Consider the following 288,358-nt stretch of genomic DNA (forward strand, 5'->3'; position numbering starts at 1 on the left):
CTTTAATCCATTTTGAGTTTATTTTTGTGTATGGTATTAGGGAGTGTTCTAATTTCATTCTTTTACATGTAGCTGTCCAGTTTTCCCAGCACCACTTATTGAAGAGGCTATCTTTTCTCCACTGTATAGTCTTGCCTCCTTTATCAAAGATAATGACCATAGGAGCATGGGTTTATGTCTGGATTTTCTATCCTGTTCCACTGATCTATATTTCTGTTTTTGTGCCAGTACCATACTGTCTTGATTACTGTAGTTTTGTAGTATAGTCTGAAGTCAGGGAGTCTGATTCCTCCGGCTCCATTTTTCTTTCTCAAGATTGCTTTGGCTATTTGGGGTCTTTTGTGTCTCCATACAAATTGTGAAATTTTTTGTTCTAGTTCTGTGAAAGATGCCATTGGGAGTTTGATAGAGATTGCATTGAATCTGTAGATTGCTTTGGGTAGTATAGTCATTTTCACAATTTTGATTCTTCCAATCCAAGAACATGTTATGTCTCTCCATCTGTTTGTATTATCTTTAATTTCTTTCATCAGTGTCTTATAGTTTTCTGCATACAGGTCTTTTGTCAGGTAGGTTTATTCCTAGGTATTTTATTCTTTTTGTTGCAATGGTAAATGGGAGCGTTTCCTTAATTTGTCTTTCAGATTTTTCATCATTAGTGTATAGGAATGCAAGAGATTTCTGTGCATTAATTTTATATCCTGCTACTTTACCAAGTTCATTGATTAGTTCTAGTAGTTTTCTGGTGGCATCTTTAGGATTCTCTATGTATAGTATCATGTCATCTGCAAACAGTGACAGTTTTACTTCTTTTCCGATTTGGATTCCTTTTATTTCTTTTCCTTCTCTGATTGCTGTGGCTAAAACTTCCAAAACTATGTTGAATTATAGTGGTGAGAGTGGGCAACCTTGTCTTGTTCCTGATCTTAGTGGAAATGGTTTCAATTTTTCACCATTGAGAATGATGTTAGCTGTGGGTTTGTCATATATGGCCTTTATTATGTTGAGGTAAGTCCCCTCTATGCCTTGTTTCTGGAGGGTTTTTATCATAAATGGGTGTTGAATTTTGTCGAAATCTTTTTCTGCATCTATTGAGATGATCATATGGATTTTTTCCTTCAATTTGTTAATATGGTCTATCACATTGATTGATTTGCATATATTGAAGAACCCTTGCATCCCTAGGATAAATCCCGCTTGATCATGGTGTATGATCCTTTTAATGTGCTGCTGGATTCTGTTTGCTAGTATTTTGTTGAGGATTTTTGGATCTATGTTCATCAGTGATATTGGCCTGTAGTTTTCTTTTTTTGTGATATCTTTGTCTGATTTTTGTATCAGGGTGATGGTGGCCTTGTAGAATGAGTTTGGGAGTGTTCCTCCCTCTGCTATATTTTGGAAGAGTTTGAGAAGGATGGGTGTTAGCTCTTCTCTAAATGTTTGATAGAATTCTCCTGTGAAGCCATCTGGTCCTGGGCTTTTGTTTGTTGGAAGATTTTTTTTTTTTAAAGATTTGTTTTTTTGGTTGTTTTTTGTTTTTGTTTTTGTTTATTTATTTATTTAATTTAATTTTGGCTGCATTGGGTCTTTGTGGCTGTGCGCGGGCTTTCTCTAGTTGCAGTGAGTGGGGGCTTCTCTTCGTTGTGGTGCATGGGCTTCTCATTGAGGTGGCTTCTCTTGTTGTGGAGCACAGGCTGTAGGCACGCGGGCTTCAGTAGTTGTGGCTCGTGGGCTCTAGAATGCAGGCTCAGTAGTTGTGGCGCACGGGCTTAGTTGCTCCTTGGCATGTGGAATCTTCGTGGACCAGGGCTCAAACCCATGTCCCCTGCATTGGCAGGTGGATTCTTAACCACTGCGCCACCAGGGAAGCCCTGTTGGAAGATTTTAAATCACAGTTTGAATTTCAGTGCTTGTGGTCGGTCTGTTTATATTTTCTATATCTTCCTGGTTCAGTCTCGGAAGGTTGTGCTTTTCTAAGAATTAGTCCATTTCTTCCAGGTTGTCCATTTTATTGGCATAGAGTTGCTTGTAGTGATCTCTCATGATCCTTTGTATTTCTGCAGTGTCAGTTGTTACTTCTCCTTTTTCATTTCTAATTCTACTGATTTGAGTCTTCTCCCCTTTTTTCTTGATGAGTCTGGCTAATGGTTTATCGATTTTGTTTATCTTCTCAAAGAACCAGCTTTTAGCTTTTTTGATCTTTGCTATCGTTTCCTTCATTTCTTTTTCATTTATTTCTGATCTGATCTTTATGATTTCTTTCCTTCTGCTAACATAGGGGGTTTTTTTTTTTTTTGTTCTTCTTTCTCTAATTCCTTTAGGTGTAAGGTTAGGTTGTTTATTTGAGATGTTTCTTGTTTCTTGAGGTAGGACTGTATTGCTATAAACTTCCCTCTTAGAACTGCTTTTGCTGCATCCCATAGGTTTTGGATCATCGTGTTTTCATTGTCATTTGTTTCTAGGTATTTTTTTATTTCCTCTTTGATTTCTTCAGTGATCTCTTGGTTATTTAGTAGTGTATTGTTTAGCCTCCATGTGTTTGTATTTTTTACAGATTTTTTCCTGTAATTGATATCTAGTCTCATAGCGTTGTGGTTGGAAAAGATACTTGATACGATTTCAGTTTTCTTAAATTTACCAAGGCTTGATTTGTGACCCAAGATATGATCTATCCTGGAGAATGTTCCATGAGCACTTGAGAAAAATGTGTATTCTGTTGTTTTTGGATGGAATGTCCTGTAAATATCAATTAAGTCCATTTTGTTTAATGTATCATTTAAAGCTTGTGTTTCCTGATTTATTTTCATTTTGGATGATCTGTCCATTGGTGAAAGTGGGGTGTTAAAGTCCCCTACTATGATTGTGTTACTGTCGATTTCCCCTTTTCTGGCTGTTAGCATTTGCCTTATGTATTGAGGTGCTCCTATGTGGGTGCATAAATATTTACAATTGTTATAGCTTCTTCTTGGATTGATCCCTTGATCATTATGTAGTGTCCTTCTTTGTCTCTTGTAATAGTCTTTATTTTAAAGTCTATTTTGTCTGATATGAGAATTGCTACTCCAGCTTTCTTTTTATTTCCGTTTGCATGGAATATCTTTTTCCATCCCCTCACTTTCAGTCTGTACGTGTCCCTAGGTCTGAAGTGGGTCTCTTGTAGACAGCATATATACGGATCTTGTTTTTGTATCCATTCAGCCAGTCTGTGTCTTTTGGTTGGAGCATTTAATCCATTTATATTTAAGGTAATTATCAGTATGTATGTTCCTGTTACCATTTTCTTAGTTGTTTTGGGTTTGTTTTTGTAGGTCTTTTCCTTCTCTTGTGTTTCCTGCCTAGAGAAGTTCCTTTAGCATTTGTTGTAAAGCTGGTTTGGTGGTGCTGAATTCTCTTAGCTTTTGCTTGTTTGTAAAGGTTTTAATTTCTCTGTCCAATCTGAATGAGATCCTTGCTGGGTAGAGTAATCTTGGTTGTAGGATTTTGCCTTTTATCACTTTAAATATGTCCTGCCTTACCCATCTGGCTTGCAGAGTTTCTGCTGAAAGATCAGCTGTTAACCTTATGGTGATTCCCTTGTATGTTATTTGTTGCTTTTCCCTTGCTGCTTTTAATATTTTTTCTTTGTATTTAATTTTTGATAGTGTGATTAATATGTGTCTTGGCATGTTTCTCCTTGGATTTATCCTGTATGGGACTCTCTGCGCTTCCTGGTCTTGATTGACTATTTCCTTTCCCATATTAGGGAAGTTTTCAACTAAAATCTCTTCAAATATTTTCTCAGTCCCTTTCTTTTTCTCTTCTTCTTCTGGGACCCCTATAATTCGAATGTTGGTGCATTTAATGTTGTCCCAGAGGTCTCTGAGACTGTCCTCAATTCTTTTCATTCTTTTTTCTTTATTCTGCTCTGTGATAGTTATTTCCACTATTTTATCTTCCAGGTCACTTATCCATTCTTCTGTCTCAGTTATTCTGCTATTGATTCCTTCTAGAGAATTTTATATTTCATTTATTGTGTTGTTCATCATTGTTTGATTGCTCTTTATTTCTTCTAGGTCCTTGTTAAACCTTTCTTGTATTTTCTCCATTCTATTTCCAAGATTTTGGATCATCTTTACTATCATTACTCTGAATCCTTTTTCAGGTAGACTGCCTATTTCCTCTTCGTTTGGTCTGGTGGGTTTTTACCTTGCTCCTTCATCTGCTGTGTATTTGTCTGTCTTCTCATTTTGCTTAACTTACTGCATTTGGGGTCTCCTTTTCGCAGGCTGCAGGTTCGTAGTTCCCGTTGTTTTGGTGTCTGCTCCCGGTGGGTAAGGTTGGTTCAGTGGGTTGTATAGGCTTTCTGGTGGAGGGTACTGGTGCCTGTGTTCTAGTGGATGAGGCTGGATCTTGTCTTTCTGGTGGGCAGGACTGCATCTGGTGGTGTGTTTTGGGGTGTCTGTGAACTTATTATGATTTTAGGCAGCCTCTCTGCTAATGGGTGGGGTTGTGCTCCTGTCTTGCTAGTTATTTGGCATGGGGTATCCAGCACTGGAGCTTGCTGGTCGTTGGGTGGAGCTGGGTCTTAGTGTTGATATGGAGATCTCTGGGAGAACTCATGCCAATTGATATTACGTGGGGCCAGGAGGTCTCTGGTGGACCAGTGTCCTGCAGTTGGCTCTCCCACCTCAGAGGCTCAGGCCTGACACCCAGCCGGTGCACCAAGACCCTGTCAGCCACATGGCTCAGAAGAAAAGGGAGAAAAAAAAAAAGAAAGAAAAAAATAATAAAATAAAATAAAATAAATAAAGTTATTAAGATAAAAAAATATATTATTAAAATTTAAAATGTAGTAAAAAAAAAAAAAAAAAAGAAAGAAGAGAACAACCAAACCAATAAACAAATCCACCAATGATAACAAGCACTAAAAACTATACTAAAACAAAACAAAACAAAATGGACACACAGAACCCTAGGACAAATGGTAAAAGCAAACCTATACAGACAAAAATCACACAAAGAAGCATACACATACACACTCACAAAAAGAGAAAAGGGAAAAAAGAATTATATATGTGTGTGTACACACACACACACATATATATAAAGGAAGAGTCAACCAAATCAATAAACAAATCTACCAATGATAATAGGCTCTAAATACTAAACTAAGATAAACATAAAACCAGAAACAAATTAGATGTAGAAGGCAAACCACAAGTCTACAGTTGCTCCCAAAGTCCACTGCCTCAATTTTGGGATGATCGTGGTCTATTCAGGTATTCCACAGATGCAGGTACATCAAGTTGATTGTGGAGATTTAATCTGCTGCTCCTGAGACTGCACAGAGAAATTTCCCTTTCTCTTCTTTGTTCGCGCAGCTCCTGGGGTTCAGCTTTGGATTTGGCCCGGACTCTGCGTGTAGGTCGCCTGAGGGCATCTGTTCTTCGCTCAGACAGGATGGGGTTAAAGGAGCAGTTGATGAGGGGACTCTGGCTCACTCAGGCCGTGGGGAGGGAGGAGTACAGAATGCGGCAGCAGAGGCTGGCGTGACGTTGCACCAGCCTGAGGCACGCCGTGCGTTCTCCCGGGGAAGTTGTCCCTGGATCATGGGACCCTGGCAGTGGTGGGCTGCACAGGCTCCGGGAGGGGAGGTGTGGATAGTGACCTGTGCTTGCACACAGGCTTCTTGGTGGCTGCAGCAGCAGCCTTAGTGTCTCATGCCTGTCTCTGGTGTCCACGCTGATAGCCGCGGCTCGTGCCCGTGTCTGGAGCTCGTTTAGGCGATGCTCTGAATCCCCTCTCCTCGTGCATCCCGAAACAATGGTCTCTTGCCTCTTAGGCAGGTCCAGACTTTTTCCCGGACTCCCTCCCGGCTAGCTGTGGCGCACTAGCCCCCTTCAGGCTGTGTTCACGCAGCCAACCCCAGTCCTCTCCCTGGGATCCGACCTCTGAAGCCCGAGCCTCAGCTCCCAGCCCCCACCTGCCCCAGCGGGTGAGCAGACAAGCCTCTCGGGCTGGTGAGTGCTGGTTGGCACCAATCCTCTGTGTGGGAATCTCAGCTTTGCCCTCCCCACCCCTGTTGCTGCGCTCTCCTCCATGGCTCCAAAGCTTCCCTCCCTGCCCACCACTGTCTCCACCAGTGAAGGGTCTTCCTAGTGTGTGGAAACTTTTCCTCCTTCACAGCTCCCTCCCACTGGTGCAGGTCCCATCCCTATTCTTTTGTCTCTGTTTTTCCTTTTTTCTTTTGCCCTACCCAGGTACGTGGGGAGTTTCTTGCCTTTTGGGAAGTCTGAGGTCTTCTGCCAGTGTTCAGTAGGTGTTCTGTAGCAGTTGTTCCACATGTAGATGTATTTCTGATATATTTGTGGGGAGGAAGGTGATCTCCACGTCTTACTCCTCCACCATCTTGAAGGTTCCCCCCCCTCCCTTTTTTAATAGCCCTGGTGATTATACTGGGCTGTTCTAGATAATCCAGGATAAGACCCTTGATTTTAATCACACTTGTATCTTCTGCCACATAAGGTAACATATTCACAGGTTCTGTTGATTAATTGGGATGTGGACATCTTTAGGGAGCTATTACTCACCCTCTATTTCCGTTTTTCTGAGTGTTTTAAAAATCCTGAATGGGTGTTTGTCAAATTTTTCTGCATCAGTTGGTAAGATAATGTGATTTTTCTTCTTTAGCTTATTAATATGTTGGATTATATGGATTGATCTTCAAATATTGGTCAGCCTTGCAGCCCTGGAATGAACTTTACTTGGTTATGATGTATAATTCTTTTTATATATATCTGAATTCTATTAGCTAATATTTTGTTACAAATTTTTTTGTGTCTACATTCATGAGAGCAGTATTGGTCTATAGTCTTCTTTCTTTGTATTTCCTTTGTTGGTCTTGGCATCAGGGTAATATTAGCTTATAGAATAAATGAATTAGGAAGCATTCGTATGCTTCTGTTTACTGAAACAGATTGTGTAGAATTGGTATTAATTATTCTTTAAACATTTGGTAGAATTCTTCAGTGAAATCATCTGGGCTTAGAGTTTTTTTTTAAATTATGGATTCAATTTTTACAGTGCTACTCAAATTATCTATTTCACATTGGGTGAGTTGTGATAGTGTATGTTTTTTGAGGAACTGTTCTATTTAGTCTAAGTTGTTAAATTTACATGTTTAGACTTAGTGCATAGTGTTCTATTATTATCCTTCTGATGTCTGCAGGGTATGTAGAAGTAGCCATTGTTTTATACCTGATATTGGTAATCTGTCTTCTCTCTCTCTCTCTCTTTTTTTCTTTGTCAGTTTAGCTACAGTTTTGTGAATTTTATTGATCATATCATAAAAGAAGCTCTCTGTTTTATTGATTTTTTCCTACTTCCTGTTTTCATTTTCATTTATTTCTGCTTTTATCTTTATTATTTCCTTCCTTCTCCTTGCTTTGTGTTTATTTTGCTCTTTTTTTTTGAGGTTCTTGAGGGTAGAAGCCTAGATTACTGATTTAAGACTTTTCCTCTTTCCCAGTGTATGCATTTATTGCTATGAATTTCCTTCTCAGCACTACATTACCTTGTCCCACAAATTTGGGTATGTTGTATGTTCATTTTCATTCAGTTTAATATTTATTTTGATTCCCCTTGAGATTTATTTCTCTTTGACTCATGGATTACCTAGAAGTGTGTTATTTCCAAGTGTTTTAGAGAATTTTCTGTTATCTTTGTTATTGATTTCTACTTTGATTCTATTGTGGTTCAGGAACACACTGTGTATTATTTTAATTCTTCTAAATTTATTGAGGTTTATTTTTGGCCCAGGATATGGTCTATCTTGGTATATGTTCCTTGGGCACTTGGAAAAAAAAATGTTCATCCTGCTGTTGTTGGCCAAAGTGTTCTATACTGTCAGTGAGATCCTGTTGGTTGATGGTGTTGAGTTCTTCTGTATCCTTGCTGATATTCTCTCTAGTTGTTCTACCAGCTGTTGACAGAGTTTCTAACTGAGTTGAATCTCCAGCTCTATTTGTTGGATTGATATTAGTCTGCTTAGGCTGCCGTAACAATATACTGTAGAAATTTATTTCTCACAGTTCTGGAGGCTGGAAAGCCCCAGATCAAGGTCTAGCAGGGTCATTTTCTGGTGAGGACTCTCTTCCTGACTTGTAGACAGTCACCTTCTTGCTGTGTTTTCACATGGCCTTTCCTTGGTGCCTGTGTCTGGTGAGATTGATCTCTCTCTTTCTCTCTCTCTCTCTCTCTTCCTCTTCTTGTAAAGCCAGTCATCTTACTGAATTAGGATCTCACCCTTATGACCCAATTTAACCTTAATTACCTCCTAAACGCCCTATTTCCAAATACAGTCAAATTGGGAGTTAGGGCTTCAACATATGAATTTTGGAGGGGCACAATTCAGTCCATAGCATTTGTGGATTTGTCTATTTCCCTTTTAAACTCAGTTTTTGCTTCACATATTTTACAGCTCTGTTGTTTGGTGCATACACATTTAGGATTGATATGTTTTCTTGGTGCATCGACCTTTTATCATTATATAGTACCCTCTTCTCTCTTATAATTTTCTTTGTTCTGAAGTCTACTTTATAAGATATTAACATAGCCACTCCTTTCTTTTGATTAATGTTTGCATTATATATCTTTTTCCATCCTTTCATTGTCAACCTGCCTATATTATTGTTATTTGAGGTGGGTTTCTTATAGATAGCATATAGTTGGCTCATGTTTTTTAATCTCCTCCAGTCTGTCTTTTAATTGATGTTTTTAGACTGTTTAAATTTTGTGTAATTATGATATGCTAGGGCTTAAGTCTGCCATTTAATTTTTTGTTTTCTAGTTATTCTGTTTTCATTTTTCTATTTTTCCTGTCTCCCTGTGAGTTACTTAAAAACATTTTAAAATTCCATTTCTATTTAACTTATAGTGTTTGTGAGTTTATCTCTTTGAATAACTCTTTTATTTAGTGTTTGCTCTAGGTATTACGTATATACATAACTCTCCACAGTCTATTGGTGTCATCATTTACCAGTTCAAGTAATGTATAGAAACCTTACCTTGTTTTATATCCCCTCATCCTCCTCATTTAAAAGATAATTGTTTTAAACATTTCCTCTACTTGCATTTCGAACGATATTAAACTGCGTTAGGATTTTGCTTCAACCATCAAACATAATTTAGAAAACTCCATAGGAGAAGGAAAGTCCATTGTATTACCAATATTTTTGCTTCGTGTTTGTTCATCATTCCCTGATGTTCCAAGGTTCATTTCTTTCTTTCTTCACTTCCTTTCTATTTAGAAAACTTTCACCATTCTTTTAGGGTAGGTCTGCTGGTGACTAAGTTCCTTAGTTTTCCTTCATCTGAGAATGTCTTGATTCCTCTTCATTCCTGGAGAATATTTTTGCAGGGTATAGAATTCTGGGTTCACAGTTCTTTTCTTTCAGCACTGGAAAAATATCATACTACTTCCTTCTGGCCTCCACAATTCTGCTGAGAAATTCACTGTCATTCAAATTACTTTTCCCCTATAGGTAAGATGTCATTTTTTCTTTTTAAATTTTATTTATTTATTTATTTATGGCTGTGTTGGGTCCTCATTTCTGTGCGAGGGCTTTCTCTAGTTGCGGCAAGTGGGGGCTACTCTTCATCGCTGTGCGCGGGCCTCTCACTATCGCGGCCTCTCTTGTTGCGGAGCACAGGCTCCAGACGGGCAGGCTCAGCAATTGTGGCTCACGGGCCTAGTCGCTTCGCGGCATGTGGGATCCTCCCAGGCCAGGGCTCGAACCCGTGTCCCCTGCATTGGCAGGCAGACTCTCAACCACTGCGCCACCAGGGAAGCCCCTAGGTAAGATGTCATTTTTCTCTCACTGCTTTTAAGAACTTTTCCTTTGTCTTTCATTTTCAGAAATTTAATTGCGATGGTATCTTGGCATGGATTTCTTTTGGTTTATCTGGTTTGGGGTGTGCTCAGCTTCTTGATTCTGTAGGTTTGTGTCTCTTGCCAAATTTGGGAAATTTTCAGTCATTATTTCACGGAGGGCTCTTTCAGCCCCACCCTCTTTCTGTCCTTCTGGGACTCTGATGACATACATGTTTGATCTTTTGTTAGGTCCCTGAGATTCTATTCATTTTTTTTTTCTAATCTATTTTCTCTGCTCTTCCAGTTGGGTAATTTCTATTGTTCTATCCTCTAGTTTGTGGATTCTTCTCTTTCTTGTTTATTCTGCTGTTGAGCCCATCCACTGAGATCTTCATTTTTGTTATTGTGTTTGTCAAGAGCAGCCTCCTTATTGCCGGGTGATTGCAAGTTCCCCACTAGGCCTCCTCTGACACCACCCCAGTGGGTGTTGGGGCACTTTGTCACGTGGTGAGGGGGTACATCTAGGCTCCCCATTTGGCCTTTGCTGGCCTGTGAAGGGTGGGGCCACAGTTTTTTTCTGTGATGTGTGGATGGACTAGAGCAGTTCGTGTCTAAAAGCTTTCTGTCTTGTTAGGCTACCTTTTTCTGGTCCTCTGGCTAGAGAGAGCAGGCTTTTGTTTGGGCTTTGTCTGTGCCCACTGGTGTTTCTGCCACGGTTTTAATTTTACTTGTGAGAATAGGGGAAGGTCCATCTACTTGATCTTCCTGGAAATAGAAGTTCGTTTACTTTTGATAGCTATTGTCAAGTTGTCCTTTGTTACATGTGGTGCAGACATTATTTTCAGTTGTTTTTTTAATTGTGCATTTTGCTTTGCAGAACTATTTGATTTTTATATAGTTGAATATATTAATCCTTAAGAAAATGGACTCAGATTATGTAACATGTTTGGGAAGACTTTTCTCATACCAAGATTATGAAAAAGTCTCTCATTTTCTTCTATCAATAGCTTTGTTGGGGGTTAATTTTTTTTTTTTCATTTAAATATGTGAACCATCTGGAATTTATTTTGGTGTAAGTAGGAATAGAAATGTCCCTGCACCGTTCCCACCACCCCCATGGCTACCTGCTTGTCCCAACTCCATTTACTGAATAATAAATATTTTATGGTGTTAGGGAAATTCTTTAATTTGGTACATGCCTGTTTATAACAGTGTTCCTAATAGCCAAGTCCCGAAAAAAGCAGTCACAGAGTTGCAGGGGGTGTGCTGCGCACTGGAGTTGAGACCCCCTGCCCCCGTGGCTGTTGGTTGGTAACGGCCGGTGCTGTGAGTTGGTGATACTGAAAGGTCAGCCAGCCCGTCCACTGGGCTTCAGGGGACCTAGACTCTCGCAGGGTCGGAAGCCAGAGGTACCGAGGCCGACAAGAGGGCGTCCAGAGCTGCCCTAGAAAGTGCTCCCGTGGGCAGAGCTCCGCCTCCTCAGTGGCCTGGTCACTCAGCCTTCCGTCCTGACACCCCCGCTGCCCGGGTGCCTGGGCTATGGAGCATCTGTGAAGCTGGGCGAGGGGAGGAGCCCTGGTCCGTGTGCACTGCACCATCCGCTCTACGACACGACCCGACTCCTGGCGGCTGCTTCCGCCTCCAGGTCCCGAGGAGGCCCGTGTGTAGATGCACTGAGCACAGCGAGTCAGAGGGGATGGGGAGGCAAGGGGTGGAGACAGGCTGGACCGATGCTGTCCTGTGGGACGTGTCCTGTCCACCCCTGCTGTGAGGCCGCCCCACACAGTCCTCCCGCCACTCCCTTCTGTCCTGCTCCGGCTCCCACTCGGTCAGGTGCAGCGTGCCTGCGGCCCGGATGGCAGGCCCGGGCGCCCAACGGGAACTGGTCTGTCTCCCCCACCCAGCGGGCCCCCAAGGTGGGATCAGCACTGCAGTCCTGGGGTTGGGCAGAGCGAGTCACACCTGACGCTGGTGAGTGATGCCAGAAGGGATCGTGAAGGTGGCAGTGTGTCCCACCCGGTACCCTTTCCTGAGGAACGGTGACTCCAATTATGACCAAACCTCCTCTCTTGCTGTAACGTTTCTTCTGCTTAAGAAATTGGTGCTAAAGCCAGGGGGCAGAGGGGGGTGGGTGAGGATGATGCCCCCGCCCCGTCTAGGACGTGAGGCCCTCCACCGGCCCTCAGTCTCCTTTCCCAGTTTCAATCAGTCTCCTTTCCCAGTTTCAATGCAGTTTGGCCTGAGAAGCCCAAGTCGGAAGAAGCTGGGTTTTGGTCCTCTCTCCACCATTAGCTGGCTGGCTAAGAGAAAATCATTTCCCTGTTCTGGGCCTTGGTTTCTTCATAAATACAGTTGGGTACTGGGTGAGAATCAATGCTTTTCTTGTAAAGCCCTTTAACAAATGGAATATTTCACAGAAACTCATGAGTAAGAGTGTGCAGAATTCGGCAGCTCAGGTTGAAGCAGGAGTGTGACGAGGGGCTCTGAGGATAGCCTGACACCGCCGGACTAGATGGTTTCTAGGGGCCTCTCCAGCTGGCCCTGGGCAGGCGTTTTAACCTCTCTGAGCCTCGGTTTTCTTTTCTATAGAGACAGTACCCAGCTAGGTGTGAGGGCTGATGGGGCGGGTTGCCTGTAAAGCTGCCAGCAGGGTTTGGAACACGGGTGCTCCACCAACGACAGGGATGTCAGTGTTATTTGTGCCTTTCCAACCCTCCTTTGAATAGCAGCCCAGGCACCACCCGCTCCGGTTCTTCGAGCACCGCATCCCTCCCAGTCCCCACAGCCCGGGACTGTCTGATGGGTCTCACGGTGTGGCTTTGGGCTGGTAGCTAGTTGTGTCTGTTTAAAACTTAACCTCCACAATCAAACTGAGTTCCTGAAGGGAGCCTCTCCTTCCGTAGCTCTCAGTCCCCACACTGCCTTGTACACCGACATTCAATAAATATCTGTGGGTGACCAGCCCAGGCCAGGATGTGGCCCCTGCTTGGTGTTCAGACCGAGGAGGGGCAGGTGAATTGCAGGGCCCCTGCACTGGAGCAGGGTTAACGATGACTAGAGAGGGCTGGACGGAGCGGAATCCCCAAACTTGTCCCAGCCAAACAGCGGATCCTTGTTACCGCCCTGGAGCCGGCGGCTGGCCTGTGCCTGCACTTCTGCCGGAAAACAATCAAGAAACTTTCCAACTCAGACTCCACAAAGTAAGGTTGGTTTCATGTCGCTTCTCATTTATTAATTCAGTCTGTTCTAAGTTGTACAGTTACGAAAATAACAAAACCAAAGCCGAAAGCCCAGGAATATTTACACTCTCTCTCGTGTAGTGAGGTCAGTCTATGTTGTTGCACAGATCGGTTATGTTTGGTACCACAAGATGTCTGTAATTTAGACAAAATTGGACAGAGTAACAATTATATGTACAGTAAAATAAAAGGGGAAGTCATTCAAGTATCAAAATACAGAGACAAAGATTAAATAACGTTTTATTACAATTCAGTCCCATTGCCACAGCATTAGCAACACCACTTTGTGAACTGCGTCTGAGAGTCGTCCTGCAGGCCCGGGCATCACAACACAGGCCGAGGGCAGACCAGTCTGCTCAGCCCGAGACTTCTCCGGGGACTCCCCAGAGTCGAAGCTGGGGGCCCCGGGGGGATGCGAGCGTTGCAAATGCAGAGCCTGTCGAAGGGAAGCCCTGCTTGGAGTAGCTGCAAGCAGAAGGGCGGAGCAGAGAGCCTGTGGCCGGGCAGGTACTGACCTATCTCAAGTCCCACCTGAACGGCCTGCACAGTTCAGAACGGGGCTGCCACACTGCGGGGCTTGTGCTCACGTGCAGAAGCAGGACTTCTCTCCACGTGAAGCCTGTCCTGGTGTTAAAATTTTTCTTTCTAGGGGAGGGAGAGTACCTGTACCGGAGGAGGAGTAAAAAAGAAATATCTAGTCCCTTCCTTTCTTGGCTATTGAGAAATAAACCAAGCTCAAAACAAAATCCAGAGCCAGAGCAGATCAGCCAAGGCTTTCCAACATGAAACACCCTGAATAAATAAAGAAGATATAGCAGCTTCAAGGGGAGGAGACACCTACCTATGACTTAAAAACAAAGAGACAGCTTGAGGAACTCATCGTAGTGTCTACAGTTTTCTTAATGGACCCACCACCCACCAAGAGAGGGCTGCTTAGAGGAGACCGGCCTTCCTCAGGAGGAAGAGGGCACAGCACTCGCACTGCAGCAGGAGCCGCGGTTTACCCACCCAGCTTGGGGTTCCTCGTCCATACCTGGAAGGAAGTAGGGGCTGAATACTGCTCAGTGGAAGCCAACGGGCCCTGGAAGCAGCAGGACGTGAAGTCAGACTTCCCGGTATCGAGGTCCTTGTTTAGTACCGAGAAGGGCAGGATCAGTGAGAGGGGATGTGACTCCCCAGGCCTGCGGTGTGGACGGCTCAGCGGAAAGGAAACCCACAGGGCCCAGCCTCAGGTCAGCAGGAGGACGCGGCCCAGCTTTCCACTGCTGGCCGACCACAGGGCTGTGAAGGTGCGCCGGGGCGCTCCCTGCTCATTCACAGCCCCTGCCGGGAGAGAAAGCGGCGCTACTGAAGCCTGGACTACTGATCCTGGGACCAGATTGCACTGTGCCAGCAAAGTGGAAGGTCTGCTCGCGGCCCCGTGGGAGGAAAGGCTCTGCTCTGGAAGGTGCTGGACAGGCAGCTGACCTGGCCCAGCCTCACAGGAACAGTCCCTCTGGCTCTGCCTCTACCTCCAGGAGGAGCAATGCAACCAAAGGTGAAAAGCAAAGCCAGCCAGCAGGAGGGCTCAGGCAGCAGCAGCACCCGGACGCCAGCCTGCCCTGAAGGCCACACTCGGGGAGAATCAAACTGTCACCTGATTCAGCCTTCTCTACCCTTGGAGCCAGGGGGGAGCCCAGCAGCTGAAAGGATGACAATCAAACCGATAATTCAGAGAATCAAAGTGAGTCCTAATCACACAGACCTGATTAGACAAATCACAAATCAGCAGGCAGCCACCTCAGCCGACCTACCCATTAATGCCCAAAACAAAGCTGCTGCTTCTCCTTTCTGCCTCGACTCAGACAGTCTGAGGTCACCAGAGAGCCTGTGGCCAGGCAGCCCAGGGCAGCGCTCTGGCCACCGCCGGGTCCGAGACGGAGGAGCAGCCCAGAGCTCGGGCACCGCGACCTGCTTGTGCAACTCTGCGTGGCCCCGGACCTTCACGTTTGGAACCCCAGAAGCCTCTGCTTTTGCCAGGCGCCTCTACGGGCTGCCCCCAGCTCCAGGCGGGGACAAGAAGCCGTGCGGCTCAGAAGGAAGAGCAGCTGACTGGCAGGTCTGTCGAGCAGATTCAATTCACCCACTACCTTCTCTCAGAGCTGCCCAAGCACGCCAAGACCCCAGCCTGAGGACAGAGGCCTGCTGTCCTCTGACCCTATGGCCATTGTCTAAAGATTGGCAGTTTAACCTAGAGGGTTGAGCCAAGTGTTGAAAGTTCACTTTATAAAAAAATTTTTTTCTATTAAAAATGTTTTCTGGACAAGTCACTTCTTGGCCCTCTGGAGTTCCAGCCTCATCTGCTAGAGGCCTGGAGGGCTGCTCCGCAACCAGGGCAGGGCTCACGCGGCGAGACCTGGCGGTGGCAGGCCCAGACCATGCAGCCGCGAGGAGGTCCTACGGGCAGTAGTGGGGGCCTGCGTCTTCAAAGCTGCAGCTGAGACGGTGGTGGCAGCGGCGGCGGCGGCGGGAGCCTGCGCTCCCCACGGCTGTTTCCGCAGCACAGTTGGTTCCTCGGTGGCTCAGCTTGGCAGAAGCAAACACAACGGGGGGGGGGGGGGAGGAAAGGGTTAACCAAGGGGGCCTGCACAAGGTGGAGGAAGCTGAAAGGAAACACGGAAGCAGAACAGAAGGTCCCTTACAGCCTCCCCTGAGCACCCTCCGTGGCTCAGCGCATCTGCTTGGAAGGCACGAGGACAGGCAGGCAGGAGGACCCACCCCGGCTTGTCGACTTGGGTTTCAACTCATAAAGCAACCGCTGCAACTTACTGGCTCTCCTACTGGGCCACGCTACGTGCACAGTGCTTCTTCCCACGGAAACTGCGGCTCTCCTCTCCCGCCATCTAAGCTGACCTGCCCTCACGCAAGAACGTGGGCCTTTTGAAAGCCTCAACTCCACCATCCTAGCTGCTGAACTGCTTTGAGGTGATGGACTCCTTCTCAGGAGTCAAGAGGCTGAGGGCGGTCGATCAGGGAAGGGACCGGGTGCCAGCTGACTATCTCTGGTCCCCACATCGTGGAGAAGCATCAGAAAGCTCCTGGAGGACAACGGATGTTGCTCGGCCCAGGTCCCTGTCCTTGAGCAGCTCCGTTCTGAGGGAAGAAGGTGCACGGTGTATGCAGGGCACTGGCCTCCCTCCTGCTGGCTCCTACAGGAAGGCCTTCCTCTTCCTCGAGCCAGACTCCAGAGCCAGCCGGGGACTCCCCGGCGAAGACGTGAGGAGCCATCCCATTCCTTGCAGTGCAAGACCCATCAGGACCAAGACACCTGCTGCGTGGAGCCAGCCTGTGGGTGTTCAGATGCTCAGAGCCCCATGCTTTGGAGTCAGGCATGTGCCCTAGGACCTGGCACAGACCCTGGGCCCTCACAGAAAGAGGTCTGACCCTGGTCAAGCCACATCGCTGAGCTGAGGGTCTCACAGGGGGAGGCCAGCACCTTAGAGCAGAGGGCAAGGGGATTCTGGCCCCACGTGGTCACAGTGGTTGGTTGTGTCAGGAAAGGTGCAGTTAGCTCTTGGCAACGGCACCCAGCCGTGGCTCGGAAGACGGGAGAGGAGAGCCAACAGGGAGCCCAGGCCGATCAGAGGGAGCAGCCTCCAGTGCCGTGTGGACTCTGCTTGGAGACTGCGCCCACCTCAGGATCCACAGTGCCCGCCCACTGAGGCCCTCTTGGTGCCCACCTCAAAGGCAACTTGCCCCCCCGCCAAGCTGTCCTCGCCCAAGGGGGGAATTCACAGTGTCCGGTGGTGTTAGGTGCGAGCTGAGAGTGTGCAGTGTCTAAAGCTGCCGCCCCGGGAGGAGAGGTCCCAGTGGGGGTGGGACCTTGGCGTCAGCAGCTGGAAGGAGAGTTGAGAAGAGCAGAAAGACGGACGGCAAGGCACATGAGACTAGTGGAGACGGGGTGGGTGCTTAGAAGATAGTGGTCTCATACTTGGTGCTGAGGCTCCGCTTAGAGTCTGGTTTGGGGTCCACAACCCAGGAGACGCTGGCATGGGACTGGGCATCTGGGTCCATATCAGGTGGTTCCAGCTGCTGAGGAAGAGGGTGAAGAGTCAGAGGGAGCACTGCACCTGGGCCAGGGGTCAACAGGGCCCGCTGTCCCCCGCCTCCTGGGCCATGCTGGCATCAGTACCCCATGGGGGCAGCCCTGTTCTCCTCAGCCAAAGAGCAAGCTCCCTGGGGTGGGGTGGCAGAAGGGGCACCTTCCCTGGAGCATCACGGGAGGGCCGCCTCTGAGCTCTCCAGGGGCAACTTCTCCTGGGGGTTTCTTGGAGCTGCTCAGTTAAAGGTGCCTTGCCCTACCTGAGCATCGAGCACTAAGCCCCAAAGCTGTTCTCGGTGGCAGGAAGGGGGTAAGGGGTTTGGAAACCCCAAACCTCGGGTCCCTCTGGCAGGGCCAGAGAGCTCACCCCGGGCAAGACCACAGTGGGCACCCGCGAGCTCTGGAGAGGAGGACATACGGCAGAGAAACAGAGGCTACAGCACAGACAGGGATGGTGGGACGGCAGCTCAGGAAAGACGGGCATGCAGGCGGGGCCGGGGGCGGGCACCAGAGTCTCAGAGAGCTCACGGTCACTTCGGGGAGACTGACACACAGACAGCAGGAGGTGCAGAGACCTTGACTCCAGGACTAACAGACGGCAGCGGGAGGTAAGAAGGACGATGGGTGGGGCAGGTGTGACAGTAACAACAGCGACTATCAGGGGGCAGCGGCACCTGGGGTGCAGAGCAAAGCAGACACAGACACGGGGTGGCGTTACGGAGGCCGGCTCACACAGGCCCGTGTCCTGAGGGGCCGGCCACCTGAAGCGTGAGAAGACCCTCCTTGCGCCCGCTCCACCCCGAGCCCTCAAATCCCGGGGCCCACGTACTGCTGACTTCCTCATGCTGACCCGAGGCTTAGGCACCGGTTTGGAAGATTTTGTTTCGATCATCTCGGCAGCAGAGGCCCCCATCGGCCTAGACTTCTGGGCCTGTAGGGCCAGCTGATAGGCCACCTCGAACGCCTGCCCCAGCGTCAGGATGATCTCATAGGTCAGGTTCTGGGAGAAAACAGCACAACGTGAGAGATGGGATGGAGGAACCACTGCCTCTAACACCTGCCCTGGCCTCATGCGCCTGAGCACAGGCCCAGGCAGCATTGCACAGGTAACAAGAGTGCAGGGAATCTGCTGGAACGCTTGCTTTGAAAGCAGAAGTTTGTCCCGAGGTGACTGATACATTAGGGAACAATCTGAACAAAACACACATTTTGTGTTTCCTCATGTGTGATTTCACTGGAGAGAAACACGAGGCGAATGCAAAGACTCCCCTGCTGACCCCCGTTGCCTGGGAATACACAGCAAACGGGCCACCCCCACCTGGCAGCTCAACTTCCTATGGGACCCACCCCTGACAGTAACAATCAAGCGGCAGCTCTTCCCAGGGCCACCCGGCTCGCGCCCTCCCCTCCATCTGTGCACCCCTCTGTCCTCTATTCCTTCTCTTTCTCTCTCCCTCTGGCACACAGGCTGGCAGGAGGCACATGCTTCCACAAGCCGACTTCGGGTCCTTCTCAAGGCAGAGCGCCATGTTTATGTAGCATTTATGTATTTCTTAACCATTTAACATGGATAAAATGGTGTGGGTGTTCGTATTAGGTTCCTGAGGGCTGTACCCCCTGCCTCATCTCCCCATGAGCCTTGGTGCTTCCCGTGTGGTTTCAGGGCGTGGTGCTCTCTAGGAGCACAGACGCCACGTTACAGTAGAACTGACTGATGTGGGAAGATGAGCTACAGGTAAGAGTACCGGGAAGGATGTGTCCTGGGAGGATTTCCTCATTTCACCTTCAGAACAACCCCATGAAGTCAGTTACACTCTATCCCCTTTGCGCAGACAAGGAGCCAGGGTCACACGGCTAGCTAGTAGCAGAGCCAGGAGGCTGCAAGCACAGAGCTCCTGGGCAAGGCCGGGAAGACCCTGGAACCAGCTACTCTCACGGGGGCAGCAGGGACCTGGACAAAGGCCCTGTCTCAGGGCAGCCACCAAGGTCACTCATCCACTCCCTGTGGGCAGCGTGTGTGACAGCTCCCCTCAGCCCAGCAGCGCCAGAACCCCGCCTAAGCTGGGATCTGGGGGAAGAAAACTTACTGTCCCCAGGAGGGAGGTGGAGGGCTTTTCAGGGAGATGGCCCAGCTGGAGGGCGGGAATTAGGATGGATGGTCGACCAAGAGCCCAGGGAGATGAAGCCTTGGCTGACCTGACAGACACGCAGCCAGACACAGGAAAGCCTCTGTCACTAGAACCCTGGACAAGCCACTGTCGTCCTGTGTGCTTTAGTCTCAGTGCCAGATAAAGGGGGCTGGAGTGATGTTCATTCTTGAACAGACCTTTGCTAAGTGCCAGCCAGGTGCCAGGACCCACTGCACTGGGGCTGTTGCAGCACAGGACCCCCCACCGTGCCCAGCTGCGGACTCCACCCACCACGTCCACCGTGCTGAAAACGTGGCAATAGTGGTGGCTGGTCTGCAGGTCCTTGGTGATGTAGGCGAAGGTACAGAGGTCCTCCGGGTCCTGGGCTGCACAGGAAATGTTCCGGATCTCGTGCTCTGCGATGACGTTCTGCGGGGAAAGCAGGGTCTGGAATTCCTGGGCTCCCTGAGGGCACACCCCAGTCCCTTCACCACTGCCACCTTCCTATCCCATCCTAGCGTCAGCCAAACGCCACTTCCCCCATCTCTTCGGGGTGGGGGTGGCATCTCACCTTGTCTGATTTAGGGTTGGGGTCTCCACCCTTGACCATGGCAACTGAGGGGGCAAATGTTCACACCCAGCCCACTCTGCTCTCCAGGGTGGGGTCCCAAGCACAGGGCCTGGGGGTGTCCTATGCTCGCTAACTGCATCACAGCGTTAAAGGCCCGTGAGCAGATAAGTGGCCAGTGGAGCCCATGCTGGGGAAGATAAGCTGTCCCTCGGGCGGGGCCCCAGGAACCAGGATACGTGGGTGCGTGAGAGACAAGTACCTGGGCTGGGGGGGATGGAGAGGGGTAGTGGGCTAGGGACCGTCTAGGGAAGATACCCAGCTAGCGGGGAGGCGGGGGGTGTGTGGGGAGGAAGGGCGACCCTCCCCCCTCAACAGTAGTTGTGGGAAGCACACCTTGTTGGAGGCGTCGATGAACTTGACACCTTTGTAGGTGATGGACAGGATGATGGTGGGGATCTTCTTCATGTGCTCCGTGGATTTCTACAAGAAACGGGAGGCCTGTCAACTCACCTTCTCGGGGCTAGGCCCGGCCTCCCTCAGCCGCACGCAGCGTGGCAGGGCCCCCGTGGCTGCAGGTGGTGCCGCCATCTGCCGCCTTGCGTCCTAGCCGCCCCCACGGTAACCTACCCGCATCTTGGCACAGGCGTCTTGCGTGGATTCTGTCCCTCGCAGATCTTTGATCAACATGGAACCCAGATACTGTGGGAGCGAGCAGTGGCCCGGCTTAGGAGTCCTGCGTTACCACATGGGGCCACCAGCCAATCTGGGACCACAGTCAGGGGGCTCCCTCTCCCAGTGACTCCCTTCCCCCGTCCTGGCCAGGGAGTCCCCCTTCCCCCAGGTGCTGGGAGCGGCTGAGGAGCGGAGAACACCACGGGGGCCCTGGGTCCGGCCGGCACGGAAAGCAGGAGACCGGCCAGGCTGGGAGGGCAGAGGCTACTCACATTGGCTTCATAACCGCAGGACTCGAAGATGAGTTTCTCCGGCTGGTGTTGCCAACTCTGCACAGGGGCATAGGGGGCAGCCAGGCTTGGGGGCCGAAGGGTCAGCTTGGCCTCTCGGTGCTCTTCCTGCAGAACACGTGGGGTCACAGGTCAGCTCGCCTGCTCAAGGGGTTCCCAGGCTCCCTCCCGGGTTCCACCTCCGGGAGCTCCAGGCCGGAGGCAGACAAGCCATTCTGATGCGCTGGGGCGGAGGTGAGGCCTGTCTATGCCAGAGAACTGGAGGAGAAGCAGGGACCTCAGCTGCCCGCCCACCCGCGAGCAGCTCAGCAGGGAAGGCTCTGTGGTGTCTGAGATGAGTGTAGATCTGATCCTGGTGTGGGGAGTCGGGGAAGTATCCGTGGCCAGGGATGCACTTTACAGGGATCCTCGTGGCAGGAGCTGGGGTGTGGGGGAGGGGTGGGAGGCCACCACGGGTCAGATGCCAGGCGATGGGGTAATTAACTAGGCTGCTGGTGGAAGGAATGGGGAGGAGGGGAAAATTCAGGAAATTTATGACTTCCATTCCCAGCAATATGCAAATTCTCTCAATACAGAGCAACTAAAACTGCTGGACGACATGCTTTTTAAATCTTGTAAAATTCATGGTCGTGCTTGTGGAAAGGTGAGGGGAATCCCCAGAGGCCAGAACTGAGAAGTGTGAGTCACGAGAGAAAAGGGAGCAAAGCTAGGGCTCACCCTGCGGGGACGAGGGACACCTGGCAATCTGTATCTAACAGGCCAAGACGGGGGACAGGACAAAAAGCCTGCGGTCTGTGCAAGGCAGGAGGGAGGACGGGCAAGTCGAATAAATGCGAGAGCCCTGAAAGCAGTGCCCTGAGCGGTGGGCTGGGAGCCCTGTCCTGCCAAGAGGAATGAGGGGACCCCGTCTGTGGCTCCCTCCCACCCACCTGGATCCTGAAGCGCTCCACCCGAGAGGGCGCTGCAGGGTCTTGGAGACTGTCGTGCCGCCTCCTGCCCGTGTCCCCAGAAGGCAGCAGCAGGTCAGCCGACCGGCCGGTGCAGGAGTCATTCTGGCTCAGGGGGGATGACGTCTGGGAGAGCAAGTCTTGGCACTGCAGTGGGGAGAAATCCAGGTGAGACTTGAGACTCATCAGGCCAGTCCTTAGGCTGTAGGTGTCAGCCAATCCTCGGGCTGTCAGGGCCCAGCTTGGGCAGGAGAATCAGTGAGAACGGGCACGAGCTGGAGGTCAGCACCCAGTGGGGAAACGGGCCGCTGGGCCCAGCGTGGGTACAGTCAAAGTGACCAGATTCTTCCAGCCAGGAAGCCCTGACAACCGGGTCCTGCAGGTGAGCACCCGGGTCACGAGAGCACCCTCTGGCCTGGAGCCCCAAGGGAAAAGGGGTGGTTGTAGGGCTGGGAAGCGATCTCTAGTTTATAAAATCGCCTGTCACAACTGATCGCAGGTCCTGGGGGCACGTGACCAAATCCAAAGGTCTTTCCTAAGAAAACATAGCACTGCCGGTTGGCACCCAGAGCCCTCACAGAGAGTATGAATCAGTCTTCAGTTTCCATATCTGAATGTCAGCTGTGAGTCTGGTCCTCAGAACCAGCCTGGGCCCCAGCTTTCTCATGCGAAAGAGGAGGATAAAATAACGCCCACTTTGAGGCTGCCGTAAACGGGCTGAGGCTTGGAGCCCAGGGCCCACCCCACCCACTGGGAGCCACGCAACCTCATGGGTTTGGGGAGACTCATCCTGAACCGCAGGCTCACAGTCTGACCTGCTTTTCAGTCAGAGATTACCTGCCTTGAGCAACAAAGCATCTCTGAGGTTTTTAAAATCACAGGGATTTTCCTTCAGAAGACGGGGAGGGCCCAGGTCCCGCCACGTGTGCCATGCTTTGAATCGGGTTCATGTCAGGCTGCCCGAGAGGGGGCTCCTCTGACCCACCCCTGCCTGCCACCCCGGGTACAGCTGAACTGGACATTCAGACATGGCCCCAGCCGTCTGGGATTCGGATATTTGTTTTCCTACTTTTGCCAACATTTGGCCCCAACACTGGGAAGGGAGGGATCAGTTGCTCCTCGACTACAGAGGTGACGCTGTCTCTGAAGAATTCCCAAAGAATTCTCTTCAGTTCCTAACAACACACAGCACATACAAACATCCCTTCCCACCCGCCCCAACTCACTCTCAGCTGGGAAAACCGTGGGGGCTTCTGGGGCGGCTCCTCGTAGGGTCTGTCTGCCAGGGAGGCGATGATGCGCTTGCGATGGCCGAGCAGGTGCACCTTTAGGACCTGGGCAGGGGCAGGGAGAGGAAGGTCAGGCGGCAGCTGGACCCCCAGCCCCCAGCCCTCACCCCCATGGGCCATGCTGGCAGCCCAGGGACACTCACAGCAGAGCTGTACTCACGTTGACAAGCTCCAGCTCCCAGAGGTTCTTCACAGTGTCAATGGAGCTGTAGCCACTCGACAGGAAGGAATGGACGTAGTCCTGCAGGCCCAGGGAGTCCAACCAGGAGGGCACTGACAGGGGGCTGTTCCCATCATAGCCCAGAGCCTTCACCTGTGGGGCGAGGGCAGGAGGCGGGGCTAACATCTCAGCACTTGGGACGAGGGCCCTGGGGACCACGGGGACCACGGGGACGCAGGCCGGTTCACTCAGACCACACCAGAGGCTGAGGCTGAGGCTGGGGTAGGTATGGGACAGCTCCTGAGGACCAACAAGGGGCCTGTGTCCTCAGCATCCCCGAGTCGCTCCACTCACACAGTCTTCTCTACCTCAGCTCTGGTCTTGGGCCCCATCTGGGGACTACCAGGGCACTCCAGGTCTGGGAAAGGTGCCCTATCAGGTAAGGCTAGATGGGGAGGAGGGTTTGTGGAGGCCCCTATCATGCTCTGACAAGGTCACAGACCTGGTAGGACAAGAAAATGGTGTGTGTCTGTGAAGCGGGCGCTGGCCTCACTGCTAGGACTCATTAGTGCTTCCTGAGCTCTGGGCAAGTGGAAGAGACAAGGGGACTCTGTGCCAGCAGAGCTGAAGAGAGGCTCAGGCCTACCAGCCACAGCTCCCCAGGAGGCAGAGACTGCCTCCTCTGCTGCCCCGAGGGCCCCGGGCCTCCTGGGGAGGGCCTGGTCTCAGGCGACAGGCCAAGCCTGTGGGCACCAGGCTCCGCACCAGGCAGATGCCTGCAGTGCCGTTCCTGATGCCGGACTAGGTCCTGACTGTCCCTAGTGCTCTGCTGGCCTTGGGATGTGGCAAAGAAGTAAACAGGATACTGTCTTCCCCGCTGGGGCTCCCGGGATGAGGGGCAGACCCCCACGGTGACCTGCACACCCCCTGAGCCCCGCCCCGCCACTGGCAAAGGCTGAGGCCGTGGAACTGTCAGTGGTCACCTTGGGCAGGGACCGCGCGGCCTGGAGCAGCTTCCGCCTGTGCTGTGCATCACTGATGCCGATTTCCCGCAGGTCTTGATCTTCCATCACATTAGGCCCCTAAGAGCAGAAAGGAGAACGTGAGGGCCTCCTGGACAAGGCCGCTGGCTCCCTCAGGGCGTCAGGTCAGCCTGTCGTGGCCCCTTGCCACGTTCTTCTCCTTCACCACAGGCACCACGAGAGAGTGAGCCCCAGGGCTCCCCGCGAGGCCAGGCCAGGCAGCAAGCAGCCTCATGCAGCAGGAAGACAAACCTTCCCAGGCTGCCCACCCAGCCCGAGCAGCTCCCAGGGCGCTGACCTGGGCTGGAGCAGGCAGGGCCGGGCACAGGCCTTGCCCACCTGAGCTGATGTGCATTTTCCCCGGAGCAGGTTTCATGGCCCCCCAAGGTGAAGAACAGGAGGACTAATCCCCAGATTCCTCACAGATGTGATTTTGTGATTTAAAGCGGCGGTGACAACCACCTTGGGCCGGCGGCAGGGGCAGGCACCCAAGAAGCCTGCCTCACCCCGAGGAGGAGAGGAGTCTCAAAGTGGGGACCTGCCTGAGAGAGGAGGGGGGGGTTGGGGCTCAGCCCACGGGGCAGTTCTCCCCAACGGAGCAGCTGAGGGCGGAGAAGCCCAGCATGGCAGTGACGACGAGGAGAATGGCTGGTGTTTGCCGCGTTCTTGCTGAGTGACAGGGACGGAGAGCTTTTCTGTGCACCATCCCATTTCAGGCTCACAACCCTGTGTTAGGTTCTACTGGAATCCTCATTTTACAGATAAGGAAACTGAGACACACAGAGGTCAGAAACGCGTCTGAGGTCACACATCTCATGGTGGAGCTAGGATTTGAGGCAGTCTGACTGTACTCGCCACTCCTAACCCCTATCATGGTGTCTTTTATTACTCACAATGGTGTCGCAAGATAGGTTTTTTCAGATTATGATACATGAAAAATCATGGGTTCTGCCGTGTCCCTCAGCCACAGTGTCCACCCCCGCCAAGGGCAACTGTTACCACTTTCCTGGATGTCCCTCCAGAGCCCAGCTGGGCACCTACACACATGTGCATGCTTCATTTTCACACAAATGTGATTGTTGTACACATTGTTCAACACCTCATTCTTAATTACTTAGTATATACAGGAGGTCACTCAGTATATGGAGACCTGTCTCTTCTTTTAAAGCTGCATAATCATCCAGATTATGGACATATTATAAATTGCTAAACGAGTTCCCTGTTGAAGGACAATTGTTTCCAATTTCTGCTTTTACAAATGGTGCTGCACAAATCTCCCTGTATGTGCATCTTTCTATGGTGGTTATCAAGAAGAGAGATTGCTGCCAAACCATTCTCAAGAGAGAAGAAGAGAGCTGGAGGTATCACAATCCCTGTCTTCAGGCTATACTACAAAGCTACAGTAATCAAAACAGTATGGCACTGGCAGACACACAGATCAATGGAACAGAATAGAGAGCCCAGAAATAAACCCACGCTTATATAGTCAATTAATCTATGACAAAGGAGGCAAGAATATACAATGGGGAAAGGACAGCCTCTTCAATAAATGGTGTTCAGAACACTGGACAGCTACCTGCAAAATAATCAAACTGGACTACTTTCTCATACCATAAAATGGATTAAAGACTTGAATGTAAGACCTGAAACTATAAAACTCCTAGAAGAAAACAAAGGCAGTACACTCTGACATCAGTGTTAGCAATATTTTTTGGATCTGTCTTCTCAGGCAAGGGAAACAAAAGCAAAAATAAACAAACAGGACTATACCAAACTAAAAAGCTTTCAGACAGTGAAGGAAACTATCAACAAAATGAAAAGGCAGCCTACTGAATGGGAGAAGATATTTGCAAACAATGTATCAGATAAAGGGTTAATATCCAAAATATACAAAGAACTTGTATAATCAACATAAAAAAACTAAACAACTTGATTAAAAAATGGGTAGAGGATCTGAACAGAAAAATTTCCAAAGACATACAGATGGCCAACAGACACATGAAGAGACGCTCAGCATCACTAATTATTAGGGAAATGCAAATCAAAACCACAGCGAGGTATCACTTCACAGCTGTTGGAATGGCTACTATCAAAAAGACAAGAAGTAAGTTTTCACAAGGATGTGGAGAAAAGGGAACTCTTGTGCCCTGTTGGTGGGATTGTAAACTGGTGCACTGACAGATGAATGAATGGTGTGGTGTATACACACACACACAGGAATAGTACTCAGCCATTAAAAAAAGAATGAAATCTTAACATTTGTGACAGTGTGGATGGGGTCTAGAGGGCATTATGCTGAGTGAAATAGAGAAAGACAAATACCATATTATCTCACTTATATGTGGACTCTGAAAAATGAAAACAGACTCATAGATACAGAGAACAAACAGGTGGTTGCCAGAGGGCAACTGGGTGAGGTGGCAGGGGGAAGAAATAGGTGAAGGGGATTAAGAGGTACAAACCTCCAGTTACAAAATAAATAAGCCAAGGGGATGTAATATATAGCATAAGGAATATGGTCAATATTGTAATAACTTTGTATGGGGATAGATGGTTACTAGACTTATTGTGATCATTTCATAATGTATGCAAATGTCAAATCACTATGTAGTACACCTGAAACTAGTATTGCATGTCAATTATATTTTGATTTAAAATTTTCAAAAAAGGATTAAAAAAAAAGAACAGAAATCGCTTGGTCAAAGCATATGTGTATTTAGAAGTCTGACAGATAGTTATACTCCCATCAGTGCAGCCCTGTGCAGAAATGGCTTATCACTGCACATTTCTTATCACAAGATCATCCCGCTCATAGATGAACTCAAGCATCTTTTCACATTTTATCTACCAAGCACTTACATAGCACTTACTGCCCTCCTCCATGTTTTCCATGCTTTGTCCCTGCTAAACCGTTGAGTAATAGGGACCACTGTTACCCCATTTTACAGCTCAGGAAGCTGAGGCCCAGAGAGCATCAGTAACTCGTGGGGCAGAGTTCAGCCTGATGCTCATGTCCGCGCGGCTCCGGGCTGGGCATGCAGAGCAGCTGCAGCTCCTTTTCCAGGAATTACTCACTTTATCCTTTGCATGTTTATCTATGGAGCTGTTGGTCTCTTCTGTATTTGATTTGTAGGAATTCTTTATATAGTAAGGAAATTAACTCTTTATGAAGGGTTAGGCATGTGTCTTTCCTGTTTGTCATTGTCTTTGGACTATTACGCTGGCTTTGCTCATGCAGAACCTATCAGCCTGCACCTGAACACACCCACTTTTCTCGTGGAGCTTCTCTAAGTTGTCAGCCTTAGAAAGATCTCCCCCTCCAGGATTTTTAAAACAATTCTTTCACACTTTCTTCCTGTAACTTTACAGTTTCATTTTTTACAATCAAATCTTTAATCTATCCGGAATTAATTTTGATGTAAGTTTTAAGGGTCAGGATCCACTTAATATTTTTCCCAGGCAGCAGGCTGTCTTATTTCTTGAATGAGCTATCTTTTCCTATTGATATGAAATGACTTCTGATGTGTCCTAAATTCCTGTGTTTCCAAGAGTTTTTCTGGACTTTTTATTCTATTGAGGTGGGTATTACTTATGCCCACTTTACAGATAGAGAAGTTAATAACTCAGGCAAGCTCATGCAGACCACCAACGGGTGGCCTCACCTTTGTACCCAAGCTGTAGTGACTGCTGGTGTGAGAGCCTCCCCAGAGCCTGCGCATGGTGACAAAAATTTTGCCCTACAGAGGACACATAGAGGACAAGCCATAAGCTCAAGAGACTCCAGGTGAAGATGGCTCTGAAGGCAGATTGGACTCCCTGCTCAGGCTGCATGCACCCCCTTCCGCTGGGACATTAGAAGGAGCCCTGGGCCTGCAGAAGGTCCCCTGGGCCCTGGCACCACTCCAGGTCTGACCAGATCCCAAGTCACCCCTGAATCTAGGAGTCACCACACCAAGTTCCTGCAGTCATTCTGGGCCCAAATCTAGGGTGTGCTGATGAGGAAAAGCAGAGAGGGGGGCTGTCTGCCCAGACTTTCTACTTGATGATGAGGACACCTCAGTGAGGACCTGACAAATGAACCTCCAAGAGGGTGTCACCACAGTGACGTTCTGAACACCCACTGTTAACTCCAACATTTACTCAGAAGCCTTCACAAGCTTTTAGGGTAACATTAATACTGGACTGAAGGCTGACAACCAGGAAAACCAGATCCAGCTGGGGACAGGACCTTACTAAGCAGACCCCCCAGTCAAGAAAACCGGGGACTGTATGCAGCTTTGAGGAGAAAGAGGCAAATGGAAACAAAACCAAAACAAAGGATGTGATGGAAAATCAAAGCAAACAGTTGCCACAGCACGTCCTGGGCTCAGTGCAGGGTCCTCCTGAGTTCCTGAACTTGCCACATCTACATTCTGTGGGATTAGTTTGTGTGGTGACTATAAGGTGCTCCAAATCCTCAAAGGCAAGAAACATTCTGGAAGTTACTGTACCCTCTTGACTGAGGAAGAAACCTTTACACGAGGAGGTTTATGGGGAAAAGGGACTTCCTACTTTGTTTACTTTCTACCACACTAACGTTTACTGAGAGCTGACTATGTGCCAGGCCCTGTTCCGAGTTCCTAGTGAGTGACTAGTTAGGGAGCTAGTCAAGTAGGACAGCTCATCCGCCTAAGCAAAATCTGAAACATAACTAGTTGACACTTGGCTTGGTTGGGTTCTGTCCCTGAGGGAGAGGGGACAGGAGGGCAGGGGTTCCCAGCCACAGAGGTGGGAGCAATGCCACACCTCCTCCTCCTCCTGGGTAGGTGTGTGCATGCAGTATGTCAGTGTGTGGAAAAGCAGGCTAGGAGACAGTGCACCTGGGCTCTCCTGCTCTGGCCCCACCATGGCCTGTATCAGCCCCTGCAGGACCTGGCCTCCACCCGAGCAAAGGCCTGTATGTTCTGATGGAAGCGTGACTACTGGGCAGAGCAGCGCTAGACTGCACTCGCCTTGGGACAGGGTTTCATCTCTCAGCAGTGGTTTCCAGACTTTCCACCTGCCCCGCCCCCTCCAGCCTCATTTCCATATTCAGCATGGTCTCTGTCTCTCTCTTCTCACTCGGCAATTTCTCCTGCCAGGAGTCATAAAAAAACAAAGGCTGAAACCTCCTCTCTTGGGGGAGAAAGAATGGGACAGAGCTACTGTCCAGGCCTGATTCTGCCTCAGGGGAAAAGCCTGGCACTGGTGCTTCCCCTGCAGCCCCTCCCTCTCCTCTCCGCCTCCCAGTCCTTTCTTGGGCCTCAAGGAGCCAGGAACTGTGAGAAGAGCTGCTCCAGACAGAGGAGGCAGGAAGTGGGAGAAGTGCGTTGTTGGGGGCGGGGGCTCAACCTGGACGCACATGAAAATGCAAATTAAGACCTTAAAACATTAAATATTAGAGGTTAGTGTTAAATACAGCAAAAAATTAAAACAAACTTCAATTTGAAGTATGACGTTCAAATTGAGGGAAGTAAGTTCAGATATTGTGTGGCTGTGTCCCAGTCATCAAAGGTCTTAGAGAAACTTCCAGCTGTTTTTGAAAGTGCATGAGTGGAGTGACGTCTTCAGGGAGGCCATTCCGAATTGAGAACGGTAAAATGTAAATATGAGACACACAGGACACAAAGCATTTAGCTGCCGATCCGTGAGACCTCTTCCCAAGTGAATCCCATACTTGAACTTGGGAATATTTGCTAGCAGTGTTCTCCCTGGTGAAATTTCTCTCCAGAAGCAACCACAGTCAGTGAGCCTAAAGAGCATTTGGCATTTCCTCAAGAGGACGTCCTCATCAGCTAGGAACACGGATCAGACTGACGCTTCCAACTACTTAATCACTTCCCTGAAATCATGGGCTCAGTTCCCAAATGCTGTGGCAACCAGGTAGGTGTGGCACCAGCTACTTGCTCTGTATAGTCTGTCATATTTTAAAGTTTCTAACCCTATTTGTTATCTCCAAGAATGGGAAAGTGGAATGTACAGAGTGAAGGAGAATACAACGTTGGGATAAAACACTAATCTTTTTTTTGTTTTTCAAGGCAGAACACTCAATTTTCTACCTTATTTTCTAATTTTTATTTTATGATAATATTGAAAATTGGAAAGTGTATAAATGTTAAAAACTTCTAATTGCTAAAAAGCACTGAGAAAATGGGAGCTAGCACTTAGAATAAGAAAGACAAAAGTATTTTCTTAAAGAAAAAAAAAAAAAAAAAAAAAGACCTTAAGAGCAGATTTCTCTAATCAAGGGAAGGAAGGGTGGGAAGATGAGGGAAGTACCAGCCTGAGTGAACTGAGCAGCGATACTCACCACACCCATGGCTGTATTGATTGGGCCCGAGGCATCCTCCAGAGTCTCTGTGCACCAAAGGGGTAGCTCAGAGTTTCCCTGGGTCCTGGCTGGTTCAATGTGATACTTATGCTGCCTCTCTGCCTTCCAGAATTTTGTAGATTTCCACTGGGCCCTGCTTCTATCTCTCCCTCATATTAACAAAATAAATAAATAAAACTTTTTTCTGAGTAGAAAAGTTACATAAGTTTATTATAAAAAATTCTGAAAATTAATAAAGTACAAAGAAAAATGTAAAAGCCACTTATAAATCCATTACCTCTGGGGGGAAAAAAAACCCCCAGGGTTACCATTCTGATGAATTCTTCTAAGTGGCTTAATGTTTTTTAAAAACTGAGATTGGGATCACTTCTAGCATTTCAGTGTATTTTTCTAAGCTTTTATTGTTAAAAAAAAAAAAAAAAAAGCAAAAGTTGGGATTGTGGTATATGTATTATTTATTTAACCTGCTTTCTCACATGCTGACGTACTGCGTGCACACACCTCCTCATGACACTTAACCACCTGCGTCCACTGCACACTCTCTAGTTCATGGGCCTCCAATAATCTCACCCGCCACTGGACATTCTGGCTCCTTCTTTGCACGTAGTTTTCTACCATCCCCAGAACATGTTACTGGCCACAACGACGGAGTTGTCGTGGGCATGGTCATCTGGGGGGAGGGTCACTGAACATGGCACAGGACCCTGGCCTGAGCCAGGACCGCCTTCCCAGGCTGGGGTTGCAGTGACCACACGTGCACGCTGGTGGGTGAGCCAGGAGGGACAGGGATGAGCACACGAGTCTTCCTCGCCCAGACCGTAGCCCCAGACCCGGGCCGGCCCAGGGAGAGCAGGAAGGAGCACTGGGAAAGGGAGGAGGAAGCAAGGAGGGGCAAGGCTCTGCTGCTGCTCACTGTTGTGGCCTAAAAATCTTAATAATGATGGAAAATAGAAGCCATGCTCCCTGAAGCATCACGCATCCACTCATCCAGGGGCTGAGGGCTTTCTGTGCACCACACAAGGCAGCTGTGGTATAAAGGAATAAGAACTGGGTTCAAATCCCTTACAAAGTCAGAACCTTATAAACAGGAACAAAGCCACCTGCCTGTCCAGGTTAAACAACGCATTCCCGGTGCTGAGTGCTGGCCTGCCGGTAGGAACCGGCACTCATTGGCTCCTCCTGTGTTCACCTGTTCACTGCTGCCTGGCCCAGCTGATTCCTGCCTCCTTGGAACCTGGTCACAGAACTTCCCAAACTGACACCTTCCCCCAGCTCACGGGTGGCCTTATAAAACGCTCAGCAGCCTCAGTAACAGGAGAAGCTCAGCCTTGACCCACAGCCCCTGCTCTCCTAACGGTCCCCACCTCTACCCGGCCCAGCCCTGTCCTCAGCTGGAGAGACAGAACTCGATGGTGACAGAGAGCAACTAGTTCCAAGAAGACGAGGATGAAGTGCAAATGTTACTAGCTCCTAGTTCCTGAAGCCAGATCCCTCCTCTCCCCTGTCAGTCTCAAGGGAAGGGTTGTCAGGGACGGCTCTCCTCCTGCGTTCAGGGAGGCAACACCCCTCGTGACCCTTGTTCTCCCAGGCAGGTCCCCGGTGTCCTCCTTCTCTTTGTAGCAGGAGCAGCATCCTTCCATCCATCTGCTGCCCGTCACCCCCAAACACCTGCCTTTCTGAGGCCTCATCTGAGGTCAAGATGCCATATTCACCCCCAAATCACCAGTGCAAACTAGCCAAGCCCAGGTCAGCCAGAGTCAAAGGGCCTGGATCCGAGACCACCCAAGGCAGGCTTTACCTCATGGATCTGAGGACAAAGCCGATTTCTGCTTCCGCTGCAGAGAAATCACAACCTTACGTTCCCACACACGGCCACGGCCACGGTCAGTCTCGATCTTTGCTATGTGTGACCACAGCTAACACTGTGCCCCCTTCAGAGCTTATGTGCAGAAGGAAGCAGTCAAATGAGATTCCATGGGACAGGGACAGACGGGGAGGGAGGCAGAGCAACCTGCCCAAAATCATACAGGGGCGCCTGGAGGAAACCCAGGTCTCCCGACTCTCAGCTGGTTCTCAGTGCGAGTAATTAGAACCCCGTGTTTTCTCCTAAGCTTTGCCCCATCCAGTTTCCTTAACTGTGGCTTCAGCCAGCTGCCCGCGGGCCTGGCCCTTCCCTGAGGGTGGAGGGCAAGAACGCCTGCCGCTGGCCTGTGGTGGTGGCAGCAGCTGCAGGTCCAGAGGGCTCCGGTAGCTCCAAGCCAGTGCCGAGAGCTTACTGCAGTCTGGGCCCCACCAGCTCCTTTGCCAGCCTTTTGCAGAACAGCCCACAACACACAGTGGGCGGATGGAATGGTCTGCCTGACCCAACGGGCACCTCGAGTGATGCGCTGGCCTAGCCCACTGGCTCTGACTTTGGAAGATGTGCTGAGCCTGTGGCCCAGTCTCAGCATCTTCCGGTGAAAGGGGGGCATGGGGACCAGAGTGGGAGGCGAAGGCACTGCTCTGGGCCCAGGAGACCCAGCTTCCAGCCACAGCTCAGCTGTCTACTTGAGGAGCAGCCTGGAGCCAATGACTTAATCCCAGGGTCCTGAAAGTGCTGTCCATGGACCCCAGGAGTCCACAGATGGGCTTCAGGGATGCCCGGGGACACCTGAGTTATAACTGACATTTGACAGAGACACACGGGCCCCACTGCTCTGCCCCCTGCACTGCTGCACGTGTACACTGGGGGCGGGGGGTGGTCTACTAACTGAACACAATGGACGTGCTGAGATGCCAGCACAGAACCCCCTGCTGCTGCTCACACTGGGATATCAGCAACTGGAAGCTACATCAACAGGGTGTGTTCACCAGTCCAATTCCATCCTAAGGTGCAGTTAGTTAAATCAACAGACATGCAAATAGTTCTCAAACTCCCTTCCACTGTGAAGGGGACCGGAGAAGGCCAGAGCAGCACCGGGGGCACGTAGAGCTGGATCCTGAATAATTCCAGCCGCTGTCACTCTGAATAACTCCAGGGAGAGCAAGAGAGCACACGCGCCCGGAAAGGGGTCCAAAGGGAGCCTGGCTCTCATCTCAAGGTTCAAGGGCCCAGCAGAGACGAGGAACCACCTCAACTCCTGGGACACTGAGGAGCTAAGTTCTTAAGTGACCACAGAATTGAGTTAGTCCCGGAGGCAGGATCCACACTTGTCTAAGAACATTCCTCTCCAAGCCTTAGCTCCACTGCCCCTCCAATGACCCGGCTGAGGGAGCTCTCCCTCTCAGGCCCTGCTACACGCTGGGGCCCAGGAGCCCCTACCACACCCACACCCCACTGAGCAGTCAGCTCCCAGAGTGCTCTGCAGAGATGGGCCAGAACTAGTGCAGAGAAGTCGAGGCAGGGAGGCATCCTGACAGCAGTGCCCGCAGCGGCCCCTTGAAGGTGGGGAGCAAAGGAGACAAAGGGAGGGACATCGGAGGGGGGCAGTGAGGAGATGGCGTGGGGAGCCAGGGTGGGAACCCAAGGGCACAGCCGGCTGCGCACATGAAGCCGGCTTTCGGGGCTGAAGAGTGCGGCTAATCTGGGGAACAGGAGCAGGAAGGGAAGCTCGGGGGGCTGGGGACCTAGCTGGAAAGCTTCACGGAAGCCAATAAAGAAGGACCTCCTTGCCGAGCTTATGCCTTTAGCTCTTGCAGGGCTCGGTCCTCTTCACCTGCCATCTCTCTCCCACTCTTGGGAGCTGGCACAGTCTCAGAAACAGACAGGAAAACAGGGGAAGGCTGTCTGCATGTGGCAGAAGCCTGTGAAGAAATAAATGGATGGGAGTAGCACGAGGCCTCCCCGACGCTGCCCCTAAGAGGCAGCGGGCTTGCCGGCTCAGTCTCTGTTTCCAGCCCATCCCGAGCCCGCTGCCAGACTCATTTCCGCTTTCCATTTGTCCAACACCCAGCCTCAACCACCTCCCATGTGCCCGCTCTCCACTCAACCCTGCTGTCAAGGGGCACCATGACTCCCGGGAAGCTCTGCCTGGGGAGGGCACAGCCACAGGACCCCGCCCCCCAGGCCCAGGGCTGAGACCTCGGGGCTCCCCCAGAGCGTGCTTTCGAGGCCCCTCGCAGTCAGGCCCAGCCCACCTCTGCTGCCCAGTCAGGGCCCTGCCCTTCTCTGCACCTCGAGCCAGACTCCCCCCTCACCACAGACAGTGTGGGCCTCTCCCTGGAGTCTTTCCAAGTCCTGCAGACCTCTACAAAACCCCCAGGACAGCAAGTAGAACCCAGGGGTTCAAAGTTGGACAGATCTGGGCTAGCATCCCAGCTCTGCCACTTCCTGGCAGTGCCTCCACCCTCTGGGCCCCAGCGGCCCCGTCTGCAACTTGACGGACAACCGCCCCAGGGCTGGGCGCCAGCTCAGTGCCCGGCAGGCGGTGAACCCTGGGTGAGCGCAGGGCCTCCTCCCCGCAGCAGCACTTAACACTCGGCCGCTCTGTTGTTACTATTGCGCTGTGTGCTCCCTTCTCCCAGCTCATCTGTCAAGTTCCTTAAGGCTCCTACATTATCTGCTTTTCTGATTTCAGATCCATTCATTGTAGGAAATGCAGAAAATTTATTTCACTCCAAAAAAAGAAAATGAAGCCACCCATAATCGCTGAGATAACTGACTGTGGAAAACATTTTGGCTCACTCCCTGCACCTCTAGATGTTTTCTTTTTTGAAAATTAAGGTCATGTTGCACATGGATTTTTGTGTCTCAATTTCTTCACTCAACACTCCAAGGTGAATGTTCCTCCACATCAGACAGTCTTAAAAACATTTTTTAAATGTCCACATCATACCCCAGCGTGAGGAGCACCGCCATTTACTCAATGAACACTTCCGTAAAGGGAGGGCAGGCCGAGTCCCAAATACAGAGACCTGCACCAGCGCGCTTGAGCTGCAAACCTGCCAACCACAAATCACCTTCTTCCGCGCTGATTAACTGCATTTCCTCCCTTCTCCCGAGAAAGCCCATTTCCTGTGGATAAGATTTGTGGTGAAAAAAATGGAACTGGCTCTGATGCACGAGCCAGTGTGGTGGGCTGGCCGGCAGATGTGTGAGCCTGATTCCCCGCCCCTTCTCCCAGGGTCTGGGGTCAGCCCCATCAGCCTTGGGATCGAGCACCTGGCAGACCATGCTGCCCTGCCCCTGCCTCCTGCAAATCAGAGGCCCTTTCTGCCTGCAGACAAGAGGGTGTGAATAAAGTTCAAGGTGCAATGCTCGCTGGTCCAGCTCAGTCATCACATCACAGGAGGAAGAGCCAACAGAAAGAGGGTGTTGAGCTTAGACAAGACAGGACCCAGGAGGCCGTGACAGAGGTCTTCAATTTTCTAATGGGCTTAAGTGTGTTGTGTGTGGCCCCAAAAGGTAAACCTGGTTCAATGGACAGAAGCCACAAGGAAATAGATTTTGGCTCAATATAAAGAATGCTCTAAACCAGACCGAGCAACGCAGAGAGTGAATGGGCTATGCCTTTGTAAGGTGGAGAAGCCCGTTACTGGGAAAACATCACGGCAGAGCTCATCTGGAAGGGACTCGGGCACAGAGGGGATGATGAGACCACACGATGTTAAAGTCCCTTCCACCTTGACAGGGAGTTGCACGACCCCCCCTCAAATGCCCTATACTCCTCCCACAACAGCTCGGAGGAGCCCGCCACAGGGAGATTCCATAGCAGCCCTCAGTTTCCAGATGTTCCTACTACATCTAGAGTCTGGATGGCTTCCTGGGAGCCACTTGTGCATCTTGTAGAAGAGTCTCCAGGGTATTTCAAAACTAAGGGAAACATTTACAGCCTATTGGAAACCAAACCACACGGGGATAATACCACAGCTAACATGATGTAAGTTATACCATATGCAAGGAGGGAATGTTTCTAAACAAAAATGCTCCCTTCTTGTGTGTTTTCTTCCTCTTTTTTCTGGTTGCTAAAACTTAATTAGCCTTGTGGCCCATCTGGCAACTTACATGCAATTACCCAGGACACTTTGCATGGCTACTCAGCCCACTTGAGGTCTGAGAAGGGACAGGCCAGGCTGCGGTGTAATCAGCATTCCTTCCTGCACAGACTCCGCCTGCCAGCTGCCCCTCCAGAACCGAGAGGAGAGAGAGGAACAGCTCGCACCCAGGGCAGCAGGAGGGGCCTGGAAGGCCCTGGAAGAATTGAGCTGCTGGCCTCCCTCAATGAGTGCCCTTCCCAAATAGAAACAGACGTGTTCTAACAGAGGCCCTGCATCTTGCGTGGATGTTTGGCCTAGGGCCCGCCCAGCTACTTTCCGGTCAGAGTACAGGGGTGACAGGGAAGCACTTTTAAAGGAGTCTTGATATTCAAGGCTTAGGAACCTTAGCCTTTCCAAACTAGCAGGAGGAGGGGTGAGAAGTCAAGAGCTCAGCCCCTAAGATTCCTAAGCTTAGGGAGGGGACACTCTGTGACATCCACGGCCACCCTCCCTTGCCCATCTGATGGCCAGCGCTCAGAGAGGGAAGGCCCCTCAACACCCAGCACCAAGGGCTAAGTGTCCTCACTCACTGGCTGAACCCCCACCTCCACCTTGGGTTTGTTGGCCTTCCCCATAGAACATGGTGAGTCAGGGATTAGTTTACAACAACTATAAATATACTCAGTTCAACTTAAAAAAAAATAATTTTAAAACCTAAGATTTTTAAAAGCTGAAAAATAACTGGCCCGAAGCTGGTTCTGGAAAGGTGGTTTGTAGCAGCCTTCGCTGTCTGCCCCGAGGATGGAGACGGCCCAGGTGAGGTGAGCGGTCCCAGTCAGGGTTCCCCTGGGAGCCCCAGGCCAGCTCCCTGGGTGGCCCTCTACTCAGGAGGCACCCAATGCCACCTTGTTGGTGAGAAGCCCACAGAGACCCACTCTGAACAGGAGAGGGCGGGGGAGCTCTGGGCCGACCGACCACCACCCCTCAACCACGGCAGCGAGGGAGCTGGGGGGTCAGAGGTCTGCTTCAGGGAGTGAAGGCAACTCAGCATCCACCCGGGACTGCGTTCCGGGAATTGTCAGAGTGGGGGGGGGATAGGCCCGCCAGGAATCAAGGAGGAGCCTCAAACCAGCTCCTGACATAACACGTGCAACAGGGCGACTTAAAGCATATCAACGGTTCCATTCCCACTCCCCTCATCCACGAGTAAGAAAGTGGCCGTGCAGCACGGTGGTTAGAGCAGGACTCCCAGAGCCGAGTGCCAGGCGCACATTCCTACCCCACCAATTCCTGGAGCTGTGGGCGTGAGCAAGACACTCCACTGCTCTGCATCTGGAAAACGGAGATGTTGATAAGAGCACACATCTCAGGGCTGCTGGGAGAGTCAATGAGTGGATACATGCAAACCACTGTCCCACAACTGCCCGCACACAGAGCACTAACAAGACGTGTCAGCTCTGTCGTCACCACTGCGCTCAACACCTGCCCTGGGGCAGCTGGGGCTGCCTGGGAGCCGGAGCCAAAGCCCAGACCCGACCCATGAGGACATCTCGGGAGGGTTTCCAGGAGAGGGATGGTCACAGGTAGCCCACCCTGAGCTGCCTGCTGGACTGACACAGGGAGCGCTGGGTCCAGAGCCCAGGGTCCCAGCCGGGCCCCTACTCCACGGGGAGCCTGAGAAAAGACACTTGGGTTTTTCTTTTCTTTTTCTCTGAGCTGTTGTGCTCTGCAAGAAGAGCGTGCAAAGTTATAGCTCAGAAGAGGAAGCAATCCTTCCCACCCCCAGCTCAGCCTCTCATCTGGGCCACCTCTGAGGCCACGGCCCCGCCAGACACTCAGCCTTCCTGAGGGAGACCAGGCTCCCGGCTTCAGTGACTACGGGCTCCACGGCATAGTTTCGGGGAACAAACGGAACTTCTGGTGTCCGGCTGAGATAGGAAGGGGAGTTGCCAGGGGGACCCGGCCGTCCCGTGCACCTCAATGCTCGGAGCCACCCACTGCCTGGGGTCCGAAAGAGAGACGGGATGGGGCCAATTGGGTGCATCAGAGACACCCCTTCTCGGACGCAAACTTGCAAAGAGCTCTCCCCACAGGGCCGTGTCCGGAGCGGAGATGAGGAAGCAGGCGACACTCTGCTGAGCGCCCTGGGTCTAAGCCATGCAGCTCCCTCTTCCCCGAGACACAGGTCTACGTACAGTTTCCAACTCTAGCACGGCCTGGGCAGCAGGGAGCGTCTCCCCCGGGGCCTGGACACTCACCAGGAAGCGGACATCGTCAAAGCCATTGAGAAGCAGCCTGCTCTCATACTGCTGCAGCCCCACGGCCTCCAGCCACTCCCCGACGCTCTGCTCCGGCGGCCGCGAACCTGACGAGAGAGGAATCGGCAGACGCTTGAAAAGGGAAAAACCATTGAGGCGGTAGCAGCGGCACTCAGAGGAAGACAGATGGCACTGCCACATCATAGTCATTACCATAAAGCAGCCACACTCTGTACTAGAGGCGGGAGAGCGGTGGCCCCTGCGGCCCCTCCTCCGTGGGTGCGCCAAGAGCACCGGGCGGCCACCGCCCACTCACGCGCCCCCCTGGGTCCTGCTGCTCCGGGGCCTCGCAGCACCTGCACGGCCGCCGCCCAGGGGTCGGGGGAGCCAAGCACCAACGCTCTCCGGGTTGGCGCTCGTCCGCCTCCACGGAGGTATTTCACAAAGTCTGTCCCCACGGGCACCAGAAAGGGCCGGGGACGAGGGATAAGTCCCGCGACCTTGCAGCACAGGCCGATCAGGGGCGAGCGCGCCTCTTCATGCAGCGGAGGGACACAGGCACAGCGACCACAGCGAGGACTCCGTTCACGGTCACGGGGAGCCAGCGCATGCAATACAAGCAGCAGGAACCCGGCACGGGGAGAAAGGAGACTTTTACTTGTCTTTCCCCAGCAGTCCCGGAACAAGCAAACCATGGCCACCGGCCCTTCGTGCTCAGAGGCTCAAGGCGGCGCGGTGCGGACGGGCGGGCGCGCGCATGGGCCGGAGCTCCGGCCGGGAGCCGGGTCCCCAACTAGACTCCGGCTGCCGGCGAGCGGGGCGTCTCCCGGGCCAGGCCGCTGTCCGCGGGGCCGCCTTCCCGGGCGGGGCTGTGTGGCGGGGGCTGGGCGTTCATCTTCCTCTTCCGACGGTGGCTGCTCCTGTGACTGGCCTGCCTGCTCGGCTGGAAAGCAGGCGGGCAGATCCAGTTCTTGGCTAAAGAAGACAAAGCCCAACCCAATAAAGGAGAGAGAAAGGAAGCGGTCCTCCGTCAGCTGAGCTGTGGTGGCTCAAGTCTATTCCCATTCTGCGCTGCTCTCTCTTTGGCTGAGTGATAAAGACAGCAACTGTCTTCCCAGGGTCTCTGGATCTTGCTGTCCTCCTCTGAGGATGAGCAGGGAGGGGAAGACATGCATTTGCTCCGCTCCTCAGGTAGGACAGGGGAGCGTGCTGGTGCAGGGAGGAAAAAAGTTCAGCCCTTCCGGGCAGACCTTGGATGTTCTGAGCTGAACGCCTTAACCCCACCTACTTCTCCAGTTCTCATGGGCAAGAACAGATAAAAGAAAAAAGGAAAAAGGGAAGAAGAGGTGCAAGGAAGGAAAAAGAAGAACCAACTATAAAAACATCACCTCCGGAGAACTCTTGACACGGTGAAAGTCATTATGCTGTTCCCGGCACTTTCTGCCCCTCTGGGCAGGCCAAGCCCAAGTGGCTTGGTTGTCTAGGAGACCCTGGTGACCCACTGTTCCAGGCTCCCCCTCTCCTTTGTCCTTTGCTGAACAGATGGTGGTCAGGGTCCCGATGCACACTGCAGCAGCACTGCGAGATGCCGAGCCTGGGGGCTGCTTGAGCTCCCCTGCCCTGGAGTGGGGCCGTCTGCTCCAGGAACCTAAGCGGCAGGCTCTTGTATGCCCTTGATGTCAAGTGTCCCCCGGCTGCTGATTCATTCCTGCTCGTAATCCCCCGGCCGGACAGCCGTGGTCTGGCCTGCTGCTGGTGGATGTGTGCGCGTCCAGAACCGCAGCAGAATGCTTTGTCTAAAGGCTCCTGGGCTCCACGCTGCCTGCTGCCGGCTCCACAGTCCTTGCTCGCTCTCATAACGTCTGGCCCTCCCCCCTCCTCCCCTCCCCACCCTCCTCCCTTCCACACTCTCCTCCCTTCCACACTCAGGAAAATACATCAGGGATCGGACATCGCAGCAGAAGCTGCTGCTTCTGCCACCGAGGGAGAAGGAGACAGCAGCACCAGCACTGGAGCAAAAGGACAGATTTTCCAATATCTGCTGTTGCCTAATACACACGCGTACAAAAGTCAGAGACGGCCAAACTTTACCTCCAGCTCCAGGGGCTGGAAACAGCTTATCAGGGAGAATAGAGAAGGAACAGTTCTGTAGTTTTGGCTGATAGTTTCTAGGACAGCCAGAGAGGGGACAGAGGAGGGACACTGTCCTGAGGGCACAGCCCACGGGTTAAGTGACCCCCGCCCCCACTTCAGGAATGATTGTGCCTCTCTGCCAGGGAGATAAGCCGCGCGGTATCACAAAAACAGATGACAAAATAAGGACATTACAACTGATAGTCCTCAGGTGAGCACACCAAACAACTTGGGAAGAGACTTGTCTCCAGGCCGTCAGAGTCCAGCAGAGAAGTGCCAGGCCCAGAGCAGGCCATTCACTATCTGGGGGAGGAGGACATGGGAGGAGAGGCACCAAGGACAAGGGGAAACCAGGACCAAACCCCCAGTACAGCTGAGGAGACAAAAACGGTAACGTGTACAGAGACACAAACCCAGGGACCACGTGTCAACCTGTGAACGTGCTGGGAGGCACCTGCATCTCAACAGGCTGTTGGTGGCCCTGGTGAAGAAGGGGCTCTGTGTGCTGGGAGATCAGGCCCCTAGAGGAGCCTGTATTTAACAGCTACTCAACAGCTAAACGGCTGGCTCCAGCAAGAGAAAGCCAAGCGTTCTCTTCTGCTGGCTAGACAGAACAGGCCTTTGATGACAGCAGCCAGAGTGGCCCAGGCCCGGGGGAAGGCTCGCCCTCCCTGGACTCCTGACAGTGGGATGAGTTGTAAAACATGCCTGCCGAGGATACGGGAAACCAGCTCCAGCGCTGGCCACTCGGAGGCCCACAGCCCAAAAGAGGAGTGAGATTCAAGTGCCATATTGGGGCCTCGCCCTTCAGGACACAACCCTCTGCAAAACCAGTCACACCAGGCAATCCCATGCTTAGTTAAGGGCTGCTAGCTGGCACGCCTGCTCCTCCTCCCAGGATGGCAACCCCACAGCCCAGGTCTCTTCTCCTAGATCCAGAAGCCCAAGGACAACATGAACTCTGACAATGGTCATTCAGAATAAACAAGAAACCTGCTCTGGTCTGAGCTGAAGGCTGGTGTTCCCCGAGGTCCTGGGGAAAGCCCCCTCCCGACCCATCAGACAGAAGACAGAGGTTGCAGGCAGGCCTGGGCCCACGCTCTCCATCCTTCACAGCCTGGCCGCCGTGCAGATACTGCGAGCTGGGACTCTGCAGCACGGGTGGACGCACCCTCTGCTCATGGCCACCTTCCTGTGCCCGCCCTCGACTTTCCTAAGCTGGGGTATGGAGGATGGCTCAACTCAATGCTGCTAAAACAAAACTGCGTGTTGGGATCCAGAAACCTAGGGGGGTAGCTGGACCAACTCTTGCCATTCACATGAGTTCGTGGGGGGTGAGGATTGGAAAGTGGGGCCCACAGGGCAAGGAAAGGGCTCAGTGTCACCAGCTCCAAGGAGAAGGGCTCTTCCAGAAGAGTGTTTTCCAGAAGGGCTGCCACACTCCTGTTTTATCAAAGCCAGGAGGTAATGGCCTGATTCTGCCCCAATCTCTCAAGCACATGCAACTGATGTAGCCTCCTCAGACGCAGAGGGGTACAGGGAAGCAGAAAGCAGCCTCAACTGAGCTGACTGCATCAGACCCATACCTGCTGCCCCTAAAGCACATGGCAACAGTGTTTGTCTCGGTCCTGAACATCTATTCCCAACAAACACACGCTCTTGGTAAAAGCCTGCAAACCACGACAGAAGGAAAGCTCCCTGGACTGCGTGTAGGCAAGTGCCTGGAAAGAGAGCCACAAACTCTTAGCCAGAAGAGCCACTTGTGCAGACCCTCAGCATAATCCAAGACTGGCAAAGATGAACCCAACCCAACCAGACCCTCTCTGCTAGAGCCCAGGGAAACAGGGCTGAAGGGAGGGTGTCTCCAGGAACCCAGTGGGAAAAAGGGTGGAGGGAGACAAGGCAGGGGGGCAGACGCCCCTCCTCTCCAGGTCTGTCGATATGAGGAAGTAATCATTTCCTGGAGAAAAATGAGCATAGCTACTATTTACTGAGTACCTCTTTAGCTCAAGTGTTTGTATATATTACTCATTCTTAACAAACATAAGAGAGAAGTACTATATCCAAATGTTGCAGATGGGAAACTGTGGGCTCGGGGGGAGTAAGCGACTCGCCCTGGACACATAGGTATCTAGAATCAGGATTCGAACCAGGGCTGCGGCTCCAGAGCCCATGCTCTCTCCACAAGCCCCATGGCCTCAGCAGCAACTTCCTCCCTGACGTGCACACTTGCCCCCATCCCTCAGACTTCCTGCCAGGGCCAGAGGCCCACGGAGGAACTAGAGGTGTCACTCAGGGCTCACAGGTCAATCCTGGATGGAGCCTCCTGAGTGAACAAGGAAGCCACCCCTTCAGGGCAGAGAGGCCCTTCCCCGATAAGGGGGAGAGGCCAGGCTCCCAAGCTGCTTTCAGCCCAGATGCACTGGTGGCAGTTCTGTCTTCAGATGCTTGGGGGAAGGGGTGCAACAGGTGCTCTGGGAGGCACCTTTAAGATGCCACCTCACCTGAGCAAGTAACACAACCATAATCCTATTACCAAGAAAAACAGCGCAGGTATGGCCTCCCTAGTTCCTTTGTTTCAAACAAAGGAAATAGAGGCAGGCCTCACCTGTAGGGCTTTGAGATGAAAAGAACACCCCAAGTAACAGTGATCTGAAGTAAAAATGATGAGTGCCTAAGTAAACGGAAAAGTGGAGAAACAGACACAAGGAGGAAACAGCAGATTCAACCCTTCCAGGCGATGCAGGCTAAACAGTCCAACCCAGCGCTCTGCCGCTGCCATGGATCAGGTGAACGAGAGCCACGTGCCCATGAAGAGGTAGTGCCAGAGCCGCCTGGGAAGCTGGGAGACCAACACGAGGAGCACTCCACATTAAGCCAATCAGAGAAAGCCTACATTTATGAAAACAATGATGAATAAGTGACAATCGTTCACTTTTTATAAAAGGGCTTCCTAATAGACAGCCTAAAATTCAATTTGTACACTTTTCCCTCCACTATGTAAAAGGAGTCATGGCTCCTAAAATAACAGCTAGATGGGCTGTGTGGACACATGAGATTCCGAATTGTAAGAGAGTGACGTGGTCTGAGGCTGACTTCTCTCACCCCCCCAAATGTCTGTCTTCTGCGTCAGAGGAAAAACCTGAGTTAGAAAGGACCCAGAGGATGGTGTTCCACGGGGAAAATGGCTGCTTGGTACCATACCTGAGATCTTCTGCTGTTCCTGAGAAAAGTCGATCCCTTCTCCAATAGAGCTCATGATCTTCTCAATCTGAGATGGAAGAAAAGAGGAACAAAAAGGAAAGGCTGTCAGGCTCGAGTCAAACATTGCCAGCTCACCGTCAGCGCACACACCGGGGTAGGCCTCCGGGTCGCTTCCAGACGATTCCAAGGTCCAGCACCAACCTGCAAGGTTTCAGAGCTCACGGCGCTCAGATCAAGCAAGGCTCTTCTCTGGCCACAGCCCCGTAGGGTCTAAAGACGAGCTCTGAAGGGAGTGAGCGGGTAACAATCGGAGCTCAGCTGCTGGAAACGCCCAGGAGCCTCCCTTCCAAGGCAGTTTATATGTCAGTCCCCCCACCCTCCAGCTCTTCCAGACCCAGCGGAAACTGGGCAGAGGGTGCAAGAGCAGGCCAGTGCTGGCACCCTTCACTGCTCATGCTAGAATCTAAATTCCATGAGGGCAGAGGCTTTGCCAGCTTTGTTCCATGCTATACCCCCAGCGCCTAGAGCAGTGCCTGGCAATTCGCAAGCATTCAACAGATAATTGCTATTGCATGACTGCCAGCTCTGAGGTGTGGAGACATTTTCTAGAGCACCTGAATGGGCACATAACGCTGAATGGAGGATCATTTGATCCCTGGAGGCCGGCAGCCCTGGATGCAGCTCTGCATTCAGGGGAGAAGAGGTGCAGATACTTGTCCTTCCTCTGGACCACAGCAGAGAGAGCTGGTCTCAAAGCATCCAAATGTCTCCTGCATTGCCCCCTATATGGACCACCTGTCCCAGCCATCTGGCTTTGGTCACCCTGGGCCAGATTTAAGCCCCCTGCTCCCAGAAACCTGGCCAGGGGCAGGCCCAGACAGCGAGGAGGAGCCCCCCCAACCCCAATTGGGTTGCAGTGATAATGAGCTCATTCACTGCTCTTTTTCCAAAGAAAGGAAAAGAGGACCTTTTGTACCAGGGCTTGGATGTTTTTTCCTCTAAGTGCAAGTAAGGAGCCTCAGGTCTGACAATCAGAAAAATAATAGCTCTCCAGCCAGCCTCCAGCTGGCAGGCAAAGGCAGCACATTTGACACCCGGCAGAACAACACAGGGTAAACACCACCTCTCCCCTGGCAGCCGGGAGCACAGGAAGGTCTTTTCCTCCAGCAGTCACCTAACTGCTTGTTAATGCACACTGCTAACTCCATCCCTGAGCTCAGCGAAAGCAAAGGAAACAACACATCTGACCCGTGCAGCAAACGGAGGGTGTGCCTCGACTTATCGGCCGGCAGCCCAGAGGCCGGCATCAGAAGCAGGCAGTGCCTCGGCAGGTCTGCAGTGCCCCTTAAAGAAAAGGCCCCCTCCCTCCAGCCCTCCCCAGAGCATCCCTTTCTCTGGCCCTGCCCATTTCAGGTGCAACACAGCAACGACCCAGCCAGCCAGGAGGGTACTTCCCTCCCCCACCACCCCACAACGCTGCAGTGTTGCATCCATAAAATCGGGGGTGGATACTGCCTCCCATAAAGGACTGTGTGGATTAAAAGTATCATGTACATAGGCATCTGGCCGAAGACCTGGCTCATAGTAGATGCTCAATAAAAGGTTAGCTTGCTTCCCACTTCCCCTCTGTTGTCCACAGTGCTCCGACCTAGTAAAACTTATTTTTAAAGTTTTAAAATGTATTTTTGCTTATATTTATTTTTTGACAATACATCCACATGATTCAAAACTCAAAACAGGCAAAAGGTTGTTCAGAGAAAAGTCTCCTTCCTACCCGTCTCCCAGCTGCCTGTAGTTCTTCTCTCTGGAGGCAACCAGTATAACCAGTTTCTCAAGCATCCCTCAGATCTATTTGCAAGTAAGCAAATATATGAATGTATTCCACCACCACCCATACTGATAGAGGCGTTCCATATATGCTGTTCTGCATCTTTGTTTTTCCACTTAATAATGCATCTTGGAGTTCTTGCCACAGTTCATAAAGAACATCTTTTTTTTTTTTTTAAACGGATGAGGTATAGTCATCCTGTGTAAGGCTATATGATAATTTATTTAACCAGTCTTCGGCTGGGCACGTGTGGAGTTTCCAATCTTTTCTCATTCTAAACAGTGCTACAGTGAATACTGTTTCACATACATCTTTGAACCCAGGTGCAAGGATATCTGTAAGATATCCTAGTGATTTCTTGAGAGTCCTTCCAGGCACAGAATCTTGAGTTAGCAGCAGGGACCTCACAGGTCATATAACCCCAACACTCCCACGCCATGTCCAATTTTGCTAAAGACCTTCCAGAGATGGGGCACTTGCTAACTCTCCCAGTCAGTTCACCCTATTTGCATAAAGCGCCAAGTTATAACATTTGTCTTTCTACAGATTTAAACGTTTTTTCTAACTTCATCTCCTCCTCCACAGGAAAGGCTTAGGGATATGTGAAGACAGCTCTTACCTTCCAGATAAACTCCCCCCCCCTCCCCCCGCCAGGCTGCAAGGCCCAACCTGGCATTAAATGACACATCAGTCATTACATTCAGATTTCATTCAGCAGCCTCAAAGCTGGGCAAAGAGCAGGCACTCCACAGGTATCTGCTGATGTGCCTTCTTTTTCCTTTTCTGCATTTATAAGAGAAAAGTAGAGTGCTCGAGGTGAGGAAACTTTTTCTTACATGGGGGGTTGGGTCCTTATCCCTGGAATGGCTCTACCAGCCTTTGGATCCCTCTTCCAGGCCAAAGTGGGTAAATGTGGGAGAATCACCACTGCAAGCACCAGGACGGATGGAATCAAGCATGTTTTATCTGCCATTCTTCCCCGTGGGTCTGGCTCATGGTAAAAGAGGCAACTGACAGACAGACAGACAAAGAGCAGTTTACATTTACTTAGAGCCAACAATGAAAAGCTGTCTTCCCAAGGCCACACAGAGTGTCAGGGTGGGAAAAACTGAAATGGAAGGTGACTCCAAGGTGTCTTTTGAAATAAAGTCAAGCCCTACATTATATATTTCATCATCATCATAATCACCTAACACCCAAAGCCCTGGCTGGCCTGTCCAATCAGTATCTCCTGGCTGCTCAACCCATGACATTTTGCCAAAGGACATTTGGAAGTCAGAGTGAGCAGAGTTGGACACGCTGCTGCTCCTCTGCTGCTGCTGCTTCTCTGCTCCGTTCCCTCCTGCTTGCCCCAGGGGTCACCCTCAGGTGAAAAGCTCAGCTTCCACAGCCCTGTGGGTGCTTCAGCCTGAAGGCCAGCTGGGAAGTGCTAGCCGGGCACTCTCAGAACCAATGTCATCCAAACTAGAAAGTGTGCTTTGTTTTCTGTGACCTGCAGTAGCTAAGTCCAGCTGAGAAGATTCTAGTTTATAGAGGAACTGAGAGCTCTCCAACAGCTTGCAACCCAGGACCCCTTCCAGCCTTGGTGAAAGCACAGGGCTAGGAGGGAAGTGGCAGTGAAGCGGGCCTGCGCGGGCAGAGACTGGCAGGTCCCCACCCAGCCCCTCAGCCAGTCTGTGGACACAGGGAGGAGCGGGACCTCATCACCTCCCCCTGCCACACCCCCAGGGCCCAGAACCAGCGAAGGGGGAATATGGTCATTTCAGTCTAGACACAGAGGAGCGGTCATAGGAGACAGATACCGTTCTGATCTACACACTTCATGTAGTTTAACCATTTAGGCTTGAGCTAAAAAACAATTTGATTAGGCTGCTTTCCCAGAAACATTCTGCATCTCAGGGGAATGTCAGGGGAAGAGGCAGATGGAATGTACCAGAAGGGAACAGTTCAACATTCTCTTCTTCTTCTATTGTTTGGGATCCATGACATTTTTGGAGAGAGATGGGAAATGGCCATGATTTAATACTGCACTTTGGGACTTCCCTGACGGTCCACTGGTTGAGACTTTGCCTTCCAATGCAGGGGGTGTGGGTTGGATCCTTGGTAGGCGAGCTGGGGTCCTGCATGCCTCCGGGCCAAAAAACCAAAAAAAGCACAGAACAGAAGCAGTATTGTGGCAAATTCAATAAAGACTTTAAAAAATGGTCCACATCAAAAAATCTTAAAAAAAAAAAAAATACTGTGCTTCACATGAACTCTATAGAGAGCTCATATTTGTGTTTAGTAAAGTAAAGCCTGAAAGTTATCACCATAATGGACTCATCTATTCAAAAAATGCTTGGAAATATTCCATTTTCAGCAAGTATTCAGAATTACTCCATTTAGACTTTTTTTTTCCCCTACTAGGGCTGTATAAAATGTGTTCCCTGTATGGTTAAAAACAGAACCAAAACCAAACACTAGAAATCCTGCCACTGAGGCCCTCTCCCATCTGCTTGTTAGGAACACAGGATCCCGGATGCCCACAGGCTGGCAACGGGAAGTGACATTCTATATCCAGAGAGGCTCCACTCCGGTCACCATAACCTGGCTGCCAAGAGCAACTCAGATTATACTAGGCTTTTCCATGGACACTGGGAGTCACGGGGGCAGGGGGGAGAAGACAGCTGCTGCGGGGAGAAATACCTCCCTAGGTTTTGATGGGTCTTCTGTGCCCCAGGAGGTGCGCTGGATAAAGGCGGTCCAAGGAGAACCACAGCCTCAGTGCAACATGGCTCTGAGGCCCGTGGGGAGCCTCCCTCCTAGGAGGTGGTACGAGGGAGAAGCAATGGGCATTTTCAGGGGCTCTCACTGCAAGAACATCAGGGGAACAGGAATCAGTCTGGTCATAAGCTGAGGCCTGAGAGGAGAAAGAGAAAGAGATTGCCTTTCTCCAACCTTCTTTTGGTGCAAATGGGAACCTGAAGGGAGATGTTTCTGGAATTGACCGGCAACTGAATTTGGTGCCTGACGTCAGACACTCCCCGCCACCCCCTTTTGCTGCCTGCAGAGCTATCAGCTCCCAAAGACCCTGCCACCAGATGGAAAACACACCAGTCCCGTTGGGTCTGTACCACCAGGGCTGGAGACACCGTCTACCTCTCCTTCTCTGCCCCCAACACTTAATACTTTACTGGCCCAGAAACACACTGTGCTTGCACTGTAACTTCCCGATTAGCTGTTTTATGGTGTGTCCCAGAGACACTATAGGACCAATAAAGGTAAGAACCCCGTTTCATACTGTTTCTTTAAGAGGCCACATGGTGACTTGCACAGAGCTGGCACATGGAGGGGCCGGGTAACAAACAAGTTACCATTTGTTAAATGCCCAGGCCAGGCTAGTCACCTCACTGATACAGTAAGAGGGGAAAGGCAGCCAACACTCTGAACCCCAGTCTAGATTCTCTAACTCCCCTTCCTTCCTCATTTTTATCTTTTTCCAACCTCCCTGAGTTGCTGGCACAGTGACCTCACACCCCACGACTACCAGCTGGCCCTTTCTCTCAACAGTCCCTCAGAGCCTCGACTCACTGCCAAGGAAACGTGTCATCCCATTTTTCAGGTGAGGATGCTGAAGCGCTACCCCACAGCTAGACGCCCAGCCCCCAGCTGATGGCACTGCTCCCAGTGGGGGGGCCGAGCCTGCCCTCTGGCGGGGACCAGGGGGCAGACCCTCTCCCCAGGGCCAGACAGCCCGGCTTGGACAGCGCCCCCCATTCCCGGGAGCACAGGCCGAGCCCTCGCCTCCTCGACCTCCCCAGAGGCCCCGAGCCCCTGCCCTCAGGTGACCGACGACACCGGAGGTGGCCCCTCGGCTGTGCAGGGCACCCTGATGCTGCTGACGCTGCCTCCCAGGCCCAGCGAGCACATAAGAATGCATCACCATCTCTGTCTTCTGGGGCTCAGCAGCCAACAGGCACTCCTCAGCCTAGAGTGGGCTTTGATTCCCCACATTTGAAAAAGGGTCACCGACCAGGGTCTGAGTTATTTGTTCCCTCTCTCCCCAGACTGAATTGCACAAGGCCTGGGGAAAGACAAAGATGGATTGAAGTAAATTATTTGTCCTGATTTTCTAACCTTGTCAATTGCGTTTAGGAGAGGGACAGGGTGGGGGGAGGGGAGAAGACAGCAGGGGATGAATACAGATCTGCCAGCGGGCTCAGGGCTGTCCCTTCCGAGGCAGCTCCACTAACAATGAGTCACTTCTTTTCCACAGAGCAAGGTTAGTCTGAGTCTCATGGGGTTGGGGGGACCTTGGATCTTTACCATATTTATTGTTGTATCCCCATTTGAATCCCCTTTATGCTGCCACCTTCCTTCTCAATCCCCCTTTTCCTAAGAGACTGGGAGACCACAGAGCTGTTTTGTTTCAAAAGTCTCTGTCCTTCTGTCTCTGACACAGGCTCAAAGGAAAGCCCAAGCCCAAGCCCGAGGTGTGCTTGCCCCAGGCTATGTTGGCCAAGATTGGAAGCCCGTGACCTCAGTCTAAGTCTCTAACTCCCCTTCTCCCTCCTCATTTTTATCATTCCCATACCTCTTGAGTGGCTGATACCAGCCTTGCTCCCCAAAGCATCGCACACCCCACAACTACCTGCTGGCCCTTTCCTTGACCGATGCTCGTGCCCCAGACCTGCCACTTGGCAGAAAGTAGATGAGACCTGCCAAGTAACCTTCTCATTCTAGAACAGCCTACTATACAAGCACTCTTTAACTCAAAGCCCCAAGAAACTGCTGAAAGAAGAAAAAAAGTTGGGAGACCTAGATTCCAATTAACTTATTATTGCTGCCACGTAACTCTAGGTTATTCGCCAAGTACTGGCTTTAATAAGTGGGACAAGACTCTAAAAGATTAATGAGGATTATGTATTTGGGTTCTAGTCCAATTTACGCAATCTACTTTCTGTCCAGGAGCAGGCTTATTTGGGTGAGGAGGGTAGGAATGAGGAGGAAGCCACTCAGAAAGGCTGCAGTTCTCTCAAACACTGGGGAACCTGCCTCTTGGTCCTTCTTCAATTTTGCTTTCACCACCACCAATTTCCAAGTAACCTTCCCTTGTTGGTCCTGTTCTTCCACAGCCTGAGTTTCACTACAGTGTGCTGCACTGTTAGTATGGCTATGGATTAAAGTAGCCCAAAGAAAACACTCTAAGCGCCCACTCAGAATTGATTTCCTCAGCAGTGCGGCCAGAGAAAGAAAGGGGTCCTATATCCATTGGCTCCTCAGATTCTGCAGGGGAACACTTGCCTTGTAATATCAGGGGAGACAAATGTAGAATTTTGAGTACGAAATTATATATACTGAAGATGTTAAAAAAAAAATTATATATGCTTGATACAAATACACTACCAGTAACCATCAGATGCCCAGAGACTTCCTGCAGCCTGCCACTCCTAAGTATCTCTGAACTTGTGAAATAGGAAGAAGTTGGATAGATGAAGTTGATAGAGTCCCCTAAATTCATTTTAAAGCACTAGTTAAAATCCTTCAGATAAGCCTTACACAAAAGAGCACATACTGCACTGATTCCAGTATGTGCTCTAGTTTATATAAAGGTCTAGAATAGGCAGAACTAATATCCAGGATTGGGAAAATGTCAGAAGAGTAGTTGCTGGGGGTGGGGAGGGGTAAAGATTGACTGGGAAGGGACACGAGGGAACTTCCTGTGGTGATAGTAATATTCCTGTATCTTGACAGGAATTTGGGTCACACAAACGTACGCATTTATCAAAACTCAGGGAATGGTAGACTCAAGATTTATGCATTTTATTTGTATAAATCCCCACCCCCAAAACTATAAACAAATACCAAACTCTAGGTAATGATATACATGTTAAAATGTTTAGCAATGAAATGTACTGATGTTTGCAAGTTATTTTGAAATGCATCAAAATATAAAATGGATTTTATTTTATATTTTGATGGGATGGATAGATATGAGACAAAGCAAGTACAGCAAAATCTCAATGTAGAATCTAGGCTCTAGGTAGTGAATATATAGGCATTCGCTCACTATTCAAAAGTCTCTTTCAAGTTTTCTGTACATTAGACGTTTTTCAGAATAAAATACTGGGACAAAAATCTCTTTTAGGATCAAGTCCTTTAGAGAATAATAAATGGTAAGATCAATACTGGTTTGAGCTTCATCATTTGTAATGAACTCTGCTCAACATGCTAATAAGCAGAGACATGCCCAATAGGCAAAGGAAACAAAGAGAAAGGAATGTGGGAAAGCTGACTTCACAATTATTCTGAGTCACGAAGCTTTCAGGGTTAAGAGCTCTCAGCCCCGCTCCTCTGTGGTGTGGCCTTCTCTATTCTGGAACCCAGGCTAACCCCAGTCTTGACAGTCTGAAAACTCAATTATCAAAGTGTTCCCAGGGAGGCACAGGCCCTGGGAAACTGGTTCATATAATCAGACTCAAAGGACACTGATCCCTCTGTGAGTTGCTTTAGCATGACAAGGAGCACGTTAGGACACTTGGCTAGTAGGATACATTTGTATCCTCTACAGCACGGTCCCCAACCTTTTTGGCACCAGGGACTGGTTTTGTGGAAGACAATTTTTCCACGGACTGGGGGTGGGGAGGGGTGGAGGGGGTTCAGGCGGTAATGGGAGCAATGGGGGAGCAGCAGACGAAGCTTCACTCGCTCACCCACGGCTCACCTCCTGCTGTGCGGCCCGGTTCCAAACAGGCCGTGGCCCGGGGGTTAGGGACCCCTGCTCTACAGCCTGAAATCAATAAAATGGGATCAAATCCACCCTCAGAATACTGCAAGGGAAAGGTGTGTGGACCATGACGAGAGCTTATTTAATTATCCCTTGGGACTTCCCTGATGGTCCAGTGGTTAAGAATCCGTCTTGCAGTGCAGGGGACTCCGGTTCGACACCTGGTCGGGGAACTAAGATCCCACATGCTGCAGGGCAACTAAGCCCGCGTGCCTCAATGAGAGAACCCGCGTGCTGCAGCTACAGAGTCCCCACGCCCTGGAGCCCATGCGCCGCGACTAGAGAGAAGCCCACTAGAGAGAAGCCCACTAGAGAGAAGCCTGTGCGCCGCCACAAAAGATCCTGCATGCCGCAACTAAGATTCCGTGTGCTGCAACTAAGACCCGACGCAGCCAAAGAAAAAAAATTATCCCTTTCCTACTTCAGGAGGTCATCTTTCCGGAAAATCAAGTACAGGTGCTCACAGCAAGGTACCCTTCTCCTTGGAAAGTACTTGGGATCAACACTGTTAAGACTCCAGCCTTCCAGGGCGGACAGGTTCCAGGGCTAAGTTCTCTCAGTCAGGTGCCGTGCACTGAGTACCCCCTGACTGCCCTCCCGGCGATTCAGTTCATCCTCATAACCAGCTGGGGGGCAGGGGGGACTTCCCTGGTGGCGCAGTGGTTAAGAATCTGCCTGCCAATGCAGGGGACACAGGTTCGAGCCCTGGTCGGGGAAGATCCCACATACTGTGGAGCAACTAAGCCCATGTGTCACAACTACTGAGCCTGTACTCTAGAGCCCACGAGCCACAACTACTGAGCCCATGTGCCACAACTACTGAAGCCCGCACGCCTAGAGCCCCTGCTCCACAACAAGAGAAGCCACTGCAATGAGAAGCCCACGCACCGCAACAAAGAGTAGCCCCATGCTCGCGATAACTAGAGAAAGCCCGCGCACAGTAATGAAGACCCGATGCAGCCAAAGATAAATTAAAATAAAAAAAAAAAGTTCCTCCCACTTTAAAGAAGAGGAAACCAAACATGAGAAAAGTTAAATAACTTTTAACTTCAATAACATGATCACAGGAGTAGAAATATGTGGCCAGTGCCTGATTAATTATCTTCCAAATTCAGCTTATTTAGGGCCTAGCTTCTACTCTAGTAAAGCTCAGAGTAGAATTTCAAATATGTGGGACTGAGGACATTGGAAAGGCAGTGTACACTGATGGAAAGAATGAGAACTTTGAAATAAGAAACCTGAGTTCAAAATCCACTTTTAAAAAAGTCCACTTAATTAGCTGTGGAACCTTTGATAAGTCATTTAACATCTCTTTCAATTTCCCTTTCTATAAAATGTGAAAAAATTCCTTACTCATGCAATCATTGCTACAGGCAAATTACTTGACCTGTCTTCTTAAAGCCTCAGTTTCTTCAAAGGCAAAATGAAGACCTCAACACGAGGTTCCTATAAAGATGTGAGACAGCACATAAGGAGTCTTAGTGAAGTGTTTGGTTCCCAAACAGAACTCTAATGAGGAATTAATTTATTACGACATGAGTTTGAGCAAGCTCTGCACCACCTAAAAGACATGGGCTTCGCTGGATGACATCATCCTAGAAGGAATGACAAGGTTCTTGCTCCCATAAGCACAGATGGAGAGATTTGCTCCTTATCCAACAGCAGTGTCTGTCTGCCCCTGCTCCTGGGAGATTTGAGGCCCTGCCACATCCCGGGGCCCCAGCAGGAGGTACTAAAGTGCCTTCTTAAATTAAGTCCTTAGAAAACAGGGTTGAGCCTAAAAGTCATTTAGTTTTCACTCTGTAACCCACTTGAGCAGATGCAAGCCTTCCTTACACCAAGAAACACCTGCAGCCCTTGTAAAACCACAGAGGCCAGGCAAAGGAGTCTGCACGGTCCCCCTCCACTGCTCATTTCAGCTTATAGAGCTTAGAAGGGGTTTGCCCTCATGATTCACATTCATCTGGTTCCAAAAGAAACAGAATTCTACCCAAAAAACAAGTTAATCAAAACCCAGATTCCTTTTTTTTTTTCTTTTTTTAAAGGACAGACCAGAGGGAAACAGCTTCCTTCTGCCAGAAAATATTTGGAACTTGCTGGGTGAACAATAGCTCACTTCCTGGATGCTCAGCTGGAGGCTGCTTCTCCGTTCAGGACAAAAGTTTCATGTGAGGGAGGTGACGCCTTTCTACAAGGCAGCTCCTCAGCAGGAGCACAGAGAACCCCGGACAATACCGAACAGAGGAGAGGGAGGAGAGGGGAGGGCTAGAAGCCGTGGTGTGGGCACCATCCCCTCACCTCAGAGAAAGCTGGGGAAACAGGCGGAGGCTGTGGAATCCCATCACCCACCCTGCAAGTCTCTTAACAACTCAACTGACGGACCAATTAGCTACTCAGTAACTAGCCCAATGCCAACCATGTTCTCAGCGGGCAGGAGTCTCCCAGGCACACCTGTGGGTCTTCTGCTTCCTCCCACTGAGGGTTCTGCTCATCAAGAACCAGTTGGGATCACTTCCAAAACTGTTTAAGATGGTTGTTATTTGTTGATGGAAACAGAAAATTAAACATTACATAAGCGATGAAATAAGTGCAAAAAGCTGTTTCTGTGGCAACCTGGTAGAGGCTTCAAAGAGACTCAATAACAGGATCATTTTTTAAAAATGTGCCCTTGAATTGTGTTGTTGGAGAAATAAACCATATAAATTTCTAAAAGGATTCTGTGCTCCGTCTGCTTCCCAAGTGGCCAAATTCTTGCTTTACTTTTAAGAAACTCAATCTAGGGGGCTTCCCTGGTGGTGCAGTGGTTGAGAATCCGCCTGCCAACGCAGGGGACACGGGTTCGGGCCCTGGTCTGGGAAGATCCCACATGCCGCGGGGCAACTGGGCCCGTGAGCCACAACTGCGGAGCCTGCGCGTCTGGAGCCTGTGCTCCGCAACAAGAGAGGCCGCGACAGTGAGAGGCCCGCGCACCGCGATGAAGAGTGGCCCCCACTCGCCACAACTAGAGAAAGCCCTTGCACAGAAACGAAGACCCAACACAGCCAAAAATTAATAAATAAAATAAAATAAATTAAAAAGAAAAAACTCAATCTAGAAGTTTAAATCAATCATGTATTATAGATGTGGTTCATGTAATAAACAGGACAGAGAACTCCAAATAAGCAGGTCCACACGGGAAGAAAAAGCCTCAGCTCCACAAAAGACTAGCCTGCTCACCTACGCCTTTGGAGTTCAAGTAAAACGTTTGTATCCTTTTTAAAAATGACTTCCTCCTTTAAAAGAGTTTTGTGATTAACCAAACAACCCTAGTCCTGACTGGCCATGTCGAAAGCCTCCTGGGGGAGCTGGCAGCAGTGTCTGATAAGCTCTCACCTCTGTTATCAATACCCCAAGCTGTGCATGTAGGAATTCTCAAACCACTTTCATTATCTAGTAAGTTTAAACTCCCACAGACACAGAACCCTTCTCTGGCTGCTTTCTCCTAAAGATCCTCTCCGCTGAGGGCTGGAAAACCATCCCAGGTGACTCAAAGCATACTTCCAGCCCTTCCTTCTTCCTCATCGTGGTTCCTGTTTGAACAGTGCCTTATACTTTCACTGATCATCACGGCCATGGTCCAGGGCCAAGCAGCCCAGGCTGCGTGATCGCTCCTGGTTACAGAGCAAAGTCATGGGCTCTTATCTGCTATCACCTCAGAGGCCACCTCTCACTAGTCAAACTTCCAGCTTCCACTCATTGCATCCGTGGTGGTGAACGGGAACCGGCGTCAGCCCACCCAGATCTCCAGCTGGGAGCACAGAGGGGCATTTTATCTAAGACCTCCACCTGGTCCCCTTACCTTTCCTGGCAGACCATGGGGCAGGGAGGCAAAGCAACTAGAGTCCTCCAAGTCTCAGAGGTGTGTTCTAAAGCTCAAGAGCATCCAAGGTCATCCTAAACAAAAAACCTGAGCTAGGAACTAGTCTGTGCCCTGCCCCAACCCCAATCCCAAAAGGCAGTGCAAAAAATTATGGAAATGGCCTCCTTATATCCCCCAAATATAATAATGGAAGATAAGACACATGGAAATACTCCACAGGAGTGGTAGGTACATGGAGGATAATTATTTTCCGGGTGGAAAGCAGAGCTCAGGGGTACGGACAACAGTGAAGTTGAGATGCCTGACCCTGGCTGCAGGCTGATGTGGGGCCCACTGCTCAGCCCACCATTCCCACCGACCCACGTCCCTACTGTTCCCAAGATCCCACGCCTGGGCCTGGCAGGCCTCTGCCTCCTCTGCAGCCCCCAAATCTTCACTCTATAATTCCTTCCAGGTCCAGCTCTAGTCACCTGTGCTCTTCCACGCCGTGTGGTCTAATATAAAAAAGTATTCCAAGTCAGAACAAGAAGAAGGCTTTACCCTTGGTTTGTAACTTTGGCAAAATACATTAACCTACCTGAGCCTTGTCTGTAAACGGGGATGAGAACACCTGCTTCGAGGTACAGGATGGGGATTAGACGTGATAACACAGGGAGAGTGGCCGGCACACAGCAAGTGTTCGATAAGCTCTGGTGCCCTGCCAGCACCCTTTTTGGACTGACTGCATCTGAGGTTTCTGTTTTAGGATCCTTACAGCAGAGGCAGCCTGGCTGTCCTGTACTAACACAAACGCGCCCATGTAAATATGGTCCGAGGACTGTGCCCAGTCCTTTGACAGAAGTGTACCACGCCTCTTCCGCTTCTTTTGTGTTTCCCACTGGTGCTCCTAGCAGGTACTGAGCGCTGGGTGGGCTTAGTCAATACCCAGTGGAAAACACACAAAGAGCTTTTAAAGTGGTTACACCTTAACCGATTCTTAGGGAGGAATTTGTTTAGGACATAAATCTTTCTTCCATCTGAGATTTTTCCCGAAGAGGAAATGAGAGGAGGAAAGTGGTGGCTTTCCCAGCAGCTGTGTGGCATCTTTCCTCCTAAAATTCCTCCAACGGCATCCTCACTGCGTCACTAAGTTCCTGACAACATCCTCTTGCATATCAGCCCTGTGCTGACCTCAACCACAAGGAACTGTGTTCTTTCCTCTTAAAAAAAATGAAATATTTCCTAAATTACAAAGAGTATACTTTATAATATTGTAATTTCAACAATAATAAATGACCCATCCACATGCTCACCACCTGGTTCAGGAAATAGAACACGGCCAATACAACACAGCCTTTCCTGGATCAAGGCTCCCCTTCCCTGCCCCTCTGAGGCCACCAGCCTCCTGCATTAAATGCTGTCATCCTCTTGCTTTTCTTTAGAATTTGTCACCCACGTCAGTGCTCCTAAGCAACATGGGTTCCTGTCCCTCTTTCCTGGCCAAGTGGACAGGAGCACAACTCGATGGCCCTGAAGGAACACAAGAGGCTCTGAGCCCAGAGCTCAGGGACAGGGCTCCCTTTGGCTGGTGAGGAAATGGGAGGCCATGGAACAGCCCCAGCATTTGAAGACACAGTACTGGTAGAGGGAGAGCAACAAGCCCTCGCTTCTCATCAGGCTGGCAGGGCGAGGTCACATGCCTTCTGGGACTCCTGAGAAAACCCATTCCCTACATGGGCAGTGGCATGAAACGGCTGTGGGCTAACCACACCAGACAACCAGAAAGAACACAGCCTTTCCCAAACAGTCTCAGTGGGGACCGCCTGCCCTGGGAATGCCCTGGGGACCTGCACTCTTGGGCCTGTTGACAAGGGAGTCTGGCAAGCTGCAATGACAGAGTACATGGACTTTCTCAGGAAGAACATGAAAGGCTGCACATGGGAGAGGAAAGGCAGAAAAGATGGCCACACTGCCCCTCTCCACACTGTGAGATCCTGGCACTGGGAGACCCCTGGGCCACCTACCCTGCCAAGACCGTCTCTCGCCTTGGCCTGCACCAAGATTCCAGAGCGACCACAACCCACCAGTCCCAACTGTTCTGCAAGCATTTACCACAGCCAAGACCGTTCCCCAGGGGCTGTGGGTGCGCCTAGGAGGGAGAGCCCTTTGGAAAAGGAGTGGGAGCTACATACAGCCTCAAGACAACACCGAGAGGGAAAGGTCGGTCAGAGGAGCCAAAGAAAGACTGAGTTTACTCATGTTTGAGTGAGACCCAGGACAACCATTACTTTTAATATTTCTCATAACTTCATAACATCTCTACTGTTGGCTATTTCTCTGTTTCCCGTTTTTGTCTTGTTTGATAAGCAGTAACAATTGAAAAGGGGGCTGCGTGCTGACTTCAGAGGCAGCAAAACTGGGGCAACACTTCCAACTTTGTCCCTTCCTCGCAGAGTTCTGGAATAAGAGGAAAGAAGGGGGAGACAGAGTGGGGAAGGCAGGCTGAGGAGGTGTGCCGGCCCCGGGGGTCTACAGAGAGAAGAAAGGGTGGAGAGGAGGCTTGCTGATGCCCCCAGGAGTCCCAGGCCAAAGGTCAGGGGTCCCAGGTTGGGCTTCTCACCTCAACTGTTAACTGAGGTACAGGAACCTTGTCTTCTAAGATTCTACCTCTTACACAATCAAACACTTGAGCGACAGATGAACTCAGAGAGAGAGTACAAGTTCAGACTGAAGGAGTGTAGTACTCACGGCAACCGTGATCAACAAGAGATTTGTTTTTCTCAAGTATCTTTGAGCTCAGTCTGTGTGTGTGTGTGTGTGTGTGTTTGCACACACATGCATCAGAATCTCAAATATGCTCCTACACTGTTGAAAATAAACAGGACGGCTCTAGTCAAAACTGTGAAGTACGAAACCTCTACCCTCCTTTTTTTCTTTTTATACTTTGCTCCCAGAAGTGAGAATAAGTCCTTGGGCCCTCATCACTGTGTCGATGGCAATGGAGGACAGGAAGGTGGGGGCCACGTGAGGCAGGAAGCCGCAGACTCATCCAGCAGGGACCTTAGAGATGATCCAGGCGAGTCTCTGTTTTGCAGATAAGGAAACTGAGGCTCAGAGACATTCAATAACTTAACCAAGGCAACGAGAGGGGCGATACAGGGCTGACCCTTGCTTCTTGCCTCTCTGCTGAGTCGCCCCACTGATCTGGCAGCTGGGGAAGTGGCAGAATACGGAGCAGCCCTTAGGGAAGCCTCCAGAGGGCTGAACCCTGACGGAAAAAGACCTGAGGTAAAAATGAGCTTCTCTGCATTCCGGGGCTCTTGCCTCTTTTCGGAAAACGGCTTCTGTGCAGAACACTGTGCTGTTCCACTTCAAGAGGGGACACGGGGCAGAGGTCCCTGAACTTAGCAAATGTGTGGGCCATTTACCCCGCTAACTGGGATGATGGGAATGTTATAAGGTTGCCTTTTCATCGCGACACACAAGGACTTTAAAAATCAACACGATGGAAGCATGAGGGAGATCTTCGTGATGATAGAACAATTCTGCATCTTGACTGTGATGATGGTTACATGAACCTACACGTAATAAAACTGCATAGAATGACAATTCCCGCCCCCGGCCCCCGCCAAATGGTGAAATGAGAACAGGGTCTGTGGATTATACCAACGTCAATTTCCTGACTCTGATATTGTGTGAGAGTTATGTAATGCATTATACCATTGGCAGAAACTGGGTGATGGGTACCAAATAAGGCCCTCTCTGTACCATTTTCTGAACTCCCTATGAATCTATAATTATTTCAAAACAAAGAATATGAAGAAAGAAAATTTTTAAGTTAACATGAAAACTATCCCTTGTTTATAAAAGGACAACTGAAATACAAAAAAAGGATGGACAGGGCTTCCCTGGTGGCGCAGTGGTTGAGAATCTGCCTGCCAATGCAGGGGACACGGGTTCGTGCCCTGGTCTGGGAAGATCCCACATGCCGCGGAGCAACTAAGCCCGTGACCCACAACTGCTGAGCCTGCGCGTCTGGAGCCTGTGCTCCACAACAGGAGAGGCCGTGACGGTGAGAGGCCCGCGCACCGCGATGAAGAGTGGCCCCCACTCGCTGCAGCTGGAGAAAGCCCTCGCACAGAAACGAAGACCCAACACACCCAAAAATAAATAAAAATAAATAAATTTTAAAAAAATGTTTAAAAAAAAAAAAAAAAGGATGGACATATTTAGAATAAAGGCGGTTGGCAACCAAATACCATCAGCACCACCATGACACTCCTCATTGTCCCTAATTTTCTCCTTTTATCGTGATTCAGTCAAAATTGTGTTGAGGACTAACTATCTTAGTAAGAATGCAAAATTCCAGTCCTCCATCCTCACCAGCCTGGCAAGCAAACTCACTGTGCCAACAGACCCACCTGAAGGGATGCCTGGCATACAGCCCCCTTTCTTCCCAGCCCGGTTGGCTTCGGACAGTTCTCTGCAGCCCGGAGAGACTAGAACACAAAAGTGGGACAGGATGGGAGTGCTGTTTGAGGCCTAGGGGAAAGGGCACATAGGGGTTGCTGGCAAGAAATTGAAGTTTCTCTTCTTCTCCTCTTACCAGTGCCCAGAACCCTCTGCTTTTCCTCTTCTCCTCTACCAGAGCAAAGAGACTCAATGCCAGCCATTTACAATCCCAGGTTTTTTTGATTTACTGCCCCCTGCCCTCTTTCTGGCTCAGACTCTGAGATCCAGGGTCTATTCTCACAGCACCCTCTCCTTTCCTGCTGCCACCACCCCTGGCAGCTGCTTTCAGAGCCCTGAGGACTTGCCTAGCACATCCCCTTAAGCACCCGGACCCCAGGAGCACTTATCTGTCCTGATAAGTGCCAAAAGGGATGGGGTGGGGGGGTGGGGGGGGGGAGGGTGCTCCTCAAAGACTCCCGGGGGTGGGGGAGGTTAGCCGCCAAGAAAGCAGGGGAAGCCTCAGCCTTGGGGACACTGACAGGGTGGTGTCAGCATTCATCATTTCTGAGCCCAACAAGCCCACAGTTTCCAAGTGCAAACACCTGCAGCTCTCTGAGGGCTCTTTCGGGCCCCCAGAGCCCTTAGGCCTGGATCCCAGGTGGACTGGAGTGGGGGGGAGTCAATGTCCCGCCCCACCTTCCCGCTAAGGGAGCAGCTCTCACCGGACTGACTGGCTCCCTCCACCCCAGGTCCCTGGCAGGTCTGAGCCCAGGTCCAGAGCGGTGACCCCTCGTTAACAAACCCTTTACTGGTTCCCTTTCCTTCTCACTCCCTCACTCCCCAAGGAGTGCTTCCTGGGATCCCCTCCCAGATAAACTATTTGCATCTAGATACTGCTTTGGGGGGAACTCAACCTAAGACAGATGGTCACAGGGAATCCCAACAGTGGGGAAATTGGGACCGAATTTCCACCATGAATGAACGTATCTCTGTGGGAGTCTGAAAGATGTACATCAACCTAAGGAGGGAAACTGCCAACAGCGTGGCCACTATCAGATACTAGAAAGCTAATAAGGGGGCGAAAAAAGAACGATTAAAACTTGATTTGCCTGGGTAATACTCATTATAGCCATTTATATGAACTGCTTTTCATTTGCCTAATTACCACTAGCACAATAATTACCACAGATATATTAAATGTGTCAGATAAAACTTGTATTACATTTGGTTTCTAGTGTTATGCAGCCCTACACTTAGCTCTTGTATGTTCATAACTGCGTGCTCCGTTGCATTGTCTGTTCACAACTGGAGAAAACACGCCTGAGGCTTACCTCCTAAAGCAGAGGCTGTCAAACTTCAGCGTGCATGGAATCACCCGGAGAGCAGAGTCTCTAACAACCTTGGTTGCTGGGCTCTCCGCAGAGCGTCTAATTCAGTAGGCCTGGGGAGGAGCCGAGAATTTGAATTCTAGCAAGTTCCCAGGTGAAGCTGCCGCTGCTGCTCTGTCATCAAGCTTTGAGACCCACTGCTTTAAAGTGCCATAATGAAGGAGAGAACAAAGGTCAAACTACAAGGCCAAACTTTCCAGTTTGCAACATGAAAGGCTGACAGTCTCTTTCAAGAAAATAGGTGGAATCTTCTAACCGTCTAGATCAGTCACTCAAGCCAAATCAGATTTGGTATGCTGGTACCTTTACCAAAAAGGGTAAAATTAACTCTGTTACTCAAACAAGTCCCAGGAGATCTGGGTTTGCTCCTTTGTTCAACCAGTGCCGAGTGCCCCCTCTGTGCCGAAGATGTTGCTAAGCAACAGAGGTTTGGGCACTGTCAAAGGTCTCATGAGACTCTGGGTAGGTCACATCCTCTATGGGCCTCAGTTTACTAAGTCTAAAGGAGATAACTCATAATTAGGGAAACTTCCAGATCTGACATTTTACAATGAATCAAAGCAGTATTGTGGCTCAAAGCAAAAATATTCTGCCCGGCTGTGTGGGTAGCATGATGAGAAATATAGGTAAGATCGTAACTGTTCCAACAGGCCGACTGTGACAGGGCAGGTGAAGCCCTGGTCAGTCCAATTTGAGTCAACGAATGACCCCAATTAAAGGTGTTGCCAAGGTAGGTCAGTACTATGCCCAATTCCAACCAAAGAATGTAAAAGCACCCAGCGTGAAATCCATGTTCATAATTGGTACTCCCCTGATACATTATGACATTTAGTCACTCCAACTGCTGAAGGGAAAACCAGAGCCACTCACTAGAATTAAGGATGCTATGATAACCTCCTCAACTGGGGTTTTAAATGAGCCTTGTGCTAACAGCTTTCCTGCTTTGAATGCAAAGCAGGATGCCAGTGTAGAGAGGCGGGGCAGCCACCTGTGAAGGGCAGCCACTGATGCCACCACTCTATTTCTGAGAGGCCTGGCTTCTGAACGAATCTCCTGATGTGTCCCAGGCAAAGCACTGACTTTCCAGATTCCACGGGGAACCTGCAGGAAACATTCTTGTTTTATTCTACTTTACGGATAGAGAAACCCAGAGATGACCACAATTTGTTCAAAATCACCAACAAATCAACTGTGGAACTGAGGAGAGGAGTGAGGCCAACCCAGGTTAGCAACATCCAATCAGCACGCGGCTAAGTGTGAGGGTGAAAAGAACTCAGTTAAAACACTCATCTGCCCTAAGACCCACATGACAACGTGGCATTAAGGTTAAACAGGCAGAAACGGAGTCCAGCAATGGCAGTATCGAGGAGGGGCACCACAGGGCAGGGGCACACTTATCCCCGCCAAGCCAACCCAGAGAAAAATACAATTCTTTCATGTATAAACAACTAACATTTTCTTAGTCTCACATAAGGTATAAACAAAAGCATATTCAGGAAACTATTTTTGTTGAACACACAAAACAAGCAAAAACACTGAAGCACATCATTAAGACAAGCCCCAAGCCCCTACTTTCAATCAGACTGCTGCCCCGAAACCCTCCTTATACAGAATTCAGGAGCCACAGACTCCCTTCACAGAAGCTCCCAGAGACAAGCAACAATGTCTTTTATCTGTGCCCCCGGCACTCAGCCCCTAGCACAGTGCCTGACACAGAGCTGGCACCTAATAAATACCTGCTGATAAAGTGGACGGTCTCAGCCCGCCTGGACAGGCACTGACAGTGTGGCCAAGAAGAGGGCTCCAGGGAGGCCAGCCAGTGCCTCTGCACCTGTTACTCATGGCGAGACGGTTCCTAAGCCAATGTGTGCCACCTACTCACAGGCTAATGAGTCCCATAGGCTTAGGATCACCCGTGTAAAGTGAGCTGTCTCCTTGATCTGCCCTAATATACAACCTTTAAGTGTCTGCATCTGCATTTCATCTCATTGTGCCGGGATTTAGGAACAAGGCTGTGCTTTGCCTATTTAGTCCTGCTGTGATTTCACAGGTGTCAATCATACTCTCAGCCCAGGCTTCCTTTCTTCAGACATGGAGCCCTTACCTGTGGAGAGCTAACTGCCTCTAACCAAGCTCGCCTCGGATTTATGATGCTGCATTTCCTTTCGTAGCTCAAAACTGAGAAAATATAGACACGATTACCATGTTACATAAAATTGAGCAAATAATGCGATGATATTGGCCTGAGTAATGCTAAGCATACAAAGGCTTGGAAATGTATTTTAATTAATACAAATAGGAAGCATTTGTCTAAACAATCAAGTAAAGGGCAAAGCCACAAACTTGGTAGCGGTACACCATGCTCCCCAAATGTAGCATTTTCCACAAGCCGGGTTGGGACCAGTAAATGCGGCTTTGTGGAATGACTGTGGGTGTTCCCACCAGTGATGACTTCAAATAAAGCACTCAGCAGAGCTCTCTCCCAGGAACGGGGCCTGAACAGGCTGCAACATCCAACCTGTTCAAGTCCATCTGGGCAGGCGAACCCCTTCCAGAGCACTGAGGGACGTTACTGCATCTGTACATGAGGACCAGTAGAAGCTTTCTTCCCTGAGATCAGCCTCTGTTCCCATCCTCAAGGGTCCAGAAGATTTGACATTGAAATCTCTGTCGGTGGTGAAACAAATGCATCCATCACTAAGCTCTGGCCTTGTATACTGGCAGTTCTCAAATGTTTGCCTGGGATGAAAAAAGGCCGAATCTAATTGAACCTGCAGGAGGAATTTAGCACAGAGAAACAGCATTATCTGAGCTGGAGCACGGCCAGACCTCTGGGTTAATAACCCAACAGGGGAAACTCATCAAGGACCTTCACTCTGGATCAGCAGCAATATTTCTGATTTTTAAAAAACGGGCTTTGGAAAATTTCCTTTTTCGACAAATCAATTCCACCAGCACCATATATGTCAGAGATGCTAACTCTTCGCTCTATCAAATAAGTGCCTGTGAAACCTGTAAATGGCTTTAAACACACGGACCCAGCTGAGGAGGGTTCGTTGAGTTCTGCATTCACTTCACCACAGCAAGTCCTCCTGGAGACCTACAGGGATGGATGGAACTACCTGGGCAGGAGCTGATACTTTAACTGAAATATTCCGTGTTTGGTTCTTTTCTCCTTTCAATCTAATTTAAAAGATTAGGGGCCAAAAACTGGCCAATGCTATTTCTGGCCTTGACTTAAATATATGATACTTGAAAGCAGAAAGAGTTGTAACATCCACTGTGACATTTGCAAGGAGGGCTTTTATTTTCAACATTCTTTATAAATGTTAACTATTTTATGTATGGGGGAAGGGGCAAGCAGGAAACAGAGTTACCTTAAAACTTATACTGGCATTTAAATGTAAAATTCAACACTCCCTCTTCAAATTAGAATGTTTTTGCAAAACATTTTTTGGCTTAAAAAAAATTGGGGTGGGGGGAGCTAATCTATCAAATTGAGTGAGAAATCCGTAAAACATTGGCAGTAAACCCTTTCTGAAATCCATAAATTTCTATGTGCCCATCTGTGAAGCAAATTATTCTGCATATTCTCCAGAATCCCTCATTTGTGGTATAAAAGGGCTACTACTTATTACTAGAGAATGAAAAAGTAAATAAAATTCAAGATTTAAGGGTGAGTTGGAGAAGGACTTAGTTATTCTATCTTCCTCTGGAAGAAAAAGAAAGCTATCTATGCCCAAGCCTGGCAAGGTCCTCAGCCATCCAAACCTGAGCCCTTTGGAGTGACCACAACATTTTAAGGACAGAGGACCTCCGACATCCTTCCGAGGTCCTTAATCACTGACATGTTTCTAAGTGTCTCTTTTGGGCTGGGAGGCCTATGGGCTTGTAAAAATGAACTGTGATTACTATCCTTGAAACGTCTCTAATCTGGTTAGGGAGACAGGCCATGCACAAAAAGACAAGATCAGCAATGCCCGAAGTGCCAAATTAGTGCCTGAGGAGAGACTGCCAAATGAAAAGCCTCTGCAATCTCAGGCTGCGAGTGGGCAGGTTCTGTGGCCGACAGAGACTTGCCCTCCTCCTCTCCCTGACTGGGCCCTGGTCCTCACGACTCTTGTCAGGCTAATGCCGTTGATCTAAACTGAGGCACCCCGCCCCCGCCCCTCCCACCTCTCACAGCACTTTGTTCTTTTTCTTCAAGAGCGCTTATCTTTGTTTGCGACAATATATTTTTTTTGTTTGTACTTGTTTAATATGTCTTTCCCTTTTGACCGTAAGTCCCTCAAAAGCTGGGTAAGTGTCTATTCTGTTTACTATTTCACTTCTGTATGCCCAGCACCTACAACAATGAGCACACAGTAGGCTCTCAATAACTGTGTTGAATGAATGAATGAGCAAGCCTTTAAAGAAGGGCAGCATTTCAACAAGAAGAAATGGAGAAAGCCATTCCAACAGGGACAAAGGTATAAACCAAAGTGTAGAGGAAAAGAGTGGGTAAAGGAATTGACAGGAACCAGATAAATAGAGTACAAGATGAGAGAGAAAGCCACGTATAGAAGCTGGAATCGCGTCATTCTCTGGAGAACCATGAATCCACCAGGCCAGGGAATTTGGACTTTGTACTGTAGCAGTAGGGCACTGGGGAAGGTTTTCAGTCAGGGGAGATAACACAAAATATTTAGGAACATGACAAGGCAGCCACACGTATGATGGCCTAGAGGAGAAGCCCAGAGGCAAGCAGAATACTGAGGAGGTGGGTGTCGAGGTGACACCAGGAAGGCAGGTGGGAATGGAGAGGAAGGGGAGAGATTCTGGGAGGAAACCTTGGTGACTGACACAGGATGGGGAGAAGAGGGAGCGTTCAGAGTGAAGCACATAAGAGGGCTTGGGACATCCTTTACAGGGCCAGGTGTGGGGATCACTTATACCACACAGACTTTCCCACTTCTCATCTTTCTATTGATTTCAAAAGGAAAATTGGTATTTTAAAAAAAAGCATCTTTACCTACAAATTAAGACCACGGTGGGTTCTACAGCTGCTAAACACTACCTGAGAAGCCCTCACGGACCAGGCAAGACGATCACGCTGTCAGGTGGTGAGCAGGTATAGTCACTCTTCCATGATGGGGTACAGAGACCTATGCTGATTTTGCCAAAAAGCACAACGGGGGAGAGGCTGAGCTCTGTCTCCCAGGCAGGAAGCACAGGAAGAAGCTTCACAAGGCAACAAGCAGCCCCCAGTCACTTCACAGAGCAGCTTTCTGTACAACCCCCTCAGGGGGAAGTGGGGGCTCTGAAAGGGTCACATACACTGTCCCTTGATTTGGGATCACTGACAAATTGGTCTCCATAATTTTTCAGGAGAGTAGGAGGCATGTCAAACTCCTTGGTGAAGCATTACTGGGTGGCATGTGACAAGAAAACCTCATCAGAATATATATTGCAATCTGTGATGATGTCATACGACTCCAAGAGGACCTGAGGACCTCAATGCAGCCAGAGAACAGAAGCGGTGTGAGAACAAGCCATCTGAGCAGAGGGGGAAGGAGCTGGGTTAGCTGGCAAAGAAATGAGAAGGTTTGAGGGTGGGAGGACATAACTGCAGCCTTAAATATCTGAAGAACTGTTAAGCAGGACAGTGTGGATGGTCCAGAAGGTAGAACCAGAACTGATGGGGTGGAAGTCACAGATTTTAGCTGGAAACAAGAAAGGAGTGTCCACAATTTCACACAAGTGATGGCGGATGGCAGACGGGGTCACTTGGGGCTTCCGAGCAAAAGCCTGACGATCACTTCAGGGAACACAGAAGTGACTTTGTTCATAACGCAGTTGGACTACCTGGTAACTCAGACTCCTTCTGATTTCTTGATTTGAGAATTTGCTAGAAATCGCCCTATCACTCTGCGAGTCACAAAAGAAAACATCTTACAGTCTTCCCTCCGGGACATCAGTAGAGGGAGGAAATGCTTTGAACCTTAAAAGTGAAAAAGGGGGCTTCCCTGGTGGCGCAATGGTTGAGAATCTGCCTGCTAATGCAGGGGACATGGGTTCGAGCCCTGGTCTGGGAAGATCCCACATGCCGCGGAGCAACTGGGCCCGTGGGCCACAACTACTGAGCCTGTGCGTCTGGAGCCTGTGCTCCGCAACAAGAGAGGCCACGATAGTGAGAGGCCCGCGCACCGCAATGAAGAGTGGCCCCCGCTTGCTGCAACTAGAGGAAGCCCTCGCACAGAAACGAAGACCCAACACAGCCAAATAAATAAATAAATAAATAAATAATAATTAAAGGTGCTAATAATTAAAAAAAAAAAAAAAGTGAAAAGGAAAACTCATGCTTTTTCCCAGGAATCCCCTCTTCCAAGTTACTTTCCTTCATATACCTAGACAAAACTTCTTTCTGGAGTTGGGGAGAAAAGTAAAATAGTACTGCAATAAATTGGGGTGAAACAAGAGGAATTGAAAAGTAACTGCTAATTAATGCCAAAACAAAAATTCAGCTCACCTATGTGCTAACTACAATCTCATTAAGACTTAGAAGCTCCAACTGGCTTCCCTCATTTAACAACTCCAACATCTTAAACAAGTCATTTCAGCTTGCAGACTTTAGTCTCCTCACTTGGAAAACTAAATCAAATAGTGGGCAAGATCAAATAGCTGCTATAAAAATCAACAGGATGTTTGGTCTTGACAACGATTTTTTGGATTTGACACCAAAAGCAAAGGCAACAAAAGCAAAAATAAACAAACTAAAAAGCTTCTGCACAGCAAAGGAAACCAGTAACAAAATGAAAAGGTAACTAATGGAATGGGAGAGAATATTTGCAAACCACATACCCAATAAGGGGCTAATATCCAAGATATACAGGAATTCAACTCAATAGCAAAAAAAACCAAGTAACTCAATTTAAAAATGGGCAAAGGACCTAAACAGACATTTTCCTAAAGAAGACATACAAATGGCCAACAGGTACATGAAAAGGTGCTCAACATCATTAAGCAACAGAGAAATGCAAATCAAAACCCCAGTGAGATATCACCTCACACCTGTTAGAATGGCTGTTATCAAAAAGACAAAAGTGTTGGTGAGGATGCAGAGAAAGGGAACCCTTGTACACTGTTGGTGGGAACGTAAACCAGTACCGTCACTGTGGAAAACCATATGGAGGTTCCTCAAGAAACTAAAAACAGAACTACCATATGATCCAGCAATTCTACTTCTGCGTTTATACTCAAAGGAAATGAAATCACTATCTCAAAGAGATATATCTGTGCTCCCATGTTCATAGCAGCATTGTTTACGATAGCCAAGGTATGGAAACAACCCGAGTCTGGTGACAGATGAATGAATAAAGAAAATGTGGAGTATTACTTTTATAAAAAAAATTATGTTATAAATTATAATATTACACACACAACGGAATATTAATCAGCCTTAAAAAAGAAGGAAATCCTGTCATTTGAAACCACATGGATGAACCTGGAGTATATTTTGCTAAGTGAAATAAGCCAAGACAGAGAAAGAGAAATACCCCATGATATCACTTATGTGTAGAAACTTAAAAAAAAGTCAAACTCATAGAACCAGGGGAAATAGGGGAAGGCTGGTAAAATGGTACAAACTTTCAGTGATAAGATAAATAAGGTCTGAGGATCTAATGTATAACATAGTGACTGACTATAGCTGATAATACTGTGTTTATCATATAATCAAAATTTGCTAATAGAGTAGAATGTCAATATTCGCACCAAAAGAAAAAAGTAAATACGTGAGGTGACAGACGTACTAATTAACGCAATGTGGGGAATACTTTCACAACGTATATGTATATTAAATCATCACGTTGTATACTTTAAATACCTTACAATTCTATTTTACCTCAATAAAGCTGGGAAAAAGTCAACGGATTGCATTACTCCCTATATAAAAATAAATTCCAGAAGAAACAAAGATTTAAACCTAAAAAATGAAATGATAAAAGTACTAGAAGAAAATAAGAAAATGCCGCTTTTTTTCCCTGGTATTCTTATAATAAGGAAGATCTTTTTAACTAGGACACAAAATCCTGGTTTAAAAAAAGTCATTAAAGGAGGAGGAACCAAGCTGGCGGAGTAGAAGGACGTGCTCTCATTCCCTCTTGCGAGAACACCAGAATCACAACTAGATGCTGGACAATCATCGACAAGAAGACACTGGAACTCACCAAAAAAGATACCCCACATCCAAAGACAAAGGAGAAGCCACAATGAGATGGTAGGAGGGGCGCAATCACAGTAAAATCAAATTCCATAACTGGTGTGTGGGTGACTCACAGACTGGCGAACACTTATACCACAGAAGTCCACCCACTGGAGTGAAGGTTCTGAGCCCCATGTCAGGCTTCCCAACCTGGGGGTCCAGCAACGGGAGGAGGAATTCCTAGGGAATCAGACCTTGAAGCCTAGTGGGAATTGATTGTAGGACTTCGACAGGACTGGGGGAAACAGAGACCCCACTCTTGGAGGGCACACACAAAGTAGTATGCGCATCGGGACCCAGGGGAAGGAGCAGTGACCCCAGGGGAGAGGGAACCAGACCTACCTGCTAGTGTCGGAGGGTCTCCTGCAGAGGTGGGGGGTGGCTCTGTTTCAGTGTGGGGACAAGGACACTGGTAGCAGAAGTTCTGGGAAATACTCCTTGGCGTGAGCCCTCCCAGAGTCCGCCATTAGCCCCACCAAAGAGTCCGGGTAGGCTCCAGTGTTGGGTTGCCTCAGGCCAAGCAAACAACAGGGAGGGAACCCAGACTCACCCATCAGCAGACAAGCAGATTAAAGTTTTACTGAGCTCTGCCCACCACAGCAACAGTCAGCTCAGCTCTACCCACCACCAGTCCCTCCCATCAAGCGTCTTAGATAGCCTCATCCACCAGAGGGCAGACAGCAGAAGCAAGAAGGACTACAATCCTGCAGCCTGTGAACAAAAACCATATTCACAGAAAGATATACAAGATGAAAAGGCAGAGGGCTATATACCAGATGAAGGAACAAGATAAAACCACAGAAAAACAACTAAATGAAGTGGAGATAGGCAACCTTCCAGCAAAAGAATTCAGAATAATGATAGTGAAGATGATCCAGGACCTCGGAAAAAGAATGGAGGCAAAGATCAAGAAGATGCAAGAAATGTTTAACAAAGACCTAAAAGAATTAAAGAACAAACAGAGATGAACAATACAATAACTGAAATGAAAAATACACTAAAAGGAATCAATAGCAGAATAACTGAGGCAAAAGAACGGATAAGTGACCTGAAAGACAGAATGGTGGAATTCACTGCTGCAGAACAGAATAAAGAAAAAAGAATGAAAAGAAATGAAGACAGCCTAAGAGACCTCTGGGACAACATTAAACGCAACAACATTCACATTATAGGGGTCCCAGAAGGAGAAGAGAGAGAGAAAGGACCAGAGAAAATATTTGAAGAGATTATAGTCGAACACTTCCCTACCATGGGAAAGGAAATAGCCACCCAAGTCCAGGAAGCGCAGAGAGTCACATACAGGATAAACCAAAGGAGGAACACACCAAGACACAGAGTAATCAAATTGGCAAAAATTAAAGACAAAGAAAAATTATTGAAAGCAGCAAGGGAAAAATGACAAATAACATACAAGGGAACTCCCATAAGGTTAACAGTTGATTTCTCAGCAGAAACTCTACAAGCCAGAAGGGAGTGGCATGATATACTTCAAGTGACGAAAGGGAAGAACCTACAACCAAGATTACTCTACCTAGCAAGGATCTCATTCAGAGTCGATGGAGAAATCAAAAGCTTTACAGACAAGCAAAAGCTAAGAGAATTCAGCACCACCAAACCAGCTCTACAACAAATGCTAAAGGAACTTCTCTAAGTAGGAAACACAAGAGAAGAAAAGGACCTACAAAAACAAACCCAAAACAATTCAGAAAATGGTCATAGGAATATACATATTGATAATTACCTTAAACATGAATGGATTAAATGCTCCAACCAAAAGGCACAGGCTTACTGAATGGATACAAAAACAAGACCCATATATATGCTGTCTACAAGAGACCCACATCAGACCTAGGGACACATACAGACTGAAAGTGAGAGGATGGAAAAAGATATTCCATGCAAATGGAAATCAAAAGAAAGCTGGAGTAGCTATACTCATATCAGATAAAATAGACTTTAAAATAAAGAATGTTACAAGACACAAGGAAGGACACTACATAATGATCAAGGGATCAATCCAAGAAGAAGCTATAACAATTATAAATATATATGCACCCAACACAGGAGCACCTGAATACATAAGGCAACTGGTAACAGCTATAAAAGAGGAAATCGACAGTAACACAATAATAGTGGGGGACTTTAACACCTCACTTACACCAATGGACAAATCATCCAAAATGAAAATAAATAAGGAAACAGAAGCTTTAAATGACACAATAGACCAGATAGATTTAATTGATATTTATAGGACATTCCATCCAAAAACAGCAGATTACACTTTCTTCTCAAGTGTGCACAGAACATTCTCCAGGATAGATCACACCTTGGGTCACAAATCAAGCCTCAGTAAATTTAAGAAAATTGAAATCATATCAAGCATCTTTTCTGACCACAACGCTATGCGATTAGAAATGAATTACAGGGAGAAAAACGTAAAAAACACAAACACATGGAGGCTAAACAATACGTCACTAAATAACCAAGAGATATACATTCCTTCCTTTCAAAGAGGAAACCAAAAACTACCTAGAGACAAATGACAATGAAAACACGACGACCCAAAACCTATGAGATGCAGCAAAAGCAGTTCTAAGAGGGAAGTTTATAGCTATACAAGCCTATCTAAAGAAACATCTCAAGTAAACAATCTAACCTTACACCTAAAGGAACTAGAGAAAGAAGAACAAACAAAACCCAAAGTTAGCAGAAGGAAAGAAATCATAAAGATCAGAGCAGAAATAAATGAAATAGAAACAAAGAAAACAATAGCAAAGACCAATAAAACTAAAAGCTGGTTCTTTGAGAAGATAAACAAAATGATAAACCATTAGCCAGACTGATTAAGAAAAAGAGGGAGAGGACTCAAATCAATAAAATTAGAAATGAAAAAGGAGAAGTTACAACAGACACCGCAGAAATACAAAGCATCCTAAGAGACTACTACAAGCAACTCTATGCCAATAAAATGGACAACTTGGAAGAAATGGACAAATTCTTAGAAAGGTATAACCTTCCAAGATTGAACCTGGAAGAAACAGAAAATATGAACAGACCAATCACAAGTAATGAAATTGAAACTGTGATTAAAAATCTTCCAACAAACAAAAGTCCAGGACCAGATGGCTTCACAGGTGAATTCTATCAAACGTTTAGAGAAGAGCTAACACCCATCCTTCTCAAACTCTTCCAAAAAATTGCAGACGAAGGAACATTCCCAAACTCATTCTGTGAGGCCACCATCACCCTGATACCAAAACCAGACAAAGATACTACAAAAAAAGAAAATTACAGACCAATATCACTGATGAATACAGATGCAAAAATCCTCAACAAAATACTAGCAAACAGAATCCAAGAACACATTAAAAGGATCATACACCATGACCAAGTGGGATTTATCCCAGGGATGCAAGAATTCTTCAATACACACAAATCAATCAATGTGATACACCATATTAACAAACTGAAGAATAAAAACCATATGATCATCTCAATAGATGCAGAAAAAGCTTTTGACAAAATTCAACACCCATTTATTATAAAAACTCTCCAGAAGGTGGGCATAGAGGGACCCTACCTCAACATAATAAAGGCCATATACGACAAACCCACAGCAAACATCATTCTCAATGGTGAAAAACTGAAAGCATTTTCTCTAAGATCAGGAATGAGACAAGGATGTCCACTGTCACCACTATTATTCAACAGAGTTTTGGAAGTCCTAGCCACGGCAATCAGAGAAGAAAAAGAAATAAAAGGAATACAAATTGGAAAACAGCAAGTAAAACTGTCACTGTTTGCAGATGACATGATACTATACACAGAGAATCCTAAAGATGCCACCAGAAAACTACTAGAGCTAATCAATGAATTTGGTAAAGTTGCAGGATACAAAATTAATGCACAGAAATCTCTTGCATTCCTATACACTAATGATGAAAAATCTGAAGGAGAAATTATGGAAACACTCTCATTTACCATCGCAACAAAAAGAATAAAATACCTAGGAATAAATCTACCTAGGGAGACAAAAGACCTGTATGCAGAAAACTATAAGACACTGATGAAAGAAATTAAAGATGATACCAACAGATGGAGAGATATACCATGTTCTTGGATTGGAAGAATCAATATTGTGAAAATGACTATACTACCCAAAGCAATCTACAGATTCAATGCAATCCTTATCAAATTACCAATAGCATTTTTTACGGAACTAGAACAAATCATCTTAAAATTTGTATGGAGACACAAAAGACCTCGAGTAGCCAAAGCAGTCTTGAGGGAAAAAAACGGAGCTGGAGGAATCAGACTCCCTGACTTCAGACTATACTACAAAGCTACAGTAATCAAGACAATATGGTACTGGCACAAAAACAGAAACATAGATCGATGGAACAAGATAGAAACCCCAGAGATAAACCCACACACCTATGGTCAATTAATCTATGACAAAGGAGGCAAAGATATACAATGGAGAAAAGACAGTCTCTTCAATAAGTGGTGCTGGGAAAACTGGACAGCTACATGTAAAAGAATGAAATTAGAACACTCCGTTAACACCATACACAAAAATAAACTCAAAATAGATTCAAGACCTAAATGTAAGACTGGACACTATAAAACTCTTAGAGGAAAACATAGGAAGAACACTCTGACATAAATCACAGCAAGACCTTTTTTGATCCACCTCCTAGAGTAATGGAAATAAAAACAAAAATAAACAAATGGGACCTAATGAAACTTAAAAGCTTTTGCACAGCAAAGGAAACCATAAACAAGATGAAAAGACAACCCTCAGAATGGGAGAAAATATTTGCAAATGAATCAACAGACAAAGGATTAATCTCCAAAATATATAAACAGCTCATGCAGCTCAATATTAAAGAAACAAACAACCCAATCCAAAAATGGGCAGAAGACCTAAATAGACATTTCTCCAAAGGAGACATACAGATGGCCAAGAAGCACATGAAAAGCTGCTCAACATCACTAATTATTAGAGAAATGCAAATCAAAACTACAATGAGGTATCACCTCATACCAGTTAGAATGGGCATCATCAGAAAATCTACAAACAACAAATGCTGGAGAGGGTGTGGAGAAAAGGGAACCCTCTTGCACTGTTGGTGGGAATGTAAATTGATACAGCCACTATGGAGAACATATGGAGGTTCCTTAAAAAACTAAAAATAGAATTACCATATGATCCAGCAATCCCACTACTGGGCATATACCCAGAGAAAACCATAATTCAAAAAGACACATGCCCCGCAATGTTCATTGCAGCACTATTTACAATAGCCAGGTCATGGAAGCAATCTAAATGCCCATCGACAGACAAATGGATAAATTAGTTGTGGTACATATATACGATGGAATATTACTCAGCCATAAAAAGGAATGAAATTGAGTCATTTGTTGAGACTTGGACGGATCTAGAGACTGTCATAGAGAGTGAAGTAAGTCAGAAAGAGAAAAACAAATATCGTATATTAACGCATGTATGTGGAACCTAGAAAAATGGTACAGATGAGCCAGTTTGCAGGGCAGAAGTTGAGACACAGATGTAGAGAACAGACGTATGGACACCAAGAGGGGAAAACCGCGGTGGGGTGGGGATGGTTGTGTGCTGAATTGGGCGATTGGGATTGACATGTATATACTGATGTGTATAAAATTGATGACTAATAAGAACCTGCAGTATAAACAAACAAACAAAAAAAACAACTAATACTAAACTTTCTTTGGGTTATTTGTATGGAAATATGTTAATATAAATGTTTCAGACATTACATGAAATTTCTAAAAATCTTATATGTTCTGGTATAATGTTATAAGTCATAATTCTAGTTATTACTTTAAAATGTATATCTCAGAAATAACTAAATTTCCTTGTCAATTGCATTATTATGAACTTTCATCAAATCTTTAACTGTGGTCATTTTTAAGTCTTTTGTCATTTACAGACAGTTCTGGGTGTACTCTGATGCTTTTTCAAATATGTTCCTATAAAAGGGTTTCATCTTCAAGGAATTCATGGAAAAGACTGACAAGAACAGCTTTCTGGTAACTGACTATACTGCTGAACTGAATGAATAAGCATTTTCAGAACGCTAATGGAAAACTGATGAACTCATAAAAGTGCTAACAAAAGATCAAGATGAAAAATAAATTAATTACATGGGACTGAGTGAACTGATGAGGATGATTATAATTTTTGTGACTTTCTGTTTGAATAAAAAAAAAAAATCCGACAAGGACTCAAAGGCAAAAAATATACAAATCAATTTTCACTGCAAAGTAAAGGAGCTGTTACAGTGGAGGATTACTGGACTGAATGTCAATATTATGACATAGTATGAGTATGTTTCGTGTTTGGTAATTGCAATCGTTGTTGCTTTTGTTGTGGTCATCCATTTACAATGCTTGGCGTCAGTCTATTTATCTCTTGTAAAAATAAAATACAGTGTGTGTGTGTGTGTGTGAAAAAAATAGTAATTAAAGAAAAGATTGATAGATTCATTTATATAAAAATTTTGTATTTCTGCATGTTAAAAAAAAAACCAACCAAACTCCAAATACCATAAACAAAGCCAAAAGACAAACTCATATCACAGATAAAAGGTCAATTTCTTCAAACATAAAGAGCTTCTACAAACGAAAAGAGATCGATTCAAAGAAAAGAAAGGAACAAGCACAATCCAGAAAAGAAAACAGGTTTTTTTTTAAGCATATGAAAAGATGGTACCTCACTCTTAATAAAAGACACCCACTTCAAAACTATACTAAAATAACATTACCAACCTGTTAACCAAAAAGAGATTAAAAAGCCAACAACTCTCAGGTTGGTGAGGTATAGAGAAACAGATGCTCTTTGTGTGTATGAGAGTAAATTTAACATGCATAAACCCTTTAAGATACCTGTTTACCTTCTGGAAATTTATTTTAAAATAACTTTGTATAAGGATATGCATTGCAGCATTACTTTTCATTAGTGTCGACTAAAAAAGATGCACGTGAGAGTTACGAGTTAAGTTTTAATGGGGGCAAAGTGAGGACTACAGCCCGGGAGTCAGCATTTCAGATAGCTCTGAGAAACTGCTCCAAAGATGTAGGGGGGAAGGTCAGTATGTATGTGATTTTAGTGAAGAAGGAGTACATGTAATCAAGCACATATTTTTTTGCAGAAGGTTTCTGCTAGTCTTGTGAAGGTTACTGCTCGTCATCACCATGAAGGATTTTAGTGCTTTTCTAGATATGCGGAGATACAAGAATTGGGCTCATAGAGCTTCCCTGGTAGCGCAGTGGTTAAGAATCTGCCTGCCAACGCAGGAGACACGGGTTTGAACCCTGGTCAGGGAAGATCCCACATGCCGCGGAGCAACTAAGCCCACTACTGAAGCCCACACGCCTAGAGCCCGTGCTCCGCACAGCAATAAGAAGCCCACGCACTGCAACGAAGTGTAGCCCTGCTCGCTGCAACTAGAGAAAGCCTGCGCACAGCAACGAAGACCCAACGTAGCCAAAAATCAAAAAAAAAAAAAAAAAAAAAATAGTGCTTTAAAGAAAAAAAAAAAAATTGGGCTCATAAAATCGGCTCCTGAAAATATCTAACTATCTGAAGACCTGTTGTGCCAGTTTTTCCCAGAGCACAGAGTGCCTCATTTCTGCTCTCCACCCTGAACTTCTTTCAGGGGGTGTTGAAAGTCAGCAGCTGCAGCAGCACATGATTTAATCCTTGTAGAGGTAGATGGCAAGTGCCAATGGCGAGTGCCAATTTGTAGCTGACGTTAGTAAAAACTTGGTAACATCCAAAATGTCCATCTGCAGGAAATGATAAATGACAGTATATCCATACTACGGATACGAAGTATAAAAATGAAAAGGAAACACTTCATACTGAATTAGAGTGATTTTCAAAAAAATACTATTAAATGAAGAAAGTGAGATTCTGAGTAATATGTATAACATGGCACCATTTATTTTAAAAAGAAAGAAAAATATTCAACGTGTCTGAAATGCTTACAGATGCACAGAGTATTTCAAGGAGTATGTAGGAGAGATGCTTGAAAAACTTGTGATAGGAACTGGGTGTCTAGGGAGCAGAGAGGGAGGGAGACTTAAAACATTACATATTCTTCAGTACCTTTTAAATGTCAGCCACATTCAGGTATTATAACTCAAAAAAAAAAAAAAAAACCCCGGGTATAAAAATTCCATTTCCAGAGTTGGCTTTGCCTAGACTTCAATCTGCAGTTGGGTATGGCGGTTGAGACAAATATTCCCACCAAGGGCACAGAGACAGCTCAAGACCTTGGGGTTTGGCTATCCCCACCCTTGAAGTGCTCTCCTCTGCCACTACACCCCAAGATCCACAGCGTTCCCTCCTGTCCTATGAGCCAGCACAGAGGTTTGGCCAGCCCCTGAAGATAAGCTTCTCCAGGCTTATCTGCCTTCTGAGTGTCAGTGAGGGAAGCTATTTCCCCAGCAGCAAAACCCAGGACGGCATGCCTAAATGCATAACAGATACAAGGCAGCCCCCTGGTTTTTTGGAGGTCCTGTTGAAAATAACTAGCTCCAAAGTAGAAAGGAACTGGAACATTTATACAAAACACACCATTTCAACTGAGTTTACAACAGCTTCCTGGTTGTTTAAATCAGGACAGGCAAGAACAGATCGCCAGACAAATTGTCATTTGTAGGCCCCTAGTGAGCTTACGCAGTTTTCCACCTGTCCAGATAGATAAACAGGCCGCTTTGAGTTATGGACAGGTGGGCCCCGTGGCGCCAGAGACTGGAGTCATTCGAGCTCGTGAGCAAGACAGAGCAGAACGCCTGCGGAAGAGCGCTCAGCACCTTGGCCCTGCCCAGAATCTTCAGGTCACAAGCATTCCTCTTACCCACTGGCTACCCCCATGGTGGCATCAAAACGGAACATCCATGGGGAAGAAAGCAGGACAAAGGAAAGTAAATGAACCCTAGGCAGGGAGGGCAGTGTTCCATGAAAACACAGAGCTGAGACAGGATCACATCTCTGAGGGCGCGAGCACAACACTGGCATCCAGAAAAGAGCTCTGTGTTGTTGCTGAGGATCATGGATTCCAAACGAAGCCTAAGTGAGGTCCAGATTAATTGCTTTCCTAGGGTCTTACATAATGAAAAGCCTGTCCCTCATTATCTGGCCGGGTAATTACTTAGCTGCCTCTCTGACCACACAGCACATCTCTGAACAAACTAAACTTCTCTGGCGTCTATTCATTTCAAGGAGGAAAAAACATAGAAACATAGTTGTCCTATGAGAATGTAATGAAGCCAGTGTGTTTAGTGATACTTCATGGGGCTCCACGTGAGCCAGAGATGATGAGGGCTAAAGCAGTCAGCAGTGGGTCACCTGGGCAGATTTACAGGGAAGGAGCAAGGACAGACCAGAGGTATCAAAATGCTTGGCATCTCAACCTGAACCAGACCCAGGCCTGCATGCACTACACACTCACTAACTAGGCAACTACAGTCCCTGGGCACAACTGACCCCTAGCTGGACACACCAGATGTAAGTAGTTCACCATCTGAAATAACACAGAACCTACACATATGTACACACACACACACACACACACACACACACACACACACACACACAATCTCTGTACCTGGCACCTCAGAAGCTCCTTCTACATCGACCACCCTAAGTCCACTCAGGGTCAGAGAATCTCTGAGGCCACCAGTATCTCACACTCTGACTGTAATTAACTGTTGGGAACCCCTGGGCTTGGGGCTCCTAAGAAGAAGCATTTAAGATTAATCAGGGCATCAGCCCCAAGATGCCTTCCAGGGCATCAGCAAGCACCATTCTGTGCTCCAAACGATGGTGCCAACACCTGCACTCATCTGCCCTGACTCCTTAAACACCTAGTCAGCTGTCCTCCTCTCACGGGAGCTCCTGTTTTCAGATTCCTGGCCATTTTCTGGTCTAAATCATTTTGAATTCCCTTCCTTTTGCCTTATAATCCTGGTTTTTAGATTTTATTTCTGCTTTGAGCATGTGATGCACCCATGGAAATGTATTTCCTAAGACACTGACCTAGAACCCAAACCCCTCTGCTCTGTCAGAACCCACCCGATGATCATGGCCCAGGATGACGACAAGGACAATGATCAAGTTTGAGAAATTCTTAGAAATTCAGATTTTATTCTAGTTCAATAGCTTAAAAAATACATGTATGTATATACGTGTGTGTACACATGTATGCGTGTACATATGTATGTACATACATATGTTTAAAAAGGCCCCAAAACAGCTTAATAGAAAAAAATCAAGGGGAAAAAAAACAAGATGAGAAAAGAAGCAGGTGGCGATAGTGGCTAAAGAGAAAGAGAAAGGAAGTTAAAGGTAACAGTCAGGTAATAAGGTATATTTGTAAGATAATGTAAATGTAGAATGGAATTTTTTTATTGAAGTATAGTTGAGTTACAATGTTGTGTTAGTTTCAAGTGTACAGAAAGTGATTCAGTTATACATATATATGTATATGTATACACGTATATGTGTGTGTGTGTGTGTGTGTGTATATATATATATATATATATATATATATAGAAAGAGAGAGAGAGAGGGAGAGAGAATGGAATTTTAAATTTCTCTTACAGGAGAAATAATTGTGTACAAACAGAAGCAGCAGCCCAGTAGCTCTGCTCGTGCTCCGCCCACACCCGCCCAGCTCCCTCTCTCCTCCTTCTCAGAGGGGTCTTCCCAGGCTGCCCCACTGAACTGCAGCCCTGGCCTCCACCGCACTCTATCCCTCTTCTCAGCTTTATTTTTCTTATTAGCACTCTTATCACCAACTAGCACACTATGCATTTTACATATTGTCTCCTTTTATTGCCCTCTAGCCTTCTAGAAAGTCAGCTCCATGAGGCAGGGGATTTTGTCTGTTTTGTTCACTGCTCAACCCCAGTGCTGACAACAGTGCCTGGAACATAGCAGGTACTCAATAAGTTAGTCAAACGAATGAATAATTATGATAAAAATATACTTCTATTCTACATTATTTCCAATTATGTGAAAAATACCTCTACTTGTTTCTCAAACAATTGCTTAGAATAACATAAGATAAACTACTATTCCCGAAATTATATAAAATTACTCAGTCTGTATCTTACTGATGCCATGACTAGAAAAAAAGAAGCAAGAGATACAAAACCAGAACCAAAGTATATAAAGAATGTCCCAGAAAATGTTTCTTTCTGTGATTCTCAGCATTTATATGCACTGGAATAAAGACCAAATTCTTCTCATATATTCACCTACATTCACTGTCACTCAAGCTCTTGGTCTGGTGTTAACAAAGCAAAATGTAATGAAACGAAAAAGAGGAGAAAAGGGAAATTCTCATCTTGCTAGCAATTTCACACATACCACAAAATTGTACATAGTACTTGATGGTGCCTGTCCTGACGCAGCTAAATGGAACTAGACTGTTTGTGAAAGGTCCGAGGACAGACAGTGTGGGTGGTGGCGTGGGGCGGAGGGGAGGTAGCTTACACCACAAGCAGTAAGTGTTCTGTAGAATACAAAAATGGGTGAACCCTGGCAAGAATGTTTTAAAGAAAGAAAATAATAGAAAAATCCTGGTGGAGAAGGCTGAGAATGAATGGCTGTTAGAAAAGCCTCTCCTTGATGCCACCAGTAAAAATAAGAATGAAGAGGAAAAATAAATGAGAAAAGGAGGAAGAAAGTAAAAAGACAGGAAAGAAAAAAAAAGATAGGAAAGAGCACAGATGAAAAGGGGAGAGGGAGCAAAGGGAAAAAGAGAGATGAAAATAAAGAAGCAAGATGAGTAAAAAGATAGGAAAAGCAGCAATGAGGCAATCTGGAGAAGCAGAGAAAAACGTGAAAATGAGGAAAGGAAAGAGAAAAGTCAGGGTCCAAGAGGCCCGGGATGAGGAGTGGAGGGGCAGCAGCCGGGAGGGCACCCTCTCCCAGGCCAGGTCCCAGCTGCCTCGCCCTTTCCAGCAAGCTGTCCAGGGGGAGGCATGATGTCATCAAGAGATGGTCAGGAGAGGCTCGGGCGGGGGTGGACACACCGACCTTCTCATCACTGGCCAACTGCAGAGCCAGGACTGACTCCAGCTTATTCACAGCACTCTGGTGCGTCTTCTGTTAGCACCAAGGCCATGGAGATGCCCATATATATATATATATATAAATATATATATATATTTTTAATCTAGGCTAAAAAAATCACTTGGATTTATCAGACAGAATGGCCAAAATTGTTTATTCAGGACTGCCTATAAAATAAGTGAGATTATTTTTAAAATATGAAAACAAAAACACCCTCAGTCTTACCAGACCACTTAAAACCAAAGGAAATGTAGAGGTTCTAGGATAAAAGTTGTGACTACTGTATATACCCAGAAGCAATGTAAATAGACACTCCAGGCTCCAATCTGTCCCTAGAGGTAGGAGGGTCACATTCTTGTTTAGAGTGGGAGGGCTGTGCTCAGCAGAAAGGACTACGTGCTTGTTTACATGTTAAAGAACAATGCACACTGCAGAACAGTGGTGTGGAAAGTTTAGCCACTGTCAGCGGAAATTCAAGCCCAAATCCCTCTGTTTTACATCTAAGTCATTCTTCTTGCACACCTGACTCTCAAGGGTTAAAAGCAACCAAAGCCTCTGTGGAGTTGAACCAATCAGTGTTTCTCTTGATGACATCATGCCTCCAACTGGACAGCTTGCTGGAAAGGGCGAGGCCTGTGGGACCTGGCCTGGAAGGGTGCCCTCCTGGTTGCTGTTCCTTCCCTCCTCATGGGGAGATTCAAGGGCCAAGGGTCCCCGCAGCTACCATTTCAGACGAAACCAGGACATTCCCCAGATCCCTGGCCAGAGATTACTCTCAGTTTGCACAAAATGCATATGAAGCATGCCCCTGCACTTCACTTCACCCATTTCTCACTAGTTTAATATTGATGAAAGCCGATTACAAAACATCACTTAAGCCTTTAGCCAAGTTCTAAATGGCTCAAATGTTTATGCTAAGTAGACAAGCAGCCTTCTGTGGTTTTCTCTTTCCTAAGCTTCAATCCCATTCAAAGGCAGGTACGTGAGAGACCTATCTGACCCCTTAGACTTGTTATATATTCAAACCACTATCTGACCAGGAGGTTATTTCTGTTCTTCTTGCGAGGTGTTTATTTCGGATGTGGATTGCTGCTGCCGTGTGTGTGTGTGTGTGTGTGTGTGTGTGTGTGTGTGCGCGCGCGCGCGCGTGCGTGTCTGTACCTGCGGGTGCATTGTGCAGCGCAGGAGACTGATTCAGGAGCACACAGCTGAAACGCTGCAGACACTGCCAACACCGTGGAAGGAGAACAGGTTTCTTTCTTAGAGTTGGAAGTGGGAAAGGCTTCGAGTTAAATGATGAATTTCTCCTGCCTCCCAGCACCCTGAATATCCATGCCTTCTGGTTCATCTGCAAATGAAGATTAATTTACAATTTACATGCAAGAGCCATGTTGACTGCTCCAGCACACAGCCATCTATGGTTGCTTAGAGTTGATAGAAACCGTGCTAGAAATGTCCGTATCGTTCAGGGTCCCTGCAGGAAAAAGAAGGCACATTCGAACTGGGGAACTGAAGGAGCTTGATAAAGGGATTATTTATACAGGTTTGCGTAGGGGACAAAGAGTAACAAGGGATGGGAGCTAGTCACAGCCAGGAGCCCCAGACCAGGAGGGTCCAGGGGAGGGGCTGGTTACCAGAACGCAGAGAGAGCAGCTACTGGGAAAGGATCTCTCACAAGACTGATGGTCTTCAGCAGAGGGACCCAGCCAATCCAAGATTTCCTTGGCCTAGTGATGCAGTCCACATGGGTCAGCCTCCTGGGGCACACAGGCAGGTAGAGAGGGTAGGGAATGCACTGAAGGGCAGAAGGAAGATGCCCTGACGGTGTCTAACAATCGGAGAATAGCTTAAAGAACAACAAACTAACTAACCTTATGATATAACCAGGGATAGAATACTATGCTTTTTAGAATGAGGATCTGAATCCAGATCTTATTGACACTGCCACGGTATACAGCCATTAGGTAAGAAAAGCAAATTATAAATCAGCAAATGTACTGAGACCCCAAATTTGGATATACATCAAACGTTAACAGAGGTTAACTATGTAGAGAGATGTAGGTGATTTATCACCTACACTCCTTATCTTTATATTTTAAAGTTTTATTTAAGCGTCTCAGTTTAACTTCTATGATGCCCAAGGGATCATTAAGACAAAGAGGGCGCTGACTTGACTGCAGAACATGGAAAGTATCTACTGAAGCTGGGATTTAGAGCTCCTCTTAGGCTGAGCACTTTTAAAAGCAAACTGTTCCTTCTTTGTTACCAGAAATTTAACAGAAAATACGGAGAATACAAGTGTCACTATTGGATACTGTCTCAGAGGTTTCCCTTAACCAGGCTAACTTTCAGAAGTCCTTAGTTCAGGGCAATCGACAAGGGCCGTGTTAACACCTATGAGGAGCAGGCTGTACGTGGACAAAGTGACCATCCACTGCGCATATTCCCCAACTATACATCATTATCCCAAACACCCAGCCAGTCAAGTGGCCACTGCTGCCCCGGATGCAGAAGGTGCATCGGAACAATAAACAGTAGAGAGGCTGCAGGTTGCTCTCTAACCTCTCCTCTCTCAGGGAGCCAGGCAGAAAGGCTCATTAATTTCTCAAAGAACAATGGCGGGGTGGGGGGGGTGGGGGGGTGGCGCCTGCCCTACTTTGCCAGGCGGGGCGGGCTCTTCCGTCTTGGGTGGGGCAGAGTAGTGCAGGAGGTTACAGGCTGAAGGGCTTGAACTCCACCACTGGACCATCCATCCCAAAGCTCTGCCTTTTTAAAGGTCTGAAGACACTCCACGCCCCAGTTCTCTTTCTCCAAAGCTGCAGGCACAATAATAATATTAATATCTACCATTCACTCAATACTTCATGCATACTAGGCACTGTGCTGGGCAGTGAAACACATACCTAATTGGTAAAAACACCTCTGAAACACAGATTTGACCACCTCTGTTTCACAGATAAAGATAACAACATCGAGGCTTCCTGGGGCCTCACACATGAAGGCGGAGTCGATGGAGCTGGGGCTCCAAGCGGGATCTGCTGACTTGGGAGAGGAGCCCCGCGTGCTACCCTGCACTGCCTTCCAGGAGCAGCCTGGCTAGCCTGCACACAACTCCATCTGTGCTGGCATCGCAGCTGCCTGGGCCCAGAGCCTCCCTCTTCCTCCCAGGCCCCACGGTGAACAGCTGAGCTGGTCCACAGCTGCTTCACAGCAGCCTTCCCTACCTCCTGGGGATCTAACGACGACAAAGAAAAAAAGTCGTGAAGCACAAGATACAGGCAAAGCAGCCTTCAGGCATGGTTCAGGGTAGTGGCGAGCAGCCGTTAACTAGTGCCGGGTTCTAGGAAGTCTGCCCAAGCCCTGCGTTTAGGGCCAACCAGTGGGGGAAACACTCCTGAAGTTTCTCTTTAGACAGAGATAGCCACAAAAACCAAGTATAATATGACTCAAAAACAATATTGAAGGGTTACACATAAAGGGCCGTGTTAATGTTTACTACGCAAGCAAAGCTTGCTCTTCTGAATTCTTTCCAATAAGACCTCAATTGCCTTTACTTTTTTCACACTTAAAATGTAACAGTGCTTCTGGTGGTTAGCCACACTACAGCCTTGGCCAGGACACCTAGACCTCGAACAGTCCCTGGGTTCACTGGATCCACCTGCAATCTCTACCCACAAAGGAAATATCAGCATATAAACCTCCTCTCATTAAGATGTCAGGAGACCACTGATATATTAGCCCAAACAGCCAACTTCAATTAAACTGGGCTGTGCCTCGGTGATTGTGTGTTTCTTTTCCAGGAGGAAATGGTGGAGCCCATAACACTGCCTGGAAATGCTGCATGCCAACAGGGCCTGGATATCCCGTGCAGAATCGCCCAGCGACTTCTTGGGGTGGAGGATATGCTCAGGGTAGAGCCATAAAGAAGATTATGGTTAGATTGGTAAAGCTGTCTTCCAGCCCATTTGGAGGATTCTGAGATACTGCCTTGATATCAAATCAAATACTCACTTCTCAGCCTCATGTTCAAGGTCCTCTCACTGTCTGGTCTCAATTTCACTTTCTACCATTATTTCTTACTCTCCTTGTACAAACTCTACACTCTGTAGAAACCAAATGACCTAAGCTTTCCCAGCTCCACGCCCTTGCTCATGCTTTTCTCTCCACCTCAATGCCCTTTCTTCATCCTATGGTTTCAATCTGGTTCTAACCAAAACACTTGGTTCTTTAATTCCATGTCCAATGCCACTTCTCTGTGATCTTTCCTAAAGCCCTTTCCACCCTCTCGTACCCCTTGCCTCTGCCCACCCCACCCCCACTAATGTTTTTCTCTATTGATCTCTCCTGCCATTTCAGAGAATATTGCATTTATCTTACTCTTAAGCTGCCTTATCCTATACTTGACTGTAAATTAGTAAAACTCCATTTTGAAAAACAAAGGTAGAGCACACTTTCCTACAAACACCTACTCTCCTGTGTGTAATCTTCTGGCCCCAGGCGCTCTTGAACACAAACTGATTTTCCTTAAGTGGCCTGGCATCTAGCACAGGCTTACCAAATTCTGGTTTACTAAATAGTGAAGACCTTCTCTGGCACAGGATCTTCCTGTCCCTGACTAAACAGAGTCCTAAACCTCATCATATCTGGAGATGAGTGCTGGAGGGATCGGCCCCGCCCTGTTCCCACATTGGGAATGGGATTAGCTTTGGTTTACATAACTTTTGCAGCTGCAACCCGGATGGGCTGGGTAGGGCATTTAGTCTACAGAGTGTTCAAATGGACATGCCAGCTGCAGTGGTCCCCTCCTCTTCAAGTGCTAAATTCATCTCTTGAAAATGTTCCGGGGAGACAGATCCAGCCTGCTTCAAAGTCAGCTTCCTCCCAGCAAGAAGCTTTCAAGGGTAGTACTTGAACATTCCCTGTGTGTTTACCCATCTTTGAGAAACACATTCTTCTGCCCAGGAAGACATGTCACAGGTCACTGAAAAATATTTGGGCACATATTTCTAACTATTCTATAACAATGGCTATGAAAGGAACCTGGGCCTCAGACTCCAAATGTTTTCTCCTCACTAATCTCTCTTTGTTTCCTGAACCACCTAGCCCTCTGCCCCGCCAACCCAGGAATGTGGGATGGGCAGAACGCTTCTGCGGGGAGATCATTCGGTCTTCCTGGGAAACACAGTAAGAATAATCACGAGCTGCGGGAAACAGAAAATCCCCCTTCTGATCCCCTTTCAGCAGCTTCTCCCAAAGCCCCCTCCCCCCAACTCAGGATCTTCCCTCTTCCTCCTGAAAACTCATAGGAAGCACTCTAGCTCTTCTGAAGCATCTTCAGGGTGAGCCTGGCTCCCTCAGTGGGGCTGATGGGATCCAAATATTTCCAAATAGCATATCATTTCTAGGAACTGCCTCTCCCTCAGTCCTGCTCTGCTGGGCCTCCACCCTCCAGATTAACCATGAGTGGACCTGTCCTCTGCCACACAGGCAGGAAGACCCCTGACCTGGCTCCCTGGCACCTGCCTCCCTCCCAGCTGTCAGAAACACTCTGGTTGAAGTGTGAGGGAAGCAGGGCAGCCCTGGCCCACATCCTGGCCTGGGCGTCAGCACCCAGGGGAGCGCGGGGGGCTCAGCCAGCCCAGCTCTCCGAGACATCACGCGGCCTTACCTCATCCCACTCGGAGGCAAAGGAGGGAGACTTCTCCAGCCTCTTCTTCCCGATGCTGCAGTTGGACAGGGACTCGCTCCGGCTCCCCATCGTAGCGTCCTCCGTGGGTGAGCAGGTCAGGAGATCAGAGTCAGACTTGGACAAGCTGCGGCTGAGTTTGAGCTCAGCTTTGGGTCTGCCGGTGGGAGGGGCTCGGCTTCTGGCCCCGCTCCGGTCGCCTTCTTCCTCGGCACCCCCAGGGTGTGGAGATGCGGTGCGCGTCGAAGTTTCGGGGTGCGTCTGGCTGTGGGCGGGAGGCAGGCCGGCCGGATAGCCCACTCTCTTACTCTGGTCCGGCACGCGGGGCGCGGAGGCTCCGGACGTGCGCCCGCCCGTCTCCTCCAGCTGCATGCCTGCCTCGGGGCGGGCACCCTGAGCGGGGGACCCTTCTTGATGGCTCTGGCCAGGGGCTGGAAGCAGCTGGAAAGGGTCCTGCCCCGCCTCACACACTGGGGAGGAGCCGTGGAGGAGACCTGAGAACTGCTCCGGGACCTGCCCGTCCTGCCCCTCTGCAGAGTCCTGGCTCCGGCTGCCGCTGCTCTGCCTGTGGTCTTGGAGTGGACAGAGAGACAGAGAAATAACAAAATTAAACACGGCAAAAACCAACAAAGTTCCAATGCAGCAAGCGCACGGCCGAGCAGAGGAATTCAAAAGCAGAGGGAAAGAGAGAGAAGTTGGATCGTCTGGGGAGAGGACAGAGGGAGAGAAGGGGAGAGAGGAAGGCAGAAAACAGTTTCATATTGTTCTTAATGTCCAATTTGTACCCAAAGTCAGAGCATTTATGAAATTCCAAACACTGGCCTGATTAATGCTATCTGGCAGCCTTCCTTGTTGTTAGATTTCTGTTAACATTAACGACCAGACCTTGCTATATAAGGCGACAAGAGGTGCTAACTATATCCCACAGAAAGGACACAAGTGAGGAGAGAGTGAGTGAACACGGAGCAAAAGTGAGAGAGAGAGAGAGAGCACGCGCGCGCGAAAGAGAGCAAGCAAGCACAAGCAAGCGAGACTCACTCCTGGAACATCTGATACATTTCCATAAAGGCCAAAGTGTTATTTAGAGCCACCCGCCCCCCCACTCCCCCCCTTCCTCTGGCAAGCAGCAACAGAGGGAAAAAAATGGAAGTCATGATCCACAACCTGCAACTTCTGGAATTCCTTAACTGAAAGTACAAAACAAACCAGCAGAGAAATAACTGCTTCCTTCCTCAGAGGGGGGCGATTCAGAGTTCCACGCCTCATCCTTCCTTCCTCAGGGAGTACAGACTTTTCTACTTTTTTTTTTCTCTCTTTCTTTTTTCTTTCTCTTTTCTTTTCTTTCTTTTCTTTTTTTTTTTTTTGAGAATGTACACATCTCACTCCTTCCAAAGCCTCCCAGCTGCTCCTATTTGTTTAAGTTTAACCTTAGTTGATCCACTGAAATCAAAATGGTCTGATTTGTCAATGCCAAGAGACATGTGCAGTTCTTCTGAGACAGCCCTAACATCCCAGAAACCTGACACTACTGGCTCGTGAGGCCAACTACTACTGTACACTCCCCCGAGGTATCAAATACCTCTGCCCTGAGGTAGCATAAATAATTGACCAAATCAGAGTCCAATATCAGTATCACACTGGGACACCCAAGGGGCTCTCCCTGCATGAACTCAGAACCATTAGAGATTTTAACCCACATCAGCAGGGCAGATGACAACCCTGTGTCCAGTACTAGCTCACATTCCACAGCTAATATTCAACTCTACTTTCTTTGTCAGTGGAATCTACGGTATATACACCAAATGATTCCCTAGTCTGCCCCAAGCTCCCCAAACTGTTCATGAGATCAGAGAATCTTGGAATCCAAAGGGTCAAGTTCAACTATTTTTACAGATGAGAAATCTAAGGCCCTCAGGCCTTCTGTGGTTTGTCCGGAGTGGTGGGGGAGAAGGCTCTAACCTAGGCATCTGAGCACCTGGCTCTGGTCCTGCTGTTCTGCTCTCTCGCTGTGTGGCCTTGGCAGTGATCACATCTTGCCGGGCTTCAGTATCTAAAATAAACAGGTTGGCTGCATGGTCCTTATAAACCCCTTTTATGTTCTGATAGTGATGAGAAGCCAAGTCTCCAGCGTACTGCGATGGCACACTTCCCCCTTGGGGTGCTGCAGAGCCCCGCCTGGGTGTCTCTCCCGGGGCTGCCTGCACAGCACCCTCCCTTCCTCATCATGGCCTGCAGCCCCAAGGCAGTCAGGTGAGGAGGGGCACGCTTCATAACTATGACGCTTCGCTGCCCAAGCATGATGCCAGGGTCCTACAATGCTGGCTCTTCCAGGGCAGCATTTCGGGAAGGACCCCAACAACCAGCTCTCTGAATGAGCCCACTGCCCTGAGGTCTGAGCAGGGATATGGTTCCACGCACCCCACCCTCTCAAGAAGAACAGTTTGGTCTCCACAGTCGGCTCAGCTTTTGGCAACTCTGCAGAGGCTGCTGAGGGGGCAGCCAAGTCCACGTTATGGCTCTGATTACTTATCCACAGGAGCCCAGAAGTATGAACTTTGGCCATCTCCTTCCTCTATACTTGACTGCTTCAGGACTTTCACACCCTGAACTCACACACCCCACACCCCAAAGGTCAAGTCCAGAGCACTGAACAAGCACTGAACATCCTGAATCATGTCTCTAGGGAAGAAGATGTGCTGAGTACATAAGAGTTCCACACAGCTTCACTCAGGCCCCAGGAAGCCCTGACTTCCAGGCTATGAACACCACGTATGACAACTGACAGCGTGCAAGAAGTGCCCTGTAGGGCTGCACAGTGGGACCACATGACCACCTAATGGTGGTTCGGGCCAGTGGGACTTCCTAGGAGAGGTTGATGGGGAGAGTCAACCAGGGTGCGAAATTCGCCACCTCCAGGACCATATTCTGATGGCTGACTTCCTCCAGATTCTGGCCCAAGGTGCAGTGTCCCCCTGTCTGCCTCTGAACTCGAAAGGGAGCGCCGATAACAGGAGCACAGCCTTCTCTTCCTTTGCACCAGCTTCTATCTCCTTATTTAACAAGTTTTTTGAGGAGATGGGAGTCCAACAACAAAAGAAAAACACCAGTCCAGAACTGGGAGTGAGCCAGGCTCACACTGCCTGGGTGGACCTCGGAACCCAGGCCACAGGGAATGTTCTGACTGCTGCTGGGGGAGCCAACAATGAAGGCCCTGTCCAACAGCCACGCATTCATGCCAGTCATCAATGGAGAAAGAGGGACAGATGCCAAGAGCTCAGTACCAGACAGACGCTGGAGGAAGGAAGTGGGCAGAAAGAAGGAACTTATGGAACTTATGGAAGGAGGAAATATGTGAAGAGCAAGAATTTCTGAGGGTCATAATCCCATTAGAGAAAACACAATCCACCAGAGTAGAAGAAATCATGGAAAGGGATGCTCATAATGAGACAACTTGCCCAGGCAATTCCCTAGGAAAGACACCTTGGTATTTGAAAAGCTTGTCAAGATCTAAGAACCTCAGGATCTCAACAAGCTGGTGTTCTCTTTCCCATAAAAAACTATATCCAAGGCTAAGTTAGATTTCCTGGCAAATCAATGAGTGGGAAAAGATCTACACAATGGTCCCTTCCTTCTGTAAAGTCAGGACAATATTAGGTCTCTTAGGGACAAGATGTTAGCAATATAATGTACTGATCAAAAGCTAGATTTTTTTTTTCTTTTTCCCCCAAAAGCCAGATCTTGAGCAAATTACCTAACTTTTCTGTGCCTGGTATTGTCATCGATAATTTTGGGATCTTAATAGTACTTATTTCATAAGCTTGTTATGAGAATTAAATTATATATGTGAAGCATTTAGGACCATGCCTGGCACATGCCAGCTCTCAATAGATGGTAACAACTGTTATTATTCTCCACACAGGATCCATAACAACATATTCTGCTCACAGATGAGACCAACTACTTCTCTGTTCCTCACAGATTCATCACAGGGATCTTCAGCGACAATGTACGTGACAAGTACCAACATCCATTGCCTTCATCATCCTTGTAACTCTCGACAGCAGAAGGAGGGGACAGAAGGTAACACAATGAGAATGCTGAAGTGAGAAACTGAGATGGGCCCCAGAACTGCCACTGTAACCACCCATTCCCACAATCCGCATGTGCACAATGTCTGTCTTCAGGGGGCACCTGAAGATATAAAGATGAAGACAAGGACTCTGCTCCACGAGCTTACCAGCTATTGGAAGAGACCAGCATATAGAGAAATGACTAGAATGCAAGGCAAAGATTAATACATGCTTTAAGAAAAGTATAAACCAAATGCACTGTGCAGTGAGCAGAAAGGAGAGTGTGGTAACTTTGAACCAGGAGGCTTCTCAGAAGAGGTAGATTTTTGAGCTGGGTATTGAAGGAGAAGAAAGGCCTTGACAGGCTTAAAGAGAAGTGGAAACACTTTAGAAAAATCAGTGACAGGAACCTTGTGCCCAGGGGCTCGTGGACTCGCAGGCTCGCAGAAGAGAACCCTCAGGCCCAAGGTCTTCCTTCAACTGAGAATCACTATGCTCCCACCCTGGGAACTCCACAGCTTTTCCATCCCTCCTCCCATGCTGCCCCCAGCACTCCTCACAACCTGCCCTTCTAGGAGAGAAACAAAGCAGGACACGGGGAGGGCTGTGTCCTTACTCTCCCCATACATCAAGGCCAGCTGCTCCACTGAATACTAGGACACTCCAGCATGCTAATTCCCAGTCCCTTCGACTTTCCATTTTTATTCATTCTGGGTGTGCATTTTTCTTTTATCCTGTGACCTGCTTAAGCAAGGGGTCTTCTATGCTGCATTTTAACTACTATCATGATCCATGGGGATTCTCAAGGGCTTCTGAATAATAACATTTTAACATTTACCCATTTTCAGTCACCTCTCCCCCTTTATTTATTTATTTATTTTTTCATAGCTACTTTATTTATTTATTTACTTATTTTTGGCTGTGTTGGGTCTTCATTTCGTGCGAGGGCTTTCTCTAGTTGTGGCAAGCGGGGGCCACTCTTCATCGCGGTGCGGGGGCTGCTCTTCATCGCGGTGCGTGGGCCTTTCACTACCGCGGGCCCTCCCGTTGCGGAGTACAGGCTCCAGACGCACAGGCTCAGTGGTTGTGGCTCACGGGCCCAGCCGCTCCGCGGCATGTGGGATCCTCCCAGACCAGGGCTCGAACCCGTGTCCCCTGCATTAGCAGGCAGATTCTCAACCACTGCGCCACCAGGGAAGCCCACCCCTGCCCCTTTAAATGAGGGCTGAAAAATGCAGCTCATGTGAGGACTTGCTACGTTAAATCAATACTCAGGCTCCGAGGAGAAGGCTGGGGTACTCCAGTTTCCCGGGCTGTTCTGCTTTCTTTGTTCCCTTAGGATTGGAACCTTCCAGATGCTCAGTCACTGTGGTGATCATCAGAAACTGTGTGTGTCCAGGGAACTCCCAAGTCCATGGCTGCTTTTGAAGGGTCACCGTGCTTTCCTCAGAAAGAAGGCACCGAGTATGTTATGCAGACATTCGCTGGAGATCGTGATCTGATAAGACAAATAGACTGAGAGTCCTTTCTGGTCCATGACAACAAGAGAAATAGAAGAAGATCTGGACTGGGATTCAAGAGGTCCAAGTTGGAGCCCCAGCCCTGTGGCTTTTCCTCTCTGGGTCTCTTTCAAAAAATGAACGGCTGGGATGCATTCTCTGGGGCTTTGAGATTTAGTACGGTTTGAATCTGTGATTAGACGACCTAAGTTCCCTTCCAGCTCTGTGACATTAAAACATGAATAGTAGCAGGCCTTCAGGGGAAATGATTTAACCTCATGGTTAAACACGCTTTGGATTCGGCCACACTAGAGCTTAAGGGCCAGCTCTAACGCCTAACTTTTTCTTCCTCATCTATTAAACAGGGATAAAAATAGCCTCTATTCGGAAGATTTGTCTTGAGCTATTCAATGACCTAATCAGTGTAACTGAACTCGGCACGTGGCTGGCCCATAAGATGCGTTCAGTTAATGTAAGCTGCCATCATTATCATCATTTTTCATTTACAACCGTTTCCAAACTGCTCTTCACGCTAACACTGAACAGTCTCGTTTCCTTTCTCCAGACTCTACAAAGGAGACAGGTTTCTTCTAAGTGGCCCTATGAACCAGGCAAAATAAAACTCAAATGCCAGGGAAGGTCCAGCCGTCTTGCAAGTTTGGTTCAGGGTGATGTGTAACAGCACAGTGGAGGATGCTAGGCTCAGGAACCACCTCCACCCACAGCAGCACCCACGGGCACAGCCCAGCTGTGGGACTCAGGACTGTTCTACCTGGACTTGGTCCTGATTAGCTGACAGCTCCCCTATTTCCCTAAACTCTTCCTGAAGAGTCTATTCACCGCCTACTGTTGGACCCCTGGCCCCTCAGACTCCCCTATTCAATATTACCAGCTCTGCCTGGATCAGTTTCCAACCAGCCATGATATTTAACCGTGCCTGATTTAATAGCACACTTGCCATCTCTGTTTCCCTTGATCTTCTGCCAGTTCCAACACTGGGTATTCACAACCATTTGCTTTCTCTTCTCCAGTTGCTGGAATGTTGAGCCCTGCTGAATACTCAAGAAACAACTGACTGAGTCCTCTACCAATGTATTTAACTCAGCTGTCTTCCAATAGCTACCAAGTATTAGGTACTAGTTCTTCTGTGCCGGACACTGTGCTAAAGCATGTCCTTTTTTAATAGTCACAGCAACCATGAGGGAAGAATTTGTATCCCTACTTTACCTGTAGAAACTGAGGCTTAAAGAGGTTAAATGGCTTCCTCAAGGCCACCAGCCAAGAAGTGGTAGACAGGAATTCAAATGTGAGCCTGACTACCAGGCTCAGCCGTCCTTTTATTCACTTCTTGAAAACTATGACATCGCCATAAGATCGATTTCTCGCCTCTGCCACTCTTTTCTAATCGTCATCTTTCCCATAGCACCTATACTCTTGGAGGATAATCGCACCAATTTCCTGAGAAGGTTTAGATCAAACTTCCTGAACTATTTTCAACATGATGTCAAAATCTGGGGATAATTTCATCTCTTCCCAATTGCCTCAGAGAAGTATCTCCCCATCTAGGATTTACCAATGGTCAATTGCCCAATCCTTTTTCTAGTCTTTATCCTTCTAGCTCTTTCTGTATCATTTGAAACTGTTTACCAGTTGTCCCCAGTATGCACTCTCTCCTTCCTTGGTCATGGGATTTTTTTTTAGATTGGCTCACAGCCACCTAGAATACAGACTACATTTCTCATCTTTGTGGCTAGGTGTAGCCATGTGACCAAGCTCTGGTCAATGGGTTTTATAAGTGAGAGTGGTATGTGCAACTTCTGAGAACTGTCTTGAAAGTACTCTTCTTCTCTCCTTTCCTCTGGCCTGTGCTGATAGCTTGAACTTGAACAGTCATCCTGAACTATGAGACGGCAGAAGGAGACCGGGTCCTTGACCATCATGAACTGCCATACTAGCCCTGGACTCCTTACTTCTGGACTTCTATCTTGTTTAAACCACAGTGATTTTGGGGTTTTTGGAAGTTCCGTGTTGGCTTCTAAGACACTGCATTATCCTGGTTATCTTCCCATGTTTTTCCTTTATTTTCCTCTAAAAGTAAGTTCTATTCTTGACCTCTTCAATCTCTCTAGTCTTTCCCTCAGCAATTGATTTTCTCTTACGTTATCCATCACCTCAATGTGGATGATTCATGAATCTGTATTTCTAATCATTACATCTCTCTTGAACATCAGACCCACATTTCCAAGTGCTTATGGAGTATTTTTATCTGGATATTCTGGTACCTGAAACATCTCAAACTTAACCTATCCAAAACTGAACTTAACGTATTTCCTCAAATGCGCCCCTCCTTCAATTCCCTATTTCTGTTAGTTGCACAATATTTCCCCAATTAACCAGGCTCAAAACCTTAGAATCATCCTCAATACTCTCTCCTCCTCTATCATCCATACTTGGTTGTAAGATCCTGTTAATGCTACCTCTTCAAAGCCTCTGCTATCCATATTCTCCTTTCTATCACTTTCTATTATCCCCCTAGTTTGGGCTCCAATTTCCTTCAAGAGATTCCTTGAAGTCTCTTGACTTCAGGGTATTCCTGACTCCAGTCTCTCCTAACTGCAATCTAAGATTCTACAATTATACAAACAGTCAGCGCTCCATATCCATGGGTTCTGCATCTGTTGATTCAACCAATCACATATTGAAAATATTCAGAAAAAAAAAATTCCAGAAAGTTCCAAAAAGAAAAACTTGAATTTACCATGTGCCAGCAACTATCGTACTTATATAGCATTTACATTGTATTAGGTATTAGAAGTAATCTAGAGATGATTTAAAGTATCCAGGAGGATACAGGTAGGTTATATATGAAAACTATGTCATTTTATATAAGGGACTTGAGCGTCTGAGGATTTTGGTATCTGGGGGTATCCTGGAACAAATCCCCTGAGGATACCAAGTGACGATTGTACTTACAGTGTGGCTTCTATCCTGTCACCTCATTCAAAAAGCTTCAACAATACTTCATGGTCTTTGGAATAAAGACTGCCATTTGAGATCCAATATTCTACGACTAGTCCTTTGTTCGAGGACTAGATTATTTTCCATTCTCCAAACATGCTATCGTCTCCTGTCATCTTACTGTTATTTATGCCACTCCCTCTGCCTGGAAGGCCCTCTCTTTCCTCCTTATTTCTGCCGATCAAGTACAATTCTCTGTTTTTGGGTTCAGCTCAAATGCACTTCTTTCATAAAGCCATCCCTGATCTCTTACACTGACATTATTTATTCCTCTTTGAACTCTGAAATTACTTTTATACCACTTTACATGAATTTAACATATTCTGCCCTTTTATGATTATTTTACTTATGTCTCATGTATACATATTGTATATAATGGCTGTCGATACATTTGGTGAAAGAAAATATAGATGCATAGCTGACAAAGTTCTAACTTGTTCCATAATGGAAAGAAAAGTAAACTATTCCAACTCAGAAATATAAATTGATAAGAGCACGACAGTTATATAGTAGGGCTCCTCTAATGCAAGGGGTGAGAGAAGAGGAAGCTGCTGAAGATGAGGCTTAATTGTTAAACTCTCTCATTTACATTTTTTGCCTTTGGGAAAAGCACCCAAATTTATACCTTGGAATCTACCAAGAATATCTAGCCTGGACTTCCCGGCAAAGATGGTGGACTGAATACAGGTACTTATTTAAATCTTCTTCCCAAAGTCTTACTAAACTAATAGTAAAAGTGGGCCTCCTTCTAAAAGATGTGCAAATGAAAGCACCCCCAAGAAAACTCAATCCCAAGCTGCCAAAGGGAAAAGCCAAAACTCCCACTATAGAATTCCCCGAAGGCTCAGAAGTTGGCAGCCCTTTGGATGTGGGAGTAGAGGGAGAAGCTAAAATAACATTTTCCTCCCCTCCAAGAAGACTGAGGTCTTCATACTCGTGCACAAACTTCACGTGGACCTAAATGCACAGCTCTCAGGAATACTGATTTAACTGCTTCTTAAAACCTCCAAAGTGTAGCTGTGTGCCAAAGAGTCCACATATATCACTGTCTTCAGATAATCATGCATCACTGTCCTAAGTTAAGTAACCACTTCACCTGGACCTAAGCACTATTAGTGGATGCTGCAGAAAAGCACCAGAGAGAACAATGACTTTTAGAGCTCCTGGCTACTTTCCTATTTGCTAGCAAACCTGGAAAGTTGTCCACTGTTTCTCTGAGCAGTAGCAGGCCCCCAATGTCCAGTGGGCAAAGAGTTAAACACTATAGAGAAATAAGTGATACACAAAACATTGCTCTGCTATGCTAGTCCTGTATAAAGATTTCAGAAGACTTTTTCTACATTGGAAACAATTGAAATAACAGAGGAATATCTAGTCGGATAAAACTGTCATAAAACCATCTGGGCCTAGTGCCTTTGTGGGAGAGGGGAGATGGGCTTTCTACTTCACAGATCTATTAAAGCCTTCTCCTTCTGTCAGTTTTTGTCATTTCTACAGACACAAATGGCATTTCTGGGTGGGAAGATTTTTCACTGTGAAGGTTTGTCCTGCATGGTGCAAGATGCTTAGGATTCCTGGTCACTGGGCACTGAATGCCAGTAGTAACCCTTCCTCAACTAGTCATTGTGATGGACCAATAACTCACCCAGACAATTCATCCCAGGAGGATGGTAGCAACTTCTAACTAACCAAATAAAAAAATTTATTCTTATAAATTCTTTCTATTTATTTTTAAAATCTCTGCATTTATGGTTATATATTTCTTATATTATTCCTACATGTTGTATTTCCCTTTTCTTGATCAGAAATGTCGAGATATTTTAAAAAACACAAGTTTTCATTGCAATATTCAAGTCTATTGCTTTTTTTGTTTTTTAATTTCATTCTTTGTTTTCCTTTTTTTCTTTCTGTGTTTAACTGAGGTGTACATGCATACCATAAAGTAGGTGATGTGTACTATCTGCTTTTATCTTTATTAATTCCTCTCTGATACTTTCTTTTGGTTAAGTTTCAGTCTTTCTTATTTTTTAACAAATGAATTTAAGGATAAAAACTTTCCTCTGAGTGCCACTCTGGTCAAATATTTTCGGTATTTATGCAAAGTATTTCTACTACCATTAGTTTCTAAGTAGAAAAATGGAAAGGAAAAAGATAGGCAACTCATAGACTAAATATATAATACTAATCAGTAAGATAAGGTGCTCAATTTCACTAGATCAGGCAAATGCCAAATTCTAAAGTCACTTTTTTTTCTTACCATGGTGAAAAGCATTAAAAAGTGATAATATTCCATGTTAGTAAAGGTATAGGGACAAGAGCATGCTCGTTCACCATTAAGGAAGGGCCATGTGGCTCCACCAATTAGATCTAGACATGTACCTACACTTTGACCTGCTAATTCTACTTTCTATCAATGTCTTTTAGAGAAATACTCGTATAAGCATGTAAGAATGTCTGTATGGAATGCCACAGCAGCATAAATTATAACAGAAATAATACTGAAGACAACTTAAACATACATCAGCTAGAGAATAGAAAAATGAGTTATGGGATATTTAACAAAAATTTTAAAAGAATAAGGTAGATTTTAGGACTGTGACAAAACTGTATTTATGATCTATGAACAAGGTAAATTGTAAAAAAAAAGTCTGCAAAATAGTTTGTAAAATATGATCCTATTTTAGGTTAAAAAACAAACAAAATCTCACATGGTCACTTTTATATTAAGATAGCAAAGGGCCTGAAGCATACAGCATACTTTCAAACTATGGCCACCAATGGCAACTGTGAGTAGCAGAGAGGTGAGAAGAATCTGAGCATTTTGTGTGTATTCACTTTTCTATTATTTGAAAATTTTCTTTCCAGGGAGCTAAAATGAATGTAATTTTAAAATGTAATTAAAAAAAAATCTCCTATCCCAGCCCTCACATTGTAGTTGCCTCAATTATAAAGGAGGAGCTGAGAGCTCTGGTAGTCTCATTAACATGGCCTTTTTGAAAACTGATGAATTAATTCATAAAAGCTGCCTAAGATAATGACATTAGTGGAAAAGCAGGCAAAATTTAATATGTACTAACATGCGACATCATCTGCTGACTTGCCTCACTTTTACCAATCCTAGCAGGCATTTCGTCCAGGCTACTGAGAAATCGGCAGAGCCTATTTTCATATTTAATGTCTCAACTCCTTTGTCTGAAAGCTCTTTGAGTGATCTAAGCAGCTAGCCTGGAGGCAGGCACACCTCCCATGCTGTGGTTCAGTTAAATCTGTTTCCCCTACTGCCCACTCTCAACAGTTAGCCCAATGCTGCAGAGCTGGAAGAAACCAAAGCAAATGAGGATGAGATGTGAGGTCAGAAATCCTCCTTGGTAGTTCTCTCCTTAACCTGGAGATTTCTTAACCTGAGGATAGAAAATTCCTATCAAGGGCACTTGGCCTCATTTATGAAGTTCATCTGGGAAAGTTTCCCCTTTCCTTCCTTTCAAAGGCTGAGCCAGCTATCTTGTAGGGGTTCCAGATCAAGCCTTTGAAAGAAAGAATTAGAATCTCACTCCTCCATGATACTAAAGATTCTTCCCTCACTAAGAACCACTTTCAAACAGAGCATTAAATAAACTGAGAACTTGTTCTTCAAGGGTTAATTTCAGTATGATTATTACTAAACAACTAGAGTAGGCATCAATGCTCCACTCCACTCTCTGTAAAGTTTTAATTAAAAATCCACCAACATGATTGGAAGACTTAATACAGTTAAGATAGCAATTCTTCCCAAACTGCTATAGAGACTCAGCACAAAATTCCAAGAAAAACCCCAGCAGGACTTTTTGTAGAAATCAATAAGCTGATTCTAAAATTTTGTCTGGAAAGATAAAAGAACTAGAATACCTAAAACAATTCTGAAAGAGTATAACAAAGTAGCAAAGGCAATTCCATGGAGAAAGGACAGTCTTTTCAACAAATAGTGCTAAAACAACTGGATATTCATGTGCAAAAAAATAAATCGCTACCCATACCACACACCATATAAAAAAATTAACTCAAAATGAATCATAGATCTAAATGTATACCTAAAGCTATAAAATTTATAGAAAAAATATAGGAAAAAATATTCGTGATCTTATCTATGAAAAAAAGGATTAATCGAACTTCATCAAAATTAAGAAACTCTGCTCTTCAAAAGACATTGTTAAGGGAATAAAAAGACAAATCACAGACTAGGAGAAAATAATATATCTGATAAAAACCTTATATCCAAAATATATAAAGAATCTTTACAACTCAATAATAATAAACAACCCAATTTTTTTGATGAGCAAAAGATCTTGAAATGGCAACTTGATTAGATACAAGGATGGCAAAGAATCACATTAATAGATGCTCAACATCATTAGTCATTAGGGAAATGCAAATTAAATCCAGAACGAAATATCACTACACACCTATTAGAATGGCTAAAATTTTTAAATACTGACAATATTAAGTGCTGGGGAGCACACACAGCAATTGTAATCCTGATAGGAAGGTAAAATGGTAGAACCATTCTGGAAAATGGTTTGGCAGTTTCTTATAAAGTTAAGCATGTATTTATACAGGATCCAGCAATTTCACTTCTTGCATTTACCCAAGAGAAATGAAACCTATGTTCACACAAAAACCTCTATGTAAATGTTTACAGTAGCTTTATTTGCAATTGCCGAGAACTGTAAATGGCCCAAATGGCCCTCAACTAGAGAATGGACAAACTGTGGTATGTCCATACAATGGAATACTACTCAGAAATGAAAAGGAACAAATTACTGATACACTCAACAAGTATGAGTCTCAAATGAATTATGCTAAGTGAAAGGGACCAGACTCAAAAGGGTACTGGAATATTGTGATTTATAGGAAATATATATATATATTTGGCCATTCAGATGACCAAAATATATTTCTCAGATACACTGGGTCTTCATCCATAGTTCCTGGCTTACAGTTCCCCAAACCCAAGGAATTTTCTGATTGATAAGCTGTTAATGAAGGTGACTTTTTGGTTAGTTGGTTGGTTGGTTGGTTGGTTTTTGGCCGTGCTGCGCAGCTTGTGGGATCTTGGTTCCCCGACCAGGGATTGAACCCAGGCCACAGCAGTGAAAGTCCTAACCACTGGACCACCAAGGAATTCCCTGAAGGTGACTTTTGGATACCACCCCAGGGTGGGGGCTGCTTGCCAGGAGAACCAATCATGTGATCAGAGGGTTGGAACTTTCGGTCCCATCCCCTGATTTCCCAGGGAAGGGAGAGGGGGTTTGAGGTTGAATCAATGCCATTGGCAGATGATTTAGTCAATCATGACTGTGCAATGAAGCCTCCATAAAAACCAAAAAAGACAGCTTTTTGGTCCCTATTTTTTTCCAAGAGCTTCCACATGGGGGAAACCAGAACACTTTTGCATGCCACCGTGCCAGGCCCCAAGCTCCAGGAGTACAGAAGCTCTGTTCGGGACCTCGCCCTATGTATCTCTTCATGTGGCTGTTGATTTGTATCCTTTAATATCCTTTTATAATAAATCGGTAATCTAGTGAGTAAATGGGTTTTCCTGAGTTCTGTGAGGCATTCTAGCAAATCAATTGAACCTGAGAAGAGGGTCGTGGGAACCTCTGATTTATAGCTAGTCAGTCAGAAGTCCAGGTAACAACCTGGACTTGCAACTGGCATCCTGAGTTGGAGGGAGTCACTGGAGCCTCCAATTTGTAGCCAGTTGGTCAGAAGCACAGATGTTAACCTGGGCTTGTGATCAGCATCTGAAGCGGAGGGTGGTCTTGTGGGACTGAGCCCTTTACCTGTGGAATCTGATTCTATCCCCAGGCAGATAGTGTCAGAATTAAGTTGAATTCTCATACACCCCACTGACATACACACACACACACACACACACACACACACACACACACACACACACACTGGAACTGGGTCTGGGAACCCTTTTCAGGTATGTACTATATGATTCCATTTATACGACATTCTGGAAAAGGCAAAATCATTGCTACAGACATTGGCGCAGTGACTGCCCGGGGTAAGGGAGGGGGGCAGGACTGACAACAAAGGTACACAGGAGAATCTTTTGGTGATGAAACTGTTCTGTATCTTGATTGTGGTGGCAGTCAAATGACTGTATTTGCTAAAACTCAGAGAACTGTACACAAAAAGGGTGAATTTTACTGTTTCTAAATCATAACTTTTTTTAAAAGCTCCAAATGGAAACCATTAAAACAAATCAAAACAAAACAACTACCATGAAAATAACCACAAAATTTCTGCATTTAAGGAGGAGAAACCTTTTACACAGGACCATTAAAAATAAGGTCTGCAGTGTCAGACACATCTGCACACGTTCTCTTAGCCACTCCTACCCTGACAGGCCTCGCAAAGGGTACTTCAAAAGACACCACTGCATCCCCCAGTCTTACCTGAACCATGGGCTGTCAGAGGACTGAAGGAAGCAGTAATAATACCCCGTGAAGGACCTGGGACCTGCAAGCGATAGAGAGCCGGGAGAGGCCGCAGGAGTTCCTTCAAACTGCAGTGGGAATTGCACTGCCCCTTCTTGTTCTTCCTTAGGAGACAGAGGTTGTCCCAAATGCTCCAGCGGTGCACACTCACCCCTGTCGGGACCACGTTTACACCGCCTGGCTGGTTCTCAATCCTGCAGCCCTCACTCCTCGCGGAGGAAACTGAATTTTGCAGAGGCAATGAAAGTAGGCCAAGGCGACAGAGCACTCCAGTTACCGGGTGGCAGCCAATCACGGGCCCCTCCCCAGAAGTGTCTCAGTCTGAGGTCAGGACTCAAAGCAGAGTCTGTGCCGGCAGCCTGAACCCAAGGGGAATGACTTGTTGGGCTTGTTTTTCCACCACATTAACTTGAGGGTTTGTGATTTGAGACCCCAAATCAATCTCTGCCACAATGCTGGCAGCCTCCCCTCCCACGGCGCTCACCTAGTCTGACCCGACCTTTTCCTTGCTTCGCACGCTGAAAGGTGACAAGACCACTCCAGCCCAAGGTATTGAAAATGAAAGGCCATAATACACCCACCGCCCAGACTGCCCTGAAACCCAACTTCCCCAGCCCAAGGAACACCATCATCTCCTTCCGCCCAGGATCACAAACTTTAAAAATCCTTTCAGGGGCTTGCCTGGTGGCGCAGTGGTTGAGAATCTGCCTGCCAATGCAGGGGACACGGGTTCGAGCCCTGGTCTGGGAAGATCCCACATGCCGCGGAGCAACTAGGCCCGTGAACCACAATTACTGAGCCTGCGCGTCTGGAGCCTGTGCTCCGCAACAAGGGAGGCCGAGACAATGAGAGGCCCGCGCACCGCGATGAAGAGTGGCCCCCGCTTGCCGCAACTAGAGAAAGCCCTCGCACAGAAACGAAGACCCAACACAGCCATAAATAAATAAATAAATAATAAATAAACCCAAAGTTTAAAAAAAAAAAAAAAATCCTTTCAGGACTTCCCTGGTGACGCAGTGGTTAAGAATCCGCCTGCCAATGCAGGGGACATGGGTTCAAGCTCTGGTCCGGGAAGATCCCACATGCCGCGGAGCAACCAAGCCCGTGCGCCACAACTACTGAGCCTGTGCTCCAGAGCCCACGAGCCACAACTACTGAAGCCCGCGCACCTAGAGCTCGTGCTCCGCAACAAGAGAAGCCACCACAATGAGAAGCCCACGCGCAGCAACGAAGGCCCAACGCAGCCATAAATAAATAAATAAATAATTTTAAAAAAAAATCCTTTCAGAGTTGTTTCTGCCAGGAGCAGGGGTGGGGGCTCTACCTTTTGTCCTTCCGTCCACGGATGCCAGCTTCTTTGTCTCTGCTGTCAGCAGTAGCTCATAAGGATGCTCGTCCTCCTCCCTGGCTGCGCTCCCCTGAATCCAGGGTCTCACAGTCAAGACCTAAGAGAAACAAACACCACGGTACTTCTCATGCGGGGGGCTAACACCCAGACAGGTTATGTCAAACAAATTTGAGATTACTGGCTCCTTTTTCATTGGAGGGGAAGAGAAGGTAAATAAGTCAAGTGTCACAGGGAATCACAATGCTTTCCTGGCTACGCACCTGGACCTCAAATCTCAATGGCCTTGGATTAAAATATTCCCCTTTCCTCCCCTCATTTCATCCTTCAAAATGCCATAAAATCCAAGATCCTCCCCTCCCCTGCCTCTTCCCTCTTCAGTGTTCTGCAGGATCTCTTTTCTGTGGGTAACACCTCCCAAGCGGTTTTTAGCCACCATGCATCACAAGGCCTTCTTTCTCCATGCTTCTTTCCTAATATGCTCACACAGTACCCCAAGGCTGGGATCCTTCCCCTCTTCTCAAGAGGGAATCAGCATGACTTCTGACTGACCCTGACTGACTGGTATTTACTAGGAACAAAGCATTCTGTAAATCCTTCTCTATTTTTGTAGGCCCTTCCTCATAGGCCCTGTGGGTTATAGATGAGGATTTCCCCCAAGCTGGCTTCCTACCACACCTATGAAAATACAATCTTAAATCAATTCCACTGATCTCTGTTCTGAAAAGAGGCAAGTGGATGGGCAGCAGGAATTTCAGTGGAGAAAAAGCAGCTCTGTCTCCTGAGAAATCCCTAATCCAGGCAGCCAAGTGTCTCTGATGAAATGACTGACCAGAGCTGGCCCCTACACCTGCCAACCGGCTTGATTCAGCTGGGGGCCTGGTGGCCACAGCCAGTCACGGTACCAGAGGAGCCAGGCATCTCGAACCAAGCCAGAAACACCACGATTACTGCTACAGTCACACTGAGAGAGAGAATGGAGATACCTGCTTTAGAGGATAATCCTAGCTCATCTCTCCTAAGAAGCCAATGTGTTTCACAGGCAAATTAAGAATAATCATAGACTGGCGATTAGGAAAGCCAACCAAAGCACAAAAGCTCTTCTTGAGCAGTTTGGCTAGAACAAGTAATATATTATGAACGAGGGTGTGAGAGGGATTCACAAGTCCACCTAACAAACAACGGGACCCTACAAGTGTGGCACTGTGGTGCCACTGAAACCTCCTCCTTCACTGATGTGTCCCACGGCGCACCGGAAACAAAGCAGGTTTGTGATTCAGTAGGATCTTGCTTCTTGGAGGCATAGCTCACAGCGTTACAGCCTAATGAGACAACACAGATTCTAGCAGCCTCAGACTCAGTGAGAGACTGCAGCTCCTGTTTGTTAACAAGGCTGCCACTCCAAAGGCAGGATGGTGGTCTCTCCAAAATTCTGCTAAGCACAGCAGGAACCTCCACTGACTGAGAGCCACCTGGAAGCTAAAAGCTCTTTCATTACAATGAGCTACTTGCCTGTATTACTTATTCCTTTTGCCTCTTCACAGGAACACAATTAAGGGAACAAAGAGGGACCGTTAAGCAGTTCAGACAGTGTCAACTTAATACCACAGGCTTTACTGACAGGAATTTGTGTTCTGCAAGTTTACACACCCAGAGCCATCACTGAGGCAGAGCCCTGGAAATCTGATTCTGTGAGTGTTCTGCGCACAGCAAGAGCTCTCACGTAGCCCCAGGCAGACTTCTCTGAGAGGTATCTGACAGCCTGGGTACCCGGCCAATAATACCCTTTCTTCCCAAGCAGGAAGGGTCTGATGACTTCCATCTGGAAAATCAGACCCACTGGACCTGTGTTTGCTCCGTGCCTGGCTCTTGTGCACAAGTGGAAGCAGGGAACCAGCAAACGGCAGAGCTGGAAGGGACCGGAACCATTACAGTCACAGCTGGAGAGTACCCGGTTCCAGCTCGTTCCTTTTGCAGGTGACAAAACCCGGTTACACAGGGAGCTCCCAGCAGAGCCAGGGCCATAAAATTCACTCCACCTGATTCTGGATCGAGCTGGCCTCATTTTTTTTCTGGGAAGTGTGGTTTCTTCACCCAATTCAGAATCCTCTCCCTCCTTCAGATGTCTAATGAGTGCCCCCTGCTCATACCCACACAACTCGTAGGGTGATCTTTTCCTCTTGGTCCTGGCCTCTGCCAGCTATGGGATTAAAATCTCACAAAAAAAGCAATAAACTGCTTTTCTTCAAGTCTTCCTAGCGCCCACTCAAGAAGCCCTGTGTCACAGTGAATATGGCAATAACTGATTCGCAACAGAAAGGATTCTGCTCTTTACTAAATTACTCCTTAATCTTTTCCCCCTTTCTTCCAGGGCTTGCAATAAATCAAAACCAAAAAAAAAAAGTATTCTCTGCTATATGGAAAACAACATTTTTGCTGCAGAGAAAAGCGACTACCAGTTACCACCCAACTGTGACCAATGGAATGGCCAGTTGGGGTGTGGGCAGCTTTCTGGGAAGAGATACCACAGCAGCTGCAACTTCCCATGAACATTTAGCACATCTGAGCATAGAGAAGACACTGGTCAGTCCGATGCAGTTGGCAGCCCCTTTGGTGGGGTGAAAACAGCTGATTAGCTTGTGTGTGTGCACACACGTATGTGAATATGTTTAATTTTTTTTAAGACAGTTTCAGGATCTGGTCATTACTCTGATCAGCTCTCCTAGAGCCAGTGTACTCAGCTTCTCTTAAAGGCTTTCATGGGTCATCTGACAATGACAAGCCTCAGGAATAGGAAACGAACACTGGGTCAGATTGCTCGCTTGCTAGGATAGGAATGAGGTTTAGGGTATTAAAGCTTTGAGAGTATAAGAAATGAAGATGGTGAAGAATACAGTCCAAAAAAAAAGTCTACTTTTGGAGAAGACTTATCCACTCAGACTATAGCAAACAGAATCTGTCTTGATCATTAAAAGGATAATAACCCAGAGCACATCACCTCTATATCTATGTACTTATAATCATCACTTAGGAAGCAAAGCCAGGGTTCTCAGGGTCTTCCAAATACTGACTATGGTTGTCCAACTGATCCAGAATTCCAGGCTATTCGGAAGCGAGTCCTAGAAGATGTAGCTCAGACACAGTCTCCAATCCAGGAGAGTAATAGGGATATTTCTCCCCCTACTTTTTGATACAGTATTATTGCCAAACTGTATGCCCTAGAAAGCCCTGGGAGAAAAGAAAGTGCTGGTTATCCAATAGTTCTTTAGAAGCCTTGCCCTTATCCTTGGGCACCAGAAAATTTAATCCAAGTCCTTGTTAAAGAGGTGGTATAGGGCATTTACACAGACCCAGCCCCAACTGAATATGCTCTGTATTACTAGGTTTCTCTTTGTAAAAAGGGAGTAATAAAGCAAACCTCTATATAAAAACGTGTAGGGGTTTACTACATGCGCTTGTATCTGCTGGCAATGTATTATTACCCTAGAGCCTGTAATTCTAGAGACCCCTTAGTTGAGTCATGATAGTAAGTATTTTGTAATTAAGGGATAGAAAGAAATAAGGACAGAATTTGTACCTAGCATAGAAATCACCCCTATCTCCAACACTGACTTTACATTCTAAAAAGACCATCCTTGTATTTATACATTTTGTCAAACTGATGTCATCCTTCTGGTTGCGTATGTTTATATTAAATAAAAGAACCTGTCTCACTGGATGGTCCATGGCAGTAAAAAAAACTTAACTCCGACTTCTGGGGACAAAGTAATGAGACTTAATTGACTAGTTTATGTTAGCTGGTTTTTAAGTTAAAGAACAATAGGGCATTGAATGAGCTACAAAAAACTATTGAAATTATATAATATTTTGAATAAACACTCAATAAATATATTCTCTGAATGGCAGGAAGTGCTAAAGGAGCATTGGGAAGATGAAAGATTAAGGAAAACATGATTTTCTTCATATACCTAAGTGAGAAGGTTGAACTATTTGCCCCAGGATAACATTTCTTTTTTGAAAAGGTGAACTATTCTTTTCAAATTACCTCCTTTGATTTCCCCTGCCCCCATGACTCCTATTTCTCTTCTAGTTGAGTTTTCATGACATTTTCCATGTTTGTCCTGGTGCAGATTCTTCATATGAAATGAAGAGGGAAAATGCAAAAACAGAAATAAGGCCTTTGGGTCACAAGCATCAAAGCTTGCTAATCTGACCCAGTCTAGAGAACAGTGATTAGGGGGATACTCTACACTTTGTATCAAAAGACAACACAGGTACAAGAGGCAAAAGTGAGACTGTTTAGCCTAATGGAACCAGGAGAATGTGCATCTTTGGCTTCCCATGTGGCATGGCAGATCAATAATTGGCCCATCTGCTAGAGAGCCTAGTAAAATTCCTTGGTTAGTACTTTTGAGTGAGTTTGAAAGGTCCTATTTTGGATTACTGATATATACACAATGCAAATTTACTAATCCAAAGAGGTGATAAAAAAAATGACAAAGCAAAGTCTTCTTTAAGCACGCATTTGATGCACTTTCCAAAAAATCATATTTCAGTGATGGGAGTAAACCTTCAACCCTCTACCTCAGAAGCTGTCAAGGGAAAATACTTCTTATCTATGCGGTCTTCCTCCTCTTCATCAGGTGGTGGTTTTGCTGGAGGCGGAGGACGTTCCCTCTGTAGAAGAGAAAAAATAAGTATTTTACTATGTCTTTTTTCAAGAATTTAACTCTTTGGTTTATTCTTATCTCAGTCTTTGGAAATAAAAAAGAATAATGTAAAGAATTCCCCTGAAAGACTAAACTCAAGGTTTAGTATCTGAACAAGATGGAGAACCCTGCACACATACACAATTCAATTAGCATTGCTCTTTGATTTTGATGTTTGTAGCAGAGTCTATAAACACCTCTGTCATATCCTTGACCACAGTGAGAAATACCAGCACTGAAAACACACAACTACCTCATCAGAAAATGTCCTTCATGATACTGATACACAAACTCGAGTATAGGAAAACCAGTGGCTCAACTTCCAATCTACTCTAAAAAGAGGAAACACTAAATCAAAAGAATCAACTTGTCAGAGTTCTAACAAACCAAAATTATTAGGGAAGTAATGAGGAAATCCATCAAGGGCAAATACATCAACTCCTGCTCAAACTTGAATGTTGTTCAAAGCTCAGAACTGTCTCTTATCCTTGGTCACCTCCTTCAATGATTACTATTATGTATCATTAGCATATGAAAACCCTATTTCATCTCAGCCCATTTAAAAAAGGACTATTTGTCAGTTATCTGCCCTTGCAGGGGTTGGCAAGCTTTTTCTTAAAGGGCTACACAGTAAATATTTTAGGGTTTGCAGTAAACTCTGCCACTGGGGCACAAAAGTAGCCATAGAAAATATGTCAATGACCGGGCATGGATATGTTCCAAATACAACTTTATTCACAAAAACAGGCAGCTGTCTGTGGGTCTTGGTTCACCAACCCCTTGCCCTAGAGCAAGAAACTCACTGAAGAGGGGATTATCTAGATCATAGGTAGACAGTTTCAGGAATATACAGAATGATCTTTGGTGAAAGAAAGCTGAAGAGAGTTTTGCCACTATCCCTGCTGTACTTTCAGCGTCTTTATATCACACAGTCCTATTTATGCCTGAGAGTCAATGTTCCTACAAGGAAGGGAGTGGGAACCAGAAATAGGAGTTGATCTGCAGGCTCCTTCCCTGGCTTGTAGGTTAGTTCACTGTGTTGCTAGAACGAGAGTATTTTTACACGTCGGTGTGGAGGTGAGTGTTGAATTATGTGACAGCCTCAGAGAAACCTGCAAGGAAAGACACTTCTCATGTTTTAGGAGCTGCCGGGTTAGTTAGCACTTGGCATCCATGATCTCTCTGTTAAACACGCTTTACTGCTTGGTATTATATCTTGATAAATTGGTCATTCCCAAATCCCCTGCCACCGGATGGATGCCCAATGGCAACGACTCCAAAACAAGTTCATATGGTCAAGCTGAACAAAGCTTTTTAGGTCAGATTTCCCACTAAGTCCACTTTCCCCACCCTTCTTTGCTCCAGAAGCGTAGGAACAAGCCTGGTCCAGGGCCACCTTGTAAGGAGGGGAACAGCAGACGGAGCAGGCCCATAATCTCACAAGTTATCCAACTGTGGGACACAAAGAGCTGAGGAAAACCAAAATGAAACGTAACAACAACAAAAATGACTCATCCTAGAAGCCTTCCCAAGGCTAAAGGAGCCTAGAAAGAACAATATGAAAGGCTCTTGTGGAAGAGGTAATCACCAGGGCCCCTGGAAGGAAAGAGAAGCATGGGTCTTTCACGGTCTTTTCTACCATGAAAACTATGGCCCAGGGGCCTGGAACTATGAAGCTGATTTATAGATACCATCCGCTGTGTTTACAAGACGTAGAACAGTCCCTTGGCCACAGTTAATTACCAAGGACCAGGAAGGCAGCACGGCAACAACATACTCAAGTAAAACTGGCAAAGCATGTACCCCAAGATGTATCAGTTTCTACTTAGCAGGACCATAGGAGGCTAGATTACTACAGTGGGATGAACAAAGAACCTGTGTAAATCAGTGGCTAAGCCTCACAGGAACTTGCTCCTTCAAAGCTTACTTCAGGAACCCCGTGTTCTTCTTGCAAAGCCTCCAGCTCCCTCTAATGGGCATCACCTGTAAGTGCCACTGAAAGCAACACCTTCCTCCACAGGTTGGATTTCCCTAATTCATTTGTACCTAACAGTGAAAGAAGTGGAAACAAACAAACAAACAAAAAAAAAACCCTAGTTCTGTCTGCAGAAGTACTGTGTGAGCGGTGCTCGGCATATGCACTTGCTTTCACCACCAACAAGGAGTTTCATCACGGTCCTCGATAACACCCGCTCTGGGGGTTCTACCACAAGACTGGTGGGCCTTTTCAAAATCCATACTGAAATGCTGGAACTATCCCAGGGCAGGGCAAAGAGCCTAATCAAAAAGAACACCAAAAACGTCAGGCCATTCCCAGGGTGTTAATGAAAAGCCTGAGGATCACCAGGCAGCCAAATGATCATCAAAATGGTCATAAGCCAGATTTGCACCAAAAGGGAAGGGCCAGCCTCTCCAACAGGAAGTAATATACACCTGAAAATATGCCTCAAGGTGGGACTATCACTGGGATCCTGTCAGAGCAATGCCTGTTTATTAAAAGTGCAATGTTCAAAACCTCAACAGTGCAGGAAGGAAGGGCCATGGGACCACTGATTCAGGCTTAGGCTCACAGTAAAACCCTGGTAGAGAAAATGGGGGTAAGGAATCTGGAGAACAATGTATAAGGCTAGAAGTAGAAGCAAGTGCTAGAGCGACTTCCCTCGTGGCACAGTGGTTACGAATCTGCCTGCCAGTGCAGGGGACACAGGTTTGAGCCCTGGTCTGGGAAGACCCCACATGCCACGAAGCAACTAAGCCCGTGTGCCACAACTACTGAGCCTGCGCTCTAGAGCCTACGAGCCACAACTACTGAAGGCCGTGCGCCGCAACTACTGAGCCCACGCACCAAAACTACTGAAGCCCAGGTGCTCTAGGGCCCACATGCCACAACTACTGAAACTGCGTGCTGCAACTATTGAAGCCCGTATGCCTAGAGCTCATGCTCCGCAACAAGAGAAGCCACCGCAATGAGAAGCTCGTGCACTGCAACGAAGAGTAGCCCCCACTCGCCACAACTAGAGAAAGCCCACGCTCAGCAAAGAAGACCCAATACAGCCAAAAAAAATAAATAAAAATTAAAAAAAAAAGAAGAAGAAGAAGAAGAAGAAGCAAGGGCTAGAGAAAGAAGCAGTCAGATGGGAAGGTTGACCTTTAGAGGGAAAAATTCAGGGTTGTCCCCATCCTACTATTTCAATGGCTGGAGGGGTTATAACTATGGGAAAAATAGGAATGCACATACTAATACATACACTGTCTGATTAAGCCTTGCTACAACCCTGCTGAACACAGAATCTGTCCAAATACAAATGGATAAATTTTTGAGGGCAAATGGAAGGTGAACACGTACTCAGGGCTGACAGGAACTTATTTAGCAAGCTCTTTCATCGACGGAACTGCTCTCCAGAAAGAAACAAACAATATATAGCAAAGACCCCAAAGACAGAAGCAGCAGTGAGGCTAAATAGAAATAAAATGCTTCAATTTACTCTAAGGCCAAAAAAGTAATAGAAGGATGCAAACAGGTTATATTGAAACTGGAAAAATTAAAATTCTACCTCAACACAAGCTGCAGAGTTTGACCACACTAAGCAAGAGGGAGATGGTGCAGAGCCCCCAGGAGAACAGGGTGAGTGGGACCCAGGCCCCTGAAACACAGCTGGCACTGGGGGTCACACGTCCTCTCTCCCGCTCCCCAGCAGAGCAGAGGTGGACAACAGAACCCCGGTGCGGAGGGTCAGCCACGTACAGGCCTCACTCCAGCAGCTTTCACTCCCGCCGCCTCGGCCTCCCTGCTCACGGAGTCCCGGTCAGACGAGCGCCCGCTGGCTGTGCTGTCCAATGAATGGCAGGAGACAGCGTTGTACAGCGCCTCGTAAGGACCCTCCTCTTCCGTGTTGGTGTCAAAATCGATGATCAGTTCAGTCACTGCTTTCTCCACGTCACCTGAAGAGGGGTTAGAAGTCAAGAGAGTCGGTGAGAGGAGAGCACAGCTTGGACTTCCCACCACAGGAACAACCCAAAGCTCCTTCGGCCCCCTGAACTTGACCAACGTTAACCTAGAGCAGGAAAATAAATCACGGCTTTCTTCACGGACAGGAATAAATATAGAGAGTTTCATCTGCGCTTCATACCCTGAGAAATGAACAGATTTTTCTCTAATTCAATATGGAACCTTTGACATCTATGAAGGACATCTCCCAAGATCGTTATAAATTCCCAAATACCTCAATACCATGACAGCATAAACTTAAACCATAAGATGTAGCAAGGTACAACTGGAAAACTTCAGTAATCCCTTTAAATTCTTAACAAGAACCTCCATGTGCCCAAGCAAAATAGAGGGTGGTGAAGCCTTTCTGAGATGAAGGCGCTGTGCGGCTGCAACTCACTCACTAGATAACTATGAACCTCAGAGCACCTGGGATCCAAATTTGTGACTCTGCAAAGTAACCAGGGATCTCGTTATAGACCAGGGATCTCTGGGTCACTTGCAAAGAGTCAAAACTGTAACTGTAAAATCCTTGAAAGCTAAGAGCTTAGTTAACTACTAATCCCATTACCAGCAAATTATGAGGTCAAGAAAAAAAGTGTGACCAGGGGAGGGGAACAAGGACTCTACAGTAAAGACAGGCTGAGAACCCCTGAACTCTTGCATCTCTGCACTCCTCTGAAAAATCCCTTTCCTTTTTCAGTATCTGGCTTTGCTCTGTTTCTCGAGCCTTCTTCATTGTGATCTGTATCTGGGGGAGGTGTCAGCCAGTGTTCTGTCTTTCTCATTCATCAGACCCAGGACCCAAAAGGCTGCTCAATCAATCTGAAAAGGTGGATCCTGGCTAGTGATGGAGAGGCTGGACTGCCCAAGCTAGCACCCAGACCACATTTGTTGGACAAATGATAGACTACTAAAATCTGCCATATACACATCTACCAACCAGATGACACTCATTAAATATTTACTGTGAGCCAGCTATACTCAAGGCACTAAAGTGTGTGTTAGAAAAAAAAGGTTTCAGAGATTTGAGTTCATCTTGAGATCATCCTGTCTACCACACATCCCAGGATAGCTCTCATAGAGCCAACTCTAAAAGTAGAGAATAAAATAAAGTAGGAAAGAAAAGGTCCACCATCAAGGCCTAAGCTTTGCGCAAGAAAACTTCATATGGTAGTTGGAAAAAAATGAATTTGAATATGAACTTATTAAGTACTCCCAATCCCCCGAAATAATTATTTAAATTAAGATTTTCCATTCTGCCAAAGAACGTTCAACTCTTTTCAAGCTGAGAGCCCCTTTGCTGGTAGAAGAGGGCCGACTCACCCTGAGACTTCTGGGATATGGAGTCCATGTTGGAGATGAGAGGTGGCTGGGCTGTGGGGGTTTTATCTACCTCTTTTGCACTTCTTTTTCCAGTCATGTGATCTACATGGAAAGGCAAAAAAAAGCTGCACCAAATACCAGTGGCTTGGTTCAGCCAGCGTGTCCCCTGGTCCCTGTGGCAGGGAGATGGACCCATACCTTCGATCAGTGCTGCTATCTGCTGGCTCTTCTGAGATGGCAGCTCCTGGACAGTGTCTAAGGCAGTCAGTCCACGGTTATCTTTTATGTTGACGTCAATTCCTAGAAAGGCACACCAGGTGGACCAGGGGAGTGAGAATTTTCAAGCCAGCCTCAAAGAGGGTCAAATTCCAGGATACCTAATGCTCCTGGCAGCACAACCAACATTTTCATCCAAAGATATTTTATCCAGCTATACAAGAACTTTGTACATTTGCAATCAACCAGTGGAGACATACACATATTGGGTTCAAAGGCAGCCAGTAAAAATCCCCCTCCAGGGATCCTGGGGGAAATGATCCCAACCCTGGCATGCTGTGTAGACAAGAGCGCTGCCAACCTCTCACCTGCAGCCAGCAGGATTTGCACCACATCGGTCTTGCCAAACAAAGCAGCCTCATGCAAAGCACTGCCCTTCTCCGTCTGGAAAGCAAATGAGAGCGCAGAGCAGGATGTCATCAGAACAGGGACCCAGGTTTGGCGTGGCTTCACACGACAAACGGGACATAGACAAGAAGGGACAGGAAAATAAAATAAACCACACAAAGTCCTCTGTCATTATCTTTCCCACTTTTCTTGTCTGGATTCCAAAACCACAATCGTGGCCCATACGTGGGTGCTTGATGTGCCACCAGGTGGTCACACATGAATAACTGCACTGTTATCCTTGGAACCACCTATTTGTGACACTCCTCAAAACCCCACCTTCCTGGGTGGAAGGAATGATGAGAAGAAAAGTACAAGGGGGGGAAACACCTTAACTTCAAATGTGGTCTGGTGGATGCAAAGCCTAAGGAATGGCCATTCATCTGAATGGAGAAAGCTACCAACAAAGGGAAATGCTAAGTCTCCTATCGGCAACATCAAGTTGATGAGACTTTGGAGGCGCTAATGGTGGCAGTGGGAACACAGGTATAGGAAGATAATGAAAGTTTTCTAATTTCAAGAGAGAGTCCATAAGCATGTCTTTTCAGGGTATAATGACCATGTATTACCCCTGAAAAGAAACAAAAAATAACAGACTCACTGGAGGAGTTTCTTTGTCTCTAAAGTTTCACATTACAATGAGTCAGCAAATGGAAGCATCTGACATGTGATGTGAACCGTGCTAAATAGGAACACAGCCCAGCAGCATGGCGCTTGTGCCTTTCCCAAAATGACTAGGTCCCTTGGGCCTGGGAGGAACGTCCGCCCCACTACCTGGTAATTGCTATCCATGCCGGCATCCAGGAGGACCTGGACCACGGCTTTGTGGCCATTCCTTGCTGCCAAGTGCAGAGGGGTGTGCTTCTTAGTGTTGCAGCTCAGGAGGTTGGGGTGTGCGTTGAGGAGCATCTTCACCACCTCCAGCCTCCCGTAGAGCGCAGCCAGGTCCAGAGGCGTCTCGAACTTGTTGTTGCGCATGGTGGGGTCAGTCAGCTCCTCTAAGAGGACCTTCACCACCTCCGTGTGGCCATACTGCGCTGCGCAGTGCAGGGCCGTCTCGTTGTCATTGTTCTAAAGAGTCAACAGGCGGATGATGTCAGAAAGGTGACCAGCAGACTGGCAGACAACTGGGGTAATCACACGTAAAACCATTGAAATTTAAATGAGAAAAATAGCAGCAACACTTGGGGACTAATAGAACTATGTCAGAATCCCGCAAACAAGCCCGACGGCTCCAATCAGCCTCATCTGCCCCAGTTACTGCCAGAGGGGAGCAGTCGGCTCCTCAGCCTTTGTAGTCTCCTCTGTGCCAATGCAGACGTGTCTCCAGACGGCAAGCAGAGCCACCTCGGGAACACGGCAGGCCGCGGGGAGAAGCCCTGGCACAGATGGATGCCCGTAACATCACTGCCATTGACTCAATTTAAACTTCAACTGGTTTTACAATTTCTATTGAGCCAACCCCGTGGTCCTGATTCTGGATCTGCTGACCATCCATTGCCTCGCACACAAGCTTTTTGGAAAGAGTTTGTCATCTGCGTAGCTCCGTGCATGCAAATCAATTGGCCAAACAATGAAAGTTACAGAGCAGAGCACCCAAGATCACTCTCAACATATCAGCCAACAGCCACTGCCAGGGAACTGAGGCGCCTGAGCTCAGTCACAGAGTAACACGGGACCCAGATGCCACCCTGAGCCTGCTCCAGGAGCCTGCCCCAGCCAATGCATGCAGGACCTACAACTGTGCCAAGAAGGGTTTCTTAGGTAAGAAAGATACAATCAGACACCAGAATGTTTTGTGTGAGAGGTGCAAAATATTCAAGATTGTAACATTGCCATTAATTCAAATTCACAACCCCACAGGTCCTCTGATGCCAATTTTGTCTCAAACTAAAGGTAGAACCTGAGATAAAGCAGGAGAAGTTTGTGCTTTATCAACCATCAGAAGCAAAATGTTAATCATTCCAATTATGCTCTTTCTTTTACTACTACTGACAATGTATAACTAGAGCAGGCATAGAGGAATTTCCATGACCTCTCCATTTTTAGAAGCATTAATGAAAATAATAATTCTCCCACAAGATTTTGAGATTCCTGAATTTATCCAGGAGGCTTCTGCCACTTTGGGGAAACAAAGCTTCTGAGGGCGTGTGTCCTTCAGGTCAATATTATGCACCTTTCAGTGGTCAAAAGGTAAAGATTAAATGTTTCCACAATTGCTTTAATTCTATTAATAATATTAAAAGTAACAGACTAGGAGTTACCCAAACATGCATGCAATTCCATCTGCTTGTGATCTGGCATTTAACTGCATCATTTTTTCCAGCTACACCAAGTGTATCAGAAAGATCCAGGGCTACTAGGCGCAAGGCCCCAAAAGGCCAGCATGATAGCAAAGAAATTTTTTTTAACGAAACAAGGACAGAAAGGGTGGTAGCAGGAGCCACATGCAAAGATAAATGCACACAGATAAACAGAGGAAGCAGCACTGAGCTCCAACACAGCTCCAGGAGAGCAGCTGCTGAGAAGTTGCAGACAGACTTCTCTGGCCACAGAACACAGCCAGTTACCAATGGCCTCCTGTGATACAGCTGGGTCCAAGGGGCGAATTCCATGTCAACCTGAAAGTCTGGAGGGCAGGAGAAACTCTGGGCTGGAAGTAAATCCTTGGGGCTCCCTGTGCCAAACAAACCTTTCAGGCCACCCATGTGCCCACTTCCTATTAAGCTATGGCATGAAAAACTTTTAGAGCTGTCACCTCACTTTCTCAGGAGAAGAAAAGACAGCTACAGCAATGAAAACTCACAGGAGCTTCCTGTAGAGGGATTCTGGGGCAGAGTTGCAACCCAAAGAAGTTTAAGAGGATTCTCAGGGTTTTATATCTCAAGATTAGCATGACAGCAAGGGCCAAGAAAGTCAGCTTATTCTCATTAAAACTCCAGTCCAAAAAAACTCGTTTACTCTGAAGTAGACACTGCTATCTCTTTTATATCCAAGTTGTCTCCCAACAACCAGAATAATCTGTAAAAAGTATGTCATTAGGGCCTGAAGAACTGTAAAACTCTAAACTATCCAGCAGGGGAAAAAAAGTCTTCTCTGGGTTTTTGCCAGAACTAAAGCAGCTACCACAGATCTGCCTCGCTAAAGGCATGGTCTTGATCACTACCAGGCAAACTGCCTGCTTATGTTAAAAATGGCCTAACCACATCTCTGCAGTTTATATTCACAGTGTAGGAAGCATCTTATTTATGTTTCAGTCTTGCCAGACATGGTCTGGTAACTACAATACTCTTTGAGTTTACTTCTGTGGTGACCACATCTCTCGACTATTGAACACAGGCCATCACAATGAGCTCTTACCACTTCCCCTTGGAGCCTAACAATTTTCAGGGCAAGAAGTCACTAAGTTTTGGATTTATGGACCCACAAGAAAGGGAGGGATTCCAGGGAGGATACAGACTCTCAACCACCTGGAATCCTTCTCTTTCACACCTTTCAAATCACACCATGGGTGCTCACAACACCCCAAGAGCTCCCAGAATCATACTACTATGAATCTGGACTAAGGAAGGGGACTGAGATGAAATACCCCAATTTTCCCCCAAGGCTTTGCACAAACTCCTCATTCCTGCTCATCTTGAGACCCACTTTCATTTTTTCCTTGCTAGGTCATTACTTCTAAAAAAAAAAACCCTATACCCTTTATATCTGGAGACCCCATTCAATGTATAAATCCATTATTTATGTGTTTTATATACATACACACACATACATAAACTACAAACAGCAGAGAACCATCTAGAAACATTCCCGTGACCTTTTTCCTCTGGGAACTATTCAAAACCATCACCTCCCAGTGCTTGGATTATAGCCCAACTGCACTCTTGTCCACTGTTGACAGATATCTAAGTTAGGAACACCGGGGCTACAGCTATCTGGAGCAACGATGGTATAGTCTCTAGAAATATACCCAAATTGGAATAAAAGGACAAAGTGGGTCTACAAAGATTTAGAAGACACCGGAAAAGCATGAGAACCAAGTTCCTCATGTGGAGGAGGAGTCAGACTTACTCTGCAAAGCTCTGAAGGCAGAACTTTGACCAACAGATGGAAGGTTTAGGAAAATAGATATCAATCAAGCATAAGAAACCAAAAATCAGTGGAATCCAAAAAGAGGCTGCCAAGAGTAATTCTGCTTGCTACTAGGAGAAACAAACAAACAAACAAATAAAATAAGGGGTAGATGGCCTGTGTTTTAGGTGAGAAAAGAGGAATCCTGCTCTAGTGGAAAGTTAGCCTAGATCAGTGGTTCTTAAACAAGCTTTGTTTTGGAATTACAAGGGAGCTTAAAAGTAACTAATACTGAGCCCCACCCCAGGTCTGCCAAGGTAGCACCTCAGAGGGTAAAGCCCAGGAAAACTAATATTAAAAAGGTTACCAGCCTAGCAGACACCGACTTAAACAAACAATCATTCATCATCATCAAGAACAAAACAAACTGACATCATGTGCCTGGTGATGCGATGCACTAAAAAGGAAGGATGAACATCACTCTTGTGGCATTACTGCCAAAAATGTATAACCTGAACCAAATCAAGAGGAATTATCAGACAAACTCAAACTGAGGGCCAGTCTACAAAACAAACGGCCTATGCTCTTCGAAAATGTCAATGTCATGAACGACTAGAAAAGGCTGAGGATAACTATTCCAGATTATGTATGATCCTTGGACCAGAAAAAGAAATTGCTCTAAAGGACATTATTGAGACAATTGGTGAAATTTGAACACGGATTTCTTTTTTTTTTAATTTATTTATTTTTGGCTGCGTTGGGTCTTCGTTGCTGTGCGCAGGCTTTTCTCTAGTTGTGGCGAGCGGGGGCTACTCTTTGTTGCGGTGCGCGGGCTTCTCACTGAGGTGGCTTCTCTTGTTGTGGAGCACGGGCTCTAGGCACACGGGCTTCAGTAGTTGTGGTGCATGGGCTTAGTTGCTCCGCAGCATGTGGGATCTTCCCAGACCGGGGCTCGAACCCGTGTCCCCTGCATTGGCAGGCGGATTCTTAACCACTGCACCACCAGGGAAGTCCCAGTGGATTACTTTTAAGTGTCTGGAGAAATAGACCTACCATAAAACTAATTTGACTACTGCTCATCTTATGATATTCAGACTAAGTTAAAATTGTTTTAAAAGGGGGTAAGTAAACAATTTTAATAGTTTCACCTTAGCTAAGGATGACGTACATTTGGACTGGTTTATGCTGACTTGCTGAAACAGGAAAAGGTGCATATGGTGAAGAGGAAGATAAAAGCTCATGAAAACCATCTCTGCTCCCAGGAAAGCCATCTGCAACTTCTTAATTCCTACAGGTGCTTGATAGGACTTAGCACACAAACGTATTTTAGCAAAAAACAATTCCTAGACACACCAGGTCAATGAAAACCCACTGAGCCAGGATAAAACCTAGGGAGGTTAGAATTGAATCAGCCTGAGAAGAGTCTGCATTCTTAGCACAACCCAAACAGCCTTATCCCTTAATGGAGTTTACATCACTTGGCCTTTGAGGAGGTGGTGGGTGGGGTGGAGGCAAAGGGTAGTACAGTTGGCCCTCCTAATCCACACGTTCTGCATCTGATGAGTCAACCAACCATGGATCAAAAATATTCTGGGAGAGGGACTTCCCTGGTGGTGCAGTGGTTAAGAATCCGCCTGCCAATGCAGGGGACACAGGTTCGAGCCCTGGTCCGGGAAGCTCCCACATGCCGCGGAGCAACTAAGCCCATGCGCCACAACTACTGAGCCTGCGCTCTAGAGCCCGTAAGTCACAACTACTGAGCCCACGTGCCACAACTACTGAAGCGCGTGTGCCTAGAGCCCGTGCTCCACAACAAGAGAAGCCACCACAATGAGAAGCCCGCGCGCCGCAACAAAGAGTAGCCCCCGCTCGCCACAACTAGAGAAAGCCCAAGCACAGCAACGAAGACCCAATGCAGCCAAAAATAAATAAATAATTTTAAAAGGTAATGCTTAAAAAATAAATATTCCAGGGGAAAAAATCTAGAAAGTTCCAAAAAGCAAAACTTGAATTTACCAAGTGGCAACTATTTACACAGCATTTACATTGTATTATCGTATTACACTGTATTATTAGGTATTATAAGTAATCTAGAGATGATTTAAGGTGTATGGGAGGATAGAAGTAGGTTATGTGCAAACACTACACCATTTTATATAAGGGACTTGAATACAGTATCCACAGAGGGCCTAGAACCAATATCCTCTCGGATACTGAGGGAAGACTGTATTTCCAAAGAGAGAAGTAAGTTCTTATTCCATTTAGACGAAGTTTCTTTTATGTGTGCAAAATCAAGGGATAGGAAAATGTGCTTTTAAGAACAAAAGTCTTACCCTTTAATCAGAGCTTTATAAGCTAACTAAACTAACCACCAAGTCGGGAAACAATCACTTCAAGGTGCTTCCCCCAAAAACAAAACCCTGAATGGACCAATACAGCAATGTTGCATTAAGCTTCAGCCACTAGAAACAAAGAATAAATTCCAAAACGCCCTTTCAGAAATACCACATGGTACATACTTTTTAAAATTAGGACCTCAAATATTACTAGTAACCAGATATTTTTACTTCATGTACATGATCTTATTTGAACTCCAAAATAATCCCTCCAGGTAGATGGTATACCCCATTTTATAGAAGAGGAAACTAAAGCTCAGAGAAACTAAGTAACTTGTTCAAGTCAACACCAGTAAGTGGCAGCACAGATTTCAAACTTGGGTCTGATTTGATCTGTGAGGGTTTTCCGCTCTGCTGCACTATTTCCAAAAAAAAAAAAAAAAAGAAGATAAAGTATCTTCCTATCTTCCTATCTTGAAGATTAGAAGACAGAATTGAAAGTGTGGGCAAACTAAAACTACTGTGTTCCACCACCCCAGATCAAACTGCTTTTCCACCATTAGGGCCCAATAGCTGAAGGAAATCTCCCGTAGAGCCTGCCGAGGTCCAGCCCATAGGGACCTTCATTTGCTAAATCAGTATTTCTCAAAGAAAAACATGAAATATCTGCCTTGCATTTGGAAACGCGCAGAAGGACCTTACATTTCCCTTCCCAGCGGCTGCTGTATTCAGAGCCAAGTGAAAGGTAGCTGATGTGAATAATGCAGTGACTCAACCAAACTCCAGATTGTTGCCAAAAAGCAAACCTCATCTGAATGAAACCTTGAGTCAAAAACAGCAGGTGAGAGCGCAGAGGAGACAGGCTAACACCATCACCCAACCCACCAGCTTTGCCTCCAGAGGCAGTGGAGGGCCGAGGCCCGAGGCTGGACATTCATCACTAGGCCCATCAGCCCCTTACTTATCCCAGCCTCACGGGGGAGGGAGACTCAAGGCAAGTGCCCTGCTTGGCCCTGCAACTTCATTTCCTATTTCTGAGCTGTTCCAAGGGCCAAGAGTGACCAGGCAGAGAGAGAAGCTAATGGCTGGGGAGAAGGGACTGAGGCTTCAAAGCCCCAGGCACAAACTCAAGGAAAAGAGAGGGGAGCCACACCAGCAGCTTTTAAGAGTAAAATGGAGTCACCCACGCCCCGGCTGCCACACCTCCACCACAAGCTATTGTTTGGATTCCATCTCAAGAGAAATATCGAAAGCAAACTTAAAAAAAAATATTAATCTAGGAAGTACAATTTAATCATTTTCTGTGCTTATTAAAAAGTAAGCTACTTTGCATAAATCTTTTAATTGCATTTTTCTTTTTTGAATTTAAATGATTTTAGAAATCACAATAGTAAATTATGCCCATAATATGGTCCCTTCTATTTCCCCAGTTCTGCCACTTCTAAGCTTTTCAGCCATTCCAGGAAAAGCACCCAACCTTTCCAGAATTGGTATGGGTTTTAAAAACAAAAACAAAACCCACTGAAGCTCCGTTTTCCCGTTCCCAGGCAAGCCAGAAGCAGATGGGCTGAAGCGGACAAACATCAGGATGATGAAGAAGAGCCTGAGTGGATGAGAGTGGAAGCCAGAGAGGACCGAAGAGAAAGTGCAGCTTGGAGAAATGATGCAGAGAAATCCTGGCAGCGAAAAGTACACACCTTGGCATTGATATAAGGGTCAAAGGGGCCGTACTTTTTGAGTTCTTTGATCTCAAGAGCATTCTATAAAAAGGAGAGGAAAAGAAAATGTGATGATAAAATGGATGAAATATATCAAAGCAATGCATAGCCCCAAGGGCGCCCAACACTAGACAACTTGGATCTGCCCTCTGGGTGCCTCAAAAGGAAGTTAATGGGGAAGACAACCTCCAGGGCACAGCGCTCATCACCCCTCTCATCCAAGCTTCCAACTGAAGCAACATTAATGGTTTTTAATAAATCAGTGAAGTACTTGTAACCACTGCCTAGATGCATTAGGTTTTTCGAGCTATTGCAGATGTTGTGCCCAGCCCCTGCCCCACCCACCTGCCTGCCAGATACGCAAAGCACTGGGCTGGGTCCCACTTATCAATGGACACTCCAGACAGGAGGCAGCTGTGAGCAGGACAAGCTAGCATACTCAAGTGGCTCAAAAATCCAAGCAGCTGTGTTCCAAGGCAAAAGTGAGCAAAGACAGGGTTAGAAATGGTGGCTGAAAATTTCTTAAACGAGAAGGACTTTAATGGGTGACTAGATTTTTCCACACTGAGGAATATTAGTTAAAAGCAAACCTCTTTTATTTTCCTCCAGATAAGAGAAATTACTGTCACATTAGCCAGGAGGAGTAAAATTGCATTTAGGTTCTAAAGAGGCAATTCTAAAGGGACAGTTTTCCTTCCTAATGTTATAAAACAAACATCCTCATTGATGATCTTGAATGTCTGTTGCTCACCTACCCAGAAAATACAGCCAGAAGGGGGAAAGGGAAGCTGATGAACAGCTGTACACACACAATCTCCAAATGGAGGGAGCTGGGAGCACTGCTGTAGTTTTCTCAGCCCTCACAGTGAAGCTGCCCTTCTCTGAATCAAAAGTGTGCTCTTAACAGCTCATTGAGAATGTGCATGGTCTTGCTGACAGGGGGACTTCAAGAATGGTTTCCTATTTTTTTGAGGAATAACCCTGATCTAATCCTACAGGCAACTGAACAATCTCCTCTCAGCAAAGTCACTAGTAAAATAGTCCCAAGCTTATTGAGAAAGGGCAGCATCTCTCTCCTTCAAGCAAATTAGAAAAGTATCTACTTCAGTTCAGAGCAGAGAGGGAAACAGGAGAATGGCTTGTCATTCAGAGAGGGCCCATCTCCTCGCAAGTCGACACCATCTCAGATCCAAACTACAGGGAGGTGTATTTTATGAGAGGTTTGTCTACAACTTACATAATTCAAATATAACTTTCCCAAAGGAATAAATATAAAGAAGAGAAGGTACAGTCTCAGAGTACCTGAATCCATGGCCAGTGTATGGTGTTTCTGCTCAAATGCTGCCTTTTTTATTTTTTAAGAATTCTCTCTGCTTTGTCAAAGCATGGTCAGTCGTAAATGAACATTAGAGGACACCATGGAAATGATCTTCATTCTGCTGAATCACCTCAGACCTCCACTCACGTGTCTCTGTGAGTTCATTTTTCAGCACTAGCACTCGTACCACCACTTCTGCAAGTTCTGATGCACGTAAAACAACGGCATGGTTCACATAGTACCAACACATGCTGGAAGTATTTCTGTTTACCAGCTAAAGCTGCACTGCCACGTTGATGGCAAAAGCCCACGAGTTTGAAATGAACTCTGAGTAATTCTGCAGGATTTGCATTATTTCCAGTTTTGCACATGAGGTGAGTATTTATAACTTTGTTACAGTACTATTCCAAATCTGCATGAATCAAATGCATATGAAATGCACCCTTCATGGTACAAGGTTTCCCTGACGCACTAGAAGGAGTAGCACTGGGAAGAGGGGAATCACCCTTAGGCCAGGGAATAGCTGGTTCCCTGAGATCTGAGCTACGGGACTGAGACGGTGATGGGGCTGCCAAGGTCTGGCTGTAGCTGAGTGCAGAAAGCTTCCCTTCCCTCCAACCTGTTCATTGACTTTGGTGTGTGAGGGCCCTTGATGGATGAGCAACCGCACTATCTGGGCATCTCCTTTCCAGGCTGCCAAGTGCAGAGGGTAACAGCCTTTAGAATCAGCCACGTTGGTCAGTGCATCGTTCCTCAGAAGAACCTCGACCACATCCCTAGAAGGCAAAAATCGATCATGAGTTTGCAGAACCCACAAGTCTTTCGTACTAACAGTTCTGCACATCTGTTTGGCACAAAGCCTTTTCACAGAGATTATCTCATCTGGCTCCCCATCTCTACCTGAGCTCACCGCCCAGCTCTTCCTTTTATTCCATGAGCTACTTGTACAGCTGTTGATAGCAGGTGAGCCATCTTGAGGCACACTACACTGACTCATCACCTCCCGGTTTATCTGGGCTTTCTACATAATCCATCTATTTTCCATTATTTTGAAAACGTCTGGTCCCCTTGTTTAAACCTTGCAATGTTTCCTTGTTTGTGATGTTGAAACAGCATTCAGGGATAGAATTTACATAAAAGCAGTCATGCAAAACAAATACCATTATTCACCACATTATTCAGAGCATTTAGTGATGTGGGAGCTGGAAGCGGACAGGCAGAGCAGAATTAAAGTGGTTGCAAACATAAGCCAGATGCATATGGTATCACTTGATACATCCAGAAAGAAGGACTTGGCTTCCTTCTTGGTGACACCACTAATTAAGTAGATATAAATGTATAACTATCCCCACGCACATGAGGTCAAAGAAAATCTCCACTGTAAATAAAAACAGCATCTGGAGATGAACTTGGCTAACAAGCTACAGTCATTTAAGTCCGAGATTCACTTTCATTCAGGTTACCCCACCATTTAAGGTGGAGGGAGTCTCTACAGATTTTCTGTTAGCTTTGTCTAAGATGGTTATAGAAAAGACCACATTACAGGAAATGATCACATTCCATATATCTTAGAAAAGTTTAATGTAGAAGGAAACAGTCATTGCTTCTTTCCGGCACATCAGCATCAATTAGGCTGGGCCAAATATTGCAAAAGTGAGACAGAAAACCATGAGGTGGTAGGGCCCTGTTCTCGCTCGGAAAAATCTAAATGGTCCCAATAATCCTTCCTCATAAAAACTAAACTTCTACTGCTTATCTCCTTTAGTATTATGCCTCAAACTCTCCCCGATGCCCTGTCTTCCATTACACTCTGTTTCATTCTTCCTGGCAAATCTACGCACTGTACTCCACCACTCAGCCTGCTCCTGCTCTGAGCCTTGCCATTCTCCCTCACTTGAAGGGCAGCGCCCTCTTCAAGCTGCCAAACCACTGAAACCTGTGCCTTCTCTCAAACCACCACCCACCCCCTCGCCAAAGCACACCTTCTCCAGAAAACTTCCCAGACAAACCCCACACAAATCACAAATTCCTGATAACCTCTCTATACTCAAGGGAATTAAATAGGCCATATTATTTATTTATTTTTCCCCTTAAAAATGGTTCTTGTTGTGTACAAGGCTAATTTTATGAGGAAAGAGTGGCAAGTAGAAAGATAAAGTAAACAGAAAGAAAGTTTCTCATGACCACTCGATCTATTTTCAGTTTATAAAGGGACTGGTTACATAATACATTATCCAGCACCATTATGTTCTGGCTGCCCCACATTTGAGTTTCGTATTCAGATCATTGTAAGGCACTGCCCCATTTCAAAGGGGAAAAGAATAAGCAGAAGAAAGGTAAAACTTAACCTTTGGTTAAAGTTATTTTGGGAGTGGGGTGGGGAAGGACGTTTATATTATACACTAAAGAGAGACTCAAGAATTCTGGACAGACTAAACTTAGTTTTTCTCTGTTCTTCAGCATCCCTGCTTTGTACACCTTTACAGAAGGAAAAAATTTAAAAAGACAATCTGAAGGCCTGGGTTCTGAAGAGTGGGGCAGGAATGCAGCATGTTAATACTTACTTATGGCCATTCAAAGCAGCATGGTGCAGAGGTGTATACCCAGTGCTGTCAACACAGTTCACATTTGGCCCTCTCCAGATGCTATAGGGGGAAAAAAAAAAGACTGAAGTCACAAACCAAATTTAGAGACAGCTAGCTGCCTGGAAAAGGATTCTGTGTGGTGTTTAACCAAACAGGTTACTTCCACATGACTCCTGATAAAAGAAAGCAGCTATTTACTACAGAAATGCACAGCACAGAGTACACAATGGGGTGCTGAACAAGGAGTCAAGTATCAAGACAACAGTGTCATCGTTTCAGAGCTTGCTTTCCTGTGTCATTCTCCTCATTGGTAACTTTATTATTCACTCAGTCTGGGACTCGTGTCTCTGAGTACTGTCAGGATTGTAAGAACAGCTCGTTGAAAGGTCATCAAAAATATCACTGAACCAGGGACTTCCCTGGTGGCGCACTGGTTAAGAATCTGACTGCCAATGCAGGGGACACCGGTTCGATCCCTGGTCCGGGAAGATCCCACATGCTGCGGAGCAAGTAAGCCCGTGTGCCACAACTGCTGAGCCTGCACTCTAGAGCCTGCGAGCCACAACTACTGAGCCCGCATGCCACAACTACGAAGCCCGCATGCCTAGAGCCCATGCTCTGCAACAAGAGAAGCCACCGCAATGAGAAGCCCGTGTACCGCAACGAAGACCCAATACAGCCAAAAATTTAAAAAAATCACTGAACCAAACCACTCAGTCAGTTACAGGTACTGAGTACCCACCTCTACTCCTGGTGACTGAAGGCTTGAGAGAAACTCTAGACCAGATAATCAGGATCATTCAACCACAAGGACCAAGATCAAAGAACCCACATTCATAAAAGCACCAGGATACATGCGTTAAGATGCAAGGGACAATTCTGTCTTTCCTTTGTGAATACGTCGTATTGGTAATAAAAAGAATAACAACAGAATCTACAATTTGAGTGCCTTATTTGAATCAGAAATACCAGACTAAGACGGTTGAAATGTCATCTCATTTAATCCTCAAAGCCTTAATTCTGACTTCTGTTTCATACCTTACTACATTGGCCAGAGCTTCTAAAATACTATTAAGTAGTATTTTTTTGTTTTGTCCTGCTAATGTTATTGGCAGTTAGTCTGAGGTAGACACTTTGTAACATGTAAAGGAAGTATCTTACTTTTTTCCTTTTTAAATGTATTAGAAATACTGTTGAAGAAAAACTACAATCCTGCAGCCTGTGGACCAAAAACCACAGTTACAGAAAGATAGAGAAGATGAAAAGGCAGAGGGCTATGTACCAGATGGAGGAACAAGAAAAAACCCCAGAAAAACAACTAAATGAAGTGGAGATAGGCAACCTTCCAGAAAAAGAATTCAGAATAATGATAGTGAAGATGATCCAGGACCTCGGAATAAGAATGGAGGCAAAGATTGAGAAGATGCAAGAAATGATTAACAAAGACCTAGAAGAATTAAAGAACAAACAAACAGAGATGACCAATACAATAACTGAAATGAAAACTACACTAGAAGGAATCAATAGCAGAATAACTGAGGCAGAAGAACGGATAACTGACCTGGAAGACAGAATGGTGGAATTCACTGCTGCGGAACAGACTAAAGAAAAAAGAATGAAAAGAAATGAAGACAGCCTAAGAGACCTCTGGGACAACATTAAACACAACAACATTCGCATTATAGGGGTCCCAGAAGGAGAAGAGAGAGAGAAAGGACCAGAGAAAATATTTGAAGAGATTATAGTCGAAAACTTCCCTAACATGGGAAAGGAAATAGCCACCCAAGTCCAGGAAGCACAGAGAGTCCCATACAGGATAAACCCAAGGAGAAACACGTCGAGACACATAGTAATCAAAGTGGCAAAAATTAAAGACAAAGAAAAATTATTGAAAGCAGCAAGGGAAAAACGACAAATAACATACAAGGGAACTCCCATAAGGTTAACAGCTGATTTCTCAGCAGAAACTCTGCAAGCCAGAAGGGAGTGGCATGATATACTTAAAGTGATGAAAGGGAAGAACCTACAACCAAGATTACTCTACCCAGCAAGGATCTCATTTAGATTTGATGGAGAAATCAAAAGCTTTACAGACAAGCAAAAGCTAAGAGAATTCAGCACCACCAAACCAGCTCTACAACAAATGCTAAAGGAACTTCTCTAAGTGGGAAACACAAGGGAAGAAAAGGACCTACAAAAACAAACCCAAAACAATTAAGAAAATGGTCATAGGAACATACATATCGATAATTACCTTAAACGTGAATGGATTAAATGCCCCAACCAAAAGACATAGACTGGCTGAATGGATACAAAAACAAGACCCATATATATGCTGTCTACAAGAGACCCACTTTAGACCTAGGGACACATACAGACTGAAAGTGAGGGGATGGAAAAAGATATTCCATGCAAATGGAAATCAAAAGAAAGCTGGAGTAGCTATACTCATATCAGATAAAATAGACTTTAAAATAAAGAATGTTACAAGACACAAGGAAGGACACTACATAATGATCCAGGGATCAATCCAAGAAGAAGATATAACAATTATAAATATATATGCACCCAACATAGGAGCACCTCAATACATAAGGCAACTGGTAACAGCTATAAAAGAGGAAATCGACAGTAACACAGTAATAGTCGGGGACTTTAACACCTCACTTACACCAATGGACAGATCATCCAAAATGAAAATAAATAAGGAAACAGAAGCTTTAAATGACACAATAGACCAGATAGATTTAATTGATATATATAGGACATTCCATCCAAAAACAGCAGATTACACGTTCTTCTCAAGTGTGCACGGAACATTCTCCAGGATAGATCACATCTTGGGTCACAAATCAAGCCTCAGTAAATTTAAGAAAATTGAAATCATATCAAGCATCTTTTCTGACCACAACGCTATGAGATTAGAAATGAATTACAGGGAAAAAAACGTAAAAAAGACAAACACATGGAGGCTAAACAATATGTTACTAAATAACCAAGAGATCACTGAAGAAATCAAAGAGGAAATAAAAAAAATACCTAGAGACAAATGACAATGAAAACACGACAACCCAAAACGTATGGGATGCAGCAAAGGCAGTTCTAAGAGGGAAGTTTATAGCTATACAAGCCTACCTAAAGAAACAAGAAAAATCTCAAGTAAACAATCTAACCTTACACCTAAAGAAACTAGAGAAAGAAGAACAAACAAAACCCAAAGTTAGCAGAAGGAAAGAAATCATAAAGATCAGAGCAGAAATAAATGAAATAGAAACAAAGAAAACAATAGCAAAGATCAATAAAACTAAAAGTTGGTTCTTTGAGAAGATAAACAAAATTGATAAGCCATTAGCCAGACTCATCAAGAAAAAGAGGGAGAGGACTCAAATCAATAAAATCAGAAATGAAAAAGGAGAAGTTACAACAGACACCACAGAAATACAAAGCATCCTAAGAGACTACTACAAGCAACTTTATGCCAATAAAATGGACAACCTGGAAGAAATGGACAAATTCTTAGAAAGGTATAACCTTCCAAGACTGAACCAGGAAGAAACAGAAAATATGAACAGACCAATCACAAGTAATGGAATTGGAACTGTGATTAAAAATCTTCCAACAAACAAAACTCCAGGACCAGATGGCTTCACAGGTGAATTCTATCAAACATTTAGAGAAGAGCTAACACCCATCCTTCTCAAACTCTTCCAAAAAATTGCAGAGGAAGGAACACTCCCAAACTCATTCTATGAGGCCACCATCACCCTGATACCAAAACCAGACAAAGACACTACAAAAAAAGAAAATTACAGACCAATATCACTGATGAATATAGATGCAAAAATCCTCAACAAAATACTAGCAAACAGAATCCAACAACACATTAAAAGGATCATACACCACGATCAAGTGGAATTTATCCCAGGGATGCAAGGATTCTTCAATATATGCAAATCAATCAGTGTGATACACCATATTAACAAATTGAAGAATAAAAACCATATGATCATCTCAATAGATGCAGAAAAAGCTTTTGACAAAATTCAACACCCATTTCTGATAAAAACTCTCCAGAAAGTGGGCATAGAGGGAACCTACCTCAACATAATAAAGGCCATATATGACAACCCCACAGCAAACATCATTCTCAATGGTGAAAAACTGAAAGCATTTCCTCTAAGATCTAAGGAACGAGACAAGGATGTCCACTCTCACCACTATTATTCAACATAGTTCTGGAAGTCCTAGCCACGGCAATCAGAGAAGAAAAAGAAATAAAAGGAATACAAATTGGAAAACAGCAAGTAAAACTGTCACTGTTTGCGGATGACATGATACTATACATAGAGAATCCTAAAACTGCCACCAGAAAACTGCTAGAGCTAATCAATGAATATGGTAAAGTTGCAGGATACAAAATTAATGCACAGAAATCTCTTGCATTCCTATACACTAATGATGAAAAATCTGAAAGAGAAATTAAGGAAACACTCCCATTTACCATTGCAACAAAAAGAATAAAATACCTAGGAATAAACCTACCTAGGGAGACAAAAGACCTGTATGCAGAAAACTATAAGACACTGATGAAAGAAATTAAAGATGATACCAACAGATGGAGAGATATACCATGTTCTTGGATTGGAAGAATCAACATTGTGAAAATGAGTATACTACCCAAAGCAATCTACAGATTCAACGCAATCCCTATCAAATTACCAATGGCATTTTTTACGGAGCTAGAACAAATCATCTTAAAATTTGTATGGAGACACAAAAGACCCCAAAGAGCCAAAGCAGTCTTGAGGGAAAAAAATGGAGCTGGAGGAATCAGACTCCCTGACTTCAGACTATACTACAAAGCTACAGTAATCAAGACAATATGGTACTGGCACAAAAACAGAAACATAGATCAATGGAACAAGATAGAAAGCCCAGAGATTAACCCACGCACCTATGGTCAACTAATCTATGACAAAGGAGGTAAAGATATACAATGGAGAAAAGACAGTCTCTTCAATAAGTGGTGCTGGGAAAACTGGACAGCTACATGTAAAAGAATGAAATTAGAATACTCCCTAACACCATACACAAAAATAAACTCAAAATGGATTAGAGACCTAAATATAAGACTGGACACTATAAAACTCTTAGAGGAAAACATAGGAAGAACACTCTTTGACATAAATCACAGCAAGATCTTTTTTGATCCACCTCCTAGAGTAATGGAAATAAAAACAAAAATAAACAAGTGGGACCTAATGAAACTTCAAAGCTTTTGCACAGCAAAGGAAACCATAAACAAGACGAAAAGACAACCCTCAGAATGGGAGAAAATATTTGCAAATGAATCAACGGACAAAGGATTAATCTCCAAAATATATAAACAGCTCATTCAGCTCAATATTAAAGAAACAAACACTCCAATCCAAAAATGGGCAGAAGACCTAAATAGACATTTCTCCAAAGAAGACATACAGACGGCCACGAAGCACATGAAAAGATGCTCAACATCACTAATTACTAGAGAAATGCAAATCAAAACTACAATGAGGTATCACCTCACTCCTGTTAGAATGGGCATCATCAGAAAATCTACAAACAACAAATGCTGGAGAGGGTGTGGAGAAAAAGGAACCCTCTTGCACTGTTGGTGGGAATGTAAATTGATACAGCCACTATGGAGAACATATGGAGGTTCCTTAAAAAACTAAAAATAGAATTACCATATGACCCAGCAATCCCACTACTGGGCATATACCCAGAGAAAACCGTAATTCAAAAAGACACATGCACTCGAATGTTCATTGCAGCACTATTTACAATAGCCGGGTCATGGAAGCAACCTAAATGCCCATCAACAGACGAATGGATAAAGAAGTTGTGGTACATATATACAATGGAATATTACTCAGCCATAAAAAGGAACGAAATTGAGTCATTTGTTGAGACGTGGATGGATCTAGAGACTGTCATACAGAGTGAAGTAAGTCAGAAAGAGAAAAACAAATATCGTATATTAATGCATGTATGTGGAACCTAGAAAAATGGTACAGATGAGCCAGTTTGCAGGGCAGAAGTTGAGACACAGATGTAGAGAACAGACATATGGACACCAAGGGGGGAAATCTGCGGTGGGGTGGGGATGGTGGTGTGCTGAATTGGGCGATTGGGATTGACATGTATACACTGATGTGTATAAAATTGATGCCTAATAAGAACCTGCAGTATAAAAAAACAAACAAAACAACTAATACTAAACTTTCATTGGGTTATTTGTATGGAAATATGTTAATATAAATGTTTCAGACATTACATGAAATTTCTAAAAATCTTATATTTGTATGTGTATGGAAATATGTATGGAAATATGTTAATATAAATGTTTCAGACATTACAAGAAATTTCTAAAAATCTTAAAAAAAAAAAAAAAGAAATACTGTTTAGTTTAAATACATTTTTGCATCTATGGATAATATCATAGTTTTTCACAGTGAACCAACTAAAATGTTATCAATAGCTTTCTTAATATTGAGCCATTTTTTCATTCCTGGAATAAACCTTATTTGGCCATTATCCATTAGGGCCATATCAGTGACTTCTACTTGAGAGTATTTTACTTATCATTTTCACATCTGCATTCATAAAGGAAGCTGGTCTGAAGTTTTTGCTTTTTGTGCTATCGTTATTGGGTGATATCAGTATTAGGTTTAAGTCACAGATCACCTGGGCAGCTATCTATGCATTTCTATATTCAGGAATCACTGACATAGAGCACTAAAATTAAAATCACCAGTAAAACCATCTGGGCCCAGAGCCTTTATACACAGATGTTGGAAGCAGCATTATTTATAACAATAAAATTTTAGAAATAGCCCAAAAGTCCATCAACAGAGAAATGACTATGATAACTAAGGTGGAGACACATAGAATATTATATACTATTTATATTGCTATGTAATAAGACAGAATAGAGATTACAATATAATGCTAAGGAGAAAAAAGAAAGAAAATTGTAAATACTGTAGAGAAAAAATATATATGAGAGACATTTATCAGGATTGTGGATTGAGTGCACAAGTTTACCCCACCTCCTGTGTAAAGTTGTATGAAGTGAAACGATTCCCACCCTACACCACAGATAATTGATGGACATAAAATAGATAGAGAGATTCAGCCTAAGAAAATAAGAAAAAATGTTATCAAGTAACTGGGAATGTTGAGGGATTCCTAAAAGGCAGAAATCAGACAAGGCTAGATCTACAGAAACACAACCTAGAAGAATGCCAATTAAAATAATCACATACCACTTTTCACCTATCAGACTGACAAAAATGAAAATAATGACACTATAAAACGCTTGTAAAGATCAGGGAAACAAACACTCTTAAATACCACTGGTATGAGTTTAAATTGGTGAATTCCTCTGGGAAGACAATTTGGCAGCACCCACCAAAACCAAAAATAGGCATTCACTCTGGGCCAGCATTTCCACTTCCAGGCAGCTATCCAACAGAAATGCTTGTACATGCGCACAAAGACACATCCTTGTTCAGGACTGATCCACTGTAAGAGTAAGAACTACAAACTTAACGTCCACCTATAGGTAGGGAGTTAAATACCAGGTACCCCAATAAAATGAATTATTACATAACAGTTAACAACAACAACAAAGGAAAGAAAAGACAACAAGTTGGACTTATGTGTCCTGACGTGGAAAGATTTTATAAGATATGCTGTGTTACAGCAAAGTGAAAAAAAGAAGTCATTGTATAATATTCAAAAGATGAGCCCTCATTTTATAAGTACACACATGCACACACACACACGCACACGCACACACCCCCCCCCCCTTGGATGGCGATGGGAAGCATGCTCATCCACTGTTGACGTTGGTTCCCTCTGGGGAAGGAAGCATGTGTCGCGGAGGCACCACAGAGTGGTGACGGGGGAATTTCACGTTCTGCTCTGTATTCTACCACACTATGTAAAACACAGTGTGAATACATTCATGTAGTAGTCTTTTTAGAATTTTTTTTTTTAAAGAGGGGAAGGAACCTATGTACAGGGAAAAGAAGAGAAAAACATGAAATGTTAATAATAAATGGTTGTATATGTGTGACATGGGTCACTTTAATAAGCACGTAGGTATTTGGCTTAAAAGCTTAAGATAAATTTTAAGTGAAAAGAGAGGACATGTGTACTCTGACAGCTACATTATTTGTTCCTTGTCAATTAAGGAAGCTGGTGACAAGGTCAGGAGCTTGAGTTTCTTCCTGGTGTCCCCATCCTCCATTAAGCTTGGATTCCTATAGCACCTTCCAAACAAAGAGTTAAAAGCAATGATCTCTTTGTCACATTTATACCTCATTTCCTAAACCAAAAATGATTTACCTGTGTCTGACAATGAATAGAACGATGGAAAGTGAAACAGATCTGGAAAATCTAAGAGGTACAATTTTCATACTTAGTTTCAAATTGCCCCACAAGACAAAAAATCATCATTCTATTATAAACTAGGTGACACTAAAATCCAAAAACAAATTATTTGCCCCAAATTACAAGCCAAATCAGTGGCAGATCCAAAACTCCCATTTATGGTGCTCTTGGCCTTTGGCCAAACAGGGACTTTGTGATCTAACCGGATGACAAGACGAAGTGAAGATGCAGTCATACAAGGTCGCACACAATAGCAAGATGACTGGAATAAACAAGAGGAATTGGGAAAAAGGGAATAGTAACACCAGTTAAAGCAGCTGGGAGCTCAGGTCTGTCAGCTCCTAGTACTGCATTAGGAATCTGCTACCTCTTCAACCATCTCAATCCAGGTCCCAAAGTAACCTTAAAACTGAGGTTTAAACTGCCCTTGCTTTTAACAAAAAGGCAGAACTGAGCAAGCCCTCTGTCATTTTCTAACTTTTACTTCCATGTCTCCGGTTTAGAGGTGATTAAGTTTGGATATCCCATACCAGCACTAAAACTACCTCAAAACAATTCGAAAAGACAAGGCAGAAAGATAAGCACTTTCCTGCATAAAGCTGCAACTTTCCCAACTGGGTAAGGCCTTTCCCCCTCCTTTTTCTCTAACTAGCATTTCTTCTAAATGCCCATGTGGAAAAATTTGGGGGAATGGGGAATATATTAAATAAAACCTAAATGAAGATGGAGAACTGTCATCTCTCTGCTTGGAATTTTAGCTTCAGACAGGATGGTAGTAACATCCCCCTCCACCCAAGTTTCTTCCTTTTTGGCAGCCCAAGAAAAGAGCTATTTACAATCTAGGCCTTCCTCCCTATCACAGCTGTCCTATTAGGTTTCTCTAAAGCAGTAAGTACCAAAGGGCTGATCACTGACAAACAAAAGCAGAGCACAGAGCACCAGGAAAAAAAAAAAAAAGGTACAGGAGATCCCTAAACATTTAGTGCACCATCACCACAGCACTGATTACATTTGACCTTGGACCACACTGAATTCTTTATGCTGCACTTCCATACTATGTATTTTAAGCCCTTTAAGGGAATCCTTCATGTTTCCAAGAGCACAGCACTGTGCAAGGAACTGCCCAGGGCCACCAGTTTGCAACTTCTAACATTCGGTTTTTCCTAACCTGCGACCCCAGTGTGACATGATCTCTGTGTAGTGTAACGAACCTGCTACTCTCTATCCATTAAAAATGGCAACAATCTCTTGATGGGACATGTAAGCATACTGCATCTGAGATATCTTTACATAAAACACAGAGACAGAAGAACCATAAGTTGGAACCAAAGTGGCCAGTCCACTTTCATCTGTGACTACTCTGTGGGATCAGGACTAAACGATATCCTACAGTGGCTCTTAGCTGTCAGCAAGCTTGCTTCATGTTGTCCAGTTACCTAACTGCTTACTTCACACAGACAAGTAATGGCATCTCAATGGGCTGGCAGAGTGTTCAATCCAGTTCAACTGAATAAATGTTTAGGCACTATCTTCCATACGCCAGAGTGTTATAGTCTCCACCCTTGAGGAGAGTGGGGAAGTCAGACAAGTAAACAAATGACGACACAGTGCGTGAATTCTGGGAAGTATGCAAAGCATGGCTCACGGGGAAATGGGAATAAGGGAGGCTTTGCAGAAGATGAGACACTTAAGCTGAGCCTTTAAAGCTTAGATGGAATCAGCCAGCCAGGAGAAACAAGGAGGAAACGCCCCAATTCAAGGTCTCCTGAGTAGTCCCAGCAAACTGGGGCAAGTGCAAGTACTTGTGAGTGGCTGGAGCATGATGGTGAGTGCGAGGATGGAGAGGCAGGCAGAGCCAGGTCATGAAGGGTCCTGTGTGCCACTGAAAGTTTCAAGCAGGGAATGATCAGATGTAAGTTTTACAAAAATCCTTCTGTTGACAGCTGGGAAGTGGGAACTTAGACAGTGAATTTGTTATTCACCATACTGTTGATGGTTTTAATTATTTCAGAATTTGAAAAAAAATCATTATGCTAAGCATTTGTATAGATGATAGACTGGAAGAAGTGTGTGACTAGATCCAGGGAGCCCAGCTAGAAGTTAGCAATTCAGGCATGAAATAAGGACCCGAACAAAGGCAGTGGTAAGGAGCACTGAGAAGAAAGGACAGATTCAATAGAAAAGACAGGATCTGGTGACCAAATGGGGGGGGGGGGGCGGGTGTGTGTGAACAATTTAGTGGCTAATGAGAGAGTAATTTGAGGAGGAAAACCAGTGTTGCTTTGTTTTGGGATTGTGGCAGTATGAGGCAGGGGAGGGGAGGAGGCACCGGGAGTTTTGTTTTGGATTAGCTGAGGCTGAAATTAATTTGGACTCCCATGTGTAGATGTCCAGTCAATAGGCAGATGAGGGTCTGGAACACCATGGTTACATGGTTAGTTTAAAATGACAATATGCTCAAATGTTGACAAACATGTATGTTGCCCTTACAATGATATTATAAAGTAGGGAATACATGTTGCTATTTCCATCTTACAGGTAAGAAAACTGAAGTCCAAATGACTTACTGATTGCCATATAGCTAATTAACGTGGAACTGAAACAAAATCCCACGTCTGACTTCTAATGCATATTCCTTCTAGTTTATTCAGGCTCTTGACCTTAACTGTTGAGACACAACAACTTGGAGGGACTTCCCTGGTGGCTCAGTGGTTAAGAATCCGCCTGCCAGTGCAGGGGACACAGGTTCAAGCCCTGGTCTGGGAAGATCCCACATGCCACGGAGCAACTAAGCCCGTGCACCACAACTACTGAGCCTGTGCTCTAGAGCCCGTGAGCCACAACTACTGAGCCCGTGAGCCACAACTACTGAGCCCATATGCCACCACTACTGAGCCCACGTGCCACAACTACTGAAGCCCACATGCCTAGAGCCCGTGCTCCGCAACAAGAGAAGCCACCACAATGAGAAGCCCGCAAACCACAATGAGAAGCCCGCACACCACAATGAGAAGCCCGCGCACCTCAAAGAGTAGCCCCCACTCGCCGCAACTAGAGAAAGCCCGCGAGCAGCAACAAAAACCCAATGCGCCAAATATAAATAAATTTATTTAAAAAAAAAAAAAAAAAACTTGCAGCTCTGTGGGTCTCCTCCCGCATTAGTTCTCAGGAAGTCAAAGACTCTCAGAACACCAAGTCGGAAAAGGGCCTGCTCCATCCCTGACTCTGTGAAGAGGGAGCAACGGCAACAAACTTGAGGGGGAAGAGAGGTTCTGGGCAGCTCTCCATCAATTCTTCATTAAATCATCAAGGTCTAAACAGGAGTTTGTCTCATCAGCTTTTTTCTGCCAAAGGCCTTCTCTGTTTTCCTCTTTTAGTTATCCTTTTAGTTATCCTTGCAAAGGCAGATTTATCTCTGAACCTCAGGAAGGACTGGCAGTTTTCCAACAGAAGGAAACATTGTCCAAAGTCAGTCTAATTTTAAAAAGACTTCATTTTACTCAAATGAATTTGACACATCCTTACTAAAATGCTTTCTACATAATTAACTGTTGAGGGTAAAAGGAGAGATAATAAGGAGTCTAGGAAACCATTCCCATTGTCAAAGAAGCTTGTGATCTTTGGAGAAAGACACAACTTACAGACATGAAACCATCAGACAAGAAACCCCCAAAACAATGCCAAAGGAATTCTAGTTGACTGGGAAAAACTGAACATGTATTTTTATTTCTGCTCAATCCTGAAACCCACTAAAATGAGAGTAAAAACAAACAAAAAAAGAATACGAGAAGGATAACAGTGAACATAAAATGTCAACATTTTTGGAAGATGAAAAGTAGATAAATTAGCAAAGCTGAGAAAGTGAGTCCCTGCATCCAGAGAAGGGGATGCCAATTCACACAAGCACCCTGGGAAGGGTCGGTGATTAGAAGTACCTGGTGGCACAGGAGACCAGAGATGAGGAGGGGCTGAAAACGAGGACTTGATACAAATTCTGCATGCAGCAGCATTAGCCCACCAGGTCCCCAGTCACATCCAGGGCAGCCAGTAGACTATTACCCCTGCACCCAGGCAGAAGGTGGATTTATTTTGCGAAGAAACTGAACCAGGTGGGCTCTAAACCCAGGGACTTTAGGAACAGCAGAAGTTAGGAAGAGGCACTGTACCGAAAACAGAGGCCCTAAAAGGAAGTTTACATCCTGAAGGACGAGGTTCCAGACCTGCTCACGCACTTGGCTCCCAACATGCTAAGAGCCCTACCCTCCACTTGCAAACAGAAGGTTAGAAGATTTTTTCCTGTAGAAACCAAATGACTCCACAGAAAGGTTCAATAGATGCTGACTTCCAGGGATTCCCCAACAAAGCAGGTGGATTCCTGCCCAAACACCCTACATAGAGCATATAAAACCTATCCCTGACAAGTTCATCCCACCTCTATATAGACCATCCAATCGGCTTTTTTGGTGTCTCACTTTTAAATTAAAACGACAACAAAGGATCACCATACATTTGAGGAGAGCATTCAACATGAAAGGAGAGAGCACAAAACAAACAGAATAAAGGGACTCTAAGGAACCAAATAAAACCTCAACCAAAAAAGCTTATTATCACACAAGAATTGGATTAGAAAAAATTGGAACAATCAGTGTAAAGCTTTTGGAAATTAAAAAATTATAGTAGTGGGACTTCCCTGGTGGCACAGTGGTTAAGAATCCGCCTGCCAATGCAGGGGACACGGGTTCGAGCCCTGGTCCGGGAAGATCCCACATGTCGTGGAGCAACTAAGCCCATGAGCCACAACTACTAAGCCTGCGCTCTAGAGCCTGCGAGCCACAACTGCTGAGCCCATGTGCCACAACTACTGAAGCCCGCGTGCCACAACTACTGAAGCCCGTGCGCCTAGAGCCCGTGCTCTGCAACAAGAGAAGCCACCGCAATGAGAAGCCCGCGCACCGCAATGAAGAGTAGCCCCCGCTCGCTGCAACTAGAGAAAGCCCGCGCACAGCAACAAAGACCCAACGCAGCCAAAAATAAATAAATAAAATAAGTTTTAAAAAAAAATTACAGTAGAAATATAAATATAAATACAGAGCTAGATGATAAAGCTCAGTAAATCCTTCAGAAAATGGAACCAAAAAAGAGATAGGAAATTCCAGAGAAAAGATAAGAAAATTAGAGGACCAAGAGTTCCAGAGAAAGAGAGAAAGAGGAGAGGAGAAAATTATCAAAGAAATAACTTAAATTTTCCTAGAACTGAAGGATATGAACTTCCAGTTCAAAGAGTCCATCTTATACTTAGTACAATAAATAATTTTTTAAAAGACCCATCCCAAGGCACACTGTGAAATTTCAGAATACATGGGATAAAGAGAATACAGTCTCCACAGAGGAAAAACAGTTTGCATACAAAGGACTGACTGGCATCAGAATTTTCCATAATTTCAAGACTTTCAAAAAGTCTTATGGCTTTCGTTTCTGTAAGCCATAAGACAAAGGAGCAATGCTTTCAAAATTCGAAGGTGAAGTGATTTCCAACCTTGAATTCTATGGCAGACAAAGAATCAGTCAAGTATAAACAGAGAATAAAGATATTTTTAGACATGCAGAGTCTTAAATTTTACCTCCCACACACCCTTTTATCAGGAAGTGACTGGAGGATGTGCCCTACCAAATAAATGAGCAAACCAAGAAAGAGGAAGACAGGCATCCAGGAAACGGGACAAAAAAAGGCAAAGGGAATCAAGTGCGCAGCAAGCCTCAGAAATACCCAACCATCGCTGGAGGATGCAGGGCTTTGGCATCTGTGGGAGAAAATAAAACTGACAAGATCAACTGATGGGTCTGCCTGGAATGTGGAAAAGAATATTTAGGGATTTTAAAAGTATGGTTTTATTTTGGGGATTAAGAGTGAGCTGGACATAGGAAACTCAGAAAACCAACAAGAGAGGCAGAATGAGAAAAAAAGAAAAAGGATTGGAGTATATTAATTGGTTCAGCAGGTGAATAATATTAATAGCCATAATAATATAAACATAAACATTAGATACTGATGTAACTAAAAATTGTGATATATCTGAAGGATGAAGGGGGAGGCAGTGGACCGAGAGAGTGCAAGAAAGCTAAACCCTGCTCTTCCATAACAAAGACTGATAGAAGATGTGTAAAATTTTTACATCAAGAAATAGCAACATAAGCATAATAATCAGAAATATGGAGGAAACACCTGAAGCTCAGAGCTAAGAGCTAGAAGTGGCTGCTTTCCCAGAGAAGAACTCAGGTCTGTACAAATGCCCCCTGGTAAGGATGGTGCAGAAACGATTCTGACACAACACGTCAGGCTAGACACGTCCTTGTCAACTATGAAATGTATATTTCTGGTCACCTTGGCTTTTGTGGCCATGCGTTTTGTGTTTCAAACATGTGACGAAAGGCAGTGACTTTGAAGGGTTTATTCCCTTATGAGAGAGAAACACAGTGGAAAGGCAACGCCCCATTTTAACCTCACAGGTGACACAACTCACACAAAAAACTTGGAAGGATGGCCCCCTCTTTCCACAAAGCCAGCAAGGACCTCTCCCCCCTCCTGCCAATCTGTGCACACACAATACCCACCCCCCCGCCCCCCACACATACACACAAACCAGCAAGTTCCTGGAGAGCAGGGACTGTTAGAAACCTTGTACATTCACACCAGTAACTGCTATTTTCAATCACTGCCTCCTTATCAACGCTGGTAAGGGGAAGGGGGAATGGGAATGGTGGCAGGAGGGAGCACAGTCTCAACATGGACATGGATGTGACAACCTGAGACATGATACCACCGCAGGAGTGCTCTGCTCTTACTGCGATGCAGTCATGAGCAATAATGTATAATCACACTTTTACAAGCCATATTTCCCTCACCGTTTATACTATTACTTTGGGGGCCCTTATCTTTTATTTGATTCAATTTACCTTAGCCTGGCTTCTTAACACTCCAGCATTCACTGTTTCTGTTCCACAACAGCAGGAAAAGTCACAGAAGTGCTGAACTGCATGAAAATGGTCTCCCGAGTTCAAAATTCTGACTCCTGTCACACCGCATGCTCCATGATAGCAGGGACCGTGCCCGTCTTGTACCACCTTCCCAAACAGCAAGCACACAGTACAGGGCACAGAGTAAATACTCAAATATTTGTGGGGAGGGGGAAGGAGGGGAAAAGCCACTGTGCTATTCTAGGTTCCTCATAATAAATAAGACCAAGCCACTGCCCTAAAGAACCTCAGAGGCATAGAAGCAAAAATTATAATGCAGTGTGATTCGTTCTATAAGAGAACTGTGCAAACGCTAAGGGAACACGGGTGACCGCTCGGATGAATGGCATCCGTTCTCAAGAAAAAGGGATGAAAGGGCTCTGCAACCAGGGGGAAGGGTGTGTAATCACACTGCAGCCAAGGTGATCTTTTAAAAGCAAACATTTCCTAGTTTTCTGCACTCCTCATGCAGGCTCTTCTTTCCTAGAAGGTCAGGCTCCCTCCTGCCTCCTCCCCAACCCCCATTCCATCCTGCCTCTTCAACTCCCCTTCAGTGTTGAGCAAAGCTCTCCTCCTCAGGGAACTCTTTCCTTTCCTCCCCAGGCCAGGCAGGGCTCTTCATGAGCTACTTGTAGAGCTCCTTGTACTTTGCCTTGATGAAAATGATCTCAGTTCAGAGCTCTGTATTTGTCATTATTTGATTGCCTTTCTCACTAGACCACAAGCAACTTCCGGGCAGATAGGAATATGTTATGTTTATCACCGTATCCTCACTGTCAAGAAAGCACTGCACTGGGCACATGCAGTAAGAGAAATCTACACATAAAGGTGTGAGAAATCTACACAGGTAAGAGAAATCTACACATAAAAGCATGAGGGGGCCTAGCTATTTAAAGACGGCTATGGCAAATTACTTTTTTAGATTATGGAAACTATTTCTAAGAACTCAAATATCCTGTCAAGTTATTTTTTGAGTAAAAAATACTGTACAGATTTGTCTGAATATATGTGCAGATTCATATTCTAAGGTAACATGTTACCTAGAAAGAAAAAGCAAGGCTTCTTCTATTGTTTAATGAGTATATGACAGACAGACAGAGAGAGAGAGAGAGAGAGAGAGAGAGCATGTGTGTGTGTGTGTGCGCGTGCACGCGTGCAGAAAAGCTTTTAAGAATGATTTGCTCCTTGGCTTGTCAAAGTCCACAGGCTTAACTGAGCTGGGTAGGAAGGCAAGATGCCTTAATCAGTCACATTTGGGGGCAAAGATTCCTCCAACTTAGGGAAACCATAAATCCTGGCTTATATCTGTTGTCCCAGCATAATTATTAACAGGATCCTGGCCTGGACAATAAATTATATGGTCACTTTACTCCATCCAGACTTTGAGACCCTTTTCTTGGAATTTTGAGTCTAAAAGGCTTGGAAGTAACAGCCAATATTAAATGTTTGCTATGAGCCAAGTATACTTTAAGTGGATTAAACAACTCACTGTTTACTTCTCACCAGAACCCTATAAGGGAACCCTAGGAAACTGACAAGTATGGGGATGAATAACTTAACCAGAGTCACAGAGCTGGAATGGGTGACACTGGTTTAACTCCAAAATCTTAACACTGTGCTATATACAACTTCTTGAAAACCACTCTCTCAGCTGTTTTTCTCATTCCTGAATAAGATGAATTTCCCACAGCTCATACACTTTCATTTCCGCCCTGCTTCACCTTCCCCGCCCCTCATTCATTCTGTCTTACTCGTTTTTTTCTCTCCAGAGGTTATAGGAAACCAATAAAGAGTCTTGAAAGAGAGGCACTATATTCTAGGTAGGAACCGGGTCCCAGAGGGAAATGAATAGAGGTAGTTAACCAAAAGACTCCTATTAACATTTCCAGAAATCCAATTAGCTGACAAACCTTGTTACTGAAGGTAACTACTGAAAGCATCAACATTATAATGAAAGTTACAAGCTGACTGAATTCATTTAATCTTAAAGTATTTAAAGATGATTATTTTGTTGTTTTAAGGAAATTAAAATAACAAAATTTCAAGATAGAAATTAATAATGCAAAAGTGATGTACACCTCAAATGAAATTTATTATCAGATTCTAGGTCCAATACACACCACATATATTTCCTAAATGTCCCAAGCATCACAACAAAAACAGTATTCTGAATGATGCTAATTTGTAAGATGAATGTCAAAGATCTAATTTTTTTTTCACACATGCAACTGACTCATATGAGTGAATCCTGGACTTGACACATTGTATTAGCTACAAAATCTCTAGTAGATCATCTAAACTTTACATAAAGTAGACATGTCACTTGTTCTATCCCTACCCTGAGAGAGTTGTTTTATGGAATAAATGGGATAACTTATGTGAAAAAAATTATAAACTGGAATTTAAAATATAAGGGTTTGGCATCAATATCTAAAGTGAAGCAAAGTATTCTAAAGAATGAGACCAGTGTATATGTGCTGACATGAAAAAACATGTAAGATATATGAAGTGGGAAATGCACCTGCATAACAGTATGTAGAGTATGATCTCATTTCTGTAAGAACAGTGTATTTTTCTAAGCCTATACTAACATATGGAAGGCTATATACCAAACTGTTGAGACTGATTTGTTCTAGAGGTGAGGCATGTATTACTTTTCAAATAAAACACACACACACACACACACACACACACACACATACACACACACACACCCCTCTCCTTGACCAAATTTTAGTCAGGCTCCTCTGAACACTCTTTTCAACTAGGCCTTGACTTTGGTCCCCATCCTATCTTTGACCTGCTCAGCCCAGTTTTAGCAAGAATTCTGTTAAGTAAGTTTATCAAGAGTTCTCCCACCCTTGATATCTGATCCAGTTCCTCATCCCCCCTCTTTGATGTCTAAGTCCTTGGTCTGCCTATAGCAAGAATCCTGTTAGGTCAGTTTAGCAAGAATCCCCCTACCCTTGATGTCTCCTCTTAGAAATTTTCCATCCACTGACTCACTCACCCTCCTCTTTGGCCAAAAATCCCCACTGGTCCTTGTTGTATATGAAGATGAGCCTGGTCTCTCTCCCCTATGGCAATACTCCTACTGCACTAGTCTGAAAATCTTCCTTACTCTTTTAACAAGTGTCAGAACAATTTTTCCTTTAACAGCACACACACACACTTTTTTTTTTTTAAAGTCGAGCAAGATCTATTCCAGAGAGATGGGCTTCCGGTTACAAGATTCTTAAGAGAGTTCTTTTAAGAAGGGGTTCTGGAGTAAATTTATTTCTGGGTTTGGTCTCCTTTTTAAAAACCCTCCTGTGGTCTCTGATTTTTCCAGCCTCTGGAGAATGAAAATCAATTATTCCCATTTGCTTCTGAATGGAGCTCTTCAATTACAGAGGCTAAGAACAAGCTTGCCCAAATGACAGCAGTAGCAGTCCCCAGGGGAGGGTACCAAATAGGTCAGTGATTTCAAAGGCTGGTGGATTTCAGAACACATTATAGGAATTGTACAAAATGGTGACCTACCGCTAGTTTAAGTGATGGTGAGATTAGGGAGGTGAATGAGTCAACGGGGGGGTTACCAAATCCCAGATAGTCTACATTCTAAAACAGTTCACAGATTTGTCCCTTCCTCTTCATTTCCAAAGTCACTGCCTTATGCCTGAAATAACCTCCAAAATGATCTTGACTGCCTTAAGTATCTTCCTCCATTGACAAAATCAAAATACACTCTTTCCAAAACGCAGCAAGTGATCCCCCCCCCACCTGCGGCGAACCCCTGCCGTGCCAGGCAACCAGTCCAAGGCAAAGACTTCTGATTCAAGCGCCATCATTTACTCTGAAGCAAGACAGCTATGATACAAGTAACCACTCCCTTCTCAGAATCATTTTATTAAGAACCTCCTCTCTGCTTTAGTTCTGTGTAGCCAAGGTGACTTCTGCAAGCAGATTATTTCCTTTCTAACAATTACATCCTGTTCTTGAAAGAAACATGGCAATTATTTTTGAAAATATATACTTACAGGTTAGACAGATTGAATTTTGCTGCCTTAAGCTTTTTTGTTTAAACTAATTTTTTAAAGTTATTTCTCCATAATTTAGTAATAAGCACTGTAACCACTTCCATTAGTAAAAATATCTGAACAAGGCATATTACTTTGGAAAATTAAAACAAAACAGAAAAAACACACACACAACAACAAAAAGTTGGTTTTAACTAAGTCCAAGTTTTCTCACTTTCTTTGTCCCTATTTGTAATATGTTTAGATTTAGTTTAATCCCAGAGCCTTTCTCAGAGACTCTATTGAGATCTATATTTAATCAGCCTCCCAAATCTGCTCTATTTGCCAGATTCCTCTTCTAGCTTTCCCAAAAGGCACTCAATATCCTGTCCTTGGAGTCAATCCAAAAATAAGCACTCATTTGGGATGACTAAGATCCTTAGCAAACACCTGGCCAAAAAGCAAGGCCATGCTACATGTAGCATCTACCAACTGAGGAATACAAGACTTGATAAAGAAGGTTACAAAGAAAAGTTTCCCAAACTGGACAGCTTTCCCACAAATAGCTTTTTGCTTCTCAAATTTTAAATGTACAAGTCAAGAGACCGCCATTTACAACAAACAAACCTCTATATGGGAAGAAATACAGCTTCATATATCAAAGAACAAGAGGAAAGCCCTATCATCTACTGATGGCCTAGAAAATGAAGACATCCAGAAAGCCTTTAATGAGTCTAATAGATGTTGTCTTTTAGTACAATAACTACAACAGAGAGTCTACTATGAGCTAAGTATCATGCTAGACACCTAATATGTATTCGCTCTATTTTTCATACTAAATAGTGAAATAAGAACTTGCATTCTGGGCTTCCCTGGCGGCAGAGTGGTTAAGAATCCGCCTGCCAATGCAGGGGACACAGGTTCAAGCCCTGGTCCAGGAAGATCCCACATGCCATGGAGCAACTAAATTCATGCGCCACAGCTACTGGGTCTGCGCTCTAGAGCCTGCGCGCCACAATTACTGAGCCCTTGCGCCACAACTATAGAAGCCCACATGCCTAGAGCCCGTGCTCTGCAACAAGAGAAGCCACCGCAATGAGAAGCCTGCACACCACAACAAAGAGTAACCCCCGCTCACCACCACTAGAGAAAGCCCACGCACAGCAATGAAGACCCAATATAGCCAAAAGTAAAATAAATAAAATAAATTTATAAATAAATAAAGTAATAGAACCTAAGATTAAAAAAAAAAAAAAAAGAACTTGCATTTTATAAACTTTAACATGCTCAGAGAGATGAAACCAAAAAGAGGTGAAGCCACTTGCCCAAGGACACACAGCTACCCTGAGGAGCCAGCATGAAAACCTGTTCTGCCTGACCCTTAAATCTACATTACTCGATTTACCACCTACCGAAATCAACAGTCTGATTTAAATAACTATTGTTTCATATAACCATTCTGTTAATAATGCAAGCCTTAAAAAGTCTATGGACTCTAAAAAGTTCTACAAATATCTCTGTGTTGACCCCTAATATGTATGTATGCCTTTGTGCACACGTATGCTTAGCAATTACTGACAAAAATTTAGAGACTGACTCAAAGCCAAGACTTATTATGACTCTAAACTGTAATACGAACTAAAAATACCACACTCCAAGCTGGTTCTTTGGAAAGATCAATGCAACTGATAAATATCTAGCTGAGCTAACCAAGGAAAAAAAAAAAGAGAAGACACAAATTACTACTATAAAAAATGAGAGAGGGGCCATCACTACCAATTCCATGGCTTTAAAAAGATAAAAGAATATTAAAAACAATATGCCCACAAATGTGGTAAATTACATGAAATGAACTAATTCCTACCAAAATTCACACAAGAAGAAATACAGCATCTGAATGGGCCTATATCTATTAAAGAAACTGAATCAATAATTAATAACCTTACAAAACACAAAGCACCCAGCCCAAATGGTCACATTGGTGAATTCTAAGAACCACTGAAGAAATGATACCAATTCTCTGCAATCTACTCCAGAAAATAGAACCAGCGGGAACACTTCCTAACTCATCCTATGAGGGCAGAATTAACGTAACATTAAAACCAGACAAAGACATTAAAAGAAAAGAAAATGACAGACCAATATCTCTGATTCAACATTTGAAAACCAGTTAACGTAATCCATCATGTCAACAGGATAAAGAAGAAAAATCATATAGGATCATAGCAACATATGCAGAAAAAGCATTTGACAAAATCCAACACCCACTCATGATAAAAATTCTCAGAAAACTAGGAATGGAGAGGAACTTCTTCAACTTGATAAAGAACATCTATACATAAACTTACAGCTAACATCATACGTAACAGTGAGAAACTAGATATTTTTCCCCTAAGATCAGAAACAAGACAAAGATGTCCCCTCTTACCACTTCTATTTAACATGGTACTGGAAGTCCTAGCTAAAGCCATAAGAAAAGGAAATAAAAGGTATTCAGATTGGGAAGGAAGAAATAAGACTGTCTTTGTTTGCAGATGATATAATTTGCTATGTAGAAAATCCTGAAGAAGCAACAACAACAAAAAATCTCCTGGACCTAAGCAATTATAGCAAGATTACAGGATACAAGGTTAGTATACAAAAGTCAACTGTTTTCTCACATACCAGCAATGAACAATTAGAATTATAAATTAGAATTTGAAAAACATAATACTATTTACATTAATTAGCACTAAAAATTAAATAATTTATTATAAATCTAACAAAATATGAACAAGACCTATATGAAGAAAATTACAAAACTCTGATAAAAGAAACCAAAGTCTAAATAAATGAAGAGGTATTCCATGTTTGTAAACAGGAAGACTCAACATTATTAAGATATCAATTCTTCCCAATTTGATTTATAGATTCAACACAATCCCCATAAAAATCCCAGCACGTTATTTTGTAAATATCAACAAAATGATTCTAAAGTTTATATGGAAAAGCAAAAGATCCAGAATAGCCAACATAATATTGAAGGAGAAGAACAAAGTTGGAGGACTGACGCTACTGGACCTCAAGACTTACTGTAAAGCTGCAGTGATCAAGACAGTGTGGTACTGGCAAAAGAAAAGTCAAACAGATCAACGGAAGAGAATAGAGAGCCCAGAAATAGACCCGCACAAATTTGGTCAACTGACCTTTGACAAAACAGCAAAGGTAATTCAATGGAGAAAGACTAGACTTTTCAAAAAATGGTGCTGCAACAATTGGACAACCACATGCAAAAAAATGAATCTAGACATAAACTTTATACCTTTCATGAAAATTAACTTAAAATGAATCATAGCCCTAAATGTAAAATGCAAAACTATAAAACTTCTAGAAGATAACACAGGATAAAATCTAGGTAACTTTGGGTTTGGCAATGACTCTATAGATACAACACCAAAAGCACAATCCATGAAAGAAAAAATTGATAAGTTGGACGTCATTAGAATTAAAAACTTCCACTCTGTGAAAAACACTGTTAACAGAAAGAAAAGACAAGCCACACATTGGGAGAAAATCTTTGCATAACACATATTTGATAAAGGACATGTATCCAAACATATTAATAACTCTTATAATTCAACAATAAGAAAACAGGGACTTCCCTGGTGGTCCGGGTAAGACTCCGCACTCCCAATGCAAGGGGCCCAGGTTCGATCCCTGGTCAGGGAACTAGATCCCACATGCATGCCGCAACTAAGAGTTTGCCACAACTAAGAGTCTGCATGCAGGACTTCCCTGGTGGCGCAGTGGTTAAGAATCCGCCTGCCAATGCAGGGGACACGGGTTCGAACCCTGGTCCGGGAAGATCCCACATGCCGCAGAGCAAGTAAACCCGTTCACCACAATTACTGAGCCTACACTCTAGAGCCCGCGGGCCACAACTAGTGAGCCTGCGTGCTACAACTACTGAAGCCTACGCGCCTAGAGCCCATGCTCCGCAACAAGAGAAGGCACTGCAGTGAGAAGTCTGCGCATCGCAATGAAGACCCAACGCAGCCAAAAAAATAAAATAAAATAGATAATAAGACAGATCAACTGTTCGATGTGGAAAGGTTTCCAAACCATAAAAAAAAAAAAAAAAAGAGTCTGCATGCCGCAAACAAGTAGTCTGCACGCCGCAACCAAGTAGTCTGCATGCCGCAACAAAGATCCCACATGCCGCAACTAAGACCCGGCAGAGTCAAAATAAATAAATAAATAAAATATTTTTAAGAAAACAAACAATCCACGATACAAAAATCAATATACAAAAATCTTTTGCATTTCTTATACAGTAATAATGAATTATCAGACAGAGAAATTAAGAAAACAATCTCATTTACAATTGCATCAAAAAGTATAAAATATCTAGGAATAAATTTAACTAAGGAGGTGAAAGACTTGCACACTGAAAACTACTTTAAGACACTGATGAAAGAAACTGAAGGCACAAACAAATGGAAAGATAGTCTGTGCTCATAGATTGGAAGAATTAATATTGTTAAAATGTCCGTACTACCCAAAGCAATCTACAGATTCAATGTAATCTCTATCAAAATTCCAATGGCTTTTTCCACAGAATTAGAAAAAACAATTCTAAAATTTGTACAGAACCACAAAAGACCCCAAATAGCCAAAGCAATCTTGAGAAAGAAGAACAAAGCCGAAGGCATCATACACTCTGATTTCAAATTATTACAAAGCTACAGTAATCAAAACACAATGGTATTGGCATAAAAACAGACACATAGATCACTGGAACAGAATAAGAGAGCCCAGAAATAAACCCACGTATATATGGCCAATTAATTTATGACAAAGGAGCCAAGAATATACAACGGGGAAAGGACAATCTCTTCAAAAATGGTGTTGGGAAAACTGGACAGCCACATACAAAAGAATGAAACTGAATCGCTATCTTACACCATACACAAAAATTAACTCAAAATGCGTTAAAGAGTTGAATGTAAGACCCAAAACCATAAAACTCCTCAAAGAAAACATAGGCAGTAAGCTCCCTGATGTTGGTCTTGGTGATGATTTTTTTGGATCTGACACCAAAAGCAAAAATAAACAAGTGAGACTACATCAAATTAAAAAGCTTCTGCACAGGGACTTCCCTGGTGGTCCAGTGGTAAAGAATCCGCCTTACAATGCAGGGGACATGGGTTCAATCCCTGGCCAGGGAACTAAGATCCAACATGCCGTGGGGCAACTAAGCCCATGCGCCACAAATACAGAGCCCACGTGCCCTGGAGCCTGCAGGCCACAACTAGAGAGAAGCCCGCGGGCCACAACAAAGAGCCCGAGCGCCGCAACGAAAGATCCCACATGCCTCAACTAAGAGCCAACGCAACCAAAAAAAAAATTTTTTTTAAATAAATAATAATAAATCTTTAAAAAGAAAAGCTTCTGCACACCAAAAGAAACCATCAACAAAATAAAAAGGCAACCTACTGAATGGAGAAAACATCTGCAAATCATGTATCTGATAAGGGGCTAATATCCAATATATAGAAGAACTCATACAATTCAATACCAAAAATAAAAAAAAAATCTAATTAAAAAATGGACAGAAGATCTGAATAGACATTTTCCAAAGAAGACATACAGATGGCCAACAGACACATGGAAAGATGTTCAACACCACTAATCATCAGGGAAATGCAAATCAAAACCATAATGAGATATCACTTCACATCTGTCAGAATGGTTATTATCAAAAAAACAAGAAACATCAAGTTTTGGCAAGGACGTGGAGAAAGGGGAACCCTTGTGCACTGTTGGTGGAAACGTAAATTGGTACCCCCACTATGGAAAACAGTATAGAGGCTCCTCAAAACTTACTGTGGGGGGCTTCCCTGGTGGCGCAGTGGTTGAGAATCTGCCTGCTAATGCAGGGGACACGGGTTCGAGCCCTGGTCTGGGAAGATCCCACATGCCGCGGAGCAACTGGGCCCATGAGCCACAATTACTGAGCCTGCGCGTCTGGAGCCTGTGCTCCGCAACAAGAGAGGCCGCGACAGTGAGAGGCCCGTGCACCGCGATGAAGAGTGGCCCGCGCTCGCCGCAACTAGAGAAAGCCCTCGCACAGAAATGAAGACCCAACACAGCCAAAAATAATTAATTAATTAATTTCAAAACAAAAACAACTGTGGTGATCATTTCACAATGTATGCAAATATTGAATTATTATGTGTACACTTAAAGCTAATATAATGTTATACGTCAATTATACCTCAATTAAAAAACAAAGAAGGAAAACAAACCCGCTTTTAAAATGGGCAATGACTTCCCTGGTGGCGCAGTGGTTAAGAATCTGCCTGCCAATGCAGGGGACACGGGTTCAAGCCCTGGTCCAGGAAGATTCCACATGCCGTGGAGCAACTAATCCCGTGTGCCACAACTACTGAGCCTGTGCTCTAGAGCCCGCGAGCCACAACTACTGAGCCCGTGTGCCACAACTACTGAAGCCCACGTGCCTAGAGCCTGTGCTCTGCAACAAGAGAAGCCACCACAATGAGAAGCCCGTGCACAGCAACGAACAGTAGCCCCTGATCGACGCCAACTAGAGAAAAGCCCGTGTGCAGCAACGAAGACCCAATGCAGCCAAAACTAATTTATTAAAAAAAAAAAAAAAAAAGAATCCACCTGCCAATGCAGGGGACACGGGTTCGAGCCCAGGTGCAGGAAGATCCCACATGTCGTGGAGCAAGTAAGCCCATGCGCCACAACTACTGAGCCTGTGCTCTAAAGCCCACGTGCCACAACTACTGAAGCCTGCGCGCCTAGAGCCCGTGCTCTGCAACAAGAGATGCCACCGCGATGAGAAGCCCATGTACCACAACAAAGAGTAGCCCCTGCTCTCCGCAACTAGAGAAAGCCCACGCTCAACAACGAAGACCCGACGCAGCCAAAAATATATAAATAAATTTTAAAAAATAAAATGGGCAAAAGATCTGAACAGACACCTTACCAAAGATATACGGACGACAAAGAAGCATATGAAAAGTTGTGCTACATCATATGTCATTAGGGAAGTACAAATTAAAACAACAATGAAATACAAGTACGCACCTATTAGAAGGGCTAAAATCCAAAACACAACACCAAATGCTGGCGAGCATGGGGAGCAACGAGACTCATTGCTGGTGGGAACGCAGTGAAAACAGCCTGTTTGAAATCTCGCTTGGCAGCTGCTTACAAAGCTAAATATAGGTTTACCACATGATCCAGTAATCATGCTCCTAGGTATTTACTTATATGAGCTGAAAATTTATGTCCAAACAAACACTTGCACATGAATGTCTATAGCAGCTTTATTCATAATTGTCAAAACTTGGAAGCAATCAAGATGAACTTTAATAGGTGAATGGATAAACTGTGGTATATCCAGACAATGAAATATTGTTCAGTGATAAAAGGAAATGAGTTAACAAGGCAAAAAAGACATGGAGGAACCTTAAACGCATATTACTAAGTGAAAGAAGCCAATCTGAGAAGGCTACATACTGTATGATTCCAAGTATATGACATTCCATTAAAGGCAATACTACAGAGACAAAAAAAGATCAGTGGTTGCCAGGGGTTCAGGGGGTTTCGAGGAAGGATGAACAGATGAAACACAGAACATTTTTATGTCAGTGAAACTATCTCGTGTGATACTGTAATGGTGGATGCATAACATTATGTATTTGTCAAAACCCAAAGAACTGTACAATACCAAGAGTAAACCCTGGGACTTCCCTGGTGGTCCAGTGGGTAAGACTCTGTGCTCCCAATGCAGGGGGCCTGGGTTTGATCCCTGGTCAGGGAACTAGATCCCACATGCGGCAACTAAGAGCCCACATGCCGCAACTAAGACCCGGCACTGCATGCATGTATGCATGAATGAATGAATAAATAAATAGAGTGAGCCCTAACAGACTTTAGTTAACAATAACATATCAATATTGGTTCATCAATTACAACAAATGTACCACCCAGCCAAGATGTTAATGCCACACACACACACAATATTAGTAATACGGGAAACTGGGGGGGGGTGAGGGAGAGAAGGAGCATAGAGGAACTTTCTACACTTTCTGGGCAATTTTTCTACAAACCTAAAACTGCTCTAAAAATGAAGTCTATTAAAAAAAAACCCCGGGGGCTTCCCTGGTGGCGCAGTGGTTAAGAATCTGCCTGCCAATGCAGGGGACACAGGTTTGAGCCCTGGTCTGGGAAGATCCCACATGCCGCGGAGCAACTAAGCCCGTGAGCCACAACTACTGAGCCTGCGCGTCTGGAGCCTGTGCTCTGCAATGGGAGAGGCCGTGACAGTGAGAGGCCCGCGCACCGCGATGAAGAGTGGTCCCCGCTCGCCGCAACTGGAGAAAGCCCTCGCACAGAAACGAAGACCCAACACAGCCAAAAATAAATAAATAAATTTATTTTAAAAAAACCAAAATAAACAAACAAACAAAAAAACCCCACACTCCCTAAAAATGAACACTAATGCCAGAAGTAACAATGTACAATGTATAATCCAAAACATGAAGAAAAGAATCAGTATCAGGATGAAACAAGAGTGGCACAATTTAAATGCAAGTCAGGATCCTAACTTTCCATCAGCTGCTTGCAGGCTTCAGTTCTCAACTGAGGGATCAGTCAAAGAAAAGTGGATGCAATTACACAAAATCAAAATATTAGAGATAAAAGAAACTGTAAAGATCACGTACCCCACTCACTCACTTTTTAGATTGAGAGCACGAAACCTAAATGTTTAAACTCCTGTCTTAGCTCCTAGAAGCCAATAGATCTCATCTCTGTTAAGCTACTAACCTCAAATCTAGACCATAAACCCAAGAGACTTTTTGAGCTCTAGCCACTTGTAATGACTGTTCGTGGCAATCTCCAATTACTCTGTCATGTGCTGCTAAGTCATGAGTTGTTCTAGAGAGAGCTGGTAAAGTAGAGAAAAATCTCCCTTGGAATGTAGTTCCTCAAAGAAATAAGAGATGGCCAAGGTATGCTCAGAAGACACCAAAATATTTTCACTGAAGGATGGCATGAGAAATTGCCCCTGACTACTAAGCTACTCCTAAAGGACTATGAAAGGAAATGAAACATAACAAGCTCCAAAAACTGAAGGCAACCACTGCTTAAAACCCCTCTGCACGCAAAGGTTACAACTAGGACAATGTTACTCAGAATCTAATACTTTGTAGGCTAGGGATATTATGAAGCTCTAATGTAATGTATCACTTCTAACAACCACAACAACTACAATGAGAACAGCTCCTGCAAGAGCCAGTTCTCAATTCAATTCCCCCGACTCCATACAGGGTGTGGTCAGTCCCATTCCCAGCACAACCTGACCACGTCCCTCTCAGGTTTCCTAGCCCAGGTCACACACTCTGCTGCTTCGTGACATCTTAAAGATGTCTTTAAAGAATGAGTAGCAGACTTCCTTGGTGGCGCAGTGGTTAAGAATCCATCTACCAATGCAGGGGACACGGGTTCGAGCCCTGGTCCGGGAAGATCCCACATGCCGCGGAGCAACGAAGCCTGTGCGTCACAACTACTGAGCCTGTGCTCTAGAGCCCACGAGCCACAACTGCTGAAGCCCGCATGCCTAGAGCCTGTGCTCTGCAACAAGAGAAGCCACCGCAATGAGAAGCCTGTGCACCGCAACGAAGAGTAGCCCCCGCTCACCACAACTAGAGAAAGCCCATGTGCAGCAACGAAGACCCAACACAGCCAAAAGTAAATTAATTAATTAATTAATTATTTTAAAAGAAAGAATGAGTAGCTGTCAATTTTAAAGAATGACTAAAGTTATACCAGGAATGTCAGGAGTTTTGAACATCAGAGAATCTGATATAGCCATTAACAGATTAAACAATAAAAACTATACATCCCTTTCATTAGATATAAAATACTTTATGATTCAACACTCATTCATGATAAAAAACTTCTTCAAATTAACTAATGTCAATAATATATTAAATGGAAAAAAACAAGTTGCAGATATGTATCACCATTAAAACAAAAATGGAATAAATCTGTCTAAGCATGGTTAAAAAAAAATCTGAAAAAAATATACATAAAACTGCTGTAAGGACTGAAGGGAGGAAGAGACACTATGGATTGTTATATTTGACTTTTTTGATTGTGAGGATGTATTAGTCTAACAAATTTAAAATGGTATTTTTGTTTTAGAAAAGTTAGACTCAATAGTATGCCTAATCATGGCCCATTTAACTTTATATCAAACATACAGAAAAGACCATCTACTAAGAATCATCAGGAAAAAAGTATTCCTCAATTATATAGATCAGTGCAAATTAAATCATCTCTCATTTCCATTTTTCCTCCAAATCCTCATCCTTGTCATATGGGTCACATGCAGCCTCCCACAGGTGGCTCAAGGATAAAGGTCATACCACGTATGTTGCCTTGAACGCTGTGAACATTGATTAAATACATTTTTCAAGAGAAACAATGTGAAACAGCACATTCCAGGCTTCTTGGATCCGTCTTCAGGTCAGTGAACTATACCGGTCAACTCAGAGTGCTCAGCGAGGTTAGGAATGTCTAATTAATCTTTTCATTATCTTCCAAATTTATGGGCAGTTGTTTTCCAGAACTCACTACGTGGAATCTCAACTTTAGAGACACAACGTACTCACCAGACAGTGCAAAACACACTCTGTTCTTAAAACCACATAGCTGCTTATCTTATGGCTATTCTTGGCTCAAAAGACAAGTGAGAAGTGTCTGAGAAGTCTGGAAATGAGAACATCAGTGGCCATCTAACCAGGACACAGATGACTGAAACTCATTAAGCTGCACCATCACACTTCATCCAAACCCTGCTCAAGTGGCCTCAGCCACTGCCCACAAGAGCTGGGAGCAGAAGTCATATTTCTTAGATGAGCAAGATGTGAAAAGCCCACAGAAACAGAAAATGCTCCTTACTCTTCAAGAATGCTGTGCCTCATTTTTGCACTATCAACTGCTTTGCAGATATTTCTTCTAAGCAGATCGGGAAACCATTAACAATACCATGTGAATAAATGAAAAGCATACAGTATCCTTAGCATATTCCCCAAAACTTTTTATTTCTGATTACTTGAAAGCAAATAGTAGAAGGCAACTAAATACTTCACCATGGTGCATATTATAATATTGCTAAGACAAACTGGACTCTTTTTTTTTTTTATTTTTTTTATTTTTGGCTGTGTTGGGTCTTCGTTTCTGTGCGAGGGCTTTCTCTAGTTGCGGCGAGCGGGGGCCACTCTTCATCGCGGTGCACGGGCCTCTCACTGTCGCGGCCTCTCCCGCTGCGGAGCACAGGCTCCAGACGCACAGGCTCAGTAGCTGTGGCTCACTGGCCTAGCCGCTCCGCGGCATGTGGGATCTTCCCGGACCGGGGCACGAACCCGTGTCCCCTGCATTGGCAGGTGGATTCTTAACCACTGTGCCACCAGGGAAGCCCTGGACTAATTCTTGATGAAAATATTTATCAGATGCATAGTGCAACCTACATGTCCATTGAATCAACAAGATCTGCAAGCAAATTTCACAAATGTGATGAAATAGATACTAGGATCAAATTAAGTAAGTTTGTCGAGAAGACGTGCGAAATCACTCCATAAAGCAGTTGAAGAGACTTCCATTCCCCTGTCTGCAGGAGGCAGCATGCATTCTGATCTGTTCCATCCCAAGAAGCAAAGGGCCTGCCCTGCAGGGAAGGGCCCCTGTGACAGCTCTTGCTAGTGATTAGGCCCTAAGCCTGTCTGCTCTAGATGTGAAACTTAGGGAGCTTATTTGGCTGCAGATCAAGGCCACAACTGTCAAGCATCTTTATTGGTAATAAAAGTGATATTCCTATCTCCATCTGTCTGACTGTGTGAATTCCACTCTTTTCAATTGTTTCAGAAACAACTAAGAAGAGGTTTTTTTTTTTTTTATGTATAGAAGTACATCTCACTTTACTGTACTTTGCTGTATTGTGCTTCACAGACGTTGCAGGTTTTTTGTCTTTTTAATTTTATTGAAGTATAGTTGATTTACAATGTTGTGGAGAGGTATTCTTTAATTGGCTTCATCACACCTCATAAAACCCACCTCCAAAAGAACCTAAAATCAGTGCTCTTAGCCCTTATATAATCTACGATCAAATGTTTTTAGAACAAAAATTCATAATTCTTAGGAGAACCAGTTTATAATGCTGTAACTACTTATGAGATGAGTTTCAAAGACACACTAGTTCGTCAGGCTCTTCGAAACTCAGAGAGAAAAACAAAACAAAACAAAACAACGGCAAAAAAACACAACAGCAATGTGAGAACAACTGGAGTATCCCAAAAGTCAGAAAACAAATAAAACTGAGTAAAAAATTAAAATTCAAATGTGATAAACATCTGTCTGTGGGCAGGGGGAACAGGATGATTTGTGCCAGGACAGGGACAATGACACAGGCTTTCTCCACAGAACCATTTCACACCATTCCTCAAGGGAGAGGACAGCTCTCTTTGGGGAAGATACTGGAGACCTCCCCTACCCCTTAACTCTAAAAAAGCCTAATACGATTGATTTTTTTTTTAAGCCTCAGTTGAACAGGCCTAAAAGGATTGTTCCCTAACTGCTTGATGCCTGAAATTCTTCCAAGAAAAAGAAAAGCCTTTTAAACTGCAATTAGAAGTAAATGGCTTAAAATGTGCTTTAAAATGGTTGAGAAGTAATGCATTTGCTACAACTCTATTTTATCTAATTATGAATAAATGACATCAGAGCCATCCTGGCTTAGATGGAGGGAAGGAGATGAGAACACAAGGGCAATAGGTGCCTTTAGTGGGAGAGAGGTCACTGCAGAGGGAGGTGCAGGTTGGGGTGGGAGAGAAGGATGTAAAACCATTATTTAAAATGATGATGTACTAGAAAACTCAATGACAAAGGAAAGTGTCCATGACATATACCGGACCAAGTTATAGAACAGGAAAGGCTACAAGGTAACTGACTTAGCTCAGGCCCTGGGACCTTGTCCTAATAAGTTTCCCCACCACGGATACCATAAAGAGTGTCGTCACAGGCTTCCCTGGTGGCGCAGTGGTTAAGAATCCACCTGCCAATGCAGGGGACACGGGTTCGAGCCCTGGTCCGGGAAGATTCCACATGCCGTGGGGCAACTAAGCCCGTGCACCACAACTACTGAGCCTGCGCTCTAGAGCCGAGCCACAACTACTGAGCCCACGTGCCACAACTACTGAAGCCCATGTGCCTAGAGCCCATGCTCTGCAACAAGAGAAGCCACCGCAATGAGAAGCCCACGCACCACAACGAAGAGTAGCCCCTGCTCACCACAACTAGAGAAAGCCCGTGCATAGCAACGAAGACCCAACACAGCCAAAAATAAATAAATTAAATTAAATTAAATTTTAAAAAGTGTCGTTAGATTAATTTTCCTAAAGCTGGAGTCTGATTATTGCTAGTCCACTCCAAAACCTTCAGTAGCATCCCTCTTCCTTCGAAATGAGGTCAAAATGATTCAGTGAAGGATTGATGACTTGTGTGATCCAGCCACAACTTATTTTTCCCAATCTTATTTTCTTCTTTACTACGTTATACCCCATTGCTTCAGCAAAATTTAGCTTTTCTCCAAACGCACAGTCTCTTCCACTTCAGTGCTTTCCTCATCCGTCTCTCTCCCCAGACTGCCCTGTGCCTCAATTCTCTTCCTTCGAAGGCTACAGTTCGCACTTTAGCTTCTCTGGTCCTCCATCCACAGAACAAGGCCTACTGTGTGTCAGGCACTCTGCTGAGGCTGTACCTAAATTATATTGTTCAATCTTCACAACTACCCTGTGACGTAGGTACTTTTTTGGGGGGGGCGGGCGGTGGGCTGTGCCGAGCCACTTGCGGGATCTTAGTTACCCGACCAGGGATTGAACCTGTGCCCTTGGCAGTGAAAGCTCGGAGTCCCAACCACTGGACCACCAGAGAATTCCCCTGAAGTAGGTACTTATCATCCCTAAATACCAGAAGAAGAAACTGTCTTAGAGAAATAAAATATTGTAGTCCCCCCTTAGTCATAAGGGATACGTTCCAAAACCCACAGTGGATGCCTGAAACCACGGATAGTGCTGAACCTCACGTATACGATATTTGTTCCTATATGCACATACCTATGATAGAGATTAATTTATAAATTAGGCACAATAAGAGAATAGCCAAATCGATAGCATCACTACTCTTGCACTTTGGGGCATTTTTTTTTTTTTTTTTTTGGCTGCGTTGGGTCTTCGTTGCTGTGCGTGGGCTTTCTCTAGCTGCGGCGAGCAGGGGCTACTCTTCATTGTGGTGCGCAGGCTTCTCATTGCGGTGGCTTCTCTTGTTGCAGAGCACAGGCTCTAGGCGCACAGGCTTCAGTAGTTGTGGCACGAGGGCTCAGTAGTTGTGGCGCGTGGGCTTAGTTGCTCTGCGGCATGTGGGATCTTCCCAGACCAGGGCTCGAACCCATGTCCCCTGCATTGGCAGGCGGATTCTTAACCACTGAGCCACCAGGGAAGCCCTGGGGCCATTATTAATTAAAATAAGGGTTTATCACACAAGCACTTCGATGCTGCAACAGTCGATCTGATAACCCAGACAGCTTCTAAGTGACTAATAGGCAGGTAGCATATACAGTGTGGATACGCTGGACAAAGAGATGGTTCACATACCAGGTAGGATGGAGCAGGATGGGGTAAGATTTCACCACACTTCCCAGAACAGTGTGCTATTTAAAACTTATGAAATAGTTACTTCTAGAATTTTCTATTTAATATTTTTGGACAGCAGTTGACCGTGGGTAACAAATCACAGAAAGCTTAACCGCAGATGGGGGGACTACTGTAACTTGTCCAAGGTTCCTACAATAATAAGCAGTAAATGAGGATTTGAATTCAGGCACTCTGACTCCAGAGCCCAAAGCCATAACCACTGAGCCTTTCAGTGCTACATATCCAGAAGGACTCTCTTCTCTCCTCTCAACTTCCATTATCCTTTATCTGTTTACACTAGTTAATGATAATAGAATAAAAAGTGAGGTGATATGTATGTATCCATATGCATTTTGCACATGTATGTATGTAATATGTATATACGTGTCTCTCTAGACTCTAAGGCACTTGAGACCAAGGTCCATCTGTGTGAGATCTGTTTTTGTATCTGCTTGGTATCCAAAACAGTGCCCTGCTCATATAGGTGGGTACTGGATAAAATGTTCTATGAATAAATGAAGCTATGTTATCAGTCCTATGCTCTGTTTTTCAAACAAGTAGTTTCTTACAAAAGTTTGGCTCCCAAGGAGTTCACTTATCTAGGTGTCAAGAGGGATGTATTTCACATTAACTGATAGCAATGAAGCCGTTAGTCCTATACAAGTTGGGGATGAGGTGAATGAATAGTGAAGGAACTAAATATCCTTAAGAGCTATTGCCTCTATTAAAATATATTAGAGACTTCTCATAAGAATTAGAAACCCCAGGTTGGTTTGAAATTACGGTAGTGCTTTGACCATTAAGGAAGGAAACACATCATAGGCACTGGATTAGTCTGGCAATGGAAGCAAATGAACAGTTGAAGGGGGATTTGAATTTTTTTTCTCCTCTGCCTGGAAAGACTATAGAGAATTGGATGTCAAGGTAATGACCTCAATATTATATCCCAAGTCATCAACAGCTGGAGGTCCTTCACCAGCCTCCCACTGACAGTCACAGACCCCTGCGTTCCCATCTGCTGCAGAGGCAACAGGGCTCTTAAGAGGAAAGGCACAGTCAAAATCTTATAGTCTCCAGACTCTCCACCTTGATGGCAGCAGAGGTCACTCTACTTCTGCAGACCCTCTGGCCTGTATTTCCCCCCACTGGAGATAAGGGTTCACCAGCAGGATGTGTGCTCTTTCAATGCACCCTACAGATCGTGGGGTGCTGAGCACTCTAAAATAAGCTCCTGAAGCCCCTTACCAGTCGCTAGGGACATGCTAATCCCATCACCACTTCACCAGGGGGGTATTTTATTTTATTTTATAATTAATTTTTATTGGAGTATAGCTGCTTTACAATGTTGTGTTTCTGCTATACAGCAAAGTGAATCAGTTATTCATATATCCACTTTTTTATTTTTCTTAATTTTTATTGGAGTATAGTTGCTTTACAATGTTGTGTTTCTGCTATACAGCAAAGTGAATCAGTTATTCATATATCCACTTTTTTTTTTTTTTTTCCTCCTGCTCTTTTCTCCACCTTAGACTTTTTTTATAGCTACTTTTTTATTTTTATTTATTTATTTATTTTTGGCTATGCTGGGTCTTCGGTTCGTGCGAGGGCTTTCTCTAGTTGTGGCAAGTGGGGGCCGCTCTTCATCGCGGTGCGCGGGCCTTTCACTATCGCGGCCCCTCCCGTTGCGGGGCACAGGCTCCAGACGCGCAGGCTCAGTAGTCGTGGCTCACGGGCCCAGCCGCTCCGCGGCATGTGGGATCCTCCCAGACCAGGGCTCGAACCCGCGTCCCCTGCATTAGCAGGCAGACTCTCAACCACTGCGCCACCAGGGAAGCCCCCACTTTTTTTTTTTATATTAACTTTTTTTTTTTTAAACTTTGGGTTTATTTATTTATTTATTTATGGCTGTGTCGGGTCTTCATTTCTGAGAGAGGGCTTTCTCTAGTTGTGGCAAGTGGGGGCCACTCTTCATCGCGGTGCGTGGGCCTCTCATTATCGCGGCCTCTCTTGTTGCGGAGCACAGGCTCCAGACGTGCAGGCTCAGTAATTGTGGCTCACGGACCTAGTTGCTCCACGGCATGTGGGATCTTCCCAGACCAGGGCTCGAACCCGTGTCCCCTGCATTGGCAGGCAGATTCTCAACCACTGCACCACCAGGGAAGCCCCCACTTTTTTATTTTTCTTAATTTTTATTGGAGTATAGTTGCTTTACAATGTTGTGTTAGTTTCTGCTGTACAGCAAAGTGAATCAGCTATACGTATACATATATCCCCTCTTTTCTGGATTTCCTTCCCATTTAGGTCATCACAGAGCATTGAGTAGAGTTCCCTGTGCTATACAGTAGGTTCTTATTAGCTATCTATTTTATATAGTAGTGTATATATGTCAATCCCAATCCCCCAATTCATCCCACCCCCAACCTTCCCCCAGGGGGGTACTTTAAATAAATAACTTGCACCTTCTTTCTTTTAAGGTTTTCCTTACACAGCTGGTAGCCAGAGCTATTTAGGAAGTTATCAACGATACTTTTAATATTGAAATGCTGGTGTGTATTTAACCCAGTGGGGCTTTTAACAACGTATATTAATTTAAAATGTTTATGTTTTCAGGATTTGCTTAAAGATAAGAGACAACTAAAGCTACAGAAAAGAGGAGCCCAAATATTAAGCCGTTCCCTTTCTCATAATTCAAGTACAAATGACAAAGTCCAACAATGTCGGCAAGTCCTGGCTCCACCTCTTATCTCAGTAGTTTTTAATACAAACTAACACAAGGGTAGTCTTACTTCTGATTCAGAAGATGGGGCATTAAAAAATGTAAACCAGCCCATCCCTGTGCAGAGAAGCATGAAAAGAGAGTCATGTCCAAAGGACAGAACCCCAAAGGTTTTCTTACATTAGAGACAATGTGAATGGCCTCACATAGCCACTCCTCTAAGAAGGGAAATAAGAACAGATAGAAGAAGAAACCTGAGCGGCCTGACGTTTGAAATACCTAGAAAAAGTGATTCACAGCAGTCTTGTCAAATAAAATGGGAAGGAAGAAGAGGGGGATAAGGCTGGGGGGGCAGGGGAAGATGATTGTTTTAGCTGAGATGTGGACAGGTTTTTTTTCTTTAAATACCTTAGCCAAGAGAAACAGGTTTCACATGTGTAAGAGCAAGGACAGCTTGGTTCAGAGCCAACTTGTCATGAAGCCCAGTTTCCAACACTTACTAAGAGGCCAAGTTGCAAGGATGTTTTTTCTTGCATGAGGTTCCGGGGGAGGGGATGTAGGGAAGCCCCTTAAGCTACATGTAAATACAAATGAGAAAATGAACAATAACTAGACAGGGTCCTTGAGTAAGCCCAAAATAGTTTAAAGCTAACCAAGCTCTAGGCAAGATCCAAAGACCTCGGTGAATAAAAAAAACTATTTCACCCAGTGTTGTAAGTATCCTGGGAGCTAAAGTGAGGGCTTCCATCCTCATCGGCTCCCTGGAAAATGCTTCAATTTGTAAGGAGAGTAAAAGAAAAACCAAAGCTTTCAACTCTCCAACATACATGGTTAGACAGTTAGTTATGGAGGTTCTTCAATTCTTTTCCCTTTCTCCAAGTCAGTCCCCTGAACACCATAGTATAATAGTCTAAGGCCACAATTTCTGGAATAGCAGTCATAAAATATCAGCCATTGACTACCTAAAAAAAAAACCTCACAGTATCCTCAAATGAAAGTAATGTTTAGTTACATTAATTTCCATCTAATTCGTTAGTATTTTTCAAAGGCATTAGCCCTGAAAACTCTTTTGGAAGATGTCAGTCAAAGCCACAAACAACTAGAAGAAAACAGACATTGGTATGATATCGAAGGAAGTCAAGTGCTTGAAGGAAGGGCAGCTGCTTCCAGAACACTTACACTGTTTTCCCGTGTATAAATCCAAAACCACCTTCTTCCCATCACTCTATGCATGACCCCTCTGCCACCTTTTGCATTTAAAAATCTTTTTAAGCTTCCATTTCTAATAGCCGACTTCAAAAAAAATCCATTTAACCAATGACCTTTAGTCTACAAAAGCAGTGATGGAATAATCAGTGACATAAATTTAAATTCCAGACTGCCAAACAAAACTTTCAAAGAGGAGCCACTCTTTCAACTCAACAATAAAAAAGATAAATAACCCAATTCAAATATGGCCAAAGGATATGGAAAGATATCACTCCAAAAAAATATACAAATGGCTAATAAGTAACATGAAAAGTTACTCAATAACATTAGCCATGATGAAAAAGCAAATTAAAAAAATCACTTTATATCCACTAGGATGGCTAAAATATAACAGACAAGAACAAGTGTTAGCAAGGATGTGGAACAATTGGCACCCTTATACATTGCTGGTAGGCTTGTAAAATGGTTCAGCCATGGAAAACAATTTGGCAGGTCCTCAAAAAATTAAATATAGTTATCATACAACTCAGCAATTCACTCCAAGAGAAATGAAGGCATATGGCCCCACAAAAACTTGTATATAAATGTTCAAAGCAGAATTATTCATAATAGCCAAAACATGGAAACAATCTAAATTTTCATCGACTGAGGAATGAATGAGTAAAATGTGACATACCATACAATGGAATATTATTTGGCAACAAAGAAGAATGAAGTACTGATAGTTGCTACAATATAGATGAACCTTGAAAACATTATTCTAAGTAAAAGAATCCAGTCACAAAAGGCCATGTATTGTATGATTCCATTTATGTGAAATGTCCAAAATAGGCAAATCCATAGAGACAGAAAGGAGGTCAGTGGCTACCTGGGGAGACGGAAGGTAAATGAGAAATGAATTCTAATGTGTATGGGGCTTCTTTTTGGAGTGATGAAAATGTTCTGAAATTAGACTGTAGTGATGTTTGTACAATCCTGTGGCTACTAAAAAGAAAAAAAAAAAAGAACCCACTATTTGACTGGTAGTTATAACCAGGTTAAAGACAAGAATAACGCACACACGCGCACACACACACACACACACACACACACACATTATGGCTTATGAATCTCCTGTTATACAAGCAGAACGCTAGGAATCAGGAATCAGAAGCTCTGGAGCTAGAAGGGATCTGAGAAAGCATCCGGACCATCATCTTACCCGTGGAAAAAACTATGGTCAAAAGGGGGAAAATGACCCTGTCTAAGGCAGACTTGAGGCTAGAACTGAAGTCAAGGCCTTACCCATGCCAGATCCTCCAGTCTCTCTAACTTACAACTTGTCAGAACTATCCCAATTGGATCACCCAATTGGCTGCTGGAGGCATCAGCCTCTACAGTGCAGCTCAGCCCTTCTCCAGAGGCTGCAATTGTTTTAAGGCAACTCTCTTGAATCTGTAATATATATTCATTAAACTTTGAATATGGAAAAGGCTAGTCACGCACTTATTAATCTTTTACTATTTTGTGCTTCTTCCTCACCAATTTTCCTGCCCTTTAGCTCTTTGGAAGTGTCCATAACAGAAAGAGGTGTTATTTATTGAGCCATCTCAGTGTGGATTTTTCCCAGGCTTGCACATAGATTACAGGAGACGTTCCTGGATGAAGGAAAGGAGATTCAGCAAACTGGCCCCATCCCTTGCCCCAGACTGGTTGGAAGAAAAGGTACAGTGGTTCCCTCCTCTAACCATTTTGAATCACTCAGGTTTTATAAGATTTAAATACCCCTTAAGACTTGGTGGCTCCTTGAAATAATGCCGTTTGTGGGGAGTTAAAAAAGCAGAAGGGGAGGAGGCAGGGGCTCTTCTACACAAAGATAAAACTTGCTTCTGAGAGTCCTCAAAGCTAAGAAGGCATGAAAGTCCAAGCCCGAAAACAGCCTTTATTTGAGATTAGCGTAAAACGCTTCCCTCGACCAAAGTAATAAGGAAGAAGGGTCATTGCTGATGGGCAGCTGACCAACTAGGAAGGAGACTCAGCTATACCTGTGACCACAATCATGGGAATGAGGCAAAATGATACTTCTTAGGAGATACAACATTCCTAAGTTTGCAAAATTGTGGTTAATTTCCATGAGAGGAACCTGTACGAAGGCCGAGAAGCTGCCTTCCTCAGAGACAAGCAGAGCAGGGAAGAAAGCCAAAGGAAGGGGGGGGGAGACAAATGAGAGTCCCCCACACCCCCTACCCCCATCTCCGTCATCTCCATCAACCCTGAGGCAATCAGGTGTGGTAAGAGTCCGCGTCCCTATTTTACAAAAGGAGTCTGGGATTTAGAAGAATTAAGCAGCCTACCCAGGTCACACAGAGAACGTGGGGCAGGCTGGAGTTTGAATCCTGTTCCGCTGGACTCCACAGCCTGGGCTCACAGTGTCACATGACCACCTGCTCACCTTCCTTCCCATAGAAGCTTCTCTCTCTCCATCCCTTTCCTGTGCGTTATCTATCAGTATTTATGTTGTTGACCCTCCAAACACAGCCCAGGAGAGATGCACCTAGCACCCCCTTGCTAAATCCCTTCCCCCAGTAAGTAATGAGAAAAGTTCAATATTATGAATATTCCAACAGACTGGGAGAGTTTAGGATCATTGGGAAACGATCCCATCAGATGTGGAAACCAACTTCCTGTGCTGGAAACTACCCATTGATTGGTGTAATAAGAAGACCAAAACCTTTCATTTAATTAAAATTGGTCTTCTGGAATCCAACGTGGGGAAGGAGAGAGGGGGAGACAGCTATCGATGAAAGATAACTGAAAAGAAAAATCTCATTCATGAATTTCAAGAAATCATACAGTAGGAACATGGAGATTAAGCCAGAACTACAGGGGAAATAACAGGATAAAAGAGACAAAGCAGTTTAGGGGTTTGGGTCTCATAACTAAAAGTAATGGTTAACCACTATGATCTTTACAACAGAGACAGAGATTAAATATTTCAAAAAGATAAAGAAACAAGACAAAAAATTTAAAGCAAAGCAGCAGATGGCTAAATACTCCAATGACAAAGATGAAAAACAAAACTGCCCCACCAGGATAGATAATCTGCATGGTAAGGCAAGGCAAGTCACTTACCTATCTATATATACATATATGTACATACACTAGAGAAAAACGGGACCTTTTCCCAGGCAGATAGCTGCTACACAAGAAAATCAAACATGGGTCAAATACATTTATTCATCTGTTATAGTATTATCAAGTCCCTACCATACAAGGTTCTTTTGCTTAGGGGAGTCAAAAGTATATGAAATCTAACCAAAGAGGCCTAAATGAGACCCCCACCACAACAAAAAAAGAGTACTGGTTAAACACAAGTGTTGAAAAATGTACTGAAGCATAAAATATATATATGTTGAAAGCTGGCTTGTACTAATAGTATCGAGCATTTATTACATTCCAGATATTGTTTTAAGCACTTAACTGTAAAGCATTTACAGAGATAAGAATTATTATCTTCATTTTACAGGAGGTTTAATAACTAGCCCCAAACCCCACGGCTACTAAATTCTAGGCACTTTACAAAATCTGTCTCACTTCTTCATGACGAGTCTTAACTTCGTTACACATATTTAAAAACCGAGGTTAAAAGAGGTTAAGTGACTTGCCCAAGGTTACACAGCTAGTAAGTGGGTACAGCCAGTGTTCAGGCCAGGTCTATAGCACTCAAAAAAGCATCTGTTCCCTCTTATGTTACCATGTGACATTCCTAAAACAAATTCTTGAGTGGAACTAAAAAGAAGGAACAGAAAATGCCGTCTTCAAAATGGTGGCTCCAGCTAACAGAAGGGAGACCATTAAACAAGGTGATTAGGGGCAGAGGCCCTAGAGCCAACCTGCCAGGACTCAAATCCCAGCCACAATACTCGGTGTGCAACTCTGGGCATGCTGTGCCTCAGTTTCCTCAGCTGTAAAATAGGATAACAACTGTACCCTCTCAGAGGGGTTGTTGGGAAGATTAAATGAGCCAGTACTTGGAAACTTGGAAAATATCAGAACAGTGTCTGACACAAAGCAGTGGGGGCAGGTCGGGGAGGGTGGTAGAGGAAAAAGAAAGAAAGGGGGAAAAAAAATAAAGACTGCTCAAAAAAGAATAATTGAAACAAAGCAAACATGGGTAAGGGCCTTAGCCCAATCCACCCTGCTGTGATAATGCTTTTATTTGGGCTTTTGGGCTAAACCCTGGCCTAGGGGAAGCCAAGGCTCTTCCTTATCGTAACATTGCAGCTTCCCTGTGACATAGTGCTCCTAACAGAGTGATTCCAAGCATGAAAATCTGAGACATTTCAGATGATCCTAGGACGCCTGGGGCTCTAAAAAAAGCTACTCTCTTCTTCCACGGTGTTTCTTCCTTTGCAATCTCAAAAGCAATCACATCACCGGCAGAGCCTGACCATGGTAGTTGAAAGCTTTACAGGGATTTGAAATAGCAGAAGTATGTGGTTTCTGAAGGAAAGGGAAGGCAATATTCCCAACCTCCTCCAAAGTTCAGAGGTTCCCTTATGGAAAACAGCGTTGAAGTCCAAATACCACCTGATACTGAGAAGCCCGTGGCTCAAGAAGGTCCAGGGAAATTGGCAGTAAAGTTGAGCAGGAGCCACTAACAAGTCCCAGGTCTGGGCCCTACATCCTGTGGAGCTGGACACTCAGAGAATGAATGGGGGAAATGGCAGCCTCGCCTCCAGCTACCGCGCTCAAACTTCAGCCCAAAGGAAGCCATCTCGGTTCAGGGAACGGGGCCACTCTTGGGGCTCCTCTTGGTTGTCAGGGGTCATTACTTTCCTGCTCATCGCAAAACCTTCCCCAAACCTGCTCCTCCTCTCCACTCTCCTCTCTCTGACCACTATTTGCACAGCCATTCAGACAGGACTGAAGACTCAGGTCACCTTGCACCTGTCTCCCCTGTGTCTCCATCAGTCATCAAATCCTATGTGTCACAGCACCACCTCAAACACTACCTGCGCCGACCCCTTCCTCTATGCCCATGGCCATCACTCAGTCCCAATCAAAAAGAGGTGAACGATCAGAACAGCTTCCCAGCGGGCCTTCTGCTTCCTGTCACTCACCTCACTCCAACCCACGCTGTGAGTCTCCAGTTGACTCACTGGCTTAAATTTCCAGTTCCTGTGTCAGTCCACGGCTATGTCATCCCCTGGTCGCCTAAATGGCCCCTGGTGCCCCTCTACAAAAACTAACCCTTAGATCTATGTTAGAACTCTGTGATCACTCCCACCTCCCACGTCCCAAATCACATACCCCATCGAATTTCCCATTACCCTAATCAGTTTCCTTACAGCTTCTAAAACATATCAAGTCCCTTCCTACTTCTGTACCATTATGTACATGTCTTTGCCCGACTCAAGCCATCAGCCCGTTTCAAGCTCCACCAAGGAAGCCTCTCCTGACCACACCTCCCTCAACTTGCCCTCTCCTTCCCTGAATTCCTCTAGCACTGATGTTCTGCACCACATCACTTTCTGTACAACACTGCTGGATGCTTAGTATGTGCCAGGCGCCATTCTAAATGTTCTATGTTCATTTAATCCTTATAACAACCTGATGGAATTACTCTCATTTTACAAACGGACAAACTGAGGCAAAGAATGGCTAACTGGCCCAGGGCCCACAGCAGAAGTCCTGAAGCCAGGATTTAACCTGGCGCCAGATCCCACACTCCTCACCATATATAATAATTACAGACCGCTTCATAGGGCGTTGTGATGATAAGTTCCTCAATAGTGGGGACACAGCCCTTCTTCAAAGCTGCATACGAGCTAATATCCCATAACTGAGGAGAGGAAACAAGGTCAACCTCCGATCAGGGACCGGGGTTGTACCTGATGCCTCACAGTACCTGAAAGAGGAGCTTTTCTCCTCTTGGGAGGCTGGGGGGCACCGGGATAACGAGGCAGCGAGCGAGCTGGAGTGCCCTTAAACTACCACCTGATCATGGGAGTATTCCAGTGTAAAATCCACCTCGAGTACCAAGACACTCTGTCTGCCTTTGCCTGCACACTCTGCACCTCAGAGTCTCCATCTTTGGGGTCCCGGATGCTACGGTGAGAAATACCTGTTTTAAGGAATTCAGATAAGTTACGTGACACAAATTAGAAGGGGTCACAGAACAATTCAAAAGGTTCCATTTTGGAAACGCTATGAATAAAATGATGATGTCTCCTGAGAGAAAGGGTCTTCGCCTTCATCAGCACCCCTCCGTCCCCCACTCAGCAAGTCCAGGGACAGAGATCATCATCTCTAATACCATTGGCCCCAAGAGGAATGGTTCTCAGAGGTTAGGAACATTACACTTTCAGAGGGCTCTAGAAGGTTCTTTTTTTTTTTTGGCCGCAACTCGCAGCATGCAGGATCTTAGTTCCCCGACTAGGGCTCGAACCCGTGTCCCCTGCATTGGGAGCGCGGAGTCTTAACCACTGGGAAAAGGGAAGTCTTCACTGCCAGGGAAGTCCCTAGAAGGTTCTGAGAGATCGTCTTTCTCCCTTAAACACATCCAATCAAAGGCATGGATAGTCAAGGGAGGCCACGGGTGGCCCTCAAAGAAGTTTCCCCAGTACCACAGGTAAGTTTCCCATGCTGCCACCACCCAGGGAAGAAGGATTTGCCCCGAAAGCACTGAGACTCCCTCACCTGTGTCCCCTGCAGGGTAGCATGCCAGTGACTGGGAATGTCGAAGCTTCTTTACTACAACATGCGATCGTCAGAAGATATAAAAAACACCATATAAACTACACAAACACATGAAGAAGCACAGTTCTTCTCCATGTTAGCCTAGGGCACGCGTTAATACAATTATCTGTCAGTATCCACAGGGGACTGGCTCCAGGAACCCCCAGATATCAAAATCCACGGATGCTCAAGTCCCTTATATAAAACGGTGTCGTGTTTGCATATAACCTACGCACATCCTCCTGTACACTTTAAATCATCTCTAGATTACTTATAATACTTAATACAATGTAAATGTTATGTAAACAATTGTAAATACAATGTAAATGTTATGTAAATAGTTGCTGGAGTGTGGCAAATTCAAGTTTTGCTTTTTTGGAACATTCCGGAATTTCTTTTTCCAAATATTTTCAATCTGCAGTTGGTTGAATCCACAGATGTGTAACCTGCAGATACAGAGTCTGTATGTATAATAAGATCTGAGCCTTTTTACAGCCTCCTCTAGTTTTACTTCCTAATTTTAATCCACTCCTGATGAAAATCCCACAGGGCTCTCTCTAAAGCAGGGATTCTCAACTTTAGCACTATTGACATTTTGGGCCAGATAATTCTGGGTTTGGGGAGGTTGTCTTGTGCACTGTATGATGTTTATAGCATCCCTGGTCTGACGCCGGTAGCACGGCTCCCTGACTCCCAAGCTGTGACGACAGACATCACCAGCATCAGGGGTGGGGAGGATCACCCCTAGCTGATAATCACTGCTCTAAAGAAACTAAAGAAGCTCAATTTGGTCTGAATCCCAAACAGCACTCCCACCCACCCAATTTCAAGTTGAAATTACTTTTCCCCCAGTTTCCCAAACCCCAGATAGTGCTCCCCAGAATTCTATTGACAAAATCACCCTGAATAAGATTCTCCAACTCCTGGCAAGAAGGATCTTCCTCCTTCTTCCTATCTGTCACTTAAGCCTCCTTCATGGTTTCTCAGCTATTTCTCTAGAAAGGCTGTAAGGTTCCTACTCAGTCACCCCTGGGCCCACCAGCTTACCCTTCTATCACAGAGCATGTGAAGGCCTTTGCCCCAAGGCCCAATTACATGCTTATTATCTGGTCACAGACAGGGGCAAACCAGACTCTTTCCTGGCACCCTCAATGTCATTTGTCATAGAGGACTTCAGGAAAGCCATTCTATGAGCAGAAACTAGAGGGAGAAAAATGTACTAAAAGAGGGTTTGTGAAAGGCCCCAAATAAATGGGTTTCATTAAAAAAAATCATTTACAGAAGATAGAAATCAAGAGTCTGCTAAGATAGTCAAGGCTTCTGAGAAAAAGAAAAGGATAATGTGAAACTGTAACTAATACAGACAAGAACAAAACAAAACACAAAAAACAGACCAGAAGGGGACTAAGAATTAAGTCTCCTTGCAAATAACATGTAAGAAAGAATATGAGAACACTTGAAAGTCCAATAGAAATAAACATAATAGTAACTGCTGAGTTGCCAATTAAAAAATTTGTCTTCAAGAACAAAGAGGCAAAAGATCTACATAATTAGGTAGGAAAAATAAAAATGATACTAGAGGCAATTAAGACTTCTAAGATCAGATAATATTAATAAATGTACTAACAGATTCGTATGCCTTTGTCTCTAATCATTTTGCCTCCTCCTCCACCTCCTTGATCATTTCAGACAGATTTTCTCCAAATGGCAGGAACCACCCATTTGGAAATCCAAATGTCCCCGTGCCAGTGGCTGCCAAACCACATGCAGAAATAGCAGTGCTGCAGAGAAACATGAAATTTAACAAATTACCCCCAAAGAATGTCTCCTTTAGAAAGGGTTAAAGGCTGAGAAAAACAGGAAACTGCTCTTGAAGCTTTTTTGGAAGGCAACTATGCTTGCTCATCACCACAGAAGCTTTTTGGAGTAGAAAATGTGTACAAATCTTCAACGATTTTATGAAGACTGTAGTGCATACTGAGGGCACAGGTCTCTGGGACCTATAAATAAGAACACGAACCTGAAGCTCGTTGAAAGAAAAGCTAGAGGAAAGTGTATCTAAAAACCAAACCCTGACCAACTTCTATCTGACTTTATAGACCTGACTGAACGGTTCATATTAACACCCATAAATACAGGAGAAAAGAAAAATATGCACACCAAAAACCCCTCCATTCAACGCCAAGTATACAGATTCTGGGAGGCCGTAGGGCTGAGCCAACATTCCCAGTGCATTCACTGTCCACCGAGCTGACTTTTTAAAAAACTTCCTCTAGGTGTCTGAAGCCCCTGCCTCTGCAAAAAGACTTAGATTACTAAAAAAAAAAAACCCACAAAAACTGGCATCCTTCAAACAGCTTGAGGCTCTTTGAGGATGGAGCTGTGAGGAGCCGTATGGAGTCCAACACTGGGCACAACACAGGCACTTAAATAAGGGTCAAAGAGTTGATCCATCTTCCTCTCCATCAGAATTCAGGAATCCTTTCCTAGGGTCTCAGAGGAAGAAAAGCACCTCTCTCCTCAGACTCTATCTCCCCTATAATCTGTTCACTCCATTATACCCATGATGTAGCTTGATAGACTCAGTTTAAAACTATACAACTTTGTAGCCTTCTGAGCTTGGCCAAGTGGCTTAAACTCTTGTTTCCTCTTCTGTAAAAGAGGGGTTGACTCCCTAGCTCCCATGGTTGCTGGGTGAATTAAACAAGATATAACAGGAAATGTGCTTCCCCCAGTACCTGGACACAGAAAGAATTCAGTCTGTGCTGTTAACATTATCCCAGCATCTTCAGTTGCCCCCTTTCTATCAGGTTCTTCCATCGCCTCAGATGTGGTCAGAACACAGGCAAAAGGCTTCACTGAGTCCCACTGCTCCAAAGCCATCTTACTTCAATTCTTCCTGTCCTTGCTGAACTCTGGAAGTCAGTGATCTACACCCACTGGCCTCACAATAGACTCCCTACCCACTCACTGCACAGACCCTCAAGGCAACCATCAGCTTTTCACCTCCTTAATGAAACAGCAACTCACACAATCCCCAAATCCAATTTCTGTTTTCATTGTCCACGATCTCTGAAGCACTCGACAGTCGATCAAACTTTCCCTTAAATTTTCTCTTCCCTTGATCACTATAGCATGGCCTTCCTAGACTTCCCTTCAGCTCTTGCTGTTTCCTCCGGTGGTGGCTCCTCTGGTGTGGAAATGCTGGGGGCTCAGTACTCTTTCCCCTCTTTCTCTGGACATGCTTGCCCTCGCCATTTTCCACCAGGACGAACCCCACGGTTACCAGGGCTGACTGTCAAGGAGCCTAGGCAGAGTCTTGTAAGTATGTGAAGGAAATCCTGCCAGGACAGATTTGATCTCTGCGAATTTGCTGAAACGCAAAGCCAGGAGTACTGGCCAAGGTGGGAAGGCAATGTTTGTGGCCGAAATAATGTGTGAAAACAACAGCTTGAAGTGGTAGGTTGACAAAATGTCTACATTTCTCATGACATCCCAGCCCTGACAGGTACAGTGTGGTGGTTAGGAATGTGGACTCTGGGCTCCACACCGAATCCTGACTCGTCCACTAACTAGCTCTCTGACCTTGGTCACGTTAGTCTGTCTCAGTTTTCTCATCTGTAAAATGGGGATAACAATACCTATTCCTATGGCTTTGTGAGGATTCAACGTCAAGTATTAGCACGGTGTTTAGAATATAGTAAGTGCACATGAAATTTTAGCTGATTTTGCCCTCTACTTACTCTGTGTTCAGTCTTAGTCTAAAAAAGAATGTCAAGTAGGATGCCCCATCACTGACAAGGGGGAATAATCCACACAGGAAACAGAGTAAGGAACAATGCTCTGAATTATCTGCATATAATAACCCAGAGGAGGGTATCGATTTATTCGGAGTCTCCCCCAAAACCTCTAATGCTCCTAACACTTGTTTAACAAAAAAAAGTCCCTGATTCTTTTACTAGCCACCAGCTGCTAACAACACTGAGTCTGCAAGTTTGACTAGATGGACTCACTTCCAAAAAGAACTTCAAGATTTTGTGGCTCGGGTTGTTGTGAACTCCAAACGTCAGTTGTTTTAATAAAGAAGCCATTACCTATATCATCTTCTGATCAGAAAGCTTCAAGTTATACTTGTTTTTGAATATAAGTCATCGCACAAGTGCCTACATTAGAAAAAAAAATTTTTTAATAACAAAATTTTTTAAAGATGTTAGCATTTCTGAAAGAGTCTCTCTCCTTTCTCCTGCTTCCTCAGCATTTTTATAGAATTTCAGAGCTGGAGGGAGCCTTCGGTATTTTTGAAGCCGAGGCTTTCATCAGCAGCTACATTTGCAAACTCCTCTGAGTCCTCGGCTTGGGTGAGGGGCTGATGACAAACCAGAAGAGAAGGGGACTCCTTTGGTGCCACGCAAGTCTGCCAGGCCTACTGCACTGGAAACGGCTCAGCCGGTGGGCGCTAATTAATCATATGAGAACATGCCATTCCTTGGCTGTTTTTTTAAAATATGCAAATAGAAAATTTAAATGTGATGATGTTACAAAAGCTGGTACTCTAATGATTCTTAGAGTAAAAAAGCAGATGTTAGGGGGAAGGGGGGGTGGGATGAACTGGGAGATTGAGATTGACATATATACACTATTGATACTATGTATAAATTAGATAACTAATGAGAACCTACTTGTATAGCACAGGGAACTCTACTCAGTACTCTTTGGTGACCTAAATGGGAAGGAAGGAAACCCAGAAAAGAGGGGCTATATGTATACGTATAGCTGATTCACTTTGCTGTACAGGAGAAACTAACACAACATTGTAAAGCAGCTATATTCTAATAAAAATTAATTTAAAAAAATAAAAATTTAAAAAATTAAAAAAATTTTTTTAAAAAGCAGATGCTGTATTATTCTGATTCATTAGCTTATCTTACTACTTTCAAGACCAGCTCTAGTCCCAATAAAACTTAGTTCCAAGCCCACCTGTGTTTTGTTGTTTAAAGAGCCATGTTCAGAAGAGAGGTGGAACCTATTCTTTGACAAATGGTTTTGAAAGACAGTCTTTACATAGACTATCCTTTGGATACGCTGTGTTAAGTTTTTTGTACCAATCACAGATCCAGGTGGCCTAGAGGGCATGATTAGTTCTTGTTTTAACTTTTGGACAAACTAAGAAATGAAGCTATAAAAATAGATGTTTCTCTGCTCTCTCCTCCCCAGTGTTGCCAAGCTTGTTGCTTTTATCCGTAATCCTTATCTGCCTGCATGACAGTCTTATTGTTTTCTGCTATTAAAATATTACAGTTGCACAATATAAGATCACATCCAACTCAGCATCTTCCCAACAGAAAGAATCAATCCCTTTAATGATCACTTTTGAGGTCTAACTGTACTGCTCCCCAGAGAAGAGGCAATAAGGCCCTGGGACAGTAGCTGTGGGTAGGGAACCAGCCGACATGTCCCCAGCAAGGCAATGAGCACAGAACAAAAACAGTAGGTGCCATGAAGCCAGACAGGCCCAGGTTTAGAGTCCAACTCTGATATCTACTAAGCTGAATGACTCTGAGCACGTTACACAATTCTTAAATGGGTCTATTCGCCACCTAACTCGGAGCTGAGGGTGAATTCAATCAGAATGCATCTAAACAGCCTACTGTAATGCCTGGCACAAGGAAGCTTAATGAATGTCTTTTTTCATCCCCAAATCATGGTGCATCTTTAAAAACTGTCCTAGTGAGGGGAAGGGGAAACACTTGAACCTCTTGGCTCGTGACAAAACAGGCAAGCAGACCCATTCATCAAAAAATCAACAGCAATTTAGTTAAGGACTCTTAAAAAAGGGGGGTGGGGGAGAAGAAATACCTACCTTAACTTCTTAGAGCAGGTAGAGGAAGGAAACAATGTCTACCAGGCAACAGGGACACAATGGTGGCCAGGAAAGGGAACCTACATACCGTCAAGGGGCTTGCAGTCCAGAAGTGGACGGAAACAAGCAAATGGGACAATAAATATAACAGCAGGACTTACAGAGCAGGCTCTGGGAGCACACAGGAAAGGCCCCCACAGGTAGAATCAGAAGACTCCCTGCAGGAAGCGACATATCGCAATAATAATAATAGCTAACTAACACTTGCTGAGAAGCCATAATGTGCTAGGAATACGCTAACTGCACTAGTGGATTACCACCTGTAATTCTCAGAACAACACTGCAAGACAGCCACTATTATTACTGCCATTTTAAAGGTAAAACAAAGAGGTTAAGAAATCTCCCCAATGCATACCACTAGCAGGTGGAAGAGGTGAGATTTGAACCCACTTAGGCTGACCCCAGAGTCTAGGCACTTAACCACCACACCTACTGCCTTTTCTAAGATGAAGCCAGAAGCTGTCAAACATCAGAGCCTGGGAAGTTTTGTAGACGCAGAGGTGTGTGGTACAGCTCTAGACGCAAGTCAGCACAGGGCCCAGGCTCATGGGAATTGCAAATGGGCACTTCATACTTGTTAAATTAAGTAATTCTGAAGCCTCCAGTGCAAAGCTAACAGTGGTGAGCAATGAGAAAAGAGGAATAAGTCAGACTGCAAAGCCTCAAAAACACATGAAGGAGTTTGGGCCCAAGGACAAGCCATGATCCTGAAACGGTGCTCTGAGCCAATATTCAATTTCCTCTTAGAAATAACAGTCTCCTGGGGGAACCTTCCCAAGAGACTAAATTCCAACTTTTCCTATAAAGAACTAGAAACATTATAGTTCACCAAACATAACTGATACTCATTCAGGATCAAGTTTTTTAAGGAGTATATAAAATTCAAAATGTAACAGTAACTTGCCCAATTCACATTTAATATGTTACAGTTACATGGTCTTCTGTAAAAAAAAAAATGTTTTTTTCATGCTTGCAGTCAACTTTTTCCTTCAATAAATCAGAAGGCAACAGGATACTTTTAATGAGACTATAAAATTCAGTAAACAGACTTAGTAGCCATCTTTAAGGAGACCTTGAGAGGATGTGCTAATAAACGTGAAGGCTGGGGCTTCCCTGGTGGCGCAGTGGTTGGGAGCCTGCCTGTCAATGCAGGTGACACGGGTTTGAGCCCTGGTCCGGGGGGATCCCACATGCCGTGGAGCAGCTAAGCCCGTGCGCCACGACTGCTGAGCCTGCGCTCTGGAGCCTGCGAGCCACAACTGCTGAGCCCACGTGCTGCAACTACTGGGGCCCACATGGCCTGAAGCCCATGCTCCGCAACGGGAGAGGTCACCGCAATGGGAAGCCTGCGTGCCACAGCAAAGAGTAGCCCCCGCTCACCACAACTAGAGAAAGCCCACGTGCAGCAGCGAAGACCCAATGCAGCCAAATATAACTAATAAATTAATTAATTAACAAAAAAATAAAATAAAAATCTTTAAAAAAAAAAAAAAAGTGAAGGCTTTTTGTGAAACTGATCCAGAAATACCTTTTGCTGCCTTCTTCTCCTCACTGTGATTTTCTACACAGAAAGCACAGAGGCGCATTGGGGATGAACTTGTTGGCACCCATGTTATCAGCCCCATAGCTTCATCTTATAAGACAGTTACAAAGCTCTCGTTTAATAAGCATATACTATGTTCCAGGTGCTGTGCAAAACATGTTATCCTCACAAAGGCCCTCTGAGGTACAAGGTACTATTGTTATTATTCCCATTTTGGAAGTAAGAAAACTGAGGTACAAAGAGTTTAAATAAATTACCGCTAAAGAGAAAGCTGGCTTTGAACCCAGGTCCACTAGCTCCAAAACCTATGCTCCTAAGCACTGAGCACCTTGCCTCTCCCAAGTCCCTCCTGCCTTCAAATGGCATCACCAATCCCGATCCACACTGGCAGAAAATTCAACACCCTATGACTCTCAACCAGGTGTTCCACACCCACAAACCCAAGGCTTTGATTTCAACGACGATGGCTAAACTCAGTCTCTGGAAGGAACAAGTGGGGCAGGTTCTAGGGACAGAGCAGAGAGGGTGGAATGAGAAACAGGAAAAATATTTCTGGAGTAAGCCTGAGGCAGCAAAACTGAGGGGGGAAAACAGGTGCTCCCAGGTTAGGGAGAGAGTTGATAACAAGAGACAGCCTCTTCCTCTCTCCAGGGACTGTCCAGTCCGGGAGTTCTGGAAGTTGCTTATCAGCTCCCATCCACAGCTCCACCCTCATAAACCGCTGTGACCCTGGCCAGAGCAGAAACACCTGGAATTCCCAAAGCAGAGCAGCCAGAGGTGGGGAGGTGGGGAGATGGAGCCAAGCTGGGCCAGGGGCCTCCTGGCCTGAGGTTTGGAAAAGAAGCCAGAGAGCAAGGGGGGAGGACAGGGAAGTCAGCAGTGGATTCTCTAGGGACATGATGTGCCTTCTCCTCTAGCCAGCTGGAAGGAGACAAAGACCCTAGACTCAAAAAAAGATCTTTACCTACAAGACACCATCACATGTGTTGGTTAGCTGAACAGACAAGCAGAGTGAGACAGGGCAGATGGCCACTTCATTTGCACTTCATTGTGAATCCTCTTACAAAAACTGACTTTCTAACATCAGGTTGAATCTAGCTACACAGTGGTTACAGGAATTCTGATAGGTAATTTGGAACACGGGGCGGGGGGAAGGGGAGCTTGGCTGGATGAGAAGAGAAGAGGTCACATAAATGAAAAGGTGCAAAAACAAAAAAAAACAACAAACCATCACTGACATCTCAATGTACCTGAGTGAAACCCACCTCTCCACAAACCACACAGGAAGAGCCACTCAGCCACAGGCCAGCTCCCAGTTCTCCGTCCAGCAGCTGGGGCAGCGGGGAAAGCTGCAGGCAGGCTAGCAGGCTGCTAGGGCAGCCCCTTAAGCCCCCAGCTTCTCTCCCTTCCTCCTCCTCTACCAGAGCACACAGGACAGGACACCTGGAAGGCCCACAGGGCAAGGTTTAGTGGTGGACCAAACAAAGGAGGGTTTTATGTTGCCCTTCCCCCGCCCCCGAAAGACACCAATTAGAAGAACCTGTGTCTCTAACTATAAAGGGAGAGGCCCCCCGCCTTAATTATTAGCCATTTAACCCTCTTACTCCAGGTAATGCAGGAGGGCTGGGGGGCACACTTTTAATAAGGGATGATCACACTGTAGGCAGCAGGGAGGTTGCCTCTGCCTGAGCCAACACGGAGCAGTGCTTGTTCACAGCAGGTACTCAATAACTGGTGAGTCAAAGACCAAGATGGAGTACACTTGACAATTTAAGAATATTTCCACAAACTCTGTAGTCCAATAATGTGGTATTTTTTGCCTTTATTTTTATGCAATCAATTCCCAGCTGAACCATGTAGAATTATAAGCCCTGTGCAGATGGGATGGGGAACACGCTGAAACTTTTTTATTTTTAAGTTACACGGGGGCAGAGCATATTTCAGGGTCAGAAGGAAAACTTTTTTTTGGCTGTGTTGGGTCTTTGTTGCTGCACGCAGACTTTCTCTAGTTGCGGCGAGCAGGCTTCTCATTGCGGTGGCTTCTCTTGCTGCTGAGCATGGGCTCTAGGCGTGCAGGCTGCAGTAGTTGTGGCACGCGGGCTCAGGAGCTGTGGCTCGCGGGCTCTAGAGCACAGGCTCAGTAGTTGTGGTGCACGGGCTTAGTTGCTCCGCGGCATGTGGGATCTTCCCGGACCAGGGCTCGAACCCGTGTCCCCTGCATTGGCAGGCGGATTCTTAATCACTGTGCCACCAGGGAAGCCCCAGAAGGAAGACTTTTACAAGAGATCAAATGAGGAAATTTTTCTTTAAAATGAGACATCTGGCAAACCTGGCAATTCAGTTTTTATTTGTTGATGAAAATTTCTTGGACCTGGGGTCCTCTCTGAATCATTCTTCTTAAAATAGAGGCTTTAATAGAGAGCATTTTGTCTGATTTTTCTTCCACAGCAGGCTCCTTTGAGCACACAGAGGAAGCAGCAGCCTCAATCCAAAGTAATTCCATTTTCATATTAACTAACATTTTTACTCCAATTCAGCAATATTTGTAGAAAAGTGTACTGTAGTTGAGACGCTGGTCTCATCCTTTCCTAAAGCTCCATGTCCAGATATTCCTCAATGTGTTAACAAGTAAGAGGCAGACATGATGCTCCTCAAAGGCTTTATATTGGCTGCAAGGAAAACAGCTCTGACCTGGAACCAAATACTTTCTCTGAGAAGATGGGAACAGAGAGAACCAGCTCCGCCTTAAATTAGGTAGGTGTGGACCCCAAACAGAACAGAGTGGCTCAGGGATCAGGGCTTCAAGAATGTGCCAGCCCACCGCAGAGCAAAAACCAGCCAGCCTTTCCTTTCACTCCATTATTACATTCTCATCAATCAAGCTGAAATAAAAAGGAAACCCTCTGGAAGGAAATCTTGGGAATGTAAAAACCCAAACTGCACTTTATTAACAACAACAAAAAACACCTGCCCAGGACTTCCCTGGTGGCGCAATGGCTAAGAATCCACCTGCCAATGCAGGGGACAAGGGTTCGAGCCCTGGTCCGGGAAGAACCCACAAGCCGCAGAGCAACTAAGCCTGTGCACCACAACTACTGAGCCTGCGCTCTAGAGCCCGTGCTCTGCAACAAGAGAAGCCACCGCAATGAGAAGCCCGTGCACCACAACTAGAGAGAAAGCTCGCGCGCAGCAACGAAGACCCAACGCAGCCCCAAAAAAAAAAAAACCCACAAACCTGCCCAGGCCTGAAGTTCCAAGATGTTAACCAATACAGATCTATGCTTACAGGAAGGGTGTCTGCATTTTTCCCAGCTGCCTACAGCACTAACTATGGGGTCCCCTTCATTCATCAAGTATCCGAGTATCTACTTAGCTCTAGCACTGCCACAGGGGCAGGGGACACATGTAAGCAGAAAGACAGACGTGGCCTTGGCCCTCGTGGAACTTATATTCTGGTGGGTGAGACAGACTTCAACGATCCCAGAAATAAATGACATAAAGAGCTAGCTAATGCTTCCCACCACAAACAGAACATGATAGCCTCAAATACCCTTCTAGAGTAAAATATCACCCCATTTTACAGCTAAGAAAAATGAGATACATGAAGCAATGTGCCCAAGATCATACAACTTACAACCTCAGTCTGGCGAGGCCTCGAGTCCACAGCCTCTCACCAAACCAGGTCACCTCTGCCCTCTTCCTGCTGCTTCCAGAAGCCCTCAGTAAGACCCCAGGGAGAAACAATTCTACAGCCTATCCTGCTCCCACACTCAGAGCCTTCGGACAGGCTTATGTTCAATAAACACTCTTTTGGGGTTCATAGTGCAATATTTTAGTGCTCTTCTCACTTCACTTGTGGGGAAATTTTCCTTCTTCAGGAATGGAAGAGTCAATAACACAGGGAGCCCAAAGGCCTCCTTCACAGAATAAAACTAAAATGACTACTGGGCCCTGGAAGATTTCTAGCTGCCCAAGAAAATGGGCTGGCACCTTACTCTCTGTTTCCTGTCCTGGCCAATTCAATACTGAGTAACAGAATTTCAAAACCATTTCCTCCCCAATCTTAGAAAAATCTTACAACCTCCCAAACCAACTTAAATTCACACTGAACAGTGTCTTCCTGAAAACACTGTTTAAATCAAGTGATGATGACTAAATCATTCTAGACCCATTAGTGACAAATATTTTTGTTGAGCAAACTATGAGTACTTAATTAAGACTGTTTAAATTCTGATGTTTTTAATCACCGAATTTTCATAAAGTAGCATAGTCTCAGAATCATTTGTACAAATTTTTTAAATGTCTGTATAAATTTCTTTGAGAGGATACCATCCTTCCTGACTGATTAGTTTTAGATTCAAAGACTATTTTATGTAGTCTTTCCTAACTAGTGAATAGTTGGAGGTCAAGAGACCGAGGCTTAGTTCAGCCACTATTTTGATGTGTAACCTTAAACAAGTCAGTTCCTCTCTCTGTGGCTACTTATTTGTCTTGTGGGCACATGAACAGTCTTTCTCCATTTTACAGGGGTGGTGAGGCCAAGGAGATGACACAGGTCAACGCAAAAGGTATTATGTGAAGTCGAGATATTTGATCATCCTTCTGCATCCGGCTCCTAGCGCAGGGCCTACCACAGAGCAGAAACTCAGTAAATGTTTGAAGAACGAACAAAGTTCACTTCTGCAGAAGCTGACAGCATTCATCGAGTACAGGAAAGGAAACCTAACCTTAGGGAACCAAAGGGTGGGTCAGGTTAACCACAATAAAAATAGGCAATACACACTCAGCCAGCAGGACCACAATAAGGTTCTGCATCTCATCATCAAAAACGGAACCACCCATCCCTACATACCATACAGATACACAAAAGCAGGTCAAACATGTCACTCAGAACTAATTCTGTTTCTCAATCCATCCCAAATGTTTTCAATGATCCTCTAACCAACGTATCAAAGTATTCTTACTAGTATACATCTTTCTAACCTAAAATCATCTTTGCAGTAGAATAAGGTAGTTCTAAAAAATAACTGTCTATTAAATCCTTACTATGTGCTAGGTGAGAGATTTTCAGTTATTTCAATTCCTACTCTTTAATAAAATGTGTTGTCAACTCCTCTCAGAGGTGAAGGGGGCTCTCCCACCCCTGGGCAAACTACCCAGTGTCAGGGTCTGGAGCCCCGCCTCCCTGAAGACCCCAGACTCCCAGAACACCTGGGATCAGGGAGAAGCCGCAGGAGCTGCTCTGAGGTTGAGATCAGGCCGGGGAGAGAAAATGGGGCTGAGGACCACCCTCTCCCTCCAAGGGACTCTATGTTTTATGTTTAAACACAGGGGAACCAGAGCACACCAGTGATAAGCATCAGACTACACGAGTATCACCGGAAAATGCTGACACTGATGCTAATTATAGATGCCGGAGAACAACAAATTAGTAAACAAGAAACTGTGAAATTTTGATTTGGCCGTGTAAAAATTAATACTGGTTATAGTCACTTACGTGAATTGCGTACCTAATTACCATGCAGCACAATAATGATCATGCACATCAATAAAGGTGTCAGATTAGCATAAATGTTCGATTTCATCACAACACTGAACTGAGGTAACACCTGGCGGCTTTCATAAATTGTCGCTCACCTAGCACGCTTTTTTTACTCACAACTTCAAGCTGAATTGAACATCCCTGGGTGAACAAGAACTTGCATTGCTGTAAAAGCATAAACAGTCCCTGGGCACAACCTGAAAACTGGAACAGCATAGATTCCGTGGCGACTCACAACACTGCACAGAGATTCCAGGGGCAAGAAATATATCTTGCATTTTATTATATATGACTCTGTAGCCAAACTGCCATTTCTCTTCTACTCATTTGAATGAGGATTCTCCATCCCACATACCACCATCCTTCATTCTAATCTGTCAGAGATTTATAGTAACAGGAAATTTGGAGCTGGGGCTGGCAGATAACTGAATTTTGGCTGACTGGAGAGAAAAGCTTCCTCTCAGCAGAAAGGGTGTGGTTTGGGTTTCTTAATGACCATTCAGGGTTAGGACTCCAGACGTTGCCAATCACAAAGCCCAGGCAGCTTGTTTTGCCTTTTCTAGAAATTTCCAGTCCTATGTACATGGTCCTTGAGCTTCACAAGGACGTATTCTCACAGCTAAGGACCAGGACTGTTTGTGAGGAAGTGCTAGGCCCTAGATAACAGCCCTGTGGGTTAAGGATCCCCCTCACTGCTATCCTGTGCACATCGAAAGAGCTTATTCCAGCATATCACAGGCCAAAGCAAAGACAGGGTTAGCATTAAACTTTATAAAAACCTTAGAATCTAATCTATACACCACTCTGCAAGAAGTGCCAGTTTGGCTTTCTGTACACTTCTCAGTAAATAAATAACTATCCTGAAAGGAGTAAGAAGTCTTTTCCTGCTTTCCATATCACTAGTTACCCCTAGGTTCAAGGGTCCACGGGTCTTCTCTGTGGGAATACCCATTTGGAGCTTTAGCTTTCACCACAACAAACAAAGGACGATTAAAACAAACCAAAAGACTGATTTATCTGCCTGATTTTTAAAAAATTATCATACAACTCTAGGCCTTCATCTACAAATGCCTATGCACACAGAAATAAGTAATGGGGATGTTCTAAAGCAAACACTTCCCTTCTGCTGAAGAGGGAAAAAAGTATTTCATTTCAGTTATGACTTACGAAAATCCAGTCCTAAAAATTCCACTTTCTTATTTTACATTGTAAAATCCTATTTAGTCATAAGCGATTTCAACCTCTTGCTTGTAAATCAACTGCCAAGTCCTGTTCCTTGCACCTTCTGAATATCTTTCCAGTCCGGCCTCCTCTCCATGCCCATTGTTACTAGTCCTAATAGCTTTACACGCCTAATCAATTTCGACCCCTCCGATCCACTTCCCAAAGATCTGAAGTGACCTTTCGAGATTGCAAATCCATCATTACCTTCGGTGTAAAATCCAAGTCCTGAACGTGGGCCTGACAGTCTCGCCTCTGCCTGCTACTCCAAGCCCATCTCTCCCCAGTCCCAGCACCCCACCTCCGCCCTCACACCAGACAATTGCCTGCAGTTTTCTCCATCCTTTGCACATGCTGTGCACTCTCTCTCCAGCTTGGATGAGCCCTCACTTTCTCCTTCTTTGCCTGCGCAGCTCCTATTATCTCTAATGTGCCACTCAGACGTCACTTCTTCAAGGAGGAGCACTTCCCTCACACACTTGGAGTGCCCCCCTCACCCTCACCCTCACCCTGTCCCTTGGTTCCTCCATGATCCTCCAGCATCCCTGCTTCATAGCACTCATCACCTCCTATCTGTCTCCCTCATTAGAAGATTAGAAGGCTGGGACCGAGCCTTTCTTTCTCTCTAATTCCACTGGCTCACACAAGGCCTGAGACTCATTAAATGAAGAGCCATTGTCCTTTGGTTCCAAATCAGCACAACTTCCCCTACTAGAGAGTTACGCATGTAAGCTACTGGGGTGGGGGGGAGGCGAGGGAACTACTAAGGTGACTTCTCATTAATGATGATAATAATTATTATGGTAAATGTCAGCTGAAGGCACAGAGCATGATACAATGGAAAAAACATGGACTCTGCAGTCAGTGAGATATGAGACTGAATTTAGATAAGTAACATAAGCCCAGGTCTGTGGTTTTATGTGAGAATTTATTTAAGTCTGGGAATGTGTCGAGTATAGCATTTGGCACATATAGACCCATCCCTGCTCCCACCCCACTGTACCCCATGGGCCTGGGTGTATGGTGGAGAAAAGGAAACACATTCCCAGGCAAAAACCTATGGTGATAAAGGCCAGAATGGTAGTTACCACAAGGAGGGGCATTTTTGGCTGGGAGGTGACATGAGAGCCTTTTGGAGTACCAGAGACGTTCTATGTCTTGATCTTGGTGATGAGTATACAGATGTATACTAGGTAAAACACATTGCTCTGCACACTTACTATCCGTGCATTCACTGTAGGTAAATTATACTTCAATAACTTTTTTTAACTAATAAAGGAAGTACACTCTCCCTATGATGGAAGACAGCCTCAAAGATGAGGCCTGAAGTCAAAGCATGTTTGCACGCTGAAAGCTCCTGGTCACCCACAGCAGTGATTCTTAGCCCCAGGGCTACAGTGTTATTATAAAGGGTCAGCAAATGCATTTGTACACCAGGCATTGGAAGCAGGCAGGATAAATGTCTCACATGCACGTACGTATCACAACGTCCCAAAGGTACAGAGAAGCTACCATATTTAATAAAACACATTAATTTCAGAGTGTTACTAACTTTAGAGTCACTCTGTTATAACATAGTTTCTCAATCAACAAACACTCAAAGTATAGCTACAATCCTGTTGGGACTAAAACAATTTTTTGAAGTGTTATCTTACCCTCAATCTCACACTTTCTCACTCTCTCTGCGGCCTAAAGTCTAAACATGATCAAGCCAGCATCCTAGGGGTATACGAAGTGGTGGGGAGGGGTCTCTAGACCACCCTAGTTCATTACCATCTTCTCTTCTTCCAACCTCCTTTAGCACCAACTATCTACATCTACGGCTAAACAGTCAAGTACCTAAAAGATGGTTGGACTTCCTCTTTATAAATATTAATATTGGCAGCTGCCATTACTATGTTCCAGCCACTGTTCTAAGTACTTTACATGCATAACTTCATTTAATCTTCACTCAGTCTTATTATATGGGAGATATTATTATTAGAGATGAGGAAACTGAGGCCAAGAAATTAAGAAAGTTGTCTATTTTCTCTCAATTGGTAGGTGGCAAAGGCAAGATTTGAACCCAGAGAACTTGACTTCAGAGCCACTACCTGACATGGCGCTTGTGTGTTTACTTTTTATTCTGACATAAATTTAGGCTTACAGAAGAGCTGCAAAAATAGTACAGAGCTCTTGTGTACCTTTCACCCAGCTTCCCCTCATGTTATCATCTTACATAACCACGGCACATTGATCAAACTTAAGAAAGTAACACTGGTACAATACTATTAACTAAACTACAGACTTTATTCAGATTTCCCCAGTTTTGTTTAATTTTTTTTTTTTTTGGAAGTATAGTTGATTTACATTGTTTTTACACTCATGCCCTTTTTCTGGTCTACTTTACATTTGTAGGCGTAATTCCTTAGTCTCCATTCTGTAATGGTTCCTCAGTCTTTCCTTGTCTTTCACAGCCCTGTCACTTTTAAAGAATACTAGTCAGGTATCTTGTTGAATGCTCTTCAGTTTGAGTTTCTCTGTTTTCCCATAATTACACTGAGGTGATGGATTTTGGGGGAAGAACATAAGAGGTGAAGTGCCCTTCTCATCACATCCTATCAGGGGGTAAGTAACATCAACATGACTGACAATGTTAACCTTGACCTCTTGGTTAAGGTGGTGTCTGCCAAGTTCTTCCACTGTAAAGTTACTGTTTTCCCTTTCCATACTCTATTATTCGGAAGCTAGTTTCTAAGACCAGCCCACACTCAAGAGAAGGGGAATTAAACTCCATCCCCAGGAGAGGAGAGTTTCAAAGAATATGTGGACATGGTTTGAAACCACCACAGTAATTAATAAATATTTTTGGAAGATGCTTTAAGGCCATGCTAATATTCTGTTTCTCCTTAAACTGTCACAAACTAATTTTAGCCTTCATTGGTAGATCTTGCCTGCAGCAATTATTACTGTGGTGTGCTAATGGCGATTTTCTATTCCTCTCATTCCTTCCACATTTATTAACTGGAATTCTTCTGAAAAGAAGAGCTCTCTCTTCTCTCCCATTTACTTATTTATTCAATCATTTATATCATTAACTCATAGATGTTTATTTTATTCTTTGGCTTATAATCCATTACTATTGCTTTTTATTTTGCTGTTCAAATTATTCCAACTTTGGCCATTGAGAGCTCTTTCAGGTTGGCTTCTGTGTTCTTTTGACATATTCGCCTTTTTTATTTTCCCTGCCCCAGTCCTAGAATCAACGATTTCTCTGAGGAGATCATGGGGCCATTCTATCATCACTCTAATCAAGTCAATTTCTTAAGGGAACTGACCAATTTCGTATTCCTAAGTATTTCCTACAGCAGTATGCTTGACAGACAGGAATGTAGTTGTTTATGAAAGCTTCAAGGGCAGAAAGAGCAATGGCCCGCTTGCACACTCACATAGCTGAGGCGACAGGCTTCTTCCTCTCCTGAGCCACCCTGCGGGACAAGGTGTAGAAAAAGCCACATGGTTCCTGGCACACAGTAAGAGTACAGTAAGCAGTAGGTCCTTTCCCCAGTCTGTCTCTGCAGCTGCTTTAAGACGTGCTGATGCACCTTCCTTGGGACCTCTGTCAGGAAACACTACAAACACTGCCCCCCTTTTTTTATGGATGGCAAACTGAGGTGCAGGAGAAGTAAAACATATTGCCAAGATCATACAGCTAGAGAATGGCTGAGGTAATTCTAGGCGGAAGGCCCCTGGGGGCCTGCTCTCCCATGCCCTTCCCCAGAGGCAGCGTGCACCCTGAAGGAGGAAGGTTCCTGGAGACCATGTTCCCTGTAGACTGATTTTTCTATCTAACCCTCATCCTCTTCCCTTCAGAGTTCAAGCATGGAGAGGCTGACTAAAGGATAAAACTAAGAGACCTACGTGCTTTCCAGACCCCAGGGTTCTAGATAGTCCCAGACCAACTCTACAGACAAGAAGAACTTAAGGCTTAATTTAAAGATTTTTGTCTGGGCATCTACAGATCAAATAAAAGGCTAACATCAAAATCAGTGAAGGAAGGAAAGACAAGATTTAGATTTTGTTCCACTCAATCCCAGATGGCCACACTAACCAAAAGACCAATCCTAAGTGACTAGTATAAGTATGAATACTAAGTGGGCAATGAGAAACAACTTAAACACATTAAAACGAATGTGAAACACAATCAAAACAATGTTAAAAAGCAGAAGGTTAAGCCTACAGGTGTCAAAATCTTGCAAGTCCCAGTACCTGGTAATGAGGAAACCTGATGCCAGCCAGATTCATCACATGAAGTCAGCCACTGACTTCATTATTTCATCACCAGAAGGAAATCAGATAACACCTTGAGCAATAGGAAGTGTTAACACACACACACACGGCAATAATGGTGGTTATTACGTTATCATATAATCACATTTTTTCAGATATATAGTTGTCTAAAGAGTAAATATTAAAGAGTGAGGGAAACAGAAATGATGGTAACTAAAGACAAAGAGTCTAACAGATCATGATGGTTAAAGAAAAGACATTTTTAAAAAGACAGCTCTGTCTGAAAAACTTAAGTTGGTTGAAAAACTTAAGTAAAAGTACTGGATCCTGATTTTGTATACACTCTCCAAGAAAGAAAAAACTGTTACACTTTAAAGTGAAACACTAAACCCTCGATCATTTACTTAAATACCTTTCTGAAAGTCTGCTCTGGGTCTGCTAAAGACAGGGAAAGGGTTGCTGGTTAAGAGTGACTAGCAAGAAAACTATTCTCCAGCGAGGCCTTAAACATATAATAATGGAGATAGCAACAGATTAAAAAGTAATGAATCTGGAATCTCTGCCAATTTCAACATCTGAGGTATTTTCATTTGTAACAGATAAAAAGTAATAGAGTATTCTATTACTGCTAAGCATATAGGACCCATAGGTGTTTTCAGAACTACTCAGCTAGAATACCATCTTTTCCTTCTACTTCTACAACCTGGGGACTCAGACGTCTTCTTGGCAGCCATGATCTCCACATAAAATAGACTCTACAGGCCTTGCAAATGGAAAATCTCGGTCTTGGGCAAGTCACTTTAACCTTTCTCATCAGTAAAATGGTCACTAATACCGATATCACAGGATTGTGAAGATTAAAGCACCAAGGATTATGGAAGTAACATTTCCTGTCCCATAATCCCAGGCTTCAAGTTACTATCAACAATCATTTGAACCAGCCAGACAATACTCTCTGAAAGTCATTTTATGGACAAACTAATTATTGTTTGGGAATGTAAAATCTGGTCATAAACCACTAATGAGGCAGGGGATGGGGAAGGAATTGTAAAAAAGCAGAATGGGTAGCAATAGCTAGAAATAATTTCAAATACACAGGCCTCTAGTTTCTTGCCAATTGTTTAGATTTACTTCCCTTGTACACCCTTTGGCCTCTGTGGTACATCCGGCAGGCATGTGTCCAAAACAAATCTTTATCACTTTAAAATCTGGTGGGGGAGGGGAGGGTACTGAATTTTCTCAGAGGTGAAATTCATGAAAGCATTAACCTGCTTGAGAGGAAGGTGAGAATCTTCTAGAAGAAAAGTTTGAGGAAGTTTGAGAATAAGGGAGGCTTTTTCCTCTTCATGAGCTGCACGGCTTCCCCTATATCCTCTAAACTAATATATTATTTGGCATAAGTTTAAAGACATTCCCCTCATCTAACTTCCTTATATTTCAAGGAAATTGCCACTGATTTAAAAAATAAGCCTCTCACTTTATGTAGTCAAAGTGTTCCAAAGGGATTATGTATTACACTCTTAATAAAAGGAACAATCCCCAGTTGCATAAAAGCCAAGACTAAGGACTCCGGAGCCAGTCTGCCTGGGCTTGGAACCAAGCCTCAGCACTTCCTAGCTTACTACAGTGGGCAAGTTATTTGATGGCTCCGGGCTTTGGTTTCCTCATCAGTAAAACGGCAATGCTACTTGTGCCCTCCCCAAAGTGTTGTTATGAGGATGAAATGAGCTAATATTTGTAAAGTGCTTAAGAACTGTGGATGGCACAAAGTGTTATCAAAGCAACTATTAAATTAAAATAAATAAATCCCTAATTTTGGGGGTAAAATTTTACCTAAGCATATAGTAAGGGGTGGTTTGAATTTGATCCAAAGACACAGTTCTCCAAGTGGTCAAACGCAATGCTTTACAAGCAAAAGTTGGGGGAGTCAGACTCCTGGCTCTGCCCTCCTCCATGTGGCCCTGAGCTGGTCACTTTAACCTCTCCCTGAACCTTTGCTTCTTCATCTGTAAAATGGAGATAATAACAATTAGCTAGGGCTTCCCTGGTGGCGCAGTGGTTGAGAATCTGCCTGCTAAAGCAGGGGACACGGGTTCGAGCCCTGGTCCGGGAAGATCCCACATGCCGCGGAGCAACTAGGCCCGTGAGCCACAACTACTGAGCCTGCGCGTCTGGAGCCTGTGCTCCGCAACAAGAGAGGCCGATAGTGAGAGGCCCGCGCACCGCGATGAAGAGTGGCCCCCGCTTGCCGCAACTAGAGAAAGCCGTCGCACAGAAACGAAAACCCAACACAGTCAAAAATAAATAAATAAATAAATAAATAAAAACAAAAAAAACAATTAGCTAGCAGGTATGCTGTGAAGACAGACTGAGAAAATATAGATGTAAAGTTCTGGGTACAGACAGAGCAAAGTATTAAGTGCTCAAGCAGTAAAACTCTTCCCCAACAACGTGTACATCCCAACCTACCATAGAGTCTGTAGCGACAGCTCTGAGCTGCTGTGAACTAACTTGTGAGTGAACTACCTCAAATACTGCAATCTGAGCTGGGCTTTTGTTGAAGTTTTATCAGGGCTGTGGGGCAACCTGAAGAAGCAAGAATCAGGCAGGTGAACCGAACCAGGATCCAGAATCAAGCTGGATCATAGGAGGAGGAGGGAACATGACACCAACAGTTATGAACAAAGCCAGGACCAGGCTCCTCTCCAGGCCCAGCAAAGAGCTAAAGATCTAAAAACAAGCCCCAGAAAGAATTTTCCAGGTAAACAGCCCTTTTGAAATGATCTGTTCTGAAAGCTCTTCTGGCCATTGGACTTCCTAGAAGTAGGTCTCAATTATAATTCAAAAGGAAAAATAACTTGAGAAATGGATTGTGTTTAAAGGAAACTGAAAAGAAAATCACAATGAAGGCTTATTCAGGTGAAAGGAAAACAAAGTCAACAGGTTGGTTCACTCAGACAAAAAGGGCTGGGGTACAGGCAGAAACTCCCTTTAAGAAGGGTCCTCCTAAGGTTAAATAAAGCACCACCTCCAAATACACTAGCTTGTGTTTTCTAAGTATCTGATACCTCAAGTAATAGCACCACTGTCTCTACTTTTTCACAGGTAATAAGAGAGAGTTTCCAATTCTTTTTAATTAAGAAAATTAAAATCCCTGAGATTTTAAGCTTTCGCTATGACTGAAAAGAATTGTAATTAGGAGATCTGACTATACACAAGCAAAGCTGAAAGTCACAAATTCAATAAAAGGAGGGACAATAATAAAAAAATTTACTTTCTTAATCTTAGTAAGGACAAGCACTTAATAATGCCCTCCAAATTAAGGCTACTAATCCAATATCAGTGAATGGTCAATAAATGCTGACTACTGGTACTATTATTAGTGGGACATACATTTGGAGCTGCTTTTCCAGTCACATCGAGTCCTCACTGGCAGGGATAAGCCAGTGTGCAGCCCCGACAGAGGACACACCCCATCACGCGGAGGCAGAGGCACAGCCTCCGTCTTGCAAGAATTACGCACCATCCAACTCGACAGTGTGAACTCCTTGGCACTATGAAGCTCAAGTGTTTTAAGATACATTTTCCTTTCTCAGTAAAGTCCAATATATTTCTTCCCTTGTTTTTATTTTCATTTTTCATCTTAACTCATGACAATGCTCTTTAAAGAATCTGAGAGCCCAACATTAAAGTGCTGTGGAGTGAGTATGATGGAGCTGGATGCTGTCATTGCCTAATAGAGGCCAAGATCTCTCTGAAGTAGAACCCTTACTGTCCCAACAACTGTCAAAAAGAAACAAATAAGTGGTTCCATGTGCTACTTTTGTCACTTCTAAAATGACACTACAGGTGTAGCATTTGTACATCTGGCCGGTCAAGGGGGAAATCTGAGCCAAAGCAGAAGGACCCTGACCCAGTCCTCCCACCCCCACTCCAAACACATAAAACCAACGGATAAAATAAAACAAAAGAAATACTTTCATATATAGTTGAGCTCCAAACCAAGAAAAGAAAATATACAGATGGCAGAACAGGAACTCAAAATCGGACCTGTGAGTGGGAGCTCTGAATGCAATAGCTCAGAAGTCAATAATGAGACAGAGACCTACGCTTAGTATACTTAACAAAAGACAATTCAACTGACTCTTTAATGTTTATGTAAAAAGTGTGACACCATGAAACATATTCAGAGTAACATATGAGACTGAATAAGTAACAACTCACCTTGACACACCTAGATTCTTATCTAGAGCCACGCCATAAACCTGGTGGGAAAACACCATTTTTAGTGGGTTTTCCATAATTACAATCTTAAGAAATTTGGTTACTCAAGTCTCTAGAGTATCTTTTTAAGGCTTTGTAACCTATAGGGCCATGTATGACCAGCAAGAAACTTAAAAAATTAAAAGCCAGCTGAACTAATCCAGACTCTGAAAGATTAGAATCCTTGATTTGCAAGTGACCAGAAGAACCAGCACAAACTGGAGGACTCTGAGTAGAAATAGCACTCAATTAAAATACACAAATACGAACAACACCACTTCATTACAAACCAATTCAACTGCTCTACATAGTAAAGTAAAACTGTCAAAGTCTAAATGTCTCAGAGCACATTTTAAAAAGGTTATTACTGAAGCACAAATAAGCTTAAAAGTACGAGTTCATAATGATTATTCACAAGAAACTCATTGGACACCTCTGAAGACTACTAGGAAACCAACTTGATCTGAAAACTGGTAAATAAGGGGAAAGAATCAAGCATTTAATCCATCTTTCCTACACAAACTGTACCTCAGGGTAACCAAGTAGTTAATAACATGAGGTTTCTCTATAAAGTTTCTCTCCAAAAAGTATTCCAGTTAATAAATGAAGAAGGTAAAATAGAAATGAAAAATCACCATTTTGCAAACTCTAAATCATGGCTTTAGACCGTGATCGTCAATGGCTGCCGACATCACAAAAAAGAAGACTAAACAGAAGGACGTACACAACATCCCCTAGAGAGAAATCCTGCCAGAAAATTTGAACCTGAATCAGACCAAGTCTAGATCTGATTTCCAGCCCACAGGAAATACAGGGGACAGATGAACATGTTGAATGATACCTCAGAAATGCAATCAGCGAAACCCAGACTCTGGGAAATGGGGCAAATGACCTTTTTTTCTTCAACAAATAAACTGGAATGAAAAAATGACAGAGATGAAAGCCACAGATTTAAAGAGACTTATGAGACATACCAACCAAATGCAATGTATGGACCTTGTTTGAACATAGATTTGAACAAACCAACTATAAAATATAAAATAAAATATTTTGGGGAATTCCCTGGTGGTCCAGTGGTTAGGACTCCACGCTCTCACTGCTGAGGGCCTGGGTTCAATCCCTGGTCAGGGAACTAAGATCCCACAAGCCACGTGGCCAAAATAAGTTAAAAAATAAATAATAAAATATTTTAGACCATATGGAAAATTTGAAACCTGACTGACTAAACACTTGATGGTTTCAAGGAATTGCCATTTTCAGGTGTGATAGTGGTATTTTTAATATTTTTTAACGAGTCCTTGTCTTTTAGAGATACACACTTAAATGATACATAGGTTTTCTTCAAAATAATTGAGTTGGGGGGGGATGGTGATAAAAAGAAACAAAATTTGCCATAAGCTGATAATTGTTTTATGGTTACTTAAGGTATGTGAGGATTCATTATTTTATTCTCTCGACTTCTATATGTTTGAAATTTCCCACAGTAAAAGCTAGAACAACAAAAGGCAAAAACAAAATGGATTCTGTCTCATTCTGCTTGAAGCATATTGCTCCACGCATTTGTATTATTAATGGCCCTCTTCTAAACATTTTGCCTCTGAAGAAGGACCCAAGAGGCCCCAACCTGACTAATAAAAATCCTGTGCCTGCACAAAGGTAACTTTCTAAATATAAGTAGCATTTAGCAGCCATAGATCAGTACATTACTTTCCAATCAGAAGGACCCAGGATATGTACGGGGCCTTAGAATTATTGTGAGTCCTCAAATTCAACTGCACATATGTGATTTTTTGCAATGGTTAAATACTCAAATTACATCTACTATCCTACTGAGTATATAAAATGTCATAAGCACAAGCACGCACAAAAACTCATCTACAAGGATGTACATCACAGTGTCGTTCCAACAGCAGAAAACTAAAATCAAACTCATGTCTAATGGTAGGGAAGGGATTAAATAAATTACAGTTCATACACACTATGGAATACCACTTACCCATTTAAAATGAGGTTGAGGGGATTAGAAAATGATAGGGGATTAGAAAATGATGGGGAAAATGTTCACAATATACCAAGGAGAAATTTGAGGCAAAGTACATACAGAACATTGTCTGTTTGGAAGAAAAAAAAAAAGTTTGCATAGAAAAAAGACCAAACTATGTACATCAAAATTGCAACAGTTAATTTCTTTAGGTGGTAGAACTATAGATGATTTTATTTTCTTCTTTGTGCTTTTATGTGTCTAGCAATTTTTCTATAATAAAGGCAGAAGTCCATAATCCCTTATCTACAATTCAGGAATCAAAAAAGTTATGAAAATAAATTTTCGAAAGTTAGCGGCAGACTTGGTTAGGCGCAAAACTGATATGGAGCTGCTTCATATTTATCCCATTTAGTGTGAATATTAACAGGTTTCACTCCAAAATGTAATGTTTCAGAGCGCTGCCCCAGATCCCAGTAGGAGCTCAGTATCACCCTCCAGCAACCCCAAAATTCTGGATTCTAAACCCCAAGATTTCAGACAACAGATTGTGAACATTTATCAGTTTGTAACTTTGCCACCGTTACCATTTTTAGGCTTTTAAAAATGGGACTCATATTAGAAAATGTTGGGAGCCTCTGCTAACAATTACTATAAATTTTTAAATGGGAACATTAAAAACAAAAAACAAAAAACACATGTCCTTAACAAACAGGATTATCATTCCAGATTCATCAAAGGTGGCGAGCACTGGGCTCCCATCAGATAACTGTAGTAGCCCAGGTTCACCAAGCCCTTGGCATGTGCCAGGCATTATGTGTCTGACACATCTTAACTCACGGGATGCTGCCTCAGGAGGTAGGTACTATCCTAGGCCCATTATATATATGAAGTCACAGACGCTCAGAGAGGTTATGTAACTTGCCTAAGTCACAAGGCAGAGATGGACCAGAGCCTGACCCTTAGCAGCCATGCTAAACTCTCACCAGTTAAGTAAGCCAGAGGGCTGTTCTGCTTCCTGGATCATCTCCACCGTTTTTAATAGTGGTAAGAACATCACAAGTAAAGCAGAGACAACTGACGTTTTAAAAACTCTTTTTTGATTTGTAAACTAAACAAACTTGATCTACAAATTACTGAGAAAGGATAAATATGAAGCCATACCATATAATTTCTAGTATTACTACCATTAACTCTAACCACACCAAAGTTATTTGAAGATGTTCTATGAATGTAACAATATAATTTTCTATACCACAAAAAATCTCCCAGTAATCTTTTGGAAATCGGTGTGGGGAACATTTTCTGAGGGCTCTCCAGAAGAGACCCAGTTCCTGCCCACAGGAGAGCCCGACATTTCCAAGAACAAACTCTCCACTATCTACTTTTGGGGCTTCCTCGGTGTCTCTGGGCTATAAAACCCAGTAATTTACTTTCCCTACTGAAGACTAGGGCAGAAATAGCCTTAACTTCCTTTTGCAAACCAAAATTCATAGCTGTTTGAGGTGAACAAACCAAGGAGGGTGAGGGGTAGGGGGAAGAACCTTCAAAGGGATTTTTCTGGCCAAAGATGCAACTTTCACTGGGACCAGAACCTCCCAGGACAAGTGAACATGTTGAAGCTGACTAGATACAAACCAAATTCTTCACAGGATTGTTTCACTGTTTCCCGTCTCTAATTTTTGTAACTAAGACAATCAAAAATGAACTTCAGGGACTTCCCTGGTGGTCCAGTGGGTAAGACTCTGTGCTCCCAATGCAGGGGGCCCAGGTTCAATCCCTGGTCAGGGAAGTAGATCCCACATGCATGCCACAACTAAGAGTTTGCATGCTGCAACTAAAAAAGATCCCTCATGCCACAACGAAGATTCTGCATGCTGCAACTAAGACCCGGTGCAGCCAAAATATAAACAAATAAATAAATTATATATATAAAATAGATTCTCTTAAAAAAATTTTTTTTTTCAAAACTGAACTTCAATCAGAGAATTAAGGAAAAGGGAGATCTCTGACTTAACAAACTTCTGTTAAATTATCTTTTACTACCAGTAGATGCCTTACTCAGTTTAACATGAGGCATGCTCTAGATGTTTAGATATAAAGTAACCACGCTGCAGTCATTCCCAGGCATGCCACCTTTTTTGTTTTGTTTTTTAACAGGGGGACCACGTTCTGCTTTTGAGAAAGCAAAAATGTACAGCAATTCCAAATGAAAGGAAAAGGGTTGCCGTCCCAATAAAATTATACTTAAAGAAGTATTTTAAGAAGTTCTTTAAAAACCAATTTTAATGAATTAAGAAGGTTTAGTGGAAGATCCAGAAAACTGCTATCCTAGTAAATAGTTGTGGTTTTTGTTGTTGTTGTTTTGTTTTTGCATTCTCTTAGAAGAGCAGGAACTTAGATCACACAAATCCATGAGTTCCTGCTCCTAAGGCCTCCCATTCTACATCCTTACATGGTCAGTGTTACACTCCTCAGGATGTTAAAATCATCTTGCTCAAAACAGGCACATTCAAAAGAAATCTAGCACAGTAGGAGGGCAAAAGTAAAAGGGTCAGCATGAGAAAAAGCTGTCATGTCACTATAATTTCCAAGCTACACATCCATTCTCGGGGGCCATTTCAATAGAACGGTTAGGGTAATCACTTTTTTTTTTCAAGTATGAATTCCTTAAATAAACATCAGGAATCCTCTTTCTTTAAAACAATGAATAACTTTGTCATATCTTCTGACATTTGGAGAGAACCCGTTATTGTCCCCCAAATGGGATCCAATTTTCAAAACTTTCCATTCTTCATTCTTTATTTCAGAACCTTTTCATATCTTTGGGAAATTCATGACTGTCTTTGGATAATTCATGACTGTCTTTGGATAATCTCCCCACCACCCACAGTAGAGTAAAAATCTAGTTTATAGTCAAATTTATTGCTACTGTCTATAAATTTTCAGATTTCTCCAGCAAGCCTCCTTGGCTTCTTTTCTTATTCACTCTTCTCATGCTTAAGAAATCAGGTATAGAACTTTCCTAGACTATGACACAATCTATTCCTCAATTACAACCTTTGGTCTGTTTCTCTGTGCTTCTGAACCCTCAGGAGTGCATTTCACTTTACATCATTCACATTGACACATATCAGTATTTAGCTCAGAATCCACTTCATAGTTTTAAGCTAATGAATTGTGTTTTCTTTTAACTTTTCCTTTCCTCAGAACTTTCTTCCCTTAGTTGTTAGAACACTTTTAATCCAAATCTTACTGTATTCTCAAACAGAAGTTGCCTTCCTGAAAATCAGTAGTTTCACTATAGCCATAAACATATTAAACTCTCCATTACATGAAAATGTGAGTGACCTACTATGTGCCCAGGGCTGAAAAATACTGTGTTTAAAAAAAAAGTTTAATACAGAGCCTGTCTCAAGCTACAGAATAAAGGCAACCATTCAACAATTAGAAAATGAGACAGTATTATATAAAGTAAAATCCATGCTATTCAGAACCTCTGTAGGACTAGGCATTTTAGATAACTATGCTTTCTAGATAATCTACTGCTTGTCCTTTGAAATAACAAATATTATATTTGAATCATTTTAGATAGAAAACTAAAATTTTTTGTACTTTCATTAACAAGCTATACTGAACGTAATTTAATCTTTATTTGATTGGCTAAGAGTCACAATAAACAGATACTACAGCACTAAGCTATAGTGCAGTGATGCTTGGGGCCTAACCAGGTGTGTAGGGCTATATTCATCTATGTTAATAGTCTCAAATTACTGGCGGTGGGAAAAATTATGCTAGCCTTTTATTGTTTTTTCTCTTATTTTGTCAATCTGTCACACAGACATATCATACTACTATAAACACTACAAGGGAACAGACCTTGTATTGGGAGAGGACTAATTTTGACAGACTACCTACTATGTGCCAGGCCTGAGATAAATTTTGCAGTGCATCTAACAATTGGCCTAGCACAAAGCAGATGATGGGTAAACATTTGGTGGGTGAATGGCATTAGTGTGCCTGCCTGAGCTGGGCCTCTCCCTTATTTACTGTTTCTAATCTGCCGTGGCTTGGAAAACAGATACCCAAGAGTAAAAGAACAGCATTTAAGACGTGTCTGGCATGGCACTTTGCACGTGGCAGGTACAGCATGGCTAAACTGTACGTGCTCAACGGAACTGGGGAAGCCTAACAGTGAGCGCTTACAATGTGCCAGAAACTGTGGTGAGCTTCTTCCACACATTACATAAGACAATACCTATAAAGCAGATAATATTCCCCCCATTTCACAGATGTAGAAATTGAGGCTCAGAGTGGTTGAGTAATTTACAGAAAGTCAAGCAGTTAGTCAGTGGTAGCAGCGAAATGTGAATCCAGGCAGTCTGACTCCAGAACCAGTGGTCTGAAGCGTAATACTGCACTGCCTCTGAATAAGTATACAGTAAATAAGCGAAGGTCAGAAGGACATGAAGTTCATAACAACTTTTTTTCCTAGTACAAGTCTTCTTTGCTGACTTTCTGATTCTCAGCAAGTATGTTCTCAATTGGTGAGAGTTACTATATGTAAAGCAATAAACTGTGAAATCTAGGCAAGCAAAGTATGAGTTGATGCACTACTGTTCACTGCAGATAATGGGTTCCAAAGAAGTAGAAGCCTGAGAGATCTGTGTGTATTAGGGTCATTAGGGAGGGCTTTAAGAGGTTAAGACCTAAGCCCAAGCAGTATAAGAGAAAGGGATGGGTGAGAGAGGAGGCATTTTGTAGCTTAAGAATAAGCACAAAGCCTTTGTGGAATGGGGGTGGGGGGTGGGCTGGGTCATAAACAGATGAGTAGACAAACATACTTGTGATCCAGAACATTTATATCCACTGCAGCTGTAAGCTCCTATTCCTGCCTGCTTTACTTGGTCACTCAAAACAGCTGGACAAACGTAGGCTGCAATTGACAATACTAGTGGGGTAGGATATGGCAGCTAATGCAAGGGCCAAATCTGAAGCTACGATTCCACGGCTCTCATTAAATAACCCAGGGTCCTTGAGGTGGGGTGTGTGGGCATAGGAGACCTACCCTCTACTATTTCCAAACCTACAACGGGAGGACATGCTGACCTAGGGATTATCTAAATGCATGGTTTCATTTTCTCAGAAATCTTTCACTAGTTTAATCAGAGTCACCTCTAATTAATGACATACCTAGTGTAACTAGTGCCTGCAGATCCTCCCTGCCCCTAGGAGTCACAGGGATGAGAGGCCGGGGCAGCTCTGAGGCCATCTACCATCTCAACAACAGATACAGGAGCAAGTCAGAAGGAGTCAGCTCTCTTACACAAGGGAGTGGAGACAACATCCACCCTTTATGACAGAGACTGGACCTATTAACATGAGGCCCAAAGTAAAAAAAAAAAAAAAAAGAAAATCAACAAAGATTTTCTAGTCTTGCTTAACTACAAGGTAGTTAAGGGGGGGTGGGGGTGGGTAAGGTATCTCTGGCAAACAGCCAAATGCTGTAGCATTCAGCTCATTAGAGACAGGCACCTCCAAACCAGTATGGTCTTTCTCTCATCTCTCAGACATCAGAAGTGCAGGAATATCAAAGTAGTCCAGGTAAGATTCAAAACCCAATTTATGCATTCGAAGTACATTTATTGAACACCTGTGTCAGGTACTGATATAGGAACTGGGAATATAAACATAAAGACTAAATCACTCTGAAAGATGGAAGTATAGCCATCCATTATTATTATCTCCTTTTATCACACCCAACCTCTTAAGGCTCCAGACAGAAAGTTCTTCTAGTGACCTACTGGCACCAAATAAGTCTCCTTTCCCACCTCAGTGCCCCTGATCATGGTGTGCCCACTTGGAACGCTCTCACCGTACTTCACCTACCCAAATCCTCACATCCTGCAAATTCAGCTGAAGTCCCCCTCCTCCTGGAAGCCCTGATCTCCATCTCATCCCACAGTTATGTCTCATTTCTCTGAACTACTAACAGTGAGTACCACCATCAGTTTATGTAGAAATGTATCACTCCCTAATTGATACTTTTATTTATTCAACAAATCCTGGGTACTAACTATGTGACAGCATTTTTCTAGGGGCTGGAAATTGCCCCAAATGGTACTGGTTTTTGTCTCCTCAAAAGAACCCCCTGGGAGAGTTCTTCTCTTAGACTGCTTTTTAATATCTTCCTGTATAGACCTGTGTTTGCACTCAGTGCTTAATACCTAACAATTTATTAGAGCCTTGGGCTTTTTTGGTCCAAGCTCACTCAAATTGAAGTTACATAAACTAATGGGGAACAAAAGCGAATGAAGCCATTTCTAAATGAACTTCCACTTCTTAAAAACCTCAAAAGAACAAGGAAGGAAAAGAAAACCGGCTATGAAAGTGCTGCTGAAACAACACATTTTACTCACACTGACAAAGCACCTACAATCCCCCCTCCAAGCCACATAAAAACGACCTTTTTCTCTCAATCCTTACAGCTCCAGAGTCAAGTGTTTATTTTAACAACAGACCTTGGAAAAGTTTAAAGCACCCCTCAGCTTCCTAAACAAGTCTTTCTAAACCTTTATTTTTTGATGAATAAACCCCCTGATGAACCTTGCATATGCCACTTAACAGACTAATCCAATGAGATTCACTACAAGGAACCAGAATTTAAGCTTCAAGCACAAGAGGGGCTCAAAGAAGAACACTTTGAGCGTGATAAACCCAGAGGCAATTTGAATATAAACAACAAAAGCCACGTCCTGCAGAGCCTGGTGGAAGGTTCCAAGTTCCCAAAAGAAGGGAATCAAGAGAATTTCCTCCAGGGGAACCGCGAGATTCTGCAAGGCGTGGGAGTTTCTGCAGGAAATGAGGGAGATTTAAAATATACATATTTTCTGCTCTAAAGTGGCTTGTGAGATACAACAGCTGGCACCCAACAGCGGGCGAGGGTGAAGCCCGGCTGTGCCATGCGGCGGAGGCTGCCACCTGGGCACTCCCACCATTCTTCGCTGCCGGGTTAGGCGAGACGAGGAGAGCCTGACGCCGCGCGGACCCGCACTGGCGCCCCTCGCCCCTTGGGCCGCCTGCCCTAGCCCCGGGGCACCCCGCAAACCCACCCCGCCAGGGCCTCCGGAGCCCCGATCTCTCTGGGGACCCAGGAGACGGGCAGGGGAAGGGGGGTCTCCAGGCAGCTGCCCAGCCCCGGAGCGATACCCACCTGAGCAGGCTGGAGAGGGGATGGCTCGAGGAGCCAAGACCACCGCCGCCGCCGCCGCCGCCGCCGCTGCCTCCCCCTGAGCCCCCGCTGCCGCCGCCCCCGAAGCCTGAGGAGAGCCGCTTCCCGGACAGCAGCTTCTCCACGGCCGGGAGGTGTCCGGTGCGGGCCGCCTCCAGCAGCTCCTGCTCCTTCCCCATCCCCAGGGCCGCCGCCCCCTGGACCCCCTTTCCGGGACCGCCGCCCAGCCTGTTCTGGCTCGCAAACTTTCGGTCTCCGGGCAACGCGCCCCCCAAACCGGCCGGGACACCACCCCCCTCCCCCCGCCTTTTCCCCCAGGAGCGCGTCACTTCCGGGATGCGGCGTCACGCGTCAGAGCGCCCCCCGCGCCCCGCCCCCTTGCCCACCTAGCTGGGCGGGGCTCAGCGAGCGGGAGCAGGTGGTTGTGGTCTGCCGCAAGTGCACCCCGCTGCACAGAGATAGGCCTTCCAGGTCAAGAGGAGAGCGTCGCAGGGTCGCCCGCTGTATAAGTGGAAGGGAACAAACGCGGTTTACCTGTCTGCGCCTGCCGAAGTGCGCTCCTTTTCCAAAGGTTTTGGGAGCTCGCAGGACAGAAAATACGGTAATTCATCCAGGCAGTGTAGAAACAAAGAGAGAAATATGGTAACGCGCACATACATTTCCAAGGCCATTCCTTCTGAACACATAAATATGTAATGGATGTGGGAACCGAGTGATAAAGACGTGAGTAAAATGCCGCCCTCCGTACCGCAATGAGGAAAGAGAGGAAAATTTTAAAAGGAAAATATCCGCACTTCATGCTCCCAATCCCTGAAATGGCTCGTTAAAGCCAAACACTCAAAGCAAATATCTCCCTCCCAGTAGGATTTGTTTCCCCTTACTTTTTTTTTTTTTTTAGCCGCCCCCGAGGCATGCGGGATCCTAGTTCCCGGATCAGAGATCGAACCCGCTCCCCTTGCAGTGGAGGTGCGGAGTTCTAACCACTGGACCGCCAGGGAAGCCCTATTTCCTCTTACTTTTGATGACATTAACCAAAGTGACATTAAAAGTCAGATTTGTAAAACCGACCCCAATCTTGAGTCCTGGTGAATTGGGAAAATCATACAATTGCGTAGAAACCGCCTGTTTTGTTTGTGGTGCTAGGACTGTTCCTGGCTCGAAGTAGACGCTCAGTAGTTGTGGAGTTAATAATGCATTGGATAAATTCTGTTCAAGCTGTATGACTATTTTCTTTCTTTTTAGGTGCTTGAGGAACAGAAGAGAAATGCTGGCAATTCAATGTTAACACAAGCCCAAGGTCTCTGTCCAATTGAACTGTAAGAGATTGAGTTCCTGCCTGCGTTTGCCTGGTAGCCGCATCCCACAACAAGGGCGAACAACGGAATTGAGTTTTCTCCTGTCCCCAAACTTTACTCTGAGGAAAGCGGATTAAGGACGGAGTTCACTGACACTGCGTTTTGAGAAAGACGGAAAGGAAAAAGAAGCCCTTCAGTAAACAACAAAGCTCTCCTTTACAAATGCTGGTTTCCCAAGGTGGAAAATCCACAAACTGCTTCCGTGCCCTCAATTTTCCCTCTCCCCACCGCCACCAAATCAGAAGTAAAACAGAGCCCTGAAGTCCTCTAGGCGCGCCTCTAAATGACCCCTCGGAAGAGCGGTATGGGTGATGTCATCGCAGCGCGACGACAGGAAGTAAGCTCCTGGGCTGCGGTGCTGCGCGGAGTCCCGAGCTCCTGAGTCTGACGGCACCGCGATCTCCACTCCCATCTTCTTCTCGCCGCCATGGATATTGCCTGCGAGTCGCCCACGGAAAAAGGTGGAGAGACAGGGGAGTCAGATGAGACGGCCGCTGCTCCTGGGGGCCCGGGGGTTACTGACACGGACGGAATCACGGAGGAAACTGACGGAGACGCAGATGGGGAATTGAAAGAGGCCTCGGCTGAAGAAGGCGAGGTAGGGAGAGATGTGTTGATGAGGCCGGAGGAGTTGTGTCACTGGCTGCTTGACAGGCTTCTTGGTTGGTCCCTCCCAAGCTAAGATAGTCGAACTCACCATGACCCTTTAGATCTGCCATCGCGGGTTTGGGGGGAGAGAGGAGACAAAACCTTCAGAGCCGGTTCAGTTCCAGAGACCCAAGCACTGGGTCAATATTTTTAATCCCTGCCCTTAGGCGTTAAATCTACTTCTAAGGGAATTTCAAATAGCCTCTTGGTTTTCCTGGTGAGGAAATTGAGGTCAATGCCAATCGACACTGAAACTTAGGGCAAAAGCTAGAACCCAGGATTCCTAGTACCACTTTCACCCCAATATGGTTTCTTAGATATTGCTTAAGTGTAACTTTGTCATTATAGGCTGCAGAGTCGTTAAAGGAAGACTTTGAGGTAGTTACTAATTTAGTCACGTTCTTATCCTCTTGGGACATTTAACTGCTACCAGTGACCTGGGTGCTAATGTCCAAGGGTCTCTATAGCACCAAACCTATCAATTGTGCCATCCCAAGAATTCAGCAATGTTGCTCCGCTGAGCATCAGTCAGGATACTAGAATCTCAGCGTTCTCTAGGTTCCATTTCTAAAGGTAGAATCTTGGGGTTTTAGAGCTATAATTCCTGTTTGACTGTAAGTGTGAGAGCATGGGTGAAGACATTGGATTAAATGGAAACAGCCTTTCAGAGCATAAAGTTGTATCAAAATATATAAAGTTAAGAACTTTTAGAAAAAGAAAAATGTGACAAAACTACTTTAAGAAGGAACTTTTAAAACAGATCTCAAGGACAGAAAGGATTTAAGTAATAATTAGCTTAGTCCAGTAAAAAGCTCACTACATACAGAAATTTGCACCTAGAAGATAAAAAAAATTTTTGATGCTTCTGAAACACTTTTTTAAATTGATCATATACCAGACCACAAAGAAAAGCATAAATTCTTAAAAGTAGAAATCATAACAGATCATGTCCTGTTAGTACAGTGCAATAGAGTCTGAAATTAACAACAAAAATTTTCTCCCACTCCAACTCCCTCCAAAAAACTAACACCTGGACATTTTAAACTAGTTTCTAAATAGCCTTTGGATTAAAGAAATTAAAAAGAGAATGCCACATCAAATCCAATGGGATTTGACCAAAATTATTTAAAGAAAAATTCATAACCTTACATATTTTTACTAACAAACAAGAGATATTGAAAATAAGCACCCAGCTCAAGAAACCAGAAAAAGAACAAAATAAACCAGAAGAATGTAGGAGCAAGGAATTAATCGGGATGAAAGTAGATGTTAATGAATTAATGCTTTAAAAACATAAACAATAAAATGAAGACCTGGTTATTTGAAATGTAATTGTACAACATTATGAAATAAGAAAGGGCTATAGGCACAGATATGGAGATCTTTAAGCTTTAAGAAAATTTGATGTTCAAGTTTAGACCAAGTAATTTTGAAACTTCAAGAAAAATGGCTCATTTTTAAGGATAATATAAATCACCAAAATTGAAGCACAAAGAAGTTAGAAAATTTGTATATATCAGTAACTAGAGAAGAAGTTGAAAAGGTTGTTAAAGATTTACTGCCTTCGCTCTCACGTACTTCTCATATTCCTGTATGAGTTTAAATGTGAGTTTCTCTTTAAGGAAACAGAAGTTAAATCTCATTAATGAGGTTTGTTGTATCCTTAGATTCTATATTGTTGGAGGGGATGAAGTTTGGATTTTTTTTGTTGTCATTATTAAACAGATATTAAACATCTAGAATGAGTAAAACAATGGTAAATATTTATGTGAGGAGAGATAAATAAGAGACAAACCTATCTTCAGAAAGTTGTCAGTCTAGGGGATTCTCTGGTGGCGCAGTGGTTAAGAATCCGCCTGCCAGTGCAGGGGACACAGGTTCGAGCCCTGGTCCGGGAAGATCCCACATGCCGCGGAGCAACGAACTAAGCCCATGTGCCACAGCTATTGAGCCTGCGCTCTATAGCCCGCGAGCCACAACTACTAAGCCCGCGTTCCTAGAGCCCGTGCTCCGCAACAAGAGAAGCCACCGCAATGAGAAGCCCGTGCACCGCAACAAGGAGTAGTCCCCAATTGCTGCAACGAGAGAAAGACCGCACGCAGCAACAAAGACCCAATGCAGCCAAAAATAAATTAATTAAAAGAACTAAAAAATAAATAAAGTTCTCAGTCTAGTAATGGGAAGTAAATATTTGCATTATACAGTGGTATTGAAAGTTAGGAAGAAAAGAGCACTACATGTGGGAGAAGCTCACTTAAAAGTCCCAAATTCAAAAAAACACTGCTTTGATGAGAAGGTGCCTCCTTTTTAATATTCTTTCCACATGGAATCATCATCAGTAAAGAGATCTATAGATTTAGAGGAAGAAGAGCTGGCTGGGTGGAGAGGACTTTTCTGACATCCCCTCTAAAGAATGAGGTCAGAAGAAGGAGATCAGGGGGAGAGTGGTTTTCATGATCCTTGGCACTACATTGCCCTTGTAAACAGATGACTGGAACTAGGATCATAGCTAACCTGGAAAACTGGACTATTTAGTAGGTTTTCTTTCTACAGCTGGGCTAAAAACTCCTTTAGGAGAGACAGGGTAGCTTATATTTTGATGGTACAGCCAATGCCTGGAACCAAAAAACTACAGAAATAAGTGGATTTGTTGTGTTGGAATGAGAAATGATGTCTTCTTACCTTACCCAAGTCTGGGAAGTAGGCCAAATATATAAAGGGTTTCTTTTGTCTTCTTAGCTCAAGAGTCAGGATATCTCAGATTTAACAGCAGTTGAAAGGGAAGACTCATCATTACTTACTCCTGCAGCCAAAAAATTGAAAATAGATACCAAAGAAAAGAAAGAGAAGAAGCAGAAAGTGGATGAAGATGAGATTCAAAAGATGCAGTAAGTCACTTTTCTGATCTTTCCCCTTTCAAGGCTCTAACCTGACCACACAAAGTTAATAGATTTTTCTTGTCCTTAAATTTTTCTTTTCTTTTTTAAACTCAAAAGAAAATAAAGCAATTAATATTGCATTATGTTATGGTATAGAAAATATAAGTAAAAATAAAAATATCACCATACCACCAAAATAAACACTGTTAATATTTTGATGTATATTCACCAAGATATTTTCTTTACATATATATATCTATAAATAAAATTAAATTAAAAATTTCAAAGATGTTAAAGACTGTTTGTAACCTGTTTTCCACATTATATATGGTAAATGTTTTCCATGTCAATAATTATACATCTAGGTCATAATTTTCTTCAAAATGGAAATAGCTTTGTTATGTTTTCTGATTATAAAAATGGGATAGGTTCATTGCAAATAATTCAGAAAATACAGAAAAATAGAAAAAATAATTACTTATAATTCCACCACCCAGAGTTTACCCAGGGTATATATTTGGGTATATACCTTTTCAGATATATTCTTTAATGTTTGATATATCAGTATATAGCTAAATATTTTCATGTCAGTAAATATGCCCATAAATCATCATTTTTAATGGCTGCATTGTATTCCATTATATGGATGAACTATAATGTAACCTATTTCTGTAGTTGTTCTGGGTTTTTTTTCTTCCTCTTTTGACAACATTATGATCAACATCCTTGAGCACATCTTTGCATACTTGTCCATTTACTTCCTAAAATAAACTCCTAGAAGTGTAATTGGTAGTTTAAACAGTATGAACATTTTCAAAGGATTTTCATTTGTATTTCCAGATTCTCCAAAAAGGTTGTTCCACCTCACAGTCTACCAGCATGCATGAGTTTGTGTCCTCCCATCCTCACTAATACCATGCTTTTTAATACTTTTTTATCTGTTTTATGAAAAATGTTAATCTTGCTTTAGTTCATCATTTTAATTTCTTTAGTTAATACTGAAGCTTAATATTTTTCCTCTCTATATATTGGCCATTGGTATATTTTGTAAATTTCCTATTCACTTCCTTTGCTCATTTTCTAAAATTGGTATGGCCATCTTTTAATTTATTTGAAAATTTAACTATATATTAAGATTATTAACCCTTTTCCATATATTTTATAAAATTTCCCCTTAATCTGTTAATGTTCGAAACTACTGGTTTGAATGTAAATTTACATATTAAATTTTTATCTTTAATGTGAAGTGTAGTGAGGTAGCCTTATGGGGAGAGAGAGCCTAATGCTGAAAACATAACCTGTATAGTGTGATTCAATGACCCAACATTGTTGTTTTTGTTCTTAGTGAAGTAAGAAAGGAACTTGCATTTCACTTATTGTCAAGTTCCGTAAGAGTAGAAATGCTTTCTCTTCATTCCTCATAAACACTAAGCCTAATACTATTGATCCCTTGAAAATTTTATTTTTTAGATATCTGAGACTTGCTTTTATTGACATAATAATATATATCTTAAGTATTCATTCTTATAAGTGAACTTAATTACCTGAATCTTTGTCTAGAATCCTGGTTTCTTCTTTTTCTGAGGAGCAGCTGAACCGTTACGAAATGTATCGCCGGTCAGCTTTCCCTAAGGCAGCCATTAAAAGGGTAAGGATGGACTACCACACTCATTTCCATGAGCTATGAGAACTGAATGAGACTCAACAGCTGTATCCATTGGCATTTTGAAGTGAGGTGTTAGGCAAGTTGGTGGAACATTTAGGCAGGAAAATAAAAATAGCATGCCCCTCAATAATCTGACCAGTTGTAATTTTGTATTCTAGAGATAGGGTCTCAACAAATAGAATAGGCCATTATACACCTGAATCCTTTTGTTTTACTGGTGTCAATTTCAGATCCAGCCTTTAGTGAACTCTTTCAGTGCAGAGCTCTTATGGGTACTGTGTTCCAAAGCCAGTCCTTGACTACCTTAATCACAGTCTTTTGTCCTTCTTTCAAGCTGATCCAGTCCATCACTGGTACCTCTGTGTCTCAGAATGTTGTTATTGCTATGTCTGGTATTTCCAAAGTTTTCGTCGGGGAGGTGGTAGAAGAAGGTGAGTGGTGTTGGTCTAAATACTGGATTGAGCCTGTGGTGGTCTTATTTCCAAGAATATCTATAGTGAGGGACTTATTAAGGCACCAGTGGTGGTTTCCATTTACACTAGAAAGGGAGCCTTGCATTCAGGAGAGCATGAACATTATTCCTTGAAAGTTTCAATACTGGAAGGCCTGGAAACACCTAGGAAATCTGCCCTCCTAATTCCTGTCCTCAGCCCAGGGTGACAGAAACAGACTTTGTATTTTCCTCCAATGGATTTTGCTCATTTCTGCTGCCAAAAGTAAAGATACCAAAAAAAGCAATCACTGGGGCTGACCAGTGTGGTATGGTGAGTAGTTGTCCCTGATGTTATGATCCCTGGGAACTGCCCCCTGTCCATCAAGTAAAGAACCCGGCTGCTGCCCATTGCTAATTTCTAGCTGGTGAAATACCTATTCTTTTAAGGAGAAGATATGTTTTAAACTGTTGCCTATGATAAAACCTGATGTGGGATATACTAAAGCTAACATGATACATTTTATAGCATTCTCTTAAGAAGGGAAAATGTCTTGGTTTATTTCTTTAGCAAGCTTAAGAAGAGTTAATGAGAATTACAGGACTCAAAAGGATTATAATGCATAAGCTCTTGTGTGATAATGAAACTCTCCCCTTGCCCTCTGTTTAGCACTGGATGTGTGTGAGAAGTGGGGAGAAATGCCACCGCTACAACCCAAACATATGAGGGAGGCTGTTCGGAGGCTGAAGTCGAAGGGGCAAATTCCCAACTCGAAGCACAAAAAAATCATCTTCTTCTAGACCAAAGTCTAGAAGGGCCTGGTACTGAAGGAAGAAGTACTCATTCCAGACTTCCTATTGCATGAGACTCTCTGCACTGGTGCTTTAGTATCTCGGTCCTCGAAGGATTCCATGATGCTTTAATGTCTTTCTCAAAACTCTGATGTTCATTACACCTTGAAGGCATGCAGCCTGTTTCATACTTGCCTTGACTAAATATTGGGACCTCTGAGGGCATTTTGAGGCATTTAACTATTACTGGCTAGTTGGAAGAAGAAAGGTTGATGAGGCTTAAGCATCTTCTGGACAGGAATGCTGCTTTCAGAAAGAAAACCCTTCCAAGACAGTTTGACGGTTTCACATTGAAGCCTGAAGTTGCAATGACTTAGGTTGTTTCTTACATTTGGTTTTAAGTAAATGAAACAATCAGAAACTTTTGACTTGTGATACTCTACCGTGAAGGACACAGTGACAGCAGGAGTAGTGGAATAGCCTGTCCTTGTAAACATTTTGGTGAGTGATCATTAAACTGTTTTCCAACTTGCCATGTGTGCGTTCATTTTCTGTCAAGCAGGTTGGAATGGTGGGGAGAAGTTCATCGTTCTTTTTTGGTGTCAGAATAAAACTGGTCTTGGCTTTTTTGTGAAAATTTGAGCCCTCCCCATTGCCTACCAGAACCATTAAAATTTTATCTCATAAAAGAGTACTTAAAGTACTTAAAAACAATGTAAAAACCCATATGTTTCAATTGCTATAAACAGATATACCAGAACCAATACTGTTTAATAAGTTTAATTTGCTTTTTTCAAGTGGTTCACAGAACCAGTACACTCAAGGTTTGATTAGATACTGCAACATTAATATTTCCCAATACTGACCAATATTCCAGTTCATTGGATACATTCTCATTGTTTTCCTCACGTAGAGGGGAATGGAGTGACCTTTTATTGACAGTGATTAGCAGTAATAAGGCTACTGTAATATAATTGGCAATCCCCCAGAATTCTTTCCTCTCAATCATTTGGTGTCATAACGAGAGGGGTTTTGAAGCTGTTCTCTTTCGAAGCTTTCCTGAGCATGTCTTAGTAAAGATTCCAATTCTGTTTAGCACCCTGAGTGGGGGAAACAGCTTGGACACACAAAGTTGGGCAAATCTGGATTATATTATCTTACATTAAAACTCATGGCTTTAAACGTGTAGTTAGCCAATGGAGAAGACACTTCAGTAGTGTATTCCACAAAGAAATGCTGTAAGACTCAGGCTAAATCTTGACCAAAAACTAATATATTGAAGGGAAAAACAAAAACAGATCTTCTCTCAGGTCTCAGAGGGAGCTTTTTAAGTGGTTATAAGAACTATACCTATTGCAATTTGAGATACTGGATAAGGCTGAAATTTACAAATAATAAAGAAGGAAGTACACATCCCAAGTCTAGCCACTTAGCAAAGCCTCCCAGTTTAAGGTTATCTGAGAGTGTTTCCCCTTGTATCTGTTGTAAGAGAGGGAGAAAATAATCCCCATTCAACAACAGCTACTATCCATACCTACCCAGAGGTGAATGGGAATATTCCTATTCTAGCAGAAGGTGGGGGAAGATCCTGGGGAAGGCCGTAGTCCCTGAAAGGACAGGACATCACAACAGAATCTCTTGAAACACAGTAATTACTATGGTAAATCACAAGGCAATGACACAGCTCTTGCAGTTCTCAAATAACCAGTTGTCATCCTACTAGCTTGTGCAGCAATGTTGTTTCCATAGTTTTGTGATATTACTATAACTGTTTTCGGAAGTTTAGGCAAGTATTAAATAGGGGAGAGAAGAAAAAAAAAAACCCTGAACTAGCCTATGGGGAAACTGATGTAAATGGGTTAAATGGAAGCATTTAAGTTATGGGGTATGTGAGGGGTGGCTTATCCCTTGTATATTCCATAGACAGGAACCATTCCTTTCAGAACCATGAAAAAGGGTACGTAAAGGTTGAGGCCTGTGGCAAAATGAGGGTCAGATTAAATACACAGCAAAAAGCAGCCATCATGAGAATAGAACCTACTCCTTCTGTCTTAAGTCTAATAGACTAGGTTAATTATTTCAGTGAGTTGAAAACAGAATTTGAGATTGATAACCGTCCCTGCAGCTCAGCTAAGAGAGATTTAAACCAGTCCACATGCACTAAAGCACATCTCTAGTATATCCGTGTAAACAGGGACTCTAGACGATCATAGATGATACGTAGTTGTAAGTGCTTCACAGCTGAAATGGTGATGTGCGGTGGCTGAAGTCTTTTGAGGGATAGCGGTGCTATCACTCCAGACATTTTCTTGAGGTATTGTTATTTCTTGTTCACAGAGTCTTAGAGCTCCAAGGCAGAAATTGTAAGCAGTCCACAGGAACTGATAATACTATGTTTTCCTTCTGTCTTTTTCCTTTACGTTTATCCTGAGGACTACAAACAAGGTCACATTTCTTCATTGTGAAAGTCGTTCTTCCCCCAATGAATAGGAGTATGAAGTTATACAAGATGATTTTTACTAAAATTCCATGGGACAATGACCCCAACCACATTTCCTGAGGCAGGAACTTCAAGACACAATGCCCAAAACTGTCACATAAGGAAATTCAAATTCTAGGGCTCCATTTGTTACATGGACGAGAGCGCCAGAGAGCCCAGAAACCTGACTGAGCTCTGCTCATTAAAGGGGTGAGCCTCAGTGCTTGCCAGATTTGTTTCTATTGCCTCCCACCAAGCACAAGCTTAAGGTGAGGGTGTACCAAGCAATTCTTTGCATGGAGGGACACAGTGGGTAGAAGAGGAGGTGAAGGGAAGAGAATCAGAATGTGATTTTATACCAATTCAGGTGAACCTAAGGTTGAATAATTCTATTTTCTGGCTACTGGCTCTCCCTCCTCCCCCTTTAAACACATTAGAAATGCCATACTTGAGAGGAGTGTGATTCTTTTTGTTCATCATTCTGCCTTTGAAAAAGGCACTTAAGGGGGAGTCTGTGGAGGGATGCAGTTACCCTCTCTGTTGTATATCACCAAATAGCCCTAGTTTTCCATAATTCCTTTTGGAAAACCATCATGCAAGGATTCCTCTTAAACCTTCTGTACCCATACAGTTTCTGCCAGCACCACTTCTTGAACAATGACCCCTAGAAGTTTCTGATTTGCTACAAGAAGTGCTTTCTTTTACCTAAGGCTAATAGGTACAGCCCTAGAGCTAGTATTTTGGGACCTGAAGAACATGTCCCTGCTCTTGACTGAATATCTGATCTAACACTACCCTCAACTTTCATCTTTTCAGAACTGGAGCCAACATTTTAAAGATGTGTCCACATGTGGAAGTACATCTACCACCTGATAATTTTTGCTGTTCTCTGGACCTTTCCTCTCTTCACCATACACTTTGTAAATAAGGTCACTAGAAGTGCACAGATAATTTAAGACATTACCACGGCCTTGCATGAGGTGCTGTTTTCTGTGTTGGCTCCACGTGCTCTTCCTGATGATGCAGTCGGGCTTTTGGCCACAGCAGCACACTGACCCCTCCTCCCTCTCAGCAATGCTTAGGTTTCTTTCCTGAGTTCTAACAGAGCTCACTGCCTCGCTGGTTGCTGATTCTCCCATAAGTACGTTACTTCACACTTACCTACACAGAACCTCACCTGTCACTTTCCTGAGTATTCACAGCCCAGTTTGTGAATCTTCTGTAATTTCACTTTTTTTTTTTCAATTCCTTCTGGTTTATCTTTCACTGCCTGGAAGCAGTGACATTTGATTGCACTGTAATATCCTACTTTCAGGTTATTTATAAAATTCTTAAATAAGGTTAAACCAAGCATCAACCCATAGGGAATTACCCTGTTAACATTCTCTCTAGAAAGGTGTTTATTTTTAAGTCTCTGCGTTGTTTCCTAAGCATGACAGAACATTCCCATAATCTCATAGTAATTGTTGTTTTTAAGATTGCCTTAGTGAAGAACCAAAACAAAAAGTCTGTAAAAGTCTGAGCAAATTAGATCTTGTTCCTTCTTGAACACATATTTCTTTTTATCCTCAAAAAACTAGAATATACAAGTCAGGCATGATTTCCCATAAAGGAAACCATTTTATCTTTCCTTCAGTAGGTCATGTGTGATTAAGACTTTAGTGACACTACTAAATCACTATTTTGCCATCTTGCCAATTCAAGGTGAGTTAGCTGATGAACTTCTGTCCAACACAGCTTGAAGTATATCACAGAGCAGTATGGATGAAGATAGGGTGTTGGTAAAGAATTCGGTAGTAAAGAAAGAGGGGGAAATAGCTCTTTCATCAGGCAGGGGCAAAACCTAGCTAGGTTGAAGAGTTTTGTTTTGCTTTGTCTTTTACTTAAGTCAAACTAACATGATTTTAAAAAGCCACAGTGATAGAGGGGGGTGAGAGGAAACAGGCTGAGATGTTAATGTTACGGTTTAAAACACATTTTCAGCTCCCAAACCACCAAGTGCTAACGAGAGTGCTGGTAGAAAGTCATAGTGCTGGGAAAGCAGGTGTGCCAGGGACCCCAGGGAGACAGGAAATAATCTGTGAGGTGCAGCTGTGGAAGAGGGACACGGCCAGCAACAGCGGCGCAGAACCAAGCTCCCCTACCGACCCTCACCATGTCATGCGTTCAACCTAGCTCAGGGTGAATAGTTTCTTCTTAAATTTCAAACAGATTGCGTTATAGAAGGGAAAGATGATTCAAGTGAGCTGCTACTGTTGTTTACTTCCTACCACAGCATCACAGCGATGAAAGCATCACAGAAAGAAAGCTTAACCCTGAAAAATCTGATTGTAATATGAGCCAAGATGACGTGAGCTTGGTTTCCTTTCCAAACAAGGCAGAATCCATGTCTCATTTATTCTTGTGCCTCCCCAGGCTCCCGCCTTGCTGGCTATTTCCTGTTCCACTCTACTACCGTGGCCAAAGCTCAGGCCAAGGACTTCTCAGGTCCACTACAGGAAGCTCTGGAACATAGAATCTTTGGTGGCTCTGTGGGTGACCAACTGAGGAGATGGGTACTCTGCCTTGTTCACACAGGCGGAGTAAGCAAATGTCTCTGCTGTGAAACCAGACGGTGAAATGACCCTACAGTGTTGAGGAGATTCCGCCTAGTGTGCAGAGGGCCAAAAGGCTTTATACAGGAAAGACGTGATGCCTGAGCCACGCACAAAGCTGCCCCCAACTTCCTGGAACGTGGTAATACTTTGCCCTGTCTTCCATCCAAGTCAGAACTGCTAGTAGAAAGGACACCATGAGGAGTGAGTTGAGCATCCTTAGCTGACTTGTCCAACACTGGATGGTGCCTGTCGCAGGTGGTGCGATTGCTGGTGATCTCCTCCTCTCTCCTTGGCACAGATGGCTGAGCCATTGCTGTCAGAGGTCAAAGAGCGGGTTATATTTCCTAATCTCCTGAAGAAGTTTTTCTTTATCCTGGTTGGCATGAGCCAATGCTTGTTTAGTTTCTATAAGTTCCTTTTGTAGGGTAGGCAGTTCTTGCACCTGAGGAACAATTAGTAATTCACAGTGAATGAATAAGGTAACACACCTTGCAGAAACATCCAGTAAGGGAACGAGGAGGAAGAATTCAAGCAGAACAACCCATAAGTTTGGTCAATGATCAAGAGAACCCAACTAGATATTTTCTAAGAGCCTAAATCCCTCTTCCGAGTTCATCAGTTGCAGGGACAGCAACAGGTGGAAGATGCCATCAGCAACTATTCACCTCCAGCTCCTGACTTACATCCTCTGTTCAGCACTTCTAGAAGCTGCTGCTAGGTGACAGGAGCCCACACCGCCCAGCTGTACCCAGCACAAGCAACCTTTTCAGCCCTCTGGGTTTTACCAGCTTCTGTGATTACAGCCCCTAAGGGTTTATGGGAAAGGTACTGTTCAGTTATATCCTCACCTGTGGGCCGAAAGCCTCCCCTGTGGGCACCAGAAACACCTGTTCTTTTGGGGGCTGCCTCTTCTCACTTTTAAGTACTTCGGCTGATGGTCTGTCCTGAGCAGCAGCTGGAAAAAAGTAAAGGTTCTAAATGACAAGCTGCCAGCAACACGCAGACTATTCCTAGTTGTCACCTATTCCCTTACAGGAGCAAAAAGGCAGAGAAGCCGGGAGGCTGACAAGCCCAACTCACCGCCAATGTGGAACACACCATCGTCACTCCGCTTCACCACAACGTGCTCCATGGCTAGAGTGATGGGGATGGGGCCTGGAGAGGTCGGATAGATGGGGGGGATATCGTCCTATAGGAAAGAGAGAAACCACATGATGCCCCCAACCAGCTCAGAGCAACTTAGGTAACAAGCCATGCTTCTACCATTGAGCTGGAAGCACTTTTATGTCAAATGTATGTTTATCCATACATTCTTGCGAGATGTGAGAGGCATAATTGAGTCTCTCCCACTCTAGAGGTGGTGAGACTGAGGATCTGATAACCTAATGGGCTTGCACAGTCATGCTGCATGCCAAGGGTCAGGGCTAGAGACAAGATCCTCTCACCTGAACCCAGGACTCTTTGCCAGAAACACATTTTTATGTACTACTGTAACACTGACAAAGAATGCTAATATGCATTTCCTCACTTGATCCTCACCACATTTTACAGGGACAGGAGAAGAAGTTAACAGCTGTCACTGCCAGAATCCCTTGCCTGACAAAGTCTAGGGTAAAACCCAAAAGTTCCTCTCACCTTTAGAGTGATCCTGGAGTTCAGGAGCTCAATCTGCATGGGAACTACCAGTGGGATCTCCTCATCCTCCAAGAAGGGCCCCAGGCCACTGAGCACCGAAGTGAGCAGCTCAAGGTCACAGCCCTGAAGCAAGAAACGCAGGAAGCCATTCTGTGTGGCCAGAGGGGAATGAACAGCTGCACCAGGCCCCACCTCAAAGCGAAGGCCTACAGCTGGCCTGATGTGGCCAGTCTTCAAAGTTGAGGCTTCCTGAAAGCTTGTGCCTTTGAGAAGAAAGACAGAAGGAAAACATATGAATTAATTACTAGCCAGTGATTGCTCTAAGCACTTTATATATATTTAATATTCCTAACAACCCTGGGCCAGAAGTATTATTATCATTCCCATTTTAGAGATGAAAGAACTACGGCACAGAGAGTAACTTGCCCAAAGTAACACAACTTGTAAGTAGCAAGGATACGATTTGCACGCAGGCAGCCTGACTGCAAAGACTGTGGGCTTGGCTACTTTGCTCTAATGCCTCTCATGACAGAAGGGATGTTAAGGACCAATAAAAAGCTGGTCTTGCTATGAATCAGAGGCACTGGGCTGATGGCCAAGGTAAAACTCTTAAAACAGAGGACGCTTGGGAATTCCCTGGCGGTCCAGTGGTTAGGACTCGGTGCTTTCACTGCTGTGGCCCAGGTTCAATCCCTGGTCAGGCAACTAAGATCCCGCAAGCCACACAGCACAGCCAAAAATAAACAAACAAGCAAACAAACAAACAGAGGACCCTCAACTCTGCTATATTTGATCACCTCTTCCTTTCTCCAAGTCTTGGCCTTTTCACCTCTCTCTGAGGAAGCCAAGCGGGATCTATGCTCATTTACTCAAACCGCATAAAGAATAATCTCAGGTGTAGCCAAGGCTATGAAACAACTTACATACTTATATAAATGCAAATTGGTACAACCATTCTGGAAAACAAATTGGCATTATCTACTAAGGTTAAAGCTATACCTACCCTAATGACCTAACAATTATTTCCTCAGGAATATAAACCTGAAGAAACTCTCCAACATACATATCAGGAGACATGTACAAGGATGGGCATGTCAAGACAACCCTATTTGAAATAGCAAAAAAACTGGAAACAACGCAAATGTCTGTTCAGAATAGACTGAAGAAGTAACTAGAGTAATGGGTACAAGAGATATTTTGGGGGTGATGGTGATGGCTGTAGAACCCTGTAAGCTTACTAATATTTATCAAATTGTATACTTACAAGGAGTGAATTTCATAGTACGCATAAGCAGTTTTTAAAAAAGCAAAAAGTGGTATATTTCTGCAATAGAATATTATATAGTAGTAAAAATGAATAAATTATAGCTAACTCAACAACCTAGAAGAATCTGAAGAATATCATGGTACTTGAAGGAAGCAAATCACAAAATAATACAATCTATGATTCCATTTAGAAAAACCTGAAAAACTGCAAAGCTAAATAATACATTGATACAAACACATGCAGAAGAATTGTAAAGCAAGAGAATGAGAAATACAAAATTCAGGACAGTGATTCCCTATGATAGGTGAGAGGCAAGAGGAAGGTTCTGGAGAGGGACTCCCAGGGATTTCAAAGTTAATGGTACTGTTCTATTTACTAAACTAGATAGTGGGTACATGGGTTCATTGTATTGTTGTTATTTTATACCTTATATATATTTTGTAAGTATTCTTTTAGTATCTACTCAATATTTTTAAAAAATTTTTTAAACAAAGCATGTAGCATAAGCCCAGATTTTTCCTGTCATCTTTTAAAGTATAAATGATAATTCACATCAAAGGACTGAATCAGAAGTTCCCTGATCAGATACAGCTTGATGTTAGCAGCCTCACAAAGAAGTGGACACAGTCCTCATGTATAAGCATAAGGAGCACCTGGGAGGTGAGGATGGAGACTAGCCTACTGAGTACAAAACCCCAGAAAGAGCTCTGGGAGAGGCACCTTGCAAGAAGGAGGCTTCATTAGACTTCTTCCTCCCCCAAATGGCTGCTGGAGAGAAGCGCCAAGGGCTTGGCACTAAGGTAGCTGCCCCTGGAGCACAGTGACAGGAGCAAGTTAAGCTATGGATGCCCCAGAAAAATCCCACCAGCTCTCCTGCAATCGCACCATCCTCACCTGGGCACTGTCCGTGCAGGAACTGCCAGAGTCCCACGGTGCCTAGCTGCTGGAGGGTCAGCTCCTCTGCTTGCAAGGCCACAGTCAGGTCCTCACCACGTACCTCAATCCCCAAAGACACCTCATTCACCTTCAGGACCAGAACTGAAACCTGTAAAAGGAGACTCCCTTAGCTGAGTCCCAAGCTTCCAGCTTAGAGCCTACCCTCTGCAGAGAAGAAAGTAGAACAACTGACCAGGTGAAGATGGAGGTTTTCCCCACTGGGTGAGGCTGAACTGTTGGCCTCTGGTGATCCCTGGCCATAACTATCCGCAACAGGGCTCCCTTGAACACCAGCACTGTCTAAGACATTGGGAAGAGATCCTGGTGGAAGAGATTCTGGACCAGACTCTGAATAAGAAAGATAACAAAAGAATTTGAGAGTCAAAAAATTCTATTCAAATCCAATCTCTAAAAACAGTGACAACTGTAAAAACAAAACATTTATGACACTCATGAGACAACTGGAAATTTGAAGACTAACTAGATATTTAATGAATTTAGGGAATTATTGTTAATTTTTAAAAGGACAATGGTATTTGGTCACCTTAAAGAAAGTCTGTAAATGGAAGCAACCTAAGTGTCTACGGACGGATAAATGGTTAAACAAAATGTGGTATAAACATACAACAAATAATGGCCTTAAAAAGGAAGGAAATTCTGACACATGCTACATACAACGTAAATGAACCTTAAGGACATTTTATGTGAAATGAAACAAGCCAGTCACGTATGGTTCCATTTATGTGAGGTACCCAGAGTCGTCAAATTCATAGAGACAGAAAGTAGAATGGTGATTGCCAGGGAATGAGGAGTTATTGTTTAATGGGTATAGAGTTTTGCAAGATGAAAGAGCTCTGGAGATGGATAGTGGTGATGGTTACGCAATGATTTGAATGTAATTAATGCTACTAAATTATAGTTTTAAATAGTTAAGATGGTAACTTTTATGTGTATTGTATTTTACCATAATTTTTTTTAATTTTTAATATTTTAAAAATTTGTATTTTCTAGAGATGCATAATGAAAATATTTATGGATAAAATGATATGTTTGGGATTTGCTCCAAAATAATATGGGAGGAAGGGAAGTGGGCAGAAGAATATATAAAACAAGAAGGGCCATGAGTTCTTAATATCTGAAGCTAGGTAATGGGTATATGAAGGTTCGCTATTTGATTCTGTCTATTTTTAAATATTTGGATTCTCCCTTAAGAAATTAATAATAATAACAAAACAAACATGGATATATACCATCCAGCTTAAGAAACAGTACATTCTCTTTTTATTTTCATTTAGATACTCTTAAGGGGAGATTTTAAAAGTTTTCATTTCAATAAGCTGAAAGAACTAGTGTTAACTCCTAGTGGTGATTAATCTAATGCCTAAAGGTTACTTGTTTTATCATAGACAAAAAGCTCCTAGTTATTTTCCAACAATAAAATACATAGTTTAGGCAAAGAGCAGACAATAAACACACACACCATTGATACAGCCACAGAATTAGTCTTACCGCCACAGCTACATGGCTGTAAGACTAGCGCTCTCTTCTTTGAGTGTTGTTCTATGATAAAGGTCAAGTACTAATCAATAACCTAGAAGATGTGGGGATAAAGTCAGCACCACAGATCCACTAAAATTTCTCTCTTCTTTTGGTTTTTTGATTAAGAAAATGTCTACTTTATCAAATCTCAGCTCCTTTTGCATCCTGCTGGTCTGAATACAGGCATCAGAAAGAACACTCTTGGGGCTCTACAACTCTGCCCGGCTCTGCTTCCACCTACCAGACTCCAAGAGCATCACAAAGCTCTCACTGCCATCACTGTCCACTGAAATCCGGTCTTCAGGGCCACTGTTATCCAATGAGACACCATCAAATGACTGCTGAGATACTGTCCTCTTCATGGAGAAAAATCGGAGTCGGGCAGCACCTCCACTTACTGGGGCTGCCACCCCTTCATCTGTCTTGGCCATGGGCTCCCTGTTTAAAAAACAAAAACAAAACCCACAAATGTGGCTTAGGAGGTATGTTGTTCCATTCCCTTGCAATACCCATCCTTTTCAGCCCAGACCGTTATTGTATACATAAACTTTGATGTCAACTATTACCTGCTACAAGACCATTTTTCAACTGCTGGCCTTTCTGAATCCTCATATTCCAGCATTTCAAACTGCACAGGCAGTTCTCCCATATCAAATGTCAAGGTTATTCAGGGTCATCCCATGTACAGAAGAGACCAACTACCTACAGCCCTGGTGCTTATGAATGGTACCTGAAACCCATGTTCATTCCTCAAGTACTTACTGAATAACCTCTGCATACAAGGCACCATACAAGGCACCGGGCAGTGATGGGGAGTGATGAATAAGACACTCCCTGTCCTCAAAGAATGTACATTCTATCAGGAGAGAGGAGACTTATACACAAATAACCTTATATGGTAGTAAGTCACACACACTGTAAGAGGGACAGCGGTACAAGCCAAAGGCTAGGCAATACCAAAGAGGGGAAAGGATGAAGAGAACGGCTCTGTGGAAAGAGATGATGTTTGAGGTGGTCCTTGAAGGACTGTGAAGGAGATGACGAAGAGGGCCTTCCATGGGGAAGAAACAGCATGAGCAAAGGCATGGAGTCAGAAAACGAAATGTACCTTTGGAGACTAGTAAAGAGCTCAACTCAGCTGGAGCGGAAGTTTTGTCGAGGGAGAGCAATAGAAGATAAAGTTAGACAGGTTTCTTTAAAGAAACCTTTAAAGACCTTATGTGCCCACCCTCCTATTTTATTTATAGGTGAAGAAACTGACTCAGTCCCAGTTAAAGGTAGAATTAAGAAGAACCCAAGTCTCTTAACTTCTTGCTAAGTGCTTTTTTCACTTTACCACATGAGTGGCAGCCAGATTATAGAAAACCCTGGACAAAAGATAATGCATGAAAGTGCTCTGAAAACTGTGAAGTGCAGGAGGCATACGGGAAATCTCTGTACTGTCTACTCAATATTGCTGTGAAGCTAAAACTGCTCTAGAAAATAAAGTCTATTTTAAAAAACTGTAAAGTGCCATGTGGATATATCATAATAACTAACTATTCCACACTAAGAAGTTCAAACTCAATTCAGGGAGAATAAAGAAAAAGCCAGAAGGCTTTAGAAAAGGGAAATAACAAGATCATACCTGTGGTTTAAGAAGTTTGACCTGGGACTTCCCTGGTGGCACAATGGTTGAAAATTCGCCTGCAAATGCAGGGCACATGGGTTCAAGCCCCGATCTGGGAAGATCCCACATGCCGCGGAGCAACAAAGCTCGTGTCCCACAACTACTGAGCCTGCGCTCTAGAGCCCGCGAGCCACAACTACTGAGCCCGCGTGCCACAACTACTGAAGCCCGCACGCCTAGAGCCCGAGCTCTGCAACAAGAGAAGCCACCGCAACGAGAAGCCCACGCACCATAACGAAGAGTAGCCCCCGCTCACCGCAACTAGAGAAAGCCCGCGCGCAGCAACGAAGACCCAATGCAGCCAAAAATAAATAAATTAATTAATTAATTTAAAAAAAAAGAAGTTTGACCTGCCTTTTTCAAATATGCTAGAGAGGGAAAGATACCCAATGAGGAAATCAACTAATAGTTCACTAAAATAGTCCACATGTGGGAGCAGACAGGAAAAACGGATGTGAGACTCCCTAGAGCTGTGCTCCCAGCATCATCCTCACAGGAACATTATCATCTAAAGGGGAACTCATTAGAAATGCAGCTTCTCAGGCTCCATCCCAGACCTACTGGACGAGGAACTCTGGGGACAGGGCTCAGCACTCTGTGTTTTAACAAGCCTCCAGATGATTCTGAAGCATGCTTAAGTTTGAAAGTATGGTCAGAACCTGACAAATGCCTGGAAGAGGCAGAGCTTGAATGAGCAAGAGAATGATGCCACCAAAAAAAGAAAGAAAAAGAGAACTGGCCGGGGAAGGGAGGGATAAGGAATTTAGTTTTATATATGTGAGGTTCAAGGCACCCCTGGGAGATCAATGTGGACCTATGGGCAGTAGATAGTTTTAAAGCAAGAGCAGGGGAGGGGAGGAAAGTCAGGACTGAAAATAAGGACTCTCGCAGACGTGAGGAGATGGACAAAATAACCTAGAGAGAAAGTACAGCTGATCCTTGAACAACACGGGTTTGAACTGCACAGGTCCATTTATATGCATATTTTGTTCAAGAGTAAATACTATAGTACTGCACAATCCACGGATGGTTGAATCTGTGGATGCGTTGGAACCACGCATATGCAGGAACCTCTTATAGGTAAGGCCAACTATAGGTTACATGCAGATTTTCAACTGCACAGAGATTCAGTGCTCCTAATCACCACATTGATCAAGGGTCAAATGTATTAAAAAATGCAGAGTGATATAAACCTTCTGAAAGTTTGGCAAATACATCAAGAACCTTAAAATGTTTGTAGTGTTTGACCCAGTAATTCCACTTCTGGGTTTTATTCTAAAGATTTAGATAAGCATAAAGAGTAATGTTCACAAAAATAGGGATGTTTAACACAGCCTTGGTTTTATTATTATATTTGCAAGAATATAATAGAGCAATTAAAAATTATATGTTCAAGTACCTCATGAATGGGAAACTATTCACAATAAATCATAAAGTGAACAAAATTGGAAATTTTCTATATTATATAGAAATAATATAAATACACAAATATTATAAAATAATATTTGTGTACTTTATATGAGTAGGCACATATAAGCATTCACATGGATACACAAATATGTGTCGAAAAATTGGAAGCAAACAGATGCAAATGTAAATAATGGCTGTCTCTGGATAGTGTCATTACAAGTGACTGTTACGTTTCCTTCTTTATTCTTTTATTTTTCCACATTGTCAACGAAATGAACACAAATCATTTTTATAATGTAAAAAATAAAAATTATGACAAAAGTGATCAGAATATGGACAGCCTAGTGCTGTGGAACAGTTCCATTTACAGGATAAAAGGAAGAAGAGAGCAGCCAAGGGAAAGGAAAAGACTCCTTCCGAGAAGTGTGAGGAACTGGGTGGGTTACAAATGCCCAGAATAAACTGACCAGCAAGGCTGACTGCACAGAGGAGTCCTGGAAAAAGATGACTGAGAAAAGGCCACTGGCCTGGGCAGTTAGGAAGTCAGTGTTGGTGTTTCAAAAAGAGTTTGTATCACACACCTTTCTTTTCTCCTTTTTACCTCTCTTTTCCCATCTCCCTTACTCTTCTCTAATTAGAAAAGGTAGCACATTAGGTGACTGGGAGTCCAGGCTTTCAATCCTCACCCCACCACTCACAAGCTGTGTGATCTTGAGCAAGTTTCTTACCTCTCCGAGCCTCAGTTTTCTCATCTGTAAAATGTGGAGTGATATTAGGACCTGCCTTATAGGGTTCTTACAATAATTCAATGCATTAATATTGTAATATTTAGGACAAGGCCTGACACATAGAAAGTACTCAATAAATGTTGCCTAGTATTATTACATAATTAATCCTTTAAGCTTTCCTTCTCTTTCCTCCTAGGCTATCTAGGCCTAGCAGGTACTAGTATACCCGCAGGCATTGCTTTGAGACACACTTAAGAAAATCCACTTAGACAAAAGTTCTAAAGCCACTGATCTTCAAACCATGGTCCCCAAACCACGAAGTGTCCCAGCAAAGATTTCCCATAGTTTTCATTATCTTTCCTAAAACCACAGGCACCCATGGAAAAATCTATACCTTCCCACTCTTCTGACTGTGCATTTCTGTGTTTTCTGCTTACTCCCCACTGTAGCCCCGGCATCTAACACAGAGCCTGGCACACAGTAAGGGCTCAAAAAATACTTGTTGAACGGATGAGTGAAATTCTTCCTTCTCTATTATTCTGACAGATATTGATAAGGTGTACCAGAAAGAGCAAGTCCAAAGCCCCAGCTTTTCTAGTTATAAGATACAGGATCCATGGGCTCATCCTCTCTGAAGCTTCCATTTCCTCAGTTATAAACTGGGGATACAAACATCTGCAGCGACCTCCCCGAGCTGCTGTGGAGATTACATCAAACAAAATACTATGTGAGAGACCACTGAAAAGAATAAAATATCGTACAGATGCCAGGTATTATTATTCTGATACAGCATAGCTGTATCAATAATAGTGAATCAGTGAAAGAGGAGACAGCTTGATGCTAAGAAGCAATAAATGTTGACTTGAAAACTGCCCAAGACCAGGCTAAGATATATGGAGGCATGAGAAAATCCATGGGATTTTGTTATTTTATTGCAATTTCTGGTTCTTCCCCTATCACAGAGTTAGGTGTAGTCCTGAAAATAAAGTCCCTCTGACTGGTATGCTTACATCCTCTAAGTAGCCTGAAAGTTCTTCCGCTGCTCTACAGGCAGCTCTGAAAACTAAAGCTTTGCCACATTAACTAGACCATTCCATACACGCTCCTGGACCACACGGTGCTTCCCAATCTATAAGTGCACACGGCAGGAGGCCTGAGCCCAGTGGCCAGAGCTAGGAGGGAGAGAGGAGGCGAATGAAGGAGGCAGAGAACCACTCACTTGGCTGGGGGCAGAGACAGCATCTTGTGCATGGTGGAGGTCATTCGGTCTCTGCCCAGACTGAAGGCATCCTTAGTCAGGGACATAGCTTCCTTGGTGAGGTCCATGGTGGCATGTAGAGCCTCCTTTGTGGCATCCTTGGTCATGTGAATAGCACTTGATAATTCTCCCTCAATGTTCTTCAAGGGGATGAGCTCGCCCTGTCCATTCACAGCAGTATCCTTGTCCCCTGGGGGCTTCAACTCAGCTGGTGAGCTAGGTGCCTGGGCGCTGCTCAGTCTCGTGGCCTGTAAGGAATCAACTGCCTCATGGCCCTTCCCTGCCTCCCGCTGTGCAAGAGAATCTGAGTCCTGCACTTCTCCACTGCTATGGAGAGGCAGCGGCCTATCCTGGGACGCATCCAGATTTTCAACGCCACTGTCCTCCAGAACCTTCCTGGGGCTTGCTGGGCCCTGTTCTGAGGAGGCATCAGACTTCAGCTCCCTATCCTCTGAAGGAGACAGCTCTGAATCTACAAGGCTCGTAGTATCTGAATCCTCAGAGTCAGCTTCGACAGCCCCAGGGACAGGATGCATGAGCAGAGCCACCTCAGCACTGGGGAAGAGGACGCCAATGCAAGCTGTCTGGTCCTGCAGAGGAGACCCAGTCATGGCCTCGGTATCCTTAGTAAGCTGCTCCTGAAGACCCTGGAGCACCTCCTTCAGGCGGAGGAGAGCCAAGTACTGGTAGTGGTCAAGCCTCACTCGGACATGCTCAGGCGAGTGTATGAGCACATGCACATCTGCCGTGTCCTCCAGCTCTGTCAGAGGCCCTTTGTTATCCACACTACTGCTGCCTTCTTTCAGAATTTCCATGACTTCTGTAAGGCTTGATAGGCTTTTCAAATCATGCTCAGTCCTTGACCTCTGATGGGACACAGTGTCAGGGGCAAGGGCCTCAGAATGGACAGGACTGCCAAAGCTGGCGGATGCTTTCAGCCTCCCTTCTGTGGCCATAAGGAGCTTTCGTGCCTGGGCTTGCTGCCAGCGGAGGGGTAGGCAGGCCCAAATCGACAAGGGGAAGGGGGCCACAAAATTCAAGGAATGGCCTTTGAAGTTCTCTGTTCCCTCAAAGTCCAAGGAGATCTGGGTGAAGTGGATGGACCAGAGATCCTGGGAAGCCTTAAGCCTCTGGGGAGGGAGGGCACTAGATTGAGGGAGTCGGGAATCCACCTGGAAAGCGTGATGCAAAAACAGCATGTGCAGAAGGCTAAAGCCGCCTGGCACCTTGGGAAACTGAACATAATTGGAATGAAAGAACTCAGCAGCAGCAAAACCCCGGAAGAGACTCTGGAGGTCTGGACAGCTACAGTGTGGGGCGTGACGTGTATTGGTGGCAGTCACGCCTGATGCAGAGAAGACAAGGGCCTGGGGACGGTGCAACCCAGCCCGCTCTCTCTTCTCCAGCGGGAAGCTCACCTTCAGAGAGAAAATGAAACCCAATTCAGAATGGCCAGCTGAGCAACTCTGCAACCCACCATTAATACACACATGAAAGACCATTTGGGCTGAACCCAAAACTGCTTTCCTTACTTCTATCAAATGAACAGAGCAGAACCTTGGATTATAGCCATGGTAGAAGTGCAGCTGTGGCTACCAACAGGGAACAAAAATCCCACTCTCTACCCTACCTTCAACCAGAAGGCATCCAGTCGGATGTCCAAGTGTTCATCTTTCTGGCTTGAATCTTCCAGCTTGTAGATAGCTTTGAACTGCTCCAAGCTGCGGTATAAATCCAGGCAGAAGAGGTTTCCCCAGAGCAAGCTGACAGGATCCATAGTAAATGTCAGACCATTTAACTGAATGTAAAGATTGGGACAGGGAACTGGAAAGCAGAGAAAAAAAGAATCACCATGAATGAAGTAGCAGCTCGACTCTTACTTATCAGCTAATATTCATTTTATTATCAAATGTATATATTTACACAGGGAAGAGTTTTCAACAAAGGTGTGCTAAACTAACTCAAACACTTAAAACTCCAAATAACGAACAGAATATAAGCAGAGAGCCCCCGAGGCTGACAAATGCGAAGAGCAAGAGCAAGACAGTAAGGAATGACCAGAGCAGGTGCTTACCTGGCAGCTCCTGATTATCGGGGAAGTAATACTCTGTGAACTCAATATGAATGGCAGAGACCTGAGTGGGGAGGTTGTGAAGTTTCCGACTGCAGGAAAGGAGCGTCGATGGCTTCTTACTTGGCTGTCCAGCTGTAGAAACCTATGCAATCACGAGTTGCTGTTAGCATCTATACAGCACCCAGAATAGAATTTCCTCCATTTCCTCTGAGATGGGAGGATAAAGCCTCTACAATTCTTCCAAAGTCTGTCACAGGGAGCAGAGTGCTCTTCACGCAGATTCCAGGCATTCTCACACCTGACTAACACCATCTACGAGTTCGTTTTTTCAGTGAAAGGTTTGTAGCGGGGTATTCAGAGCAAAGTGGGGAATCCCAAGTCCTGATCTCGGCAGTCACACTCAGAAAGAAACAGACCAAAGTGTCAAATCCACCTGGAAGGGAGGGAAACAGCCCCCGAATTCTACAACCTTGATCACATGTGTTGCGTTCCAAATGAACTGCTCCACCCCTTTCCAGACTTGTTTCCCTGTGTCGTGGGCTCCTTACCTGGTGGACGTCCAAGTCATCCACCCGTATTACCAAGCAGCTAGAGCGCAGGCGATTCCATGCTGGAGGCCGAAAGACAGCCTGTCGGCCCTGAGAGGGGCTTCTCTCAAGGGGGTTCTTTCGAGGACTGGAGAGAGAATCTAAATAAAAATAAGAAGGTGGGAAAAAGAATCAGATACACTCAACTATCATCATTAATAGAATTCGGAAAGTAAAAACCCTAAGATCATTAATGCTATATGTAGGAAAGAGTTTAACACTGGCAAGCTCCAGGATGGAACTCAAAAACTATTCTCTCCTTAAGACCAAGGCAACGGCCTATTGAATAGAGAAGCTAACAACCTCTCTTCCACACTGCAGCTATCCCTGGAGACAAACAGGACTCCGTAAAGAAAAAAGTCACAGATGTCTCTCCGTGGGATAAAGTTGGAATAATCAGCTGGGAGTAAGTTGGGATAATTAGCCAGTCCAGTGCTTTACTGCCACTGGATACTCAAAGGTAAATGTCAAGAGGCAAAGCAACAGGAGTCCTCCAGCTCCTCATAACCCACCTGCTTTCCTCCGGAAGGGAGAGCCTACCCCCAGGTGCCAGGGTTGTTTCAGACCTGTCTCCTCGTGCCACTTCTCCATTTTACTCTGAAATTCCATCACCAGCTTCTGGGCCCACTGGCCTCGGGTCTCCATGGCCTCACAGTGACGTACCCAATGTTTGCAGCTATCGCCTGTGCGATAAAGCAAAAAGATTTTAGTCTAAGATCATGATCCAATGTTACATTTTTCTTTTCCATTGGTACAGTTTTCCATAATTCAGAATCTGATCCCTCACTGCCAATCCAAAATTCTCTGGGATAAGTAAAAATTATCTAGTGAGAGCATTCAAGTTCTTCTGGATTCTATATGTGATTTTTCCCTAGGGTTCCCTAAAGGCCAGCTGCTGACTTTCGCCATCTTTGACTATGGACCACTGGAGAAGCTCTAAAACTAGTGGAAGTAAGGGGTAGAGCACAGAATCAAAAGCAACATCTCAGACACTGCCTGCCCTCCTACTGCTTCTCATCAACAGTGGACCCTGCAAGTTTCCAGAAGATGTTCTCTTGAAAAGGACTATTGCCAACACCTCTCTGAGCATGTGCTGCAATCCCTGGCACCCTCCTGCTGGGCAGTCAGGGATGAACCCAGGCATATGGCCTCAATACTTAGGCCACGCTAAAACTGCACCCATTCAGAATTCTCCTACCTGCCCAGTGGAAGGGGTAATAGTCAAATGCCATCTTGCGAAAGGTAAGCTGCATTGCACCACCCATGAGTCTGTTTGCGGAGACACCTACAAAGAAAAATAAAGGTGAACAGCAGCAGAAGAAACACAGGCTTAAACACCACTTGAAGCACTTAAAAGTCCTCCTAAGGGTCAGCTCCAAAGCCTGGCTGATACATAAGTGCAGCCGAAAGGCCATGATGTCAGGTGATTTGCAAGGCTGAGGCCCTCCTCTTTTGAATTGCAATGGACATGCTCTAAAAGATTTTTTTAAAAAAGCATATTCCACTGTCTCTGTAAATGGCTGTCAGAATTCCAGAAAGACAAAAGAAACTGCAAAACTCAGGATTCTGGAATTCCAATCCTAGGTCTCCCACAGGCACGCTTGACAACCTTGACTGATTGGTTCCCCCAAACCTGGCAATAGTAGTATTGCTGTCCCTCAGCACAACACCTGGAGAGGCATAAGCCAAACTCCCCAAAAAACAGGACCCATGTTACTTCCTTTCATTTCTTAGCTAAAGCTGTGATGTAAGACTGTCATTACACACTGTACATACGAAGTACCATGGAACACTAAAAACACTGCACTAACAAGGACATTATAAACATACAGAATAGTGTAGATAAACTGAATTTTTTTGCAATAAGTCAAATATTCTATTGTTTATCTTGAATTTACATTTCATTCTTACTAAATGAATGAACTTTCCATGTTTCTGTCTTATCTCTCCAACTACACTCTAAGAACTGTAAGAACAAGGACTATTTCTTCTGCATATGTGTGTTGTCTAAGCTACCCTGTTCTGCACTTCCCTCCTATCCCTTCCATGCTATTTCCAGGTGAAGGGAAATACCCTGGGACCTTCTAGCTGTAAGCTGGTACACCTACAACCAGGAGGGTCATTTCCATCCACTCCAGATATCACCATGCCAAGGTTCTGGACGAATCACCATCCTACTAGGAGATACACCTACACCTGTGTTCCTGTTGCTCAACGTTTTTGTCATAATTACCACCTCATAGGAGCCTGTTTAGCTATTTTTTTCCTAATTGTCCCTTCTCCATGAAATTTAATACCACAGATATACTGTATATCTTATGTACTATATGTCTACCTGTGCTTTATACATAAAAAGAATAAGAATAAAGCTTATTCCTTTCATTCAATGCCAGGTTAAGAAAGACTAAATAATTCTTTTACGTTAAAAGTTAAGGGACTTCCCTGGTGGCACAGTGATTAAGAATCTGCCTGCCAATGCAGGGGACACGGGTTCGAGCCCTGGTCTGGGAAGATCCCACATGCCATGTGGCAACTAAGCCCGTGCGCCACAACTACTGAGCTTGCGCTCTAGAGCCAACACACCACAACTACTGAAGCCCGCATACCCTAGAGCCCAGGCATCACAACTACTGAGCCCACGCACCACAACTACTGAAGCCTGTGCACTCTAGGGCCCACGTGCCACAACTACTGAGCCCGCGTGTTGCAACTACTGAAGCTCGCACGCCTAGAGCCCATGCTCCACAACAAGAGAAGCCACTGCAATGAGGAGCCCAAGCACCGCAATGAAGAGTAGCCCCCCACTCGCTGCAACTAGAGAAAGACCAGCGCACAGCAACGAAGACCCAATGCAGCCAAAAATTTTTTTTAAAAGAAACAAGCGTATTTTAAATTTATTTATTTTTCTATTTATTTTTATGGCTGTGGTGGGTCTTCGTTTCTGTGCGAGGGCTTTCTCTAGTTGTGGCAAGCAGGAGCCACTCTTCATCGCGGTGCATGGGCCTCTCACTATCGCGGCCTCTCTTGTTGCGGAGCACAGGCTCAGTAATTGTGGCTCACGGGCCCAGTTGCTCTGTGGCATGTGGCATCTTCCCAGACCAGGGCTCGAACCCGTGTCCCCTGCATTGGCAGGCAGATTCTCAACCACTGCACCACCAGGGAAGCCCCCAAAATTTTTTTTAAAAAGGTTAAAAAATAAAATGTGAAAAGTTAAAAAAATTTAAAGCTATTAATATTTAACTTAAGTTTATAACTATATCTGCTGAGTAACTTTTATATATATATAAATTTATTTATTTATTTTTGGCTGCATTGGGTCTTTGTTGCTGTCCGCGGGCTCTCTTTAGTTGCGGCAAGTGGGGGCTACTCTTCAATGCGGTGCACGGGCTTATTGCGGTGGCTTCTCTTGGTGCAGAGCACGGGCTCTAGGCACATGGGCTTCAGTAGTTCTGGTACGCGGGGTTCAGTAGTTGTGGCTCACAGGCTCTAGAGCGCAGGCTCAGTAGTTGTGTTACACGGGTTTAGTTGCTCCGCGGCATGTGGGATCTTCCCGGACCAGGGCTCGAACCCGTGTCCCCTGCACTGGCAGGCAGATTCTTAACCACTGTGCCACCAAGGAAGCCCTGCTGAGTAACTTTTAATGTAATTTATTTCTTATAAAAATTATAATGTATAGAATCACATATGCAATTTAGCAATTTATATTAATACGTAATAGTGATATAATCAAATTTTTAATTATTCAAAATTATTTTTGAATAAAATAAAGTTTTTAAATTAATTTCTTAAAATTATTATTTTGTTAGCTTTTAACTTTTGCTTAAATGAGAAAATAACTTTAGCTTAACTAGGTGCTAGATATTCAGATAGTGTCAATATTTTTCCTTTTCAACATTTAACTAAATTATTGATTTGTTGAACAATTTGTATAATTAAATAATAAAATATAAACTATTTTTATTTAATTCTCAAAGTTCAAATCACAAAAGTACTAAGGATTAAATATAAACAACACTGATGAGGCAGCCAATGACAGCTGCTAGCTATGTACAGGCCACCTCTCACCATCTGACTTTGAGATCAAGCGATCGATAGAAAGTCCTCTAATCACAGCCATCTATTTGCCATAGTTTATAGCCCTGATCTTCCATGAACTCAACATCAGTGTTGCTCATATGATACCCAAGAAAACTCAATAAGAGAAATTAAACACTAAGGAATAAAATTTTGCCAATAAGGTTAAGCATTGTTATATCTAAGATTTTTTTTCACCCCCACCCCTCACCAAAGAACCAATTTCCAATGTCCAGAATAGGCAAACATCAAGACAGAAAGATCAGTGGTTGCTTACAGCTACAAAATGGGGAGTGTCATCTAATGGGTACAGAGTTTCTTTTACGGATGACAAAAAGGTTCTAAAATTAGATTGTAGTAATGATCACATAACCCTATGACTATACTTTAAAACGCTGAGTTGTATATTCTAAATGGGTGAATTGTATGGTATATGAATGATATCTCAATAAATATATATCTGTTTAAAAGAAAAGAGTGGATTTTTCCCTGCTGTGGGGAGATATCATCCCAGTTGAACATGCATGACCTAGGCTACTAGAGGGAGAGGGTTTCACAGCCATGCTCCCTCTGTTGGATTTATTTGGAACTAAAAGAACAATAAACTACGCGACTGAACATATTAAAATAAGGTTTAGAATAGAAATCAAATATAATTACCCATTATCAACATATTTAATTATAAACACATAATCATATATGACACATAAATGGTAAATAGTGTACATAAATGACTAAAATTCTCCAGTGAGATGGTGGGAGAGGATAGCCTAGCCTGAAGAGAGGTGAAGAAAGCTTTGGCTCACAGCCCTTATCCTGAGGGAGATAACTAAAAAGAGGCAGATGACACTCTTTTCCCCATCAACCACCTACCTCCTCCCAGAAGCCTGAAGGGCGAGCTGCTCCAGTTTGATTTTAAGAGACAGTGCTGCCCCACTGCAAGCCAAGCCATCCCCAGTTACCCACCAAGTTTCCAATAACTTCACCTCCAATACCAAGGGATAGACGAGCGTATTAGTGAGGGGTCCCAATATCCAGGCTATAGTGTCCCTTAATGAAAAAGCAGACAGATGTAGCCTTCAAGGAGTCCCTAGAGCAGCACTATCCAAAAGAACTTTCTGTGATGATGGACATCTTCTATGGTCCATAGATTATAATGAGTACTTGAAATGTTGTTGGTATAAATGAGGAACTGAATTTTTAATTTTATTTAATTTTGATTTTAATTTAAATAGCCACATGTGGCTACTGGCTACCATATTGGACATAGAGTTCTAGAGCAATGCTATCCAATAGAAATGTAACATAAGCCACATAAGTAATTTAAAATTTTCTAGTAGCTACATTAAAAAAGTTTTTTTTTAAAAGTGAATTTAATTTTAATATTACACATTATTTAAACCAATATACTCCAAATATCATTTCAACATGTAATCAATATGAAAATAATTATTAAGGTATTCTACACTCTTTTTTTGTACTCTATCTTCGAAATCCCATGCGTATGTTACACTTGCACCCCATCTCAATTTGGATCAGCCAATATTTCAAGTGCCCAATAGTCATATGTGGCTAGTGGCTGCCATATTGGACAGGACAACTCCAGAGAATCTTAGCACCCTTTCCGTAACACCTAGTTCTCCCTTCCCCTTTCTTCCCAAATCCAAGGAGAAGAATCAAAGTCACAAGAACTCTTTGTGTTCCTTGTCCCTTCACAGAGTCATATGCCACACCTGGGTACGGTTGGCTGGGATTTATCCCTCTATCTAAAAATATCTCATCCAAAACTTTCCTAAAATCCACCAAGTAGATTCACTTAGCTTAATAAATACATGGGGGCTTCAGGGAAGGCTAGTCATTCACCTCTTAGTATGGATTGCAGGACCCTGTTACATGAAGAGGACAGTGCTATACGCTCTTATCAAGCAAAAGGATGAAACTCTCAATAATGTATTTTTAATAAAGATTTCTGAAAGGATTAAAACCAAAACAAAACAGGGACTTCTCTGGTGGCGCAGTGGTTAAGACTCCGCGCTCCCAATGCAGGGGGCCCGGGTTCGTTCCCTGGTCAGGGAACTAGATCCCACATGCATGCCACAACTAAGAGTTCGCATGCTGCAGCTGAAAAAGATCCCGCACGCCACAACGAAGATCCTGCATGCCGCAACTAAGACCCAGTGCAACCAAATAAATAAATAAATATTTTTAAAAACAAAACAAAACAAAACTGCAAGGTCTTTATAGTAACACTTGGAAGAAACAACCAAACAAAAAAATAATTGTTTTAGCAAAGAACTTCCAAAACTAGTGGCTAACAAAACAGTGAGCAATTTATTTGCTGTGGTGGCAAAAGCAATCTTTACGCTGTCACTGCTCCTTTCAGCTCTTTCATATTGGGAGTGGAGAGGGGCTGAAGTCACTTCAAGACCAAGGTAGAGCAAAGCAAGAGAGGCATTGGTGCTTGGTGTCCCAGAAAGAAAAGGTAGTAGGTTCCCCCAAGGAAAATGAATCTAGGTCTCATTAAGAAGCAAACATAACCTCCAGAGAGGAAAAGGCAGCAAGAACACAAGCTTCCATAGGACGGCATCTAAAAACAAGAGCTGGTGGCAGAGGGGTGTAGAGGGAGGACAAAGAGTATTGAAGGAACTGGCAGCAGAGAAATAATAATAGCGAATACTGGCCTATGATTAATGTCCTCCAAATTCAGTATATTATGTCATTTGAGCCTGATAACGACCTATAAGGTAAATGAGTAAGATATAATTTAACTCAAGGTTCACAAATGAAGAAACTCAGAGGGGTGAAGTGATTTCCCTAAGGCTCATGAAGGAAAGAAATGAGTCAATTATTTTTTCATTCTGAATAAATGTGTATGTGTACTTAATACCAATTGCTCTAGTGAGTCTCAAATGGGTAGAGATGTCTGCCAAAAAAGCAGGTGCTATTTGTTTATGCTCTGCTTACAGCGCCACAAAATAAAAGCAATGTCTGAAGGGCTCTGGGCTTGACTTTCCTAAGGACCACTCCACTCTGCATTAACGCCCTCTCTTTATTTAAAGATGGCTCTCCTATATCCTGTGTCTACTCTTTTTCATATGAAATATCTCTGTGTCTTTCAACTCTTTCCTTCTATGCTACGGTTTCCATAGCATTAAACAATCTGCACACCCTTCCTGGGATGCTTTCTCTTTGTTAATGTCCTCAAGAACAGCATCAAAAACAAGGCTCAGAGTTCCAAATGGAGTCCACAAAGGTGCCAGAGAAGAATTCCCAGAGCTCTGGAACCCACACTTCTATTGATGCAGTTTAAATTAATATGTGATTTAGGGAACACTATGTTAAAAAAAAAAAATTGCTCTAATGAATGAAAAAGCATGACAAGAACACACCATAACCTCTCTGCTTGGGAAGAACACATTTATACATAATAACTATTTAAATTGACTCAAAGATCTGAAAATTCTGAGGTTTCCTATAGTTGAATTTACTTTCCTGAAAGCTTATAACAGTGGTTAGCATTGCCCAAAAGACTCTGGGGAGGGAAAAAAAAGTATACACTGCTTGGGCTCTACCCCTGAAGATTCCGATTTAGTGGGGGCTGGGAAGAGGCCCAGCTCCTGTGTCTTACTGTCTCACAGGTAGTTCTGCTGCATCCTAAAGGCTGAAGAGCACTTGCAGACAGAGAGCTGCCACAGGAGCACAGAGGCCTGAGGAAGGCCTGTGATTAAGGGGAGCCAGACAAATACCCCACATAGTCTTGAAAACAGCCTTCCATCCCCAAGCTTTGCCCAGAGCTCCAGGAGGTGATGGACCACCCTGCACAGGCTCAGGCCTCACGGGGTACCTGGCTCTCGGGACTGGCTATCATCACAAATGTGCAGGTCCAGGCGGGAGATGAGCAGATGGTAGGAGGACTCTTTCACATCAAATTTCTCAAAGTACTGGCTGAGGCGGCTGCTGCTGCTGTTGCTGCTGCCCTGGCTGCCACCGAACGCCTGGGCCCAGGACTGCTGGGCGCTGGGAGCAGGTGGGGTGATCTACACGTGACAGAGAGAAACAAGAAGTCCAGACCCAGACAGCCTCCTTGCTGGCTTTCTTTAAGCTTTAGTTCAGCCTGAAGAAAACCACAATTTGACAAGGTGTCCCTTCCTTCTCATAACTATTCATCTGGTATCTCATGTAGGTCTACCCCACTTAAATAACCCAAACTCCAAGAAGCCAAATTATAATTAATCTAGTAACTGTCAGAGTCCTGTTCTGAGATTTGAATTGCCTCTAAGCTCTCACCCCCCTAGAACTTAGCTGACTGATGCTAAAACACCTCCTCCAGGAAGTCTTCCCTAAATGCCCTCTTTCAGCCCAGGTAGTTGGATCCCTTTTCTTTGTGCTCTCATGGCACAGTGTTTACCTCTATTACAGCACTTATCAAATCATATTGTAATAACTTGTTTATAGTCCATATTTTAAGACAGCAAGAGTTCCAAGGACAGGAACAAGAGGCTTTCCAGTGGCTAACACTGTATACCTAACACACTAGAGGCACCCAAAGAACAGAATAACTGAATAAATCAGAGGCACAGGCAAAGCCTATGTACCTCCAGAAGTGAATGACAAATTCCCCCAAATAAGTCTAATAAAGTCTAGGCTCCACTTACGGTGGAGGTATGAATTAGGTCCGGCCTACCATCTCCCCACTGCCACCAAGGGTCTCTGTTTCACCTCTAACCTGTACAGGTTCAGGGGCCAGGCTCTTTCTCTGCTGTGCTGACTTCTCCATGGCCTCACTCAGTGATTCTGCATATTTCATCATAGCCTTGAGCTGTGAGTCAGTTAGCACCCAGAGCAGGTCATCCAACAGGAACATCAGCTTGGAGGCTATCACATTGCAATCTTTGGTCTGAAGGGGTCACACAGAACACAGGATTCAACATCTGGTACCATCCCAACTACTCAAAGTGACCACTGCCCAACCAATTTCAGAGATGGCTTTTCAATCCCCAATACACGAAAGGAAAGTATCAAGCACTGTGGAGAGTCAATTTCTTACAAAACTACTAAAGTTTTCTGTGATTAACAAGAAGCAGCAATAATCAACTGCCTATGTGTCCCTATATACAGGTAAAAATCATGGTTTTCAAAATTAAAATGACAGGGAGGTAGAAATGTTTCCTCATTAGCAGATACAGTGCAACACTGAATTGCAGGTCCTCCCCTTTCAAATGTCATTCCAGGGGCCAATAACACTCAAAAAGGAGGAAACACCATCTCCCATGCTATCTGGGAGAATAAAAGATGGAAGTTTTCATGAGGACAGAGAACACACTCACTCTTCTCTTGAGGGCTATTTGGATCCTGCCTTGGTTGGTAATAAGCCTCAGTGGAGTGGTGACTGGGTCCTGATCACCATTGTCTGTAGCATCTGCCTCAATTCGAAGTGTTTGCCAAGTTATTTCCTTAAATGTTAAAACCTAGAAGGAAAGAAAGTAAAATCCCTTAATTCTGTGGATGAAATTAATCAAGAGGCAGGAAGTCCAAGGGGAAAAGACTGGCAAGGCAGAGACCCCCACCATTCTCAGCTGGGATCCTACCCACAGAAGGCAGTGGATCAGAGATCCATTACTGAGGAAAGGATGTAACAGTAACACTGGACAGAAGGGATTCTTGGGTTCCCAAGGATGGGGGAGACTTTGAGGAAATCCCCAAAGCAGGAATAACATCCTTTAAGAATGAGTCCTATTTTGAACCCCCCATTCTCCCTTCTCAGAATGCCAGGGCTGTCACCTCTCCTCGGCGGGGGTCAGTGATACGGGTGAGGCGGAGGTCACTCTGCTGCCAGTTGGGGTTCACACTATAGCCCTGGAGCTGCCACAATTCAAAAGAAGCGTGGAAGGCCTTGGAGTGAATCTTGATGGTGATGGAACTGACGATGATGAACATCCCCTCCACCACCTTCTCGGCAAAGCCATACTCACTACAACAAACGAGGCAGACCAACATTCAGGATCATATGAGACTTGACGCATACTTTTTTTTTCTTTTTTTTTTTTTTTGGCCATGCCGTGCAGCTTGCAGGATTCTACTTCCCTGATCAGGGATTGAACCCGGGCCGTGGCAATGAAAGCGCCGAGTCCTAACCACTGGACCGCCAGGGAATTAGTAGGCATACTCTTTATACTGGAAGACGTAAGACAAGACTCTTAACAACGCCTGTCTTTGGATGCTAGAACTGTGGATGACTTTTTAAAAATTTTTCTCCTCCCATTTCTGCTTTATATTTTTTACATTTCTAAAAATTTTTATGATGATGTAGTCTCTTTCTGATGAGATTTTTTTTTAAGAATGGAATAAAAGAAAGAGTTGACCTGGAAACAATCTCTGGTTAGAAAGAATAAATTGAAAAAAATATTTTCACAGTCCACAAACTACCTGAATAAATATTGAATATTGTCTGTGAGGAGAGATATAACAACAGAAAGGAAACACTAGGTTTCTATAACATCTTCAAAGACAGAACATACTCTGCAAAAGTAGTGAAAAGAGGAAAGAAGTACAGCCAGGTTAGCATGAGGTCTAATACTGTGAAATCTAGTCAAGAACAGTCCCACCTCTGCCCTGTCAAATCTATCCCAAAGAGCATAGCTGTGCTTTATAGTGAGAGGCAGAAACAGCAGGGAGAGGAACAAAGGCCATCCTTAAAGTCCTTCTGGACATGGAAAACACAGACATTCTTGACATGTAGGTGAAACAGTTCTCATTACAAGAGATACAAAAGTCTGGGAATTACAAACTGGAAAAAAAAATCTTTGCAATTTATATCACAAAGGGCTAATATCTCTGATGTATAAAGAGTTTCAAAAAACTCAGAAGAAAAAGACCAAGAGCCCAATAAAAATGGGACAAAGTAGGGACAGTTCACAGAAAAATAAATGCAAATAGATATTAAACATAAAATGATGTTCAACCTCACTCGTATATAAAAACTACACTAAGAGTCACTTGATTTATGACAAAAGTGACAGTGTAGTAGGGAAAAGACTGTCTTTTCAATAATGGTGCATGGTCAGTTTGAGGCTATCTGCAAAGAGAAAAAATAATATTGACCCTTATCTTACATTAAGCAAACAAAAAAACAAGTTTCAAGATTGATTGTAGATCTAAATGTGAAAAGTCAAACAATAAAACTAAAAGAATAAAGTTAGAAAAAAACATAGGAGAATATCTTCATGCCTTAAGATAGGAAAAGATTCCTTAAACAAGACACAAAAAGTGCTAACCATAAAGGGAAAAATAGATATATAGGACTATATTAAATTAATCATTTCTGGTCAACAAAAAAATAACATTAGGAGTGATAGGGAACCCACATAGTAGGAGAAGATATTTGTAATACATGTATATAACCAAGGACTTGTTTCCAGTATAAAGAACTTCTACAAATTAATAAGAAAAAGACAAATAACCCCAAAAATAACCCAAAAGATAAATGGGCAGAATACATCAATGCTTTGTGAAAGAGGATATTTGAAATTCTAATAAACAAATCATCAAAAAAATGCAAACTAAAATCATAATGTGATACAACTACACACCTATTAGATGGCTAAAATAAAAAGAGAGACAATACTAAGTGCTAGCAACACTGCCAGGGGGAAAAGTGGTACAAGCACTTTGGAAAACTGTCCAGCAGTATGAACTAAAGCAGAACATATGCACAGCCTATGACCCTGCAACTCTACTGCTAGATATATACAAATCAGAAATGTGTACATATGTTCACCAAGAGGTATGTATAAGAACGTTCATAGCATCACTATTCTTTTTTCTTACACATTTTTAATTTACGTATAGAAAAGATCATTCTTTGTGGTGTACATGTCCAGGGTTTCGACAAATGCATAGAGTCATGTATCAACCACCACAGTCATGACAGAGAACAGTTCGATGTAGCATCAGTATGCTTAATAGCCAGAAACTGCAAACAAATCAAATGTCCATCTACAACAGAATGGATAATTGTGGCATATAATGGAATAACATACAGTAATAAGGATGAATGAATGATAACTACATGTAACCACATGGATGACTTTCACAAACATCACGTTGAACTAAAGTATGTAGACACAAATGATGACATAATTTGTGATTACATTTATATAAATTTAAAAATAGGGAAAACTAACGTGTGGAGTTAAAAATCAGGATAAAGTTATCCTTGAGGGTGGGTATGACTAGGAAGGGTGCAGGAGGCTTCTGGGATTCTGGAAATGGTCTGTTTCTTCTTGTAAAGAATCACTAATCTATACACTTAGGATTTGTGCGCTTCAATATAACTTACCAAAAAACTACACAGAAATACCAGGTGTTACCTTTAGACAAAACTCTTAAAGTTTGGACTTCCCTGGTGGTGCAGTGGTTAAGTATCCGCCTGCCAATGCAGGGGACATGGGTTCGAGCCCTGGTCCAGGAAGACCCCACATGCCACGGAGCAACAAAGACCGTGTGCCACAGCTACCGAGTCTGCGCTCTAGAACCCACGAGCCACAGCTACTGAGCCCACGTGCCACAACTACTGAAGCCCGCGCGCCTATAGCCCGTGCTCCGCAACAAGAGAAGCCACTGCAATGAGAAGCCTGCGCACCACAACGAAGAGCAGCCCCCACTCGCAACTAGAGAAAGCCCGCGCGCAGCAACGAAGACCCAACACAGCCAAAAATAATAAATTAAAAAAAAAAAAAAAGCCTAAAGTTTGAAAATATTGTCTATTGGCAAGGCTCTTGGAAAACAAGAACTCTTACAACATTGCTGGTGGTAACATGAAATTACAAAATCCTTACGGAGGGTAATTTAGCAATGTCTATCAAAATTATACATGCTTTTGCTGTTAGACTCAGCAGCCCCACTTCCAGGAATCTATCCCAAAATATGCTAGCAAAAACAGTGGAAACAAACCAAATGTCCATCAACTGATGAATGGATAAATAAAATGTGGCATATCCACACAATAGAATATTATTCAGCCATAAAAGGAATAAAGTACTGATACATGCTACCACATAGCTGAACCTTGAAAACGCTATGCTAAGTGAAAGACACCAGTCACAACAGACCACATAATATATTGATTCCATTTGTATGAAATGATCAGAATAGATACAGAAAGTAGATTTATGGTTGCCTAAGGCTAAGGCAGGGGAGAATGAAGAGTGACTTCTAAGAGGTATGGAGTTTCTTTTTGGGTGATAAAAATGTTCTAAAATTTATTGTGGTGATGGTTGCACAACCTGGTGTATATACTAAAAACTATTGAATTGTATACTTTAAATGGATGAATTCTACCTCAATAAAGCTGTTTTTTAAAATATGCTGGAAAAATACTAAGTAACTTACAAACAAGGTCATTTATTACTGCACTATTTGTAACAGCAAAAAACCTAGAAATAATTCAAATATCTATCAACAAAGAACTGGCTATATGAACAATGACGCCTCTATAAAATATACTGAGTATTTTGCAGGTGCAAAAAGGAATAAGAAACATCTCTCTACATACTTCTATGAAGTGCTCTCCAGGATATACTTTTAAAAGAAAAAAGCAATGTGTAAAGTGTTTATGGTATGTTACATTTTGTGTAAGAAACAGAGTGGGGACAATACAAACATACATACATATAACATACCTTGTGTTATAGTTTTAACTTTGGAATTATGTAATTTTACATAGGTTAAAAATAAATTAAAAACAATTTAAAATTTTAAAACAAACTGATATAAAACTCCTAGAAGATAACATAAGAAAAAACCTAGACGACCCCAGGTATAGCGATTACATTTTAGATACAACACCAAAGGCACTATTCATGAAAGAAATTATGGATAAACTGGACTTCATTAAAGTTAAAAATCTGCTCTGTGAAAGACAATGTCAAGAGAATGAGAAGACCATCCACAGACTGGGAGAATACATCTGCAAAAGACACATCTGATAAAAGACTGTTACCCAAAATATGCAAAGAACTCTTAAAACTCAACAATAAGAAAACAAACAACCCAATTAAAAAATGGGCCAAAGACCTTCATAGACACCTTACAAAAAATGATATACAGATAGCAAATAAGCATGTGTCTTATAAGCTCTACATCATATATCATCAGGGAAATGCAAATTAGAACAACAATGAGATTCCACTATGCACCTATCAGAATGGTCAAAATGCAGATCACTGACAACACCAAATGCTGACAAGGACATGGAGCAGCAGGAACTCTCATTCACTGCTGGTAGGAATGCAAAATGGTACAGCCACTTTGGAAGACAGTTTGGTGGTTTCTTCCAAAACTGAACATACTCTCACCACAGATCCAGCAATCAAGCTCCTTTGTATTTACTCAAAGGAGTTGAAAACTTAATGTCCATACAAAAACCTGCACATGGACATTTATAGCAGCTTTATTCATAACTGTCAAAAATTGGAAGCAACCAAGATGTCCTAATAGGTGAATGGATAAATAAACTGTGGTATATCCAGACAATGAAATATTATTCAGCACCACAAGGAAATGAGATATAGAGTCCTAAAAAGACACGGAGGAACCTTAAATGCATATTACTAAGTGAAAGAAGGCAATCTAAAAAGAAGGAATCATCCTGGAAAAGGAAAAACTATGGAGACAGTGAAAGGACCAGTGGTTGCCAGTGGTTGGGGCAGGGAGAGGGATGCCTAGGTGGAGCACAGAGGATTTTTAGGGCAGCGAAAATACATTGTATGATACTATAACGGTGAATATATGTCATTATACATTTGTCCAAACCTATAGAATGTACCACCAAGAGTGAACCTTAATGTAAACTATGGACTTTGTGTGATTCTGATGTGTCAATGTAGGTTTATCTATTGTAACAAATATACCACTCCAGTGGGAGATGTCAATAATGAGGGAGGCTATGCATGTGTGAGGGCAGGGGGTATATGGGAAACCTCTGTATCTTGCTCTTAATACTACTGTTTAAACCTAAAACTGCTCTTATACTGTCTTAAAAAAAAAAATGAAACAAATGAATGCCTCTGTATGTCAAATTGGTATCCAACCATAAGAAGAATGATTTCAAGTAATTTTAAAACACAGTATTTTGATGATACATCCCTAATGGGATATAGCATAAGGTTAAAACACACATACACACAAAGAAAGCTACTGCATTCAGTAGTCTTATCGATAGTTATAATACTGGTTTTGTTATTTTTTGAAACTATTGAAAAAGTAAATCATTTATTATATTATTGTAGTTAGGAACCAAGATTCAGCATATGAATAAAAAATACAGGGACTTCCCTGGTGGTCCAGTGGTAAAGAATCCTCCTTCCGGGCTTCCCTGGTGGCGCAGTGGTTGAGAATCTGCCTGCCAGTGCAGGGGACACGGGTTCGAGCCCTGGTCTGGGAAGATCCCACATGCCGCGGAGCAACTGGGCCCGTGAGCCACAACTGCTGAGCCTGCGCTCCACAACGGGAGAGGCCGCGATGGTGAGAGGCCCGCGCACCGCGATGAAGAGTGGCCCCCGCTTGCCACAACTAGAGAAAGCCCTCGCACGGAAACGAAGACCCAACACAGCCAAAAATAAATAATAAATAAGTTAAAAAAAAAATTTGTTTCTAAAAAAAAAAAAAAAAAAGAATCCTCCTTCCAATGCAGGGGACGCGGGTTCGACCCCTGGTCGGGGAACTAAGATCCCACATGCCGCGGGGCAACTAAGCCCGCATGCCACAACTACTGAGCCTGCACACTGCAAACTACAGAGCCCACACGCGCCACAACTAGAGAGAGCAAACCTGCACACCACAACTAGAGAGAAGCCCATGTGCTGCAACGCAGAGCCCGCACCGCAATGAAAGATCCTGCACACCTCAACGAACACCCCATGTGCCACAACTAAGAGCCGATGTAGCTAAAAAAAAAAAAAAAAAAAAAAAAAAAGAATCCAGCATTTATCCTGACATTCCTGTACAAACTGTATTTCAAATAGTTGGTGAAAGAAAGTTCTTTATAGAAAATCACAACTGATAAATGCAATAGGAAAAAAGAATTATAAAATCTCTATTTTCTATCCTACAATGATATAATAGATCTATAGACAACTATCATCAATGGTCCTTAAACCATGAGGTAAGAGGTAGATGAGGAACTTATCATAACGGACAAGTCAGGCCAACATCATCTGAATCCACTGATTAATCCTAACCGAAGGAATATTATGTGCCTCCCATTACGTTACAGTAGGAAATACACGGTACCATTCATGAAGTATTTTTACCAAGAAAACAAACAAACAAATGAATCAAATCCAGCCTTTAAATCTAACTACCAGATTAAACAAGAAACATTTTAAATGACACCTTGAGGACACAATCAGCCAAAATATAAAATGTGGGAAATTCTTTAGAAGAAATACTCCAGTTTCTACAAAGAACAAATGATATATAAAAAAGTGTGGGGGTTTCCCTGGTGGCGCAGTCATTGAGAATCTGCCTGCTAATGCAGGGGACACAGGTTCGAGCCCTGGTCTGGGAAGATCCCACATGCCATGGAGCAACTAGGCCCATGAGCCACAACTACTGAGCCTGCGCGTCTGGAGCCTGTGCTCCGCAACAAGAGAGGCCGCGATAGTGAAGAGGCCCGCGCACCGCGATGAAGAGTGGTCCCCACTTGCCGCAACTAGAGGAAGCCCTCGCACAGAAACGAAGACCCAACACAGCCAAAAATAAATATAACAAATAAATAAATAAAAGATTACTATTAAAAAAAAGAAATTCTTAAAAAAAAAAAAAAAAGTGTGGGGGTGGGGGACTGTTCAGAGTTAAAGAGCTTTAAAAAGCATATCCCCAAATATAAGGTGTGGAGTTCTGTGGAGCCACACTGAATTGGAAAAAAATATTTCAGAGACAATTCAGGACAATTGAATATGCAATAAGTATTAGATGATATTAAGGAATCCCTATTAATTCTATTAATTGTGATAATAGTACTGTGGGGTTTTTTCTTTCTTCTCAATCCTTGTCTGTTAAAGACACACAATACAGAAGTATTTACAGGTGGAATCATATGGCACCTGGGATTTGCTTGCAAGAACTACAGAGTGGGGCTTCCCTGGTGGCGCAGTGGTTGAGAATCCTTCTGCCAATGCAGGGAACACAGGTTCAAGCCTGGTCCGGGAAGATCTCACATGCCGCAGAGCAACTAAGCCCGTGTGCCACAACTACTGAGCCTGCGCTCCAGAGCCCACGTGCCACACCTACTGAAGCCTTCGCACCTAGAGCCCATGCTCTGCAACAAGAGAAGCCACCACAATAAGAAGCCCGTGCACCGCAACGAAGAGTAGCCCCCGCTCGCGGCAACTAGAGAAAGCCCGCGTGCAGCAACGAAGACCCAACACAGCCAAAAATAAATAAATAAATAAATAAGAACTACAGAGTGTGCGAACACACACACATGCACACAAAGTGGCAGAAGAAAAGTAGAAAAAGAATGGTAAAATGTTGATAATTGTGAAAGTTAGATCTTGGGTGCATGGGGGTTCAGTACACTATTCTCTCTATTTTAGTGCATGTTTGAAATTTTCCATAATAAAGTTTTTATTTTTTAATTAAAAGGTGATCTGGATCAGTTAATATGTTGGAAATAATAGGACCCAAAGCAACTAACCTCTGTCCTGAAGCGAGGGCAATAGGAGACTGTCCATTGGGGGGCCGAGGCTCCTCACATGTCTTCATCTCCACCTCTACCTTATCCAGACACTGAAATAAAAGCCACAGAGAGCTAAGCATCTGCACAAAATCCCACACAGCACAGACTGTGTCTTATCCATCTCTGTGCTCCAATACCTAGTCGAGGGCTGTGCCCACAGTAGGCAGATAATAAATGTCTGTCAAATGAATGAATGAACAAACTGAAATACAAAGAGAGCCCTCATCTTCCCCCTTCCATTTCCATTAGCAGCAGAACTCCATGACAAGCATGGGATTAGCTCATAGCAGAAAAAGAAAACATAAATCCAAGTTACTGAGATATTACTATTCCTGGGGATTCCAGTCTTTGGGGTAAAGATATGTATCAATCAGTTCCTGGAGGGCTTTCAACTGATAATCACCCAACAGTCAACATGAACTAAACTTCTAATTTTTCCTCTGTCAGGAATCCAAAGGAAATGTAAAGGTAGAACCTGGGCAGCAAAACTTGTTTTAAAAGAAAAACGAAAATCAAAACAAAACAAAACAAAATCAGGACTCCAGGGTCTTGTGTCTCAGTGCTAACTGCTATGTTGCACAGCAGTTCCAGAAAAAGCCCAGACAATAGTCACTCTGTCTCACAGAGAAGCTCGCAAGCCAGACAGAAGAACCCACACTCCCAAAAGGGACAGCCCATCAGGGCTCCTCCCCATCTTCTCTCAGATCTTCTAAAACCTTACCCCGGCCATCCCCATTTGATTACTTGCAATCAAGAAATGCCATTACCAAGCAAATTGGGTGTGTCTTCAACTTTGTCCACTGGATCTGAAAGAGGAAAGCAAAGACTCAGGGCTGTGGGAGTCACCCCTCAAGAAGGCAGGTCTGCTGGCCAAAGAGAGCAGCAGCACTCTGACCCCCATTCTCACCCGGATTGAGGCCCTGTTGCAGTAGACCCGAGTGATGGCTAACCAGGTGGGAAGCTCCAGCACATTCTGTAGAACCTCTTCATCCAGCTCCAGGTTGGTCAGCTGACCCTCCCCTTTCAGGGTGCTCAAATTGATTTTGTCCGGGGAAAGATTCTTAGTGAACCTGAAAAGAGTGATGATAAGAAGCTATTATTTCCACAGAAATCTGCAAATGGGCATTATAGCGAATAACACTTCTCAATTTAGAGAAAAGAGAAAGTTAAAGAACAAATGGGGACTAATGGCCACACTGTCTCTATGCCATGTAAGATGTTAGGTGAGGACTTCCCTGGTGGCGCAGTGGTTAAGAATCCACCTGCCAATGCAGGGGACACGGGTTCGAGCCCTGGTCCCCGAAGATCCCACATGGCACGGAGCAACTAAGCCCGTGCGCCACAACTACTGAGCCTGCGCTCTAGAGCCCATGAGCCACAACTACTGAAGCCTGTGCACCTAGAGCCCGTGCTCCGCAACAAGAGAAGCCACCGCAATGAGAAGCCCGCACACCGCAACGAAGAGCAGCCCCCACCCACCTCAACTAGAGAAACCCCGTGCAGAGCAACGAAGGCCCAACACAGCCAAAAACTAATTAATTAATTTTTTTAAAAAAAGATGTTAGGTGAGACATTTCATTCTGTCACGACTGTGTCATCTTTCTACTCAAGAACCTACGATGGGAATTCTGGAGAAATGGCTATAGCAGTGGCAATAGAGCCTTTTGATATATCTGAATCTTCATATAAAACCAGAACTAGATTGCAACTAAAAAACCCATGGATAACATTTAAAACAAAACTAGAAGATAAAGCATCCTCATAAACCCTCATACACAAGCAGGCAGGGAAAAAACATTAACAGCCACAGGACATGAGTGCTATAAGCAGCTGTGCAAATCAACAAAGAGGAAAACAATAGGGCATCAGACAGATCAGAGAACAGAAGAACTCCAAGATAACCAAGTACTCAGCAAAAAGCAATGTGGGTCAATTTGAGAATAGCAACTGAAACTGGAGGGATTTGGGGCAAGGGTCCCAAAGGAGCTGAAGCAATCTAACCCTATAAACTCTTGGAACTAACCAAGGCTCCTTCTTAGGACAGGGTACTGCTGGGAGAGGAATCCAAACTAAGCATGACAGAAATGAAGAAAAGAGATGGTCCAAATAAAAGTGGGGCGGGGGTGTTGGGGGGTAACAGACCAGGACATCTCAGAAAGCAAGCCATTATACTTTTAAACACTACCTGAAACAGCAGAAGAGGGAGCTCTATGAGGTTAGAATATAAAACAGTAGCAGATTAATTATTGGCTTGTTAAGTAGGGTAAAGTGAAACCCCAGACCCTTACACCTACCTTTACTGATGTGACAAAAGAACACACAACCACTTACAGACTTGCCAAAGGGACTGAACCTGAATCTCATCACGCTACTGGGTCCAGATGCTAATTTGCAGGGAATACAGAGGAAAACTGCTGAACTGCACCATAAGTGTGCAATCAGCAAAATCCAGGCCATGGGAAATTCTACAGGTCAAGGGGCCTGGACATAAACAATTCACACAGGCCCATCCTCTCCCTGTTCCACAGTCACTGTCTCCAGTCTTTGCTCATGTGCTCTTGCCACCCACTCCTTTTCCTGGAGCACCCTTATCACAATTTGCCATTCAAGGCCCAACTCCAGACTTCTCACTGAGGCTTTCTTTCCCTAACTGCTTGAACTCACATTAAACTCGTACCTTCTACATCCCTGGAATCTGTAACACACATTTAGGTCATAATCAGAGAGGGTCTTAGGGTGTTCTCTAATTTTCCCATGTATAACTACTGCTGCACAATTAGATGTTGAGCCCTTTGATCAGGGGCTTAGTCTTAGCCATCCCTCCTAATAAAATGGTTCCCTGACAGAATGCTGGGCCTACATACCTTGTAGCTAACTGCCCTGTTGACTGACTACTCCCAGCTCCCTTCTCTCATCTTTTTGGCTGGATCAACTTAAGGCCATTGCCTCACAGCGTAACCCCCTCTCCTGTATGACAAGTTATCTAGATGAATCTCATCCATATAAGTTCTCACTGTTGTTGCCTCACATAGCCACTATTTTCTACCCCAATAATGAATTCCATTTCTCCTTCCATCCGTAACTATACTTAGCCCTTACATATATTAGATGCTAATAGCTGACTTTTGAGTTATATGTTGTTTACCAACTTTTTTTTTCCCACATATCCTTTCCTTTTACTAAGCTATGTTTTCAGTGTTGGTGGTTTTCCTTGGACCATAACATCATGACGGGCAAGAGTTTTATCTTTACAATTTTCCCCTACAGTGACTAACGTGGTATTGGGTTGGCCAAAAAGCTCATTCGGGTTTTTCAGTAAGGTGTTATTGGAAAACCCGAACGAACTGTTTGGCCAACCCAATACTATGTAAAAGGGCTCTGTAACAATTTTTTAAATGATAGTAAAAAATTTTTAGAAGTTTATAAACACACAGTACTGTATGATATTAACAGATACACAGAAATGCACTGGCATGGTAACAACAAATTCAGGGAAATGCTTACCTGTGGGACAAGAGGAGGAGACCACAGCAAGTGTCACCTGTATGGACAATGCTTATTTCACAAGTTGGGAGGTGACTGTATGGCTATTCATTATATCACTCTCTATACCTTTCATTATGGCAAATATTTCACAATAAATCTACCTAAGATTTCTATCAGTGACCTACTGTATAAACTTCCTGTTGAGAGAGCTCCTCCTCCACGGGTCTCTCACACTCCTACATGTCTTGGTGGGTAAGAAAAACACAAAACACATGACCCTGACTGCTCCTTACCCAAGCCACTTCTCAGGATTCTGTTTGCAAAGAGTTTTGAGGGATGAAGTAATGTCCCCCTCCAGGGCAAAGAGCAGGCTTGTGTACCATGTACTATAAAAGCAATGGATTCCCCAAGCTCAGTGTTCCACTCCTACAACACACGTACAGACATCCTTCGGGGCCTGTTCATACCACGCCCGTGGGACCTGTGGGGGCAAGGGGAACTAGTGCAAACCTGTATTTATGCTGCTCGCTGGGCCATGAGTAATAAAGTCCTTTGTCTCTGATCCAGGAGCCTTGTGCTCTGCCAGCAACTGCCACGAACTGGAGCAGGCTGTTAGCTTCTAAATAGGATAAAATAAAATCCCAGACCCTTACACATACTTTTACTGATTTTAATTCATAAAAAAAAAAATTAATCAACATTTACTGAGTATGAATCAATTTTATTCTCGGAACCAAAAAAACAAGTTTTCTATAATGGCTCCTATTCTCTGAAAACTAACTTGCCACAGAGGGAAAGAGAATTCCTCTTTTCCTGTAAAGAAGGGCCACCTACTAGGAAACAGGACTGGTGTGAAAGGGAAAAAAGAACACTTTAAACACTTCCACTATGTAAAACAACAACAACAACAACTGAAAGTAAAGGAAGATACAGTGCACATCCCTGAGTAAACTGGAGGAAACACAGTCCTGAAGGAAGGAAAGGAAAGCAGAAGACAGAACTCAACGTTATTTGTAATCACTAGGTACCAGCAGGCTTTGTTTTCCAAGCCCCTTTTGTATCTAAAATAAGATATTACAGTTATTTCCTCCCAGCAACCCTTCCTTTACTCTTAAGTATTCAGGGAAGCCGCCTCAGCTCAGAAATGGGGGCAGGGCATCCGTCAGAAGAATTAGTCTTAAAGATAATAATTTTTGAAGACATAAAATTAGTTTTGAGGACTGTGTGTCTCCCCTCTCCTCTGCACAGATTCTGATAAGACCCCACCTCCCTACCTCAGCTGAGAATCACTAAGACAAGCTACTTTTCCTTCTGATAAAAAGCTATTTTCAAGAAAAAAAAGTGATAGGAACTTTTTCAAGTATGTTTCTCTCTGAAAAAAGAGGAACATACTTCAAATAAAATGAATAAGTTACACTGCTTATTAGCACTGACATTCTCAGAGTGACTGTATTAAATAGGTACCATACATCTAACTTCTATACTGTATTCTATGCAAAATCTAACTCTATTTACAGCTCCATATAAAATAAATGTCATTTTTCATTTTTTCAAGCCTTAAAAAAATAAAAAAGTATGACAACATTATACTTTGTACCAGGCACTGAAAAGGAACTTAAACACATTATCTCAATTAGTCTTCACAATACCCCATATGAGGTATGCATCATTATCCCCATTTTAAAGAGGAAGATCAATGGTTCTAATGAACCTAGGGGCAGGACAGGAATAAAGACGCAGACACAGAGGATGGACTTGAGGACACGGGGAGGGAGAAGGGTAAAGTGGGACAAGTGAGAGGGTAGCATTGACATATATACACTACCAAATGTAAAATAGATAGCTAGTGGGAAGTAGCTGCATAGCACAGGGAGATCAGCTCGGTGCTTTGTGACCACCTAGAGGTGTGGGAGAGGGAGGGGATATGGGGATATATGTATACATATGGCTGATTCACTTTGTTATACAGCAGAAACTAACATAACATTGTAAAGCAATTATACTCCAATAAAGATGTTAAAAAAAATAAAGAGGAAGAACATGAGGCTCAGATGTGAAGTCATTTGCCCAAGGTGACAGGGCAGGAAGAGGCAGAGGAAAAGCATGAACCCAGCTCTGCTCACTGGACTGTCTTACTTCTAGTAACATTTTCACTCAGTAATATGTTCGTCTAAAACACATCTGGCACAGAATGAATTTATAAGCTATCTCAGAAATGGTTAGAGGACAGCTTTTCCCTTTTACAACCTACCATGGACTACTTAACCTGTATAAGAAGAATAAATCTGTTTGGGGGGGTAAAGTTATAGTGTAACTCCATTAAAAATGTCTCTGCACTTTGCCAAACAAATCAGATTAATAAAATCTTTCTTAAGTATGCCCGGGGCTAAGTCACCACCATACCAGCAGTAATGCCCAGTCTCTACCAAGACACTAACAAGAGACCACACAGGTTACTGTGCCATCAGCTCTATGATCAAATATGCAAGTAAGTTAGTAAGTAATCATCAAAAACTGAACACACGAAACCACCAAGAGTTCTTTACTTATGCTCTAAGGACTGCTGACAGTACAGGCAGGTTATGCTGGACCACCACGGGCTGTTCTCCCGTAACAGTAATAATGATATAACATAGATTTGCTTTTTAATTTATCAATTTACTTTTAGGAGTCAACAAAAATGGCTATTACCTTACCAGCTTCTCAAAAATGCAGTAAGAATTCCTCAACTGATTTTGTCCGCATTTTATAATAACAAAGAATAGGTGAAAAGGTGACCCATGGGGCCAGTCGCGGGAGAGGTTTGTGGAGGTCTACTCAACCAAAGAAACCACTGATCTGAGATCTAATTGGAAACCATCCAACAACCCCTGGTAAAAATTTCATTCAGCATTTGTGCTCCTAATAGAGGATGACATCACTGAGTCCAAGGGTGGCTGAAAAGGCTAATGGAAGCCTGCTATTTATTCCACTTCAAGAATGTGGGAAAACATTTTCTGGCCATCTGTTACTGTTACAGAGCATAGAAGCTAAGATGAAATCAAGATGGAAAAACAGATTTTGATCAGGTTTCATTTCTGCCAGAGAACTGCAATCTGCCAAAGAGACAACAGAGAAAGGCTCTCAGACATCTTTACATGTACCACAATGATGGGAAGTGAGAATTCTTAGATTTGCAGAGTCACAGAATTTCAGAGCTAGAAGGGATCTTAAATAATCACTTAGTCCAGGGACTTTCCTGGTGGTCCAGGGCTAAAGAATCCGCCTTCCAGTGCAGGGGACACGGGTTCAATCCCTAGTCAGGGAACTAAGATCCCACATGCCACAGGGCAACTAAGCCCCTGTGCCACAACTACTGAGCTCGCGCACCTCAACGAGAGAGCCCGTGTGCTGCAAACTACAGAGCCCATGCACTCTGGAGCCTGCACACTTCAACTAGAGAGAAGCCCGTGTGCCACAACGGAGGATCCCATGTACGGCAACTAAGACCCAATGCAGCATGCATGCATGCATAAATAAGTAAATAAATAAACATAGTCTTTTTTTCACCTTCCATTTTTAAAGGACATTTTAGCTGGATATGGAATTCCAGGCTGAGTTTCTTCCTTTAAGCATTTTAAAGATATCATCCCGTTGTCTTCTTGCCTCTTTTGTTACTGATGAGAAGTCAGCCATTAATTCATATCGATGTTCTCCTTTCTGTGATGAGGCATTTTTCTCTGGTTGCTTTCAAGTTTTTCTCTTTATCTTTAGTTTTCAGCAATGTAACTGTGATGTGCCTGGGGTGGTTTTCTTTGGATCTATCCTGCTTAGGGTTCACTGAGCTTCTTGGATTCAATAAATCTGTTTTTCACCAAGCTTGAACATTTTTAGACATTATTTCTCCCACTCTCTCTCTCTGTTACAGCTCTTTTGAAATATCATTAACATACCATATATACATCCATTTAAAATGTACAATTTTTTTAGTATATTCACATAGTTGTACAACCATAAGCTTCATCAATTTTCACTACCTCCCTCAAGGAAAAAAAAGCCATACCCTGCAGCTATCACCCCCAATCTCCCCATCCCTCCCAAAGCTAGACAACTGTCATTCTATTTTTTGTCTCTATAGATTTGCCTATTCTGGACATTTAATATAAATGGAACCATACAATACATGGTCTCTTGTGACTAGCTTCTTTCACTTAACATACTGTTTTCAAAGTTCATCTATGTTGTAACATGAATCGGCACTTCATTCTTTTTTATAGTCAAGAATATTCCATTGCATGAGTATGTCACATTTTGTTTATCCATTCATCAGTTGAGAGACATTTGGGTTATTTCCACTTAGAGAATATTATGAATAATGCTACTATGAAAATGCAAGTATGGGACTTCCCTGGTGGTCCCAGTGGTTAAGACTGCGCATTCCCAATGCAGGGGGCCTGGGTTTGATTCCTGGTCAGGGAACTAGATCCCACATGCCTCAACTAAAAGTTCACATGCTGCAACTAAAGATCCCGCATGCCACAACTAAGACCTAGTGCAGCCAAAAAAAAGCAAATACAAGTTTTTTTGTGGACTTAACAATTTTATTTCTGTTAGACATACACTTAGGAGTAGAATTGCTGGGTCAAACGGTGACTGTTTTACTTTTTGAGGAACTGCCTATTTTCCAAAGTGGTTGTACCATTTTGCAATCCTACCAGCAGTATTTGAGAGTTCTAATTTCTCCATATCCTCACCATCTCTTGTTATTATCTGTCTTTTTCATTATAGCCATCCTAGTAATGGTGTGTTAGTTTCTGCTTTATAACAAAGTGAATCAGCTATACATATACATATATCCCCATATCTCCTCCCTCTTGGGTCTCCCTCCCACCCCTCTAGGTGGTCACAAAGCACCGAGCTGATCTCCCTGTGCTATGTGGCTGTTTCCCACTAGCTATCTATTTGGTAGCGTATATATGTCCATGCCACTCTCTCACTTTGTCCCAGCTTACCCTTCCCCCTCCCTGTGTCCTCAAGTCCATTCTCTACATCTGCGTCTTTATTCCTGTCCAGCCATTGTGGTTTTGATTTGCATTTCCTTGATGGTCTCATGATGTTGAATATCTTTTCATGTATTTGTGGCCATGTCTATTCAGATACTCTGCCCATTTTTAAATTGGTTACTTGTTTTTTTATTATTCAGTTGTGAGCCATTATTCAGAAATTTTTTGTCTTGTTTTAGTTATCTACTGCAGCATAACAAATTACTCCTAGCACCATAAAACAGTAAGCATTTTATTAAGCTCACACATTCTGTGCATTAGAAATCCATTCAAGGGATAACTAGGATTGTTTTTCCCTGATTCATGATATCTGGGGCCTCACCTGGGAAGAGATGAATGGCTGGGAGCTGGGATAACCTGGAGCCCTCTTCATTCACATGGTTGGGCCCTGACCTGGAATGTCTCAAAGGCTGGGCTCAGCTGGGACTGTTGACTGCACACCTACGTGTAGTTGCTTCATGTAGCTTGGATGTCACTTCCACCCCCATTCAGTTGGTTACAAGAAAGCCACTAGGGCCAAGAGAAAAACATGTAAGGTGACAGATATCGTTGTAGCCATCTTTGGAAAATATAATCTGCCGTTTATCTTATTCTCTCTTCTCTCCTTCTAGGACTCCAATTACACATATTTTAATATTGTTCCATAGTCACTGAGGCTCTGTTTTTGTTTTTCAATTTTTTCTCTTCTTCAGAGTAGATAATTCCTACTGCTCTATTTTCAAGTTCACTGACCCTTTCTTTAGCCATCTCCAATCTGCTGTTGAGCAAGTCCAATAAATATTTCATTTCAGATACTGTACTTTTAAGTTCTAGATTTTATATTTGGTTCTTTTTATACTTTCCATTTCTCTGCTCACATTCTCCATTTGTTACCAAGTTTGCTTTAAAGTCCTTGTCTGATATTTATTACTACCAAGTTTATTTACTACTACCAAGTTTGCTTTAAAGTCCTTGTCTGATAATTCCAACATCTGAGTCATCTTGGGGTCATTTCTATTGACTGCCATTCTCTGGACAATGAGTCATATTTTCCTTTATTACACATGTAGTCATTTATTATTGTACACTGGACATTATTGAGATTCTGGATTCTGTCAATCTCCCTTTGAAGAATTTTGTTCTGTTGAGCAATTAACTCAGCTAGATTCATACTCAAAACTCTGTCTTCCCTGTGGTGGACAGAAGCTGAATCTCAGCTCAATTCTTTCAGCTTTCAACCATTGCCTTTCCAGTCTCCATGGAGTCTTCCCCCATGCATGTCAAGGATTAAAGCAGATTTTAGGGCTTCCCCTTCTGTTGCTCCCTTCCTTTTTTTTTTTTTTTTTATAATTGCAAATCTCTTTATTCTTTTTTTTTTTTCTTTTTGGCTGCATTGGGTCTTCATTGCTGCACGCGGGCTTTCTCTAGTTGCAGCGAGTGGGGGCTACTCTTCATTGCAGTGCACAGGCTTATCATTGCGGTGGCTTCTCCTGTTGCAGAGCATGGGCTCTAGGCATGTGGCTTCAGTAGTCGCAGCATGTGGGCTCAGTAGTTGTGGCTCACAGGCTCTAGGGCGTGCGGGCTTCAGTAGTTGTGGCACATGGGCTCAGTAGTTGTGGCTCGCGGGCTCTGGAGTGCAGGCTCAGTAGTTGTGGCACACAGGCTTAGTTGCTCTGCAGCATGTGGTATCTTCCCGGACCAGGGATCGAACCCGTGTCTCCTGCACTGGCAGGCGGATTCTTAACCACTGTGCCACCAGGGAAGTCTGCTCCCTTCTTTCCGAGATTTATTCCCTCATTTTCCAGCCCCTCTTATAGCCCTGAACTCCGCTCTCTGACTCCCCAAGCTAGTAAGACTGCAGACTTTTGCTTGAGTGCTAGCCATCACCCACCATGCAAACTGGGGAGTGTCCTCAGGCAAAAAGCTATATAAGTGAGAATCTTACCCAGTACAGTTCCCTTCTTTCAAGTTCCCTGTCAGTTTCTGCTTCATTTGGTCACTTTCCAAAGTCTTTGAGTTGTTGCTTTTTACATACTACCCAGAGTTCATAATTGTTACATGAGGGAGGGTTAGATCAATATAAGATACTCCTATATTATTAGAAGTAGAACCCTTTTCTTCTAGCTCTCATTACGTTCTCCCCAAGAGGCAACCATGATGTGAGTTACCAAAAATACATATGACTAGATGTGCACAAATGCACCCTCTCAGAGCAGGGCAGTAAAGGGTAATAGATAAGTCATCTTCTTGGTCTGCTGGTTAAGTGCTTATCATAAAATTGTAAAGCAATATAAAAAGGTATAAAGAGAAAATGACAGTTTCCACTATATAGAAGTAATTATATATGTAGGCAGTAATTATATATGTAGATAGACAATTATTCCATATATATTCTACTAAAACTTTCTTTTTTCTTCAGTGAATACCTTGGGTATTTTATAGTCAAATTTTTAATGCTTTTTAATAATTGGAGAGTTATCTATAAACGATACCTCTGTATAGATGCACTGTAATTTTTAAAATATTTATTTATTTATTTATTTATTTATTATTTTTTGGCTGCGTCGAGTCTGAGGGCGGCATGCAGCATCTTCACTGCAGCATGTGGGATCCTCTGCTGCAGCGCACGGGCTTCTCTCTAATTGTGGCAGTCGAGCTCTAGAGCACGTGGGCTCTGTAGCTGTGGCCTGTGTGCTCAGTAGTTGCAGCGCTGGGGCTTAGCTTCCCCATGGCATGTGGGATCTTAGTTCCCCGACCAGGGATCGAACCCGTGTCTCCTGCACTGGAAGGCAGATTCTTTTTTAACTTTTTATTTTATATTGGAGTACAGCTGATTAACAATGTTGTGATAGTTTCAGGTGCACAGCAAAGGGACTCAGCCATACATATGCATGTATCCATTCTCCTACAAACTCCCCATCCCATCCAGGCTGCCACATAACATTGAGCAGAGTTCCCTCTGCTATACAGTAGGTCCTTGTTGGTTATCCATTTTAAATATAGCAGTGTGTACATGTCAATCCCAAACTCCCTGACTATCCCTTCCCCCCATCAGAAGGCGGATTTTTAACCACTCGACTACCACGGAAGTCCCATAGATGCACTATAATCTATTTAATAAAGTCCCTACTGATTTCTCTTTTACATTCATTTCATTAAATAGCCATGTAGGTTTTTCTCACTTGTTTGATTCCTTCGTAGGATGAATTCATAGAATTGGAACTGCACATTTTACATTTTGACAGATATTGCCAAATTTCCCATCATAGACATGATACTGATTCACAATCTCAACAATTATAACCGATTGTAAAAATTTCCCCATACCCATGGTAGCTTGGTAATTTGAAGCACTCCTATTTACCCTACTCCCCATCCCAATATTAAGCCATCCAATATTCTGGAGATTCTAGAGAGGTTCTCTTTCTTTAATTCTTAACAATAGTCCTGATGAACATTCTAATTCCCTCCTCTAAGCCTGGAGCCTTTCTAGTCTGTTTAGCTGAAACACTAATACCCTGTCTGGCTTGAGCTAGTCTTCTTCTAGAATTTAATATTTGTAATTTGGTCCACTAGCAAGGGTCCAGGCAGGTAAATAAGGCATGTTACCTATCGACTCCTCATCTAATTGACTGTTAACATATTTGACCATCACCTGGAATATGGCTGCAATTTCTTATCCATTGTCTTTTCTACATACCCTTTTATTGATCATTCTAGAATTAGGACTGGGATAGGGGGGCTCCTCATCAACTGTAACTCAGAGACAGCTGCACTCTGCCCTCTCTTAATTCTACAACCATTCAGTTCCCATAGCGACTGGGTCCCAAATTCTTTCCCCTACGCTGGTCTTGAAGATATTACACCTCATGACCCAAGTCTTGGCATTTCTCACTTTGTTAGAAACATTTGTCATCCTAACATATTCCCCTTAATTTCTTTTACTTCCATGTCATGACAATTCTCAAGCTTACATCAAGAGTAAGAATTAATGAAATCCGAATATTGTATTTCTAATTTAAAAACTTATACACAAGCTCTTGGTTTAACCAAGTGAAAGTGTACTTGCTAATGCTCAGAAAAGAAAGGCCTATTCCATTAACGGGCACTGTTGGTTATTTGCTATTGAATGAGAAGAGATCTTTGTGGTATAGCCTTAAATATCTAATTAGAGAAGTGTAGCAGGCAGATTATCTGAGTTTTAAAAATTGCCCTAGGAGGAAACTGAGGAAAAAGGAAAACCACACCATACACTGAGGCTGTCCTTAAGTTTTTAGCAGAATGGGCCCTAATTTTGACCAACACATATGCTTATTTTAAGAGGCACAGACTGCTCAAAATGAATTATTCCACATCTGATGGAGAAAGAAAAGCCCTGTCAAACCTTTGAGTAGTCTCCCCTAGGGATCATTTAATGAACAAATACCTAAGATAGCAGCACAGTCAACTAAGAGTTAGTAGGTTCAAACCGTAAAAAGTAGCTGTGGAAGATACAATGAAGAGTTTAAAATAAAAACAAATGTCTCTAAGGAGGACTATGAGCTCCCTGAAAGCTAGAACTGTGTCATTTAGATCTTTGTCTAACACAAAGTCCAGGATAAGGATGTTCAATTAATGTTTACTGATAATAAGAAGCAAATAAATGATAATTGCCAAATAAGTGGAATGAACTAAGGGGTATATCCAAAAATCTATCACATTCTTTCACACATTGCAAATCAACTATAATATGTCTGATTATCCAGACATGTTAAACCAGGTTTAAGAGTGCCATCTGTAAACACAGAAATAAATATAAGCTGTGAAGCTGAGGTTAGAAGGCACACCCTTCCCCACTGCGATAATTAGAAAGTGCAAGGTTTTTAAAAAGGAGAGAAAGAGAGAGGTTAAGTATATTCTAAAAGCTCTATCTAAAAGCTTTTATGATAAAAAAAAATAACATTAGAAAAATGAAAAAGAAAGAAGATATTTCTCTGAGAACAAAAATTATTTTTAAAGTAACAGCTAACATTTAATTGCTTACTCTATTCCAGGCACTGTCCTAAGCACTTTCTTATACATTTTTAATTAATTTATTTCTCTCAATGACCCCATGATATAAAAGACAACCATTGTCTCCAATTTATAGATGAGGAAACCTAAGCATAGAAAGGTTAAATAACTTGCCCAAGGTCACAGAGCTACCAAACTGGGATTCAAGATCAGGCAATCTGGCTCAAGAACTTGCAGCCTTGCCCACACTAAACCATCTCTCTGACTTTAAACAAAGTCAACAGAGGCAGAGGAATATGGAGAAGCTCCAGGTGCCTCGGACGCTGGTCGATGGCAACAAAGAACAAGCTGAGCCTAATCCAGATGCTTTGGCATAGTATTCAGGCTTCTACGACCTAGGCTCTATCCTTCCAACATAATTTCTAGCTGTGTTTCACCCCTAACCCCTCATTTCAGTGACGCAGAACCACATGCAGTCTCCTAAATGTACCTGCTGCTTCTCAACCCAGTACCACCGCTCATGCAGCAAACTCTGCCTGGCATCACCTTTCTACCCCAACTGTCTGTGCCCCACTGGCTCCGCGGATACTTCTGAATGCTCTACTGGGCTTATTGTTTACAGGCCTACTTGTCTCTATAGGCAGTTAAGTCCCTGAGCAGGAATTTTGTCTCATTTCTCTGTGAGTTCCTGATGCTTGGCATACAATGCAGGTGGTCAATAAAAGTTTCTGGAAAGAATTAATGAATAAATGGTCTCAGAATCAGAGTCCTCAAAGACAGCCAAGAGCCAGGGGCTAGCTGAGCAGAAGGCCAGACTCCGCATCTGAGAATGGCTGAGACACTACCTGCAGCTGAATATCCAACTTTCTTGCAGCAGACCTTCCTCAGAGAGGCTTAGGAACCTCTCTTGTGGGCTCCAAGGACTGAGGAGCCACAGCCAACTCCACCTGAAAGGAAGGGAGAGAGCGAGGCTCTGCTGAGTTCAGCAAAAGGCTATCCCCCAATACACTGCCAGGCCTCTAACTTCATATCGACCTCTGTCAAGTCATTTCCTCAAATGAAATGAGTTCCTGAACACTGCAGCCCCTTCTTTCGCTCAGGTTAAAAAACACAGATTTCAAAAAAAGAGACACAGAGAGAGAAGAAAGAAAAACCGATTTCTCTTAGAAAAGGGAAACGCATTTTCAGCTTGTTTTTTTTCAGAAAAACAGGTATTTTCAGCTCTGCCTGGGAAAGCACTACACCAGATGGCGGGAGGAAGTCAGCTTGAATGAACTTAGCCCATCCCTATCTGGATTGTCTACATTTCAGAACTCCCCAACTTTCAAATGACTCACACATACCAGTGCCCAGACCCCTGCTGCCCAGACCCCTGCCCCATCCTCACTGCCACTGCAACAAAAACCACTTTTGGAAAATAAAAAACAAACTTGGAGCTTCCAGAGTATCTGTGGATTGAGGAGCTATGAAAGTAAGAGTAGCTTAGGGGAGCTGACCCTGTAGGACATATTATGAATTAGAGTTGGTCTAGTTAGAATAGCGTTCCTGCTCCCAAGTATGTTCTCTACTCCTCCCCTTGAGATGGGTGAAATCATATATCCTAATGAACTGGGAATTTTGGTGAGATAGTAAAGGGAGCAGAGCATATAGGCCTGAGGGTAGGGGGATATGGTAGCAGAGGACTGAGGGTAGAACCGGGGCAATGGGTGCATGAGAAGGGGGGCCTTAGGAGGTGGGAAAGAGACATAAAGGAGAGAAGAGCAAGTATATCAAGAGCAAACTTGAGCTATTTCAGATTCCAGACTAACTCAGTGGTTCTCAGCCCTAACAGACTCAACTCTACGAGTGGTATTGCCAAGAGTGACAACATTTTCTAAAATAACATTCAAAACAATCTTCCCCCATGGTAGCTGCAGTCCTGGAACATTCACTCTAGTTTAAAGCTATGCAGAGAATTCCCTGGTGGTCCAGTGGTTAGGACTCCGTGCTTCCACTGCAGGGGGCACGGGTTCGATTCCTGGTCAGGGAACTAAGATCCCACAAGCTGTGCAGAGCGGCCAAAAAGAAAAAAAAAAATCTGTGCAGTACTTTGTGTTTACATGTAAGTAGGCATATATAATCTAAACAGGTAATTCACCTCTGTAAACATCTAACAAACATTCAGAAGTCAAAAAGGACAAAGGACAGGGAGTTCCCTAGTAGCCTAATGGTTAGGATTCCGGGCTTTCACTGCCGTGGCCCAGGTTCAATCCCTGGTCGGGGAACTGAGATCCCGTAAGCCACTTGGTGCGGCCAAAAGTAAATAAATAATTAATTTTTAAAAAGACAAAGGACAATCCTTCTTTGTGTGAAATGATTCTGCATACTGCATGACGTCAGCATCTCCAGCCCACTCATTAAATGCTGGTCACACTCCTCAATCACAACCAAAATAAAAAGTCCTTGCTGAGATACAATGATCTCAATGATCTAAAAGATCTTACTCCAAGGAATGGGAAAGAAAAACGTTTTCTTCTTCTTCTTCATCTCCCCGCCTCCTTCAAATGGTTCCCTAACAATCAAGACCCAGATCTCCATCTAGTGAGCTTATATTATATATAATTAACACACTATTGCTTTTGTGGGCTAACTGGGAACCTATTCAACATTTATAACACTATTTCTACTACTGGACCACACACTCCAAATTTCAAACTTAGAAATAAATTTTGAGAACATAACACTTCCATAAGTCAGAGACTTAAATACACTGACCTCTCACCATCAGTGTTCTCATTCTTTAAATGATGGGCTGACATCCAAGATAGATAGATATAGATATAAATATAGATATAGATATAGATATATCTCCAAGGCACTATAAAGACTGAGTATACATGTAAAATGATCATTGCTGTGGGCAAATAAAACAACGTCAATCAACAAATAATTTATAATACATCTAGTCCTTATTTTTGTGGCAAGAAGGTACAAACTACATACCCTTTACCTAACTTGCTAATGTGAATTATTTTTACACCTTAGTTTTTCCATTTACTACAGATATTGATTGATTCCACTGCTTATAAATATTGGGAAATGTTCTTTAGCATCTATAATCAGCACCAGTAGCACTTGCTTCATCACGCAAAGATAAAAGGTCCCTTAATGATACTGGGTGAATTGGATTCCTTGCCCTTCTGCTCTCCCACCCCCACTCCTGCTCCGGTCTATGGTTCCCTGAGTATAACTATGCACTCCCACTCCACATACCTTCTCCTGCACCCACTTCACCCACTCAAAACATCTTCAGACTCTCTGGTTTTCAAAGTAGCCAAAGGACATAATCCCTGCCATATGGAGGTCACACTCCAGTGGCTGTAGAGAATTAAGCTGTGATAAAAAGAACCTTTTTTTTTTTCAGCAATTAATGCCATACTTAACAGATTATTATTCAACCAGGCTTTATATTAGGTGAGGGTAACTAAATGACCTCTAATTTTTTTTTTCACTGTGAGAATACAGTATATGATTGCGCTATCTTCTTAAACTTTGGATAATTAAATCTTCTAAGGACCCAACCCAGTATTACATTTCAAGTATTTCACCTATGCTGAGGTCAAAGTTTATCTTGTAGTGTGCCTTGATAAGAAAAAAATGATAAACGGGACCAGCCCTTGTTTCCTTCTCTCCTTAAGCAGTGATACAGAGCATTCATCTCTACCTCTCCGAAACATAATTCTTAAATATCTAAAGAATTAGACATTTGGGTAAGTTAGGCACTGTTAGTGATCTCTCTTGAGCAACTTTAGTAAGATAAGTAGTAGTCACTGTTCATTGAATACTTTTTCAGTATCAGGCACTTTTATACATTATTTCTAATCCTCAAAACAACAGAGTGCATTATTATCCCCCATTTTACAGATGAGAAAACTGAAGCTTCAAGAAGCAAAAAGACTTGCTGAACACCAGTTTACAAGTAGCAGAGTCAGAACGTACAGCCACCTTTTAGAATCCAAAGTCCTGGTTCTTTCTACTACAATGACATGCCTCTCAATTTTTCAAAGCAGCTAATTTCATTATTTGTGAATCATACATTAAGCTTTGTACGTCAGATACATATGACAGTACTGATTTGAAATTTTTATTGCTTATAAATGCTACTTTTTAAGACACAAGATAACCACTTTATGATAAAAGAGAATCATCCTTGGAAAGTTGTAAAGACTCTAATACAAAAACTATGAAATTCAAATTTTAGTTTCTTTAGTAAAGATAAAAGACTATGCCAATGGGGTACTAAGCTTATAGAACAGAATGAAATTATTTAATATCCAGGGTAGTCTGAAGACCAAATATTTAACAAAAACTCAAACGCCTAAAGAACGGCCCCTCTTTTCTCTCAAGGTACATGACTGTTATTTTGACAGGGAGCAAAGCATCACATCCATTCCAAGCAAGAAATGTTATAGGTTAATGGTTACAAATTACCCTAATTATTTTCATTGAACCTCCCAATTTGAACATTTCTCCAAAAAGATCTTCTGTTTTCAAGGTTCTGACATTTGCTTGTGACTCAAATTTACAAATAAATCAGAATTTGAAAATTAAACAGAGGCAAAAATAAAGTGGCCATCTGGTTTACCACAGATGAAGTAAAGAAATTTTCAAAACATACCCATCAGAATGACTAAAATGAAAAAGATAAAAAATATCAAGTGTTGGCAAGGATATAGAGCAACCAGAACTCTCATACATTTCTGGTGGAAGTGCAAATTGGTACAGCCACTTTGGAAAACTGTTTGGCAATATCTATTAAAATTTAACATATACATATCCCACAACCCAGAAATTCCACTCTTAGGTATATCCCCAATCAATATGTATACATTTGTTCACCAAAGGACATGTACTAGAATGTTCCTAACAACACTATTCAGCATAGCCCTAAACTGGGAAACTATCCAAATGTCCATCAACAGTAAAATGTATAAATGCATTTAGGTATATTCACATAATAGAATACTAGACAGCAATGAAAATGAAAAATCTACAAATTGATACAACAGAGATTAACCTCACAAAAATAATGTTGAACTAAAGAAGCCAGACATGAAAGCTACATTCTGTGATTCCATTTATATAAATTACAAAAAAAGACAAAACTAATCTTTGCTGTTAGAAATCAGGACAGTGGCTACCCTTTGGTAGAGGTAATGATGGAAGGAGACACAAGGGGGCTTCTTGGTGCTGATAATATTCTCTTCCTTCACGTAGGTGCTGGCGGCAAGAGTATGTTCAGTAGATGAGAAGCATTAGAGCAGCAGAGTGATTAAGGAGCCCGGCTCTGGGGACTTCCCTGGTGGTGCAGTGGTTAAGAATCCACCTGCCAATGCAGGGGACATGGGTTCGATCCCTGGTCCAGGAAGATCCCACATGCCGCAGAGCAACTAATCCCGTGCGCCATAACTACTGAGCCTGCACTCTAGAGCCCGCACTCCGCAACTACTGAGCCCGTGTGTTGCAACTTCTGAAGCCCGCATGCCTAGAGCCCATGCTCTGCAACAAGAGAAGCCACTGCAATGAGAAGCCCGTGCACTACAACAAAGAGTAGCCCCCGCTCGCTGCAACTGGAGAATGCCCGCGCACAGCAACGAAGACCCAAAGCAACCAAAAATAAATAATAAATAAAAATTTTAAAAATAGGGCTTCCCTGGTGGCGCAGCGGTTGAGAATCTGCCTGCCAATGCAGGGGACACGGGTTCGAGCCCTGGTCTGGGAAGATCTCACATGCCGCAGAGCAACTAGGCCCGTGAGCCACAATTACTGAGCCTGCGCGTCTGGAGCTTGTGCTCTGCAACAAGAGAGGCCACGACAGTGAGAGGCCCGCGCACCGCGATGAAGAGTGGCCCCCGCTTGCCGCAACTAGAGAAAGCCCTCGCACAGAAACGAAGACCCAACACAGCCAAAAATAAATATAAATAAATAAAAATTTTTTAAAAAAAGCTTTAAAAAATAAATAAATAAATAAATAAATAAATAAATAAATAAATAAAATAGAACAGATGATTAATAAGGCATTTAAAAAAAAAAAAGGAGCCCGGCTCTGGAATGGGAGTGACTGCGTTAGAATCTCAGTTCCATCACTTACTAGTTACGATTTGGGGCAAGTTACTTAACTTCTCTGTGCCTCATTTATTCATCGATAAAATGGGCCTAATGTCTCCTTCACAGGGTTAGTCTGAGGATTAAATCATCATAAGACTTGTAAAATGCTTATTCGCACAGTTGGCTATTACTATTAAATATTTGCTGAGTAAACAAAAGCGCTTATTCTGAAGCAACGCAACAAGATGAGGAAGGAAACAAATACATATATGATTGCACTACTGCCAGAAAATGCACAAAATAATTATTTGGGAAATGAAGATGACAATAAGTGAAGTCTAGTATAAAGGGGCGTGATCTGGAAGCTGAGACTAGGCCTACAAACCTTCACCTAAACAGACCCTGGGCAAGCAGGGCAAGCCTCTCTGAGCCTGCAGCTCCCAGCAGTCCACCGGAGGCTGGCCCAGTGATCTCTCCAGGATGATGAGTATAAACGAGTGGAGGCACTGATCAGAAACAGAGGGCTGAGCTCACAGTCAGGCTCTCTTATTCTCTGAAAGGACTCTGAAATCTTCTATGCCTCTGAATTTCACCTAATGCTTATGTTTTTTAAAATGTCTATCGTGTCTATCAGCCACGTCTTTGTCACTCGGGGTCACATTTCCCACAGCCATTCTGAGTAAATAATTCAGACTTCTGATGGGTTTCTAAAAGAGCCAGTTGGATTAGTTGCTGTCACCCATACCATGGAAGTGTATTCTCTGGCCATGTGATAATAGCTACTCTTTATTAAACGCTACTTCCACGCCAGGCACTATAATAAATACTTTATCCCCAATTCTCAAAAAATTCTGCAAAGCATGTAGTATTCTTCCTTATTCTCATCCTTTACAGATAAGAAAACTAAGGCTCAGAAAGGCTGCCCTGTTCATTAAGTGGCAGAGCTGGAAGGTGAATCTAGCTTGTCTGGCTCCAGAAAAAACGCTCTTTTCCTGAGCCATAGTCCCTTGACTCACTTTACAATCTATCATATTTCTTCTTACTTGTATAACAAAAGGTCTTAGCTAAGGTGTTCTAAAACAAGAATAATCTAATTCGGTGAAAAATCAATTTTGGATATTTTTTAAATGATTACTTTTGTTTCTAAGTAAAGGTCTCCTCCTGGGTTTATTTAAATGAATACTGTACATTGAAGCTATTTGTATTAAACAGCAGTCATCCAAACCATAGGTTAAAGCCCTTAGAAGAGATTTATACTTCTTTCCTCCTGAATCCCCAGTGCCCAGATCAGTGCTTGGCCTAGACAAGACACTTAACAAAAGTATCTTGAACATCACCTCCTTCAAATCTTGTTTACCAAAATACTCTACTAACAAGTAGGATGCATTCCAACAAGAAACTTTAGTACCTGAAACTTCATGACCAAAATTAAAAATAATATGTGAGTCACTGGGGTATCCTTCCTGCTATAGGACACTCTTCCAGGTCAAGCGGCACTGTCATCATCAGCAAGTAATTATTAAACACCTATAAATATTTACTTAATATAGTAACCCAGTATCCCTTCTCTTCTCTCTCCTTCCCCATCAGGTTTGGCAAGACACAGAAGCTATAGTTCCCCTCCAGGCAGGCCGGCCTCTGTATGTGTAGTAGAGACCATACAAAGACACAAATGTCACATGTGATTAAGGCAGCTTTTCCGAGTTAAACCAACAGAAAGGCCTCAGGAGTTTGACCTTTCCCCCAATCAGACCCATGTCCTAGCACTTTTCCCGGAGCCCTGAAATTGCAGCCCTGAATAACCTTCTCCCCCTACCTCCTCAGTCAACCCACACAACCCTGAGGAAACAAGAAACTTCTCCCAATGTCTGTCATACCTATCCCTAATTCATCTAAAAGAGGTACTTTGTTCACTAAGGATTCACTGAATGTGTCAGCATATACCATTAAAATTTTTCTTTAAAAACTCTATCTTCATAGAGGGTGCACAGAATATGAGTGTCCTATGGGGAAAGTATACCAGAATTAGAAAGCTGGGTTCTATTTCTCTGCCTTTTTTTTTGGCCGGGCCATGAGGCTGTGGGATCCTAGTTCCCGGACTAGGGATTGAACCCGGGCCCTTGACAGTGAAAGCGCTGAGTCCTGACCACTGGACCGCCAGGGAACTCCCTCTATTTCTCTACCTTACCTTCCACTGCAACTTAGGCAAGTCATTTATCCTCCTAGGCTTTACCTTCCTCAGCCATAAAATGAGAGGTTGAACTAGTCAAGGATTATTCAGGGCATTCACTCAAGATGCCTTATGGGGTGAAGGCATGTGCTTTAAGGGGTTCTTAACCCTCCCCCCCCCCGGGGAACTTATTTCTGGAGAAGTCTATGGCTTATATCAAATTGTCACACAAGTTGTGGCCCCCAAAATAGCCATATCTCATGTTTTATTGAGCACTTACTATGTGCTAGGCACTGCACCAAGCCCTTGTGTATTAACTCATATAACCCTCACAATAACCCTTTGAGTTAGATACTATTATTATCCTCATTTTACAGTTAAAGAAAGTAAACCAAAAGGACTTCCCTGGCGGTCCTGTGGTTAAGACTTCACCTTCCAGTGCAGGGGGTGCAGGTTCGATCCCTGGTGGGGGAGCTGGGATCCCCCATGCCTGGGGCCAAAGAACCAAAACGTAAAATAGAAGCAATATTGTAACAAATTCAATAAAGACTTAAAAAAAAAAAAGAAAAGAAAAAGAAACCAGAAAGAGCCTGGGCTTTTAAACACAGTGCTATGTTAGGTAAGGTCATCTCTAAACTTTAAAATTCTCTGATTCTGTGTTCACACAAATTAATGGTTTTCCTTTAGTTAAATTTTCTGTCTCGGGCTTCCCTGGTGGCGCAGTGGTTGGGAGTCTGCCTGCTAATGCAGGGGATACGGGTTCGAGCCCTGGTCTGGGAAGATCCCACATGCCGCGGAGCAACGGGGCCCGTGAGCCACAACTACTGAGCCTGTGCGTCTGGAGCCTGTGCTCGGCAACGAGAGAGGTCGCAATAGTGAGAGGCCCGCGCACCGCGATGAAGAGTGGCCCCCACTTGCCACAACTAGAGAGAGCCCTCGCACAGAAACGAAGACCCAACACGGCCAAGAATAAAAATAAATAAATAAATAAATAAAAGATTACTATAAAAAAAAAAAAAATTTTCTGTCTCATTTCACAATCATTAGTCCTACACATAAGCCTTTACACAGAACAACCAAATTTATGGAACACCCAAATGAATGTTACCTGAAAAAGAATATATTAAGGAATTAACCAAGTAAAGGGTCCAAAGGCACTTTCTAGCTCCAGCCTCCAATCTGCTTTTACCTTTAAAACATGGTGTGGTGATTAACCAAAAGATGTATCTGAATCTAATGACTAATTAAAGTCTAAAATCAAAGTAACAGTAAATTGGCCAGTGTCTGCCAGAAAAGGAGATGCAGTGACAGCAATAGTGTCTCACACACCACTCACCAAGGCAATGAGAAGACCAGGAAAGACACATGAGTGCAAGGTCTGGGGTCCCATGGTGACTGGCTTCTCCCCCTACTCGCACCTCCTGAAAACCACGGACCACTGTGGAGCCAAGGATTGGATCACTTTCCACGTGACAGACAACGGCTGTCTAAAGGTATTAAGGCATCACCAAGCCCCGCCTGGAATAAGGAGTGAAAACGAACTGAAAGGCTAGCTTCCAATTTTTGTGGACACCAGTTCTGACAACCTGCAATCGTAGTCAGGGATCAGCAGTCACCCAATTACAAATGAATTGTTTTGCCTGTCACCTGGCTCGGGTCCAAATGACTTGAGGGACATCACATTGCTTAATAAATGATTGCAAAGTAGAAGTGGATGTCGTTAGTTCTTTTCACAGGCTGTCAAAAAACCTCCACATCTTAAAGGGAAGGTTGTTGAAACTTTATGCCCAACTCTCATGGCCCTTCTCCATTTAGTCTATGTAAGGAGAAGAGAAGCAAAGGAAGGAGAAAGGAGATCAGAGGAACGGCCCTGGGTGCAAGGATTAGCTTTTTCAAGGGTGATGCAACAGGGTCAGACAGACGATGAAGAGGAGGAGCTGGGTGCTTCTGGGAAGGAGAAACCAGTGTCGGGGTTGGGAATCTGAACGGAATATGGGTTATGCAGGACTGGGTGACAGCGTTATTTAGAAGGGGCCGGGGAAGAAGGATCTAGCCCGGAGCAGAACTAGGAAGAGGAAGGCCGGGGTGGCGGTGGTGGGCGGGTCAAGAGGCGGGCAGACAGCCCCGAGGGAGGGGCAGCGGGTCCTCAGCCGAGAGGAAACACAGCGGGGCGGGCAGGAAAGGATGGAAACCGCGGGGTCCACGGAGTGACGGGCAGAGGGCCCGGGGGGCATGCAAGGGAGGACGGGGTGACCTGCCCGGCGGTGTGGGAACTGAGGGTGCGCGCAGCCGGTCAGGAGACCCTTGGGGTCGGGAGGGCCGGGGGGCTGTTAGGCTGGGGAGGAGAGCCTGGGCACCCGCGCAAGGGCAGGGGCGTCGGGTCCCGGAGGGCCCAGGGCCAGGGAAGAGCAGAGTGGTGACAACGTTCGGGGCCACCGGAGCGGGGAGGCGGCCGTCCGGCTCGAGTTGAGGCGGGGATCGCCGCCGAGTCCCGGCCCGGGCTGAGGAGAGGGAGGCCGGCCAGGAGCACGGCGTCAGGGAGGAGGGTCGAAGGGGGCGAGGAAGGGCCCGGGACCGCTGGGGCCGGGGCTGGCTCTCTCACCGGGAAAGGTGCTTCAGGATCTGCTTCTTAATGAGCCCGGCCATGCCGGAGCCGTGGCCCGCGTGGAAGGCAGGCGGGCAGCTGTGTTCTCCTCAGCCGCGGATAAGAGGCGGCCCCTCACCTCGCCGCGGCGCGGGGACCGGACGCCGCCGCCACAGCTGCCGCCATGGCGCCCTCCCGCCCCTGCCCCGGCGCCCGGAGCTCCGCCACGATCCCACCCACCCGCGCGGCGACAAGGAGATCGCGCGCGTCCAGCCTGGCTTGCGGCGGCCCGGGTCGCGCGCTGTGGGCGGGGCGCGCGGCGGCGGCGGCGGCGGCGGCGGGGGCGCGCGCGGCGAGGGGCGGGGCGGGCGAGCTCTGAGCTCTCTCTGTCCCCTCAGCCCCGCCTGCTGTCTGAAGCCGATGGAGATCTGAAGGGCTTCGCCTCTGAACTGCAGGAGGTTCACACCCCGGCAGTCTCCTTGAAGCATCAGGGAAAGGCGGCGTGTCTGTAATTTTTTTTTTAATTAATTAATTAATTAATTAATTAATTTATTTATGGCTGTGTTGGGTCTTCGTTTCTGTGCGAGGGCTTTCTCTAGATGCGGCGAGCAGGGGCCACTCTTCATTGCGGTGCGCGGGCCTCTCACTGTCGCAGCCTCTGCCGTTGCGGAGCACAGGCTCCAGACGCGCAGGCTCAGTAGTTGTGGCTCACGGGCCCAGTTGCTCCGCGGCATGTGGGATCTTCCCAGACCAGGGCTCGAACCCGTGTCCCCTGCATTAGCAGGCAGATTCTCAACCACTGCGCCACCAGGGAAGCCCCTGTCTGTAATTTTTTGCAGGAATTAGATAGATAATTGCACACCTCCTGGTCCGCTTCTCATTCATTTCCCTCACACGTTAACTCATTTGTTGAACACCAGCTAACTGTACTGCAGGAATCGGGCTGGGGAGTGAAAAGTCTCAAGGAACTCACAGGCCCATAGAACCACTGCGCTCTGCTGCTTTGTGCTGAAGAGTGAGAGGGGGGCGCCTCGCCATCCTCTATGTGCCCCTCTTAGCCTTTACCTGGTTAACCAAAGGATAAATGTTTACTCAACACATATGAGATGTACTGCAGAAGCACCCACTCTCAAATGCTGGGGGCAGCAGAAAATGAGGCAGTAACTTTAAATGACCAAGGGCTTTAGAGATAAACTTTGTTTTACAAATAAGGCAACTGAAGCCCAGGGGAAATAGTTGAAAGAGCTTACTGAAGGTCACAGCTACCTAGTGAGACAAAAGACTAGAACCCAAGTGTTCTTACTCTCAGTCCAGTGCTACTTCCACTCAGTCCATACACTTAAAAGTGTAACCCATATGCCGGGGACACCTGTAGATTCGGGCAAAGGTGGGAAGGTGGCAGTTTTCTGGACTTAAACCTTCAAGCAAAAACCTGAGCAAAATACTCTCTGAGACAGGCTTTTAGGAAATCTGGCCACCAGTTAATTTTAAGTTTATTCATTCTTGTAATTAGATAATACATGAACATAATACAAAAATCAAGATAAGCCTCTCCCCTCCCCTGTCCCTCAGCCATTCAATTTCCTTCCACTAAACAACTGTTACCCCTTTCCCAAATTACATTTTTGTTTTGTTTTAATTTATTTCATTTAATTTATTTATCTTTGGCTGCATTGGGTCTTCGTTGCTGCGCGCGGGCTTTCTCTAGTTACGGTGAGCGGGGGCTACTCTTTGCTATGGTGCGCGGTGTTCTCATTGTGGTGACTTCTCTTGTTGCAGAGCACGGGCTCTAGAGTGCAGGCTCAGTAGTTGTGGTGCACGGACTTAGTTGCTCCGCAGCACGTGGGATCTTCCCGGACGCGGGTTCCAAACTGTGTCCCTGGCATTGGCAGGTGGATTCTTAGCCACTGCGCCACCAGGGAAGCCCCCAAATTATGTTTTTAAAAGGGAACAAATCATCCTCAGCCTGGGTTCTCTACTATCCATTTTCCTCCATCAGGACTGCATAATCTATCATTATTTGTTCCTGTGCCCACTTCTCACCAGAATACATACCAGGGACCAATAGACCCCACGGAAGAAGAGATTTCTTGCCAGGATTATTGACCATAATCGCTCCTTCCCAATTTGGCTGTCACCTGCTGGGGTCTCAGGGCAATTTCTTGCATTTCTTGCTCCTTTTCCTAGAGCACCCCAGCAGCTGACTGGATATCTGACAGTAGCTATGTAAAACAAAACTTGCCTCAAGCTCAGAGACTCAGCATCCTTGTTGGATGATTCATCGTGCCTGATGAATGAGATATTTTTATTGAAAGCAAAAACTCATGCTCTAAAAAAATATGGCCCCTCTAAGGACCATGGAATAGGAAAGTTCATACTCTCACCAATAGTATTGTGTGTACCTTTCCCTGCAATGCTAAGAATGCAAAGCATATAAAAACAAAAGGGATTTGGGGCCGATCTGTATTTTTTTTAAGGTTAAACATTTCATTTTGAAATGACTGTAGATTAACATTCAGTTAAAGTAAGAAATAATAGAGAGATCCCTGTACCCTTTACCCAGTTCCCCCCAATGGTAACATCTTGCAAAACTTTAGTACAATATCACAACCAAGTTATTGACATTGATACATTCAGTGTACAGAATATTTCTTCCTGACATGAATCCCTTTTATTTCCTTTTCTTGCCTTATAGAGTGGGCTACCACTCCTGGCACTTTGTTTAATAGCACTGGTGAGAGCAGACATCCTTTCTTTGTTCCCAACCTTAGGGGGTAAGCATTCATTCAGTCTTTCACCATTAAGTATAACATTAACTGTAGATTTTTTTGTAGGTGCTCTTTTCAACTTAACGAAGTTCTCCTCTATTCCTATTTTTTCTGAGAGTTTTTATCAAGAATAAATGTTTAGGGACTTCCCCGATGGTCCAGTGGCTAATGCTCCACGCTTCCAATGCAGGGGGCCTGGGTTTGATCCCTGGTCAGGGAACTAGATCCCACATGCCGCAACTAAGAGGTTGCATGCCGCAACTAAAGATCCTGCATGCAGCAACTAAGACCCGGCACAGCCAAATAAATAAATAAATAATTTAAAAAAAATAAATAAAGGATGTGTTTAAAAAAAAAGAATAGGGACTTCCCTGGTGGCACAGTGATTAATAATCTGCCTGCCAATGGAGGGGACACGGGTTCGAGCCCTGGTCTGAGAAGATCCCACATGCCGCGGAGCAACTAAGCCCGTGTGCCACAACTACTCATCCTGCACTCGAGAGCCCGCGAGCCACAACTACTGAGCCCGTGTGCCACAACTACTGCAGCCCGTGTGCCTAGAGCCTGTGCTCACAACAAAGAGAAGCCACCACAATGAGAAGCCTGCACACTGCAACAAAGAGTAGCCCCTGCTCGCCGCAACTAGAGAAAGCCCACGCGCAGCCAATAAATAAATTAATTAATTATTTTAAAAGAATAAATGTTTAATTTTTTTCAAAGGCTTTTTCTGCAGTTAATGTTATGTAATTTTTTTTTTTTAGCCTGTTAACATGATGGATTACATTGTTTGACTTTTCAAATACTGAACCAGCTTGCATCCCTGGAGTAAACCTCATTTAAACATGGTGTATAATTACTTCTATATATTGATGAATTCTACTTGTCAATATTTGGTTAAGAATTTGTGTATATTTCCTTGATGGCTAATAATGTGGAACGTCTTTTCATGTGCTTATAGGCCATTTGTAAATCTTTGGAGAAATGTCTATTCAGATCCTTTGTCCTTTTTTTTTAAAATTTATTTTTGGCTGTGTTGTGTCTTTGGTGCCATGCACGGGCTTTCTCTAGTTGTGGAGAGTGGGGGCTACTCTTCATTGCAGTGCGCAGGCTTCTCATTGGCTGGCTTCTCTTGTTGCGGAGCATGGGCTCTAGGTGTGCGGGCTTCAGTAGTTGTGGCTCGTGGGCTCTAGAGCACAGGCTCAGTAGTTGTGGCACATGGGCTCAGTTGCTCCACAGCATGTGGGATCTTCCCAGACCAGGGCTCAAACCAGTGTCCCCTGCATTGGCAGGCAGATTCCTAACCACTGCACCACCAGGGAAGCCCCCCCTTGTCCATTTTTAAATTGGGCTGTCTTTTTATTATCAAGTTGCAATAGTTCTTTTTGTATTCTAGATGCAAGTCCCTTATCAGATATATTATTTGCAAAAATTGTCTCCCATTATCTTTTCATTTTCCTGACTGTAAACTTTGAAGCACAAAAATTTTTAATTTTGATATCATTTATCTTTTTTCTTTTATTGCTGTGTTTTTCGTGTTGTATCTAAGAAATCATTGCATAATCCAAAGTCATGAAGATTTACATGTATGTTTTCATCTAAAAGTTGTATAGTTTTAGCTCTTACATTTACTCAAAATGATCCATTTTGAGCTAATTTTTGTATATGGTGTGATGAAGGGAAACAATTTCATTATTTTGCATTTGGATATCTAGTTGTCTCAGCATCATTCATTGAAAAGAATATTCTTTCCCTATTGAATTATCTTGGTGAAAATCAGTTGCCATGTACCAGGAACTGACATAGGTTGTAGGTCAATTATACTTCAAAAAAAACCAAACTCATAGAAAAAGAGATCAGACTTGTGGTTGCCAGAGGTAGGGCGTTGCAGGGGGAATAGGGAATTGGATGAAGGCAGTCAAAGGTACAAATTTGTTATAAGATAAATAAGTACTAGGGATATAATGTACAACATGATAAATATAGTTAACATTGCTGCATGTTTTATATTAAAGTTGTTAACAAAGTAAATCCTAAGAGTTCTCATCCCAAGGAAAAAAATTTTTTTTCTATTTCTTCAAATTTGTATGTTTATGAAAGGATGGATCTTCACTAAACTTATTGTGGTCATCATTTCATAATGTATGTAAGTCAAATCATTATACTGTACACCTAAAGCTTATACAGTGCTGTATGTCAATTATATCTCAAAACTGGAAGTAAAATAATAATAATAATAATAATAGAAAAGCATTGCCAATAAAAGTAAGTAAGCTTATTTCTGAACTCTTAATTCTATTCCATTCATCTATATGTCTAATCTTATGCCAGTAACACAATGTCTTGATTAGTGTAGCTTTGTAGTAAGTTTTTTTTTTTAATAAATTTATTTTATTTATTTTATTTATTTTTGGCTGCATTGGGTCTTCGTTACTGCGAGCAGGCTTTCTCTAGTTACGGTGAGCGGGGGCTACTCTTTGCTATGGTGCGCGGTGTTCTCATTGTGGTGACTTCTCTTGTTGCAGAGCACAGGCTCTAGGCATGCAGGCTTCAGAAGTTGTGGCACGCGGCCTCAGTAGTTGTGGCTCATGGGCTTGTAGTAAGTTTTGAAATAAGGAATCTATAGTGTTTTTGAGTGTATAGCTCTTAGTTGTACAGCTTTTGTTTCTCTAGGTATTACATTATTTATACAAACCTTATCACAGTCTACTGGTATTGCCATTTACCAGACATAATGAAGTATAGAAACCTTACCTCCCTTTATGTTCCTTTTTTCTCCTGGAGGTATAATTGTCTTAAATATTTCCTCCACATATGTTTAGAGCTGCATTAATCAGTGTTGTGATTTTTGTGTCAACCATCAAACGTAATTTAGAAAACTCAGGAAAAATATAGTCTACTGTACTTAACCATATTTTTGCTTACCATAGCCTTCCTTCCTGATGTTATGAGATTCATTCATTTATTGTTTCCTTTCTGTTTAGAGAACTTTTTAGCCATTCTTTTAGGGTATATCTGCTGGCAACAAATTCCCTTAGTTGTGCTTCATTGGAGAACATGCTTATTTCCCATTCAATCCTGAAACACTATTTTCACTGGATATAGAATTCTGGACTGACAGGTCTTCTCTTTCAGCACTTCAAAACTTTTTGCCTCTTCCTTCTGGTGTCCATGGTTTCTGATGAAAAACTGCTGTCCTTCAAATTGTTTTCCCTCAAAAGTAAGGTGTCATTTTTCTCTGTGTGTTTTCAAATTTTTTGTTTTTAGTTTTCAGAAGTTGACTGTGTCTTGGTGTAGATTTCTTTGAGTTATCCTGGTTGAGGTTCACTCCATCCATTGCAAACCTTTGGAAAGTTTTCAACCATTATTTGTTCCAGTACCTTTTTTGGCTCTTTCCTTTTTTGCTCTCCTGGAACTCTGACAATATGAATATTACATCTTCAGGGACCCACAGGTCCCTACAGCTCGGTTCATTTTTTTTTTTGTAAGTCTATTTTCTGTTGTTCAGATTGGGTATTTTTATTGTTTTATCGAGTTCTCTGATTATTTCCTGTTCCCGATTGTTTGCTGTTGAGCCCACCCACTGAATTTTTTTACTTATTTGGGGGTTCCAAAATTTCCATTTGGTTCTTCTTTTTGCCTTCTACTTCTTTGCTGAGATTTTTTTTTTTTTAACATTTATTTATTTATTTGGCTGCACTGGGTCTTAGTTGCGGCATGCAGGATCCTCCTTGTGGCATATGGCATCTTTTTTTAGTTGCGGCATGCGAAATTCTTAGTTGCAGCATGTGGGATCTAGTTCCCTGACCAGGGATCGAACCCGGGCCCCCTGCATTGGGAATGTGCAGTCTTAACCACTGGACCACCAGGGAAGTCCCCTTTGCTGAGATTTTCTATCTCTTCCTTTGTTTTGAGCATGTTCTTAATTGCTCATTGGAGCATTTTTATAATGTCTGCTCTAAAATCTTTGTCAAATAATTCTAGCATCTCTGTCATCTTGGTGTTGACATGTATTGATTGCATTTTTAAATTCAGTTTGAGATCTTCCTGGCTCTTGGTATGATAAGTGATTTTAAATTGAAACCTGGATATTTTCATATTATGTTCTGAGACTCTGGATCTTATTTAAACCTTCTGTTTTGCTGACTTTTTCTTGCAATGGCCTGGCAGGAGAAGTGGGGAGGTGCCCTCTTGTTACTATCAGGTGGAGATAGGATTGCCCAATTAGCCTCCTTGGACACCCAAGGGAAGGGCTCCCCATTACTGCTGGACTAAAGTGAAAGTTCTGGCTTTCCAGTAGGCCACAGCTAATACTTTTCCAGCTGGCAGTGGCAGAGTGTTGTTACTGCTCCCCACAAGGCCTCCACTGGCATGGGGGTATGTGCAGCCTCCTCACCACTGGGCATTGGTGAAAGTCCTTAAAGTCCTGACTAAGCATCTTCTGACACTATATCAGTCAAGAGGGGGCAATGCCTTGTAACTGCCAGATAAGAATGATAATCCCAGCTCTTCTCTGATACCACCCTGGCAGGAATTTGGGGCACTTCATTATAGCCTCACAAGGGTGGAAGTGTAAGCTCCCCACTTGCCCTTTGTGGCATGGGTTGGGGTAGGGTAAGTTTTTTTCTATGGTGTTTGGCTGGAGTAGAGTGGTTATCGTCTAAAAGTTTTCTGTCTTGCTAAGCTGCCTCTTTTCTGGTCCTCTGGCTATAGGGAGCAGGCTTTTCTTGGGGAGTTTTTTGTCTGTTGCCCATTGGAGTTTCGTGGTTGCCAGCTTCTTCGGCTCCAAGTCTGGCACCCTTGAGGCAAAAAGAAAATCCAGACAGCTCACTGTGTTGTTCCTTGGGTCCCAGGTTCCCTAGCAGTTCTGCCTTCTTCTGTCCACCTTTCAGAGTTTCTTATGCTTGTTTTTTAATATAATGTCCAGGGTTTTAGTAGTAAGAATAGAGTAATGTACACCTAGTCCATCTTTCTGGAAGCAGAAGTTCATACATTTTTAAAAACTTATTTTGAAATAATTATAGATTCACAGGAAGTTGTTAAGATAATACAGAGAAGCCCCATGTGCCCTTCACTCACTTTCCTGCAATGGTTATATCTTACACAACTACAGTACAATATAAAACCCAGGAAACTGATATTGGGGTGTATGCGTGTATAATTCTGTCATTCATTATGTGTGTAGACTTGTGTAACCACTACCACAATAAAGATACAGAACTATTTCATCACCACAAAGATATCCCTCATGCTACCCCTTTATAGTCATTCCCTGCTCCCCCCAACCCCAACACCATTCCTAACCTTTGGCAACTACCAATTTCTTCTTCATCTCAATAACTGTGTCATTTATATAGATGGAATCATGCAGTAGGTGACCTTTTCAGACTGGCTTTTTTCACTCAGCATACTGCCCTTGAGATGCATCCAAATTGTTGTATCAATAGTTCATTCTTTTTATTGCTGAGTCATATTCCACAATCCATATATTTTTAAAACACCTAGGTGATCACTTTATTTCAGACCCAGTAGCTTCGCTCACCTGCTTGGCAGGACAGCCACATCTCTAAATTCATGATTAGGGACTTCCCTGGTGGTCTAGTGGTTCAGATTCAGCGCTTTCACTGCCATGGCCCAGGTTCAATCCCTGATCAGGGAACTGAGATCCCATAAGCCGTGCAGTGCAGCCAAAAAAAAATCACGATGAAACATTCATCTGTACATACTGTGCTTTGTATGGAACAAAATAGGACATACACAATGCCCAAAGAAAGGTAAGACTATGCAAACAAGGAACGGTAGTTTTATAGAAGACTCAAGAGCAAGAGGATTGAGTAGCAAAGAGATGGTATTGCTGTCTGTAAGGATTCTTGAGAGTAGTTTCTAGTTTGTGGTAGTTATGACTTTTAAAAACAACTTGAAGGGAACTTCCCTGGTGGCACAGTGGTTAAGAATCTGCCTGCCAATGCAGGGGACACGGGTTCAAGCCCTGGTCCAGGAAGATCCCACATGCCGTGGAGCAACAGAGCCCATGCGCCACAACTACTGAGCCTGTGCTCTAGAGCCCGCAAGCCACAACTACTGAGGCCAGCGTGCCTAGAGCCCATGCTCCACAAGAGAAGCCACCCAATGAGAAGCCTGCGCACTACAACGAAGAGTAGCCCCTACTCACCACAACTAGAGAAAGCCCGCGCACGGCAATGAAGACCCAACGCAGCCAGAAACAAAAAATAAATAAGTTTATTTTAAAAAATATATATATTACTTTCCTCCTGGAGTATCTCTTTTATCAGTCAGGTAGGTTCAGCTGCACGTACGGAAAACTCAAGATAATGTGTGACCTTAATAAAAAAGATGTTTACTTCTCTTCCAGGTAAAAGAAGTTTAAGGTAGAAGTACATGGCAGCTCTTCAATCTTTAGGGACCTATGTTCCTTCTATCTTGCTAACACCATCCTTAGTTGCCAATTCATGGTCCAAGATGTTGCTTGCATTTCAAGCAAACATCATATCCACATTCCTGTCAACAGAAAAGAGAAAGGGCAGAAAAAAAGGCATGTTCTCTCCTGCCACATGGCCTCACCTAGTTACAAGCTTTGGGAAATGTGCTACCACCCATTGCCAATGGTCATGCATACTGATAAAAATTAGGCATTCTCTTATTAAAGATACTAAGAGATACTGGGGTAGGCAATTAGTAATGTCTAACTGCCACTCTAGGCTCTATTGTTATTATTTTTGTCCTCCTCACATGCTTCTCTCTCTAGCAGAGCCCTGAGAGATAAAAGGGATGAAGAGGGGGAAAATATAGCATTTGAGTGTAGAGGTAAAATTCTTTGTCCTAGTTTTTACTTCTATATTCTTTCAACAAGCATCCCCAGAAAGTACTAGGATGTGATGTACAGGCAAAGAGGAGGGGGGAAGGATTAGAGACCTGTTTCTCAGGGTCACTGTGAAAGCTACGTACTTACAAAGGACTTTGAGATCTTGGCCTCCTGTGGTGAGTTCAAAGTTGCATCATCATATGAGGACGTAAGTCATCTTATGGGCTTTTCAAGAATGTGAAACCAGTTTGCCTTTATTTTTTCGGCTGTGCCACACGGCATGTGGGATCTTAGTTCCCCCACCAGGGATTGAACCCGCACCCCCTGCAGTGGGAGCTTGGAATCTTAACCACTGGACCGCCAGGGAAGTGCCCTTATGGGCTTTTCCTAATTGTCAGCCAGGGAAAGATACTTATTCAAAAGGAACAAGTATGGGACTTCCCTAGTGGCGCAGTGGTTAAGAATCCGCCTGCCAATGCAGGGGACACGGGTTCGATCCCTGGTCCTGGAAGATCCCACATGCCACGGAGCAACTAAGCCCGCGAGCCACTACTGAGCCCGCGTGCCACAACTACTGAAGCCCGTGCGCTTAGAGTCCATGCTCTGCAACAAGAGAAGCCACCGCAATGAGAAGCCCATGCACCGCAACGAAAGAGTAGCCCCCGCTCACCGCAACTAGAGAAAGCTGGCGCGCAACAACAAGGACCCAACACAGCCAAAAATAAATAAATAAATAAATTTATTTAAAAAAAAAAAAAGGAACAAGTATGGAGAATTTGGACAATCACCTGGTAGGTGATCAAAATTACTGTTACCAATGAGGGGCGGATGCCTGTGTGCCTGCCTACAGATGTGATAGTCTAGGGATGCAACTGAGGACATGTACCAAACTGTAATCATGAGGAAACATCAGGCAAACCCAAAATGAGAAATGAGGAACATCCTATTAAACAAAAGCTGGTGAAATAATCAGTGTCATAAAAGACAAAAGAGAGGCTGAGGAATTGTTCTAGATTAAAAGGAGACTAAGGAGATGTGACAAAAATTTAAAGTACATGATTCCAGAGAGGATTCTCTACAGGAAAGGGGGAAAAAATACAAGGACAATGTTGGATCAGTGGGCAAAAATGAAACATGGTTGGTAGATTGAATTATTGAATCAAGGTTGATAAGTAAACCACAGCTGTATAAGAGAATATACTTATTCTTAGGAAATACACACTTAAATATTTATGGTAAAGGGTATGATACAAGCAATTTACTCTCAAATGGTTCAGAATAAAAAAGAATGTATAATATATGGAGAGAGAGAGAGAGAGAGAGCACAAGCACAAATGATAAAGCAAATGAGGTGAAATGCTAACAGCTAACAAAAGGTGATGGGTGATTCTGATCAAAGGGTATGTAAGTGTTCTTTGTGCAGTTCTTAAACTTTTCTGTAAGTTTGAAGTCTACCACCCTGACCCTTAAAGAGCAAGAACAATAAGGATCATTCGGACTTTTTTATTCCTGCACTTGTCTGATGAACTATTCTAGATGCTGAATTTGATCCTGTGCCAGAAAGTCTAACCTTTAAGTTTTCAATTGGCAGGGAAAGAAATGTCTTCAATTAGTTAATGTTTATTAAGGTTTTCATGTAAAACAATATACCAGGCAAGCCTTCGGGACACTTCTGTCAGAGGAACAAGTATGGAGAATTTGGACAATCACCTGGTAGGTGATCAAAATTACTAGAGCAAATAGTAATTTACTAAATAAATTACTATGAGTAATAGTGATTTAGTAGTATTAGTAAATAGTAATTTACTAATACTAATTTACTAATAGATCACCTTAGTAAAATTACTAAGGTAGGCCAGGCTTTTTTCTTCTGTTCACCAAGTGACAGATACCATCTGACTGAAGCTATGTAATTGGGACAAGCACTTAATCACCACTGGACTTTTTCCATACAGGATGACCAAGTTAGCCTGTGGTTCTATGCAAGGATCCCATTTCTCATGCAGCCTGGAATCAAGAGGCCTGGCATTATGACAAACCATTAAAGCCATGCAGTAGACATGACAGCTTGGACTTCTTTTTTTTATTTTTTTTATACACAAGTTCTTATTATCCATTTAATACATATTTGTGTATATATGTCAATCCCAATCTCCCAAATCATCCCACCACCAACCCCCCACCACCACTTTCCCCCCTTGGTGTCCATACGTTTGTTCTCTACATCTGTGTCTCTATCTCTATTTCTGCCCTGCAAACCGGTTCATCTGTACCATTTTTCTAGGTTCCACATACATGCGTTAATACACGATATTTGTTTTTCTCTTTCTGACTTACTTCACTCCATATGACAGTCTCTAGGTCCATCCACGTCTCTACAAATGACCCAATTTCGTTCCTTTTTATGGCTGAGTAATATTCCATTGTATATATGTACCACATCTTCTTTATCCGTTTGTCTGTCGATGAGCATTTAGGTTGCTTCCATGACCTGACTATTGTAAATAGTGCTGCAATGAACACTGGGCTGCATGTGTCTTTTTGAATTATGGTTTTCTCTGGGTATATGCCCAGTAGTGGGATGTCTAAAACCAGATGTCTAAAGGCATAAATCAATAGCAGCAAGTTTATCTTCTTTATAGCCTCTTACAAAGGAAATGTCTTATGATCATTCATTATAATAATAGTTTGCCCTAGGAGTTAATAAACAAAATAAAAAGAACCTTCCTTAGAACTATTTATTCCTACTTTTGTTCACTGTAGTTAAAACTTGTTAAACTTTTAAGTCATCATATTGTTTTTCTGAAGCTATGTAAAACACTTTCTTCAAAGACTAGAAATGTTTCTAGGGTGGATGTTCAACCTTAAAAACATACTGTGGAAAAAGCTTCCTTTTAGGAAAACCTGGGTTGTTTTCTGTGGATCCACAGGCTCTTTACCTTGAGCCTCACAGAGCTACACAAAACAGAAACTTGCTGAGTCACACATAAGCTCACTTGGCACGGTTTCCCCTAACAAACCCTTAAGTCTGCAGAAGATTTTAAAAACAAATCTGAGCTATAAAAGACAGACATATAAACTATCAATTTATGAGACTTAAGTCCTCCTTAAAAAGATGTGACAATAAAAAACTAAAAAGCAACAAGTAGTCCTGGCAGAAGCTCAGACTAGGAAGTTGACTCAGCTCCTACAGAGGCTGAGCATAAAGATCATCTCACTGTAAAGATATCTATTTCTAACCTCTTGTTTACCTAGATATGGTGATTTATTTGCCTAAATTAGCTTCTCTTCAAAATATTCATGAGTTTCTAGGGAAAAAAGTAATCTACCCATTGTCATTTCAATTTCTAGCTACAAATCTTTTCAAAATTATAGACACATACATAGAGTTATACTTTTTGGTTTTTTTATTTTTAAAATATTTATTTATTTGGTTGCGCCGGGTCTTAGTTGCAGCAGGTGGGCTCCTTAGTTGTGGCATGCGAACTCTTAGTTGCAGCATGCATGTGGGATCTAGTTCCCTGACCAGGGATGGAACCCGGGCCCCCTGCATTGGGAGCTCGGAGTCTTAACCACTGCGCCACCAGGGAAGTCCCCAGAGTTACAATCTTGAGTAAGATAGATCCTAAGACAGAGTTTGCCAAACCCACTAATAATAATCAAAATTTCCTAGGGAGCTTTCCCAAAACGCAAACTTCCTAAGCCCTAAACCAGATATATAGAATCAAAATCTGGCACCTTTATTTTGGAAAAGGTCCTCCATTATTCTGATCACCAGGCCAGGTTGTAAACTGTTGGTTTAGGGCACCCTCTGCCCATCACTATAACAATAACCTCAGATGGGAAAGGTGGCTTCTTTTGTTTTTTTTTAAACAGCTAATGATTCAAAATCCAAAAGATACAAAAAGGTGGCAAACCTTTCTCCTTCATCCCTGTCCCCCAGCCACCCATTTACTCTTTATGGGCAGCCAATATCACCAGCTGCTGATCTGTCCAGAGATCCTTTAAGCACACACAGGCACATACAGGTATATCCTTTACAAAAGGATAGCAGCAAACAATACATTGTTATGTGAACAAACCAAAGTGCAGGACAATGTGTATCTTGGAGTTCTTTCCCCATCAGTATAGAACTTCCTTATTCTGTTTCAACAAGCATGGTACATGCCACTTTGTGGATGTAACATACTTGATAAATCAGTCCCCTTTCACTGGACACCTATGTGATTTCCAGTCTCTTGCTATAACGCATAATCTTGTACACAAGTCATTTCATACATGTTCAAGTCTATCTGTAGGATAAATTCCTAGACATAGAAACGCTATGTCGAAGGATACAAGTATTGTAATTCTGAGCGATACTGCCAAATTGCCCTCCCCAGAGGTTATACAATTTTCACTCCCACTTGTAGTATGAAATAGGAATTTAGATTTTACACTGAGCTGAATATGAACAGTGGCGATGGCTTACTTTCTAGATGCCTCCCTGAAAATATCCTCCTTTTATAGCCTAGTAACAAATAACATTCTGTAAACACCTTCTGCACCATGAAAATCTGCATAGTTTTTCCATTACTAATAGAACATTTTCTGACTATTTGAAGTCCAAGAAAAAGAGGAGCTGAGTGAAAGGAGGTTAAGGCAATTCTGGCTGCTGTTAGCTGACATGCACTCACCGTGAAGCCTTTTTCCCTACTTTAGCATAAAAGAATTAAAAATTTCCACTTGCTACACAAAGCATTATTAATGTGAAAAGTTAACCAGGTGCTGTTTATTATTTTAATCAACAAAAGCTCTACAAGTGTTGGATTTACCAGTTTTTGCACAAGAGAACTTTACTAAATAAAGACAAGGTGCCCAAAGGGACCCACTCTACAGGTAAGGGAAAAGAAGTCATACAGAGGGCATGCTGAAGAAATGAGCTAGAGAAACACAACTGGACTCTCCTTTAAAATACAAAAAGAATACAGAAGGGAGAAAAAAGGGAACACATTTTTAACTAAAAGAATTGACAATTTTATTTTCACATTTCACAATACAAATGAAAATTGCTTTTTTTGTCCCACCACTCCCCTCCAAAACTACTCTCTCTTTGATAGGAAGGGGGAGCAAGTCTTCCTTGTCATCCTGTTAGAAAACATCCCGAGTCACAGCACCATGATCTCCTGGTGAAGTAATATAAAACTGATATAAAGAGGCTCCCCAATCTCCTTATCTGTCTGGTCGAGTCATTCCTGGCCGGGTGGGCACCATCATGGGACGGGCAGGAGGTCTCATCATTGGGGGCCCAGGCATCATTGGCATGTGGCCTCCCATAGGCGGCCTCATTCCAGGAGCTGCAGGTAAAACAAAGAAAAGGAAAAAAAAAGTCAAAAATACTACTTAGGAGAGCTTGATGGGACTTCAATTAAAGACAAAAAAGTAGCCCCCCCCTGCAAAATGCTGGAAAAAAGACATACTTGACAGAAGAAACGCAACAAATTCATCACATCTGTAAATTACTTAGACATTCTCAAACAAAAAACAAAAAGGTCAAAACAAGAACCATATGGGAATCATGATCTAATGATAGTAAGGGGGAAACTATTAATAGACTGCTTTCCAGAAATCACCAGGGACTAGTTCCCTAAATTGACCTTTTTTCTCACTCAGGGAAATTCACAACTAAGTCACATGTTACTCAGTCAGCTCTTTTTTTTTTTTTTTTTTTTTTTTTTTTTTTTTTTTTTTTTTAAAGATTTATTTATTTAATTGATTGATTGGTTGCTATGTTGGGTCTTCGTTTCTGTGCTAGGGCTTTCTCCAGTTGCGGCAAGCGGGGGCTACTCCTCATCGCGGTGCGCGGGCCTCTCAGTATCGCGGCCTCTCTTGTTGCGGAGCGCAGGCTCCAGACGCGCAGGCTCAGCAGTTGTGGCTCACGGGCCCAGTCACTCCGCGGCATGTGGGATCTTCCCAGACCAGGGCTCGAACCCGTGTCCCCTGCATTGGCAGGCAGATTCCCAACCACTGCGCCACCAGGGAAGCCCCTCAGTCAGCTCTTTTAATCAGTTCTATCCATCATATAACCAGGAGCTATTTCATGAATGTACACAGGCACAGAGGACAATCTTACCACTAAGCGTTTGTTCGGAGTTGTAGGAAAGGTGAGCAGGAGGCCCATGCTGAGAACCTGTTAGTAACCATACTTAGCTCAAGTCAAGAAAAATAATAGGCAATAATGTG

At 44.0% G+C, this 288,358-nt stretch overlaps 4 protein-coding genes across 19 annotated transcripts in view; 1 reads left to right on the plus strand and 3 right to left on the minus strand.

Annotated features, from left to right (window-relative positions):
- Positions 1 to 13,056: 13,056 nt before the first annotated feature.
- Positions 13,057 to 204,709, minus strand: ANKS1A (ankyrin repeat and sterile alpha motif domain containing 1A). 13 transcript variants are annotated; one of them, XM_059938874.1, is made up of 26 exons: positions 204,427 to 204,709; positions 127,593 to 127,673; positions 125,648 to 125,804; positions 123,690 to 123,752; positions 116,360 to 116,656; positions 115,507 to 115,645; positions 115,121 to 115,222; positions 114,923 to 115,024; positions 113,354 to 113,550; positions 109,484 to 109,576; positions 104,879 to 104,999; positions 88,462 to 89,051; positions 44,150 to 44,216; positions 38,813 to 38,919; positions 24,212 to 24,310; positions 23,229 to 23,381; positions 23,006 to 23,113; positions 21,762 to 21,926; positions 20,815 to 20,940; positions 20,498 to 20,569; positions 20,264 to 20,350; positions 19,591 to 19,728; positions 18,000 to 18,170; positions 17,746 to 17,844; positions 17,060 to 17,157; positions 13,057 to 15,654 (listed from the first exon to the last, which is right to left on the minus strand). In XM_059938874.1, the coding sequence occupies exons 1-26, from the start codon at positions 204,621 to 204,623 to the stop codon at positions 15,651 to 15,653; spliced, it is 3,633 nt and encodes a 1,210-aa protein (XP_059794857.1). In that variant the 5' UTR covers positions 204,624 to 204,709; the 3' UTR covers positions 13,057 to 15,650. The 13 variants fall into 13 exon arrangements, with proteins under 13 accessions (XP_059794857.1, XP_059794868.1, XP_059794859.1 ...); XM_059938885.1 differs by lacking the exon at positions 204,427 to 204,709 and adding an exon at positions 154,160 to 154,223; XM_059938876.1 differs by lacking the exon at positions 123,690 to 123,752.
- Positions 204,710 to 206,102: 1,393 nt separating this feature from the next.
- Positions 206,103 to 212,747, plus strand: TAF11 (TATA-box binding protein associated factor 11). Of its 2 annotated transcripts, XM_059937495.1 has the most exons (5): positions 206,108 to 206,397; positions 209,187 to 209,335; positions 210,887 to 210,974; positions 211,327 to 211,423; positions 212,093 to 212,747. In XM_059937495.1, the coding sequence occupies exons 1-5, from the start codon at positions 206,227 to 206,229 to the stop codon at positions 212,221 to 212,223; spliced, it is 636 nt and encodes a 211-aa protein (XP_059793478.1). In that variant the 5' UTR covers positions 206,108 to 206,226; the 3' UTR covers positions 212,224 to 212,747. The 2 variants fall into 2 exon arrangements, with proteins under 2 accessions (XP_059793479.1, XP_059793478.1); XM_059937496.1 differs by lacking the exon at positions 211,327 to 211,423 and having other exon boundaries at positions 206,103 to 206,397.
- Positions 212,748 to 212,978: 231 nt separating this feature from the next.
- On the minus strand, positions 212,979 to 272,756 carry BLTP3A (bridge-like lipid transfer protein family member 3A). 3 transcript variants are annotated; one of them, XM_059938891.1, is made up of 21 exons: positions 272,567 to 272,756; positions 249,116 to 249,278; positions 248,976 to 249,014; positions 248,167 to 248,258; positions 240,249 to 240,438; positions 239,795 to 239,935; positions 239,194 to 239,364; positions 238,312 to 238,504; positions 231,592 to 231,678; positions 230,960 to 231,076; positions 230,355 to 230,494; positions 229,807 to 229,948; positions 229,363 to 229,556; positions 227,694 to 229,150; positions 222,909 to 223,105; positions 221,322 to 221,476; positions 221,087 to 221,237; positions 218,926 to 219,188; positions 218,371 to 218,479; positions 218,139 to 218,245; positions 212,979 to 217,732 (listed from the first exon to the last, which is right to left on the minus strand). In XM_059938891.1, the coding sequence occupies exons 1-21, from the start codon at positions 272,608 to 272,610 to the stop codon at positions 217,607 to 217,609; spliced, it is 4,278 nt and encodes a 1,425-aa protein (XP_059794874.1). In that variant the 5' UTR covers positions 272,611 to 272,756; the 3' UTR covers positions 212,979 to 217,606. The 3 variants fall into 3 exon arrangements, with proteins under 3 accessions (XP_059794874.1, XP_059794872.1, XP_059794875.1); XM_059938889.1 differs by having other exon boundaries at positions 230,906 to 231,076; XM_059938892.1 differs by lacking the exons at positions 240,249 to 240,438; positions 248,976 to 249,014; positions 249,116 to 249,278; positions 272,567 to 272,756 and having other exon boundaries at positions 230,906 to 231,076; positions 248,167 to 248,238.
- A 14,372-nt stretch (positions 272,757 to 287,128) lies between these two features.
- Positions 287,129 to 288,358, minus strand: part of SNRPC (small nuclear ribonucleoprotein polypeptide C) — a 12,819-nt gene continuing 11,589 nt past the window's right edge. The window contains exon 6 of the mRNA XM_059937497.1: positions 287,129 to 287,472. Within this exon, the coding sequence (XP_059793480.1) occupies positions 287,348 to 287,472 (125 nt within the window). The 3' untranslated portion in view covers positions 287,129 to 287,347. The remainder of the gene's footprint in view (positions 287,473 to 288,358) is intronic.

The sequence above is a fragment of the Balaenoptera ricei genome, chromosome 11 (genome assembly GCF_028023285.1).
Source record: "Balaenoptera ricei isolate mBalRic1 chromosome 11, mBalRic1.hap2, whole genome shotgun sequence".
Taxonomy (NCBI): domain Eukaryota; kingdom Metazoa; phylum Chordata; class Mammalia; order Artiodactyla; family Balaenopteridae; genus Balaenoptera; species Balaenoptera ricei.

Coding starts and splice junctions, on each gene's coding strand:
- ANKS1A (XM_059938874.1), bottom strand. CDS start 204,623: ATGGGGAAGGAGCAGGAGCTGCTGGAGGCGGCCCGCACCGGACACCTC. Junction 23,382..24,211: donor CCGCGCGGTCCCTGCCCAAG/GTGACCACTGAC, acceptor CTCGCCCCACAG/GTGAAGGCTCTGGGCTATGA. Junction 19,729..20,263: donor TCATCGACGCCTCCAACAAG/GTGTGCTTCCCA, acceptor CTTTCCCCGCAG/AACGTCATCGCAGAGCACGA.
- TAF11 (XM_059937495.1), top strand. CDS start 206,227: ATGGATATTGCCTGCGAGTCGCCCACGGAAAAAGGTGGAGAGACAGGG. Junction 209,336..210,886: donor GATGAGATTCAAAAGATGCA/GTAAGTCACTTT, acceptor ATCTTTGTCTAG/AATCCTGGTTTCTTCTTTTT. Junction 210,975..211,326: donor CTAAGGCAGCCATTAAAAGG/GTAAGGATGGAC, acceptor CCTTCTTTCAAG/CTGATCCAGTCCATCACTGG.
- BLTP3A (XM_059938889.1), bottom strand. CDS start 272,610: ATGGCCGGGCTCATTAAGAAGCAGATCCTGAAGCACCTTTCCCG. Junction 221,238..221,321: donor AAAACCTCCATCTTCACCTG/GTCAGTTGTTCT, acceptor CTCCTTTTACAG/GTTTCAGTTCTGGTCCTGAA. Junction 218,480..218,925: donor ACTCCAGGATCACTCTAAAG/GTGAGAGGAACT, acceptor TCTTTCCTATAG/GACGATATCCCCCCCATCTA.